General features: G+C 46.3%; 3 protein-coding genes and 2 long non-coding RNA genes across 5 annotated transcripts; 2 read left to right on the top strand and 3 right to left on the bottom strand.

Annotated features, from left to right (window-relative positions):
* Positions 1–149,023: 149,023 nt before the first annotated feature.
* On the bottom strand, positions 149,024–176,952 carry LOC130709197 (uncharacterized). Its single transcript, XR_009009692.1, has 2 exons — positions 176,518–176,952; positions 149,024–150,871 (listed from the first exon to the last, which is right to left on the bottom strand). It is a non-coding gene; the product is annotated as an uncharacterized LOC130709197 (long non-coding RNA).
* CCND2 (cyclin D2) lies at positions 175,221–203,299 on the top strand. Its single transcript, XM_007170213.2, has 5 exons — positions 175,221–175,709; positions 177,490–177,705; positions 180,282–180,441; positions 189,053–189,201; positions 197,917–203,299. Exons 1-5 carry the CDS (start codon positions 175,515–175,517, stop codon positions 198,064–198,066), a joined length of 870 nt encoding a protein of 289 aa, XP_007170275.1. The 5' UTR covers positions 175,221–175,514; the 3' UTR covers positions 198,067–203,299.
* Positions 203,300–204,972: 1,673 nt separating this feature from the next.
* LOC130709174 (uncharacterized) lies at positions 204,973–222,964 on the bottom strand. Its single transcript, XR_009009654.1, has 3 exons — positions 222,848–222,964; positions 207,096–207,328; positions 204,973–206,571 (listed from the first exon to the last, which is right to left on the bottom strand). It is a non-coding gene; the product is annotated as an uncharacterized LOC130709174 (long non-coding RNA).
* Positions 222,965–223,203: 239 nt separating this feature from the next.
* On the top strand, positions 223,204–250,612 carry TIGAR (TP53 induced glycolysis regulatory phosphatase). Its single transcript, XM_007170212.2, has 6 exons — positions 223,204–223,345; positions 231,597–231,634; positions 235,149–235,270; positions 244,189–244,266; positions 247,578–247,688; positions 248,573–250,612. The coding sequence occupies exons 1-6, from the start codon at positions 223,314–223,316 to the stop codon at positions 248,999–249,001; spliced, it is 810 nt and encodes a 269-aa protein (XP_007170274.1). The 5' UTR covers positions 223,204–223,313; the 3' UTR covers positions 249,002–250,612.
* Positions 250,613–258,485: 7,873 nt separating this feature from the next.
* On the bottom strand, positions 258,486–268,171 carry FGF23 (fibroblast growth factor 23). The gene is made up of 3 exons (XM_057555892.1): positions 267,874–268,171; positions 262,045–262,148; positions 258,486–260,671 (listed from the first exon to the last, which is right to left on the bottom strand). The coding sequence occupies exons 1-3, from the start codon at positions 268,067–268,069 to the stop codon at positions 260,237–260,239; spliced, it is 735 nt and encodes a 244-aa protein (XP_057411875.1). The 5' UTR covers positions 268,070–268,171; the 3' UTR covers positions 258,486–260,236.
* Between the last annotated feature and the right edge of the window lie 10,392 nt (positions 268,172–278,563).

The raw sequence follows: 278,563 nt of genomic DNA, 5'->3' as shown, positions 1-278,563 counted from the left end.
CATGTTCTGTAAAAGACTTACATTTAAGTATGTGATCCATTTTGAGTTAAGACTTACGTTGAGGTTCGTTTTTATGTCTATGCATAACTAATTGCTTTACCACCTTTTGTTGAAAAGACTATCTTTCCACCAGTTGAATTGCTTCTGCACCTTTGTCAAAAAAAAGTTGGACATACTTTTGTGGGTCTATTTCTTGGTTTTCCATTCTGTTTCATTGATCTCTGTGTCTATCTTTCTGCCAATAACACGTCATTTTGATTACTCTAGCTATATAGTAAGTCTTAAAATTGAGAAGACTGATCCCCCCAGCTTATTCTTCTTTTACAGAATTATTTCAGCTATTCTAGCTCCTTTGCTTTTCCATAAGTTTTAGCATAATACTGTGTATATCCAACAAAAGCCTTGCTGGGATTTTGATAGGAATTATTTTAAATCTGTATATTAATTTGAGAAGAATTGACATCTTTATTATGTGGAATCTTCTAATCCATAAATATGGTACATCTCTCCATTTATTTAGATATTCTTTGATTTCTTTCATCAGCATTTTATAGTTTTCAGCATAGAACCCTATACATGTCTTGCTAGACTTACACCTAAGTATTTAATTTTTTTAGTAAGTATAAATAATATTGTGTCATTAATTTTGGTGTCCACATGTTCATTGCTATTATATAGAAATACAATTGATTTCCATGTGTTTATCTTGTGTCCTGCACCTTTGGTAAACTCACTTATTAGTTTAGGAATTTTTTTGTAGATTGCTTTGGATTTTCTTTGTAGACAGATAATCATGTCATCTGCAAATTTGGGCAGTTTTATTTCTTTCTTTGTAATGCATATGCCCTGTATTTCCTTTTCTTGCCTCATTGCACTGGCTACAACTCCAGCACTATGTTGAGTGAACATCCTTGCCTTGTTCCTGATCTCAGGGAGAAAGCATTCAGTTTTTCATCATTAATTATAATGTTAGCTGTAAGTTTTTTGAAGATGCTTTTTATGAAGTTGAGGAAGTTTCATTCTCTTCTTTCCCCCCCCCCCCCCCCGGGAGTTTTTAACATGAATGAGTATTGAATTTTGTCAAATACTTTTCTACATTTTTTGATATGATTATGTAATTTTGTTTCTTCTTTTGCCTGTTGATATGGTGGATTGACTGATTTTCAAATATCAAATCAGCATTGCATCCCTAGAATAAACCCAACTTCATTATGGTGTATATTTCCTATTACGTATTGTTGAACTCTTTTTGCTAATATTTTTTAAGGATTATATGTTGGGATATTGGTCTGTAGTTCTTTTTTGTTTTGTAGTGTTTTGTCTGATCAGTTCTTTTTTGTTTTGTAGTGTTTTTTCTGATCAGTAATACTAGCTTCATAAAATGGATTGGGAAGTTTCTTCCTCTTTTATTTTCTGGAAGATATTGTGTAGAATTAGTGCTAATTTTTAAAAAATGTTTTGTAGAATTATCCAGTGAAACCATCTGGCTCTGGAGCTTTCTTCTGGGGGAGTTTAATAATTATGAATTCAATTATCTTAATAGTTGCAGGGCTACTTAAAATTTGAATTTCATATTGGGTGAGTTCTGGTTTGTATTTTTAAGGAAGTTGTCCATTTCATCTAAGCTTTCAAATTCACATATGTAGAGTGGTTTGTAGTACTCCTTTATTATCCTGTTGATGTTTGTAGGACCTGTTTCATTCCTAGTGCCTTGTTACAGACTGGAGAGAATGGGAGTCTAGGCTCCCTACCCAGCCTTTGCTGGCCTGGATGGAGATGGGGCCAGTGTTTTTCTGTGGCTTTGGCTAGAACAGAGCACTTACTGTCTAAAAGATTTCTGTATTGTTAGACTTACCCTTTCCTGGTCCTTTGGCTGGAGAGGGTAGGTTTTGTTGGGGCTTTGTCTGTGTCCGTTGATGTTTCCAGGTTGCCAACTTCTTCAGTCCAAGTCTGGGATATTGACGCAAATAATAATAATAGTAATAATAATAACAACAACCACCACCCAGGGAGCTCACTAATGTGCTATTCCTTGGGTCCAAAGTCCCTAACAGATCTGCCTGCTCTCCGCCTTTCAGAATCTTCTTATGTTTGTTTTATACGTGATGTCTAGGGCTTTTCATTGTACTTAGTGGGAGAAACAGAGAAAAGTATATCTCCTTCACCTTTCTGAACATGGAAGTCAAGAGTTTTCACTGTTAAGTAACCTGACAGTTGTTTCCTAGAATCTCGTACATTTAAGACGTTTATAGTTAAGTTGAGAAAACACAATTAACAACCAGGAACTAGGGATCCCGCATAAGACCAAATTTAATTTAGGGCTAACTTGTGCAGAGTCCGAGCATCAGGACAGTAAGGATTCAAAGAAGAAAGGGAACAAAAGAAAGACAAGGCAGACATTGGTATGTCCGGGTACATCGTAAGACATTCTGTTTGGATAGCCAAAAGGGTACTCTTGCTTCCACACCTGGAAGTTTGAAAATTAACTGATAATTATAGGAGCTATTTAGTTCTTTGTATGTGCATAAATAGGACTTATTTCCATGCTAGCTCCACCGTTATCAGCTCTATCAATTCAATGAGCAGTTTTGTCCAGAGATGAATATCACAGTGAGTCATGTTACATAAATGATGCACGGTACCATCTTCATCCTCGTGTGGACTGAGGCTCTATGGATACAAAGCAAACGCCAGATGCGTAAAGACATCTGTTTTAGGACAGAAAAATTCTCCAGGCTTCCAGATGTTTCCAAAGAGAGATTTGACCTGCTCTGGACACACAGAGCTCTGGGTTTTTCCATTTGTATTCGGGTGTGTTGACATCACGTGAAACACGGCCTCAGTCTCCCAGAGCTTTGAGGGATAAAGGAGTGTGTGCGCCTCAGTGTAATGCGGGGCGTGGCTGAAATCAGGGCATGTGAAAGGGTATATTCTTGGCAGACGTGCTCCTCTGGGGCTCCCGGGCTTTATTCTTGCCTTTCTGCTACCTCCCTCTCCACTGGTCCGCTCTCTGCTGCTAAATGAAAAGGGGAGACGTTTTGAGGACCTTCAGATCATCAGAACTCTCTCTTCCTTATAAAAGTGCCAAGATCTTCATCTAGAAGTGTAGCCTCTCTGATTTACTGTTTCAAACTACAAAATGGTACCTGTAAGGCCTTCCCTTGGTCAAAAACTAGTCCCAGGGAGACTTACAAAGATAATTACTTTGGTTGAGGAAGACACAGCTGACCCAGAAATTAAAACTGTCTCCTGCTAATACTATTCCTTACGCTTCAGCTTACCTACCTGTAAATCTCATGTTCTAGGAACTATTGTGCAGGAATAAGACAGACATTATTGACAAAGTATATTTAGCTCCTAAGAGAATAATCGTGTGCATCCACCGTATAAAGGTAATAGTATAGGACTGTATCCAGTTAGGAATTGCATTCATCTATAACAGAAACCTTGAAAAAAAGGAGCTTAAATAAATAACTTTATTTTTTCTTATATAAAAGAGGTCCAGAGGTAGATAGTCTAAGGCTAGAATAGCAGTTCAATAATGCCGTGAATGTACCAGGCTCCTTGTCATTCTGCTTCATGATCCTTCATTTGTTGCCTCTATCCTCAAGATAGCCTCTTGGTCACAAAGTGGCTACTGGAACTCCAGCCACCAATTCTACATTCCAGGCATTAGGAAAAGTGAAGAGAAGAAGCAGAAGGCGTATGCCAGACCCTTAAGCCTCACCAAGAACTTCTACTTACATCTCATTGGTCAAGTTGGCTACGTGGTTCTACTTGCAGGGGGCGGGGTGGGAAATGGCATTTGTTTCCCTGAGCACATTGCCACCCCCACTCAAACGGGGTTCTTAGGAAGGAAGAAGGGAAAGCAGATATATGGTAGACAATTACAGCCTCTGTGACAAAAACGCTACAAATTAACTTGTGCCTTTTGGGCTATAATTCGGGATCTCAAATACTCACAAATTTGAAAATGAGTGTCCATATCTATGGCCAAATGATTTCATTCCTTGGATAAACACCAAGGTCCTCCTGTAAAGCACAGAGAACTATATTCCACATCCTGTGATAAACCATAATGGAAAAGAATATTTTAAGAAAATAAGTATATATATATATATATATATATATATATATATATATATATACACATATATATACATATATGTATAATGGAATCACTTCACTGTACAGCACAAATTAACACAACACTGTAAATCAACTATACTTCAATTTTAAAAAATGATTTAATTCCAAGCAAGAATATTCTCAAGTGGCCAGGCCACCGGGAAAGTCCAGGGATTCCAGTGGCTGAAGTAAAGGGCAGAAAATATTGGCTGGTGCTTCTCTACAAGCTCCCGTTTGTCCTCTGAGCTGGTTCAGCCCTAAATATAATTTCTAATAATATGAACCCAGGACCGTATACAGCAGTTCACCATACAAAGTGCTTTCAGAGTCATGACCCACCGACTCCTCCGTGAGCCCCGGTGAGATGGGGTGAAGGGCTTTTCCCCCACTTTTCAGGTGAAGCAGAGAAGACACAGCTGGAACACACCTGGTTGTGGCCACACTGTGGGGGACTGGGACCCCAGATCTTCTGACCCCAACCCCAGGCTCCTTCCTCGACACCGACTACCTAAGAACAACTTATGTCCTTGTGTATTTCCTAATGTAACGAGCACACATTTGCCTCTGCAGCCTCGCAGGGTCCTGTCACTGCCATTTTATAGCTGTGGACACTGTGATTGAGGTGGGGGACAGGGCTAGAGGCCAGCGGGCAGACCGTGATGAGGCCTTTATATTGGGCCGTAATGATGCCCCATCACATGTTCACACTGCAATCCAGCTCCCGGGCCCTCCGTGTAGATGAGACCCAGGCTAGCTCCGGCTGCCAGGCTGGGAGGGTGGGTACCCCTTGTTTCTCTACCGTCCCCTCCACCTGCAGGGCCCACCGGAGCCCTGGATCTCCTCCCACTCCCCATGGGACCACAGACGCCCCCAGCAGCCCCGACGTAAATCACAAGAAGGAGAGAGGTTCCCGTGGGACTGCCCTGAGAAATGTTGTCTTTTCCCAGGAAATATATTTGACAGCAGATAAAGGACCGTGTGGAAAACAAACTTCCCAACGCTGTGCTTGCTATCACTGGCTTGCGCCTCCCCTCTCTGCCCTTTCTCTCACACACACTCATGCATCTGAAGACACCACACTGGAAAACTCCCTTCCAGGGGATTTGCTTTCTGGGAAGCATCCCTCTCTGGGACCACCGTCCTGGTTACCTTCTGGGTTAGACACTCCCAGGTCCTGCTGCCCCTCCAAATGGACAAAAGCCCCTAACGTTGCTCACAAGTATCCCAGGGAAATACAGCTCTTGAGACAAGCTGGCTTTGGAGACTTCTTGGGAATAGTGACCCCGATGCTGAGAACTTGGGAACAATCCTTAACTTCTGGCCCAGTTGCCACCAGTGCCAATGGCAGCAGGTCTGGTGGTCAGTCTCCTCCTGGCCCTGGTGGAGTGAGCTCGCCCAGCAGGCCGCCCAGACCCACAGCATCCCAGAAGGACTGGAGCAGAGATTCCATCTGTCCTGCCCCTTCCCCCCGCAAAGACGTGGGCGAATGTTGGAAGATAAACAAACAGCTTCTAGAAGAGTTCTAGCAAGGTCATTAAATAACCAACTTGAGTTTTCTGTGGCAAATAGGACAAGATCTATTTCTGCTTCTTCCAAGAAGCCCTCCTTGATCTCCCAGTTCACAGAGAACTCCCTTCTTTAAATTTGGAATGCTTGTTGCCCATGTCACTCATACATGAGGCCTGGGGACATTTGCTGGTTGATACGTATTTTCATAATTCAATAAACCACCATTTGCCTGGCAACATGCTGGGTATTCAGTATATATGCTTTTATTTTAATATTCCCTACATTCCAAGAAGGAGGTTTTATCATCCCCACTTCAAAGATGAGCAAAGTTAAGGTTCATGATCATTTGGTGATTTCCCAACGTCACACAGACCAAGATTTGGACCCAAGTCGGTGATGGAAGCTTTGTGGGCGACAAGCCCTGAGGCCAGCAGTGCTGGTTCTACCGTGCTGCTGCTGAGGCGTCCCCACTACTTCAGTGACCCCCTTCTGCTTCCCAAATCTGGGCTGGTCCTCCTGCTGTAGGGGGCCGTGCAAGGGCCAGCGTGACTCCTGTGGTCTGTAAACCTTGCTGTGAGCAGACTGTCCAGCCAGCAGGGGACTTGTAAGGAGTCCTGTCCTTGCTCTGCACCAGGGCCCTACGTCGTCGTTCTCCAGGCAGCCCTTCCACCTCCAGGGCTGGGACAGCTGGTGAAATGCAATTTCCCTCCATTAATGAAAAGGGCTCCAGTTAATTCCTAACAGAGACCCAGGATGGTCATCCAAAAGAGCTTACAAAACACTCTCTGGATCCCTTACGTGCTGAGAAATCCAGACCAGCTGGATGACATTTTTCTCCCAATGCTCGTAAACTACAACAATTAGGAGGAAAGGGCTTGGCACGGTGGCGCTGGGGTGGAGCTCGGCTCAGCTCTGGAGAAGCTGCCCAAGACCCTGGGCGACCTCCTCCCTCTGCCCCGCTGTGTCCCCTGACCTAGATGTCAGGGCCCCTCCCCCTGCTTCCCAGCGTGGTGCCCAAACACTGTGTGGCAGTGGTGGGACCCTGGCTGGTTTCGGTTTCGTTTCTGCAATCTTACAAAGGAGGTAATAGACTAACAAAAACGGGGATGGAGAGGTGCAGATTTAAGCCCGGGTGAGTGAACTGTTTTGCCGGTTTCAGAGCCTGCCTCGATTTCCATATCTGTCAAATAGGGGGAAAGCCCAGGTCTCGACCTCACAGCATGTCCTGGGGCAAAGTGAATGGTAGGGTGATGGCGACCCTTCCTTGAATTTCCTGTGAGCCCTTGAGAATCAGCACGTAAATCAGTCATAACAGCCCTGGGCTGCTTCCCCATCCATCAGCGGGAGGGCGCTTAGGAAACAGAGTTATAAAGTTACCCTGAGGAAACTATAATTAGGAAGACAAATCTGCTCTGAAGACATATATCATCGAATATCAGGGCTGAAAGAAATCTGAAGTTCATTTATCATAATGATACCAAAAGTAAATAGAAATCATGCTTAGGGGGTCTTCCATTCCTTTAGCACCAGGAATGGGGACCTGATCAGCTCACAGCATCATCGTCTCCCTGAGGACCACCCTTCGTAAGGATCATATACTGTCCCACCAAGACCCCTGTGCAGTTAGAAGGCAGGCAGGGATCATTATCCTAATTTTCCCAGACTTAGAAACTGGGGACACAAAGACAGTAAGCGGCTTTGCCAAAGTCACACAGGAAGCCAAACGTGGAACCGAAATACAGTTCAGGTCTCTTGACCCCTGATAGAGAGTCACGTGCATCAATTACAGCGAGCTCAGAATTGTAACAGTCCCCATGTCTGAAAAGGATACAGGAGCTGCTTGTCACAAAGCATAATTAGAACAGGAAAAGGGCCCCTAAAAATAGATCCTGGGATTTTACGGTAAATGGTAAAAAAAAAAAAAAAAAGAAAAGAAAAGAAAAATTATACTACAGATTATGAAAGCATGCACTGAAGAAAATGAAATGTGCGTTGTAGTTGCCGCTACCTGTAAAATCACAGAACAAACAGTGAGTGAAAAATTGACTTGTTTGGGCATCATTTTTCTCGCACAATTTTATAATGGCACCATAAGCCACCTTTCAATTAATTTTTGCCTTTCAGAATGAAGTTGTACAGAGAGTCACTTCATCACTTATCTCAAGGGCTCTTCCTTAATCCTTTGATACTCAAACCTTTCTCTTTGGAAGCCCAGCCCCCTCGTTGGGGGTGGCCCCTCAGTGCCCCCCCCCCCCCGTCCCTTCCCCCTTACTAGATAACTGAGCCAGGTCCTTCCCCTCTTGGTGGCTCTATCTGGAACTTGAGTGGTTCTCCAACATCCCTTTAGTCAACCTGATAGGATTCAGAGTCTTTGGCGAGGTTTGTCGTTTTGTTTTGTGAAGATATACGTGTACTAAGAAGGGATGTTTGGTACACCGGAAACTAATATAATACTGTAAATCAACTATACTTCAATTTTAAAAATAGAATAAACTAAAATAAAGTTTGAAAAAATAAGGGCTGTTTGAAGGTGGATTAATTTGAAAAGAGATCAGTTCATTCATGAGTATTTTTGTGCGGGGATGACTCTTCCCCCCTTTGTTTATCTAACTCAAGGCAGGCGGGGTAGGCAGGACAATGAATCTGCAGGTGACAAGGGCTGTTCCTTTACGTGCCTCCTTCTTCCTAGCCAACCCCAGGGAGGTCTGGTTGGTTGGATTATTTTTGAAGGGAGCCGTCTGAGCTTGTACTGACGGTCCATGTCTACACTTGCTCCTCTTTGGAGCGCCAGCCATTGGGATAGGCTCTCTGCAGGATCAGATGGTCTCGGAACCCCTACTTTTCTTTGCCCAGAACATCATTTCCAGGCTGAAAGTCTGTGTTCCCTTGGTACCATTGCTATTTTCAGTAGTCATCCCCTTTGGGCCATTAGGCCAGGCTAGGACTAGTGCTGCACAGGTAGAGAGAGAGAAGAGAGTCTTGAAATTCCAGGCCAGAGGGTAATGCTTCCTCTCCACCACTTCATTCACTCATTCGTTCACTTGTTCACTCATTTATTCAATGAATATTGGTTGAGTGACCTGGAAGGAAGCAGTTTCCCTCAGTCAGGTAGCATTTCATCCTTCATCCATTCAAGTATTCAAGTCGTTACCCACTCAAGAGACATGTATTGAACAGCTAGTAAGCGGCAGGCATCATTCTCAGTGACATGAGGGTAGAAATCAGCATAACGTAATCGTTATCTCCATGGAACTTAAAATGTAACTGAAGAGACAAGATACATACATGAGCCGTTGATTCATTGTTACTTTTAGTTGTTGCAAATAGTTACATTTGGAAAATGTATTATTATTTATAAGTATCTCTTTTTATCTCCCAGTCATTCTGCAAGGTGAGTTGGGTTCATATTATTACCATTTGATTTATAAATGAGAAAACTGAGGCCCAGAGTAATTCACTTGTATCTGGCAGAGGCAGGTGTCTCCTCCTTGATTCCAGTGCTATTTCTAGAACAACCATGAATTAACCTTTATAAAAATACCAGTGTCATTATTCAGCCATAAAAAGAATGAAGGATCGATACCTGCTACAACATGCAAGGACCTCAACATGATGCTGAGTGAAAGAAACCAGACATCGAAGGTCACATGTTGGGTGATGCCGTGTGTGCGGAATTTCCCAACAGGCAATTCCATAGAAACAGAGAGCAGATTGGCGGTTGCCAAAGGCTGGGGCCAGGGAGGAGTGGGGAGGAACTGCTCGATGGTACGGGGCTTTACTTGGGGTGAAGAAACTGTTCTGGAACTAGAGAGAGCCGGTGGTGGCACAACATGATGGACGCCCTAAATGCCACTGCATTGTTCACTTAAAAATGGTTAAGTGTATCTTATGTGAATTTCACTTCAATTACAAAAGGATGTCAAGGATGCTGTGTAAGAGATGACAGGAGTCCAGGTCTGATCGAGGCCAAGGGCCAGGTCCAAGGCTGTCTGTGCATGTCACAGTGACTTTGCTGTGATAACCGGCTTCCCCCCACCCCGTGACTGAGGACCTAGGTCGGGTGGTCCAGGTTGCCTCTTCCCAGTTTCTCACCACCCCCTGGACTCCTCCTCTGTGACACTGACTAACTGTTGGATGTCCATCTTCCCCATTCACTGTTAAGCTTCATGAGGGCTGGACCTTCTCAGCACCCATCACCACAGTGCCTGGTACGGAGCAGGGACCAAACAGCTCTGGTTCTAGTCTCTTCCACCCCTTATTGGCTGTGCTTTTTAATCTCTCCGGGCCTCCATCCCTATGCCTGAGCCCTGTGCTAAGTCGTCTTCCTCAGCCCGGCAGACACATGGGGACCGTAATCCTGGCTCACACGTGGCTGAGTTCTTCCTAATGTTGTTGGTGTTGCCCTGATGTCAGTGCCTCTGGATCTTTCATCGCTGCCAAGGACTCCGTTTCGTTCTGAGCAAATGCCACCAATACGTTATTTCTGCGGCACCAGTGGGAATTTTCTTCTCGGAGGGAATATTGCCACCTCCCACTGTCTTCCATAAGGACAGAAGAAGCAGTGGCGATAAGGCCTTATTTCCATAAGCTTTAAGAGAGTTTTTAAACCTCTTTAAAATGCTGACAATAGAAGCTACTGGGCCTTTTACACCTTGGCCTCTTCCTGGGCACAAAGCTCATTTCCGTTTTGTGTTAGGATTTAATCTCAGAGCAGCAAGGCAGAGCCAACCTCCTTCATTTTATAGGTGGGAAAACTGGGACCCAAGGCGACTGATTCTGATTGGCGAGTCGGTGACGCGCAGGCCACGTGCTCGGGCCTCCCTTGGAACCGGCCGCTGAGTCAGGCTCCGGGGGTCTCTCCTGGCGGTCTTCAGCAGCTGGGGACAGTCACCGTCTGGAACCAGTTAGTTTCTCTCCTGCCTGGAGGCTGGAGGCTGGACTCCATGACCCCTGCAGGTCCTTTTCTTCCCTAGGCTTCTCCAGTTACCTTCTCTGGTTTCCAGCAAACATGCTTTCTCTGGGGAAAAATGAATCCGGGGCTCCGGCTTCCCTTGGGAGCCTGTAAACGATTTCACTTTCCAGGATGGGGAATCTGAGCTCCATGAGAGAAAATGCTCAGTGCGCTGTCAGAAGGAAACGTTTCAACAGCAACACGCTCTAGATTTAGGTCCTTCCTAGAGACTCATGCTCTTAGTGGGTGCAGAAGCAACTGGGAGGTGAACCTGAATCCCCTTCCTGGGCGCCAGCCCCCTCCCAGGGCTCTAACTTGGTTCACTTCCCTGCTTGACACAAGGGTCTCCTCCTCCTCCGCAGACTTCGGGCCAAAAGCTCTGCCCCTCTCGCCTGGCCTGGGCGCTGGGGGTTAATGAGGCCACGGTCTCTTTCCCTGGGGGACTTCAGCGTCTCATCAGCTCTGAGAGTGTAGGCCATATTTTTTTTTCCCCGATTCTCTCTTCTCCGAATTTCTATTCCTTGAACCCCAGCTAGGACACATGGCCAGACAGAGGCTTTCTCCGATGCTTCTGGGCTTAAAGATGATAATAGCTTCTATTTCAACGCTTTCCAAAATATCTATTTTGCTGAGCCCTTAATGTGCATGATTTCATTTCCTCTCACAGCAGCCATGTAAGCAGTGAGTTTCTGAGACCTCGTTGAGCGAGGCGTCCGAGATCACCCGGTTAGCAAGTGGCGGAGCGGGGCTTGCCATCTGGTCCTGTACTCACCGCTATAACATTCAACTCAGAGGTGTAATTACAGGGTTCCCAGAGCATCACGTATCATTTTGACACCAAAACACTGGCATTTCTCAGACCTTTTTGTTTGTTTGTTTGCTTTACACGAACAGTGTTTAGTTGTACAGAAAAGTCAGAGTAAGAAATCAACTCCCATTCCCCGGGTTCAACAGTGACCAATATTTTGCCACACTTACATCTCCCCCTTTCTTCTTTTCCTCTTTTTTCTCTAGTATGTTAAAGAAAATTCCTGACATTTTGTTGTTTTGAGCCTAAATACTTCCATATGTAGCTCTAAACAGAGGGGAAAGAGAGGGAAGAAGGGATTTCTGACAGAATCACAAAACCAAACACCTAAAGCAGATCAAAATTTCTTGATATCGCCAAATACTCAGTTCAACTCTAATTTCTCCTTGTGTCTCAGAAGATGCCTTTTTACATTTGGCTTGTTTCAAGAAGGGTCCAAGCAAGATCCACCTACTGTGTTTTGTTTTATGGCCCCTAAGTCTCTCCATTTAGAATTGTATCCTCTTTTTTCTTTCCAGCATCATCGTTTGTTAAAGAAACGGTGCCCACTGTCATGAATGTTCACTCCCTGGGTTTACGGGATTGCTTCATTGAGGTGTATTTAACTTGTTCTTTTGTCTCCTGTACTTCCTGTAAAATCGAGATCCAAAAGCTTGACAAGGTGCATGTTTTAGCAGGAGCACACGTGGGTGATGCCGTGTACTTCCTGCTACATCACCTCAGCAGACACATGATACCTGGTTGTCCCAATTTGAGTGCTGAGAACCTTTCATGTGTTTAAATGGTTCCCAGATATTTTGATGGCTTATAGAGACAAGAGATGATAGAATATATTTTTAACTTTTTAGTTTATATTGGACTATAGCTGATTAACAATGTTGTGATAGTTTCAGGTGTACAGCAAAGTGATTCAGTTATACATATACATGTATCTATTCTTTTTCAAATTCTTTTCCCATTTAGGTTGTTACATAATATTGAGCAGAGTTCCCTGTGCTATACAGTAGGTCCTTGTTTGTCATCCATTTTAAATATAGCCATGTGTACGTGTCAGTCCCAAACTCCCTATCTATCCCTTCCCCCCTGAGATAAATTTTTTTTTAATTTTATTGAAGTATAGTTGTTTACAATGTAGTGTTCATTTCTGCTGTACAGCAAAGTGACTCAGTTATATACATATAGATTGTTTTTCATATTCTTTTCCATTATGGTTTATCACAGGATATTGAATACAGTTCCCGTGCTATACAGAAGGATCCTGTTGTTTATCCAAGAGATAAAATATTTAAATTTCACGTTGTCTTAGATTGTCTGGACTACCTTCTGGCTTCTCTTGCATGCCACGTTTGAAGACGAAGCCTAGTTACATGGGAAAACCAAACTTTTTTTGTCCTCAAGAGGGCCGCAGCTTTGGGGGAATCTGAAAGCCTCCTTTGCAGAGGAGAGAAGAATCACTCTTAGGTGTGGAGGATGAGTTCTTGCCCATTGATAGATGTAGGCAACTTCTCCCTGGAGTGCTATTCTGTGGGAGTGGTCCACGCTCACGAGCTAATGATTCAGGAATTAGAAGGTGCCCGGCTGACGCTGGCACTCCAGACGGGAAGGATGAACCAGGTCAAGAGAGAGGCAGAGATGGACCCTGGATGCTGAGGGAGGCTGTGGAGGAAGCAGCTGGAGAGAAACACGGATCCTCTTGGGAAAGGTAAGCAGGAGACAGTAAGACGGCAGAACCTGAACTAAGGAATTGAAAAGACTATGCAAGGAACCTCAGGCAGAGTGAGGGACGACAGCAAATCGGGAGAAGAGTGCTTGGGACTTGGGGATTATTTGTGAAACCTGACCTGAAGAGACTTAGAATCATGGAGTCCTCAGACTAAAGGGCCTGTGCAATAGCCCACCATATCAGTAAACAAAGGATGCGGGGGCCATCAAGCCAGCAGCCGCTGCAGGCCCCACTGTGCACCCTGAGGGGGTTCAGGCTGGAGAAAAGCAGGATACGGGCCCCACATAGCTAAGGTGCACATCAAAGGAATGATTTCAGTGAGCCCAGACTCTTGCATCTTCCCCTGTGTAGAAAAGCGCTAAATTCATTAACTTGAGGTGTCTGGGTTTTCTTTAACAGTAATCTTTTGATATTCCTACTACATGGTTTTTTGTTTTGTTTTGTTTTAACAAAAACTCCTGTATATCCTGGCTCCTCCCTGACCTCTTCAGAACAGTCCTTCAGAGCTGAGAGGCTGTCTCCCTTAATTCCTCAGTGTGTCTGTCGAATAAAACATAATTCTCAACGTTTAGCTTGTGCATATTTTTTCAGTCGACGGACCCTTGTAAATCATCTAGTCCGGCCTCTGTCTTTTGCAGATGAAGACGCTGGACTCCCTTATTCAAGGTGACACAGGATCACCGCTGGGACAAGAATCTAGTTTCCATCAAGTTCTCTCCAAGCTCTCGCCATTCTACTGCACTGTCTTCCTTCCTCAAGGAGCCGTGGCTGGGTGGATGGGGGAAGTCTGGCTGGCCAGAGGCGGAGGAGGTCTGAACTGAGAAGTCAGACTTCATTTATGGTCAACCAGCTCAAGCAGAATTTCCATGACTAAGTCGTATGCCTGTGATTTGCTTCAGTCATTGTAGTGTGTGTCCTGTTCTTCCTCTCTCTGTGTGAACTGATTAGTACACAGGATGATGTGCTATGGATGAGAGTAACTATAGAAGGATGAGAGCAGGGTGGGGCTATATAGTTCCATGGTCCAGGTTTAAAAAATGAGGCTCTTGCCTACCCTCCTCATCCATTGTCTCATTACAGCAATTAAGGCTGGAGGACAAGCATAGACCCAGATACCCTGATGAATGGTGGTGTTGCCGCTTGTGTCTTGGTAACTGATGCTTTACTTGAGGGCTGGGACCTTGAATCAGTCACCTGTCTCTCTCCTAGCACTTAGCAGAGGAAGTAGCACATAACAACACATGGTACTGAATAATGCAGCTCGTTCAATGAATGAATAAACACCCAACGTGGCACATTATCTTCATCAGATACTTTTCTTAATCCAGCCCCCTCACTCATCTCAGAACAGTGGTCTTCAGACGTTCCTAGCTTACTCACCACCCCCTACACACACACAAACATTTTTTTAAATTACGTATTCTCTTCATTTGTAAGTTAACATCCACAAGTTTACATCAAAAGTTAAACATGTAGTTAAAATGGATGTAATTTCCAGAGTATTATAGAAATTGGCATTTTAAAACAAAATCCCTAAATGACACTTCTACACATTTGCAATAATTATTTGATACACATCATATATTTAAAAATTTATAAGCAAATTCTTTATGTTTGTGAGTCATATTGTTCCCTTTTCTTTTTGAAATTGTATTTCTACTTCGCTTCACTTGTTGTAATTCAACAAAAATATGTGCAGAAACATAGTTTTCAAAGTTCCTATAACTGTTATGTTCTAATTGTCAAAATTATTATTCTGTATTAGGTTATAATAACAATTATTAGTAGTATGCAGTTGATAAAAGTATAAAATATTACGCATTTTGATAAGAAAATTTTAAATGTAGAATATACCAATATAGACCAATATATCCTGGGTGGTAAAACAAACCTCAACACATTTAAAATAATTGAGATAATACAGAGTGTGTTCTCCATCCACTGTGGAATCAAACTAGAAATCAATAACAGAAAGATAACAGGAAAATACCAAAACACTTGTACATAATCCATGGGAAGCAAGGAAGTCTCAAGGGAAGTCCAAAAATACATTGAACTGAAAGAAAACGAAAATACATCATAGTGAAAGTTATGGGGCACAGCTAGGCAGAGAGGAAAACATGTAGCACTAAATGCTTATATTAGAAAAGAGGGAAAGTCTCATATCAATAACCCAATCTCCCATCTTAAGAGCCTAGAAAATGAAGAGCAAATAAACCAAAGGGTGAGCAGAGGGAAAGAAATAATAAAGATAAGAGTAAAAATCAGTGAAATTTAAAAACAGAAAAGCAATAGAGAAAATCTGTGAAATAAAAAGCTGGTTCTTGGGAAAGATCAACAAAATTGACAAATCTCCAACAAGACTTACAGAAAAGAGAGAGAGAGAGAGAGAGAGAGAGAGACCACAAATGACCAATATCAGGAATGAAACTGGGGCTATCACTACAGAGTGCTAGATGAAGACATCAACATGATAATAAAGGAATTCTACGAACAACTCTGCTCTCAGAAACTTGACAATTTGGATGAAATGGACCAATGCCTCAAAAGACACAAACTTATAAATAATTACAACTCACCCAATATGAAATAGATAATCTAAATAATCCTATAACCATTAAGAAAATTGAATTTGTAACTTTAAAACTCAAAAAAAAAAAAAAAAAATCTCCAGGCCCAGATGGTTTCACTGGAGAATTTTCCAAGCATTTAAAGAAGAATTAACACCAATTCTATACAATGTCTTCCAGGAAACACAAGAGGAGGAAAGACATTTCCATTCATTTTATGAAGCTGGTATTATCATGATACCAAAACCAGTCCAAAAAAAGAAAAAAAAACTACAGACCAATAAATATCATAAGTATAGATAATAATTCTTAATAAAATATTGGCAAATAGAATTCAACAATTATAAAAAGAGTTATACACCATAACCAAGTGGGGCTTATTCCACAGATGCAAAGATAGTTCAATATTTTAAAATCCATCAATCAAAGGCAACAGAACATAGTCAAGATTTGAGACTTGAGGGCTTGATTGCTGCCTATTTATTATTTTAGAAGAAAAAGATTCCTTCTCTAGTATACTTTACTTCCTTATTCAGGAAGGTTGGAAAGATTTACAACGTGGATAGCTTTGCTGATATTTTTATAATAAACATATTAATAAACTTCATTTTATTAAACTTTAAAAAAATCCATCCATATAATCAGCCATATTAACAAGTTAAAGAAGAAAAATTATATGATTATATCAACCAAGGCAGAAAACGCATTTGACAAAATTCAGCATCCATTCATGATAAAAACTCTCAGGAAAAAAATACAGAATAGAGAGGAACTTCCTCAACTTGATGAAGAGCATCTACAAAAAATTTATAACTGACATTACCCTTAAAGGTTAAAAACTAAATGTTTTCTCCCTAAAACTGGGAGCAAGGCAACAATGTCTGCTTTTACCACTTTATTCAATATAGTGCTGGAAGTTCTTGCCAGGGCAATAAAGCAAGAAAAGGAAATAAAAAGCATATAGATCAGAACAAAGAAATAAAATTATTTGCAGATGATATGATTGTCTGTGAAGAAAATCCCAGGGAATCTACAAAAGACTCTTAGAACTAATAAGTGAGTTTGGCAAGTTCATAGAATATTAGATAAACATACAAAAATCAATCAGTTGTATTCCCATATTCTGGCAACAAACAAATGGACACCAAAATTAAAAATGTAATATCATGTTAACAATTGTTTGAAAAACTGAAATATTTATGTATAACTCTAATGAAACATGTAAGATCTAAATGGAGAGACATGCTGTGTTTATGTATCATAAGACTTAACACAGTAAATATGTCAATTCTTCCCAAATTGATATACATGTACAACACACTTCTTATCAAATTCCCAGCAAGATTTTGGTAAATATTCACAAGATGATTCTAAAATTTTAATGGAAAGGCAAAGGAACTAGAAATGCCAGAAAAATTTTGAAAAAGAAAAACAGATACATATCCGTCTACCTGATTTCAAGACTTACTTATAGCTTCAATAAATCAGTAATCAGGACCGTGTGCTCTTGGTGAAAGAACAGACATAAAGATGAATGGAACAGAATACTGAACACAGAAACAGACACACACAAAGGTATCCAACTTCTTTTTGACAAATATGCAAAAGCAACACAATGGAGGAAAGATAGCTTTATCAACAAATGGTGCTGGAGCAATTGGATAGCCATGGACATAAAAATAAATTTTAAAAAATAACAATAAAAACTTCTCAACTTAAGTCTTACACTTTATACAAAAATTAATTCAAAATGGATCACAGGCTTACATGTAAATTATAAAACTATAAATCTGGTAGAAAAAAATAAGAGAAAATCATCGGGATCTAGGCTAAGCAAACGAGTTTTTAGATCTGACACAAAGAGTACAATCTGTATAAGAAAAAACTGATAAATTAGACTTTATCAAAATTTAAAACTTTTGCTCTGCAAAAGATCCCATCAGGAAGATAAAAATTCAAGCTACAGATAGCAGGAAAATATCTTCAGACTAATACCAGTGTCCAGAATGTATTTTTTAAAAAACTCTTTTAGAAAAGTAAAACTTTTTAACTTAACAGTGGAAAAGCAAAAAATCCAACTAAAAAATGGGCAAAAGACATGAAAAGACATTTCACCAAAGAGAATATAAGGATAGCAAATAAGTGCATGAAAAAAGATTCAATATCATTAGCCATTAGGGAAATACAAATAAAATCACGAGATATCATTACACCCTCATCAGACCGGTTAAAATAAAATATAATTGAATCAATGAGGCAAAGATATCCTCTCTCACCACTCCAATTCAACATTATCCTGGAAGTCCTAGCTAATGCAAAAAGACAAGAAAGGAAGTAAATTGATAAGAAAGAATTAAAATTTTCTTCGTTTGCAGATGACACAATTGTCCATGTAGAAAATCCCAAAGAATTAACAGCAACAACGAAAAAAGCTTCAGGAACTAATAAACAATTATAGCAAGGTTGCAGAATACAAAAAATACAAAAAATTTAATTGCTTTCCTATATACCAGTAATGTCTGGAATTTAAAAATTAAAAACCCACCACCGTTTACATTAGCACCCCTCAAAAATGAAATACTTAAGTATAAATCTTATAAAATGTGTGAGAAAACTATATGAGGAAAACTACGGAACTCTGATGGAAGAAATCAAAGAATATCCAAATAAGTGGAAAAATATTCCATGTTCACTGATAGGAAGACTCGATATTGTTCAGATGTCAAAGTTCTTCCCAAAGTGAGCTATAGATTCAACACAATCCCAGTGTAAATCCCAGCAAACGAATTCTAAAGTTTATACGGGTCAAAAGACCCAGAATAGCCAACACAATATTGAAAAAGAATGAAATCAGAAGATAGACACTACTCGACTCCAGGACTTACTATAAAGCTACAGTAATCAAGACAGTACAGTATTGATGAAAGTATAGACAAATAGATGAATGGAAAAGAATAGAGAATTCAGAACTAGACCCATGTTAATATAGTCAACTGATCTTTGAGAAACGACCAATGGCAATTCAATGGCGAAAAGGAGAGTATTTTCAACAAATAGTGCTAAGAATGATTGGACATTCACATGCAAAAAGAAAAAAAATTAATCTAGACACAGACCTTATGCAAAACTATAAAACTTCTAGAGGATAACATGGAGAAAATCTATGTAACATCAGATTGGCCATGACAGTTAAATACAACACCAAAACACGATCCATGAAAGAAATATTTGGTAAGTTGGACTTCATTAAAATTAAAAACTTCTATTCTGTGAAAGACACTGTTAAGAGAATGAAAAGACAAGTCAGAGGCTGGGAAGAAAAAGACAAGTCAGAGGCTGGAAAAACAATCTTTGCCAAACACACATCTGATTTTTTAAAAAAAATCTGTTATCTAAAATATACAAAGAACTCTTAAAACTCAGCAATAAGACAACCAGAAGGCAAACGATTCAATTAAAAAGTGGGCAAAAGATTTGACAGAAACCTCACCAAAGAAGATACACAAATTACAAATAAGCATAAAAAAGATTCTCCACATCATAGATCATAAGGGAGCTGTAAATTAATCAAACAGGTACTACATACCTGTTAGAATGGTTAGAACCCAAAACACTGATAACACCGAATGCTGTTGAGGAGAGAGCAACAGGAACTCTCATTCATTACTGGTAGGAATGCAAAATGGTGCAGCCGCTTTGTAAGACAGTCCAGCAGCTTCTTACAAAGCTAAATGTAATCTTATCATACAATCCACAACTGTGCTTCTTGGTATTACCCAAATGAGTTGAAAACTTATGTCCACACAAAACCCTGTGCACAAATGTCTATATCAGCGTTATTCATAATTGCCAAATAATGAATGTCCTTCAAAGGGTAAATGGATAAACAAATAGCGGCATATCTATACAATGAAATATTATTTAGCACTAAAAAAAAAAAACGAGTTATCAAGCCACGAAAAGAAGTGGAAGAACCTTAAAAGCATGTTTCTAGTTTTAAGAAACCAATCAGAAGAGGCCACACACTGAACCATTATAAGTATATAACATTCTGGAAAAGGTTGGTGTGGATGGTTAAATAACTATGGTCCATTGATACCATGGAATATCACTCAGCAACAAAAACGAACGAACTATTGATACATATAACACCTGAATGAATCTCCAGAGAATATTACTGAGTGAAAAAAGCTAATCCCAAAGGGTTACATAGTGTACGATTCTATTATATAACATTCTTGAAATGACAAAATCATAGGAATGAAGCACAGAATAGTGGTTAAGGAGGGGCCAGACAGAATGGAAGAAGGTGTGGTATAAAAGTGCAACATGAAGAACCCTCATGGTGATGGAGATATTCTATCTCTTGACTGTATCAATGTTCTGGTTACAATATTGTATGCAAGATGTTACCATTGGGTAACCCGTACACAGGATATCTGTGTAAAATTTCTTACAACTGCATGTGAATCTATTTTCTCAAATTAAGAAGTTCAGTTAAGAATTTTTTATTAGAAAATTATCCCTTAATAAAAAGATTAAGACTTTTATTTTTAATTACTTTATGTATCCATGAGTGATGTTACTTGTTATTAGAATTAGACAGAGAGCAGTATCCATTCCATTCCTGCTTCTCGTTTTTATAGAAGTAATGCTGGGAAACTTTGTTCACATAAATCATTTGGAAGGAGTTTTATTATAGCGATATGATTTAACTCTCTGAACCCTTTCCAAGTTCTATGCCAAAAATAACATACTGCTCTATCATCAAGAATTATTTTTAATAATCTATCAGCTGACAACTCCATTAGGTCCTCTTCTGATATCACTGAAAGCAAAGAATCAGAAAACATCTGACTTACAAATATCTATTTTTCAGTATTTGCGGTTATTAACCTTCTCTGTTTCTGAGAAGTCATTTAAAATGCTTGACTAAGACTCATCAAATGATTATTAATTATCTGTGTTATTCTTTTTCTTAAAGGTACCTTCTAATTTGATACACCTAGAGTTAGATAAATTGAAATATTATTAATTCAATACATATTTGCCAGAACGTTTTTGTAAAATTATTTTATATTATCATAAGCTTTATTTTTTTATTGTCATCAAGCTTTTAAAAGCTGCAGATTTAACACATCATTTTATGAATAACATCCACAATTTAGCCTAATCATTGAAGGCAGTCATCATTGTAAAACAAATCACCCAGAGCAGATTTACTCTCTGTCCCAAAAAAAGCCCCAAAACAAAGAGAAGCCAAATGTCTTCAGAAGTAATAGCCCATGAGAAGAGGTCAGATGGACACACATAAAATGAACACACCACACATGAAACGTGGTTAAGAAGATGGCAAATATATTTACACTTCTAATCGGAAGGGAGGTTGGAGACTGTTAGAGGGGGTGAAGGAACTGGAAATATGGGAGAAGATGAGAGATTTCAGGAGGAGTTGCATTTGTTTCAGAGACTCAGAAATGGGTACAAATGAGCTTTGATGGAGTAAGTAAGGCCAGTGGAACAACACCTTTTTAAAAATGTCCACAGCTACCTCTTGGTAAATGAAAATGTTTTGCCATCCTTTCCTATCCACAGATAAGATTTTGCTTTTGAGCTAAAGTTTTATATTCAATGATAGAAGAGGGAGAGGATAGAGAAAGTGAGAGGGGGGGAAGGGAGAGAGGGACAGAGGGAGGGAGAAGGGAATGAGGGACACAGGGAGGGAGAGAGACAGAAAAGAGAGAGGGACAGAGGAATGGAGAGAGAAAAAAAAGAAAAAAAGAAAAGATGGAGGAAGGGAGGAAGGAAAGAAGGAAGACAACCAATTTGTCATCTCCTTAGAATTCCAGCTCAATTTCTAGAATGGTGGTGGTCCAATGGGTTAATTTATACTAAAGTGTTAATGGCTTACAGTGGTTATGCACTCCAAAGATCCCTTTCAGCTCAAAGGCTCTGTGAAACATTGTGTACATTAAGGAATCACCGTTTAAAAAGGAATTTTTGAAAAAGTAAGATTAGAGAAAAGAAATGGGGGAGATGATCGGTCGTCCTCGCTCAGGCAATCCAATCAGGAAAGTCGGGGCAGTAGCAGTAACTTACTAGCACACCAATGGGGCCGATAGATACCATCTACCAGTAGATGGCGGTCTTCATATTAACTGACTCCTAACTGGAACAGCCCTCTTTTCCACCGGATTGTGCAACTTGTAGGGTTGGCTGGCTTCATGCACAGGTAGAAGAGGACACCACCTGTGCCGGGCGAATGGGAGAGGCCTAGGTGAGATCTCCACCTGCTCAAAATGAACTTCCTCACAGACCCCACCATCCATGTCTAAAGTTCAAATTTATCCGGCCCTTTGGGGAGGGGGGTGCAGATGGCAGGCAGGCAGGGGACCAAGGTTAGTCATTAACACTTTAGCAGGAACTAATCTGGTATATTAACTCAGGAGAGAAAGGACCTTGGAAAAGGATAACGAAAGACTGGTAAGTTCTAAAGAGAAGATCTGTGCAACTTTCATGGTTGTTTACATGGGACAGTCTGTGTGTGAGCTGGAGTGGCGTGTAAGCGCTGGGTGCCTGAGTTATAGCCTTTAAAAAAAGAAGAGGTAGGAAGAAAAGAAATGGTGGATTAGAACAGGTCAAGTTTGCCTATGGTCAGACCTGAACTCCTCACGTTTTATCCTTCAGCTCCCATGTCAAGATGGAGAACTGAAACCCCCAAGGTTTGCTAGAGAATCCGTAAATCTCCTTATACCTTAACTGGGTCCAAAGCCTAAATATTGATAATTCCTTGTCACTCTCTCTATCTGATGCCCGTAGCCCTGGATCTGTTAGGACCAGCACCTTCTTCATCCCTAGGACGGCCCAAGACGTCAGGGGATGTAGGCAAAGAGGAATTATTCAGAGAGGGGCCAAGATGGTGAGAAGCTCGAAACCTGTCCAGTATCTGTCCCAGGGTAAACTGGAGAAGACACGGTCAACATGACTCTGTCTTCAAAGACTCCAATGGCTGTCATGTGGAACATGCCAGAGACATTCTATGCAGACCCAAAGGTAGAAGCAGATTTATAGAGAAATCAGTTATAATGCAATGTAAGGAAAATTTCCTCTTCCGTGACAATGATGATGGAAATAAAAATATTATTAACTCACATTTATTGAACCATTGCACGGTGTCAGTCACTGCGTTTCGCGTGCCTGATCTCATTGAATAATTAGGGCGTTCCAGTGGAGTGGGTATTATTCTTATCACATTTACAGGAGAGGAACCAGAGGAGCTAAATAACGTACTCAGGGACCTGAGAATTTAGTCCCTGGTGGGGCTGTCTCCTTATGCTGACCGGCCGCCCTGGGAGTCAGTACGCTCCCCTCCACGGAGGCGCCAAAGCACAGGTAGGGGACGTCCGGCAGGAATGCTGTAAAGGAGACTTATTAGATTTGATGATCCTAAATGTCCTCCCAGCCCTTAGGGCATGTGGGTTCCTTCAATCATTCAACAAATAATGGAGTGCCAGGCAGTGTCCTAGGAACTAGGGAGCTCCTGATACCAAAAGGAGGAAGGAAGGAAGAGGTGAATTAGTAAACAATTGGGGTTTTTTTTTAAAGCTCAATAGCGATAGGTACTATCTTAGAGAAGTGGGAAAGTGCCATGAGAAAATATAACTGGAGTATAATCTAGTCTGAGGAATCAAGGGAAGTGGCATTTAAGCTGAGATCTGAAAGTGAGTAAGAGGTGTTCAAGCAAAGAAGTAGGGGAAAGGAAGGGAGGGTTCCAGGCAGAGGGAAGGGCCTATACAAAAGCCCTGAGACAGAAAGACCTTGGCACTTTCAAGGCTCAGGAAGGCCATTGTGGCTGGAGTCGAGGAGAAAGGGAGAGGCAGCAGATCTGAAATAATGCTGGGAGTAAGCAGGAGGTACCACATCCTGCAAGCAGTTATGAGACATGCGAGGCTTTATCCTTGGAGCAAGAAGGGGGTTCTTGAAGGCTTTCAAGCAGGAGAGAGAAATGATGAGTTCTGCTTTCAAAGGCCACGCTGACGGCTGCATGGGCATTGGGATGCAGGGGATGAAGAGAGGTCAGTGTAGGAACAGGAGATTGCCCTCTTTCCAAGAGGTTTGCAAGGCACTATCCCTCGCACGGGCCAGTGTGCATCTTCTTGAGATGGAGGGAAACCTGGGAGGAGAAGGTCGCCGCTAAGTGTGAGACCTGGTGTCGGTCTCCGCCAGCCTGACCCACCAGTGCTGTCCTGTCTGGTCAACAGTCCGGTTGAGGTTTTCCAAACTGCATTCAGCAATTCAGGAACGGTGTGGAGCAGGGTGTGCTGGGGACTCGAGTGCACCCTTCCCTAATCAGGGACAGCTGTCCTGAGCTCAGCCCCAAGCGTCTGCCTCCCACACTGCCCATAGCTGTGGGCTCCTTCCCCACCACCCACAAGGAAAGCCAGGAAGCATCTGGGAAGTCAAAGAGAAGACGGAGAGTTCATTCTTCCAGAAAAAGTCCCAAGTCAGATCATTATTCTAAACGCACAGAAGAGCTCAGAATGAATGCATATTTCACGCGGATCTAGCGAATTATGGTACTGACGGGCCATGTGGTGGGCAGAACAGAGGACTCTGAATTAGGAGGGTACATCCGTTCCTGGTTTCTCACCCAGCTTACAACTAACTGGGTGGCCTTGGATAAGACTTTTGACCTTTTTCTCTCCACCTCCTCACTCTCTACAGAGATAATAGTATTTGTCACTTTTATCTCGCAAGGGTGCTGTAAACCTCAAGCTGGGAAGAAAAGTGTTCTGAAAGTTCAAATTTTGATACAGAGGGGAGGTAGTGGTGGTGTCAGGATGTGTAATGACATCCTGGCTGGGCTGGGGAAGAGCCAGGCTTTGCTTTCAGCAACCTGTGATGTCATTCTCACTGGAAGTCAAGCCTGCGTGTTCTAGTACTTCTTTATAGAATCTCATCCTCCCAGGCCCCCCGAAAGTTCTTTTCCACCACTCTCCCCTCACCTGTCCTTGCTCCCACAAGCCCCCAGCTTCTTAAGACCTTTGTAACTGAAACACTTCAGAAGTAGCTTCAACCAAGTTAAAGAGCAGCTTTCCCTATTCTCTGCTAAACTCAGCTAAGAAGCTCCTCAAATACAGCAGGTGACTACTATATTTAAGCCAGTGTTCCAGAGATGTTTAAACAGAAGTCTTTAATGATACAGTGTAGGAAATGAATGAGCTGGGCAGTGAGTGCTGTAGGAGTTAGGGTTGTGATTTGTATGCTCGAGAAATGATTGAAACCTGACCTCCTTGGTTAGAGCAACACACCTCCCCTCCCCCTTCACCCCAGGCACACACCCCTGTTTCATTTTCTTCAAACATTTACCATGTCTAAACTTTTTGATCCATTTGTTTTTTGTCTCTCCACTAAAAGGAAAGCTCTTTAAGTTGGGAGATTGTGTTTGTCTCAACACTGTATCGCCAGACACCTAAAAATGTGTCTGGTACAGAGTAGGTGCTGAGTAAGTATTTAATTGAATGAATGAATGGTGTTGTTTTTTTTTAATGTGTAAACTATTATCTGTCTCTGCCCACCAGAATACAAACTCGATCAGGGACCTTGACTCTTATTCTCCATGATATCCTCAACACCTAGAACCCCAAGCACTTGAAAAGTATTTGCTGAATGAATGAATGAATGAAATGAATGAATATGAATATAGGCTAGGGAGTGCAGGAAAAGTTCTTGGAGGAAAGGGAATTTGAGCTGGTCTGGGGAGGATGAGTAGAGTTTGGATATCATCATCATTTCAATCTCGTTATCCTGGGAGCTCTGATATTCATAATGAGGAGCTAAAATTTACTGAATGCTTGCTATGTGTGAGGCATTATTGGGGGCACTTTATCACCATGTTGTATACTCCAGAGAACATATTTGGACTAGTTTGCAAGTCAATCTGAAATCATTTTCTGTGTTAAAAAAAATCGGTTTTGACACATTCTTGTCGTGGAAGTCAACCATTGTTCCGGGGAGGCTCTGAGCAGCTGCAGTCAAGCCAGAGGCAGCCCCTCCCGCCTGCTGTGGAAGCAGCTGGCGGGTTAACAGAGACCACCACGGACCCTGCAGCTATCGGCAGCTGCTTGAGCGGATGGAAATTCCGCTGCCTGTAGAGGCCAGCAGATGAGAACCGAGGGAGGGGACGTGGCCACGGGGATGACCCGTGTGTGTCCAGTGGAGTGTGGAGGAAGCTTTTTAATCCCTGAAGGGCAACCAGTTAACATGGCTCAGACAAGAAGTCTTCAGGTTGTAGTAAGGACCTCTTCTCTGTACCGTCCCTGCCTTCAAGTCCCGTGAGACCACCCAGCTGCGGGGTGGAGGAGGTCTCATGGCTTAGCTTCAATGTACCCTCAGTTTACATACTTTCTTCAGCCTCTTGTGAGACTGCAGAGCCAAATACTTAGCTTTGTAGAATGTTGGAGCTAGAAGGAGCCATAGAGATTATTTAGACCAAGCCCCTCATTTGTTTTTGGCCGCACCCTATGGCATGCAGAACTTCCCCAACCGGGGATCGAACCCGCGCCCCCTGCAGTGGAAGCATGGAGTCTTAACCACTGCACCGCCAGGGAAGTCCAAGCCCCTCATTTGAGGGGTCCCAGAGGGACATCATTTTGCCCCGCCACAGAGCCAGCTCATGGTAGCTGAGTCAAGCCTCTTAATCCACGACCACTCCTCTTATGTCCGTTTTGTTCTGAATAGGTTTTTGCAGTATTATTACTAACAGTTCTATTGGTTTTATTTTTAGCGAACAGCAGTAATTGGTATGTAATTAACGAATAATGCTATTAATAATATTATCATCATTCGAGCAATTCTATGTCAGACTTAGTGCTAAGGTTTTTATTTAACATTAACACCCTTATGATAATATGTTTTCATTTATTCAGAATGACGGAAGTTTCACGTTGGCTGAGGGGAAGACCTTATAGAAATGATCATTTTTCTATGATTTAAAATGTAATTAATTACTCTAAAACACAAAAACCAAACACAATTCATTTTTCTTGGGAGGAAGCACCATAGAGTAGAAAATTCTCAGGCTATTGGACACGGAAGACTGGTGTCCTAATCTGGATCCTAGATTCGACTGTCCTCTAAATACTTGACTTCAGACAGGTTGCTTGACCTCGCTGGGTCAGGTCCCCATCTTTAAATCGGGGATAACACAACTGAACCCATATGCTTTGGACCACATTACCCTGCCACCCTGGCCCCAACAACTTGGACAGGAGGTGGGGTCCTGGGGTCCCCTCTAGAAGGCCAGCTGCCTGAAAGTCAGGCTGGCTACACTGGCTCCAGATGGGACAGTCACTAACCAACTAGAGCCTCCAGCAGGACTTCCGAATGTGAGATACTGAGAGGACATGGAAGGTGAGGTGGTCCAGGAGCTTAGAGACAGAGGGAGAGAGAGCCATGGAAACCATCGTGGCTCGGGAAAGGAGAGTGGAGAGAAAAGTGGTCACTGGGCAGCCGGGCCTCAGATAGATGGTTAGGAGGTGCAGAGAGAAGGCAGGAATGGACCAGGAGGCGGGGAAGCCCCAGCAGGTGGACCTGGGGGAAGATGGGGAAGGAGAGAGAGACAAAGCCGTGAACAGCAGCAGGAGGAGTGGACCAGCGGCCGTGGAAGGGGCGCCCCTACAGGAGGGACAAGGGCCAGACTTGCTCTTGCGTCCCTTCAGCCCCTGTGGCCTCCAGACCACCCCCCCCCACCCCCACCACCGCCCAAGGCAGCATATCCTGCACATCCTCCAGCATCCCAGCCAATTCTGGCCGCTGCTTTTTCAGAGGAGTTGCGGGTATCTTGTAGAGATAAATGGAGAAAAAGTAAAATGTGGCCTTCCCCTCCGGGGGTGCTTCATCTCTCTTCCTCGTAAAAGTGGAGCTGATAGGGTGCACCCAAGAGAGAGGAGCTAAACCCACAGGCTTCGCAACTGAGCGGAGATGGGCTTAATTCCCAGCTCTGCCATTTGCTAACTGTGTAATCTCGGAAGAATTTCTTGATCTCTCTGAGGTTCCTCATCAGCATCTGTAAAAAGTGCACAGCGATAGGGCTGCTGGAAGGCAGGCTGCGAGGATTAGGGGAGATAGAGCGGCTTTCATGATCAGAGCCCCCAAGATCAGCGGGCATTTCCTCACGTCACTGCTGTCCTAGCGCACATTCCTCAGATCCGGCTTTCTTTTGCTCTGCATGTGTGTATGGGGGGGGGGGAGGGGCTGGGGGGGAGGGGCTGGGGGGAGGGGCAGGCAGAGGAGGCAGAGGGCACAGGAGAATGGGTCAAGAAAGATGCCTTCACTTATCACAGGGGAGGAGCCTCAGAGCCTAACTTGATCAAAGGAGAATCACACCGGCCCCTCCTGGGGTCCGCTGGCATCGGTCCACGCTCCGCCGGGAACAGCACCAGGCCTCCGCTAGCGTCCTCTCTGTGCTCGAGGGAGGACCTGGGGACACTGACGCTCCAGCTGCAGGCAAGTTCCTAGAAAGCCTGATGGAATGGATGTCATTCCTTTGCTGTGAGTCATCAGCCCCAACAAAGCCCACTGGTATTTCCGAGTCCATTCCCAGTGCCCAGAGCTGGGCCCGGCAGCGCGGCAGCTGCAGGGAGTGGAATGCGGATCCCCAGCACTTTGCCCTGGATTTCATTTTCGGGAAAGGCTCGTGGCCCCAGAAGAGGGGAGGCACTCTGAAGGTCATCCCATCCATGCCCCTGCCTCTGGGCCGAAATATCTGAGGACGTGGCTGTTTGGGGAGCCCCTCTGACCCACCCGAGTGTGGGGACCAGGGGCACCAGGGTGGGGACAGAAGAATGATGTCCCTTTCTCTGTTGTCTCCTTGACCTTCCACTAGAAGGGCTGCAGGAGAGGGGAAGGAGCACAGAGAAAGGGCAGCACAGCCTGGGGCGGGGTGGGGGGGTCTCTACACCCTCACCTTTCTCCTTCCTCTTCTTTTTTGGTGTCCAGGCCAAGCCACCCCTGCTTCCCTCTCCTTCCAGGCCATGAATCAAAAGCCTGTGTCAGCCCCCGTTCCTGGAGGTTCAGGGCTGCAGGGCTGTCCGTACTCTGTGAACGGTGACTGAGGACCCTCGGCCGGGGCAGGCGCTGGGGATCCAACCTCCGGCCTCAGCTCGCCGAGGTGTCACAGCAGCTCTGCAGAAGGTGCTAACACCCCGGATTTCCTAACCACTGCAAAATTCAATGACTTGATCAAGATCTTGCAGCTGGACGTCCCACAACCGGGGCGAACCCTCTGGAAACTCCAGACCAATTTTCAAGGCAGCTTCAGTGGCACCCTGCTCCTCAAGCATCTCCCATCCAGAATGAAAGAGTGCCACCCTCTCAGGCCACGAGCCACGGCCCACTGCCCCATGGCCCCCAGAGGGAGACGTCTAAGTGTCCTCGCCAAACGGTGAGGCTCATCTCCCAGCATCACTTAAAGCAGGCGAGCACCTCGCAGAGTGCAGCCCCTGGCGGGAGCGTGTCCTCTGCAGGCACTTCCTGCTGTCCTTTCTGAGCTTCCCAGGATATAAGCAACAGCCCTGGGGATAGCTGTCGTTGCAGGGGACCCAGGGGTCAGCGTCCCCCGCCTCAAACCTGGTGTCCTACAAATACACGGATCATCTGCCTTTGCCAGCTCAGAAAAGAAGATTCTTGTGAGCACACAGTTGCCTGTGGTCGGGGGATGATCTGAAACTGCTCCTCGTTCCTGGGCCAGCAGCCAGCTGCCTTGGATGGTCAGAGGTGAAATCTGAATGCTGGTGAATGGGAGAGCGGAAGTGCAGCCAGACTGAGCTAAGCCCATTCATGAAAAAGATCCAGTCTCACTTCCTGATTGCCAGGCGTTGTGTGCGTGTGTGTGCACGTGCTCCATTGCTTTCTGCCCCACTTCTTCCCTCCCCCTGCTCTTTTCTTTCTTTTTTTTTTCTCTCTCTCCACAAAATCTGAAGTTCATCTTTGGGAAACTGCCAAAGAATGTGTAGCTGGTCTGTGGTTAGCAAAAGAGAGAAAGAGAGAGAGAGAAAGAAAGAAGGAGGGAGGGAGAGAAGGAAGGGAGAAAAAAGAAAGAAAGAAAGAAAGGAAGGAAGAAGAGGGAAGGGAAGGGAGAAGGAAAGAAAGAAAGAAGGAAAGAAAGAAAGAAAGGAAGGAAGGAAGGAAGGAAGAAAGAAAAAGGAAGGAAGGAAGGAAGGAGAGAGAGAGGGAGGGAGGGGAGGAAGGAATAAAGGAAAGAAAGAAAAAGAGACAGAGTCATACAAAAACAACACTCTCTTCCTCCCTATAAACCTCCCCCCCCCCTCTCTCTCACACACACACACACACACACACACAGCATTCAGTATCATGATTATGAAAGGATAAAAGCATCCTTCCCAGGTCATGCTGCACCCGCCTCTCAGTTTTCCCTCCCAGCCCCTCTGGCTCGAGGTGGAGGAAGGTGAGCCCTGGTGGAGGGTGCACCCTGTTGTAGGTGGAGTGTGAGGGTGGTCAAGGCTGTCCCCAGGGTAGATTTTCTGAGGTTCAGCTAAAGGCCTTCCCTCTGGGGAGGAATTCACAGCTGCCCCGCTGGGCCCCACTCAGTGGGCCGTGTGGTCCCCTGGCGGGCCATGCCTATCCCTAACAGCCTGATCTCTGAGCTCTCAGAAGGCCGCCATGCAGCTGTGAAACCAGGGCCACTTACCCTCCTGGAGGCTCAGTCTCCTTATCTGTAAAATGGGGGTGATGATAATCATTCCCTCTTCAGAGGGCTGTGGCAACTGTGAAGATAGCACAGGAGAAGGGCCTCCTTCGCACGGTGTCAGGGCTGGGAAATGTGCCCCGTGGCTGTCGACCACCTCCGGGCTGGGGAACCCATCACACCTGGAGGCGATCCCCTCCATTCCCAGCAGCACCGCAAAGACCCCCAAACTTGGCTGGGCTTTTAGGGTCTCGGGAGGGATGAAGGCACCTTCTTTGCCTTTAGAGATAGAAACCGGGAGGACCACCAAGAAAAACTGTGTGCCCAGCTCAGCTTGGTCCACTCGCTGATTCACGGGGGCCTCACAGCCACTCGTGTGAGAAAAAGAGATGTATCTCAGGAAAGGACATTAGACCAAAGGCCCCAGAATGATTAATCAGTGCTGGAGGTTTTAAGCCCGAAGCAGTTTTCAGTTGTTCTCTAGCCAAGAAGTGCTTCCTGGGCACCCACACTGATTTCAGAGTAATGCAGGGGGAGGTGCACCTGCCCCCAACCTGAGGCCCCTCTGTGGTACAGCAGGTGGTGGGCCCTTCAGTGCTTCCCCCACCTGCAAAGAGTTCCCCTGTGCTGCTGCCGCATGAAACCTCCCTCCCGCTGATCCTGCACATTTGTAAAGCACTGTCATGACAATTCTTGCCCATGAAGTCCTCTCAGTGAGGGAGTAAAGTCATCTGGACAGGTGTGAGTATTCTCCCCATTTTACAGATGGAAAAACTGATGCCAGGGAGATCCTGGTGGTGGAGTTTGAAGGTGCTGGACTCTCTGAGAGTCTATCCCTGCCTCTCAGGTTTTCTTCAAGTGACACAGATGACACAAAGAGCTGTTCTTTTTTTAACTATCTTTTAATTGAAGTATAGCTAATTTACAGTGTTGTGTTACTTTCAGGTGTATAGCAAAGAGATTCAGTTACACATATATACATGTGTGTACATATATACATATATTCTTTTTCAGATTCTTTTCCATTATAGGTTATTACAAAATACTGAGTAGAGTTCCCTGTGCTCTACAGTAGGTCCTTGTTGGTTATCTATTTTATATACAGGGGTGTGTATCTCTTAATCCCAAGCTCCTAACTGATCTCTCCCCCCACCACCCGCTATGCCCTATGGTAACCATAAGTTTGTCCTCTATGTCTGTGAGTCTATTTCTGACAAAGAGCTATTCTTAGCCTCTCCTGTCCTGAGTTATTCTTCACTGAATTGGGCAGAAGCTTCTAACCACCCTCCAAGTTCCCTCCCAAGGGGCTCCTCCAGGAAACGGGCCATATGACCCTCAGTTTGGCCATGCAACTAATCTCAGTGTTTCCTAGAACTTCAGGGGGCAGACACTCCAAGCTGCAGACCCACGTGGAGGAGGATGGGTTCCCAACGAAGGAATCTGTCTCACCGCCTTATTTCCTTCCCTCTCCCTCCCCCCGTGTCGCCAAGCCATCCATCGATGGTGAGAGAGAGGAAACATCTGGTCCGGGCTAAGCTCCTCCGCCCTCATGTCAGCGGGGCTTATAGGAAGAGCTGGTTGGAGGTCTTGCAACCTTGAAATAAACCAACGGTTCAGCTGCAGTGCTCCCCCACTGCTATCCCTTCCTCCTCCCCCACCTGAATACTCTCCATCCTCCCCAAAACCACCTCTCACACCGACTCCCGCCCCTGCCACCACCCAGCGGGCACCTGTTGCTGCCACTTCCAGAAACCAGAGAGAGCCACGACCAAAATGGGGGCTCCAGAACGTCTGTGCCAAGAGAGCGAAGACACTGATGACCACAGGGCCGGGGTGGGATGGCTCTAGACACACTTCCAAACTCCCTGAACGTGGTCTTCCTCCTGTCTGCCTCTTGGCTCCCCTTGCCCTCTCGAATCATAAGGAACCATCCTTTATGGAACACCTCTCTGTGCCAGACACTTAACGCAGATTATCTTATTTAATCATCATAACGACCCTGCAAGGTAGGTATTCATCCCCTTCTTACCGGTGACAGAGTAAAAGCACAGAGAGGTTCAGTAATTTGGCCAAGGTCACACAGCTGTGAAGTGGCAGAGCTCAGATTCAAACCCTATCGGACTCCAAAGCATATGTTTTCAGCCTCTACACCAAGCTGTCATTCAGAATATACCCTGAATCCTCTCTTCCCTCCCACGAAACCCTCCCGTATTCAGGCACCAACCACCATGCTGTGACAACTGGTGTTTTTCAGCCATCCTCCTCCCTAGCTGCCAGGAATTCTTCATTTGTTCATTTCAGTCATTCATTCATATTCTAAGTAGAGACTTCATATCTACATAGAGTCAGCATGTGCTATGTACCGAGGAAGAGCATCGTTCCTGAATTCTACGGGATGTGCAGTCCTTAGGAAGCATGGCCAGTGGGGCAGCACAGACAGTGAATGTTCCCAGGCCCTAGGGGAGGGGAGATCCCCTGTTGAGCTCAGACCTGTCCTCGCCTTCCTGCCTCCTAGTTCTTTTTGTGGCTTTGAAAAATAAATACATGGTGAGAGCCAAGGGTGTTGTGACAAGGTGGCTGTTCAGAGAAAGACCAGGTCCCAGGGTGACATGTTTGGTGACATGTGGCCTTGTTGCCGTGCAAGCCTCTGCAGGTCTTTGGATGATGGCTGGTGACCATCTTCAGCCTAAGGAGAAAAGGAATGAATGTTTGGCGCCGGTGCAGGGGCAATAAACACAAGAGACACTGAGGAAGGCAGACCATAGGCAGCAGAAGCTGTGGTTATAGGTCTATAGCTGTGTTGAGAGATTACAGAGGGACGTCGGAGAAGGCCCTGAGCGGCTGGTGACGGATGAGCCTTGATCCCGCAGGCCACAGAGACGTCACGGTTCACAGTGTGTCGTGATGTCGTATTTAGAGAATTGGAGGGAGGAGGGGTAGGCTTAGGGGCTGTCTTGTGGCTGCAGCATCTGGAGGGACCAGTGCCACGGTTTCTGGGCAGCGTAATTGTCCCTGCACAATGCTGGACACACACACACACACTCACACACGCAAAGAACCCCAGTCAATAACTTAACATGAGGAATGAATGAGTCTCTTACATACGTGGAAAGAGAACAGTTATCAAGAAAACACCGTGGGTGAATGGGACACACATTGGACACGGGGCTGCACCCTTTCCTTTCTGCCCCCCCCAGGAATTTGGAAATGAGGGGAATAAAACTGCTCTCATAGGGTAAAACTGTGAAATTAACACACACTGCCTCAGAGCAGAGCCTGCAACGACCTTCAGGAGAGAAGGATTCTCTAGGCATCCAGCCTCCATCTGAAGGACCATCTACAGAAAAGGTGGACAGTCCTAAAGAGGGGCGACAGGTCAGCCACAGAAACACAGAAGAAAGGAGTCCTAGGGAGAATCCAGAGAGCTGGCCTGGAGAGAATATCTTGGTGCTAAGGGCAGCTGTGTCTTTCTTGTGGAGATGAACGCATCAAATTATCACCACATGACAGCATGACACATTTTCGTTTTACAACCAACTTTTGTGATTTCATTCTGTAGCCACCAAGCAGCCACGTGAGTGTAACCTGACGTCCCGAGTACTTTATTCCCAAGGAAAGAATGAGTGCCAGCCCCGAGCGGCCCCATTCAGATGCCAGAGCTGTCTGTTGGGGTGAGATGGGCCCGTCCACCCTGCAGAGATCCAGGCCTGGATGGAGGGCCAGACGCAGACCAAGATCACGCCACCAGGAGCTGGTCTTCCAGGAAGCCCCCGCCTTCTCTGCCCCTTCCTCTTGGGCTTGCAGGCTGTACTTCTCTATTTCAAAACACATCAGAATGTAGCAAAGCCCTACAGGTTGGGTAGGTATAATGGCCATTTTTATCGTCAAGGGAATAGAGGTCTCAAAGGCTTCATTCACTTGCCCAAGGGCACTCAGCTTAGTAAACGAGCCTGGATTCCAAACTTGTTCTGACTCCAAAGTGCACGTTTTTTCTATTACCATGTCATCCCTGCCTTCAAGAATGTTCCTCTCCAGCTTGTCTTTAGGTAAGAAATTGTGTTTGGTGAATAAGGTAGGGGTCAGAATGGGCACCAGCCTGAGGCTCTCCTCTGGGACTGGTTGCCTTCTTCACTTCCAAGGGCAGGCTGTGGGGAATTCCCTGGCGGTCCAGTGGTTAGGGCTCTGCGCTTCTACTGCAGGGGACACAGGATGTATCCCTGGTTGGGGAACTAAGATCCTGCATGTCGCGCGGTGCAGCCGAAAAAAGAAAACAAAACGTACGAACAGGGGGCAGACTGGGGAAGGCACTAAGGCAGATACAGCTGTCCAGCTGTCTCTGCACCTGCTCAGCGCGGAAGGATGGAGGACGGTGCTCCAGGGACAATGAAAAATGTTGGCCCTTCCCTTTTATGCGCCATCCCACACCTTCGGTCACCCCCAGTTCCCCCAAGTCCCTCGTGGATGAGTGACCTCAAGCCAAGAGGACAGGGTTAGTATTTCACTTCACCCCTTTCTGCCAAATAATATAATCCTGTTTTAACAATTCAGTTCCGCTCCTTGTCTACCTGAAGACACTTAACTCTGTCAAAACTTGAGGTCACCTATGTGCTGCTCCCGAACTCTACCAAACACCCTCACTCTCAAAAGTAACTTGCTTTTAAAAATAGCTTTGCCATTCGTGGATGTGTCCCTAAGTAATATATCGTTCCTTTCTTAAAAAATCAGGATAGGTGAGGTCTAATTTATATGCAGTAAAATTACCCTCTGGGGGTTTAACGTTCTAGGAATTTTGACAACCCGATGGATGGTGTACCCACCACCACAACCCAGATGGAGAACAATTTCATCACAAATTCCTTGTGCCTCTTTATGGACAATTCCCTCACCACCTCCTAGGTTTTGGCAACCTCTGATTTGTTTTCCAGCCCTGTAGTTTTGCCTTTTCCAGAATGTCAAGAAGGAAAATTTTAATATTTTATTATTGAGTATGTGATTAGGAGAACTGTGCTTGTGCACGCATATGAGCTCACACACCCGTGAGTGTGTGTCACAAAACCCTTATCAGGTTGAGGAAGTTACCTTTGATTCCTTGTGGGGCAAGGACGAGAGTTTTTTATCGTAAGGAAAAATATTCAATGTTATCAAACGCTTTCTGTCTCTATTGAGATGATCATATAGCCTTTCTTCTTTTAATGAACTGTTATGTAGTGAACTACATACAGAAATTTTCTGATGCTGGACTTCATGGAAAAAATCCAACTTGGTCATCATTTATTATCTTTTTTTCTATTTGGCTAGTGTCAATGTTACTGCTGTGTTTAAATTTTTTGCATCTACATTCATTGGTGAAATGGTTCTGTGATTTTTTTTTTCTCTGACAACTATGTCTGATCTTCACATCAGGAGTATACTGGCCTCATAGAATGTCTTAATAAATGTTCCTTTTTCTTCTATTCTATAGAGGAGCTAAAATAATATTGGAATTATCTTTTTCTTTAATATTTGGCGTACTCATCTATCAAATCATCTGGGATTGGTATTTTCTAAGAAGAGAGATTGTTAACTATTCATTACCCAAACTTAATGGTTTTCCGTTTACCCTTGGGTCCATTTTGGCAATTAGTATTTTGCTGGTAATTTGTCCTTTTCATTTAAGTTTTCAAATTTATTGGCAATAAATGACTTAAAATGTTCTTTCAGATTTTCACTGCTGCTGCATCAGCAGAATTCTAGTTTCCAAAGGCTGCTATAACAAGGCACCAGAAGATGGGTGGCTTATGACAACAAAAATTTATTGTCTCAGTTCTAGAGGCTAGACATCTGAAATCAAGGTGTCAACAGAGTTGGTTCCTTCTGCGGGCTCTGCGGGACAATCTGTTCCATGCCTCTCTCCTAGCTTCTGTACTAACTGTGTCTATATATGTGTCTCTTCCCTTCTTATAAAGACACCAGTCATATTGGATTATAGCCTGTTCTAATGACCCCATCTTAACTTGATTATAGCTGCAAAGATTCTATTTCCTATTAAGGTTACATTAACAGGTACTAGGGGTTAAACACATCTTTTGTGGGAGACCCAGTTCAACTCATAACAAGTAGTTAAACCCTCTTTCTCATTTTTCCTTCTTTTTTCTTTTCTTTTTTTTTTTTTTCTTTTCTTTGGGGGACCATGCCATGCGACATGAGGGGATCTTAGTTCCCCGACCAGGGATCGAACGTGCACCCCCTGCGGTGGAAGCACGGAATCCAACCACTGGACCGCCAGGGAAGTCCCATCTCTTTCTCATTCGTAATGTTCTCGTTTGTGCCTCTCCTCTTTCTTAGTCATTCTTGCTGGGAGTTCTCAATTTCATCAGTCATTTAAAGAAACATCTCTCAGCTTTGTTAATCCTCTTTTATCTCTTTTTATCCCCCTGTTTCATTAATCCTGCTCTTTATTTAATTCACCTTCTACTTTTTTTAAATTTAATTTTATTTATTTATTTATTTATTTATTTATGGCTGTGTTGGGTCTTCGTTTCTGTGCGAGGGCTTTCTCCAGTTGCGGCAAGCGGGGGCCACTCTTCATCGGGGTGCGCGGGCCTCTCACTTTCGCGGCCTCTCTTGTTGCGGAGCACAGGCTCCAGACGCGCAGGCTCAGTAGTTGTGGCTCACGGGCTTAGTTGCTCCACGGCATGTGGGATCTTCCCAGACCAGGGCTCGAACCCGTGTCCCCTACATTGGCAGGCAGATTCTTAACCACTGCGTCACAAGGGAAACCCCATCCTTCTACTTTTAAAAAGCTTATTCTTTTATTATAATTTCTTAATTTGGAGGTTTACATGCTACTATTCAAACTTTCTTCTCTCTTAATATGTAAGCATATAAGCTATATATTTTCCTCTAACACTTTCTAACCACTTATAACCACTGTTTTAACCTTATTTCCTACATTTTAATATACAGTATTATCCTTATCGATAAATATTAAGTATTTCTAATTTTTATTATGATTTCTTCTTTGACTCTAGAGTTATATAAAAGTGTATCTTTAAACTTCCAAACAGGATTATTTTTTAAAATTATCTTTTTGCTCTTGATTTCTTACTTAATTCCTTTGTAATTGTAGTATGTAATCTATGAGATACTGATTCTTTGAAACTTCTTGAGACTTGGCTTATGGCAAAACATGTAGACAATTCTCTTAAATGTTTCAAGTATGCTGTAAAAACAATGCCTCCTTTTAGAGTTCTATATATATCCATTAGATCAAGCTCATTAATTGCATTGTCCAAATCTTCTATATTCTTTTATTTTTCTGTTGCTTGACCTATCAGGTATTGAGAGAGAATATTAAAGCTTCCACTGTGTTATGGATTTGTCGGTTTCTCCCCGTGGTTTTTACAATTTTGTTTTATATATTTTGAAGCTACATTACAGGTTACATACAAGTTTAAGATTGTTATGTCTTTCTTGTGAATTGAACTTTTTATCATTGTGAATGTGTCTCTTTATGTCTAATAAAGCTCTTTGCCTTATAGTAAATTTTGTCTGATATTACTTCCTCTTTTATTACTTTTTATCAAGTAGATCTTTTCCCAGGCTTTTGTTTTTACTCTTTTAGCATTTTAATGTTTGAGCTGTGTCTCTTGAGAACAGCATAGATCAGATTTTTAAATCCAGTCTAACCATATTTACCCTTCTGTGGAAGAATTTAATCTAACAATTATTTCATTTCTTTTAATCGGAGATTTAGTCCATTTACATTTTAGTGATTACTGATATATTTGTTTCTACCATATTGTTCTTTATTTCTTCTCCTTCTTTTCTGTCTTGTTTCATTTTTTAAAAATTCATTCAATTTTTCCTTCTACTCGTTTCAATGTTATACTCTTCCATTTCTATTCTTAATGTGGTTATTAGGCAAAAACCAAAAGTTAACTTTTTACTCATCTCCTGATCAATACAAGGACTTTAGCATGTTTCAACCCTAGCAGTACTTCACTCCAACTTTTATCTTTTTTTGCCCTATTTTAGTTCTTTCTTTTCTTAAACCCCACAAACTACACATTATTGTTATTGCTTTGTTGAATGTTCAGATTTGCCCATGTGTTTATCCTTTTCTTCAATCACCATTTCTTCTTGCATCTCAATTCTTTTGGAATCATTCCTTCTTCCTGAACTATATCCTAGTCTAGAGGTTCCTTTAGTGAACATCTGTTGGAATTTTTTTTTTTTTTTAATTTACTTTTGGCTGTGTTGGGTTTTCGTTGCTGCACGCGAGCTTTCTCTAGTTGCGGCGAGCGGGGGCTACTCTTTGTTGCGGTGCGCGAGCTTCTCATTGCAGTGGCTTCTCTTGTTGTGGAGCATGGGTTCTAGAGCGCAGGCTCAGTAGTTGTGGTGCACGGGCTTAGTTGATCCACAGCAAGTGGGATCTTCCCGGACCAGGGCTTGAACCCGTGACCCCTGCGTTGGCAGGCGGATTCCTAATCACTGCCCCACCAGGGAAGCCCCACCAGGGTAGATTTTGTTGAAAACATCTTTATTTTATCCCCCCTTTAGGAAGAGTGCTTTGCTGGGTATGTATATCTAGATCAAGAGCAATTTTCTCTCAGTACATAGCTTTCTTAGCTTCCTTTGTTGCTGCTAAAAAGTCATCCTTTATAGATAAACAGTCTTTTCCTCTAGCTATTAAGATCTTTTTTTTCGTCTTTGGTGTTTTGTAGTTTTACTATGAATATGTCAATATCTATCATGCTTGGGATTTATAGAGCTTCCTGACTGTAAACAGCCATGCCATTCATCAATTTACTAAAACTCCCAACCATTATGTCTTCTAATTCTCCTTTCTTCCTCATTCTCTTTGTTTTGTGCCCATCCATAACTGTAAACCATATTAAAACTTTTCAGTCTGGCTCCAATGTTTCTTTACCTCTTTCATATTTTTCGACTTTGTCTTTATTATATTCAATGTGGTTTCCTTAAATATATCTTCCAGTTTATTAATTCTCTCCTTAGTTGATCCTAAGCTACTGTTTAATCCATCCATTGAATTTCAATTTCAATCATTTTTCCATTTTTCTGAAAATTCTACTTGGTTCTTTTTCAAATGTGTCTGGTCGAGGCTGATAGACGCTTACTCCTCAATTATATTTTAAACACCCTCTTTATTTTTTGTGCATGGAAATTAACTTATACTACATATGTATTTGATTATCACAATAGTTGTAGTCTTCGTCTATCTGAATCTGAAATTTGTTTGTTTTCAGCTAATGAATTTCTGATTTCCGTGTTTTGTAAAAAAAATACATTTTAATTGTGAGCTCATAGTCATTCTTTGGAAGGAATTCTCTGAGGCTAGGGTTTAAAGTGTACTTCTTCAGAGAGAGTTTCTGTTGGTTTTTGCCAGGTGATTAGGGGAGCTATCATTTTAGCTGAAAGATTTTTTTAATGTCAGGTCACAACCCATGTGGGAATGAGCATGAAATTGCAGATTCCCAGAGGAGACTTTTCCTTTACTCTCTTATATGCAGTAGTGGGACAGACATCCTACTATCTTCTTCTAGGAGGTGAGTTTTTCCCTTGGTTCAGCCGTTGAAAGTGCCCCAGCTTTCTGAGTGACTCTCCAACATGGACCTTCTCACTTGGATGGACCTGATGCTTTGTCTTCCGTCTTCAATGCACGACCTATTGAAACCTATGCTAGGTCACCAGTGACATGGCAAACGCAAATCCCAGTACTTGCTCATTCTTCTGTATTCTAGGTGATCTTCATTTCTGGCCTCTGAGATCTTCCTTTGTTGTCCCACCTGCTAAGTAGTATATTTTTAAAGTATTGTTAAGCTATTGCCTCCAAAATTAGTAGGCAAAAATATGATGAGAAACGTGATATTTACACAGTCTCAAAGTATCCCACCACAAGATATTTATTCATCACAAAGGAAAAAATAGTAACTTCTGTAGAGATGACTCCTGGAAAACACCATCTTCACCACATGAGCAAAATCGACATCACCACTAATGAAATAATGTGACATCGTGTGCTTCCCCGTATGGTACACTCAGAAAGGCACAATCTGACTGTGTTGTCTTCCCCAAAATGCATTAATCACATGGAAATGTTGGTCAAATCCAAACTGAGGGTCTTTTAACAAAAAGTTAGACAATACCTTTCCAAGTGTCAAGGTCATGAAAGACAGAAACAGAATGAAGGACCAACCTTGATTAAAGGACAGGAGAAGAACCATGACAGCTAAATGCATTAAATGTCAGGATTAGATCCTGGTCCAGAAAGGTGACACTGGTAGTACAATTGATGAAATTTAAATAAGATCTCTAGATTAATTAATAGTATAATTGTGTGTGATGCTAATTTCCTGGCTTTGACCATTGTAATCAAATCAGGGTTTTTTTTGTGTTTTTTTTTTTGGCCATGCCACGTGGCTTGCAGGATTAGTTTCCCGACCAGGGATTGAACCTGGGCCACAGTGAAAGCACCAAGTCCTAACCACTGGACCGCCAGGGAATTCTTGATCATTGTACTGTGGTTATATAAGGTAACACATGGGGAAACTGAGTGAAGGAGAAATGGAAATTCATTGTATCATTTTCGCCAGTCTGAAATTATTTCTGCCAAGAACTGCGAAGGATCTAAGATTTTACCCTGCTTGTAAACTCACAACTTAACCTGCTTCAATGTCATTAATGCTGGCGGAAGACATGATACTCCTACTCCAGGGTCAGAGATGAAGGACTTTATTCTTTTGGCAGATCATGTCACATAAGCATCATAATGACAATGGCTCCACCTCTTCCCCCAAGTCCCACCAGGGTGACACAGGTAACTCACAGGCAGTGAGTCTGTATCACACAGCTTAAATCCCAATCTCTTATAGGAGGTGCATGCAAACCTACCCAAATTCTGGCCTGGACATAGACGTTATCTTTATTACATTGCAGAAGAAACCAGTCCTTTTCTCCAAAGGAAGACATTCTCTCCATTAAGGCTGTTTGCTGTACAAACATTCTTAAAAAGATAATCCTGAACAAAAGTCTGTCCATGGCTTTCTTCACAACATTTGCAGAAACAAGAAAGACCATGGAAAATTGCCTGCTAACAATTTCAAAATGAAAAGCTCAAAAAAAAAATCTAAAGAAAACAAAATGGAAAATGAAATCACAGAAAATTTAAGGGACTTGCTTATACCATACTACTAGTGAAAAGAATCAGAATTAAAACTTCCAAGTCACCTATACCCCCAGCTCCATCCTTAAAGTCTTTGCCTAAAGAGGCCCATCACCAAATTGTGCTTCCACTTCATACAAATTGTTGGGCTAAACAAGACCTCCCTGGTGCATCTTCCCTGATTCCCATAGACATATTCCCTACGTGAGGCATTAATTTGTCTTCCAACTACATGGTAATCACTTTCCAATAGTCAATTAAGAAATTAAAAATTTAAAATGTCATCTTGCAAGTATAACTGTACCTGTGTGGATTCTAGGGAGTTGTGTTTCAAATTGAGGCCATCCCCAAAAATCCAGATCAGTACTGCCACACTACCGAACTGATCAACCTAAATGTCTCCTGCTGTTATTCTGTCTTTAAGAAACTCTCTCCCATGTGATATGCCTTCCTAGGCTTGAAATCCTTAAACTACCACTTTCGAAAAAAGCTTCTGTGAAAGGAAAAGCTTAAAATCGTTAAGGGAAGGAAGGAACAGGGTGTAAAATGAACTGAAGTCAACCATCCTTATTCTCAGAAGGTCAGTAGGGCTGAGGCCACCGCATCTGAAAATGGGACTTGCACCCAGGCCTGCTGTGGATAAATATTCAACTTCCTTCCACAGTGAAATCACCGAAAGAGGAAGCTTGGAAAATTGACCTCAAATGTTTATGTGGCCTGGGCCCCATCCTCCAGCTGAGAAGGTCTAGTGAGATCATTGTGCAGGGCTGCCCTTCTCCAGCATTGGGGGTGAAGGGGACAGAGATCTCTGGGCCCTGCTCCCAGAGTGGCTGATCAGGTCAGGTGTGGGACCTCAGAATTTGCATTTCTAAGAATTTCTTAAGTAATGCTGCTGCTGGTGGTCAGGGGACTACATTCAGGGCAGGAGCCCGGGCAGTAGCTCAGATCAGGGCAGGAGCGTCCTTATCTTCACAGCCCCAGGTCCCAGAGCAAGGCAGGTGCTCAGGGGATGTTGGGTGAGTGCCTGAGCTAGAAACTGCTTTATTTTACCTCTGTTGATCTCAAAGTCCTCATCTGGGTAAGAGTCTACCATGTAAAGGGAGTGTTAAGACTTAAGGGAGCAAAGCATCTCAGGCGCTCAGACCAAGAAACGTGCCCAGAAGGCCAACCTGGTCTTCTAGGTTGCCGGTCACGCTGCCTGTGGGTCTGTCCGCCTGTCCAGCCTTGACCAAAAGGAGAACTAAGCGGAGAAGTGAAGAAGGAGCAGGACAGCATCTGGAAGAGGCCAGACAACAGCATCCAAAGCCTCAGGGGGAGAAAAGGGAACCAGCCTGCAGCTGAGCAGAGGTCACAGCCGCAGAGCCAGGGGCTCGGCTGCAGAGTCGGTCAAGCCTAAGAAGGACGGAGAGACAGACAGGAGGCTTGGGACCCAGATTTCAAGAACAGGAAGGAAATCTGAGGTTGGCCAGCTCTGAACTTGACTATCACAGCACACCGCCCCCCAAGACTGGAGCACCCCGTCCACCTCTCCTGGTCCATCCCTGCAGCGGGCAGCTCCGGGGCCCTCCCCAGCTTGCAGCTGCTTCTAGAAGCCGTCTCTGGGAGAGACCGCTGCTCCTTTCCCATCCTGAATCAAGCTCCTTGTCCTTGCCACCACCCTGCCACTCGTCCAGTCCAGCAGGGGAGCTTCCCGGGTTGAGACACACACACACACACACACACACACACACACACACACAGTTACAGAATTCTCTCTCTCTCTCTTCCCTTGCCCTCCTTCCCCCTACAAGTGCCCTCACCCCGACAATGGTCCCCGCTGGTCAGCTAGCTTCTCTCTCCTCTCCCCAGCACCCACATTCCCCACACCTGGGGCTGCCTGTTTCCATGGGGTTCTCCCCAGGATGGGGACCAAGGTCCACCTAACACACCCACAACCATCACAACGCCAGAGGGTGGAAGATTGGGGGAGGGGATGACAACCCTGTAGAAGGCAGTTGATTTGCTGCTCCTAAGAGGACCCAAAACTTCTTCTTAAAGAAAAAAAATGAAGAAAGGCCCCAAGTCCTGATTGGCTAGTGGCGGGCTCTGGAATGCCTCGGTTACCGTATATGCTCACATAGAAGATGCCGCTGCAGAAGGAATGTGGCCCATAAGCCAGGCCACGGTGGAGTGAATATGGCAGCGACCGCACACTCGTTTCCCCACTGAGGGCCCGTCTCCCTTTCCAGTCTCCGCTCCCACAGCCATGACCGTGGCCCTAGCGATCCCAGTTTTCTGCTGGGCCCCCATCTTGGCTGGAAACTAGGCGAACATATGTTAATTGAGCAGAATGAGAACTAGGACTTCTCTGATGATTTTCCTTGAGGCTCATCCTTTAAACACACACGACTGTTTCTTCCCAAGGCTTCTCCTAGGCAAGTATATACAGTATTTCACGTGAGGAATGTTCTATTCACAATCTCCTACCTTTTTGGATCAGGGAAGGGATTAGGATGATTTTATAGCTGATCAATTCTGCAGTGCCTGGAGCATTCCTGCCCCACACCCTCCAGCCCCCAGGCGGAAACCTTCCTCTCCTCCAACCCCCCCCTTGCCCCCAAGTCAGCGGCACATGCCCCACCCCCATCCAGGCCTGGAGGGCAGAGCAGAGGCGCAAAGAGAGGGGGCAGGGAAGGAGAGGAAGTTGGTGTCTGAATGTGCGCCCCAGTTACATTCCAGAGGCAAACAGAAAGTAAAAAAGAAAAAATTAAACTTAGGTCACCACTGTTTCGTATTATCCACGCCCCTGCAGCTCTTCATTCATGCCAGTACCCTACAGTGGATAAGATGCCCATCCAAGGACAGAAATGGAGAGCCTCGGAGACTGTTCAGTTTTCAGTGGATGGCAATAACGATCAGAGAGGTTCAGTGACCTAACGAAGGTCACACAGCCAGTTCCTACAGACCCAGGACTAGAAAGCGGGTCTCATAAAACCTGGGTCCAGGCTCCTTCGGTACCCACCCTTGGTTTTTATTCACACGCCTGTAAGCGTTCACTGACCACCCCTTCCTTCAGACAGCCCTGTGGGTTAAGCCAGGAGTTAGGTTGGTAGCATGGGGATTTCTGACAGGTGGGCTGCTAATTGCGGTCGTGTTGGTGCAGACCCTGACCACGTGCAGGCCCCCTTGAGGACCGAGGCAGCGACAGTCTCACAATGACAGTCTCACAATGACAGTTGGCTGCACAAACCCAGGGCAATTGAGGGGAACTGAAATTTGATCTTTTTCTTTTCTTTCTTTTTTTTTTCCCCCTCCAACCCGGTCTGAAAGAGCCAGTGAAAACCCCAGCCAGACACACTGAGCTGCCTCTGAATCATTGAGAAACACAGAGGAGGGCGGCGCCCACCCCTCTCCGTGGCTCGGGGAGCCCTCGGCAGCCTCGCCTCCTGCTGTCACTGTCACAGCGTCCCACGCCAGCTCGGCTCCCCGTCCCCGTCCGAGTGCCCTGCATTCCTGGACATGGGAGCTCTGGCCTGTGGGTGTCGGTTCACACACCCGCTTCCTCCTCTGCCTTTCACTGCCAGCATCCTCCGAGAGGCCAGCACAAGGTTTCCATTAGCGAAGCACATTTTTGTGCGATGGATATTGAACCGGGGAGGAAAGAGAGCAGACTGTTGTCCATGATGGATGGCTTTTCTAGAGGGCTTCCCAGGGTGGTCCTTAAGGGGACCAGGACGGAGCCACGTGGGTCGCACAGCTTCCAGACATGCGCTTGTTCGGGTGCACGTCTGTGTTGGGGGTCTGTCTGCTCTACCGCTGGCTTCCCCACCACCACCGCCCCTCCCCCCCAACACCCCAACTTCCAGTTCACCTGAGTGCAAAACGCCTCTCAGTTCTCCTTTTAGAATCAAAGTACCCTGTCCATGTGCTCACTCCTTATGATGGATGTGACTGCCCTGGAGGGGGAGGGACGGTTTGGGGACCCCAGCTCATGAAACATCACCCAATAGTCCTGCATTTTAAAGCTCTCTATCTCCCTTTTCAGAATGCTGAGGTTTCCTTAAGCTTAGTAAGCATGCCTTTCCACGAGCATCACCCTTACCCACACACAGCCCGAACGAGATGGGGTGGACCAAGCAAAGGCTCATCTCTGGGTTCTCCACGTCTTGCACGGCGTCAAGAACACCGTTAGCGTGAGCTGGATAAATGATTAATAAAAATAACTAGGAGTCTAAGGAAGCTTAATTTCTAAATCACTTTCCCGCGGCTCAGTTACCCCACTTTTTTAATAGAAGAAGGAAATGAGCCTCTGGGAGCTTGAGTGGCAGAGCGGGGAAGCAAACCCCGTCCCCTGAGGTCCCAACCCGGTCCGTCTTGTCACACTGTTGGGGGAACCTTGAGCCACTGTCTTAAGAAGGGGCTCTGCCCTCAGGGTGCTTTCCTCTACAGTCAGAACCTGTAGGGGAAAATAATACAGAACAATTCAGGGAAGTAGCAGCGAATAGTCCAGCACGGAAATGCTTTGGGGACAGATAGCCCTTGAAGACAGGAATGAATTGAGGCCCATTATCCCAGTTCATTGAGGAGAAAAACAGAAGGGTCATAAAGAAAGGGAGCCTTCATCCAAGGTCGCATCACTGAGAACAAAGGCGAGTTCATCAAATCTTTAATCTAGTCGAAGGGTTTTCAAAGAGCTTTTGGGGACAGGTGGAGGGGCCGACTGGAAGCCCAGACCTCCCAGGAGAAGCCTGAAGATCAGTGCTCCCATCCAGAGCCTTTTTCTCCCCCTCTTGAACATAGCAAAGTGCTTTCCGCCACTGGAGCAGGAGAACGCAAAAGTCGCAGGGCACCCTGCAGCCTCAAAAGGTCCGTGCTGTCCGGGTCTTGGAATTTTACATATTAGAGGCTCTGAGAAGTTCTGCCAGCAAAAGCAAAAGCAAACAACAGAAAACCCCAAATAAGAAAAACCTTTAAGTCAGTGCTGTTGGAGCTTCCCTCTCTGACCTGCAGAACCAACATCTGTCCTGCCCGGTCCCTAGGATAAGCAGAGCACAGAGGCAGGAATCCTTTGTCTGGGGTAGTTTTAGGGGCCGACCCACAAGCTGCCTTTCCAAGGGGCTTCCCAGCTCTCAGATCCCCTAGCTCACACATATGTTCCTTTCCTTCTGGAAGGAATCTCAGCACCCCGCCCATCACACATCTGCACCCACAGCTGCCTCCTGAGCATGCCGTGGGTCTCCCCAGAGGGTTGCCAGAGATGGTGCCTCCTCTGCCCGCATGCCCGGGGCTTAGCATGGAGCTTGGCATACAGAACGTAGGTGAGTAGAAAGTGTGAGCTCAGTGGGATGCACGGCACCTGTGGGTGATCCTAGCACTTGCTTTTCTCTTCTCCCGAAAGCCCTACCCGCCCCCCCCCCCACAGAGACTGTGTCTGGAGTCTCCCCAAGAGCTGAGCTGGGAGCTGTTGAGATCCCACTGCCGAAGCAGAGGCTCATCTCTCCCTCCCCACCCCTACCCCTGACCCGACCCCTCCAGGAAGCCTCTGCCCTAAAACCTCTGTTTCCCCAAGTTGATGGGGTGGCAGCCTGTGCTGCCCCTTCCCCACTCCTCTCTCCCCCGCTCTCTCTCCCCTCTCCCCCCAGCTAGGCTTTCTTTCCCTCTATTGAGCTGTCAGCCAAGCAGCTGCCTCCAAGGAACCTCTGTTTGGCTGGGCCCTGGGCCAATGCCTTGCCTCTAGCTGCCCGATTCAGGATGATCTAAATCAGAAATGCATGTGTAGGCCCAGTGTCTTCAGGGGATGCCCTTCACTGGTCTTCTGGGTTAAAAAGCAGCCTCAGAGAATAGCCACATCTGACCGCGTGCGGCCTCAGCCACGGTGGCCACTGGCTCTGATGCCCAGAGAGGATGCAGGTTTGCAGGGGTGGCTTTGGGGAGGGTCCTGCTCCTTGTCACCGAAAGAGTTTGGTTCCAGGAAAGGCCCAACCTTGGCTTGGGAGATCCAGATGCACGGCAGAGCTGAAGTAGAGAAAAGCAAGGACTCCATCCTGCATCCGCGCCCGCGATACTTCTGAGGGCAGAATGCAAGGGAGGTCCGGGAAAAGAAAGAGCTGGGGGGCCTGCTGGTGGGGGCAGGGAAGGCAGGAGAGGAGGCCGGCAGGCTCAGAGAAAAGGGCATGACCTGCTAACAACGCGGGTGAAGGGGGCCCGCAGCCCGGGGCCCAGGTGAAGGAGCAGGAAACGGGAATGTCTCCGGCTTCTGACATGTGGTTGTAATGATCACAGACCCCGTAGGCGCCTAGGGACCTCGGAGGTCATCTCCTCCATCCTCCTGCTTCCGGGCAGGGCTGTAACTAAACTAGTCAAGATGTGCAGGCAGCTCTGTTTTTAAAGGTCCCCGGAGACGGGAAAATGAGCTTCCTTTCATCAACTATGAGGCTCGGGATCTTGGTGTTGACTTTTTCCACATCATCCAGAAAGGTCACACTTTAGAAAGGCTGCATCAGAGACTGCCTCGTGGCTCAGCTGGATGACAGGGCCCGTGGGTCCTGGGTCAGGAGTGCGTTGGGACCCACCTCCCCCAAGTTTCCCGGGCCCGGGAGTGCCTGCTGCCCAGCTTTATCCCTCTGGCTGAGCTTCAGGCTCTCTGCTCATCTAGGTGATGCGTGCAGGGTGCTCAGAGCACGTGAGCGTTGTGCTAGTGGTTGAGTGTATTCCCATGGCTGCTGTGCCTGCAGCTTTTAGTGGAGAAGGAAATCCACGTCTATCAATTTCCTTCTTTAGAAGACCTGCTGTCCACCATGCTGTCCAGAAGGCAGAGAGGGGATTAGGCTGAGCATCCCAGCTGGGGTGCCTTTCCTGACCTGCCTCCTGCTCTGCCTCCACTCTGATCCGCCACCGTCTTCTGTGTGTCCCCATCACCTCACTGGCTGACCTTTTGAAGAGACAGTAGTGTGCTACAGAGTAACCGCTAGGGGGTCCCCATGGGGTAGCCGTACAATTTAGTATCCAAACCAGGATGCCTTTGAGAGCGAAAGGGCTGCTGTAAATTACGCAGGACAACAGGCATAAATCAGAATTTTTCCAGGTAAAGTGGGGCCCCGATCACCCTGGCTCTGGGGTCAAACCAAGTCCCTACAACCTGAACCTTGGCTGACCCTGAGCAATTTAATTGTTTTGAGCTTAGGTTGCTTGTTGGTGAAATATACTAAGGTAAAATAAATACCCCCTAGGTGGGGAGGAGGCCGGCGAGGGGGGCAGATCTCAGTCTTTGAAGTACATGAGAGTTACTCAAGATGTTTGTCAAAAATGAAGACGCCCAACCCAACTCCCATAAATTCCGATCCCCTGGCTCAGGGTGTGGCCTGGGAATCTGCATTCTGATAGGTGATCCATAGCTCAACGTTTAAGAAGCATTGCCTTTGAGCCACAGTAAGGACTCTGAAAGTAACACAGTAAGGCACCTGGCACAGAGCGGCCACCAGGAGCGGCTGCTGTCATCCCGCTGTACCTCTACTTTTTTTCCCCTCTTCCTCCCCGCCTACCCTGGGAGCTCCCTGGGGCAAGGGTTGTGTCTTATCATCTTTGAAGATACAGTGCCAGCTAAATGATGGTCTAGCGCTCCTTTCGTGACGCGCATGTGCAGAGGGCAGAGGTGGGATACCTGCCCACCATCACCCACGGGCGGTGGCAGGGTTGGTACCCAGGGTCCCCTCGGTGAGAACTGCTGATTTGCAGAAGATGGACATCTCCGAGGCCGGGACCCCTCCCGGCAGCCGCGTGCCTGATGCTCCCTTCCCAGCCCACCCTCAAGCTCGAGTTGAACCACCTAGGCTGGGGTGGAGCACAGGTTTGCTGAGAAATCTGGCTGAGAGATCTGACCGTTAAGTGTGTTTCATCCTGAAATGACTTGGAGTGAAAACTGAAAGTAAAACTCAAACCACCCACTTCCCCCAGCCGAGTGCTGAGTTCAGCGATGCCGCTCCTGCCTTGGAGGCCCTCTCCTGCCTCTCCCGTCCCCGCCCGAAGCCCCCAACACCCACTTCCGTCCACGCAGAAGTCAAGAGGCAGGGGTGTGGTGGAGGAGACACCCCTCTGCAGGGCGGACGCCCGGTCTCCTGAGAAACCCTGACCCCTTTCTATGCCTCCGCTCTATTTACCAAATAAGAAGCAATTCTTCCATTTAAAGAGACACATCAGACACATCATAGCCGTTATGCATTGCGCTTCCTACTACGCCATTTCAACAGCACGTTGGGACCATGTAAGTCAAAAACAGAAACAGAACATTTAAAAATACAAAAATAAGTATTCATGTTCTTGCACGTGTTAGCATGCATATGAGCGCAATATACGTTCTCATAGCAAAAACTCTTAACACTGCAGGCATAAAAGACACGGTGCCTATAATGCCATCCTCCAAAAACCACCTCCTTTAATAGTTCAGGGTTTTTAAAAACGCTATATGGTAGTTAGTCTGTGCAGTAGGATTGCCCCTGAATGCGCAACGTTCCCTGAGGGTCTGAGAGGTTGAGTAAACTTGCCCAAGATCAGCCAGCTAGGAGGTGGTGTGGGGAAGACAGACGGAGACAGAGAGACGGACAGAGAGCAAACAACCAGCGAGGGAGACACCCAGGGTCCAGCTCTCCTGGGAGTGCAAGGCTGCCCTGCCCATTCAGTGCTTCTCCAGAGACAGGAGTGGCCTCCGCAAATGCATGGATCACCCAGTAGCCTGGCCTGATGGTTGGAATTAAGTATTTAAAGCTGGAATGCCATCTAGGGATCACTTTTGAGTCACAACTTTTGAGTTTGTAGATATGGAAACTGAGACCCAGTGTGAACTAGACCAGTGGCCTGCTAAGTGGGGTGCAGGAAGAATCTCCCAAGAGATCTGTGAGACTGGCCAGTTTAACAGAACCAATTTCCTGGCACTCAACTTCCACGTGTTCATCTCCACCTGGATCCACCTGCCTTTCCTTCACAAACCCCCTTCTCCCACTTTACTCTCACCCTGCCTGCATCTCGTTATGTCCCAGGTATAAACACCCACAGAAGCCTTCTCACTCAAGGCTCTTACATATTTATTTTAAGATTCATGTTAGAAATGGGGGTGCTTTTGTCTGTCATGGAATATATTCAGTTACAGTATATTATAGAGCAGGGGCAGGAATGGTGACAACTTTTATTTAAAAACCTCACCTTGGGCTTCCCTGGTGGTGCAGTGGATGAGAATCTGCCTGCCAATGCAGGGGACATGGGTTCGAGCCCTGGTCTGGGAAGATCCCACATGCCGCGGAGCAACTAGGCCCGTGAGCCACAACTACTGAGCCCGTGTGCCACAACTACTGAGCCTGCGCGTCTGGAGCCTGTGCTCCGCAACAAGAGAGGCCATGACAGTGAAAGGCCCGCGCACTGCGATGAAGAGTGCCCCCCGCTTGCCGCAACTAGAGAAAGCCCTCGCACAGAAACGAAGACCCAACACAGCCAAAAATAAATTAAAAAAAAAAAAATCTCACCTATTCTTTCCTTTTATAATCGTCAAAGAAAAACAAACAAACAAACAAACAAAAACCTTGCCCTGAAATGAAGCCCATAAGAACAAAGCTGGCGGGGTATCAGTGTGAACTATCAAAGAGACTGTCACCTTATATCATCCAGGGGATAAAACTCATAAGTTCACGCCTTTTCCAACAATCTGTCTTAAAATCGGAAGTCAGAAAAGAGACAACGGTCCCAGGGACGTGTGCTAACACCCACCTGTCCGACTGGTTCACGCTCTGTCACTTCCCCGTGTTTGCAGCTCCTGGCTCACTGTCATTTTCTCCAGTCATCACTCCTATTCTTCCATCTCAGAGGTTTAATGTGCTGTGAACATGGTTCCCTGAGCACCTCCTTCCCAACAATCTTGTCCTCTGCCTTCCCCAACCACTTGCTCCCACGCTCATATACTAGACCTCATTTTACCAATAATATCAATTCCATCATAATCTCAGTTTCTTGCATTCCACCCTTCCATTCTTTACTCCATCGAGAACCTCAGCCCCAACCAGCCTGGACCCCCAGCTCCTCCTACCCATCGATCTTACCTCCTTCTCCCTCTCCCTTTCTTACCTGCCTTAAATCCCCTGGCCAATCCTTACGATGACTCCCTCGTGTACGTCCTCAATTCCTTGCCCCTGTTTGCTTTATCCCAGCAAGATGTGAGCTGAGAAGCATCACCAGCTGGTAGCTGTGCCCAGACCACCGAGTGGGTATAGGAGCACGAAAATGTTCTGGGTGCTTCTCGGAAAGTCTGGGACTCCCTACAGCCACAGGGAATGGGGGGGGGGGCTCCAGCTGGCGCGACCGGAACCCCAAAGCAAAGAGTGCTCCTTGAAGGCTGAAGAACGTGGAAGGCTTGGGTGGGTGAGGACTTACAAGGAAGTGGAGAAGTTCTAGAAGAACCAGGAAGCTGTGATGCGAGGTTCCTCCGAAGCACAGTCCTCTGCGGTCGGGCACCCAGGGACACATAGCACACTCTTCCCTGCTCGGGACACAGCACGTCCTCTGTCTGCACTTCCCAAGGGAAAGGGTCCAACTGGGTCACGGTGTCACCGTCCCATGTGAAGACCCCTATGGGACAGAGGCTCTTCCAAGCCACCTGAAAGAAGCCAGGGCTTGGCATGGCCACCAATGCACCAGCCAGGTGTCTGTGACCAGGACAGCAGGATTCCGGCCACGGAGGGCGCTGCTTGTGACCAGGGCGAGTGGTTCTGACCACGTCCTGGTCACACTGATTCACATTCAGTTCTGGGAACCGCTTCTTCATCTCACTAATCCAGGAACCCCAGGCATCCCCCGCTAAGGGGATTTCGCTGGCAATCCCCAGACTTTCAGAGACTGACTCGCCATGTCGGCCCCAGGATCCTAACCCCACTCTGGTGTCACTGCAGAGCCTGCAAGGAGACTGGAAAGAAAAACTTTATGCTCTGTTCCTGACTTCAAGCTCTACTGGTTTGGAAAGCACCTTATGCTTCGAAGAAGGATTGGGTTCGAATCCTGGTTCTGTCTTGGACTAGCTGTTAGACCCCGGGAAGCTGACGCAAGCTCTCTGGACCTCGAGTTTGTCATCTGTACAAAGATGTACAGAGAGATGTTCACCACTCTGAATCTCAGGGAGCTTTAATGCCCTGTACTTGGCTCCCTCCCAGCGCGTGTTTGTTTCTCCCAACCCTCCCCCGACGCCCACCCATGCGGAGACATAAATCAATCCTCATGAAACACCCTGGTGCTGTTTCTTCTGCAGCTAAAAAGCTCAGGAACCTCTACCGCCACTTGTCCTAGAGTCAGAAGATCTGGGGTGGAGTCTCAGCCCTGCACTAAGTGGTATGCGACCCTAATGATACCACTCCGCCCTCCAGACTCCCACCTCCTTCTCCGTAATATTGGGGACCATGGGGTTAGATGACCTTTCGCATCCTTGCAGCCCAGCATCCTCGGATCCAAATATTCTGTTCAATCCAACCCGCTTCCTCTACACTTGAGAAAACTGCCTAAGTAGCTCCCAGACTCGATACCACCCAGAGCGGACAGGAGTCAGGAGGGGGTCGCAGGAGGGAAATGCACACGGGGGCGAGGCATGGGAGTAAGGGGGGAGCCCTGGGCTGTTTTGAAATGATGAAGCCACGCAGAACTGCTTATCTGCTGCATCCTAGGCTGCAGTCCACCAGCCCCCAAGACACCCGCCGACAAGTCCTGCCGGCCTGGGAAGGACAGGGCAGGAGGAGCAGGGCCTCTCTTCTCCCCTGACTCCACAGACCAATGCAGAACGGCCTTCACTCAAAGGAAACATGACCGGAAGGTATCAGGACAGATGGTTGTAAGACCCGAATTCTAGATCCTGCCCCGCCATCCTGAGGTGTGACCTTCAAGCCAGCTCCCCTCCCAGCGGCGCCCCTGCTCCGCTCAGGGCTGGGATGAGGAGGTGATAAGGGGGGGACATCCCCCTGTCACCCCGCATTTCCTGCACAGAGGAGCACCCTTCGTTTTTTTTTGGTTGCACTGGGTCTTCGTTGCAGCACGCGGGCTTTCTCTAGTTGCGGCGAGCGGGGGCTACTCTTCCTTGCGGTGCGCGGGCTTCTCATCGCCGTGGCTTCTCTTGTTGGGCAGCACAGGCTGTAGGTGCGTGGGCTTCCGTAGCTGTGGCTCATGGGCTCAGTAGTTGTGGCTCATGGGCTTAGTTGCTACGCTGCAGGTGGGATCTTCCTGGACCAGGGATCGAACCCGTGTCCTCTGCACAGGCAGGTGGATTCTTAACCACTGGACCACCAGGGAAGTCCCAGAAGGGCATCCTTCTTGCTGAGACTGGCTTTCCAACTCGTGTGTGAGCTTCCAGACGTGGAGCTGAAATCCTTCGCGTCTGACGCGTGATTGGTTACTGCTTGGTGGAGCCTTCTGATGCGTCAGGCACGGAGCTCGGCCCTTTAATTCTCACTCACCCTTCTGGGGCAATTACCTTCATTGTCTAGATGAGGAACTGAAACTGGAAGTTAGGTCACTTGCCAAAAGACCGGTAGTTACTAAATGGCTGAGCCAGGCTGCTTCTCTTAAGTTCATTTCGAAAATCCAATTAGTTCAAAATTCGTGTTACAAAAGTTTATGCAATGAGGAGCCTCGCCCCCGTCCCCTAGCACAGCCCCCTTCCTCAGGGCCACCAGGAGAAACCAGTTTCTTATATATCATCCCCGAGATATTCCCTGCATATACATTCTAATATGTATCAATATTCTTTCGTATACTCCTTACCCCAAACGGTAATATACTGTTGTTCTGTACTTTGCTTTTAAACTTAATACATATCTTTTTAAAAAATTTTTACCGTACAGCAAAGTGAATCAGCTGTACGTATACATATATCCCCCCTTTTTTGGATTTCCTTCCCATTTAGGTCACCACAGAGCACCGAGTAGAGTTCCCTGAGCTATACGGTAGGTTCTCATTAGTTATTTATATTATACATAGAATCAATAGTGTGTATATGTAGAGACTGTCATACAGAGTGAAGTAAGTCAGAAAGAGAAAAACAAATATTTTATATTAACGCGTATATGTGGAATCTGAAAAAATTGGTATAGGCGATCTTATCTACAAAGCAGAAATAGAGACACAGACGTAGAGAACAAACGTATGGATACCAAGGGAGAAAGGGAGGAGCGGGATGAATTGCGAGATTGGGATTAAACTTAATAAATATCTTTTGAGCTATTTTTCTCTCTCTCTCCCTCTGTCCATCCCCCTCTCCACGCATGGGACTTTGGAACTGGATTTGTAAAGACCCCGTTTCTGCATGGCTGCCTTTGATTAGGGTGGACCTGGGAGGCTGGGAGGCATATAAGCTGGAAGGAACTGAAAGATTCTGCAGGCAGCCTCCTCCATCAACAGTTGAGTCCCCCAAAACCCAGAGCAGGTGACCTGATTAGACCACCACTGCTGGCACGAGCCCAGGAGCCTTCCAGAGCAGGACTCTGTCTGCTGCCAGGGATGGCCCAGACACAGAGGTGGTGGCAGGGCCATCAACTCAGAGTCCTTCAGACCAGTGTCCAGGGCTGCAGCGCCCTGGGGAAGGAAACCCCTGCCTGACTTGGATTTCTGTTCACCAGAGAGAAATCTGGGTACATGCGGTCTGTCCTAGGCATCGGGGCGGCGCTTTGAGTTCAGAAGCGCTCTTTCCCCAAGGCGGTTCAGCCTCTTTCCTCTGCCCGGGCCTCACCTCCACGCATGTGAAGGGACCTTAACACCAGTCCCGGGGGACGAGAAGAGAGTCCTGGGTAGATGGCTGGGTGATCAAGGGGATCTGTGGGGAATCCAGGGCCCCCTTCACCCTCTGGGCCTCCATTCCCCAAATTTCCCCAATTTACATTGTGAAAAATAAGTTATGTTTGAAGGAGACTTCCACAGCATGAAGTTCAAACAAGATTTAATGTAGCCCTTCCTCCTGGAGTAGAGAGAATGATGATGAGAGGACCGCATTATACGGATTTTACCACGAAGCTGGAAGGTCCAAGATTTGCCCTTCAGATCCTTGAATGAGTCTAGGACCTGAGGAACAGACCAGCTACCGCTTTTTGCAGGATGGTTTAGGGATCATTTTACTTGGAGGTCAGGGATGGCCTAACATTCAGTGGTTCCCAGACTTTTGCACTTGATAAACCAGTAAAACTTCACCCCCAAATTTGAGGACCAATAAAAAGCTGATGACCCAGTATTTTGTCAAATAAGAATATGCGGATAGGTAGATACAGACATATTGTAGAAAGACTATTTGCTATGACTGTTGTTTCACAAAGAAAAGACATTTTAATAACAAAAAGTAAAACAATCTCAGAATAAAAACACTCTTTCAAAGAATGTTTTTCTTTTTTTATTGCAGTGGAGTTGATTTACAATGTTGCATTAGTTTCAGGTGTACAGCAAAGTGATTCAGTTATACATACATATATTTTTTTTTCAGATTCTTTTCCATTATAGGTCATTGAATATAGTTATATTGAATATAGTTCCCTGTGCTATACAGTAGGTCCTTATTGTTTATTCAAGGAATGTTTTCTACTCACATACATAGCCTTTATTCTCCCTCATACCAGCAAAAATTTCTTCAAGGACCATCAGAGGTCCATCATGGAACCTCGTTTAGGAGTTAACAAACTTGATTCCTTCTTCCCTTCCGTTCTTCTTTCCTTCCTTCTTTCCCTCCCTCTCATCCTTTACAAAAGTTTCTTGAGCAGGTACTATGTTTTAGTCATCCTTCTACCATCTTATCCTCTGTAAAAAGCGTTTCTATGGTACCAAAGAGCTCCCCCCAACACCTGATCAAGAAGAGGCCTTGAGGTTATAAAGGGAAGCTGGTTGGTTCCGACGGAGTTTTTCCTGGCTGGGAGAGCTGGAACAGCAGAGGTAGAATGGTGACCCTCAGCCAGAAAGGAAAAGGCCCTTAACTTGGCTCTTGCTGAGGCAAGAGCACTTTCAGGTCTATTTTAAGAAAATTTGAAAAGCGTGCCTGCACCTGGGGTCCCAGAGAGACCCATCCCAGGAAGCGGGTTGCACTTCCCCTGTGCCCACCTGGCTGGGAGTTCACCTCCATCTGCACCAGTTCATCACCTGCAGGCAACAGTGTCACTCGAGAGTTCTAACATCCCTGGAGGCAACCTCAGATGTGCAACCATGTTACTAGCTGTCCAGGTTTTCTCCTGAGGCATCCACCACCGCTTCATGTCGGGTTCTATTCCCAAGTGGCATACATTGTGAAGGTCGTCCCCACCCTATTGTTTTTAGCCTGTTATTTTTAGCGCGCAATGTTGCAGAATGCAAGGTTTTTCAGGAATGCCCAGATGATGTTACAGCACAAAAAACCTGTACTAAACAAATACTACTGATCTTTATATGTGAAACTATAGAATTATCCTATCCACAGGATACTAAGCAGCGGTGAGAATAAAAAAATGTACAGCTACGTGGGAAAATCCCCAGTGCAGAGTAAATGAGAAAAAAGCAATTTGTAGAACAATATATACAATGTGATCTATTCACAGGGCGGGAGATAACTTTCAAAACAACATCTTTTCTTTCCTATGGGTACATGTATTACATATGTCGGTTAGTTAAAGGGAAACCTCTTTCTCTTGGTGGGATGGGGAGGGGCACCAGGACACTGCCTGTGGCCTCCTCCAGACCCTTCTCTCAGGCCAAGCATCCTTGGCTTTACCGCGCTCCCCCTTCTAGACCATACTCTGGAAGTTGGAACCCCAGAATTCTCTTCTTAAGAATCCTGAGCCATCTTCCAGACTTGTGTGGACTCCTTCTCCGGATCCATTCTCCTGACAGCTGCTGCCTTCCTGGACACCTCAGGCCCGAGGAGCCAGGGTGGGAAGAGAAGGAAGGGAAGCAAGAGGCCTCAGTTGGCACTCCCACCCTGCCCACAAGGGTTAGAGGGGCCAGAGCTCCAGAAGGCAGGTAGGTTCTACCTGATTCTCCAGGATTTCATCTGTAAGCCTCAGGTTTTTAAAAAATTTATTTATTTATTTTTGGCTGTGTTGGGTCTTCGTTTCTATGCGAGGGCTTTCTCTAGTTGTGGCAAGTGGGGGCCACTCTTCATCGCGGTGCGCGGGCCTCTCACTATCGTGGCCTCTCTTGTTGCGGAGCACAGGCTCCAGACGCGCAGGCTCAGCAGTTGTGGCTCACGGGCCTAGTTGCTCCGCAGCATGTGGGATCTTCCCAGACCAGGGCTCGAACCCGTGTCCCCTGCATTGGCAGGCAGATTCTCATCCACTGCACCACCAGGGAAGCCCAAGCCTCAGGTTTTACGGGGAGAATTATTTTTGCATTGCTTATGTACTTAACAGTTAATTTAAACATAATAAAAAGATTTCAAATACTCCTTATTTATCCAGAGGTTGGAACTAACAGAGTCGTTAATGATAAATCTTGATGATGGTTCCTGGGGCCTAGGTGGGGAGGGGAAGGGGGGAAAATGAAGATGTAAGGGGAACAGAGCTCTGATTACCCTGAGTGACAGGTGTCAGTGACTTCCTAATTTTAAAGAAAGCAAGCATACTTTGATGGCTGTAAAGAGCCGTGGGGGCGAGGGTGGAATTCCCCAGAAGAAAAGGCTGCAGCAGTTAGTGGACTTTCTACCCCACATCCACCCGCTGCCCGGCATCCAGCACAGGGTTGGGTGAGAGAAGGGTGCAGGAAGTATCCGTGGGCAACCCTGGATCTCAGCACATCAGGGCAGATGGTCAGAGCGCCTGTCGGAGGGGCCACAGACCAGGGGATTTCCTGGGGGTGGAGTCCTGGTCGAGGCCCCTGGGCTATTCTGAGGCGTCCCCTGGTTCCCCCATACCGGTTCCAGGAAGCCTGCCTGGGATTATCAGAAAGTTGCCATCTTCAGCTGCATTCGGCAAAACTGGTGGCGGGCAGGCCACCTGGTCATGAGCTGAAAGAGCCCGGAACAAGGAAGCAAGAGGCCAGCCATCTGGGGGGGCGGGAAGGGTGTATGTGTGTGTGACTTTGGACAATCAACTTAACCCCCAGGCATTGCTGGCCACCCATCTTCTACATGTAATGTGTAAAACTGGGATAATATTTCCGTTTCATTTCACTTCAAAAGGGTGTGGAGAAAATTATACAAGATAATGAATGTGAAAGCAATCTGTGAACTGTAAGGGCCCCATGGAAATATAAGGCTCATTCCAGTGGCTCAGTTCCGTCCACATGTCACCTCCTCCAGGAAGCCTTCCCCGGCTACCTAGCCTGGCTTAGGGGTTTCTATTCTTGGCCTGGTAGAGCTCACCTTGTGAACTTCAGTTTTAACACTTCATCTCTCCTCTTATAGTGATGGCTTGGAGGACACAATCTTATTTGTTTTTCCATCCCCATGTTCTATCACCATGTCGGACACATAGTAGGAACTCCAGAATTGCCTTGAAAGAAATGTGTAAGTGAATGAGCGATTGTTATCCTCTGCCTCTATGTTGTCACTCCGATTGACCTGGAGTACCCACGGACTCTTCCTTGCCACGAGCCCCAGGACGCTGACCACTACACGTTGCTTAATCTGTGTTTCTTTCTGTGTCCCCAATACGTGTTCTTCGTGTGCATCCCCAGGATCCAGACTCTAACTCCTTAGACGTCAGGGGCCTTGTCTAGTAATAAATCAATAATTTTTAAAATAGATGACAATATTAATGCAACTGGAATGTAAAAAAACAAAACACTCAGTAGGGGAAAGTAAACCCCCTTGAACTTAAACACACACACACACACACACACACCCTCAGAGCTCCCCAGGGCCCTGTCAAGTCTTAGGGCACAAGACTTGATCCCCAAGGCTGAACGCTTCTTCTGTGAGAGGCCCACAGACTGTCCTCGGTTGAGTCTCTGGGAGTATTTCAAGGCTCTGGGGAAAGAGCCAGCCACAGCGGGCTGTGACCTCATCACCCCCAAGGCAGAAACCCACCCCCACTCCTGGCTGGGCAAAGCCATCAGGCCCTCGGGACAACTATGAAGAAGAAGGATGGTTGAGGCTGGGGGAGGGGAAGGAAAGGGGTGGAGGAGGGGTGGTCTGGGGGACCAGAGAGACAGTGCGGGTGACGAGCCCAGAGCTTGCTGAGGAGGAGGGGTGCTGCAGTGAATACCGGCTGGGGACGGGCAGAACCGGGCGGCACTTCAGGGTGACGCTCTTTTGAAGCTTCTGGAGTCTGGAGCCGGGCAGCTGCCCCGGGAAGGATGCAGGCGAGGGTCCTCGGGGGGAGATGAACGGATTCCTGGAGGAGAGGTATCGGACAACACGCCGAGAGTCATTCCCGCCACCCCGTCTGGCAGGGGCTCCACTCAACACTGAGAGCCGTTTGGAGCGAGCGCTGCTTCACGCCCCACGGCCCCCGCCAGCAGCCAGCAGAGTCTCTCTGTGAGCCCCCTTCCCCTGGACACCGTGTCGACTAGGTGAGTTACAGACCTTTGGCCTGCATTGCTTGGTACCTTAATAAGCAATTATTCGATGCACCGTGTGACCGGACAAGGTGATGCTGGAACTATGATCTTAACACAAATGGTTTAAGATCTCCTGGTTTCTTCCCGGCCTGGCAGGCATAATGCAAATCCTGCTTATTTTAAACATTAAATGGAGATGGTGAACTTTGGCTCAAGGTGTCCAAGGAGTCTGGGCAATATGGAGGTGTCTGCCGCTGCCCTGGCTGGCGGGTGCTGCCACGGGGGGCTTTTCCCTCCTACAGCCCACCCGATGACCCATAGGCACATCTGAGTCCCTCACCAGACCCTGCCCTCAATCTCCCCCAGATTCCCGCTGTCAAGGATAGGACTGAGGTGTGCAGAGGGAATTTTACAAAGGGAAACATGGTGGGGTGAACAGGAATTTGGAGTCAGCTATGCTGGGCTTCAAATTCTCGTCCTCCTGCTTATCAGCTGTGTGACCTAGACAAATTACTTCATCTCTCTGTGCCTAAGCTTTCTCAGTATCAAATGAAGGGAAATAGTACCTGGTTCCGAGAGCTGAAGAAAGAATTAAAACAGCCAGCGTACATGAAGCCCCTGGCACATAGCGCATACTCAACAGATCCATGTTTTCTTCCCTGAGCGCCCAGGTTCTGTCTATGCATCTCAACCCCTACCTGAATCATCAGTTCCTCCCTGGGGAGACCCCAGCTTAGGAAGATGGGGGACGGGCCGGGAAGAAAATCCTCAGGTCCCACAGGCAAAAAGCCCCTGGGGCCCAAATACCTAAAAAAAAAAAAAAACTCCCCAAATCCACAACCCAAAAGCCTCAGAGTTCCTCCCCCTGTGCTGGCTTTATATCCACCTCTCCTTCCTCTCCCAAGCTTCCCCGTCACAGGCCACAGCACCCGGAGGATGTGGGGATGGAGAGATTGCCACCCCCTTCCCAGCCCCGGGCGGACGCAACCCTCCGCGGCCCCCCCAGCCTCTCTGGCCACATTTCAGTTCCCTGTGGCCCCTGGTCCTCTCTCTACAGCTCTTCTCCTTTGTGTCTTTGATGTCTCTGAGGGTGAATGGGATCTGGGATCATAGGTAGGGCTGGCCCTTGTACTCATCACCAAGCTCGGTGTGTGGGAGCTTCTGTCTGTCTCATGTGAACCAGCCGTGACTTGGAGGAACTTGAAATTCAGGGTGAGTCCCCGAGTCAGGGAGAGATGTAGGTCTGCCAGCAAGGGAAGGGATACACAGAACACAACATAGACGCATACATCCATATGTACACACATGCACACGCTTGCACACGCACAGACCACCCATCGCTTGTGTGCCTTGCGGAATTTAAAAGAAAAGCAGAATGAAAGAACGATTGCTTGATCCACAATACAGATGCGTCGCACAAACTCCTGAGCAAGTGAAGACGGATACCAAAGACAACAGATTCGATTTGATTCAACTGATGCTGAGTCCGAAACAGGCCAAATGAACCGATGCTGTTAGAAGTCAGTGGAGTCATAACCAGCACCTCTGACAGCCCCTGGGAGGGGACATGAAGGTGGCTTCAAGGGGTTGCTGGCGATATTCTGCCTTGATCTGGGCGCTGGTTACCTGAAGGTGTGTGCTTTGTAAAAATTAAGTTCACTTATAAACTATACACTTATTAGACTCAGTACATATAAATTAAGTACATACATAAAGATATTTATTATATTTAGAGCTTACAATGTGAATATTTTTGTGTATATATATCTCATACTTCCACAAATAGTAGCTGCATTAAAAGAAGAGACAGACCAGCCACAGACTAAAAGAAAAATCTTTGTGAAACACATATCTGATAAAGGACTGCCATCTAAAAAGATACAAAATCACTTAAAACTCAATAATAAGAAAACAAACAACCCAATTAAAAACTAGGCAAAGGATCTGAACTTTATCAAAGAAGATACACAGATTGCAAATAAGCGTATAATAAGATGCTCACATCGTATGTCATTAAGGAATCACATAGTAAAACAACAGTGAGACACCACGGCATGCCTATTAGATTAACTAACATCCAAAAGCATTTAAAAAAAGTTCACAGATGTTTTTGACAACATCCGGTGCTGATGAGGATGTGGAACAACAGGAACTCTTGTTCGTTGCTGCTGAGAATGCAAGACGGTGCAGCCGCTTTGGAAGGCAGCAGGGCAGCATCAGAACTTAACACTCATACCTTATGACCCAGCAATCCCACTCCTTGGTATTCTCCCAAATGAGTGGAAAATTCATTTCCACGCAAAAACCTGCACCCAAATGTTTCTAGAAGCTTTATTCGTAATTGCCAAAACTTGGAACCAACCAAGATGCCCTTCGATGGATGAATGGATAAACCAACGCTGGCACTTCCATACAATGGAATATTATTCAGCGCTAAAAAGAAATGAGTCATCAAGCCATGAAAAGACATGAAGAACCTTAAAAGTATATTGTTAAGTGAAAGAAGCCAATCTGAAAAGGCTACATATTGTACGATTCTGCCTATGTGATATTCTGGAAAAGGCAAAACTACAGAAACAGTTAAAAGATTGGTAATTGCCAGTGACCGAGGGAGGGATAAATGGGTGGAGCACAGGGGATTGTCAGAGCAGTGAAACTATTCTGTATGATAGTGTAGTTGTAGATATGTCATTACACGTTTGTCAAAACCCGTTGAATGAACAACAGGAAGAGCGGACCTTACTGTAAACTGTGGACTTTAGTTAAGAATGTATCAATATTGGCTTATCAATTATAAGAAATGCACCACACTAATGCAAGTTGTTAATAATTGAGGAAACTGGAGGCGGGAGTGAGGGGTATTTGAGAACTTTCTGTACTTTCCCCTCAATTTTTCTGTAAACATTAAATTGCTCAAAAATATCTGTGAATTTTTTAGAAATGTAGTTAAAACCGAAATAGACTCACAGACATAGAAAACAAACTTATGGTTACCAAAGGGGAAAAGGGGGGCAGGGATATATTAGGGATTTGGGATTAACAGTACACTCTACTACACTACTATGTATAAAATAGATAAACAACAAGGACCTACGTATAGCACAGGGAACTATACTCAATATCTTGTAATAACCCATAACGGGAAAGAATCTGAAAAAGAATAGATATATATGTATAACTGAATCACTTTGCTGTATACCTGAAACACTGTTAATCAACTATATTTCAATTTTTTTAAAAAAAGCAGTTGTATCACCTTGGATAATGTTTAAGCTTCAAGACCTTCATTTCAGTTTCCTTACCTATGAAATGAGAGTTTGACAAGGCAACTCTAAGTGTCCCTGGAGGAGGAGATCTGTAAAGGCAGATAGAACGATTTCCCACCACCCACTGTCAATCTCTCAAAAGCATGAGTGTTACAAGGCAGCTCAGCATCTGTGCACTCACTCAGGTGGTGGAGACCGGATGCCTGGGCCCGATGGGCTTCCAGGACAGGGACGTTCAGGGCTGAACCAGAGAGGACCCAGGCCCCTGAGCTGCTGAAGATGAAGGGGTCACCTTCCCTGCACGTGTCAGGAGGCAAGAAGGGTTTCAGCGCTGTCCTCGAAGTCCGCACAGGGCGCTGAGGAGCTCTGATGGTGGAGAGTAGCTTTCACAGAGGACCAGCCCCATGAACTCAGTCCTGACAAGCAGGCAGGAGCCTTCTGTCAACACAGGACAGACGGAGGAAGGGGCAGAGGTTTGGCGCAAAGGGGGCAGCTGGGCCAACATCACAGCCCCAGGAGCTGCGGGGTCTGTGAGGCCCCTGGGGGTTCCATGGAGAGACCTGTGCCCACACACCCACCTGGCAAACCCAGCCCAGAACCCAGCCAACCCCGGCCAGAGTCTCTGTTCCTTCCCCAGAAGCAGATCACACAGCACAGAGACCGGTGTCGTTTCAGATGTGGCTCTCCAGCCTCAGCTCGGAAATTCTTTTTCGTGTCTCAGTTTCCTTTACCCCTTTCTCCACAACAGATTTTTGCAAACTGGTGCTGTACCTCCTGGAACCTGTCTCCCCACCTGCCACATTCAGAGGGCCCCTCCCTTGCCTCACCTGCAGCCCCGCCCACTCCTTCTTCCTCCCTGGATGCTGGGACCCTACCTGTCTCAGCCGGATTCCTGCATCCCTGCCCTGGTACCACCGCCCGCAGGGTCTTCAGCATGAATGCGTTCCCTCCCTGTCTGTGCCCCCTTTGACCCCCCTTCCCCGGGACCCTCGCTGGCTCTCTCCCTTCCCTGACCCATCAGTCAGGTATGTCTATTCCTGGGCTTCTAGCTTCTTCCCTGATTACCCCTCTTCCTACACCCTCTTGCCTAGGTGATGCCAGCAGCCTCCCTGGTCTCACTTATCCAGATGCTGCAGATTCCCAAACATGAGCATCTAAGGCCACATGTCTCCTCTGAGAACCAGGTGAGTCCATCTGGCTCCTCCTGGACGTCATACTTAGATGCCCCACAGGGACCGAGTGAGATGTCTTTCCTACCTAAACCCCATTTCCACCCCACCTCCCCCACGGAAGGGATATATCCACGTAGCCTTATTTGTGCCACAGAACCCTGATGCTCCCAAGCACACCAATGAAAACGCCAAGGTCACAGCTGATCGGAGTGGACACAGAAACAATATTCCTTCTCCAGTTGCCTACCCCGGAAGCTTTTCATTCTTTTCCCCTCGCTAGGCATCTCCGATCAGTCACTAAAACTGCCTCCCGGCCGGTCTGCTAACTCCAAGCTGCTCTCCACATGCAGCCAGTGTGTTCCTTCTACAACAGAAACCTCCCTGGGTCACCCTCTCACAGAGCAAACCCTCTCCCCTGACACACCAGCCCCTGTATGACCCAGCCCCGATGCAGACTCAGCTTCGCTTCTCACCATCCCTCTCCTTACCCTGGACCCTGCAGCCAATGTGCGGTTTCCCAAATTCTCTGTTCTCTCTCCCCTGTGGACCTTTGCATGTGGTTTTTATTGTCCTGCCTGGAACATTCTTTCTCCACCCCTTTTGGCTGTATAATTCTTGATCAACTTTTAGTTGTGCCTTTAACAGTCACTTCCTTGGGAAAGCTCTCGCCAGCCTTCATTCGCTCCGTCACGTGACGCACCGCACTCTTTAGAGTTTCCCTCTGAGTCGGTCTGACTCCATCCTAGACTGGTAGCCACTTGGGGGAAAATCCATCACTGGGTTTCATGGCCATAGCGTAACACCTGGCATATCAAAGCTGTTGAATGAGGACTTCCCTGGTGGCGCAGTGGTTAAGAATCCGCCTGCCAATGCAGGGGACACGGGTTTGAGCCCTGGTCCGAGAAGATCCCACATGCCGCGGAGCAACTAAGCCCGCAGGCTGCAATGAAGACCCAATGCAGCCAAAAATAAATAAATAAAATAAATTTTTTAAAAAAAAGCTGTTGAATGAATGAATGAATTTATCAGTGCCTTATAAGTATTTATCACTTGTTATACGCACTGAAGATTCAAAGATGAAAAATAATATCCTGCATAAAAGAACTTGGGGGGAGACCAACAAGAAAGCAGTAAGTGCGATGAAGGGTTATAAGTGCTATAAGAAAGTATGATGTGAGAGGGTGGAGACGGGCACAAAGAAGGATGTGATCAATTCTACCATCTCAAGGGAGGCTTGAGAGACTCTTTTTTCTTCTTTATTTTTTAACTTTTCATTTTGAAATAAGTTCAGACTTACAAATGTTGTAAAAATAGTACAGGGTTCCCTTCCACCCTACCCCCCAGTACTCTCAACTGTTGACAGCTTAAATAACCGTGATTCAGTGACCATAACCAGGAAGTTCACGTTGATATGATGCTATCACCTAATTATAGACTTATTCAAACTTTGCCAGTTTGTTTTACTTGTGTCTTTTTTCAGGTCCAGGGTCCAATCCCTGATCCTACATCCCATTTAGTTATATTTAGGTGCCTTAATCTCCTTTCATCTGGTACGGTTCCTTAGTCTTTTCCTTTTCTTTTTTTTCAGTTTTACAACCTTGATGCTTTTGAAAAGTATTTGGCTGGTGATTTTGTAGAATGTCCCTCTGTCTGGACTTGTCTGATGGTTGCTCATGACTCAATTGAGGCTGTGTATTTTTGGCAAGAATCCCACAGATGGGATGTTGTGCCCTTCTCTGTGCGTCCTATCAAGGGCTACAGGATGTTTCTATTTCTCATTCCTGGTGATGTTAACTTTGACCACTTAAGGTGGTGTCCACTAGGCTTCTCCACTGTTGAGTTATTGTTTTCCCTTTGTCACTAATAAATACCTTGTGCGGAGATACTTTGAGACTCTGCAGCTCTCCTGTTTTCCATGGTATTTTCACATCCCATATTCAGCATCCACCCATGAGACATACCTGCCACAATTATTAACGGACTGTTGCCAAATTGTGGTTTTCTCCATCTCTTCTGCATTTATTCATTGGAATTCTACTGTGAAAAGAGCTGTTCCTTTTTTTTCCATTGATGTATTTATTTATTCTATTATTTAAATCAGTATGGACTCGTGGACATTTATCCTCTTCTCTTCTACTGGTTACCATCTTTTCCCATCATTATTTATTTTATTATTCAAATCATCTTGGTGTGGGCCACTGGGATAAAACTGATTGTTTCCTATAAGTCATCATAATCTCATTGTTAAAATAGTTAATCAACGACCATTGAAAGACATATAGTCCAGAAAACAAATAAAGAAACCCACTTGAAGCCACTGTTATGTAATTTTCTACCATTCTTGGTCATTTAGGAGAAGTGATTCTTGAGAGATGAGTAGCTGCTTTGCAGCCAAAACAAGAGTGGGCACGACCGGTCAGGGAAGTAGCTGCAGCAGAAGCATCCAAGTGTGAAGCAGCCAGGGGACCGCAGAAGAACAAAGTGTTCCGAATGGCTGAAGCAAAGGGTTTGCACACAAGAGAGAGCCGGGCAAGATGTAAATCTGGAGAGAGATGCAGGGTCCAAGTCCCGGAGTGACTGGGGGGGACCGAGATGCCTGACTCAGGGCTGGCGTCTACACTGTAGGTGAGAAGATGCCACTGACGGGGCTCAAGTAGACGAATAACACATTTGGTTTTGTGATTTTTAAAAAAAGTCTTTCTGTCTCAGACTATGCTTAGGGCGCTTAGAGTCTTAAGAGGTGATACCGAGGGAAGTGTGAGCCTCCCTCTGGACGCCCCCCTGACAAACTAGAACAGCTGCACTTTCTGTTTTACATATTAGGACCCCACGTTAACATTTCAGTTAAGAAGGGCACCCATGGTTTAAAAAAAAAAAAGATGAAATAATACCATTTTGATAAACTGTAAAGAGTTAGATTAATATTGAAACGAAGTGTTAAGGAAATTTGACTTTGTGAAACTTTATTTTACTACAGTTGTAAATAATCTTTGAAAACCAATGTTGTAATGCTGAGTTTTACAGTTTTTATGTGAATACATAGGCATATTAAAATTTCAATCACACACACAAAAAAAGTCTTTCTGTCTCCATGAGAGGGAGAGAGCTAGGAAGGTTGTGAGGCTGTAACCAGGGCAGGAAGATCAGTGCCAGAGCCAAGTTGAAAGGATGAGAGTCCAAAGGGGCAGCCGTGGGGATGGAGAGCAGAGGCAGGTCTGAGAGATGTGAGGAGGTGAACTCGGGAGAACTCCATGACCGAATATGGGGTGTCAGAGAGAGGGAAACAGAGAAGAGTCGAGGACAGTACCCGTTTCTCTACATTAAGTGTCCTTGATGAGAAAAGGGAAAAGTCACCTCAGCTGTGGATACGCTTTCTCTTCTTTATAGAACTCACCCACCACCCACTTCTAGCTGACCAATCCTTGTTCATCTCTGCACATCCTGTCGAGTTTGAGGGGCTAATGGGACATTCAGATGGAGTCGTCCAGTAGGAAGTTTGGAATCTGGTATTCACAGGAGGCATCTGGGCTGAAGATGGAGGTACTCGAGCCATGAACGTGGACAAAGTCACTCGGGTGAAGAGGGGCGGAGAGCAAGGCACCCAAGAGGCCCAAGGCACCAGCCCCGGGAACAGCCAGCTTCCCAGTGGGGTGGGAGGGAGGGAGAGACAGAAAAAGGAGCCAGAGCAGGAAGAGGAGAGCCAGGGGGTTTCCAGAAGCCAAGGACAGCTGAATGCCTCAGAGACGTCAAGTGGGAAGGTCGGGTCTATCGCACTTGGCCTTGAGGAGGCTGTGAGGGACCCGGTCCAGGGCAGTTTCAGTAATGAGACTGAAGCCTGGTCACAGTGGACAGAGCAGGACATGGGGGAGGGGAACGGGAGGTACCAGCCGGGGAAGAACGGCTACGGAGGGAGGAGGGGACGGGCTGCGTTAGGGACCAGAACGCGAGGAAGCTTCCCTCCCACAGTCCCCACGTCTCCAAAACTGAACTCATGCTTTTCTGCGTCCCTTACCCCGTCACCAAGCACAAAGAGGATCCAGCTTTGCTCCTGCTCCAGAATTCCTCCTAACTCTGTGATGGGCAAGTTTTTTAAGCCAGAAATCCGGGAGTTTTCCTCAACACATCTCTCTCTGGGCCGCGCATCCCATCCACGGCCAAGTCCTGTGGGTTTTCCCTCCAAAGCATCTCTCGAGTCTGCTCCCTCCTTCCTTCTCCCCTGCCATCATCTCTCCCAAGTCACCCTTATCTCCCCTGGACCAACAAAAGGGCCTCGCAATGGGGTTTTCCCCTTCCATGCAACCTTCAGCCGCCAGAGCGGCTATTTTAAACCTCAACCCCCAATCACATCACTCTCAGCCCAAAACACTCCAGTGCTTTCCCGCTGTCCCCGGAGGAAAGTCAAAGTCTTCAGGAGATCAGGAAACTCCTGCCTGGTCAGGAAGCCTGGCGTCCCAGCCCGCTCTGGTTCCACTTTCTCCCTTTCTCCCTGGGCTCCAGACCCCAGTTCCTCAAACACACTGTGTCCCCACCCACCCCAGGGTGCTGTCCACACCCTTCCTCCTTCCTAGAATGCACTTTCCCTCCATCCAGCCCCCAGTTCCGCCCCCAAGTCTGGCTAATTCCCACTTATCCTTCAGGCTGAAACTTAACGTGATACTTCTTCAGTGAATTCTTCCTTGATCCTCCAAATGAGGTTGGTTAAACCCCTGCGAAGTGTTCTGTGTGCCCTGCTGTCTCTTCCTAGGACCTAGTGCAAACCAGGTCTGTCCCTCCCATCCCCTACCCCTCCCACGCCAGGGTATTCCAGGTCCCACGAGGGCAGGGCCACGGCTGCGGGTTCCAGCCCTCCATCCCCGTTCAGGCACGTCACAAGGACTCAGGATGTACCTGTCGAATGAACAATGTTGAATAATAGCTCCATGAGACAGATAGGATTATTCCAATTTTTAAAATTTTTTATTTGGAAATCATTTCACATGTATATAAAAGTTACAAAAATAAAAATAGTAGAAAGAACATACATATGCTATTTATCCAGATTCACTGTAAATATTTTCTCCCATTTGCATCATCATTTGCCCTCTCTCTCTAGCAACCTTTATTATACATAATTACGTATGATAGGTAACTTTTTTTCTGAACCAGCTGGGGGTAAGTTACATACCTCAAGGTCCTTTGCCCTTAAATACTCCCTCATGTATTGCCTAAAAATAAGGATACTGTCTTATATAACCACAAAACAGTTATCAACGACAGTAAATTTAACATTGATATAATTCTTTCATCTACTGCTTGAACTCCAGTTTTGGCAATTGACCTAATAAAGCCCTTTATTGCATTTTTTTCCTCCTTAAACACAAGTTACATTCTAGGATCAGGTATTGTTTTTGGTTCTCATGCGTCTTTAGTCTCCTTTAATCTGGAGCATTACTTTCACACAGAAGTATAATTTGAGACACAAATGCAAGCCACGTTTTTAATTTAAAAATTTTTAGTAGCCACATTTTAAAAAGTAGAAAGAAACACGTGAAATTAATTTTAATAGTATATGTTTTCTTTACCGCAATATCTCAAACATATTACCATTTTAACATATAATCAATATAAAGATTATTAACTTGGTATTTTATATATTTTTCTTACTAAGTCTTTGAAATCCAGCCAAACCAAGATGTACAGGCACTGCCTAATAACTTGGTGCCCCCCCTTCAAACCAGAGTTCTTCAAATATTTGTTCAATACTCTTTGACCCAGCAGGGAATCTTCCAGAAATTTGAGCTACAACTGTATTCATACCCATAAAAATTAACACCTGTACAATCCATTGCAGTATTTCTGTAAGAGCAAAAAGTTAGAAATTAAATGTCCATCCACAGGAAACTGGGAAAATTAACTGTAATATTTCTATCCAGTAAAATATTGTACGGTTGTTGTAAAGAATCAGGTCGCTCTGTTTGTACAGATAAAGACCCACATCTCAGATATAACTGTTAAGGCAAAAGCAAGGTGCAGAATGTTGTGTACAGTGTGCCACTATTTGTATCTGGGGGCGGGGGCCCCCTACTAGCTAGCTAAAGTAACAATTAACACTCACTGAGCACTCGCTGCATGTCAGGCACAGCTCAAAGTATTTTATGTTTATCCCTTACAACAATGGTATAGGCAGATATACTACTTTCTTCATATTCCAAACAGAATTTAGAATGGGAAACAGAAATGAGAATGATTCTTTTGCCTCTCATACAGAATGGCTTTGGAAATAATTAACGATCTATTCTGACCCACTTCAAATCAAGCTAGGGGAGAAAAAAAAATCACACACAGACACACACACACAATTTACACATGGGGTACCTCTAAAGATATACAAGAAACCGCTTATAAATGTTGCCTTAGGGAGGAATTGAGGGTCTCCAATACATTATAGCCCCTCATCCCCATTTTAGTACCAATTAAAAGGCAGAAGATCCAAATACCATCTAGTAAAGCTCTTGGAGAACTGGCCTTAGATGTTTTATGTGAGAACGTTTGCTAATATCCCCCCCTCAATTTGCCTGACGTGTCCACACACCGTCGCTGAATGCTGCAACTGCAGGATCTGTGCAGGTAAAACAGGAGGGGGAGAACAGAAGAAATATTGCCCACCGGCAAGCAAAGACAGAAGAGAGCGAAGAACCAAGCATCAGGCTCAGTTCCTTGTTCCAGAGCCGCCAATCAGCTCGGTGCCCCGCAGACATGCGCAGGGCGTGGAGCTGGAGAAGGAGCGTGTTACCTCCATACGCTGCCAGCTGACGTTCCCAACTCCTGGCTCACTGAGCTCACTGAACTCACCCACTGAGCTTATGGTAGGTTGGGGTAGGTGTGTCCCCCCAGGCCTGGGAGGTCTTGCCCTCATCATCAGGAGAAATTTGCCCAATACCAGCTACTGGTCCTTTGGGTGCTTCCTAGAACCATGGCTGGGCAAAGCAGCTTTGGTTGCCTGAAGGTCAGAAACAAAACAAGACAAGACATTTAAATTGACTCCAAGGCCACTCAGTACCTAAGCTGGAAAATTAACTCCCTATTTCATTTTCCATCTCAGGTTATGAAGCACCATGTAGCACGATAGAGCACATCAGAGTTACTGTGAGAGTAAAGGACGATATAAAAATACGCCCACTGTAAAATGCCAGCACAGAGAAGCCCAAACTTAATACAAATTCATTCCCGTGGCGAATCTCTGATTCTGCTCAGTCACAGCCGGAGGGGCTCTGAGGGTCTGGATGGGCCTGGGGTCCCTTCAGCGGCCACAGCTTGGGCCATCTCTAGCGGAAAGGGGCATGGACCCTTCAGCACCCCAGAAGTGATGGCGGCCAAGTCTCTCATGAGCTTCATCTAAAAAGCATCCAGAGAGCTAACCTGTTGAACCCAACAGATGAATGCTGTGCCCGCTGCATGCTCAGCAAATCCCCAGCTCTCGGGGCAGGTATATGAGCAGAAGTATATTCCCCGGGCTCTGCAGGTGATGCAGCGAAGACCAAGAAAGAGACTCAAGGTGGCAGGGGGTGGTTGGGACGGGGAGGAAAAGAAGACATGGACCAAGAAAATCATTTCCATTCTGCCAGGATGCTAGTCAGGCGATAGTAGACTGGGGTCTGGAATCCACTTAAACTAAATAGGGTCACATCTCCCCTGACAGGGTCCATTTGCCACTGTGCAAGTGCCATATGGGGGCAGGGGGACTGTGCCCTGGGTCCCCCTCTGAGACAGCACGGTCTGAGGATGGTCTTGTCCTCATACCAAGTCAGCAATTTGCAGTGATGGCGGCTCCACTGACCAGGTCTTCTTACCTGAGGTACCTTCCTTTCCCAACCAGAATAGTCAGAACCTCTGAATGTGCATTCTTTTCGGGCTCCAGTAGCTCCCTGAGCACGTCCGCCCCCTCCTGTGGGCATCCCAATGCAGGGGTATCCTTGCTGAGACCCGGCATGGTCTCCTAAGGAAGACTTTCTTCCCTCATCCCCCATGTGTCCCAACTGGAGGATCACTCAGGCAGAATCCTGAACCAAAGCCGGATCGATGGTTCTGCTCTGCATGAACTTCTCAAACGCTCTTCTTCGTAGACCTTTCAAAAATATCCGCCCTTTGAATATCATTGCTTTTCCTCAAATCTTTTCCTGCAGGGGTGAGATATTTCACACGTGTTGTCTTCCTCTTGACTGTTCCCTGCTTCTTTCAGGCAAGCTCAGCTTTGTACCAGTTTAACCTGCTTGTTAAGCTGGCCCTTTATTTCAGATAAAGCCAGCCCTTTCTTGTGTTTTCCAAGAATCGTTTTCTGAACATAATCCTCCTGGGTCTTTCCTGTTGGGATTTCCCACAATGGGAGATATGAAATCATTAATTCTGGGTCTGGTCAAAGTAACCGCTGTTTAGACAAATCTTACTAAGTTGGAAAATCCCACTCAGAGGTCTTCTCCTATCAATCCAGCATTTTCTCGAGTCTGGACTTGTTCTGCATTTGTCCTGCTTGGCTGCTCTATCGTACATCTCATCCTTCTTGTGCTTTCCTTCAGAGACCAAATTCCGTGAATTTCTCAGGTAGTCCTTTAGACAGTGGCATTTCCTGGTCACAATAAAGTTCACTAAATGATTTTTTTTTTCTTTTTAGTATTTCACACTGATCTTTTGGTCTCTCATTGTCCAAATGTTTGTAACCCTTTGGATAGCTGTCCCATCCTTCAAGGGGCCATTGCCAATTGTTCTTACAATGTACTCTCGTTCTGCAGCCCTCCTCCCAGGAGATCAAAAAGGACAGACACTTCTCAGATTTTCCTGGATCCTGGCTACCCCTGGGAAAGTCATTCCAGTCTGCTTTTTGTAAAATTTTGCTTCCCTTCTTCTGTTTAACCTTACTGGAATTCAAACTTTGTTTCTGTTCTAGACTTATCTAAAATATGCCTGTCAACATTGTAAATCAACTATACTTCAATAAAAAAGAAAGATAAAAGATAAAATATGTCTGTCATTTCAATTTCCCCCTTTAAGAACAATTAACCTTGGACTTTCAATTTCAATAATATGGATCTATTTCTCTTCCACACACTTAGAATTCTCTTTATGATAAAAGACTTAATTTCTTTTATTAGTTTTTTAACTAGAATCTACTACCTTTATGTACGGGAAGCCACAGATTGGGTGTTTGACATTCAGAGCCATAGTCAATCAGTAACAAATCTGGAACCACTTTGAAATCACAGAATGGGGGTTTCTCTTGAACTTGTGGGCAAGTTACAGGAATTAAAATCGAGTTCCTCTGTAGTTTTCTCTCTCCTGAAGACAATTTAAAGCAATTTTTAAAAGTACAGAATTGGAGGGTAGTTTATCTTATGCCGCCTACAGTTACCAACAACTAACACTCTAAAATTCAAAACTCACTCTGTTCTACCAAATAGGCAGAATAAGTCCTGGGTCTCCTGGCTCGGAGACCTTGCTGAGGACCACAGTAAAACTGTCCTACTCTCTCACACCAGAAGCCCCCAGGAAATGCTCTCATTTCTCTTTAATGAAACCCTTGCCTCCTTCTTAATACTCCTTAATGTCTCCTCGTAATCAAATCCTTGCTGCTTCTGCCTCCTAAATCCGTCTAAAAGCAATCCCACTTGCTAGGGTCCCAGGCCTCCCTCCATCCCTGTGTAAAACGCCCAAGTAGCCTTTGGCTGGAGGGACACACTGAGGGCAGGGTCCCACATGGCCAGTGCTTCCTAAAGCCTAATGCCCCCTACCCAGGCCACACCTGTTAAAAGCCAATTTCGTTACAGAGCAATGAGAATGAATGATATGGAACTAAACAGGACAATGTGGATGATCTCATAAAAATCTCATAATGTTGTGGGAAAGAAGACGAACACAGTTCATAATGCATGATTGTATGTATATAAACGTATGTAAATTACAAAGGCAACCCAACAATCTTTATGCTGTTAGCGGTCAGGATGGTAGTTGGCAGGTCATACCTGGCATGAGAGGGTTTATGGGGCATTGGTAATGTTCTATGTCTTGATCCAGGTGCTGGTTACATGAGTGTCCAGTTAGTAAAATTTCGTCAAACTGTCCACCTATAATGTGTGCACATCGATAAAAGGTTAATTTTTAAAAATCCATCAAAGCCAACTACATGACATCACGTGGGCACTACTACCAATGGCCAAGGTCAAACACAGCCCCTCCCCAAGGGTTCTAATTGCCAAAACCTAGTTCCCTGCCTCCCGGCCATGCCCAAAGCCCTCATCCACACATGTCACATGCTCCACAAATGACAGTTGTTATTTATTTTTCAATGTTCTCTGCTCCTTAATAGACGTTAGTGTTTGAGGGAGTATGTTGGGTTGAATAGTGTCCCCTCAAATGATATGTCCAGGTCTTAAACCCCAATAAATATGAATGTGATCTTATTTGGAAATCGGGTCTTTGCAGATGTAATTAACTCAAGGAGCATCTTGGATTTACAGTACGCCCTAAATCCAATGACCAGTGTCCTTACAAGAAAAAGGAGAGGGAGATTTGAGACACACGGACACAGAAAAAGAGACCTGAGGAGAAAGCCACGTGGAGATGGAGGCCGAGGCTGGAGTTATGCTGCCACAAACCAAGGAACCTGGGAACCAGCAGAAGAAACCAGAAGAAGCAAGGAATGACTCTCCCCTAGAGCCCATGGAGAGAGTGTGGTCCTCCCAACACTTTGATTTCAGACTTCTGACCTCCAGAACTGTGAAAGGATAAATTTCTGTTGTTTTAAGCCAATCAGTTTGTGGTCATTTGTTACCATAGCCCTAGGAAACTAATACAGGGGGCCAGACATTTAACACTCCCTTTTCCTGCCCTTGTTCTAAACCAAGAGATACACATCAGACTGTAACAGATGGATATCAGAATTCTGCCCTGATTACTCACGAAGCCATATTAGATGGCACGATTTAAATCACGCCAAATTAGCCTATTAATAACTGCCTGAGAATTGAATTGACTGCTCTAGGTTCCAGACTTCCTTAGCAAAGGCTAGAATCTGCTCTAAAATGCTTACCAGAACAGGTAAGCATTTACATTCTATCTAAAAGGTATTCAGCATTTGTTTAAAGACGCCAGGTGCTTCCTGGGGGAATACAGTAAGGATACTGTCTATCAGAGCAAGATAAATACTGTGTGATATCACTTATGTGTAGAATCTAAAAGAGTCAAACTCACAGAAATAGAGCACAGGGGTGGCTACCAGGAACTGGTGAGTGAGAGACATGGGAAGACGTTGGTCAATGGATATAAACTTCCAGTTATAAAAGTAAGTTCTACGAATCTAGTGTGTATCATAGTGGTAAGAGTTACTCATACTGTATTATACACTTGAAAATTCCTCTGAGAGTAAATCATAAATGTTCTCACCACAAAAAAGAAATGGCAATTAGGTGACATGATAGAAGAGTTACCTAATGGTATGATGGAAATTATTTTGCAGTATGTAAGTGTATCAAATCAACACGTACACCTGAAACTTACATGATGTTATATGTCAATTATAACTCAATAAAGCTGGCAAAAAAGACGTCCATCACCCTGCAATTCAGCTCTGACCCCATACTTGCACACCCCCAATCAGGAAGAGCTGAGTAGTCTGTAACATCTACGCTCTTTGAAAGCAGCTTATTAGTTGTTACTTGAGTACGTCCCTTGGGGTTTTACCTATGCAAACATCCACCAAGTGGCTTATCAAAGGATTCTAGCCACACATACTGCTGTCCCTAAGACGTGTTATTACTGAAAAAAAGGAAATTCTGTTTTGTTAAATGTCATTGATGTTTTAATACCTCTCACAGAGTGTTGTCCCTGACGGCTGTTTGCCTGGCCTGTCCCCAGTCCTGCTCTGCTATGGAAACCAGTGGAGAGATAGTCTCTTCAAGGTTATACAATCTAACTGTCAATCTGTAGGACAGAAAACAGGCTGGGCATAACCTCCTACCTGGAACGCTTACCTGTGACAAAAATTACCATTTCTAATATTGTCGAAGTAACCAGACCCAGAAAATAGAGGTGACAAAAGGTGACAAATAAAGGCCACCTTTGGCTAAACCCCTCTTAGGGAGGGGTCTATCACCCTTCCCAGTGGGTGTTCTTGCTGCCAAGCATGTGACCCCATCCTGGGCCACCATTCTAGACAGCCAGCCATATTCCTAAATCATTTTTTCCTCTCTTTACTACATCCCGCTTCTTCTTTCAGCTAATTGTCTGGGTAGAAAATGTCTGGGCAATAGTTCAACTAATCCCCTCTGAGGTACTATGTTAGTGAAGACATGTATTAACTCTCTCAGGGATACATACACTTTAGAAGAAGGCAACTGATGATAGTAACGCCTGAAAGCAAAGGAAAGAAAGTTTAATGTTGCAATTTTAGCCAGCTTGAGTGAGCAGAAAGATTTTCTTACATGCCTCCAATAACACCACGCAGGCTGAGTACTAACTCTGCATGCCTAAAACTGGGGCTACTCAGTGCACTCGTCCCTGTAAGATGCGGAAGTCACCATAGGAAGTTCCACTTTCCATCACAGAGACACACGCTGGAAAATATAGGAAAGATAAGAAATTAGACTAGAAAGGCAGGCAGAGTTCCAGCACACCGTAGTAAGGAACTTACACTCTATCCTATGGGCGGTAGGGAGCTCTGAAGGGCTTTACCCAAGGGAACGACATGGTAAGATTCACATTTTAGCCAAGTCACTGCACAGCAGTGCGGAGGATGGATGTGATGGAGCCGGCGGGCTCAGTAGGGACATTGTGATGTGGTCCATGTGAGAGATAAGCAGCTCTGAACCAGAGCGAAGGTAGTGGAGCCAGAGAGGAGGGGGAGGATCTGAGAACACTGGAGGGGGAGAGGTAATACCAGCAGCCCCAGGTGACTGATGGGATGCAGGTGGAGAGAGCCGGAGCCTCACACGCGCCACTGCTCATAAAGAGGAAACCAAGCACAGAGAAGACGGGGCAGAGCAAGGTCTCAGGCAAAGGCAGGCATCAGTGTGGAATTCAACCATTTCTATTGATGAAATTCTAGCGCTTTGGTCCTTTAGGGTACATGCAGGCTCTCCACGGGGCACGTGAGCGTGGATCATTTGAAAGGTGTCCCTCTCCAGATCCTCAATTTCCTCAAGCTTTGCTAAAACTGATCCACTGAGGACGGTGGCACCTGCCATCCATCGAAGTGTCAGGTTGGGTCTCTTTTCCCACCTTTCCTTCCTCCATTACTCTGCTCCCATTTTACAGATAAAGGCACACCTCTCACCCATCCTGGCATCTCATGACGGCATGTTGCTCCTGGGCATTAAAATCTTGGGGGCACCCATGGACTTCCCTGGTAGTCCAGTGGTTAGGACCCTGTGCTTCCACTGCAGGGGGCACAGGTTCAATCCCTGGTTGGGGGAAGTTCTGTATGCTGCTTGGTGCGGCCAAACAGCGAAAACAACAACAAATCTCAGGGGCATCCAAAAAGGGGAACAGTTTGAAAAGTTGAGGTCAGTGAGGTCTTTAATCAAGGCACCAAGATGTGCACCCCCTCCTTTCTGATATACACATATTTCTGTTAAGGACAAAACTCTGCCTTAAAAATGGGGTGTTTTGGATAATGCTGGGATGCCCTCAATTCAGATAGACCATAGAATGAAACTAGAATGATAGCAATGTTACTGAGTGACCTCTTGATCCCATTGTTGCCAAAGGCTACATGGCTTCCGAGGGACGGTCCTGTGACAGCAAAGCCCAGAGAGCCGCAGCAGAGAATGCGAAAGATGTTGCATCCATATTTCATCCAGGTGACAAACTCATGGCAAGTGTCCTTGGCAATTCTTCCTATCTCTCTCTATCTAAAAATTAGAACTCAGAAGCGACAAAGTTGTTAAAAGGATTCCTATTAACACAGCTCCTTGATTTGAAAAATGAAGGCAGGTTCTTGCTGACAGAAGCTGTCTGATTTGGCTGGTTAGTTATCCATGAAACATTTTCCACAAATTGAGTGAGATAAATCTGCACCACCAAGGTTCTGATGAAAATAGATATAAAGCGAGTGACAAAATAAAAGCATTTCAATGCAAAGATGTATTGGCAAAGGTATACTGAAATTAACAAATATTTCTACTTCCTGAAGCTCTCTGAGTCCATCTGGTTCAACAACGGAAAGAGTAAGAGGTATACTTAACAGTCATTGAATATGTCTGGGTAATGCCTTCTTAGTTGAATTTCCAGAAATTGAAAGGAATGACACCATTGTCTGGGTAACAAATCCATTCTTCAATCAAATGGCTTTTATTTCAAAATCAAATGGCTTTGTTTTTAACAAATTGAAGGAGGACATAAATTATCAGCTGATAAATCATCGAATGACTAAAGGTAGTTTTGATGATGCATCACTATGTGATATTTTCGCAAATAACTTGGGAGTAGTTCAAAGGATTGAGTGACATTGTCATATAAAACTTCCCATCGTTTACTTTTTATGTGAACAAATGCCCATGAAAATGAAAAGTCAGAATGGAACTGATGTTGAATCACATAGGTAATATTCATCGGGGATACACCGGCTAAATTTAGAATGCATTTCCAATAAAATTTTACCTTTTCTACCAACTATACTTCGAATTTTTTAAATTGTAAAAAAAAATATTATTATAAAAATGTGTATACAATCAGCCCTCTGTATCCACTGGTTCTAGATCTTAATGGGTCATTTTCAGAATTATGTTCCAAATGATTTTCGAGGGACGCAAAGGCCACGCCTCCCCAGGGCCGTCTTCACTGTGGCGCTGGGCGCCTGCTTGGCTCCTGGCTTCAACTCCCACGTTGGTTCCCAGGGTGTGACACCGAACAGCGCTCTCTATTCCCCTCCTGAGTTTCTCTCTTTCCTTCACTTTCACACCCTTTTCTAGAGAGCGATTTCCTCTGCCACGTCACAGCCATCCAATTTGTCATCCTTTTTCCTGGCCGGGTACCCTGATTTTACAGCTGCCTTTTGCAGGCAGTGCCTGAGTGGATGCAGAGGGGAGCGCGCCCCTCCGCTTCTCGCTCCTCTCGCCTCTCCTCCCGGGTCCCCGACTTCCCCGCAATCCCCACCCGCCCTGCAAGCCCTCCCTGGAGGCCTCCCTCCTCCCTCCAGCCCAGCGGCCTCCAGCCCTGCGTCTCCTTCCAGGCGCCTGGGCCCGGCCTCCCGTCCTCCCGGGAGAGCCGAAGGTGGGCCCGAGCGCACATCGGTAATCCCAGCCCGGCCCGGCCAGGCCCGGCCCTGCCCTCTCCACAGACATTTCAGTCTCCCCGGCCTTTCATCCGCCTTTCAACCCGCGGAGGAGGCGGGAGGGAGAGGATGTGACCTCATCTGCAAGGCATCCGAGCCCAGGGGTGCCCCAGTGCCCCCACCCAGGCCTGCCCCGCGCGCCCCTCTCTCCATCCGCGAGCCACGCCACGGACAACCAGGGGCCTTGGCTTCGAAGGGAGGGATGCTGCGTTTCTGAGAAAAGGGCAGACAAGAAAGGAAATGGACTTGGCTAGACGTGCACTTTATGTAAAACATTCCCCCAACTGGAATCCCACGCACTGAGCTACACACATCCACTGCACGGGCGCTGCTGCCGTGTGTGTGTGTGTGTGTGTGTGTGTGTGCGTGCGTGGACACACACACACACACACACACACACCCTAACTCAGTCCAGCCCCAACCTAATCAGAAGACATGAATTAAGGCGAAAGCCCTTAGTTTTCTCTTTCATTTCCTCCTCATAGCACTGGCTGAGAGAACATCAGAACCCTTCTGAACCCCGAGGTGCGGTGGGAGAATGGACGGGACCAACAGGCCCAGGAGGCCCACCTTCGAAGCTCCCAGGCCACTCCACAGCTGGCTGCACGGCGGTTGGTGGCTGTGGCCCTCTCTTTCCTCCCGCCCCCGGAGAAAACGTGGTCTCCACTTCACATGGTGCCCGACTTTCCTGCACTGGAGCTTACTTCCTCTGGGGTCCTCAACGTTTCCAACCTTCCAGGATTCTTGGCTTAAATATAACACAGGTACCTCGTGGAAGGGTGACACACTCACATACACTTCTGGGCGGAGGGGACAGGAACAGATGGAGGAGGGGCGGAGGGGAAACGCCCCTTTCCCTTTCCCAATCAGCTCCCCGTCCGCAGCGCCCAGCGCAGTTGGCTGGTAGCCTCAGGTGGGGTACCAGCCGTGAAGCACCATTTGCAGGAGTGGCGGGGTGTGCTGCTCCCTGCCTGTGCATCCTTGCAACTGCCCCAAGGGAGCCCCTACCTGGGCTGCAGAGAGAAACCCCTGCCCTCTGGCGCTCTCCCTCTAAGAAGTTTGCAGAGATGGTTTTGCTCTGTTCTCGGTGTGCTTTGTGTCAGCTGGTCACACCTGTCACCCCATCTCAAGCGCCCTTCGCCCCTCTGCCCTGCACACACACACCCACCGCTGCCACCATTCACCCTGCGGACTCGTCACCCTTTGGGTCTCTATCGAAGTGGCCTCCTCCAAACACGCCGGCAAAAGTTGCCCTCCCCAGGGACTACTAAATTGCCCTGTTTATTTCCTTCCAAGCGTCTGTCATTATCTGGCTTGATCTTATTTACTTACTTATTTATTATCTGAGCAGTGCCATCACCTCTCCCCACGGAGTCTCCAAGATTGTGAGCTCCGCAGGTGAAGAGACCTTGCTGGTCTCACTCACCATTTGTGCAGCCCCAGGATGGGCCCAGCACCCAGTAGCTACATATTTGTTGAATAAATGAATGAAGGAGAAAATACTAAGTGTTGGTGATGCCTGGTAACCTCTGCGTCTTTCTATGTGAAAGACTTTCAAATTAAATTATTATTTATAATGTATAAACATAGATAGTAACATAGAACATATATTAGATACATTATATAATAATATGTACATATAATATGTAAATATGTATCATAAAATTATCAGTGTCTGCCTTCTGTACCAGACTCTGAGCAACTCGAGGATATTACATTGTATGAGCTCTCTCTACCCCTCAGCATCCAGCCCAGTGCCTGATACAAAGTAGATATTCTAGACTTTGTTTGCTTGCCATGTGATGATGAGCAAAACATTTTATTTCAGTTAGGAGGAGAGTGATACACCTTGTTCAGTTCTTGAAAGACTGTTAAGTTCTTCCACGTCTGTTTCGTCCCCATAATTCTAAAAATCAGCATAGAATGGCATTATCCCCCACTGCACAGATGAGCAAAATAAGTGCCCAAAAGGTTGAGTAGTTTCTCCAGGGCAAGAATCGGTAAGAAAGGTCCATCCAAATCTCCAGCAATGACTGAACTGCCTATTTCTTCCTTCAGTTGTATCAGATTTTTGCTTGATGTATTTGGAAATTCTATTTGCATAAGTCCTTTGAACCTATAGAATTAGGATGGACCTCCCCTCATGGCTTTTCTTCCAAGCTTTGTATTGTGCTGGATTCATCTATCCCACAAGATTCAGTTCATACCTCCCTTCCTCTGAATAGCTTTTCCTGATTCCTTGAGCAGAAACTGTCACTTCTGCAAATGCAACCCTATTGCACCCGCCTGCACACCTTTATCAAAGCTCTTAACACTTTCACTACTTATTTGCATTTCTGTGTGTCTCCCCCACTGGATTGGATACTCTTCTCAAGGTAGAAGCTATGTATTATTTATTTACACATCTCCTGTTCCTAGCACAGCACCGTGTACCCTTGAACTTTTAGGCATACATCAGCCAGCAGCTAACTAACTTGCTTCTCCATATCATAAGGTGCATAAGGACGGCACCCAGAAATACAGGATAAACCAAGGACTGGAAAGCCATTTGCAACGTGACCTAGGAAAGCACATCCCATTGGGAAGGCTGGATATATCAGCCCCTGCTCGGGGACATGGTGTGGTCACAAATGTTGGTGGAGAGTCCCATGCTCGCCATGAGGTCCCCCGGTCACTGCCTCCCAGCCCACCCCCCCTCCTCTCCTGGACAACACTAGGTTCCCCCAACACAGGGGAAACTCTTGACTTTCATGTTGTGGGAGCACATAAATAGGGCCCTAGGGCTCAAGGAAGTTTTCTGTGGGGAAGTGATGATTAAGATGAGACCCAAGGAAAAGCGGGAGGTGGCCCAGCAAAGAGAAGGGAGTGAGGGTATTGCAGACAGAGGAGGCAGTACAAATATGACAGCAGTGGTCACTTACTGTAGTGGAGGCCCTGGGGCGTGGGAGACCATAGGAACTAGACAACTCACACCCATCTAAAGGGACAACAGACTGTGAACACACAAGAATGGGGGGAGGAGGGTATTAATGTATATTCCAATTTTTAAAAGAATCTGGAAACCTGGACTTTTATGAGAAATTCTCTAGTTTTAAATGTCAACTCAACTTAGAAAAAATACTGTGCGTGCCAAATAAAACACACCTGTGGGTTTTAATGGGCCAATGGGTAGCCAATTTGGGGGCACTGGGTTAGAACGTATACAAAGGGGCCACCATGAGCAAAGACAGAGGCTGCAGCATGAGAAAAGACCACGTGGCAATGAAAGGCTACTGAAGGATCTTTTTTTTTCACCTTGTCTTGTCTTTAGTTTTTCTTTTTCTTTTCTTTTCTTATCTCTGCTCTTCTGTCTTTTTTTCCATGTAACTTGTCTTATTTCTTTTTTTTTTTAATTGAAGTATAGTTGATTTACAATGTCATGTTAGTTTCAGGTGTACAGCAAAATGATTCAGTTATACATATATGTATATATCTAGTCTTTTTCAGGTTCTTTTCTCTTATAGGTTATTACAAGATATTGAGTATAGTCCTCTGTGCTCTACAGTAGGTCCTTGTTGCTTATCTATTTTATATATAGTGGTGTGTATACGTTAATCCCAAACTCCTAATTTATCCCTCCCTGAATGATCTTAATGTGAGGGGGTTTTTATTTCAGGAGGCCCAATCTGGTTGCAGTATGGAGACTCAATGGGAAGGAATCAGAGTGTAAGGAAGAAGATCAGCTACAAAATAATTACTGTGATAACACAGGTGAGAAACGTAGTGGCCTGGTCTCAGGTAGCGGCACAGGAGAAGGGTAGAAATGGGTGTACTGGAGGGATATTCTGGATTTAGAACCACAGGATTTTCTGTTGTCTGTGAAAAAAATAAAAGAATAGTCAAGAATGGTGTCTGACGTGTACACACTACTATATTTAAAATAAATAACCAACAACAGCCTACTGTATAGCACAGGGAACTCTGCTCATATTCTATAATAACCCAAAGGGGAAAAGAATTTGAAAAAGAATGGAAAAAAAAAAATGAATGATGTCTGAGTTTCTGACTTAGACACCTGAGTGGTTTTTGGTGCCATTTATCAAGAGAGAAAACACAGGGCTTCCCTGGTGGCGCAGTGGTTGAGAATCTGCCTGCTAATGCAGGGGACACGGGTTCGAGCCCTGGTCTGGGAAGATCCCACATGCCGCGGAGCAACTAAGCCCGTGAGCCACAATTACTGAGCCTGCGCGTCTGGAGTCTGTGCTCCGCAACAAGAGAGGCCGCGATAGTGAGGGGCCCGCGCACCGCGATGAAGAGTGGTCTCCACTTGCCGCAACTAGAGAAAGCCCTAGCACAGAAACGAAGACCCAACATAGCAATCAATCAATCAATCAATCAATCAATCAATCTTTAAAAAAAAAAAAAAAAAGAGAGAAAACACAAAAGGAGGAACAGCCATGGGGGAGAGATGAGTTTTACTTTGACCATGTTGAATTTAAGGTTCCAGCACTTCCAAAAGGAAATTTCCAGTGGACGATTTCAAGGAAAGAAATTTGTGTTCAACATCTAGATTTTGGAGTCGCCGGCAGGTCATGGTAAAGCCATGCAGGAGATTAAGATCCCCAAGGGAGAATATGTAGAAAAGTGTCCAGGACAGAGCCCAGTTTAGGGGTGTGTGGAAGTGAGGAAGTTGCAAGTCCATCAAAGAAAAGTCAGAAAAGAAGGAAGAAAAGCAGTAAAGTACTGGAGTGTGGCTTCATGGGATGCAGGGAGAGATGTGCTTTCAAGATCAAGTGCACACCTGTGTCAGAAGCTGCAGAGATACCAAACAAGGACAGGAGAGTGTCCACTGAATTAGGGACATGGAGCCCAAAAGTCACCTTGGGGACCACAGTTTCATTGAAGTGGTTGGGATGAAATCCAGCTTGCAGGGCACTGATGACCCAGTAGGGCTTGAGAAAAAGGACTCGATGGACTTAGACAGCTCTTTCCAAGATGTTGGCTCTGGAGAGAGAGAGAGAGAGAGAAAGGTAAGTCCAGAGGAGGGTGTGGGATCAAGGGGAAGTTTTTATATGTAGGAGAGGGTTGAACACATAATCTTTATGAGAAGCCTTTAGAGAAAGAGAAAGAAGTTGAAGAAGTGAGAGAAGAATAGTCATCAGTGGCCCCACAAAGGCTAAGAAGGCAGGAGACAGGCTCCCCAACAAACGGGGAGATCCCTAGATGGGAGGGGGTGTGAGGACAAGCTGGTGGTGAGCTGGGTGTCTATAGCGAGTCCCATCTGAGGGCTTCTCTTCTTCCCTCTGAAATTAGAATTGACAGCATCAGGAGAGCGGAATGGTGCAAGTAGAGGATTCTGGGGGTTGAGGGGAAGTGAATAATCACTACTGAACACATCTGCAGAGAAAGTGAATGACTTGCCCTGGTTCCCACACTTGGTAAACTTGGGATTTTCCACGTGTTCTAGAGATTCTTCTTCTCTCCTTCAAAGGGCAATTGGATTTCTAACTGATGGTCCACAGGAGATGCAGCACTTCCTACACCTTGTAGAAAATGCTCTGGACTGGAGTCCAGGGGCCTCCGTAGAATCCCATCCCTACCACTCACTAACCCGGACGTAAGGTAAAAACACCGGGGCACGAGTGACCAGTGATGAGGTTGATACCAAATAAAAAGAGAGATCTGTGTTTGGATACTTACGTACCCAGGCACACGCTCCTGACTCCCAACTTCCAGCCGTCTCCAGTACGAATGCTTTACCTTAGTACTTGGTCCCCATCCTTCTTCTTAGTCCCAATCGTCAACATTTTGCCCTGAACTCTTGTATTCAATCTCCAGGATGCTACCATTCCCACACACCCGATATAAGGAGTTCTCTATTTTCACTGCCCAAATCCTTCATGCCCAGGATTGAGCTCCATTCTGCTACTCGCCCCCTCTTGCTAACATTAGAACAAGAATGTGGAGACATTCTCCTCTGGCCTCCCGCTTCTAACCTGGTCAGGCAGCAGGTCTAGGGAACAACAGAAGAATCAGGTGACATTCGGACCCATGATACTACATCTTGCTGAGTGACCCTAGGCAAGATCCTTCTACTCTCCGGTCTTCCACATTTGAATTGAGAGGGCTGGTGGGAATCTGCTGTGAAGGTCACATCATTCTCTGGCCTCCAAGAGGGCAACACCTGAAAGATTCCAGACAAATTACTGACTTAACCTGTGGCTCACTGCCTTTCAAAAAGGAGATCTTGGCCCCTCTAGCTCTTGTTGAAGTCAAACCTGTTTCCTTTCATCCTTTCTCGGTGTACAGAGATGCTTCTCTTTGACCTTCTCTTTGAACTCTTGGAATCTACCCTGGGTTTGAAGGTTTGTCTCACACCTCAGCCTTCTTTCTCCTGATGATATGTCCATGGTTCCTTTTATTTTCTTTTCCCCACTAACAGCAATAAGACTATTATGGAACAAGATGAGAAAACTTGGATTTTCCAGAATCTCTCTTAAGAAAGAAACTGTATCTTTTGGCAGGTGCTTGGGTAGAACAGTTTGGCTCAGGTCAAAGGAAGGATTTGCTATTGTTCATTCCTTCATCTTGGGGAAGGATTTGCTATTGTTCATGAAGAAAAAGAAGGAGAGAAGGGATGAAATTTCCCCTAGCCCACAATCCTCATTAAATATACCCCACTCCAAAAATATGTAGATCTGATGGGATATTTTTGTGGAAAACAGTGAAGGGGCACAGACACTAGATTGTTAAGGCAAAGAGAAATATGACCAATATCAAGATTTTTTAAAAGTTTATTAGCCCTCTATTGCATAAGAAATTACCTTAAAACCTAGTGGCTTTAAGCAACATATTTATTATCTCATCATTTCTGTGGGTCAGGATCTGCGCATGGCTGAGTCCTCTGCCTCAGGGTCTCTTACAAGGCCACAGTCAAGGTCTCTTAGGGGGTGTCGTCCATGCTGGGGTCTCATCTGCAAGGTCGGCTGGAGAAAGATCCTCCTCTGAACTCACATGATGGTGGCTGCTGTTCAGCTTCTCTCTGGCTGTGGACCAGGGGCTGCCCTCACATCCTTGCTACAGTGGACCTCTCCAGCACGATCACCAGTGCACACAAACCAGGAAGGCAGTGGAGTCTATTAGCAGGACAGAAGTCACAATCTTCTATAATCTAATCACAGAAGCAACATCCCTTCCATTTTGCCGTATTCTGTCAATTAAAAGCAAGTCACCAGGTCCAACCCAGGCTCAAGGGGAGGGAGTTATACCAGGGCATGAATACCAAGAGGCAGGGATCATTGGGGCCACCTTAGAAGTCTGCCTACTGCAGATGGGCTCCGGATTTTCACGGGGCTGTGGAATGGGGGTTCAAGCCAAGTTTAATCATATCTGAGGAAGGCAGAGTGGCTCGAGCTGACATTTGACTTTTAAAGAGTCACAACTCATGGACATGACCACATGCCAGTCACTACGCTAAGCTGTGTACATGCATTTCTGATTTGCAAAACAACGTTACAGGTTAAGTCTTTTCACTATGCAGATTTAAGATGAAGAACTAAGTTTTAGGTTAAATAATTTGTCCAGGGACACAAAGCCAGTAAGTGGCAGAGCCAGGACACAGACAGAGCCTGTCTGCTTCCACGCCTGTGCTGTTAAAACCAGCTCTGTGCCTCTCCTACCCAGCCAGGTCTGTATCTCAGAGCCTCACCTCTGGATCCCAAAATCTGAGTCAGTTAAGAAAGAGTTTGACTTTAATAACCAGGAACTGAATAAACCAGAGTTTCAATAAGAAGGGCTTAAATCAAAGTCCTTAGGCTGGGCAGTCTGTTTGAGTGGTTCCGCGATTTTATGGTCGTCCCAAGTTCCTTCCATCTTTTAGTTCCACGAACTACAGTGTGAATAAATGACTCCTCTGGGCTCTCACTCATAATCCAGGCAGGAAAAACAGGACCAGAGTCTTCTCTTTTTGTAACTGTGTCTTTGGATTGGACATAAATCCTCTCCAAGCAGATCTGAGATCTCATTGGTTAGGAAGGGTGTGACCCAGCTCTCCCTACTTGCAAAGTGTGCTGGGATAGCTAGAATTTTACCTTTCCAACTTCTATTAAAGAAGGGAAGAGAAAACAGGGCTACAAGTGGATTGCGGGCAGGCAATTCACACGGTCTGTCCCAGCTTTATAATATCCTGTTGGCTGCACATCCCACTCTTCCCATGTTAAGGATGAAGAGATAAGTGCAGTTAAACTTCTCATCTCCTCTCCCTTCTCCATCTCAAGATTTTTATTATTTATAATTATTATTTCTACATTGTCAAATTGATAGCATTTACCTTCTCTTCTGAAACCACAGTACACACATTTTAAAAACTGTCATTCTATATTTAAATCATTCAACATGGCTGTTCCCTTCATGTTTCTATTAAACTAAACCACTAAATTGCCAATAACTGACCATTTTTACTCTAGAAAAATGCCAGCTAAATCTGCTCAATCTAACAGATATTAAGGAGGATTTCTTAGGTGGTATAGTTCCAAAACTTTTGTATGCTTAAAAATATCTGTCAGTGCCTTTACATAAAATGACAGCTATTGGTGTGTAAAATTCTTATGTGACACCTTTTCCTTGACATTTTGTGGAGCTTGCTTCACTTTCTTCTAACATTAGAATGTTATTGTTGATGCCTCAAGCCAGCCTGATAATATTCTCCTTATACATATGAGAATTTTTGTTCAGATACCCACAAGATTATTTATTACTTTTATCATTTTTTAATTTTAAAATTCTTAATCCTAGAATTTCAGTAAAATATTTTCTAAAAACCTACAGTAACATCATACTTAATAGTCAAATATTGAATACTTTCCTCTAAGAACAGCAAAGATGTCCACTCTCACCACTTCTATTTAGCATTATAGTGGAGGTCATAGTAAGTGTACTAAGGCAGGAAAAATAAATAAAAGGCGTAAATATTACAAAAGAAAAAAGTAAAATTTTATCTCTGATAGCATACTTGAAAAATCTAAAGACATCTGAAAACAAACAGCTATAATTAATACATGAATTTAGCAAGGTTACTGGTCAATATTTACAAATCAATTGTGTTTATGTATGCTATATTTATATATAGTCTATTTCTCCATTTTCTATGTACTAGCAGTGAGTAATTGGAAATTGAAACAAAAAGCGGTCTCATTTACCATGGCATTAAAAAAAATCAAATTCCAAATCTAACAAAGTATGGGAAAGAGCTTGACGCTGATTATTTTTAAATATTTCCAAGGAAAAAAAATAAAAGAAGACCTAAATAACTGTAGAGATATGTTATGTTCATGGATTAGTATGCTTACTGTTGTTAAGACATCAGCTTGTCCCAAATTGATCTATAGACCTCTAGATTCAATGCAGTCCCAAACAAAATCCCAGAAGCCTTTTTGAAGAAATTGACATGCTCATTCTAAATTGTATATGCATTGCCAAGAGAATCTTAAAGATGGCAGAAAAACTGGGGAAGTTACACTGTCATATTTCAGGAGAATAAAAAGCTATAGAAATAAGACAGTATGGTATTGTCATAATAAAGAGCGGGATAGAATAGAGAAGTCTAGAAATGAAATCATACAAACACAATCGCTTGATTTTTGACAAAGGTGCCAATATGATTCAACAGGGGAAAAAAGAACTTTTCAATAAATGGTGCTAGAACAACTGGATACCCTTATAGAAAAAAATTAAATATGACCCCTATTTCGTGCCATACGCAGAAGTTAATTTAAGATGAATCATAAAACCATGCATGATCGCTAAAACCAGAAAGCTTCCAGAAGACTGAATAGGAAAATAGCTTCATAACCTTGGAGTAGGAAAATCTTTTAAAAACAGCACGCAAAAAGTGTGAAGTACAAAATTTTTTAAATGATATATTAAACTTTATCAAAATTCAAAACTTGTGCTATCAAAAGATATCTAAAAAGTAAAAGGCAAGCCACAGAGTGGGAGAAGATATTCACAATACATATATCTGAGAAAGGACAAATATCCAAAATATATTTTTAAACTCCTACAAAATAACAGGAAAAAGACATATTTTTTAATACAATTTTTTTAATTGACAAAAGGCTTGAACAGGAGCTTCATGAAAGATGATACCCAAAGGGCCAATAAGCATTTGAAAAGGAGCTCAATATGCCATAAAGAAATTCCTCATCTTTTTAAAATTAAGATCATTTATTAAAATTATGATCACCTATTCATCGAAAGACACTATCAAAAACCACAGAGGAGGTGAAGACATGGGAATAATAGAACCAAAAAGACTAGTATCCAAAGTACAAAAATTCTTTCGTATCAGTAGAAAGAAGACAAACATCCTCCCCCAGCCCAAATAAACAAAACTAAGTCAAAAATTTCACAGAAAATGAAGCACAAACGCTCCACACATATATAAAACTGTCTTCAACTATTAATAATCAGGGAAATGCAAATTAAAATCACAACATACTTTTCAGACTCACCAGATGAGCAAATATTCAAAATTCTGCCAATTCCAGGGATTAGTGGGAATGGAATTATCATCCAGTGCTGATGGGAATTTGAAATGTCATAATCACTATGGGAAACTATTTGGCTTTTGCACATGTGCACCAGGAGACTTTCACAAGAATGTTGTTTATAGTGGTATTCTCCGTAGAAGAAAAAAATGCAAGCGAACCACATGTCCATCAGCAGTAGAACAGATAAGTCCCTTGAGCTAGAGTCACAGGTAGAAATACTCTGTGCATCAGCATGGGAAAAAGCTTCAAAATATAACAGTGGGCAAAAGGGACAAGTCAAAGACAGCATACAATAGGATTCTACTTATATGAAGTAAATAATAGATCATGATTAAAGTGACTTAAAGAACTATGTAGGAAGTAAAATCTCTAAAGAAAAGAAAGAAAATAATTAGCACAAAATTTGCTCTGAGTGAGGAAAGAGGAGCCATGCAATTGGGGAAGGGCATGTAGGTGCACGTCTGTGCGATGATAATGTTTAATTTCTTGCCTTAGATGGTGAGTACATAAGAGTTTATTCTATTATTTTTCTCAAAATTGTATAAATGCTTCCTCTGTTTGTTTTCTACAGTTCACAACTTTAAAAAGTAGTATGATTTTCATTAATAATCTTTGACTTTGTGAGTTCTGTATCATATCTATTAACACACAGTCTATAGTTTCTGAAAAGTTGAATGTAAACTAATTTTTTTTTTTAAAGGACTGTCATTTTCTGTTGCTTTGTGAAACTGTTTCAAGACAGAAAACATCTTAATTTTGGACTGATCCTTGGTGGGTGTGATGGTTAGTTCCATGTGTCAACTTGACTAAGCTATAGTACTCAGCTATTTAATCAAACTCAAATTCAGGTGTTGCTATGAAGGTGTTTTATAGATATAGTTAACACCTACAATCAGTCGGCATCAAGTAAAAAGATAAATTTCCCTTGATAATGTGGGTGGGCCTTATCCAATCAGTTGAAGATCTTAAAGGCAAAAACTGAGTTTTCCCAGAGAAGGCCATGCAGTATCAACTCCTGCCCCAGTGGGCTGCCTTATGCATTTCAGACTTGCCTGTCTTCACAATCACGCAAGCCGATCCCTTAAAATAAATTGGTTCTGTATCTCTGGAGTAGCCTGACTGATCTAGATTCTGGTACCAGGAAGCAGGGTGTTGCTGTAACAAGTACGTAAAAATGTGGTAGTGGCTTTGAAACTGAGCAATGGGAAAAGACTGGAAGAATTTTGAGGTGCGTGATAGAAAAAGCCTAGATTGCCTTGAAGGGACAATTGGTAGAAATACAGATATTATAGATGATTCTGGTATGGGCTCAGAAGGAAGTGAAAAAAAATGGCAAACAGTGCATCCAACATCTCAGGAAACATACACAGCATCAGAAAAAAATGTCAGCAGAAATATTAAAAGTGCTTCTGGTTAGGCCTCAGAAGAAATGAGGACCGTGTCTTTGGGAACTGGAAGAAATGGGCCCTCTGTTAGGAATGGCAGAGAGCCTGGCTGATTGTCTTCTACTGTTGGGTGGAAAGTAAAACTTGCAGGCAAAGATCTTTAGCTGAGATTTCCAAGAAAAGTACTGAAGGTCTGGTTTCTCCTTGCTACTTCTAGTAAAATGTGAGAGAAGAAAGGTAAATCAAGGAAGGAACTGTTAAGAAAAAAGGAAATAGAACTCATTTGGAAAATTCTCAGCTGTCCATGTTGTAAAAGGTGAACGAGTGTGCTCCATGGGGGTCACCCAGGGTGCGGCTGGAAACCCTCTATTCGGTGTGTGACTTATGGATTCAATCAACCATCTCAGCAGAAGCCGGGAACAGAGGTGAGGTCACTAAGAAGGATTCGCAGAGAACCCTCAAGTTCAATGGCGTGGACCGTCTTGGCATTCACAGAAGACCAACAGAGTTTTGGAGAATTTTATACCTGCTTAAAGGCTGCCAGCCTGGACAGAAAGTGACAGAGACAGGATGGCATGAAGGAAGAACGATGCTTGAAAAGGACCTCAGTATCCCATAAGGTGTAGGGCAACAGAATAGGATAGAGCCACTGAGACAGAAGCCAGAATGGGCAGAGCCCAAGACCTAGAACCGGGGAAGTACTGGGGCCTCCATGGGCCCGGAAGGCAGAGAGCAACAAGCTACAAAGGATTATCCTCAGGCCTGGAAACTGAATGGAACTTTCCCTGCTGAGTTGCAAACTTGTTTAGGACAAGTGAACCCTTAATTGCTTCCACTTTCTTCCTTTCAGAATGGGAACATTTATCCCATGTTTGCCCCAACATTGTATTTTGGAAGCAGAAAACTTATTCTCTGATTTTACTTGTCCACAAATGGGGTAGAACTTTGACCCAGGATGGATCAGACCCAGAGCCCCGTCCATATCTGATTTAGTTGATGAGCTGTGGGACTTTCTGAGTTGCTGATATTTAGAGGAGATTTTTAGACTTAAAGTAGGTGCTCAGAATGAGTTGAGACTTCTGGAGATGTTGAGATAGGGTGGATGTATTTTGCACACGAGACAAGCAAGAGGCTAGAGGAAGGACTGAGCTGTTTTAGTGTCCCCTCCAAATGCATGTCCACCCAAAACTTGATAATGTGACCTTATTTAGAAATAAAGTCTTTGAGAATTCCCTGGCAGTCCAGTGGTTAGGACTCCGTGCTACCACTGCTGGGGGTCCAGGCTGGGTCCCTGGTAGGGGAACTAAGATCCTGCACGTCATGGCCAAAAAAAAAGAAAGAAAGAAAGAAAGAAGGTCTTCGCAGGTGTAATCAAGTTAAGATGAGGTCATAGTGGATTATGGTGGGTCCTAAATCCAATGACAGATTTTTATAAGGAGTGTCTTTATAAGGAGACAGAGATTTGGAGACAGACACACACAGAGACAGAGACAAGGCTGTCAAGAGACAGAGGCAGAGATTGGAGAGATGCAGCTGCAAATCCTAGGAAGCCAAGGATTACCAGCAACCACCAGAAAATAGGAAGAGGCAAGAAAGGATTCTTCCCTAGAGCCCTCAGAGGAAGCATGGCCCTGTTGACACCTTGATTTCAGACTTCTAGCTTAAAGTCTGTTAGAGAATAAATTTCTGTTGTTTTACATCACCGAGTTTATGGTAATTTGCTAAAACAATCCTAGGAAACTTAGAGGGAGCAGGAAATGAGACGAGCAGTAGGGCAGGGGATTTTCTCTCTTAGAATAAATATTGTGAAGTTATTTGCTTCTTTAAATTTTAGGCACCTATATCTTTGACTTTTAGAAAAGAAAGCCTTCAAATCATATGTACAGAGCAAGTAACACCTGACAGAGTTTAAAAATAAACAAACCGGGGCTTCCCTGGTGGCACGGTGGTTAAGAATCCGCCTGCCAATGCAGGGGACACGGGTTCGAGCTCTGGTCCGGAAAGATCCCACATGCTGTGGAGCAACTGGGCCCGCGATCCACAACTACTGAAGCCCGCGTGCCTAGAGCCCATGCTCTGCAACAAGAGAAAAGTACAATCTATGAAAGAAAAAAAATCAATAAAGTGGACTGCATCAAATTTTAAAAAAATTTTTAAAATACAAAAAATAAATAAACAAACCAGTCTCACTTATGAATACTAAAGCAAAGGGTTGCGTCCAGAACTGTTAAGGATAGTTCAATATGGAACAATTTTAATATAATTCTCCATTTTAACAGGTAAAAGATAACATTGTCCATAGATGCTGAAAAATAAAATTAAACATCTTTTTGTTTCTGTAAAATGCTTAAGAAAATAAGAATGGATAGGTACTTTCTTAACACAATAACACACACCTATTATAACCTAAAAGCCTATATCCTCTTAAATACAAAAATATGAGAAGGACTCCCATTAAACTCAGGAACAGGACACCGACGTCCACGATCATTAGGTACCAGAAAATGTAATTAAAGAAGAAATAGAAACCAGACATAAAAATTACAAAGGTAGAGATCAATTATCATTAAGTATAAACAATATTATTGTCTACGTAAAAAGGTCAGCAAACTTTTACTTTAAAGGGCCAGATAAGAAATGGTCTCAGTTGCATTTTTTTCCTTCTTCTTATGTTTTTCTTAAAACAGTTCTTTTAAATGTAAAAAAACCATTCTTAGTCTCCAGCTGTACAAAAACAGTGCATGGCTAGATTAGTCCCAGAGTCTATAGTTTGCAGATCCCTGGTATACCTGAAAAAAAGAGAATCAAACAGAAACATTACAAACTCAAACAGAATTTAACAAATTCCATTTATACATATGGAAATCAGATAGCATTCACATATACAAAAACAGCTGCTTAGAAAACATAAAGAAAGAAAAGACCCTATTTAGAATAGCATCAAAAAAAAATTCCTGAGAATAAACTTAAGAAATATTCAGGCTCTGTAATTTTAAATGTTAATGCTACCGAAAGACACAAAAGAAGATTTAACCATACAAAGGCATACCACATCCCTGAATTCTCATGACCATAAAGCTGTCAAGATAGTTCATCTGTAAATTTAATGTCATCCCAATAAAAATACCAAGAGGGTATTTTTTTGGAACTAGACTAGCTGGTTCTAAATTTCATATGGAAAAATTACCAAGAATAGCCAGGAAAATTCTGGAAAAATTAGAGTAATAAGGAAGATTGAAACTACCAGATATAAAAACCTATTTTGTCCTCAAAAATCAAAACAACGTGAATAGAAACAAAGATCACTAACACCAAATACAAAATTCAGAAATAGATTTAAGGATATATGAGAATTTTGTGTATTAAATTAAAGGTGTTGACTTAATGGGAAATCCATCTGAAGAAAAAAATTAAGGGAATCCCTATCTCATAACTAACATCAGATGAAAGATTTAAATGAAATCACAAATTACTAAAAAGAAACATGAGAATAATTTTATAACCTCATGTGAGAGAAAGTATGATGTAAAATCCAGAAGCATAAAAGAAAAGAGTGATGAATTTTACCCTGGAAAAACTTCTTACAACTTCTATGAAACAAAAACAAAATAACAACAATAATAATTATAATACCTCAGAAAACCCAAAAGATAAACAACAAACTGGAAAAAATATTTGTAACTCATATGAGAGGCAAGTGCTACATTCCTTCATATGTAAAGAACTAAAAGTAAATAAGAGAAAATCTAACAATCTAATGGAAAATGGACAAAGAATAGGGACAGTTCACAGAAAAAGAGACCCAAATCTGGATAGTCCCCAACTTAGGGTGGTTTGACATATGATTTTTTTGACTTCATGATGGTGTACTTTCAGTACAGTATTCAACACATTACATGAGATATTCAACACTTCATTATAAAATAGGCTTTGTGTCTGACGATTTTGCCCATCTGTAGGCTCATGTAAGTGTTCTGAGCACTTTTAAGGCAAGCAAGGCTAAGCAATGATGTTCATTAGGTGAGGTGTACTAGATGCATTTTAATCTTACGAAATTTTCAACTTACACTGGGTTTATGGGGACACAACCCCATCATAAGTCAAAGATCTGCAGCTCTTAAACATATGAAAAGATGTTAACCCCATTCATTACAAGAGAAATGCAAACTTAAGGTGCAATGAAATGCCATCTTTTCACCTGTAAGGTTGGTAAAGATTTTTTTTAAGTTTGATAACTACTCATGAGAATGTGAGAAAACAGACGTGCACAAATTGCTGGTAGGAGTGCAAATTGATCCATCTTCTGCCCAGTGACGTTTGCCGATTTCTGTCAAAATTACAGATTCATGTACCTTTTGAGTTAATTGCATCTCTGGGCATCTAGCCCCCAAATACACCTGCACATATGAAAAATGACTGTCAGGGACATTCATTGTTTGTAACAACAAAGCTGTGACTTTAAGTTGGAAACAACATAAATGCTTTACCATCAGTATACATTTTGACACATCCATGTAACATAATACTATGCATCAATTAAAAAGGGGGAGGCAGCTATTTATCCTGATGCAGAAAAATTACTAAGATACATTGTCAAGTAAAGAAAGCAAGACGCAGGACAATGTATATAATATGCTACAACTTGTGTAAAATATATTGTGTGTTGGGTGTGTGTATGTGTCGAAGCTGGTAACTGTGGGTACCTCTAAAGAAAGGAACCAGGTAGGTGGGGGCCAGGAACGGATAGGAGGACTTTCTTTTCAGTAAATATCTATTTTTGCGTACCATGAAAATACAGAATCTATTTAATAAATACAGTAACATATATTCGTTGTAGAAAACAAAAACATTAAGGAAGAAAAATAATAATTTCACCACCAAAGATACCTTAACATTTTGGTGATAACTTTCCAGCTGCTTTTTGTTTTCTGAGCATATAACTGTTTTTAGTGATGGGTATGTTAATGTCATACCACATCTGCTTTTGATTTTTTTCCTTTAATATTCTATAATGAACATTTTCCATTGCAAAATGTATTCTTCTAATACAGATTCCTAACTTTTTACTGGTTCCGACCTGAGATTATATTGATACCTACATTTCATTTTATGTTACCTAGGCAGCATCTTCTCAGAAAGAAATACTTTTACATGTGACACAGGTTAACAGCATCCAGCATCTTCTGACCTGTTTATTGAAGAAAGGAGCTGGAGAATCTCAGGAGTCCTCCTTATAAGGTATAATATCTGGCAGGGAGAGAGAATTAGAAGTGAGCGTCTATTTCCTAGTGGAAGGCACCAAGTGGTAGAACAGAAGGGAAACATTAGCAATCACCCAGAAAGGCGTACAAACCTCCCAGGACCCTGCTAGGGGGAGGCAGGGGCCCAGCAGGGCCCCTGGGCCCCTGGGGGGGAACCCAGAGCCAACACCACTGAGAATGTGCCCCAATTCTCCACCGTGTCCCAGGGAAAGATTTGCTATCCGTGAGGGCCCTTATAACCCAAGGAATAGAGTTAACGTACACTTTTGAGCTCCTGCTAAGTGACAATGATCTACTAGACACTGTAAATCAAAGATGATTAAGATACAGGCTCTTGCCCCAATGAGTTTCTAGTCTGGTAGGAAAGATCCCTGTGGGAGCAATTACAATGCAGTGTGGTGACAGGGTACAGACCTAACAGCCCGGGGACATCAGCGAGGCTGAGAAGGTAGGTCCCACGTCCCTGGATATTTGACCTGCACCTTGAAAGGCGACTGCACCAAGCTTCTAGGGGTTTTCGCAAAGCAGAGTCTCAGATATTTATTTGCAAATGTGATCCTAGGGCCCAAGGAAGTGAAACCAGAGAAGGGAACGTCTCTAGCAGAATGCTCTATCCAGTTGGCCGCCACAGAGGACAGCTGATGCTGGACGCTACAAGAATCCTCCAAGGAGCTTATGAAATCCACCTCAGGGCTGTGCTTCTGGAGAACAAAAGGATACGACACTTATCCTCCAGCTCATCAACTCTTGTCTCGAGGGCAGCCCCACAAGTGGTGCTTGTGGTGCTTGTGTGAGCGGATGCTTCCAGGGAGCCCAGGCCCTGGGGTAGGAAACAGGAGGCGAGGTCGGCTGAGTGCCGTGCTGCAGGGGTACCTGGGCGGAGCTGGGCTGACCTTGTGCCGAGCTGGTTGCTACACAGAGGGGGGACTTAGGCAGGGCCAAGACGCTTTGAAATGGCAGTGGAGAGGGTACCGTACACCATGGAAAGGCAGTAGGGGCCAAGGCCTGAGATGGAAAGGACACATGAAGGCCTGGTTCATCCAGCATCCGTAGGGGAGCATGGGCCACCGAAGGCTGAAACAGACCTGAGCTGGGAAAAAAACCGTGACAAGTCCTGAATCCAGGTTAGATTCTTTTTTTTTTTTTTTTAAGATTTTTTTTTCTGATGTGGACCCTTTTTTTTTTAAGTCATTTTTGAATTTGTTACAATATTGCTTCTATTTTATGTTTTGGTCTTTTGGCCCTGAGGCATGTGGGATCTTAGCTCCCGGACCAGGGATCGAACCTGCACCCACTGCATTGGAAGGTGAAGTCTTAACCACTGGACCACCAGGGAAGTCCCCAGGTTAGATTTTGATGACAATGATGTACCTTCAGTGGAAGTGAAAATAGCCCCTACTTCATAGGGTTGCCTCATATGATGCCTGATGCAACAGAGTCAATGTTGGTAAAGGTTCATTTCCCCTCCTGATAAACCAAGTGGTTTATCTCCCTCACCCTGGGGGAGAATTCAGGGTGAGACAAACAATCCAATTTACTTGGGTTTTCCCCAGCTGCAGTTTTTTCAAGGGTGGTGACAATGCTTTTTCAAATTTTATTACACATATGTAACACACACGTACGTATATAGAAAACCCACAGCTTAGATAATAAATGCTTAAGGGGGGTCTGACATTTTACTCAGTGTCTCACGTACAAGTACTGTGCTGAGTGCTTTATTTATATTATTTCACTTCGTAGTATTGATAGCCTGTGACACAGGCACTATTGTTCTCTCTGTCTCTATAGATAAGGACACTAGGATTAGACACACTAAATAAGGTACCCGGGATCACACAGCTAGAATGATGGGGACAGAATTTAACCCTGGATCTGTCTGATTCCAAAGCCCAGACGTGTGCTTTCACTGCCCCCATGTTAGTTTCCTAGGACAGACCCAGCAAAGTGCACAAACTGAGTAGTTTAAGGTAATAGAAATTTATTGTTTATAGTTTGGAGGCTAGGGCTTCCCTGGTGGCGCAGTGGTTGAGAATCTGCCTGCCAATGCAGGGGACACGGGTTCGAGCCCTGGTCTGGGAAGATCCCACATGCCGCGGAGCAACTAGGCCCGTGAGCCACAGCTACTGAGCCTGCGCGTCTGGAGCTTGTGCTCCGCAACGAGAGAGGCCGCGATAGTGAGAGGCCCGCGCACCGCGATGAAGAGTGGTCCCCGCTCGCCACAGCTAGAGGAAGCCCTCGCACAGAAACGAAGACTCAACACAGCCCAAAAAATAAATAATTAAATAAATAAAATTTTAAATATAGTTTGCAGGCTAGAAGTCCAAAGTCGAGGTGTGGGCAGGGCCGAGCTCCCGAAAACTGTAGAGGAGAGTCCTTACGGCCGCTCAGCCTCTGTGGTGGCCGAGATCTGGGAGTCCTGGGTGCGCATGCGGCTGCAGCACGTGTCCTGTCTCTGTCATCACCAGGCTTTGTCCCCTCTTCCTGTAAGGACACCAGTGATATTGGATTAATGGCTAGCCCTACTCCAGGACAACCTCATCTTACCTAATTACACCTGCAGTGACCCTGTTTCCAAATAAGGTCACTTTCTGAGGGACTGGAGTTTAGGCACCAGTCCCAACTTGCTTCGTCAGCATTTGGTGAATGGTTAAGAGACGAATGAATCAATGGAAGGGAGGGGGTGGCTTGTAGAAATGGCAGGGGTAGCCAATGAATGATCCTCCCATTTGTCCACAGCTTTTGACTTACATGCAATTTCTTTTTTAAAAAATTTTCTTATTAAAGACATTTTATCTTATTTTATTTTTTGGTAATAATTTTTTTTAATTGAAGTATATTTGAATTACAATGTCATGTTAGTCTCAGGTGTACAGCAAAGTGATTCAGTTAGATAGATAGATAGATAGATAGATAGATGATAGATAGATAGGTTCTTTTTCAGATTCTTTTCCCTTTTAGGTTATTACAAAATAGTGAGCAGAGTTCCCTGTGCTATACAATAGGTCCTTGTTGGTTATCTATTTTATATATAGTAGTGTGTATATGCCAATCCCAAACTCCTAATTTATCCCTCCCCCCTTCCCCCTTTGGTAACCATGAGTTTGTTTCCTATGCATGCAATTTCATGTTGATGATTTTCATTCATTCCCAGAGGGAATTGCTGAAAAGTGAATCATCTCCTTTTATTTGCTGGAGGAAGGCAACCTCTCTACCCCACTTCAAGTGTATTTTTATCCACACACAAAATCATATATCTCAATTCATTTCATCTTCACCATATAAAATAATACTATACCCATTTCACGGATGGAGAAACTAAGGTGCAAAGGGTTAGGTGGCAAGTCCTGTTCAGAGGCGAGAGAACCAGGACTACAATCCAGAAATTTGGCCACAGAGGCATTTTTTCTTCTCATAAAAAAACTATCTACTTATTTTTTTTTCATTACACAGATAATATACAAACGTGTGTTCACCCTAAAAAATTTTTTTCAAATGACACAGAATTACATGAACTAAAATGTTCCAGGCCCCCTTCACCATCCTCAGTCCCCTCACAGGAGGTAACTATCCTTGTAGACTCAGATCTCCTTCCTGGATTTTTTTCCCTCTAATTTACTGTCCAATATGTATATTTATGCCTATTTTTAGGGCTTATTTTTCATACTTAAAGGGGATCTCACTCTCCATGCCGTGCTGGTGCTGGCGTTTTCCACTTAACGACACCCTGGAGGTGTTTCTCACGTGTCAGCAGAGCGGATCCTCTGCCTGATGTATTCTACCTGGGGGACCAGTCTGACAAGGGCTGGTTTCTGCCTCTAATGGTCAGCATCCGTTCCGACCGGTCAGCTGTCATGTTCACGCAGGGGCTGCACTTTTTGAGCATCACCTTGAGTATCAATACATACAGGTTTGTCTTATTCATTTGAACTGCTGTGTAATATTCCAAGGTATGGAGCTGTCATTTTTTTATGTAATCGTGTACCACTAGTGTACCTTTAGGTTTTCCCAGTATTTCAGCATCTCCAACAATGTTGCCCCCAACATCCCGTACGTGCCTTTTTGCACACGTGTGTGACAATGTGAAGTGCTCTCTCCACAGCTACTTGTACCCCAGAGACCCATGTGATCTCCTTCTGCCTTACCGTGGGACCCCTCCAGGAGCACCCCTGAGAGTCTGGAGTGGCCCCAAGGCACACAACCTAGGACACTGGCTGCCCACCCTGGCTGCACTTAGGGTCACCTGGGGAGACTCTGAATCAACACCTGTGTCTGTGCATCACCCAGGAAATCGTATTTAACTGAATCAGGCTGGGTCCCAGGCGCCAGGATTTTTTTTTTTCAACTTCCATAGGTGATTCAGATGGGCAGTAGGGTTAATAACCATTCACAAAGTACTTCTAAATCTTTTACAAAGGACCTACCAAAACCTGAAAAAGAAAAAGTATTAATGATAGAAAGGTGGGGAGGAAGGAAAGAGGAAGAGGGGAGGGAAGACATCCCAGGGATGCTAAGCCAGCCCCCTCTCCAGCCCCCGAGGTGCCAAACAGGCAAAACACATAGAACTGTACAACATAAGTGAACCCTAATGTAAACCATTGACTTTAGTCAGTAATAATGTATCCACATTTGTTTATCAGTTACAGCAAATGTTTTACCCCAATGCAAGATATTTGTAATAGGGGAACAAAGGAGGAGAGGGAATATATGCAAACTTTCTGAACTGTCTGCTCAAATTTTTTGTAAACTGAAAACAGCTCTAAAACATAAAATCTATTCATTAAGGAAAAAGACTCTCCATCCTGAGTCCCAACCTCTGCCTCCCCGCATTTCTGCAGGAGAGTAGTTGAACCTTTATGTTCTTTTGATTGAGAGATTACAGAATGGCCCAGGCCACTGTAAATTCCTAAAGCCTTGTAAATAGATGGCTAGTGATCATCCCAGCAGCCTCTGCACTTGTTAGAGAGAACAATGTGCCTTCCGTGCCAGTCCCGCCCTCCCTCCGGTCCACTCGCAGTGAGGCGGTGCATCCAGCCTCATGGGTCTCCTAAAAGGCTCTCCCCTTAGCCCTCCAAGGCCACCCAAGGCTTAAGGACCTCCAGGTGCTGTGAACCCCTACACACTACCTTTTCCCTCACTCCACATTTCCTGGCCCAAGACTCCTTTTTCAGCTGAGGTTAATCTGATTAGAGTTAAGGTGCTAATAACTGGAATGAATGCCATTAAAGGGTACCAGATAAAATCTGCATTTAAACAGGGCCTCCCCAAGGGCCGGAGGCTGGAATGTCAAGCATCTGGGTAGGGCCAGAGGAGTGAGGCTTGGGGAGGGGTCCCTTCCCGACCCTTGGGTAGCCTCCCACCATCTCTCTAATAATCCCTTTCATCAGCACAGTATTTTATCATCTGTAAGGCAATTTAATAATGATTTTCCCAGCACTTCTAAGTGTCAGTACTGTGCTGAGTGTTTTATATACATTATCTCATTTTATTTTCATAGCAACCCAATGAGGTAAGTATCATTGTCTTCCCTTTTTGCAGAAGAAGTGCTTGAGGTTGGGTGAGCTGAGATACTTTGCTGGTGTGGACAGAAGTGGAATTCAAACCTAGTTTGAATCCTATTGAATCCCTTCCCTTTCTAATCTATTTCTCCCTAACTATGAGCGGAAGTTATACATAGTAAAATTTCTATCACTCCTAGGTGACAGCCGTGGATGGAACCCGGTGTGCATGCAGCCTTCCCTCTGCCAAACCAGACCTTCCTCCCCTCTTCACCTGCCTGCTGGTCCTCCCTCTCTCCTGGCCCTGCAGAGCTCGCTCACGTCAGCAACGCTGGCTGGAGAAACCCTCATCTCCCCCGACTTGACTCTGCCTTCAAGCCAGCTTTGATCTGGGCACCCGTGGTCCTCACGGGTCTATAGATAGAGCCACAGTGCGCCTGGTGATTGGATCACGATGAAGAGACCAAGATCCTGAGTGTAGCTCACTAGTTCCTGCCCATTCATCGAGTGCTGGGTCTAGGAAACCAAACTGATGAAAATGAGGTCCCCGTCCTCAGAAAGCTCCCAGTGCGCTAGGGGAGCAGGAAAGAAGGGTGGGAGAGAGAGGCGAGAATTGGGGCTAGGGGCTAGTGGACAGGCGATGTATTTGGAAAAACTCCACAAGGAGTTTTGCGTTTGCCTCCCCTCTATTGACCATCATTTCACAGACTCTTCACACTTTCCTAGCTGCAATCCAAAGGCTCCACTCACCCACTCAGTTGTTCCATAGATGTGCAATTAGATTTACAAGACGGGATAGAGCAATGTACACGAGCCGCTACAAATCCACCCCTCCCCATATGTATTTATTCATTCAAGAAATATGTATCGGGTGCCTGCTTGTGCCTGGCACTGTTCTAAGCCCTGGGGAGCATAGGAAGGAAGCAAGATAGATGAAACTCTTGCCTTCAAGGAGCTTAACTTCCCATCAGGCCACCAGATCATAAATTGATAATGAAGTAAGCATATAACACGATAGCAAGTGATGTTAAGCACTAGGAAGAAAAAGAAAGCAGGGTAAGCTAAAAGGCAAAATAAACAAATGGGACCTAATTAAACTTAAAAGCTTTTGCACAGCAAAGGGAACCATCAATAAAATGAAAAGACAGCCTACTGAATGGGAGAGAATATTTGCAAATGATGTGACCAATAAGGGGTTAATATCAAAAATATATGAACAGCTCATACAACTCAATATCCAAAACAACCTGATTTAAAAAATGGGCAGAAGACCCAAATAAACATGTTTCCAAAGAAGACACACAGATGGCAAAGAGGCACATGAGGAGATGCTCAACATCGCTAATCATCAGAGAAATGCAAACCAAAACCACAGTGAGATATCACCTCACACCTGTCAGAATGGCTATCATCAAAAAAAATCATAAATAACAAACGTTGGTGAGGATGTGGAGAAAAGGGAACCCTCATGCACTGTTGGTGGGAATGTAAATTGATGCAGCCACTATGGAAAACACTATGAAAGTTCCTCAAAAAAAACTAAAATAAAACTACCATATGACCCAGCAATTCCAGTCCTGGGTATATATCCAAAGAAAATGAAAATGTTAATTTGGAAAGATACATGCATCCCAGTGTCCATAGCAGCATTATTTACAATAGCCAAGATATGGAAGCAGCCTGAGTGTCCATCAACAGATGAATGGATAAAGCTGTGGAGATATATATATATAAAGGAATATTACTCAGCCATAAAAAAGAATGAAATTTTGCCATTTGCAACAACGTGGATGGACCTAGAGGGTGTTACACCTAGTGAAATAAGTCAGAGACAAAAATTGTATGATATAACATATATGGAATCCAGAAAATAAAACAAACTAGTGAATATAACAAAAAAGAAACAGACTCACAGATATAGAGAACAACTAGTAATTACCGGTGGAGAGAGGGAAGGGCAGAGGGGCAATACAGGGGTAGGGGATTAAGAGGTACAAACTACTATGTATAAAATAAATAAGCTATAGGAGGGCTTCCCTGGTGGTGCAGTGGTTAAGAATCCGCCTGCCAATGCAGGGGACACGGGTTTGAGCCCTGGTCCGGGAAGATCCCACATACCACGGAGCAACTAAGCCCGTGCACCACAACTACTGAGCCTGTGCTCTAGAGTCCACGTGCCACAGCTACCGAAGCCCGAGCGCCTAAAGCCCGTGCTCCACAACAAGAGAAGCCACTGCAATGAGAAGCCTGTGCACCATAACAAAGAGTAGCCCCGCTCGTCGCAACTAGAGAAAAGCCTGCACACAGCAACGAAGACCCAATGCAGTCAAAAATAAATAAGTTAATTAATTAAAAGAAAAAGATAAGCTACAGGGATATATTTTACAGTTCAGAGAACATACCCAAGGTTTTATAATAACTTTAAATTGAGTATAAACTTGGAAAAGCATATGAAAAAGAATATATATATGTATGTATAACTGAGTCACTTTGCTGTACAGAAAAAATTAACACAACAATGTAAATCAACTATACTTCAATAAAAAAATTTTTAATGGCGTATACCCTATAAAAATTTTGAATCATTATGTTGTATATCTGAAACTACTATAATATCGTAAATCAACTATACTTCAATTTAAAAATTAAAAATAAAAAAATAAAGTGAGGGTGATGGTTGATAGGAGCTATACACCGCAAGCATCATACCCTCGAAGTCACTGGCCAGATCTGGATCCAGAGCCCCTCCCTTAACTGCCGGGAAAGGAGTGTCCAGCAATTCTTCCAAAGTGACCGTACCCCACTCTGCTTCTAACTCTTCGGTGGCTTTTGGATGCTCCTGAGAAAATGTCCAAAGTATCTACTATGAGGACCAAGGCCCGTTCTCTACAGTCCAGCCCACCTCCCCATCTCATTCCACACCTCTCTGCCCCTTCAGATTCTGCATCCCACCCACACTGGCCCTCTTCCAGTTCCAGGAACACACCCTGCTTCCTCTCCCCGTGGAGCCCCTGCCTGGGTAGATGCCTCCTACAAACACAGCTATTCCCCTCTCCAGCACCAATCCCAGTTTCACCCACTCATCCTGGGTACGTGCCACCCTCCCCTTATACACCCTCTCTGCCTGGGTCAAGTTTCTAAGTTAAATGCTGTATCAATTAGAAATTATATTCATCTCTAGGCCACAAATAGTGGCTTAAACAAGATAGGTTGGGGTCACCAGGTTGGGGCATGGTTCTTTTCTCTCTTGAAATGAGCCGCCCAGAGGTAGGCGGCCAAGGCTGGTGGCAACCCTACCATGTATCCCGCACAAAGCCCCTTCCTCATGTTTACTCAAGCGCTTCCTGAGCTCCAGACGTCACAACATGCATCCCCCATTAAAGAGAATTCCCAGAAATCCTACCCAAGAACGTTTACTGTATCTTATTGACCCCAGATGAGCTAAAAAGCCACCTTTACCTTCAGGAGAGGCTAGGAAAAGTCATGTTCTATCTGGACCCACTAGACCATCTAACAAAACGGATTCAGTGAGTAGAGAGGGGAGGCTGGATACTGAGGCGGCAATCAGCAGCCTCGGCTACACACACTTTCACAGAACCGTCCCCTTTCCATTATAACACTTCCCCAAGTTCAAAGTTACACACTCATCAGTTGGTGTGTTAGTGTCTTGTATTACTACCTGCTTCCCCACTGGGCTGTAAGCTCCATGAGAGCAGAGACTGTGTTTGGCTTTGTTCATGGTTGAATTGCCAATGCCCAGCATGGCCCCTGGCACCTGGCAGGTGCTCTACAGATATTTTTGAAATGGATGAATGAAGAGCATTAAACAGGATGGAGGCATTTTCTTCCTCCAGGCATGTCTAGCTTGACTCTACCAAGTTGATTCCCAGTGACTCTGTAAGAATAAGGATAAGTAACAGCTTAGTTCCTCCATATTCAGGGATCTACAGTGAAATGGAAAGAAGCCTGGGACTGGAGGGGGTTACGGCCTCCCCAGAAGCTGTCCGCAGAGATAGAACATCGATTGCCCCAGGTCATAGTACATTTGAGCAGCAGACTAATTCCTTCCTGGTCGGCCCTGGAGGGCTCCTCAGCTGTTGGCTCTCTGTGTGGTATTTTGTAGTCTGATGTAAGAGGCTAGAGGCCCATGAATTCCTGACCTTGTTACATCATTCCCATCCAAGGCTTGACTTGAAAGGGGCAGATTATTACCCCTGAGACGCACACGCTCTCCAGAAGCCTCTGGCACACGGGAATCTACAGAAGAAAAAAGGCAATATGGTAACTGTCCAAAACGGCCCCCTTCATAACCACAAACCGTGGGAAGTAAATCATAGCCCGTTTGTCCTGTAAGAAACCTTAGCACTGACCTCGCCAATCGTTTTGTCTTACAGACGAGGACGCTGAGGCTCGGGAAGACAAGGGGCTTCTTTCCACAAGTTAGAGTCAGCATGACGCCCGGACCCCAGTCTTCACAGTAAACCAGTCAGAACCCTCAGAGCCATGATGTGGAGTGCCTGCTGTGAGAGCCGGGACTCCTTCCCCACATCTTTGTCCTCGTCTTTTCAAGGATGTTAAAAAAAAACAGAAACCAAAAATCCAGAAGACAGAAGGGTCCAGCAGTTCCCTGGCAACCCTCCGTTCTTACCCCTATAAACTCTCTAATAAGCGATATGATTCTACCGTCAGACCCAAGTACAGTGCATCTGTGGCTCTGGGCTTGTCGGCCAACGTGTCAGTAGACCAAGCAGTGAAGCAGTCTCTCCAGGCACTGACTTATAAGCAGTGACTTCCCTGCTCCTGCTCTCAAGAAACTTAGGTTCTATCCCAGCGCACAGGACACGGAACCAAAACAAGTGACAGCGGGTAGAACTGGCGACCTGACCTGTGTCCAGAGAGGGAGTCCTTCGGCCCCCCCCCCTCCACTCTGGAGCAGGATGCAGGGGAGACCCCCGTGGTGGGGATCAAATGATTGCTGTCGAGTGTTTTCCTCTGAAATTCTAAGTCTCGGGGTCCTGAAGTAATTCTATACTTACTAATCTCATTATTGTCCAATAAACAGTTTTATAAGTCAGTATTTCTTGACTGACTGCCTGAATGGATTAATTAATAGCACATGTCATACAACCTGTGAGGAACACTTGCAGAAAGCTTCAACCCAGATTGCTGTAATTATCACTTATTTAGTACCTACTAGTTCCAAGCACTTTACATACAGTATCTTTAATCCTCTCAATAAACACGCCAAGAAGGTATTTAAAGAGGAAGTCATTTGCCCAAAGGCACGCAGCTTCCTAAGCCATGGAGACAGGATCTGAACTCAGCTCTGCCAACTACAAAGTCTACAAAGTCTTTGTTCTTCCAACACCCGCTACCTTCCAACTTTGCAGAATAAATCTGTCTGCGCAGACATGGTCGGCCCTGTCTTTTCCACTTTGGAAGTCAGATGAAGGGTGCATTTTTGTTTTTCAGTCCAGCGTATGGTGCTTGATTTTCTGGACCAGTAGGCAGGCGGCAATTTGCACGCGTGAACACTTAGTAGGGGTGGAGTAGGGTGTGGGAAGGATCCTGCCTTCTGCAAACAGATAGGAAGCAGGCAGTGGGCATTCGGAATATCTCCACCAGGGAGGTATCCTTAGAGTGATAGAACTGCTTAAAAGAAACAGGCCAAGATAAAAGGGATTTCTCATCCTCTTCACAGACCGTGATCTGTTAGCCTTCCCTAACACAGAGAACAGAGGCCGATCTTTCATGTGACAGATTGTTTAGACAACCTCGCCTCTCTGGCGAAAAGGGTCTTGGGGTTAAATCTCCTATAAGGACTCTCCCACCAACTCATGTGGCTTGAATCTCTGGAGGTGGACACAGAGATTGGTTCCAGGGATGCACAGAAAGGAGGGAGGGGTGGGGGAGGGGAGGGCAGGGCTGCAAGATTCCACCCGAACCTGATACAGAGTTATCCATCAACCTCTGTCCTTTCTGACTCTGGGTTGTTTACAAAACCCTCACCCTAGTATGTATTGGGCTGCCTGAAACAGCCTTTGCTCCAACCTTAAGAAGAAGGCACCGTTTTTGTTAGAGCAAAATCAAAAACCTTGACATAGTCTCAGGCAGAACACACCCCAAAGCTGGTCCTGGGGAGATGGGGCTGCTTCCCCTGTGAATTCAACGCCCATGAAGGGTGACTGCTTTCTCTAAATATCCTCGAAGACATTCTCTCTCCCCATCTCCCTCTTTCCCGCTGCACCGTTTATGTGAGTTTATCTATCATAAGCATGAATGGGGCCACCTGAGTGTTGAGGAACTTACTGGGTTCAGTGTCCCCTGGTTCAAAATACGCAGCGATGAAGGACTAAAGGTGGCAAGAAAAGCAGATTCTAAGTCATTTCACAAAGATCTGTATCCCCGTAGGGTCTGGTTAGAGACCCTCTTAGGGGAAAATGTACATCTCTCATCCCATATGTTCATTCGTGGGTGAGGGAAGGTCGGGGGAGCTGCACTGGATAGCAACCAAGACCAATAGCCCCAGTGCAGGAGGGGCGTCCTCTCCCCGAAATCCTTCCTGTTCACACCAAGGGTCCAAGGCACAAGTAAGCCAACTGGTCAACCCGACGTCAGAAGATGGGCATCTCACTCCATCACAGGGTAAGTTGTTCCCTCTGCCCTCAGCACCGGCCTCTGGTCCACTAACCATCCTCATCCCATCCCTCGCACAATGAATGTGTGCTCAGGGAGTGCAAATTCATTTAAATATGACCTTAAAGCAGCTGAAGGTAGGTCCACTGCCTACCTCCACCAGGAGAAAACAAAAAATTCTTAATATTCCAAGGCTTTAGTATCCTGTATCCCCTGATCGGGGACACAAGTGCATCTCAATTGACCAGTAAACTGTTGGAAGCTAGAGCATTTGGCACGTGTGTATTTAAAAGAACTAAGCAGTAAACTCTCTTGTGCAGGGTAACCCCGTCTCCCGTTGCCCGCCTTGGCTCCGGCAGCCGTGGGTGTGAGCCCTGGGAGGCGGTGGCAGAGGCGGCCCTAGGCTCTCCTCCTGCTGCCCGCTGGCCAGCCGGCTCCTAGGGTGGGCGGGGAGGCCAGACGGGGCTCCAGGTTCAGTGAAGTGTCTCTCACGGATTGACTTTCTGCAAGAGCTTGAGTTGGCAGAACTCAAAAAGTATTTTGCCCCCAGCATGTTCTCTGATTTTCATACCTTTCTGGATTTCAAGGGTAATGTAATTTGAGGGTGTCTGATTCATTGAAAATAGCTCAGCAAAGTCTGGTTTGTGAGAGCTATTTGATGACTAAGATGCTAAGATTCCTTTTTTTTTTTTTTCTCTCATGGTCTTCTGAGCCCATCTACTCCAAATCCCAACCCTGGATGGAAGCTGGAGAGACACAACACAAGTTATAGAGGAGAGTGGAGCCCAGGCACGGTGTAGAAATGTATCTAATTCCAAAATGTTCCATGATAACTATGCCTATTTCACAGAGGGGAACACTGAGACTCAGATAGGGCCTTAGTTTGTAGGTGAGAGAATAGAGCTATGAATCAGATCTGCCTGACACCAGAGACTGCCTTTCCCGCTGGACCACACCACATCCCTGGGAAGCAAGCTGCTCAGCCCCAGTGTTGCCATCCAATAGTTCATGCTTCCCTTGGCTTCCTTTCTCTGTTTCCTCATTCTGAAGCCCCCCATCAGCAGGAATCTAGAAGGATCATCATCTCCCAGTTCCCCAGCAAAGCAGTTCTGGTTTATACTATGCTATTGGCACTGAAAGTTTGCCATGTCCTTAGCCACTGATCCTAGAGGCTTGGGAGTAACCAGTGTACTTACCATGTTCACCAGCTCCATGAACATCCTATCGGGCCCCTGGAGGCCAGCCCTAACTGTGTGTGCTGCTCAGCGGCTGTGTCATGGCAAGCCTCGGGGTCCCCACCCGTAAAACAAGAAGATGGAGCTGCTGATCTCCAAGACTCCTTCCTAATCTGACAATCTGCCAGGGTAAGTCGATATAACCATCTTGGTGCCAGAGGACCATGTTGCTCCAGAGGGCATCTGAAGACAGAGCAAGAGGACACAGCTGTAATCACAGCCAGAGGGATCTGGATTCGAGAGAAGGGCTGCCTGACAGATTACTAAATACGGCAGGAATTCGAATTTCTTTCCTGGGAAATATACACCCATCACCCTAGCTAGGAAGCGCTTCCCTGGGAAGACAAACCCAAACCTCGAGGGCTTTTTAGCCTGGAAAGACACAGCTGAGAACAGATGTGAATCTTGTGTGGAGTTCTAGCCAGGAGAGCAAACCAGACCTGCTTCCTTGGTGGAGCTGCCAGCTTCAAGTAAGATAACATCTCTGAAAGCATTTTGTCAGCTGTTTGGTGCCAAGGCAAGGACAAGGGATTTTTATTGCGTACAGGAGCAGGGGGTTCTCTCTTGAGGCTTTAAGGATAAATAAAAGCAGAGCTACTTTACACAGAAGGAAGCAAACCACCCAACGAACAAGAATACAGGCTGAAAAGTAAAATCGACTCCAAACAAAACTCTAAGACAGTAGAGTTTATCATAACTTTGAAGTTAAAATCAAGAGATGCGTCTGTGGCTGAACCCAACCAAGAACTCCTCCATCTCCTCCTCCTCGTCACTCTATAGATACATTCCTGGTTTGACCCTCACCACTCCTGGTGGGGCATTTCAGGGAGGTATTACCCCATTTTCCAGATGAAGAAATGGAGATTCAGAGCAGTTACAGAAGTTGTCAAGGCCACACAGCCAGCAAGCGGCACAGTAGCCCCTTCTAACTCTAGCTAGAGGTCAATGTCCTTTCTGCTGCTAACTTTGCTCACTCGTGTGCTTTGTTCCTTCATTCATTTACGTGTTCATTCATTTTCTTAAATTTATTTATTTATTTATTTTTTTTTTTATTTTGGACTTCGTTGCTGCGCACAAGCTTTCTCTAGTTGTGGCGAGCGGGGGCTACTCTTTGTTGTGGTACGCGGACTTCTCACTGCGGTGGCTTCTCTTGCTGCAGAGCACGGGCTCTAGGCACACGGGCTTCAGTAGTTGTGGCTCGTGGGCTCTAGAACACGGTGTGTTCATTCATTTAACAGATATTTAGTAAGCATCTTCAAAACAAAAGAAACAGGAAAGTGGAGCATATTTTCTTTCCCATCACGGTGCAAGATTGGGACATTTTCAGTGAAACCATGACTTCACATAATTCATGCTTCTGCACTAAATTTGCCACTGTCATCTTGTTGTCTTACCATGGCCGACAAGGTCTTAATGATTTGGCCCATCTCTCTGGCTGGTCCCCTGCTTCTTCCCACCTCCCTTTCCAGATTCAAAGTTCACTGACCTTTCAGTCATTAATGACACCAGCCAAGCTCATGCCTACCTCAGGGCCTTTGTACAAGCCATTTCCCCCCTGCACACGGGTCTGCACTTTTCTCATAATTCAGGTCTGGGCTCAAATGTCACGTCCTGGACGGGATTCTCCTGTATGACCTATCACGCACCCTCAACACACGCCAGCCATCTCCCTCACAGTGCACTTTACTTTCTTCATGGAACTTACCACTACCTAAAATTTTCTTATTTATTTTTACTTGTTTGCTGCCGGTCTCCCCCCACCCTCAGGAATGTGAATGCCAGGAGAGTGGGGACCTTGTCTGTCTTATCCACCAGAGGCGCCTCCTGTCCTGTGTTTAACACATAGCAAGCTCCCAGTAAATATTTCTTGAATAACATCATTAATTACCAGGCAAAGTATCTGCCCCATTGCATCCAACTGCACTGGGTATACCAGGTGGTCATTGTTATAAGCTACAGAAGAAAAAAGAAAAACCTTCTTGGCATTGAAATCAAATAGGTTGCAGAGAAATCTAATTGCTTCTAAGGAAAAACATTTCAGCAGCCGTCATCAGATCCAAAGCTTCCATCAGAAGACTCCCTTTTTCCTTTGTTTTGTTTGTTTGTTTACACGTGGCATCAATTTATGTACAGTTTCTTTAGCTTGCAGGCTTGGCAAAAGTATCAACAAGTTGAAGGCGGTGGACAGCAATCTCTTCTGAGCAGCCATGAAGTAAAAATTACAGGCAGGTCACAGAGGGGGCTGCGTGTCAGATCTGAGACTTCTACCCCTAGGCTCAGAACTAGACCCACAGGAAACAAGGCTGGCTTGATTTTAGCTCTAGAGCCCCCTCTTTCCGCAGCCTTTTCCCTCATGGCTGGCCTATTTTCCTCAGTTACTTCTCAACCTTATTTCTCCCTCTTCCCTCATCTCACTTGCTCTATGAAAGTAGCTGCAAAACTCATTCATACTAAGGTGTAAATGACTGATAACCTCCCAGGCATACCTGCAGAGTGAAAGAGAAGAAAGCCACGGTAAGCAATGAGGCTACAAGGGAGTTTTAGGTCCCCAGCTGCCCTGCTCCTTCTTATTCCAACTCTTTTTTTTTTTTTTTTTAAAGTGGTTTTTTTTTTTTTTTTAAATTTTATTTATTTATTTATTTATTTATGGCTGTCTTGGGTCTTCGTTTCTGTGCGAGGGCTTTCTCTAGTTGCGGCGAGCGGGGGTCACTCTTCATCGCGGTGCGCGGGCCCCTCACTATCGCGGCCTCTCTTGTTGCGGAGCACAGGCTCCAGAAACGCAGGCTCAGTAATTGTGGCTCACGGGCCCAGCCGCTCTGCGGCATGTGGGATCTTCCCAGACCAGGGCTCGAACCCGTGTCCCCTGCATTGGCAGGCAGATTCTCAACCACTGCGCCACCAGGGAAGCCCCTTATTCCAACTCTTAAGTGTCTTGGAAGAAAGACCTCACAGGCCATCCAATCATGCTGCTCAACACAGAGACTCTGAATCTATGGGAGTAAAAGAGCCTCCTTGCAAAGTTTAGAGCAGTAACTCGTCACACAGCCAGAAGATCAATCTGGAGGGAATCTTCAAGGACTATGATTGGACTTTTTTTAAGGTCCTTAAAAGGACTTTTTTTAAGGTTGACTTTTTAAATTTTTATTTAATTACTTACTTACTTATTTATTTTTTTATTTTGACTACGTTGGATCTTCGTTGCTGCACACGGGCTTTTCTCTAGTTGCAGTGGGCGGGGGCTACTCTCCGTTGCAGTGCACGGGCTTCTCATCGAGGTTGCTTCTCTTGTTGCAGAGCACGGGCTCTAGGCACACGGGCTTCAGTAATTGTGGCGTGCGGGCTCAGTAGTTGTGGCTCACAGGCTCTAGAGTGCAGGCTCAGTAGTTGCAGCACATGGGCCCTAGAGCATGCGGGCTTCAGTAGTCGCAGAGCACAGGCTCAGTAGTTGCAGCGCATGGGCTCTCGGGCATGGGGGCTTCAGTAGTTGTGGCATGCAGGCTCAGTAGTTGTGGCTCACGGGCTTTGTTGTTCCGTGACATATGGGATCTTCCCAGACCAGGGATTGAGCCCGTGTACCCTGCATTGGCAGGTGGATTCTTAACCACTGCGCCACCAGGGAAGTCCCCAGGACTGTGTCTTCTTGATGTCCATCATTTCTGTGGGAAATTTCCATTGGCAGGTGTATCTTAAAGGCATTAGGTTATATAACTCTCATCTTGACCCCGTGATGTGGGCTGGAATCAGAGAGAATGAGCGTGGGTTTAAGGAACTTTAAGAAATATAATGACTCATTTACAAGGCACTTCTTTATAGCTGCAGGTACAGGGACCAGACTCGCACCAGCTTCCTTGCTTAGGTTTGAACTATGTCATGCTCAATGTCGACTCTGAGAACAATGTAACAAATATAGCTTGTATTTGTTAAACAGTGCTTTACATGATGCTGATAACGAGACTATGAAATAGGCATTACTTTTTATTTTATTTTATTAAAGTATAGTTGATTTACAATATCTTGTTAGTTTCAGGTGTACAGCACAGTGATTCAGTTATATATACATATATATATATTTATATTCTTTTTCAGATTCTTTTCCTTTACAGGCTATTACAAAATATTGAGTATAGTTCCCTGTGCTATATGATAGGTCCTTGTTGGTTATCCATCTTATAATACATAGCAGTGTGTATCTGTTAATCCAAGCCTCTTAGTTTATCCCCCCGACCCTGCCTGATTTCCCCTTTGGTAACCATAAATTTGTTTTCTATGTCTGTGGGTCTATTTCTGTTTTGTAAGTAAGTTCATTTGTATCTTTTTTTTAGATTCCACGTATAAGCGATATCATATGATATTTGTCTTTCTCTGTCTGGCTTACTTCACTTAGTATCATAATCCAAATTAGACATGACTATTCTCATTTTTCAGAAGAGGAGAAAATGAAAGCACATAGACATAAACTAACTTGCCCAAGTTCAAACAGCTAGGAGATGGCAGAGCCAGGATTCCTCCTGATTCTGAAGATCTTGATTTTCCCTTTAGTTTCCTTCTTCACATGTATAAGGCAGAGTAATGTATTGAAGCATGAGCTTGTAATTCCCAATAAAACGTATGTGCTTATATTTTTAATTTCCCAAAGTAGAAGTGAAGGTTCACACTAAGTGTTGAGTCATGTGCTTGAGTGTTTGGGGTGGCTCTACTGATATTCATCTCTTTTTTTTTCTTTATAGTATATAATGACAAAAATAATGGTGTATATATATAGTAATTGATGTTAGCCTTACTTGTATGAGAATTTCTTCTTCCTTATTCATGATATTCGTTTCTTAAAACAAATATTTACTGAGCAGAGACTGAGCGCCAGATGCCACTGTTGTTGGGAACAGAAGTAAAGCAGTAAACAGAACAGCCCAACGGCCTTGTCTTCAAGGAGCTAACATTCCAGTGGGAGATGGAGAATAAATGAACAAGGAAAGCCCGGGCTGTGTCAGGTACCAGGAAGCACTGTGGCCTGAAATAAATCAGGGGGAGGGCATGGAATGCCAGGGTCCGGGCTGCAATTTTAACTCGTCTGCTCAGAGGAGGTATTGCTGAGAAGGTGTCTGTGGTGCGTGCGGAGGTGAGGAAGCAAAGCAGGGCGGTTTTCTGGGGAAAGCTCGTTTCACGGGTGGGGATCACAAGGACAAAATTTCTGAGACGGAGTGTATCACTTTCGCTCAGTTCATCACACAAATAAATGAATTTTATGAAAAATATCAGACTGGTAAGTTGTTTGTGTATTGTAAATGCAAAAAAAAAAAAAAGAGGAGAAAAAAAGTCTTTAAATGGACCTCCCGCGATGGTACCAGGGTCGGTGGTTGCCACTGCAGAGGTGGGCACTGCTGGGAGGGGTGGGGAGCCTGCTGGCCGTGGGTGTCTGTCTGGATCTGGGTCGGGGTGAAGCGCTTGCAGTTGCCTGCTGTGCACCTGTGACTTGTGTCCTTCGCTCCATGAAGTAATAGCTCAATTTTTAAAAATTTAAAAAAGAAAAGGGGGCCTTTGTTTTTCACCCCAGCATCTGAAGTTACATCTTTACAAGCTGTGTGATATCAGAATATTCAGTGCACGTTTCAGGGTTTCTCCTTTGCCAGCCCTGCTCAAGAGCCACTCAGAAAAATGACAGCTTCAGACGAATGGGTAAAGAAGATGTGGTCCATATGTACAGTGGGATGTTACTCAGCCATAAAAAGGAACGAAATTGGGTCATTTGTAGAGACGTGGATGGACCTAGGGTCTGTCATACAGAGTGAAGTAAGTCAGAAAGAGAAAAACAAATATCATATATTAACGCATATATGGGGAACCTAGAAAAATGATACAGATGAACCAATTTGCAGGGCAGGAATAGAGACGCAGACGTAGAGAATGGACACGTGGACACCAGGGGCAGGGGGATGGGGGGATGAATTGGGAGATTAAGACTGACATATATACACTACCATGTGTAAAACAGATAGCTAGTTGGAACCTGCTGTATAGCACTGGGAGCTCAGCAGCGGTGGGAGTGTGTGTGGGAAGGAGGTCCGAGAAGGAGGGGATATATGTATACACATAGCTGATTCACTTCACTGCACAGCAGAAACTAACGCATTGTAAAGCAACTATGCCCCAATTAAAAAAAGAACAGGGTTCAAGCCTTTGCTCTATGATCTGGGGAGATTGGATGATTCTCTCTGGATCTGAGTTTCTAAGCTGTGAAACAGGGCTGAGGGGGGGTGGTATCCACCTTCTGGATTTTGGGAGACCGACCCAAGATAACGTCTGGGAAAGTTCTCGTTGAAGGCAAGACCACGGACGTCTTACTTAACGTCATAATCTGGGATGTAGCCAGTTCCTCCTGCTGGGGAACCCCTGCAGGGTCCCTGCGTGGTGGGCTCCTCCCTGGCCTCTGTGGCTATTTGCTCTCACGCTGTCACCCTCTGCCAGGGACAGCAGTTCCCTCAGGTGCGTGACATTCTACAGGAAGGGGAAGCAAACTGACTCCCGTTTCTTTGGGGTAACACCACGCTAGGAAGGACCCCCAAACTGAGTGGATCATCCCCTAAAATCTCAGCAGGTTTGATCAGCAGCCCTTTCTGTTTATCACCACCTCAACCCTGCATGATGCAGATGTGAGATCCCAGGCAGGGAGAGGCATGCCCATCCCTGGGATCACTGCTCCCACTGAGACAAGGGGTGTTGGGGGGGGCACTTTTTTGCAGAGAATTTTTTTAAATTAATGGAGCAAGCACTGACCCTGATCCCAACACAGGAGATCCATTTAAAGATTTTTTTTCTCCCCTTTTTCTTTCTTTTGCATTTATAATATACAAACAACTTATCAGACTGATACTTTTCATAAAATTCATTTATTTTTGTGATTAATTGAAGTCAGTCCCCCTTTTCTTATGGCTTCAGGTCTAAACAAAGTCAGTGATAAAATGCTCCTTGCCCCTTCAACCCAAATCTTATATTTGGTCTAAGTTCTAAATAGTTGCTGTGATTATTGAGTTTAACTACACACACACACACATACACACACACACACAGGCTTCAAATTAGCACAGTTTCATTATTTTTACTAAGCATTGCATTTAATATGGCAGTTAATTTGGAGAACCATCCAGTTATATAGTCCCATAGCCCTCCACCTCTCTACCCCGATGGACTCAGAGAAGGGCCTCTGCCCCCAGAGTGTCTTCCTGACGGCAGGATGGTTCCCCATCACTGGTCCTCTCTTCCAGACACAGCCTCCACCTTCAGTGCCTGTGCTATCATATCTCCCTGCATTAAAACGGTTGATCTGAAATCAATAGTAGGATATTGTAACTTATAACAAATACCTATGTTGGTCTTCATTCGCGGTTCCAGGCTCACAGCTCCCCAACCCTTGGAATTTCTTAAGCGGTAAGAGCAATGGGACCATCTTTTGTTATAGTATTTGGTCTTTGTCCTCAGTTCCTGAAGTAGCTCCAGAGCGCTGAAAGTGAAATGGGTGTCTTGTTATTCATAACAAGCCCCTTTCCATCACAACTAGGTTTATGATAATGAGGTGACTTTGGGAAAGCCAGGGGGAGGAGAGGGCCAATGGTTTAATCAATCCTGCCCAGGGAATGAAGCCTCCATAAAAACCCAAAAGGAGGAGCTTCCAAGGTGGAGAACCAGAATGTACCCATGTCCCCGGAAGGTAGCACGTCCCAGACTCCACTGGGACAGAAGTTCCTGTGTTCGGGACCTCACCCACATACATCATCTCTTTATCTGGCTGTTCATCCGTGTCCTTTAATATCTTTTGTAGTAATCCAGGAATTTAGTAAGTAAACTGGTTTCCCAAGTTCTGTGGGTAGCTCTAGCAAATCAATTGATCCCAAGAAGGGGGACATAGGAACCTCTGATTTATGGCCAGTTAGTCGGAAGCACAGGTAACCACCTGGATGTACCACTGGACTCTGGGATGGGGGACAGTCTTGTGGGACTGAGCCCTTCATCTATGGGATCTGATGCTGCATCCTTGTAGATAGTGTTGAACTGAGTTAAATTTGTGGGACACCTGGTCAGTGAGTCAGAGAATTGCTCGGTGGTGTTAGAAAAACACTGACTGGGGACAATCACAGCACAGAGATTGTAAAGGCAAAGAAACAGAATTTGGGTTCCTTCAGTTCTGCCGTTTTACGTGAGGACTTTATTTGTGTTTAGAATCTAAAACAGTGGGACAGTGGGTGAACTGCAAAGTGCAATGTGTTTTTTTTTTGGCATTTTGGTTCGTGCATGAAGCATTTTACTAAATTTGGATAATGTCTTTAATATTATTCTCTATCTTTTTCATTGTTATTTTAAAACTAAAGAACAAGTCAAGAAAATCATGATTATTACATGATGATTATGGAAAATAATTTTGAGGAATAGAGCGAGGAGGTGTAAAAAATACAATCTATTCCAGGAGTCAAATCCACTAAGGACACCAGAGAGTGTATATCATTCAACCAAAACTGCACTTCAAAGACGGACATATTTTGCTCTCAAGCTATGTGTCCTTCTGCATTATTATTGCTACCCTTTTAGAATAGCTTCCGCCCCTGGGAAGCAAGGGGGTGATGGAGATCACCTATGAGAACTCTGCCCTGATCCATTCTTTCAAAAAACATTTATTGGGCACTTTTATTGTGACTTTGGTATGTTCAGAGCACTGCACTTAACCCTGGAGAAGTTTGTAGGGCTGAGGAAACTAAGATTTCCCTATTAATTCCAAAACTGAGAAAAATAGCCAGAGATGAAGGTTAAATATCTTGGTGTTTAAATGGCTACAATTATGGTACCATTCCCAAAATGCGCCTATTAAAAAGGCAGGTTTATAGGAGGGAGACACACACTTATAATGTAGTTGATAAACAGAAAGTCCATTTATGCTATTATATATTTATAAGATGAGTCCTGACCTGCCGGGGAGAAACAAGTAATTGGAGAGGACCTCCCTCCTGACGGAGACCAGTGCAAGCTGCGACAGCGTCCCAGGTCTTAAGAGCCTCTTGACGTGCCCTGGGAACATGTTGTAAAGTGCATTTTCCTGATTGATTTAATAAAAGCAATTCTTGCTCATTAGTCCTCTTATTATCATTGGTAATAATAGGGTGTTTGAACATGTTACTTCTTCTCTGGGACTGGCCGGAAGGGCAGGCTGATTACTCATCTAATGGTGAACCAACGAGTGTGAGCGTGGGATGGGGAAGATGCTGCCTTAAGGGCGGCAAGTCGGGGTGCGGGGAGTGTCCTCCCATCTGTGTCATTGCTCGGCAGTATGATGCTCCGAAGATGGTCCTGTCGGTTCCTCGGTCACGGTCTGGAGGCTGTCAAACATCACAGGCGGAAAAGGCTCCAAAACTGACTGTTGTCTCGGCTTTTGAAACCAGTCCTTGGCATTATGGAGATGTAAGCCCGGGTGTGTTCTGTGACGTGAAGGTCCCATGGCGGCCTCATTCATTAGACCCTTAAAGAGACGGGTTAACAGAAACAGCCATAACGTATACGGAAGACAGAGCCTCTTATTTTGGATGCTGTTACCTAGACACGCAAGGGTGGCGAAAACCATGAGACGTTGAAGCCAACTCCGTCCTTGTGACAGCAAGGGTGGAAACGTTCTCCCTGGTGTAACAATAACGACTAGCAATTTCACCACATGCTGGAGTCTGCGACAGGCTCACCCACGTGCAGTCTCACGCGGACTAGGTCTCTCGACCTCCTGTTGATCACAGATGCCGTCCTCCTGGTCCTGAAAAGCAACTGTGGACCCCAGGAAGGCGGGCTCCAGCACTGACCAGGGATTGAAGTTCAGCTCCTCCACTTCCTAGAGATGGGACCCTTGAGAAGTTACTCGAATATTCTGAGCCCCATTTTCCTCATCTGGAGAGTGTAAACCTTAACATTAAGCCTGCAGGTCCATTATGAGACTTGAGGCAAACTCTGGTAAAAGCTAGCGGACACCGTACTTAATTAAAGGAAACTACACTTCTGCGCCACCCCTGGGACATCTCCTGTCACTGTCTCATTACGGTCCAGCCCATGTGGGGCTGTGGCTCTCAGTATTCCTCCCTGCTACGCGAAGTCTGAGGAAACTCTCCTTTCCATATTGTAGTAAAGGTCAGAATGAGGAGAGGGAATTGGAACGTTTTCATTTATTTCCTCCCAAGGAACTGAAAGATCAGTGATCAAAACATTACTTCATTGGTGTTTAAAAACTGTACCAAGGGCAAAGCTTTACGTGGAGAAACTGGGGTTTAGAGAAGTGAAGGGGATTGCTGAAGTTCATGTAATAAGCTGGAATTTTACTAGGAGTCCTGGGTTTGTTTGTTTTCCTCTTGGGGTGCTTTTCACTGTTATTGTGCTAGTGAACAAGAAAATCCTTTCTGCAGTATGAGGAAAATGAATTGGAACCAATATTGGTAAGCAGAGCTCTTTACAAGGCACTTTCACAGAAACATCTCCCTAATTTTGGGCAGTAGGTGTTACTGTTGTCATTTACAAATGAAACTGAAATTCTGAGATGCTACTTGACCTGTCCAAAGTCATGGTACTCAAGTAAGTAGAAGAACCCAGATGGATGTGACTGCAAACACCCATTCCCCAATTATACATTATTCATTATTCTTGTGCAAAGTGAAAATTGTATGAGTATTTTGCTTAAAGTATACTTCCCCACCCTCATATCCCTCACCACCTGCCCCGTGCATCTTTCCTCTCAGTCCATGCAGCCTCTAATTTTCAAATCCTTGCTCCACTGTTAAGCCTGCCTTGATCAGTACCTTCCTTTCAGATCCAAGCTATCCTGATTCTTTACCTCTCCTACACGCTCCTGACACTCGGAGAGCATGAGGTGTGAGGCGTGCACTTGTAGATTTCTATTTTATCATCTGATGTTAAAACCCAATCCAGACTTCCCTGGCAGTCCAGTGGTTAAGACTCTGCACTTCCAATGCAGGGGGCGCGGGTTCAATCCCTGGTCGGGGAACTAAGATCCCACATGCCAGGAGGTGTGGCCAAAACTAAAAAAAAAAAACCAATCCCCCATGAAGGATAAGCCAACATTCATCTGCCTTGAAGCTTGTGTAGTTTGGGGAGTCCTCTCTAGGAAAGAAAAATAAAATTACAGAGCCTTGGACGAAGCCCACGTAAGTGAGGGGCACTAAAGCTCACGCTCCGTAGCCTCTTGGTAGGCTATACCCAGGTAAGATACAGCTCCCGTCTGGCTACCCTTTGGTGAGTCTGCCTTGGACCAGAGGCTGAGCTTGGAGGCTTAGCCCACTAAACGCTCACAACACAATCAAGAAGGTGTGACATTTCCATTTTATAACTCAACTCTTCTTGTTTATTGCTTTCAACTCAAGTCCGAGTTTCTTGACCTCAGAGATCCAAGCTTTCTATTTCTTGGCAGGATCTTCCATCGAACCCGACACCATCCTGAGTTCACAAATATTTTATGAATGAATGGATATTTGAACAGATGAAGGAATAAAGAGCACATGTTCAACAGCTACTCGTTGAATTTATAGCAGCAAGTTTAACGATTATAATAATGACCATGTATTGAGTGTCTATTATGATCCAGTGGGAATTATTATCTCAAATTTATAGCTGAGAAAACCGAGGCTCTTAGAGGGAATTTGCTTGCCCAGGGTCAGACAGGAAGTGGCAGAACCAGATCTAATTAGCCCTGAAACCCATTTCTTTCCACCTCACACTACATCTCAAAAGCCAGAACCAGGAGGCTTCAATCAATTGTCTGCCCTGGCTGGGTACCTGCTCATCGTGTCTGCCTCACCTGTCAATGAGGAGGTGAAGAGTGGTCCCTTCCTGCTTTCACTGGCTTCTCCTGACTCCCCTGTACCCATAGTCCCTTGGACATGCTGTGCCCACAAAACATACAAGTCACAAGGACATCAAGAGTGGGCGAAATTCTCTTAGTGGGTCTGCAGTAGGAAGTAGAATGAAATAAGAGTTAGCTTGGCAAACAGAGCAAGCATGCCAAAGGGGTGCTGAGGACCATACTTGTGAACCAGTGCCTGGGCCCCAGCAGAGGGGAGGAGACGAGCAAGATACTCCGGGACTTTCGCCTTGTGCCGCAGGCTGCTCTGCAGATAAACCAGCAGAAAGATGCCCTTTGTGGTCTCTTTGGACCAACCAGACTCTGTGATCATAGGGGAATGGGAGGATGAATGCCAGATTCCCATCAAGTATTGGGAATGAGGAGATCTCTCCTGGGCAATTTTTATGTGATGAGAATGGGGTGGTGCTGTTAAGAGGTTTCAAGAGCCTGAGGCAAAAGATGCTCTGATAACTCTGGAAAGAGGTGCTCAAAGGCTTTCACCCCCGTTATTTCACTGAAGTCTCTCTCATCCTCCAGGGCTGGGAGGGAGGCAGTCCTAGTAATTCCCATTTTAGAGAGGGGAGCTCGGAAGCCCAAGATGGGAAAGCCCAGAAGTTCACTGTATTTATTCTCTGTTTGGCTTAGCAGGGGATGGCCCTGAATAGAAAGAGTTTCTAGAAGACAAGGCAAACTAGCATCTCTCCTTTTCATTATAGTATAGTCCAATCTAGCATTGAAGAGAATTTGGTGTTTTAAGAATGCTGCCTGATGCTGGGAAAGATGGTCATGACGAGGATGGTGATGATGACGGCCATGATGGTAATGACCATCACCTGAACTCATTCAGGAATCAGAGCATGGAGAATACTGGGGTAGCTCACCTGCTCCCAGGTTGCCGTGTACTGAGGCCCAGAGACCTGGCAGGGTCCTCCCAGATGGGTGACAAACCACTCCCAACACGAGCTGCAAAAACAGGTGGGGAGGAGCAAGGAGACTGGAATCAAAGTGCTCTTGTGTGTATAGCCCAGGTCTATAGTCTATGGTTCTGGAATTCCAGATGATTCCCTGAGCTGGCCAGTCCGTAAATGACTCCCATAGGGATGCCTGGCTCCGTCCAGTGCCCTGGCAGCTGAGGACATGATATGCTGCTCAGATCCCCCTTTTAAGAAAGGACTTGAGAGGGAATTCCCTGGCTAAGTGCAGTGGTTAGGAGTTGGTGCTTTCACTGCTGGGGGCCCAGGTTCGATCCCTGGTCGGGGAACTAAGATCCCCACAAGCTGCATGGCCAAAAAAAGAAAAGGACTTGAAGAGTGTGACGAGCTGATGGGTTCCAGCTTTAACTTCCTCAGTGTCTACCTCACCTTCCTTGGAGGGGGGCGGGTGGGAGTGACAAAGACCCGTGATTTCTCCACAGTGTGAGATGCCTGTTAGGCAGTCCTGGCTCTGCAGCGCCCTCTGAGCTGGCAGAGACTTTGTCAGGTTGGCATCATGGTCTTATGACTCCTCCTCTTTTCTCCCACAGGTCTTACTGCCCCCCAAACCTTTTGGACTCCACCTCCACCTCTGCCTCTGCTTCCCGAAGAACGCAACCAATATACCTGCCTTAACCTTCAAAGCAGTAGACCTACCTCGTGCCTGAACGAAACTAGAAACACGGAGATCTTGCATCTGATGAAAGGAGAAGGAAGAACCCAGCTCATAGGTCCCCAGAGGAAGAAGAGAGCTCAGTGGCCGGAGGCTTGGATGGCAGAGGCTGGCACCAGGGCTACCCATGGCCCATCAAGACCAAGCCCTCAGGTTCCCCTCCAAGAGCAGCTAGAACTGCACCCAAGTGGTGATGCCAAGGCACCAACCTTCCACTCCGCCTCCCAAGGGAGTCTGATCTGGGAGATGAGGCTTTCTGAGTCTAAGTTACTCAGAAGCTCGGGCAAATTGATATACTGCTCTAAGCCTCAGGGCCCCCATACGTAAAACGGGACAAGTAACATGTGGTACCAGGGTTATCTTTCACTTGATCCAGAGAGGAATCTGCCCTCAAGCCCCACATCTGGATCAAGTCCATCCATCTTCTCTCCCTGGATCCTGTGCCTTGATGAAGAGACAAAGACTCAAGGGGACCAAAAATGTCCACCAGCGCCACACATGATCTTCCAGAAGGCTGACCCAAGTCTGAGTAACAGCCTGCCCTCCACTCCACAACATGAGTTTACCCTGAATGTCCAGGGAGAGATACACACGGGTACACTCAGTGCCCCTCAGGGGACGACCCAAGGGAAATCCTTGGCTGGGAAGGAAATTCCTAGCCCCCTCTAGTCTGCCATCAGGAAAGCTTGGTAACCCCAGAGCTGAACCCCGCCGGGGAGATGCAGAAACTCCTGCATCCAGACGTTCTGTACTTTCTGTATTTTCAGGACTGAGCACCTGCTATGGGGGTCAGTGATCGAGAACTGAGTGCTTTTTTAAAACATGGTCATTACTGAAGTGGGATGGATATTAAGAAAAGTACATCAGGAATTCCCTGGCAGTCCAGTGGTTAGGATTCCACGCTTTCGCTGCTGAGTGCACGGGTTCAATCCCTGGTCAGGGAACTGAGATCCCATAAGCTGCGTGGTGCAGCCAAAAAAAAAAGAAAAAGAAAAAGAAAAAGAAAAAGAAAAAGAAAAGTACATCAACCAAAATGTTCAACATCATTAGTCATCAGGGAAATGCAAATCAAAACCAAATGAGAAACGAATTCACACCCACGAGGATGGCTATCGTCAAAAAGTTGGATAACAACAAGTATCGATGAGGCTGTGGGGGAGTGAAAACACTCATACACTGTCGGTGGGACGGTGAGAGGGTGCAGCCACTTTGTAAAGCGAGTCTGGCAGCTCCTCAAACAGGTAAGCATAGAGTCATCATGAGACCCAGCAATTCCACTTCTGGATGTATAACCAAGAGAAACGGAAATACATCACACAAAAGCCTGTCCGTGCATGTTTATAGCACGTTATTCATAATAGCCATAAGGTGGAAACAAACCATATGTCTATCAGCTGATACATGGACAAACAAAAATGGTATATCTGTCCAATAGAATATTATTTGGCAATAAAAAAGAAATAAAATACTGATATATACCACGACATATATCTTGAAAATACTATGCTAAATGAAAGAAGCCAGTCACAAAAGACTGCATATGGTATAATTCCATTGATATGAAATGCCCAGAATAAGCAAATCTATAGAGGCAAAAAGTAGGTTAGTGTTTGCTTAGGGCCAAGGAGGCTGGGGCCATAGGAAGATAAGAGCTAAAGGGTACATTTTCTTTTTGGGGCGATAAAAAGCTTCTAAAATGGACTGTGGTGATGATTGCACGTATCTGTGGATGGAATAAAAAACTATTACTAAAAAATGTTCAGCTCAGTGAATTATTACAAGATGAACAACTCATGCAACCATCACTTAGATCAAGGAACAGTCTAGAATTCCAGAAGTCTCTACCTCCTGTGAGGATGTGTATTTTTTCTGTTTGTTTGTTTGGTCCCCATCTCCGGAAATCTTACTGCACACCTCCGGAATAGGTCATTTGGTGTCACTGGTATCAACCTCCTTTGGGGCTATAATCAAGCATGGAGGCTCCTCTGGTGATCTTTCTCATGCAACACTGAGTTGAGTTCCTGGTGTCCCATTTTAAAAGGGATGCTGACAGATTTGGGCTCGTCCCAAAGGTGTATGGACAGCACAGGGAGAGGACTAGATCACATGGGGAACAACTGAAGAGCTGGAGAAAAGACATCTCTGGGGGACCCCAATGGTTGTCTTTCCATAGTAAAGAGTTGCCACGTGGAAGTGAGGACACACGTGCTGTCACCCACGCGGGAGGTCTAAGAATGAGGAGGAAGGACAGCCACAATGCGTAGAATGTCGGGTATTACACATGGCGCCTGGCACACAAGCATCATGGAAATCTGTTACCGAGGGCTGAGTGTGTGTCGTCCTCCACACTTTATAGCAAGTCCTCACAAAGACCCGCCACATGGGTACTGTTATCCGCCTTTTGCAAGTGAGGGGCAAACTAGGAGAAGAGTCGCTGATGGGGAGGAATGGCCCTGGGTGGCTCCTCTCAACATCATTATCCTGCTTTAAACGAGCACAACGGGTGGGCCCAAAGGGTCGTAGGAGGCTGTCTAGATGAAGCGAGAAAAGGCATGGAGAGGAGCTTCCCAAGCTGGTTGTCGGTGTGGCCTTTAGAGCTGCAAAGGCCCCTTAGCCCGCCCTTGACCACTCCCCGACCCCCCACACTCATGCTCTAGACTCGCTTTAAGTTCAAGGGAGAGGTTTTCTTACTTTGACCCCCAAATCCTTTCTAAAGGACCAAGAAACATCTCCTCCCAAACACGAAGCCAGAAAGTCCTCGATGCAGAGGAGACACAGGGAGGCTGGAGGCGGGGGCGCTGGTGAAGGAAGGAGCTGGTGAAGGAGGAAGGGGGTGGGTACTAACCTGGCAAAACAGAGCTGTGGCCACGGGAATGAGACATCCCACTGGGTGGTCCTGCCCCCTTCCTGCGAATTCAGATTTCAGATTCCATTTGTCTTGAAGACCTATTGCCATGCTCTGGGCTCTGACCTGGAGACTTCCTTCCGTGGTAACCTCCCCGGAGCCCCACAGCATCCTGGGAAAGCAGCAACACCATCCTAGTTTAAAGATGATGAAACTGAGACTCAGGGAACTTAACGTACTTGCCGGAGCCAAGACCCGCCCCTTTAAGAAGCTCTTCTGCAGGACCATCGCTTGGGAACAGTCTCTGGTTTTGGAAGAGTTGACCATAAAGAAAATTACTCTGATGACTGAGATTTGGGCAGATGAGACCTGACCAAGTTGTTTTACATCTGAAAGCCAAGGTTCAATGCCCCAAGGTTGCAAATGCTCTGTCGCTGAGCCTCGGGCCAAATCCATGTGACTAGAAATTGCTTTCTATTTCCTTTGCCCGAGGTGAGGAAAATCTGCCCTTCTCCTCCGATGCGGTAATGCATACTTAACAGGTGTGCAATTACCATCACCAGTAAAGGCACTGACAGCATCTCAACTTCTGAACGTCAACCCAGCAACCCCTGCTCAGCCCTGCCACCTGGCCCTGGTCCAAGCTTCGGAGCTTTACCTGTCAGACCCTTAATGAAAACAGGAACCGGATCCCTAATGACCTAGCAGCTCACCCTGGCTCCTTTCTTGCCCTGTCTACCCTACACGTGCCCTCCAGGCTCCGAAGGAAAGGTTTTCTCAACTCAGTAAAGAGCCACAAAGACCTCTGGTTTCTCTATAGCTCTGGTTTAGGGTTTAGCCTCTTAAAGCTGGAAGAGCTTTGTAAGTCCTTAGATTTACCCCCTGCCTCTGGGTTAGTCACACCCAGGGTTCCCAAGTCTCCCTGGCCACTCATTTTTTTGGGTCCACATCTGGGCAGTCCTTGTAAATCCTTGAATCAGATCCACCAGGCAGAGCCAAAGATTCTCACCATCCTGTGCCAGCTAGAACCTTCAGCTGGTGACTTGGCAGCTCACATGTGGTACCTGCTGCTCAGAGGACCCAGGGTGTGTCAGGCTCCCTACCTCTTCCTGGCCTCCTCGGGGCACTCCCTCCTCCACGGTCTAACAGCACTAACTGTGTGCTCAGCACTTTCAACAATGTCCTGTAAGGTTTTGTTAAATTCTCCTCAGTGCATGGGTTATTTTCCCAAATAAAATCTATTTGCATTAAGGAAGGGAGAATGTATCTTATACTTTATCCTATTCCTACTCTGCCTAGCCTAGAGCCTAGCAAGTAGTAGTAATAAGAACAGAAACAAGTTACAAGTACCTGCTCTGTTCCAGACAATGCATTAGCTTATTTTATCTTGATAAGAATCATGCAATTAAATATTGTTACCATCTTAAAGACAAAGAACTAAGCATCAGATTCGATAGGGGATTTGTTCAGCCTTGTTCCAGGTCCTACAGCCTATAAATGATGGAATCGCTGTTCGAACACAAGACAATCTGAAAAAAAGCTGTATTAGTCAGGCTAGGCTAAACTCTGCTGTGTAACAAACAAACCCTGCCATGTCAGTGCCTACTGTATAATACACATAACAAATGTCTATTTCTCACCCAGGCAAGAGCTGCTGCAGATCTCAGTTTCTCTCCAGGGTTGTCTGCCTCCTCAAGGCAACTCAGCAGCCCTGTCTCTTTCCATCTTGTGTTTCTGACACCCCAGCATGCGAACTCCATATTCCCCTGTCTGAAGAAGACAGGACTGGAGGGTGTGCAGGTGCTTTACAGTGAGGCCTGGAGATCCCCTGATCAGATGTCCCATAAGTGAGTCACTCACATGCCCACCCTGACTTCTCTGTGTCCAGGAAACGAAAGAGCAGCTATGGGAAGCCCTAGAATCTGCTCCAAGAGCTCATGTGTATTCCACCAGGCTCAGCTGACTCTAAAACCTAAGGTATAAAACCAGGTATTTTCTGATGGACATCACCACTAGGACTGTCACTTGGACACAAGAATTTAGAGTGGCGGGGGGAAGTGTATGCAAAGCTGGACAGTGTGTGTGAAATGCTTTTACACACATGTTCTTGTTCAGTCCCCGCGATAAACCTGCTCAATGTGGCTCTTTGTACTTTCACCCACTGTTCAGAGCAGCAAATCGAGCCTTTGCGTGATTAAATAACATTCCCACAGTTAACATGCAGGGATCTTCTGATTCCAAATCCCTGGACTTTTCCAGTACAATCATGCCTTATTTGTCCCACTCTCTTTTATTTTCTCAGATGGGTTTCAGGTGCATTGAACTGTATTAATCACAATACTTATTTCACGATGCATCCTTAACATTGTTTCATGCATAATCCTATTTGTTTCATTATTATGTTTAATAATGTAACGAACTCCCAGAAACACACTACCCAACATATGGCTCTTCCTCCTGCCTCCCCCACATAATACAAACAAAATACTAAATTCTGAATGTATCATTTCCTAGCTTTCCTTTTTATATAATTTCATTTTATTTGGATGTATCTCGAAGTGGTTATTTTTTAAAATCATTTTTATTGTTAAAAAAGGGCATAATTGTTGTAGGTGTATTTTGGAATTTACATTTGCAGTAAAAATGATACCACTAAGCTCCATCCACATTGTGTGTCACAGAGGTTCATTCATTTGGAACATTGTATAATATCCCATTGTGTGAAAGATTCATGCTTTAATCTATTCTCTTATCTCTGCTACCGTGAGCAATGCTGCCATGAAATGTTCTTTGATGTGTGTGAAAAGTTTATGTAACTAGGAATGGAATTGCTGTGTCGTAGAGCATGTGAAGATTTTCCAAAGGGGTCGTAACAATTGACACACCCATGAGCAATGAGAGCTGTGTGGACCTACATCCTCTCCGACATTTGGTTAGACTTTTTCATTTGCCAGTTGAATGCCTGCATTTCTCTGATCACTAATGAGGTTGGGTTATCTCTTTGTTTATAGGCCGTATGTGCTTCCTCTTCTTTGAATGCCTGTTCATACCTCTTGCCCATTTTTCCACTGGGTTGTTTATGCTTTTCTTACTGACTTGCAGAACTTCTTGATATATTCTTTAAGCAAATCTTTTGGTAACTTGTCTTTTTAAAAAAAATTTTATTGGAGTATAGTTGCTTTACAATGTTGTGTTAGTTTCTGCTGTACAGCAAAGTGAATCAACAGTACGTATACATATTTCCCCTCCTTTTTGGATTTCCTTCCCATTTAGGTCACCACATACCACTGAGTTGAGTTCCCTGTGCTATACAGTAGGTTCTCATTAGTTATCTCTTTTATACATAGTAGTGTATATATGTCAATTCCAATCTCCCAATTCATCTCACCCCTTTCCTTTCCCCATACTTCCATAAGTTTGTTCCCTACGTCTGTGTCTGTATTTCTGCTTTGCAAATAGGGTCATCTGTACCATTTTTCTAGATTCCACATATGTGCATTAATATACGATATTTGTTTTTCTCTTTCTGACTTACTTCACTCTGTATGACAGTCTCTAGTTCCATCCACGTCTCTGCAAATAGCACAGTTTCATTCCTTCTTATGGCTGAGTAATGGTAACTTGTCTTTCAGCTTCTTTAAGGTATCTTTTGATGCTCTTTGCTTTCATCTCTCTGAGGTTAGCACATTCTGTATGTTGAGAAACCTTTCCCTGCTCTAAAGCCTAACAGATATTCACCTATATTTTCTACTAAATTTAAATTTTAAACTTTAAAACATTTGTTTTCTTTTTGACAGTTAAGTCAATCTGGAGTTGTTCTTTTCATGTGGCATGAGATAGGGATCAAGTTTCCTCTTTTCCCACATGGATAAACATTTTTTCAGCTTCATTTACTGAAGAGTTCCTCCTTTCCCCTCAATCAGCCACACTGCCTCTGTCACAGTCAACGTTCCAAAGATGCAGAGTCTATGTCTATGTTCTCCATTCTATCCCATGAGTCAATGTGTCTACCCTTGTGGTACCACCGCAATGTCAATTACTCAAGCAGTGTGAGATTGACCTCTCCTGGCTCTGCTTTCCCTAATGTTGTCAAAGACTGCATCTCTCTCTAGAACCTTCCAGTCCAGACACATTTCCTTTTCTCCCTAATCTACTCAGCCACAGTCTATGACTCGCCACACCAGAAGAGCCTCTATGCACAGAAGGAGTTGGTAGGTCAAGACCTTGATCTCACAGGGCATCACTCCCGGGTACTCTTGTCTGGCTCACCCTACAGTGAACTCTGTCTAGACAGCCACGAAAACCCCTGTCACCTGTGGAACTCCTCACAGTATCCCAGCTAGGCAGACCCCCCCGTCTCCAGCTTTGCTAAAACCCAGGGAAACAAGTGGGATGAGAAGAGGAAAACTCCGCAGCCTCTGCTTTGTGGATGGGTGGGTCCTGCTACCTAACATTTGATCCAGCCTAAATTAAAGACACTGTAATTTCAGAGTTTCTTTTGGTTCTTTGGGTACCTAACAGTGGAATATCTGGGGCTTAGGGAAACTCCTCAAAGGGATTTTCAGATGTTCAAAGGAGATCTCAGAACTCACTGTGATGTCGAGGTTAAATGCAAAATTGCTCTGTGAGCTGATAAACAGACATTTTGAAGTTATGCAGGATTGGGACGCAGGAAGAGAGGAGATGGATGCAGAGAATGGATCCCCAGCCACCTGGATGGAACATGGAACTAAGTAGGGGCATGGCCAGTGAAAAATATTCCTTCTCAGGGAAGGGCCAAGAAGTTTCTAGAAACAGTGGTGTGTCTGACTTTCCATACGTAGCTTTTTCTCGCCCTGTGCCACTCAGCCGACCCTTGGGAAAGTTTGTTAAGCACAATAGCTTTGTTTTAATGTTGCTTTGGGGGAAGGAGAATGGGCTGTAGCCTGAACTTTAGACAAGAGAGGAATGAAGAAGAACAGCTGCCCAGCACAGGGGTGGGGAAAGGGGAACAAAAGGTAAGTGAGAATCAAGAATTTCATAAGGGCAAGAATTAGAAGGAGAATATGACCATGAGAATATAAATCCCCAAGCAGAATCCTGGGAAATACTGGGGAGGGCTCTGGGCTTCCCATTGTCCTGGAATAGATGTTCTATCCGTATTATTTGGATATTAAGGCAAAAAAGACCAGAGGATGTGGATTCATTTAGTGATGCACGGACAGAGGGGCTGCCAGGGATGGAATGGTCTTGAAAACTTATGGGGCTTCTTTAAGTCTGGTCTGAGCCCCTCATTTCACACTTTCTTTGTGGAAGGAGCAGAGACGGCTAAGTGGGCAAGCCCAGAAGCTGAAGGATTAACTTCCCAGAGTTGAAAGACAAAAATCCATCCCTTAGGGGCTCCTATATCCAAACCACAGACCCGTCTCTGAGCAGGGGCCAGCCAGAGTCAGATGTCGGCTGAGATCTTTCTTTCTCCCTCCTTCTGTATTGCCCACAGGTATGATGGCCAGAGGACATCTCTCCAGTCATCTGAGGGTAGGCTGTCCCAAGCAAACCTGGATGAAGGAAGCAGTGGCACTGAGTCAGGGGTCCTCTAGCCATTCATCACTGATAACTGAGTCAATCTCTCTCTCTCCCCCCCCCACCTCCATATGTTTTCCTATTGTGGTAAAATATACATTTTAACCATTAAAAAAAAATTTTTCTTTTTGGCTGTGCCGCGCAGCATGCAGGATCTTAGTTCCCCAACCAGGGATCGAACCCGTGCCCCCTGCAGTGAAATTGCAGAATCCTAACCACTGGACCACCAGGGAAGTCCCCATTTTAACCATTTGAAGTGTATAGTCCAATGGCATTAATTACATTCACCATGTTGGGTAACCATCACCACTATCCAGCTCCAAAACTTTTTCATTACTTCAAATGGAAACTCTACCCATTAAACAACAAATCCCCATAAGAAATTCACAAACAAGCAGTGAATCTCCCCCCACCCCTCCTAGCCCCCTGGTTACCTCTAATCTACTTTCCTTCGTTATGAATCTGACTGCTCTAGGTACTTCATATAAGTGAAATCATGCAGTGTTTGTCCTTTTCTGTCTGTCTTAATTTACTTTAGCATGATGCGGTCAAAACCCATCCACGTTGTAGCACGTGTCATAACTTCTTTTTTTTTTTTTTTTTGAAGTGTTGTTGATTTACACTGTTTCTTATGGCTGAATAGTAGCCAATTCTATGGATATAACACATGTTGTTTATCCATTCTCTCTTGAGGTAGACTTGAATTGTTTCCTCTTTGGCTATTGTGAATAAGGCTGCTCTCCGTATCTGTTTGAGTCCTTGCTTTCAGTTCCTTTGGGTATATATATACTTAGGAGTGGAATTGCTGGATCCTATGGTAACTTTATGTTTAGCTCTTTGAGATACCACTAAATTGTTTTCCATAGCAGCTAGACATGTGCACATGATGCCAGCAAAATACACAAGTGTTCCAGTACCTCCATATCCTCTCCATCATTTGCTAGTTTCCTTTTTTTTTTTTTTTTTTATAATAGCCACCCTAATGGCTAGGAAGTAGTATCTCATGGTGGTTTTGATTTACATTTCCCTAATGACTAATGATGTTGAGCCTCTCTTGATGTGTTTATTGGCCATTTGTATAACTTCTTTAGAGAGATGTCTGTTCAAACCCTTTGTCCAATTTTAAATTGGGTTGTTTGGGAGTTCTTTATATATTTGTATATTAACCCCTTATCATATATATGATTGGCAAATACTTGCCCATTCCGTGGGTTGTCTTTTCACTTTCAAATCTTTAAATTTTGGTGGAGTTCCGCTTTCTGTCCCAAGGACAATGAAGAGTTGATGGTAAACACCCCCGCCCCCAACCCCTGTGCTGAGCTGCGGTGGCTACAACAGCAGGAGTTTTTCAGCTCTGTTCTTAGGAGATCCTTGGAGCTCCCTCTCCCTCCTCAGGTTGAAGACCCCACACAAAACTCCAGCTGTAGCCGGGACACTAGCCCTGTTTCTGAGAAAGGCATAGCATGGATCTGAATACCAGAAAATCCCGTTGTAGAGTCCAGTCCTGGCAGCTACAGAGAAGACCATCACAGGACCCCTTGCCTGGCAGCAGCCTGGCCCCCATCATCAGTGTTCTCAGGACTGCTCCTTCTTACAGCTGGGTCTCCGCACTCTGCCTGCCTCTGTCCTGCTGGCCCTCTGTCTGCTCCAGCCTCAGCGCTAGAAGGCCAAGGGGAAGAGCAGGGAATAGGCAGGGTGAGAAAGCCTTCAGAGGACATGAGGTGAGTCCCTGCTGCGGTCCAGGAGAAGGCCAGCGGCAGATGCTGGAAGACGTCGATTCTGGTTCTGGCTCTTTCTTTACTTAGTGTTCCTAGAAAAATCTCTATACTGTTCTTTTTTTTTTTTTTTTTTTTTTTTATTTTTGGCTGTGTTGGGTCTTCGTTTCTCTGCGAGGGCTTTCTCCAGTTGCGGCAAGCAGGGGCCACTCTTCATCGCGGTGCGCGGGCCTCTCATTATCGCGGCCTCTCTTGTTGCGGAGCACAGGCTCCAGACGCGCAGGCTCAGTAGTTGTGGCTCACGGGCCTAGTTGCTCCGCGGCATGTGGGATCTTCCCAGACCGGGGCTCGAACCCGTGTCCCCTGCATTAGCAGGCAGACTCTCAACCACTGCGCCACCAGGGAAGCCCTCTATACTGTTCTTGACCTCAGTTTCCTCATCTGAAAAATGGGGAATGGTATCAGTTAAGATAATGCTAGCTACTATAGCACCAACTCTCAGAAGTCTCACATTCACTTAAAGTCCACCTGGAACTGGGGGTGGGGAGCAACTCCACAACATCATTCAGGGACCCAGGCTGGCTCAACATGGCTTCCAAGGATGCCTGGCTATCGACACGCAGCTGCCAGACAGGGGAGGAGAAGATGGAGTGAGGATTCATGGGGTGCATCTATGGACCAGGTCTGTAAGTGGTGTATGTCACTCTGATGCATCTCCCCACAAGGTAGACTGGGAAATAGATGAGCCGTGTTCCCAGGAGCTACGGGAAGCAGACAAAGACCCCGCGCTGATGGGGCTCGCCTTCTAAGGCCTCACTGCTCAGAGTGTGGTCCATGAACCACGAGCCTCAGCATTTCCTGGGAATATAGAAATGCAGAATCTCCACACCTGAAACTAATAGGATATTGCAAATCAAATGTACTTTAATTTTTTAAAATGCTAATTCCAAAATAAAACCCAAAAACCAGAAACGAAGAATCTCAGACCCCAACCTGGATATATTAATACTCAATCAGAATGTGCATTTTAACAAGGGCCTTGGGTGGTTTGTGTGCACATTTCAGGTTTTAGAGAAGTGTTTTAACGAGGTGAAAAGAGGATGTTGGTCCAGCACTCCGGTTACTTAGTTAGCAAGGGCCAGACTGAATCCTGCCTCTTCCACTTGTGAGCTGCATCATTTTGGCCAGTTACTTAATTAAGTCTCAGCTATTCCGATGGGAGTGATGATGGTCCTTACTTCTCAGGGTTATTGGGATTATCAACTGAGACAATCCACATGAAGCTCTCATCACAGCCCCTGGTATATAGTCTGTGCTCCGTCGATGTTAACTAGTACTAATCTTATTATGGCTGCTATTTTTCCTCCAGAGTTGATCCTTTTACCTTCCCTAAACCAGCCCCAGCACAGGGATGACAAAATACATGGCAAGCATCTCACTAGTTTATTCTCCAGTGTCCAAGACAGACCTGCTAATCCATCAAGACACTTTCTCCCAGAGCCCAGACTCACCTGAGAGTCTGTCTCACACAGGGCTCCAGGCAACTGTTCCTAATTGAAGGAGGTATGCAAGGGAAAAACAATTTCCCATCTCTGGTTGACGTGGGCAGCCCCAAAGACCAAATCTCCCCTTTAATCCACGGCATTGGTATTCTTAGTAGTGACAGGTACCAGGACAAGGCAAGGGAAGAGGGTAAGACCAGCAGGAAGAGGCCAGCCCTGGAGACCGTGAGAACAGAGGGACCAGGAGAGGGAGTTGCTCTGAGGCAGGTGCTCAGCTGGGGGCATGTTAAAACTTAGCTGTCTTAAGATACCTAAATGGAAATATCAGAAGGAAGTTGCAGACACAGTGTTGGATTTAGGAGGAACATCTGAGTTGGAGACAAAGATCTGGTCACCATCTGCAGCAGATGCTGTTGATTATCCAACAACAATTTCCCCCTTCCTTTTAGCTAACTGCACCCCACTTTTGTTCACATGTGGAGCGGTCATGCTTGCCGAGGAGGCTGGACCCCAGCACCGTGGATGAATCTGGATTAGCCCAATACAATCCTAGGGAATTCCATTCCCCTAATCTGTGTTTAAGAGTGGGAATGTAATATGATTCTGGACAATGAAATGCAAGGGGATGTCTGCAAAGAGGATTCTGGAAAATTCTAGGAGTCATCTCTTTTTTCAAAAAGAGAGCAAAGAGAATCTTCCCTTCGTCTGCCTCTAGATGTGGCTCTGTGAGGAGCCATGGCCTGAAGCTCTGCAGCCATTTTGTGACCATGAGGGGAAAAAAACCTAAGGGCAAAAATCAACGTGCTAAGGGTGGCAGAGCAGAACGATGGAAAGAAAGGGGGTCTCTGATGATACTGAGCCATCAAATTATCCAACTCCAGAAACAAGCGCAGGACTCCTCACTGTGTGATGATAAATGTCCTCTTTACTTAAGCCCCTTGAGTCAAGGTCTCCGTTCCTTGCTATGCTAATTACTTCAACCAATGCACCATCTATGCAGAGAAATAGCTACATGACAAAGGCGACAATAAAGCCAACAAAGTGTGCAGGGAGGAAAAAAGCAAAGGGGAGGCCAATGTTGGGGGCGGGAGAGAATTAGAGCCCCTGTGTCTTGCGGGTTCACGGAATGGAAGGTTCCAGAAAAAATACACAGACGTGGAATGAAATGCATACAGAAATCAATGACAGTAGAAGAAGGCAGAAGGCGATGGGAAGAGTGGGAGGGAATTACTCTTTGTTGGTTGACTATCTACCTGTGTGATTGACAGCTACCCCATGGTGGCCGGGATGACCCCAGTGTCCAAGACTTGGGAAGCTTTGACCCTCAAGATGAGAAAGAAGCGCCCCTCTGCAGATATGGAAGCCACATGTCCAGGGCCTCCAGGACAGAGGCTTTACAGAATGCTGTCCATTGTCAGACCCGGGCTCTGACACCTGGTCCTGACCTATCTTCTGTAGACAGAACACGATACACAGAGCTGTGTCTATCAGCTGTAACTCCACGGAAGTTACTTTGTTGCTTTCTTGTTACCACGCAAGCAGCTTCCCCGTGCCCTCCTCCCTCCCCCCTTCTTCCTTCCTCCTTGGCTCTGAGTATTCCCTGTGCTTGCTGCCTTTGGTCACAGGGGTCCCTCTACCGTGGTGTCCTTCCTCCCCATCCCGTCTCTACTTGTTAAAGCGTCTCTTCCTGTCCTTCAAGACTGCCACCTCCTCCAGGAAGCCCTCCCCCTTTCCCCCAGGTGGAAGTTATCTCTGGCACTTAAGTGCTCCCATTGCACTTGGCTTGAACCTCTATCCTTCTAAGCTCGAGGGGGGAAGTATTTGGGGACATCTGTGGTCTCCTGGGAGACAAGAACACAGACCCAGAAGGAAATTCACTTGTACAAATAAAGGCAAGGCCTGCACACAGTCTGTCCCATGTGTGAGCAGAGGGTGGGTGCAGCAGGTGCAGAAGTGACCCACTCCCTCCACCCACCTACAAAATCGCCCCTCCCCATTCCCTTCCCAGATGACCTCCAGGGCAGAACGACCTTGGCAAAGCAGGATGTGCACCCCTCGCCTTCCCCACCTACAGAGGGTAAGTGACCTCACCAGCCCCCAGATAAATGTCCACTTTCTTTGGGGCCACCTCACTCGGTGGCCCTCCCCGCTGCTTGGCCTCTCTCCTCCTCAGCCGCCTTCTCTGCTGGGCTCCAGGCCCAACGTCTAGCCACTCTCTTTCTCTTTATCTTCCTTCTCCTTTATCTGGCATTGTTTCTTTCTCTGTCTGCCCACCTCTGTCGGCCGCTGGCCTTGTCCTTCCTCACCCCTCCTCCTCACTCCCTCGGCCTCCCAGACTGAAAGGAAGATCCTTCAAGGAAAGCAGACCGGCTCCTGGCACACCAGGGGACCTGGGAAACAGACCCAAAGGACATGAGGCTTTGGGGTCTGAAACCAACTGGCAGAAACTTACACGTGTTCATCAGACCTGATTGGACCTTGGAGTAAAATCACCGGTCAGAGTCCCAGAAGCCGGGGCCAGAAATGCAAACTGTGGCCTCGCTAGCATCTGAAACAGTGGCCTGAACGGCTTTGATTACGCGCCCCGGTCAGTTTTTAAAATTGAGCAGTGCCTTCAATATATGCATATCTACCTACTTCTAAGTCCTACATTAAATGAAATCGTCAATTGTGGCAAAGAATGCTAGTGGTCTCCCATTAACCATTTTCCATTCTTCTACGGTATTGAAACCCCTAAATTTTAGCTGGACACCTAGCCATCCAAAATGAAGACTGTATTTTCCATGCCCGAGAATTTAGGCTTAGCCATGTGGATGAAGTTGTGGCCAATGGAACCGGAGGGGAGGGGATGGCTAAATTCGGGACACTGCCCCCTCTCCCCCACTTCCCACAGGCTGCCCCCTGGAGCATGGACTTGGTAACAAGCCATCTTGGACTTCGTGGAGAAGAAGGATAAGATCTAGCAAAGGAGAGGCAACAGAGGAGGAGCCTGGATCTCTGGACAGCCTGATGGGGCACAGACCTCTTACCAGCCTGGGCCATCTGCCTCTGGACACTTCCACCTAACCTGAGTCCTGCTGTCATGCACCTGAACCTACTATGTTGTCCTTTTATAATAACGTTGTGTACATCATTTTACGTACACAAATATAGACTATGAGAAGGATGATAATTTTGACTTTTTATTTATTTTTATTTATTATTATTATTATTATTATTATTGGCTGCTTTGGGTCTTCGTTGCTGTGCGTGGGCTTCTCGTTGCTGTGCGTGGGCTCCTCATGGCAGTGGCTTCTCTTGTTGCAGAGCACAGGTTCTAGGCACGCAGGCTTCAGTAGTTGTGGCACACGGGCTCAGTAGTTGTGGCTCGCGGGTTCTAGAGCGCAGGCTCAGTAGTTGTGGCACGCGGGCTCAGCAGTTGTGGCTCACGGGTTCTAGAGCACAGGCTCAGAAGTTGTGGCGCACGGGGCATGTGGGATCTTCCCGGACCAGGGCTTGAACCCTAGTCTCCTGCATTGGCAGGCGGATTCTTAATCACTGCACCACCAGGAAAGTCCCTAACTTTTTATTTTAGAAAAAGTTTAGACTTACAGAAAATTTGTAAAGATAGTTCACAGAGTTCCCATATACCCCTATTAGTTAGTTTCCCCTATTACTAACATCTTCCATAGTAATGGAATTTATGAACAAATACTGATACATGATTACTTTAAAGCCCTTGCTTTACAATGGTATTTTTTTGTTGTTGTTATTGGTTACACCGTGAAGCATGCGGAATCTTAGTTCCCTGACCAGGAATTGAACGCGCTCCCCCTGCAGTGGAAGCGTGGAGTCTCAACCACTGGACCGCCAGGGAAGTCCCACAATAGTATTTTTTAAAATAAATAGAAGTTTACCATTTTCTTCCTAACCCCACACACCTGGCACACCCCCTGTGTCTGGGTGCCCCGGGGGGGGACCATTGTTGAGGTCATTCCCTCTTAGTCCCCTCACTAGTCACATAGCTCAGGAATAAGGCCCTGAGAGGGGACACCAGGTGGAGGGAGGCCAAGAGTGTGAGTACTGAGCACATGCTGAAAAATGGGGTGATCAGTGGCACGAAGGACCAGTCCAGAAAGCGTCTTGGAAGTTGGGCTTGGAGCGGGGTGACAGGGACTGATGGAGAGAAGGGTCTGGCATCTCCAAGGCAGAGACCAGCCCATGTGCAGACTGACCCCAGGGGTGGCAGGAGCAGAGGCAGAGGGTGTGGTAGTGAGGGAGAATCTGGTTTGCATAAGGAACGTGGCCTGGGAAGCAGTGCAGAGCTGGGCTGAGTCAGGGAGGTGGGTGATGGACTCCTGCCCTGGGTCTCGGGTACTTTCCTTCTCCAAGAGCCTGTCTGTATTTTTTAGAGCCCAAGGCTCTGTCTGTTCTGATGAACTCTGTGTGTCCTGGTTCCCCATTGAGACAGTGGGGTTTTCCTTGACCCTTGGGAGTCCATGTATCTGGAGGGTGGCCACAATCTTGGAGAAATATCATAGCAAAACCCCCCTTTTCAGGACAGGCCATGAGATAAGAGCTATTGGCAGAATCAAGGCCTTTTCTGGCACATATATAAGGAATGTACCCACGGCATACACTACACACCCCTTACTGATGGCTTCTGTTCAAATTCCGATTCCCAGGTTTTCTGTGACTGTGCAGGGAAGAAGCCTGTGGACTGGGGGAGGTCAGGAAGAAGGGTTCCTGGGGTCCCCTGCATCTGGAGAGAAATGAGCCCATGGACTTGTGCCCGGTGGCCCAGCACGCTGGCCATCAGCTAGGCCTGGGTTATAGAAACAGGCACAGAACAAGGTCACAGATAGTCACAGGTGGAAGGAACGTAGGACACACGATATGGTACTGAAACGACTTCTTTCTCTGTCTAGCCTGTGCGCATCCCTGAGGATGGGACTGGGTCCCTTCCTTTTGCATTTCCACGTCCAGCTCAGGGCCCGGTTTGCAATGCGTGTGCTGAATGATTTGTCCATGCAAACACACTAATCTTGTTCACAACAGAACCAGCAGGGGCTTGGGTAGCCTGAGCTTTGGGTCCCATTATTCTTTTCGCTGCACCAAGTTACCGAATTGCTCCTGGGCCTCGGTCTGGCTGCGTGTTGGTTCTGCCGGCCACTGTGCTCCTCCCCCCCAGGTACATCCACACCTGTTCCTCTGGTGGTTCACCCGGGCCGATGTGCTTACAGAGCTCATGGAGAGCGCTATGACCACAGGGCCTTTGCACACCCAGCTGGTTAGCTTCAATCAGCCTGAGCCCCTGGCTCTAGCAGCCTTCTTAGAGAAAGGAAGGCGCACATGGGGACAGACAGTGTTTCTCAAGCCCTTAACACTCAGTGGGGCTATAGTGCCCGGAGGATAAAAGCCAAGATCTTTAGGGTAGAATTAGTGTCCCCCATAGTTTTTATGGAGCCCCCGCCTCTCCAATACCGACTTCCACACTCTCACTCTAATCCTCACTCTAATCACCCGCCTCCCCAAACATCCATGGCTCGGTCATTGTGCCATTCCTTACACTCAGCGTTTCTTGTCCCCAGACCGTGGCTCAAATCCTGCTGTGTCTGGGAGTGCCACCCCCGTCTCTCCCTGCCAAAATCCCACTGTCCTCCGAATTCTGAATCAAATCCCTCCTCCTCTCAGCTTTCCCGATTCCCCGCCCACCTGCTCCCCATCCTCTGCATTCCCAGGGCCCCATTTAGCCCCCAGCGCTACAGTTAGTTTTATATGTGTGTCCAGCCAGGGACTCTGAACTGTGGGGAGCACGGATGCTGGGACCTTTGTTTCCTGTCTCTCTCACCCTCATCTCTACACCGAACCCAGGAGATGCTCCTGGTATATCCTATGCTGAGGGTGGGGCAGAGTGGCCAGCAGACTGCTCTCTGTGTTGGAAAGGCAGAGCTTCCTTATTTGGCCACACTCTGAATCAGACCATCACAAATGCGCCGTCTCCCCTTTAAGCTAGGTGAGGCCATTACTGTGTGCAGGAGGCGATGTTGGATCTTGGGGACCATGAGATCAAGCAGGGATGATGTGAATTATCCTGACCCATGGCTGGAGGACCAGACCCAGGAGGAACAGCCTGTTTGGAACCCGTGGCCAGTCCCACCCTTGGGAAAGATCACCCATGTTGCCAAATGGGCAGGAGGACTGAGTTACGGTTTCCCAGGAGGCTCAATGGACCCAGGAGAGGAGCGGAAGCCAGGCCAGAGATCATTGCAAACCCCCCCGGCCCCTCTTCCTATCCCATGGCTCCGCTCTCTTGGCCACTAGAGACAGGCAGGAGTGACAGCCTAAGGAAGAGACCTTGGGCAAGAGGGTCTCCCCTTTCTGGAATCTCCTTCAATACCCTTGTGAAGATGGGCTCCAAATTTCCCACCCGAAATTTTATTTTTAACCCGGAACAAAACAGACAGTCAGCGTCCTCTGTAAACGTGTCCACCAGCACAAGCACGTGGTTTGTCAACTGAATGTTGAAAACTGCTTCCTCTGTGGAAGGGTCTCCCCACAGCAGGTCATGAAGACTCTTGTTATGTCAGCAGTTCTGTCAGGCAGGGTTTGGGGCACCGCCTCCCCCAGCCCTCGTCTACCTCTTCCCTCCTCAGAAGCTCTCCAGAGAAGCACCCCGTGGCCCCCAGAAAGTCCGGGGCTCAGAGCAACGGCACAGCTACTTCCCAGCAGTGGCTTTATCCCAGCATCCTTCACGCCACCCCCTCCCCCATTTCCTCTGGGCCTCCCCACCACACATGCCGTTGGGGTCCTCACATGGAAGGTTCTTTGCAGCTCCATGGGTCCCCCAAGCAGCTGCAGCTCCCCTCATCTCCTGAGTGCCGGTGATCTTCACCCGATGCAGCCATGACCCTTGGACTTGGAACCAGAATCATCAAATTCACCTTCCTCTTATCCTTCCAAGGGGGGTGGGGTGGACAGGCTTCTGTGAAGAACCCGAGCTACCCAGCGCCCACCAGCCAAGCAACGCTCAGCCAAGAGCAAGGAAACAGCCTGGGATTAGACTCTCCCTTCTTCCCTGAGAAGGGCCAGCTCACTGCCTGTGGACCACACCAGCTTTCCTTCTATCACCCCTCATCTGTCAGATCAAAGCCCTAGAGCATCCCCACTAGCCTAAGGAAGAATTGGCTCCAATAATACAAAGTCATGAACAATCTCAAACCCATTCTGTTGGGCTTTGGCGAACTAGGTGATTCTTTTCTTGCAGCTGATTTTCCTGAATCTATTGAATATTAAAATGTGTGGCAGACAGGTCTACCATCCAGGGGGCACCCCGTGGAGGGGACTTTCCAGTTTTTTCCGTGGACAAAAATCTGCTCTCTCTCTCCCCACCACCTCTATCTGCCCCCCTGCCCCGAGCCAAGCAGGAACCTCCCAGTGTCCCAGTGACTTGTGTCACAATGCAGGCCAGTGACATGGAGGCCACAGAAACATTTGCCTGAGGTGTGACCGCTGCCCCCTCAGGGCTCTGGGCTTCCATGGTCAGCCCTCCGGACACAGTTTTACCCTCCTAGACACTGGATAGCAGTTTTTAGATTCTGGCCTCTGACATCAACTGGCCTCTCATAAAAGGGTCCATGTCCCTTCTGCAGGACACAACATTTTAAGACTGATTTAAATAGTACATAACGTGGCTTTTAAAACCAAAATGTACGGTAGTGTCTACCTGGGGGCCATTGAACCAAGGTCGTTGGCTTCACTGGCCCAAGGAGTCCCCAGTACTTGTTTCAGCTCCTCCGCTGGCCATTCGCACCCCAGCCCCACTCCTCCCCGGGGTCTTGGGGGGATGGCTTGGCTTCTCTGGGCCTCAGGTTATTCATCCTGGAAAGGAGCGGGATGGGCCAGTTTTCCCTCCAGAAGGAAAACTCAGTAACGATAAGAGGAATAACGATGCTAGGTCTATCATGTGCTTGCTGTGTACTCTCCATCTCTTTGCTTTAATACACACACACACACACACACACACACACACACCTGTATAATTCTAGTTGGTAAAGGGCTTCAGCCTCAACCCTCTTCCCCATCACTCACCTCATTTAAGTTTCACAAACAGTCGATTTTGCCCCAAGCCCATCCACATTGGCATCCCCACCCCTGCCATTAGTGGTTCAGCCCCTCCTGGCGTTTTCCTGAAGACTTCCCATCTCCGCTGCGGTTCGCCCAGCCTGGAATCCCGCAGCCTCCAGACAAAGCCCAGACCGTTGGGGAAGCTTAGGATGACCTGCGCACAGGCTACCGAGTAGGTGCCACCGGCGTTTATTATTGCGAGTAATTGTCCTGTTATCCTGCCTTTTTTACAGATGAGGAAACTGAGGCTCCGAGCAGAGGTAAAGGCTGTTGCACGTGCAGCTGGCCAGGGGTGGAGCCGTGAGCGGAAGCCAACTCTTGCCGGCTCCAAAGCTGCCCCCTTGCCCGCCGCTTCTCACTCCCCGGAGGCGCCATGATGTTTATAGCCTCTGGTTTCTTACAGGATGTTCTTTCGGGCTAGTGTGATATTCACACGTCTGCCCAGGAAACTCCTATTATGCTCCCCGTTCTTGCTCAGGCGTGTTATATCCTCTGTGAAATCTCCCCAGACCCCTTTCCAGACGTAGCATCCCCTCCTCTGGTTAACACTGTCCCTTTCATCCCTCTGTTACTGCATCCATCTCATCACACAGTCATCATTTTTTTTTTTTAATTAAAAAAAATTTTTTTTGTCCATTCCGCGTGGCATGTGGGATCTTAGTTCCCCGACCAGGGACCGAACCCGCGCCCCCTGCATTGGAAACGTGGAGTCCTAACCACCGGACCTCCGGGGAAGTCCCACACAGCCGTCATTGAACCACCTGTCAGCCTTCTCTCTGCCTCTGTGAGCATTTTGAGGGTGGGGACCAGGTTTTGTTTGTCATTGGACCCCCAGCCCCAGTGAGTACGTGAGCTCACATATACTGAACAGTTTTCCAAGTGTTAAGTGCTTTACGTGGACTGTCTTACTGAACTTTCCCAATGACCCTAGAAGATATCATCTTCTCCCTTTTACAGATGAGGAAATTGAAAGTGAGGGAGCTGCCAGATTTTAATCGTTTAAATTTATGGTAGCGGGGGTACCGGGGGATTCGTCCTGAAGCTGGGTTTCGCCGTACATTGTTTTCACTTTACACATTGTGTGTTTGGGAGTGGGTATGGCAATGACGAGGACTGACGCCCTCCCTGGGTGCCACTTCTAGAGGGAATCATCCATGTGCCCAAAGTCACACGGCTGGAAAGTAGCAGAGTCAGGATTTGAACCCTGGTTGGGGGGTCGGAGGACCCCTGAGATGGGTGCCGGGGGGCCGTTAGTCCGAGGTCACTAGGTAATGAGGCATTAGTGTGCAGTTTACAAGAAGAAACCCAAAGGACTCCATTTTTTCTAACTTATAGGTTAATAGGGGAAATAAGTCATTAAAATGTACATAGTGAGATGTGACAGGGTGAGAGAGTGTCATGGACATATATACACATATATACACTACCAAATGTAAAATAGATAGCTAGTGGGAAGCAGCAAAAAAAAAATAATATATATATATATATATATACATAGTGACACATACAAAAACGACACACCCAGCAGGTACACAAAAATAGCAACTGGGCAGAAATCTGAGTGTGGAGCTGAGCTGCTATGGGGTGAGGGGAGCGGGGTGAGTGGGTTGGTTTCTGGGTAGAAGGGCATATGAATCAAAGTTTTAAAGAGGAGGCGGAGACAGGCTGTCCTGCTAAGCTGGCCCTACCTACCCTGTGGGTTCTGGCTTCCTCATCCATGCAGATGGGGCTTAGAGTCAGTGGTCTCAAGAACCCTCCCAGCCTTGCCAATTTATGATTCTGGTTTTGTTTTCAAAGCAGAGAAAATACTGAACACACACAGCACTCAGACTCTCCTCAATTCCTGTGATTTTTAAAAGATTTCTCGGAGAACAGCCGCTCAGACATTTCCATGTGGATCGTCTGCCTTGAGACTTGTTTGTGGCCAGGTCTCATAAGGAGTCACCTTATGATGTGTGTTGAGGAAGGGGAAGTAGGATTGGGGGGATGGGTCTAGGGGGGATCTTTGTACACCAGGAGCAGCAGGTGAGTCTGTGGTCTTTCAGGAGATTCTAGCCAAGCAACAAGCATCTTCCACTGGAGGAACACGCAGCCAAGACAGGCAGGCTGGACTCAATCCCCCATCTGGTCTCGATGGGCAGTGCACACCTGGAGAGTACCCAGACCTCTCCAGCATCCCACACACAGGCTCCCCGAGCCCCGCCCTGCCCCCACTCAGAGCGCCCCCCCCCGCTACCATTTGGCTGTGCTGGGAGCAGGCGGCAGTGCCCGGGCCTGGCAGGGCTGGCACAGGAAGGGCTCCGACCCCTCCCCACCCAGCTCTCTACCCTCCAGCTGTCGCTCCCCCTCCAAGCCCACCATTTGGCAGGTGCGGCTCCCACTCCCACCCCAGTCTGGTCCAGCAGGCACGGCTTAAGTTTCCACAGAAACTCTGCCTTTCCTGGGGTTTGGAGCAGCCCGGCAAGGAGGGTGGTGGGTGGTTTCACCAGCCACGGTTCCAAATGCTGCTGGCTCCAGGACCCCCTCTCCTCCCACGGCTTCTGGCAGGGCATGGTCACTGCCACGACAGGGCCCTGGCAAATCCTGGCAGGAGAGGGTGGGTGGCCTATTGTCTGTTCCTATTCCCCCTCGCTCTCTGAAACCCAGAATAGCAACCATCACACTTAAGGGTCACTTTCAACCTTTTAAAGGACTTGCTAAATTTTATTCCACTTGATCCCCATGAGTTCCCCGGGAGGTAAGCAGGATAATTCAGATTAACCCCTTTTGGCCAAAGGGGAAGCAGAGACCAGAGCGGGGTGAAATGACTTGCCCAAGGTCCCACGGCTGGTTCGCTGGCATGGGAGCCGTGGAGACTTCCCCAGGCCACATTGCCCCTGCCACACCCTTTCCAGGGGGCACGACATACTCCCAGAGGTCACGGTGAAAATGTCTTTGCACTTTTCACAGCCTCCCGTTTGCATAAAAGAACCTGGAGGTGTAGGGAGCTCTCGCGGGGCAGCGGTGGGCAAGGACGTCACTCTTGGGCAGCCTCACCACGTCTGGGCACCAGAACCCACCCTCCCTTCTCTCCCCAACTTGCTGGAGACATGTGCTTTGTGATCAATTCTGTATCCTGGGCGAATCTTTTGATCGACATGAAAAGCGCCAAAGAAAGATGCTTTGTCTGTGTTTTTCCATAGGAGTAATGTAAGCTTCAGAGAGTAAAGGAAATCAGAAAATTTGGGAAGGAGGAGGGCAGAGGAGGAAGAGATGTGCACGCATGTGGCTGGAGACAGGAGTTTCTGGGGTTCGCTCCATATGTGCCCACCTCTTGGCAGTTTCTCGTGTGGTGGACTTATTAACTTGACCCCGCCTGGCTTGAGAAGAGAACCCTCCAAAGGCAAGAGGCTCATTCCTGAATCCACAGGACCAAAGTCATGGGTCTAGCCCATCCCTAAACTCCCCCAGTGGCGAGTCTGAACCCTGGTCTTAAAAGTTTCCAGAGAAGGAGGTACCTTGATCAATTCCCAGGTCTCTAGGTGCTACTTAGAGTCTAACCTAAATCCTTCCTGCTGCATTTTTAAAAGACCTTCGGATCTCTGCAGAGGAGAGAGCAGGCAGGGTGCCAACGGGCAGGAAATGAAATCATGAGGCTGGTCATTTCCCTCTTTTCTTTCCTCTCCACTCCCCTCCTCCTTGTGCATCCCCCCACTACCCTCACCCCTGGGGCTGCTTGTCAGATGTTTCCACTGTCATGAGCAGCGCCTGTGTGGACAGTTCCTTTATGTGTTATCGATTTTTGCTGTGAGCCTTCGGGCTTCTCCTTGCAGCCCTGACGAGGGAAATCCCATAATGAAGGATTTCACAGAGCTCGCGGGCTGAGAGAGGCTTTTCTTTCCATCTGTCATCTTACTTCACGCCCTGACCTTTCTGTTCCCATGCAGGGCGGTACCAGGAAGAAGCTTGGGCTGGGGAGTGAATGTCTGTGGTGGGCCGTGGACTGGGCAGTAAGTGAACCAAAGCAAGTGAGCTGGGGTCGGATGACCTTGAAAGGGTGCATTAAGGACCAGAGCACATCCTTCAGGGGTGTGGATGGAGGAGGGTGGGGTGAGGAGAAGGGTTTGAAGAAAGGAGAGAGGCTCTGGTGAGAAGGAGGTCCTCTGTAGAAGTGGGACCACAGAACAGCCTAGGAGCCCCTGGCCAGACACCCAGCGAAGCCACTCTTACCAAAGAAGCCAAGGCTTTGGGCTCCCCCAAATCTGGGTTTAAATGCTGGCTCCCCCCCTTGCTTGCTAGGGCCTTGGGCCAGTCCGTTAACTTCCCCAAGGTTCATTTTCCTCATTTGAAAGTCAGGGGTGGCGACTCAGACATCACCGGCAGATGGAACAGGCCACTGTCCGGCGCTCAGTCTGGCACCTGCAGGTGGGCAGCGCGTAAGCAAGGATGCTGGGCACGCTTTGGGGGAGGACAGAACCTCAGCACCTCCACCTGGAAGATCACAGAAACCAGAAACCCCAGCCATGGCCTCTGTGCAGACAGAATACCCAGTACCCACCCCCTTCAACGGGGCCTCAGCCCCGGCCAAGCAGCGGTGGGAAAGCAGCTCAGGGCTTTGATGACAGCGAAAGGCCACCTTCCAACCGACTTTCCCATGTCGGGTCGAGACGGAGGCTGAAAAAATATCCCAGTCTCCAAGGCTCCACCACCAAATACCCGCCCGGCCCTGTGCTTTGCAAAGGCCAAAGCCTTCGAGATGCACAAGAGTTGTGACTGTCTGCAATGCTGGTAACATTTCATCTTTCCAAGGACCTTGTTCATTTATCAGGGTTCTTAAAACCCTTTTGTTCCTAAGCTCGTGGTGAGCACAGAAAACATTCTATCTAATATCAGAGCACAGCTGTTCCCTGACAGACAGACTTGGGGAGAAAACTCTTAAAAAAAAAAAAGAAAAGGGGGGGTTATCCCATCAGGGACAGAAACATGGGAGAAGCAGCTGGGGCAGCAGCTGCCTGACAAGAATACGCTGTGGGGGGACCTTTGAGAAAGTCGCTCCCAGCGATAGTGGGCCCCCGGACTCTCAGCACCTAGACAGAGGCCAGGTCTCAAGTCGGGGCTCCACCTCCCATAGGGTTCCTGGCAGTCGCACCCAAGACCCCAGCCAGGGCCCCTAAAAATGTTTGAAGTAGGTGTGGAGTCTTGAGTAACATCTTCTTAAGGGCCAGTGTGGCTGGGGAAAAAAAAAAAAAAAAAGCCTAGTGGAAAACTCTGTCCATCCAAGGCCACAGACAACCAGGAAATATTTTCTAAAAAGGGCTTTGATTGCTCCTGAAAGCCCAAGACAGAGTAAGCAGGACCAGGCCAAGGCGGGGACTCTGTGACCTTAGCCACTGGCCGGGGGAGGTGGGACAGGTCCAGAGTCTAGGATTTATTTTCAGCTCTTAATGATTTAGTCGGAAGTCGTGTAAAACTTCACGAATTAGGATAAAAGAAAAATCATATCCGCACTGATGAAATGTCTGAAGAGTCGAAGTTGCCTTAAACGGCATTTTATTTCATAAAGCAAAGACATATTCTAAAAGGGAAAAATGATAAAAGTTAATCGAGGTGACTTTTCAACACTGAAAATTACAGTTGCCTTGTAATCGATACTAGTATATTACAGGTGGTGTAATATATTAATATACTACAGAGTTGAGTTTAAATGCTAGTGCTGGGTGACCTTGAGGAAATGTCTCAGCCCCTCTGTGCCTGGGATTCCTCAGTGGAATGAGAATGAAGGCACCTACTTCACAGGGTTCCTGTGAAGGTTACAGGAGCTTCTCTAAAAAAAGTGTCTCGAAGAGGGTGAGAATCTCTTGAGCCTCTCCTTTTAAAAGGAGAGGCTAGAATTTTAAGGAGTTGGAGGTTATCATGGTGCTTTGTTGTTTTCAGGAAACAGGTGGTCTCTGCTTGACCACTAATTGGATCCCATAACATCTCCAGACATGAAGGTCATGGGTCCAAGAACCTTAGGAAGTATAAAGGTATAGATAACTGTGATCTATAATTATCATAAAGCATTTTTCTTATGTAATTTATTCCCTCTCATTCAGCAAACATCCTCATGTAAGAACTTGGAACGAGCAGCTAATCATGCTACCTGATACCTGCAACCCAACCTTCCGCTGGATCCTTATTCTAACAAATCAATTGCAAAAGAGTGACAGACGGACAATCGGGGAAATTGGATATTAAGGAATTATCGTTCATTTTTGTTAGTTGTGATCACTGTATTGTAGATGTATATGTATGTATGAGAGGGTTCTTCCATGGGTACACTTGGAGTGTTTACAGATGAAATTGCGTGATATTTGGATTTGCTTTAAAATCATCTGTGCAGCAGGGGAATCTGGGGCTAGGTATGGATAAATGAAGATTGGCCATATGTTAATAATTGTAGAAGCTGGGTGAGAGCACATGGGAGTTATTTATATTATATTCTTTACCTTTATGTTTGAAAATTTTCCATAAAAACGGGAAAAAGCAATACCAAAAAAATCCAGAAGGGAATCAATGATCAGGCATCCATGACAGCAGCTGAGGGCGAGGTAGAGAGTCCTAACCAGGGACGGTCGGGTAGTTGGGATGCAAAGAAGGCCCCCAGTAACGGGAGAAAGCTGGAAACTGGATGGCCTGCCGCAGACAAAGCCTTGAGGTGCCACCAAGTCACTTAATTTCCCCAGGTCGCTGTGTCATCTCCTTTAAACGGAGGAGATAAGACTCAAATGCCCTTTTCAGCTTGAACGTGATATGATTTTTGAGGATTTCAAAATCAAGTACACTTCACCAGATTTTCTGAATGCAACAGGCAGCTCTCACTTTCAAGTGAATGAAGCCATTTAAAATGTGTCCGAAACGCTCTCAGTTTAAAGATGCACCGTGGGAGAGTGTCTAGCTCAGCAAGAAACCTTTTGGTAAAGTGTGTACCTTCTTCCCCAATTTATTTCTGGCTTCTGATGTACTTGTTACAGTAAAAGGTCCATTGGCCAAAGCCTACAGAGTTTGGAGAAGTTCTTCCAAACTCCATTTCTGGCAGCTGAAGGATAATTTGAAAAAAAAAATCCTTTAGGTTTCAATTCTTGTTACAAAAAAACCTCTCGAAGCCAGGCTTTCCTAGCTTAGCCAGCACGGAGAAACAAATGCCACCTTCTTGGTGATCTTGGCGAGAGGCTTCTTCTGGCTTGAGGTCACCAGCAGGCACCAGGTCTGACTGCCCAGGACAGAGAGGGTAGAGACCAAGTCCAGTCTACACGGATGCCTGGGCATCTTCTGGAAGGTGAATTTTCAACATCAGTCTTGTAGGAGCCAGTTTTGTCATATGTCCTCCTACAAGTGGAGGACAGAAGAAAAGGACAGCAGTTAATAAAATGTTTTGGATTGGCTGCGTCAATCAGTCAACTGATGTGAGCTGTCTTCCTGAAAGCCTCACATTTCTCTTTGCTACTATAGACTGTGTTCACCCACAGCAATTCTGATGCCAAATCTGTGGGGTTTATCCCCCCACCAACCAACTCTCTGGACACCAACTGGGTGTCTGACGGTTCGATACAACTCCGACTGTGACCACCTAGACTTAGCGCACACCCCGAAGGTGAAGGGCTCAGCCAACAAGACTTCCCAACCTCAGATGCCAGTCCCAAGTCCCAGGTTGCCACCGGGACTCCTGACCAATCGACCATAAATTCAGGGGTTCCCACGACCCCTTCCTCAGGTTTGATCATTGCTAGAACTCACAGAACTCAGGAACAGTTTACTTGCTGTTACCGGTTTATTATAAAGGATATTACAAAGGATACAAATGGACAGCCAGAAGAAGAGGTACAGAGGGTGAGGTCTGGAAGGATCCTAGGCACAGGACCTCCTGTCCCCTCGGAGCTGAGATGCACCACCTTCCCAGGCGTGATTGATTACATCATCGGCCGTTGGCGATGAACTCAGTCTCCAGTCCGCTCCCCTCCCAGGAGGTAGGGGGATGGGACACAAAGTTCCAACCCTCTAACCATGCCTTGGTCTTCTTGGTGACCAGCCTCCATCCTGAAGCTCTCGAGGGACCCACCAAGAGTGGCCTCATTAGAACAAAAGACACTCTTATCACTCAGGAAATTCCAAGGGAGTTAGGAGCTCTGTGTCAGGAATCAGGGACAAAGACCAAATATATATTTTTTTATTGTGTCACGGTTACCCCGAAGACTTGGAATAAAATTTTCTAGGACTCTGCCTGCAAACCTCTCACTTCTCCCAAGAAGTACCTGGTTTTTGTCTAGCAAGGACTCAACGCTATTCTGTCCTCTCAAAAGCACCCGAACTCATGGATTACCGAAAAAGCAGACTAGAAACGTCTTTGAACAATCAATTAGCCAACGTTTCTTGAGCAAATACTCTGCAGAGGCACTCACTAGGAGCTATAGGAGGTACCAAGAAGGTCCTTGACGTGGTCTTGTTGAGGACAAGTCGGAGACAAATCCCAGACTCTCATGCCTGACTGGGGTTTCAACACTGTGGTCCAGGGCCAGCTGGCTCCTTAGCTGCCGAGGACTGGGGCCTCGGGTTCCTCCTCTGTAATACGGTAATAATAACGCCGACTCGTAGGGTTGTTGGGAGGATTAAATGAGATAATCCCTGGACATAGTGCCTGGTACGTGCTAGGTGCTCCGTTAACTGTCTTGTGAGCATCTGAGAGATGCATTCGTGCAAGAAGCTGCTATGGCCAGGAGACACCGTACCAGAGAGGCAGCAAGACATCAGTGCCCAAGGCCAGCTGGATAGTATGTAGGGAGGGTATGTTTGCTGTAAGAATGGGGTTTCTAGGGAGAGAGGTCCCGGGACTGACTAGGCTGGCTTCCAGAGTATCTGAGGCTTTTATCACCCGAATGTCTGGTCTGAACCTCAGCCCACGGGGGACCCTTGCTCTGAATGAACGTGGACTGGCCTGGACCTCAGAGTCCCTAGGCTTTATACCCCTGGAACAGAACTGTGAATTCTACGAGTGTGCAGGGGATGGTTGGTCAGGAAGGGCTTCATGGAGGAGGTGCCCATGGAACCAAGGCTTCAAAGATGGGTAGGGTTTCAGAAGACAGACACAATGAAGAGGTCAGCTTCAGGGTGGCCCATGTCCTCTCTCTAGAGGCCCCTCCTCTGGGCAAGGACCCGTGGCCACCCTCTGCCAGGGTTGCCAGATTGAATCCCTCTTTCTCCCTGAAATCCCACTGGTGCTGTCCAAACAGAAACCTACTTTTTCTTGCCTGGCTCTTGGAAGAGCTGCTCCCTACGTGCCCTCGTCCACAGAACAGCCCTTCTCAGATCTGAAGGCTGAGGTCGTGCCAGCCCTTCCCCCAGGCTTTCTCTTCTCCCAAGGACCATGTTCTGCTGGTCTCCTTGAAGCCACGACTCGTTTTGGTGCACTGCCCAGCTCAGGGGTGCCAACCCGCCAGTGGGCTTTGAGGTCTTCCCTGGCAAAACCCCAGGCTTGTGGCTGCTGTCTCATCGCCCTCCCCACCGCCCTCCATCTCCAGAGCTGCAGGGACTTGGCCATCCCTGGCACCCCTTCCCAGTGCAGCTCAGAGACTCTATTCTCAGGACCCTGGCATCCCACCCCCGGCCCTCGCACAAGATTTCAAGGGAAAAACAAAACCCAAACTGAGGAATGTCTTCCTATTTCATCACAAAATATAAGCAGTGAAGCACAATCTCAGCTCTGCCACTTACCAGCAGGGTGAGCCTGCGCAAATGACACACCCATTCTGTGCCTCAGTTTCCCCATCTGTTAAACAGGGATAATAGCGCCCCTGCATGGTGTTGTTGTGAGGACTGAACAAGTTACTATAAAAGAAGGATTTGAACCGTGTCTTGTGCAGAGCGAAGGCCCTATTAGTAGACAGTCTGGTTGTGACCGTGTGGTTAAGACAGCAGAGAACTGAATCAGGCATCCCTGGAGACATCACTTAACCTCTCTGAGCCCCCGTTTCTTCATCTTCTTAAAATGAGGATAATCACAGCACCTACTTCGCTTGACTGTTGGAGGACCAAAGAGACGCTGCCCGCTAATGGTTTTATGTTAGTGATTTAGCACCATAATTGACATGTAGTAAGTCAGATAAAGGTTTATAGCATAAAAACAAAAAGAAGAAGAAGAATCCTGAAGGAGAGAAAAAAAGAAAGGATGATCAACCCTGGCTAGAAAAGTAATGACCAAACTCAAGAGAGATGTAAAAAATGCCTGCAGCTCAGCCCCCATCTCCCCCAAGGGAGTGGCCTCATCCCCAACATCCTTACATCCCCTCGCTGGGCTGAGCCAGGGGTCTTGAAGTAAAACCAGGGTTCAATGAACAGCACGTTTAAGCATGCCTGCCCGACACCCAGGAAACCAGGGGGGTAAAAAGAATCCTTCGAAGGATTTTCCTGTACCTTCAACACACAGACCTTCTCCATCTGGGACAGTGGTTGCTGTGGGTGCCGCAGAGTCTGTGGACCCGCCACGTGGCTTTGAGTGCCGTGGTCAGGAACCCGGGCTTTGCTTTTGAAAGACTGTGGTTCAAGTCCATGATTCTGTCAGTTACTGGCTATGGAATTTGGGTACATTTCTTACTCCTTTCTAGCCTCAGTTTCCACCTTCCTAAAGTGGGAATTATGAAAAGTACCTCACCATGGAGCAGCGAGAAGTAAATGAATGTTTCCTAAGACGCCCAGCACACCGTCTGGTAGATGTTAAGTGCTTAACGAATTTCGGGCCATTATTATCCACTCTGGATTTCTCAGACCCCTGAAGATGGCAGGGCATTCCGATCAGGGAGTATTTTTAGGGAAAATCTGCTCTCTTCCTAATTTTTCTGGTTGGGGGTCAGGAGAAGAAGGGCGCGGCCACGGCCCGAAGCCCCGGAATGCTTCTCTACGGTGTCAGCATCACTGACGTGTGTGCCCATCCTGCGTCAGGGTCACGGTCCCCCTCTGGCTGCAACTGTCATTTCCATCACTAGCAGCACAGCTCCTCCTGCAGAGATGTGAGCACGCTGACGTCGTTTCTTCTGGCCGATGGCTTCTCTCTGGCCTGTGATTGGTACCCCCGAGATTCCACCGCGGTCCAGGCATGCCAGCTATGTCAGCGTGACTCCAGCTGTGTGTGTCTGACACCCACACGGCCCCGTAGAAGGCAGGCTCCAGCAGAAGGTTATTTGGAATGCTGCTGAATGTTTGATGGCTGTCAGGTTATCTTTTGGGGGTTAGGCCGTTAAAGTCACATCTAATGTTTTATGGAACAAAGGAGATAAACTGCCTGTTGAAATTCATGGGGCACGGAGAGAATTTTTACGGAGGCAGACACAGCAGCAGCTAAAAGTAGGTGGGTTTTTTTTTTTTTCCCCTAAAACTTTGTAGTCTCGGGACTTCCCTGGTGGCGCAGTGGATAAGACTCCGTGCTCCCAGTGCAGGGGGCCCAGGTTTGATCCCTGGTCAGAGAACTAGATCCCACACGCATGCCGCAACTAAGAGTTCGCATGCCACAACTAAGGAGCCGGCGAGCCACAGCTAAGGAGCTCGCGAACCGCAACTAAGACCCGGTACAACCAAATAAATAAATAAATAAATAAATATTGAAAAAAACAACAACAACTTTGTAGTTTGTCTTCCACATGGCTATTTCACTTGAATTCAAAGCAGAGACAACCCCCCAAAGTGAAGCAGAGAGATGCCGCAGTAACAGATTCACTAAAACTGGGGCTGCGGGGTCACTTAGAAAGAATGCGGACCCATCTGTCTGGTTCCCATCATCCCATCAGAGAGCTGTCTGCTCTGTCCTTACACTCTCTGCCCAACCTTCAGCATGCATCTTGAACAAAACTCCTTTTCCGGCCAACTGAAATCCCTCCTGGGTGCCTTTTAGTCCATGCCTGTGACATCCTTCTATCCCTGCGCGGCCTGCAGGTGGCCTGTGCTCGTGTGCTCCGGCCACAGCAGCCAGTTCTTGGCCCTCTGAGAAACCGGGCACTTCGTCACTTTAGTTCCTGGGCTATGTCTCCTTTGCTCAAAGCATCCTTCCCCTCCATCCCCACCGTTATTCATCCAACCAAATGGCCTAATGAAGAATCCAACCGAATGATAGGCACGTTTCAAGACCATGATAGGAAGATGGGCAGACCAAGCATCAGAGCCTTCCCATCCTCCACGGCTGGACTCAAGTGCCGCCTCCTCCATGCAGCCTTCCCAGTCATCCACTCAACTGAGCCCCTCAGTCTCCCTCTTCCTACACTTCCGTAACACTGAGGGGATTCCTATCTGCCTCACTCTTATATTAAAGGGAAAGCTATGTGTGTACATGTCTGCTCCCCTATAGACTGTGAGGTCATTGAAGATAGGGACCTCAAGGTGTTCACTCTCTATCTTGGACCACCTTTGAGGTCACAGAATCAAGACCTCAATATTTCTCTCCTCCCATGGACACCTGAACGCACGAAGAAGCAAAGTACGATGATGCGTAATGGCACATTATTTATAAAAGCAAAAAAAGTGGTGAGGGAGGACGCCCAAATGCCCATTAATTGTAGGAAGTGGTTAAATTATGATACACTGTAACTATTAAAACCATTCTGTACTTACAATGAATGAAGCAGGTCTATACCAACTGGCATAGAAAGACTCCAAGAGATTACTGTTCAACGAAAAAAATCAAGTCAGAGAACAATATGTTTGGCAGGATCCTATTTAGATTTTTCAATTCTGATGCTCAGAAAAAGAAAACCAAAAAGTAAAGAGCTCTCTGATGTGACTGGGAAGGTGGTGGGTTATCTAAAAATGTTAGGAAAGTGAGAAATCATTAAAAGATGAATTATACATACCTAAACATTTATTTGAAGTGAATGTACCTTTATTTACAAATCTCTTGATGTCAATTCAAAGCTGATTTTTTAGCATGGGTCTGATGATGGAGTTCTCCTTCATCTTTCCTGGGCAAGCCACACCCATAAAGCACTGTCGACGATTGCTAGTTTCATTTTCTGTAAAGTGGAATGAGAACTTAAAGACACGGATGCAGTCATTTGAGAGCAGGTCCCTAAATTATGGTACGTAGAAGCTGCGTGTCCTACACAGGTTGAATAAGCTCTGTAAGCCTCCGTTTCTCATTTGTAACACAGGGCATGGTAATAATAACCATTGGTAACCGAGAAGAAAAAAGATGATTCTGTGTTCAACGCCCTGGGCTCAATAAGGTTTAGCTAATCTATGAAGCATTTTACTTTCGTATTATCTTAGCAAAGTAAGAAGATGAAGCAGCAGCAGGGGACCACCCTACTTGGGACTCTGGCCACCTTCTCGTTCTGCCTCAAAGATACTGATGAACCTAGTGGCAGGGCAGGAATAAAGACGCAGATGTAGAGACGGACTTGAGGACACGGGGTTGGGGGGAAGGGGAAGCTGGGATGAAGTGAGAGAGTGGCATGGACATATATACACTACCAAATGTAAAATAGCTAGTGGGAAGCAGCCACATAGCACAGGGGGGTCAGCTCGGTGCTTTGTGACCACCTAGAGGGGTGGGATAGGGAGGGTGGGAGGGAGGCTCAAGAGGGAGGGGATATGGATATATATGTATACGTATAGCTGATTCACTTTGTTGTACAGCAGAGACTAACACAACATTGTAAAGCAATTATACTCCAATAAAGGTGTGAAAAAAAAAACAAACAAGTGAGAATACTGAAGATCAGAAAGAAAGAAAAAAAAAAGATACTCAAAATGCATAGTTACCAGGGGGGAATGAGGATTGCGGTATGAAGCACAGATGATATGACAGAACCGTGCCAGGTAGCACGGCAACACAGAGCTTAGGAAGTTAGTCTCTGCCCCAAAGGACATGACAGTCTAATGACAAAGTGTTGGATATACACGGGAAGGTAATAATAATAAGTATCGGTTAGGATATTTTCAGTTGCAAATGATAAAATAAACCTAGCAAAGTAGCTGAAATACTAAATTTTTTAATTGGCTCAAGCAATGGAAAATTCCAGAAGTCGGAGGGACTTCAGGAGATACTTAATCAGGCCTGTAGCTCTAGTTCTCTTTGATTTTTCTCAGCTCTGCTTTACTCTCTGTGTCAGCTTTGTTCTCAGGCTGGCTTCCTGCTAGTAAAACAAAATGGCTCTAGCAACTCCAGGCCTCACATTTGAGACCACATTGTCAAACTTCAGTCCTGAAGGTCGCTCTGGCCTAGTCAAGTTCGTGTACCCAAGTCTAACTCAATCACTCTGGCAAGATGGATGGGATTATGTCCATCAGCTTGGGCCAATCAGGGCTTACCCCTAGAACTGGTGACGGAATCAATTCACATTTATCCCCACAACAACCCTAGGAAGTAAGTGCTACTAGCATCTCTAGTTTGTAATTGAGGAAACCGAGGCCCAGAGAGGTTAAGTAGTTTTCCAAAGGTTGCACAGCTTATAAGTAGTAGCGTTGGGATTCCCATTTTGGCCCTCTGACTCCAGACCCCGCATTCATAACCACTAAGCCATAGAGTCTCCCAAGGCATAAGTCCCAAGGTGGTGCGTGATGTGTACTTCAGACAACACTTGCTGGGTAAATTGAGAGGAATGAGAAGCTGGCCAGGCTGAGTTGGTGGAGAAGGCAGGGCTTGAGCAAGGTATTAAGCAAGGGTGGGAAAATTAGATCAAGTGAACTGTCAGAGACAGGAATCATGCTATACCAGGGATAACAAAGGCAGTGGGGTCAGACAGCTGCCAAGTCTGCCATTTATATACAAGCTGAGGGACCTTCTCTAAATTACTCGACTTCTCCGAGCCCACAGGGAAAATAAGAAGCCACCAGAGTGAATCAAAGGTCCATGGGGAGAATCTACAGAGAGAAGAGGGCAGAGAATACAATCCTGGAAACCCTGAAAGGGACCAGTAAGAGTCCAGCCAAATCCTACGGAAAATGGAAAGCCTCTTGGGAGGCTAGAGTAGGACATCACAACTCATGGACTCACTGTAGAGAGAAGTCTACAGCAACTATTCTACAGCAACCCTACCACTGCCAGCTAGGAAACAGGAAGGAGGGGGATCAAGATGAACCCTCAGGAACTATTACATAAGAACGCCCTAATAGCTCCTTACAATCACGCAACTCTGGAGCTTGACGGTACAACAGACAACATACGGTATAACCTGATTATTTTACAGATAAGAAAGGAACACATCTGAACACATATATGAGGCTTGTAGATAAAGTGCCTAGCACAGGGCCTGGTAAACGGTAGGTGCTCAATAGACAGTATTTCTTATTATTTTTTGAAGTGACTTATCCAACGTATCAGAAATTGGTCAGTGACCAAAAAAGATGAGAATCCATATATTTTAATACCCAGTACAGTTCCTTCCATTACTCTTAGCTTTCTTCTTCTATGGCAAATTCAAGATGAAGGATGCCAGGTACTGCTAAAAGAAGGGGGAAGAAAGAAGAGTTATTTAGCCTCTCTCTTACCCAAAGCCAGCAACCCTCCTCAGTACCAAAGTGGAAGAAACTATCATGGAAGGAAAATGTTGGAATAAACACTAGGCAAGGGGTTTGGAAACCAAGATTATGGATGTTAGTCTGCCATTAACCAGCTCAATGATATAACCAGCTTGAGCCCCAGCTTACTCATCTATAAAATTAGAGATTTGGAAAAAAATAATCTCAGTTTCCTTCCAACTCTGAAATTCTATGAAAGTAGGCTCTGCTCTTGCAGTTGCTCTACACTGCAGTAGATTTCTTTATAAGTGAACATAATTGAGTTCTAGGGAAATTTTTATAAGGCAAAGCAGCATAAAAATTGAAAGTGAGAAAAGACATGAGAGTTGGCTTCAAATATTTGGAGAACTCTCTAGTCACAAAGGGGTTAGACTTACTTCGTGAGGCTCCAGAGGGCAGAAATAAGTACATGGAGTAAAAGTAACAGAGGCAGTTTCCTGCTCAATATAAAACAGATCTTTTTTCATGTATTTTGGGGGCTCATTTATTAGGGGCATATAATGTTTATAACTGTTAGGTCTTCCAGATGAATTAACCCTTTTATCGGTTGTTCTTTTTGTCTCTAGTAGCAATTTTTGTCTTAAAGTCTATTTTGTCTGGTGTTAGCATAGCCACTTTAGCTCTCTTTTGGTTAGTGTTCGCATGATAAATATTTTTTCATCTTTTTACTTTAAATTTATTTATGTCTTTAAATCTAAAGTTTGTCTCTTGTAGATAGCATATAGTTGGATCATGTTTCTTTATTCTTCCAAACAGTTCCTTTTGATTGAACTGTTTAGTTCATTTACATTTAATGTAATTACTGTAAGGTAGAATTGACACCTGCCATTTTGCTCTTTGTTTTTTATATCTATTATGCCTTTTTTGTTCTTCTATTTTCCATTGATGGATTCTTTTGTGTTGAATAGTATTATCAAGTGTGTCATTTAAATTCTTATTGTTTCATTTCCTTTTTTTTAAAAAAAAATTATTTTCTTGGTGGGTGTCCTGGGATTACAGTTAACATCTTAACTTAAAACAATGGATTAATACCAACTTAATTTCAATAGTATGCAAAAATTTTACTCCAGTACAGCACTGTTCCCTCTCACTCCTTTGTGCTATTATTGTCATACAAATTACATCTTTAAACACTATAAGCCTATTGACAAAGTTTTATAATTATTGCTTACTGCAATTGGTTTTTAAATTAGATAGGGGAAGAAAACTGTTACCAAAAAAGAAACTACATCTATATTGCCTTTTACACTTACCTATGCAGTTACATTTACTTTTTATTTTGTGCTTTTTATTTGTGTGGATTTGACTTACTATCTAGTGTCTTTTCACTTAAGCCACAAGAACTCCCTTTAGTGTTTCTTGTAAAGAAAGTCTGTTAGCAACAAACTCTCAGTTTTTGCTTATTTGAAAACATCCTAATTGCTCCTTCATCTTTGAAGGATAATTTTGTCAGATGCAGAATTCCTGGTTGACAGTCTTTTGCTTTCAGCACTTTGAACATGTCATCCTACTGCCTTCTGGGCTACATGGTTTCTGATGAGAAGTCAGTTGTTAAAATTACTGAGAATCCTTGAATGTGATGAGTTGCTCTTTTCTTGCTATTTTCAAGATTCTCTCTGTCTTTTGAAAGTTTGACTAATATATGTATAAATGTGACTATCCTTGAGTTTACTCTAATTAGAGTTTATTGAGCTTTTTGAATGTGTAGAGTACTGTTTTAAAATAAATTTGGGGAGTTTTCAGCCATTATTCCTTCAAATATTCTTCTATCTCTTTCTCTCTCCCATCTCCTTCTGGAACTCCCGTTACATGTATGTTGGTATGCTTGATGGTGTCCACAGGTCTCTGAGACTGTTCATTTTTCATCATTTTTTTTCCTTCCTGTTTCTCAGACTGGATAATCTCCATTGGTTTATCTTCAGATTAGCTCATCCTTTCTTCTGCTAGTTCATATCTGCTGTTGAGCCCCCTGCCAGTGAAATTTTCATTTAGTCATTATATTTTTCAAATCCACAATTTATGTTTTATTCTTTTTAATAATTTGTCTCTTTATTGATATTCTCTGTTTCTTTCTTTCTTTTTTTTTTTTTTTTTTTTTTGGCCATTCTGCACGGCATGCAGGATCTTAATTCCCCAACCAGGGATCAAACCCGTGCCCCCTGAAGTGGAAGCATGGAATCTTAACCACTGGACTGCCAGGGAAGTCCCAATATTCTCTATTTCTTATACTTTAATTATTCAGAGATGGTTTCCTTTACTGCTTTGAACATATTTCTATTTAAATAACAGATTTAAAGTGTTTGTGTAGTAAGTGTAAGATCTGGGCTGCCTCAGGGATGATTTCTATTCACTGCTTTTTTTTCCTGTGTTTAAGCCATACTTTCCTGTTTTTCTGTGTGTCTCATAATTTTTTATTGAAAACTAGATGTTTTAAAAAATATAAGGTGGCAACCCTGCAAATCAGATTCACACACACACACACACACACACACACACAGAGAGCAGGGTTTGTTGTTTTTATTGCTGTTGTTGTTGCTGTTGTTTGTTTACTTAGTGCCTTTCATGAACTAATTCCATAAAGTCTGTATTCTTGGTCATGTATAACCACTGAAGTCTCTGTTTCGTTTGCTTCATAGTCAGCTAATGATTACATAGAGATTTCCTTAAATGCCTTGAACCAGTATGTCTCCTAGTCTTTGCCAAGAGATCCAGTGTGTGCGTGTGTGTGTGTGTGTGTGTGTGTGTGTGTGTGTGTGTGTGTTGGGGGTGGGGGCATGTCTTCAGCAAGTGGCAGACAGTTTAAAACTCTTAACTATCACTTTCTGTCTGCACAGAGGCTCAAGGTCCACTGGTGGTGAGTAATTAGGGCTTTCTCAGGTCTTTCCTGTGTACATGCAAAGCCATGCACATGCATGTGACCTTCTAGATTCCCAAGAATATGTCAGAGCTGTTCAAAGCCCATATGGACAGCACATTTCCCAGTGTTTCCTTTTACTTTTCTTAGTCGCTTCTTGTTAGCCCAATGGATATCACCACCTCAGGTAGTTGAAATGTTAAACAATTGCCGCTGATTGTTTTGGGCAAACACTCTGGGGATAAGGCTGTTCACAGAGAGCAACCTCTGAGTCAGGTCAAATAATGACAAGCTTGAGAAAGAAGCTTTTCCAGAGAACTGAGAGATAAGTCAAATAATGACATTTCGCCGCCCTTAAAAAGGCAGAGAAGTTTGGAAAGGTGATAGGACAGAAGGAAAAGCTACTTGGAGAGGCAAAAGTAACAGGCAGTTGTGGTCTGGTAAAAAGCAAGGCAGCCAGTCCAGAAGTTCAGAGTAGGGAAAATCATTAAAACAGAAACAATGAACAATAAGAAGTATCTAAAGCCATTCAGAAAACAGAATCCATTTGTGAGTCACAATAAAATACTGACAGAAGAAACAAGAAGAATGGGTAAATTTTAACGATATAGTTTACATGAAAATAATCCATGCAAAGTCTTAACTTCTTTAGTATCAGAAGTGAGGGGTGCTATTTTAGTCCCAGACTGCCACTAACAGGCTGTATGATTATGGGTGTAAATGAGATGCTGTTCCTTAGTTTTCTAAGGAAGAACTGGAGTTTGTTTTCTAAGCTGTAATAATTTCATACAACCTTCCAGATTTTTAAAACCCGTATCTATATATCACTTCTTCAACTTACTTAATTTTTTTTAAATGGATTCTTTTTTTAAACTTAAATACCATTATAATATTTGTGAAACTATGAGTCTGATATGTTGCGTTTTTTTCTGATACTCATTAAAATAAACCTCAAAGCATTTAAATACAAATGCTCCTCCATGTACCAACTACCTCACTTTGATAAATAATGGATTCGATGTGTAAGGTTCTTTCCACTTCTATGACTGTGTAGATGCGTTTTCCCTTGTCCCTTGCATAGGTTGGAAGATTACTAAGGTTGGAAGATTACCTCTGAGTACATGTCTCTCTGAGGACGAGGTAATAGGAAGTTTAGAATTAACTGGTTTGAGATTAAACCATGTTGGCAGAAGCCACTGAGTAACTGGCCAATAGTGGTGTAAACAGTGGGTAGAGACACCCCAGAGCCATGATCTGGTACAGAAATGTCCGTACTTTCATAGAGTGTATGAAATACATTAATAATTCCATGGACTCCTAGAGCTGCACTGATTCTGAGAGAACACAACACAGTAGAGTTTAACAGTAATAATAACTCCACTTAGCTTTATCTCAGTGCTTAATAGCACGCCAAAGCACTGTGCTAGGTACGCTACAAACATTTATTCCTTACAACCACTCTGCTATGGATATTATTACCCCAATGTTACAGAGGAGGACATCTAGGCTCAGGGTCAATAAGTGACTCATCGATCTCCTCGTAACATCCCTAATTAGTTACTACTATAGGTCCTTTATGTGATTACTGAAGGTAACCCTTGCTATGTTGCAATGGATTGCAGAAGAAGCTCTTTAAGTGAGCAGAAATATGCCTCTTTCTAACGTTTTATCAGAATCACTCGTTTTGTTCCCTGGGGCCACAGAACATAGATAAGGTAAGATCACCCATAGTTTAACTCACCCAACTTATAGATGAGAAAATGGAGTGCCATTTGGGGTTTCATTAGCAAAACCAGCCTCCAGAAGATGGGATAACCATTTTCTCTTTCCTGTCTAGACTAGTATGTCCTCAGTGTTACTGCGGGATGCCTCAGTGGTACCAGGAAAATGGAGTGAGAGGAGCCAAAGGGTGGTCCAGGGCTGCAGTGTGTTTTTCTGTGACCACCTTGATGATCTGCAGGTTTCTGAAGTTGTTCCAAGCTGCTCCTTCTCATTAGTGACGCATTAAGAAAGATACCACACTTGGAGATGGAAATCAATGAACTAGTCAGGATCCAGAGGAGGGCAGCCCGCTAATGAGGGGCCAGCATCCCTCAAAATAGCTGAAGAGAAATGGATGAAGGGACGGCACCCTCAAATATCTGACCAAGTGTCAGTATAAACGAGGGAGACAGCTAGTTCTGTCTTGTCCCAGTGGCCAGGGACAACATATGCGGGAAGAAATTGCCTGGAAGCAGGCGGTTTGGGGCCCCTGACTAGCTTTCAATGACTTTGAGTAAGTCATCGAACCCCTCTGTCCTTCAGGATCCTAATGGCACGTGGTTCTTGGGAAGATCCTATAAGGCAAAGCACCGCCCATCAACAGTAAGCAGACACGCACCAGTGATGCTGATGGGGCATCTTGCTCAATAAGAAAGAACGTATAAACTTAGAACAGACAATGGGGATAACTTAGAGGACATGAGTTCCTCATCAGTAGAATATTTGAGCAAAGACATCACTTTTATCTGTCAGGGATGCTCTAAAGGTGTTCTTCTGTGATAGATGGGGGTAGGGACTGACAACCTTAAAATGTGGTAATCCCATAAGAGTCTTGCCCCAAGTTACACAGCCTATGGCATAATGGGGACTAGATCCCACCTCTCCCAACCCCAAGTCTAGTGCTTTCTCCATGACCCTATATACCATATGTTTAAAAAAATTACATAGAACACTGTCCAGAAACTCTCCCAAACGTAATTGCTTATTAATTACTACCAGTTTCTCTTTCTCAGTAGCCACACTTTTAAGAAGGAAACATGTCTACAAACATATAATTCTATAAAGCAAATAATTTACATCTAAGTGGATTTTGGTGGAGTACAAAGAACCCCAATGAATGAAATTTGTCACATGTTCAAAGCAATGAAAAGTGAGGAAGAAAAGTGCAACAGAGCAGAAAGCTTTCCTTGCTTACTCCTAGCTATTAGGACATGCCAGAAAGCAAGGAGGGATATCTTGTCTAACGATTGCAATGCTGGGAAATTTGCTTCTCTTTTCACCAAACAAGCTACCTGATGCTCCGTGAGTTCCATGTAGCTCAGAGTAAGCCTGATTGAAAGAGGCCCACAGTCTCTGAGCTGTCACTTAGTCAGACCACCTAAAGAAGGATCTGGAAGTTAGGGTCCATCCAAAACTCTATGTCGATATGTGCTGTAAGGGGGGTTGTGTTTGACTTGTAGGAATAAGCGCTAGGTTAGTTTAACTTTTGTGCTGAGATTTTCTTAAGCCCCCTGGAACAGTGCTATATTCCATATATTTTCACATTTCAAAAAGTTTGAAGGCTGCCATCCTATTCTATTGACTTAGGACAAGGAAAGAAGTCTTTCCATCAGCTGACAACACGCAGCAAATGCTCATCTATATAAGGAAGTGAATTTAAAAGGTTTCAATCCATGATGAGTTAATATCTCCCAGATACCTATGGAGTGAGAATACATATACCTAAATCCACAATTTAAGAATTTTTTACGTAAAACATAAAATACATAAAAGGTGCTATAAGATAGGATTCCTATTTTGATGATGATGATGATGATGATGGTGATAAAGCCACAGGAACTTTAGAAATTTAGGGCTGAAAGGGAACTTAATGATCATTTACTCCAGCTAGCTAATTTTGTAGATGAGGCAGGAACATCAGAAATGGAAACATTATGTACCCAGTGTTCACTGCAGTGCTGTTCACAGTAGCCAGGACATGGAAGTAGCCTAAGTGTCCATCGACATAGGAATGGATAAAGAAGAGGTGGTACATATATACAATGGAATATTACTCAGCCATAAAAAGGAATGAAATAGTGCCATCTGCAGAGACGTGGATGGACCCAGAAACTGTCATACAGAGTGAAGTAAGTCAGAAAGAGAAAAATAAATATCATATAATATCGCTTGTATGTGGAATCTAGAAAAATGATACAGATGAACTTATTTGCAAAGCAGAAACAGAAACACAGACGTAGAGAACAAATGTATGGATACCAAGGGGGGAAGGAGGGTGGGATGAACTGGGAGATTGGGATTGACATGTATACACTACTATGTATAAAACAGCTAACTACTGAGAACCTACTGTATAGCACAGGGAACTCTATACTCAATGCTCTGTGGTGACTTCAATGGGAAGGAAATCCAAAAAAGTGGGGATATATGTATATATATAGCTGATTCACTTTGCTGTACAGCAGAAACGAACACAACATTGTAAAGCAACTATACTCCAATAAAAATTAATTAAAAAAAAGAAAAGAAATGGAAACATTGACGCTATCCCCAGGTCACAGTGCTGGAACTAGAATGTGTACATTCTGACTCCTAGCCTGGCCATTTCACCACCATGGTGCCAATGACAAGGACAATGTTTTCTGCATCTATTTTAGGAGACGACTGAGCTTATAATCAGAGGTCTACATTCTGCTCTGTGAACATCTGGGTGATTCAGGACAAGTAAATGATCCACTCTGACCTCAACTTCCCTAACCAAAGGAGTGAAATGCTAATCAATAGTCTTGTCAGATTCAGGGAGGGTTCATTCAGACGAGAAACAGATGCTCTGGGAAAAACAGCTACTCAAAGAAAGCACTGCTCGCAGTCTGATGGACCAAGAAGGGGTTTGGCTACTTTAAAAGGACTGACCAAACCCTAGACATGTAACCCAGACATCCAATCAACAAGTTCCAATAGTTTATTAAGAACAATATTCAAGAAAAATAATTTAAAAAACTACTATGCAATCCAAGGAATAATTACTTGCCTAGACTGAGTTTTAAAGAAAAGATAAATTTCCATGCCCCTGCGTTAAGGTAGGTGGTGGAAGATGGGTAAAGCATGGCATCTTATTCTATGCCTTTTGTTCTATGTTTTATTATTTTCTTAAAGCATTCATGTATAGGATGTTAATTCTTTCCCAGGCTTGATCCCTAGACAACGGGCTTGTTAGGGAAAGGGACTGTATTATTCAACTCTTTTTCCTTCTTGCCAGCCTTACAAAACATTCACTGAGAGTCTAACTACATACCCACGACATCCCCGATGCCTAGCACACCGTTTGGTACCTGGTAAGGACTCAGCTTGTACCAAATAAATGAAAGAATAAAACACAAAAGCCAGAAGCACTCTCCAGAGCACAGAAACCTCTGCATATTTGACTCCTTCATTAAAACCATTTGAATTTTACCTTACAAATCTGAAGCGTGCCCCCGACATGCTCTGATGTATCTGCGCAGAGACCTGTGATGTTATCAGTTTAGCACATATGTGATCGCTCAGCATGAATACCTTGATGAATACTATATAGAATTTCAACTGCAGACTCCCAGACACAGAAGGCATATTCTGTGACGGGCCAAAATGTCATGAGGGTCCACAGCCCATTCCCCTGTTTCCAAGCAAGACTACATCTAATCTATAACAGAGAGCCAGGCTTCCCTAAATCTGAAAAGAGTTCCACTGAGTGAAATATACAGGCAGCCTAGGTAAAGTCCTAAGTGTCTAAATGGAAGGTCAGACCTTGATTCCTCGAGATAAAGTATGGTTTTCATCCCAAGTATAGCAAATTTCACTGGAGTTCGATTACCAACTTACTTAAATCATTTGCTAGATGACATAAAATTGCGGGTAATTACACTACAAAGAGTAATTATCTGAATAATTTCCTTGTACAAAGGCAAGTAAATTGGAGCCTTAGTCTATATTATGTTAGGGAAATTTTAAATTAGGTACACCATTTTATTTAAAAAAGAGAAACATTAGAAGAATATATATTCAGAAGTAGGGGGTAGAAAAACTTGCTATTCACCAGTTTATTGGAATTATACAAAAGGGAGCTCATGGGCTGCTACTTGAAACAACTAAATTTCCTGAGTTTAAATGATTTCAGGAAGACCTCACACACAAGATGGCTGTCCAGATGTAATGCATGATCTAGACTCCCCTCTCTCTCAAAATATTTCTTTAAAATGATATTTCATGATCCTGAAATAATTGGTGACTGTGAGATGCCAGATGTAAGACATTTCCTCCAAAACCTTACGTAAACCCATACCATTCTCTTTAGAACATCTTCCTTGACACCAGGAAAAGACTTTAGGTCCTGAGTTTGCATTAGCTAGATGGACCACCTCGCTACTCTCAAAAATGGAAACATATGTGGGCACGATGAAGGTAAGGAAGGATTTGTCAGTTAGGCAAAGGAATTTTCCTGTTCATTTTTAATCCTGTGCATTTTGTTTTCTTCCCTTAAGCAATAGGTCTACTAAATTTTGGTGACTTTTTATTTTCAAAAGCACAAAATTGAGCCCTTTTGGTGTTGTTTCCCAGGGCAAAAACCTAACTTCGGAATCCATTTCCTTACAATTCGATCACAATTTTTAAAGAAACATAAAGTGAAGACTCACACACACTTATTGGAAGAGAAGGAGACAGCGGAATTATTATTATCGATTATCATCATCATCATTATTAAATAGGGCTTGAAGGAACACACCTCTATATGTCATAAAGAAAAAATTATTTGGTTTATAGCTGATGGGACCACAATGAAAGTGTGATTTGAGATGGCTAACAGCAGAAATAAATTAGGATTTTCTGTTCTAACTTCACCTTCCACATAAACCCCTCTCCTCTGAATTTGTGCTTTTCTAAGTTGTTTACACAATGCATAGGCGCAGACTTTGTTTCAAGTTCATGTAAGAGCAGATGCCCTTACTTCAGGCTGAGCAAAAAGGAAATGCATTCCTCCTAGGAGTCTAAATCCATCCTAGCTTGGATTGTCTAGCATACTTATACAAACTGCTTGCTTTCAGGTCAATCCTAAAATAGAAAGAACATCTCTCTCCAGAGGTGCACATTTTAAAGATTATAAAACTTTAAAAACAATCTATTTCACATTTCAAATAAAAAATGCCAACAAAAGATCACCAAGAAAATAATTTTAGAAAAATTTTCAATCTCCCTCCTGAATTTTGCCACCAGGGAAAAAAGCCACAAACAACAACAAAAACAACCCAAAACCTCAACAAGAAAATTATGTCTCCGGTTTTTATTAATGAGTTTTTTAAAGTTTGGAGAATATGAATTCAGGGTGTTGCAGAGTTATGCTATAAACTATACTAACAAATGCTGGCCATCCTTGTGTTTAAAGGCTGAAAAATAAAATATGAAATAAGGACTATTTGTTAGAAATAGTTTACATTGCTTCGATTTGGTTGTAACTAATACACAGCTGAATAAAGCCACAAAATCAAAAGAATATTCAATCACACTAGGAAAGTGGACATTTTAAAGGCAAATGAACGTTTGAACTTGGGCAAAATGTTTATAAAAACATTTTTAAGTTTTATAAAACAAATAAAAATGACTATTGCTCCAGAAACATTTCTGGTAGGGGTAGTCTTGACATTTTACTAAGGATTTAAACCTATAAAACGTTTAATATGACCTCCCCGAACTTAAATGTCTAAAATGAAGCAGGAGTAAAATTTAAAAGACATTTGTCTTTTTGGTTTTTCAAACACTTCTTTGGCTCCTTCCCTTTTTTTTTCCTTCAATAATTTATTCTGTTTTTCTACCTTTGTACATACAAATCAAGGGTCCATCAAATCAGGCACCAAAAAGCAAAGCTCTCTTAAATATAGTTCACTCAGATTGACCTTCAACAGCAAGTATGGACATTTTCATTAATTTTAACTCTTTTTTCCCCCCAGAAGAAACAAAACAAAGTCTCTTGGGTCAGAACAGCAACCATTAAACGAAAAAGAAATAAATAATAAGTTAAAAATAGAGGGAATGTGTTAAAACGAAGCAAGAATGGTCATAACCAAAGTCTGTCATCTTCAAAAAGAAACAGTTCCACACTTCATAACTGATTCAAACAGAAAGCTCCTCCTTTACATTTGAAACAAGTAATTCCACCTCACGAGCACATTTTCAAAGAAGCCCCTAGCTTTCTGCCTCTGATTCTTGCAACATTCTCTATACCTCACTGAGGTAAAACCCAGTTCACACTGACTATTTTTCTCCCAAATAGTCCCACAGAGCTCCTTGTAAATTTCAGTATAAACTCAGCATTGTCACCGTGGGTTTTAAGAGTGGCACACTTCTGATATCACCCCCCAGGCTGAAAGATTAAAAAGACTTCGCCCACACGGAGGGGAAATGAAGGTGCGCGGACTCACTCTGCAGCTGCAGTGTTTAGCTCTTGGGGTCTAGAAGGTTCTCCACGAGCACGGACACCCTGGGGGTATCCAGCGAGTGGGAGGGGAGTCGCCCTAAACGCTTGCCCATTTATTTGTGGAACTCTTTTGACGGGCGTATTTCTGGACGGATTTGCTCCTAACAAAGTAAAATTCGTCCAAAACTGCTTCTATGCATCCTCGGGAGATGGATGTCACATGTAATTTTCACAGCGTCAGCCAACCCAGCTGGTATCGAAATAGTGGATGGGGCGGGGGGACCAGGGAGGAATAAGTCGCGCGTAAAAAACTGGCGTCCAAGTAAGTGCAGAACTCATTACCGAGGAACAGAAAGCACACCCACGTCTCCCCCGCTGGAGAGACGGCGGAGAGCTAGGTGGCGGCGCGTCGCGACCAGCAATCGCGATATTCAATCTGACGTCGCCAATGAGCGCAACTGGACGGCAACGCAAAGGAATCAGGTTTTCCCGGAGCTGAGAGCAGCTCGCGATTTCAAAGGGAGAAAACTCAGCTCCTCGTGGTGGAAGGTGCGGGGGCGCGGCAGGGAGGGCCTGGGAGAGGGTTGCCATTTGGCTCCGGGCGGGCGCGCACGGCGGGTCCCAGCGAGCCGGGCGGCCGGGGGCGCGAGGCCGGAGCGCCCTCCGCTAGGGGCGGGCCACGCCGCCGCCGCCGCCCGCCCCCGCCCGCCCCCTCCCCCGCCGCTTCCTCTCGCTCTCCCAGCCCCTTCCCCCCACGTGTGGGTGACGTCAAAATTCCGCGAAAAAGCCGCGTGTTGGCTCCTCCGGCGGAGGCGCGATTCCGTTGCCCAGCGGGCCCCTCCCGGGCGCCGGAGGGGAGGGCGAAGGAGCGAGCCGGCCGGTTCCCTTTCCTCCCGGAGGCCGGGCCCCGCCGACGCCGGGGGGCAGACGCCCCCCGCCCCAGATCTTACTGGAAAAGTCACTTTTATAAAGCGAAGGCACTTCCAGGGCTATTTTCGGCCGCGTGAGGCAGCTGAATCAGACAGGAAGAGGGGGAAAGTTCGGGTCTCTTTACTTTTTATTTTTTTTCCAAGGGAGGGGAGGAAGATGCGAGGGGGGCAAACGGACGGCAGGCGTTCCTGACCCACGCCTGTCGCATCTGCCGCCCTAGGCACGCAGACCGGGTGTAAGCTCGGACCCAGGGAGGGCGGCTGGAGAGCGCAGGCCGGCCCGTGTCTATCCCCGCAGGGTCTGGGCGCCCCGGGGCTGCCACGGGCGGGGGCCTGCCGTGCGGGGCCCCGGAAGCGCTCTCACACCTGGGTCCCAGTGCCTGGCGCGGGGAGCCACCCGGCGGCTCGTCCCCACCCACCTTCTGTCCCCGTGAGCTCCAGTTCCCGACCTGTCCCTCTTCCTTTCGCACATTTTTCCAATTTGCTTCTACTCCCTTCCCACTCCCTCCCATCCCCTCCTTCTGCACCTCCTCGGCTTCCTCCCTGGTACTCCGGGCTCCTGGAGCCGAGACTCGGACCCTTGGCCATCTACTTTCAAGTGACCGTCGGGTTTTCGGTTTTGACTGCCCGTCCATCCCTAAATGGAGAAATACACCGCTCTGCTCTGGGGGGTGGGGGTGGGGGGAGGGGGAGTTAGGGGTGGCGGGGGCGCCTGAGCCCGAACTCACTCCCCTCCCCCCACCCCGCCAGAGCGCCCGTAGGGGACGTAGCTTGTAGCCGACGGCGGGATCACCTGGCTGGGCGGCATCCGCCAGGTGAGCTGGGGCGTAAGTGTGCTTAGCGTTGCAGGTTCCTGCAGAAATGTGCCTATAAACACCCTGCACCTACAGGGGTTTGTACACTTTCCAACCGAAACTCCACAACGCGAGGGGTGGTGAGCCGGCCAGGGAGGGAATAAAAGTCCAGTAAAACTGACGTTCGCTAAAGGTTATCATTGATCCTACAAAGGGAAGGAGTTTTTTTTTCCCCCCCTTGAGGGGTGAAAAAGGAATAAGGAAGAGCCAATATTTTGTGGTTTTTTTTTTTTCCCTACAGTGACCAGTTTTGACTTAAAAGCCAGAGCACAGACGTTTGTTTTTTTTTCTCTAAACCTAAGGCTACACTCAAAAGAAAATGCGCAGGTTTGCCCAGAAGGCAACGTGCCTTTCCCCGCGTGCGAGGAGGAGTGCTTTTTAGCAAGCAAAATTAAAGTTTTAACACATGGTCGGAGTGGCGACCAAAAGGGAAAACTCAGTTTCCAGTCCAAGCCTCGCGGAGACATTCCTGCCAACCTCCGCACCCTCGCACGCCCCACCCCGAGCCCTGGAGCCTGAACCACTGGGGGACGGATTCGCTGCGAGGTTGCAGTTCGGGAACAGTCCGTAATCGGAAGGGGAAGTCAATGGGGAACTTGAAGGGGCGAGCCTGCCACGCGGGGAGCGCCCGCACTCGCGGGTCTGGGTGGACGGAGAGGGCGGCGGGGAGAAGGGCATCCGCCCGCGCCCCTCCCCTTCACAGCCGCCTGTCCCCCGCCCCCCGGCCCCGCTCCCCGCCGGAATTTCTCAGTAAAGCCAGACGGGTTTGGGGCTGTGGGGAGGGAAGGGGAGAGGGGGCCCCTCGGCTCGCCGCTCCCGAGACTTGAGGCCTCACCACCCAGGTTTTCTCCCCAGGGTGGGCGAGGCCCGGAGGACGACCACCCGCCTCTTCCCCGCCCCCCGCTGCCCCTCTTCAGGGGAACCAGGGCTCGGGATGCTTTCCCTGCAGGGAGGTGGAGAAAAGGCCGTGCTGGGTTAGTTACCAAGTGATGTCAAGAGGTTGGGAGCCCTCGCCGGCTTCTGTCCTTGCCTGTCGGGGCAGATTTATACTTTAAAAATACCTCTCTCGCCCACACTGCCCCCCACCCCCTACCCCTACAGCTTTCTTTGATCCGCTCAAAGGTGGCTGAGCTGAAGTTTGAGTAAGTCCTTTATGGGGTCTTAAAATGTTAAGTTCACGTATTTATCCGGAGTGACTCAAGGCCTGAGTCGGGAAGTCCACGTTGACTGAAATCAATAGGTGATTGTTGGGGACCCGCTGTCTTCCGAGGAACACCGTACTCAGCCCCGACTGTCATCCGCCGCGCGGGACTGTTTCATTTTGAGTTTGCAACTTGGGTTTTTCAGCGAGCTTTTTTTCTTCCCGAAAGCTAATGGCTTCCACCGCAATTAGACATTCTCCTCGCCCGCCCCTTCCCTCCCCTCTCTTTACATACAGTCGATTGGATACTAATTCCCGAGGCTATTGATAAGGTCGCCGGCGCCCCGGCCTCTCCCCAGCCCTCGCCCGCCCCAGTCCCCGCTCTCCCTCCGCCCTCCCTTCCTTGGCTTCCTTTTGATGTAGCGGGGAACGCGTCCTACTAAAAAAAAAAAAAAAAAAAAAAAAAAAAAAGTAATCTGCCCGGTAACAATCAGCGCGCAGTAGCAGGAGACCCAGAGCTATTGGCTATGCAAATAGAGGGAGGGGAGACGGCGCCCCAAACTCTTACTCACCCTTTTAAAGCGATATCCCCCTTCCACCCACCCACCCACCCCTTCCGCCCCACCCTCGTGGAAAGGGGCTGGCCCCGGGGCCAGGGTTAATCGCTCGCACCTCTGGTTTATGCGCTCCCCGCCCTCTTTATTCCACCTCCCCCTCCTTTCAGGGAACAGAGCTCACAGCTCACCCAGCCTGTCCCCTCCCCCCGCTTGCCCTCGCGCCCCGGTTCGGGCCCCCTTTCTCAGCGAGGGAGGTCCTGGGCCAACCTCGGTGTGTCTCCAGAGACCCTACCCACGCCGCGCTCGGCGCACGTGCCAGCTCCGCCAGCGCGCCGCGGGCCCTGGGCCCACTCCCTTTCTTCCCGGAGTGAAATAGCACGGACGGGCAGGGTTGGGGGTGGCGGGAGGAAGGAGGTGAGGAAACGCCACCAGATCCCCTCTAAAAGCGGCTTTGACCCGAGGATGCATTGGAGCACGTGTCAGAGCCGACCGCGCTGGCTGCGTCTCCACCGTAGTTCCGCTCGCGGGGAGAAAGCCCTGGCTGCGAGCGACGCGTGAACCCGGAGGGTCCGCGAGGGTGCAGGCGAGGGACCCGGGGTGGAACTCTTGGGCCTCGGAGGAAAGGAAGGGGTGGTGTCGTTGGCGCCGGGGGAGAGAGGGGGAGCCAAACCTACCCCTCTTTCGCCCCTCTCCCCTCCTCCTCCCGGGCTATTTCCTAGAAAGCTGTATCAGTGTGGCCACGCTCGGCGCAGACACCTCGGGCGGCTTGTCAGCAGAGGCAGGGCGAGGAAGCGGGTTTTTCCTGCGTGGCCGCTGGCCGCGGCGGAACCGCTGGTAGCCCTGCCCCCGGCCTGCGGCGGCTCGGGGCGCCTCCCCGCGTCTCCCAGTGGCGCCTGCGGCGCCCCAAGAACGGGATGGTTTCTGCTCCTGGGTCACATTCTATCACGTCGGAGAAGCGCCCCCTCCCTCCGGACACTCACCCCTCCCCCCAACACATCTGCGGGAGGGGGCGGGGGCGGGGGTTGGAGTGGGCGCCGTAGTTCTGGTCCCTTTAATCGGGTTTTGGAAACAGCTTCGACATGATCAGGAACATAAATTTCAGGGACATAACCTTTTTCTCTGGGTATGCGAAGTTGCTGTTTTCTCAAATCGCCCTCTTTCTTTCTCACGTAAAGGATCTATTTCTCAATTGTCTGAGCCCACCTCATCTTCAAGTAATCTACCCGTCATTCCTGGATCTTAAAATACATGGGCGGGAGTATTAGGATAAGTTTTGAAGCAGCCAGAGTCGGAGGGTCGTATTTTGGCAGGATGCACCTACAGAATGTGCGCAATTAGAGGAAATAAGTAGGAATCGGTGGGGTTTTTTTTTTGTGGGTTCCCCTCTCCGGGGCCCCTGGCTTGCGGGGCTGGATAGAGGGAGAGGGCCTCGGAGAGCTAAGGAGAGGGGGCCGGGGGGCGGGGGACTGCGTTTGAAGTTTGGTCGGGCCAGCTGCTGTTCTCCTTAATAACAAGAGGGGAAAGGAGGGAGGGAGGGAGAGACTGAGAGGAGGAGGGGAGGACCGGGAGGGGAGGGAAAGGGAGGAGGAACCGGAGAGGGGGGTGAGGCGAGAGGGAGGAGAAGTAACTGCCCAGCCAGTTTGCGTCACTGCCTCGGAGAGCAGAGAGCAGAGCGAGCTGGGGAGAGCAGACAAGTTTGAAGGGGAGGGCAGGCAGAGTCAGCAGCCCCCGGGGCGCTCCTCTCCCACCGCCCATCCCTTTCCCCTCTTCTTCCCCAGCTTCCCTCTCTGCCCTTCGCTATTTCCCCGAAAACCCCTTATTTAGCCAAAGGAAGGAGGTAAGGGGAATCCTCTCCCCTCCCCCTCTCCAAAAAACCCCCCAATTTTCCAGTCCGGAGATCGCAGGGGCGCGAGTGGGCACCCAGCTGGCCATGGAGCTGCTGTGCGGAGAGGTGGACCCGGTCCGCAGGGCCGTGCCGGACGCCAACCTGCTCCACGACGACCGCGTGCTGCAGAACTTGCTGACCATCGAGGAGCGCTACCTTCCCCAGTGCTCCTACTTCAAGTGCGTGCAGAAGGACATCCAGCCCTACATGCGCAGGATGGTGGCCACCTGGATGCTGGAGGTAGGTCTGCAGGCAGGCGCACCGTCCGTCCCCGCCCGGACCCCAGACCCCACGCGGGGACCCTGAACCTGCGAGAGGGCAGCCTCCGCGCCCGCCTCCCCGCTACTGCGCGAGAGGTTACCCCGTGCCCTCGGCGAGACGCGTGGCTTCCTTTCTGTTCCTTGCGGGGTGCAAGATTAACGGGGGGAGGGGGAGAGGAGGGAGGAGGCAAATCTGGGAGCAGCGAGGCTGTCCCGGGGCGGGGGTGGGGGAGCATCCCGCGCGCGGGTGCCTGCATGTGGCTGCCTCCTCCCCCCCCCCCAACCCCGACCTGTCTTTTGCGAAGCCGAGGCTGCTTTCAGTGCCTTGAAGAAGGGAGTAGGAGCGGGAAGCCGGGACCCCAAAGTTAAAAAATCAGCCCCCCCACAAAGGCCAGGGCAAATTCGTCCTAGCCTCGGGTCCCCCCCCCAACCCCCGCCTGTGGTCGCGACTCCGCGTTGGCACTTAAGGGGGGAGGGCGGAGGGCGGAGGGAGGAGAAGAGAAACGGGGAATTCAGGAGCCCCGGAAGTCACACTGAAGAAACGTGTGTTTTCGGGGAACCCAAAAGAACCACTTCTTTCCCCTCGCTCCGAACCCTCGCGGACCGAGCCTTGTGCCCACGTCTGCACGGCTCCGGACCTGCCGTGGTTTCGCCATGTTGCTTTGTAAACTCGGGGTGGAGAGGCTGGAACGCGTCGCCCGCTCCCCCTCGCACCCCACTATCCCGGCCCCCCACTTCTGATGGCGCCCTCGCCCCCGATCCCCCCCTCCCTCACGAAGGTTACTTACGTTTCGGCCTTCAGTTTCCTGGGTGCGGAGATCTGGGTGGGGTGGGAGGGGGGAGGAGGTGTGTGCAGGGGGGATAGCGGGTCCCCCCCGAAGGAGAGGCTGGAGCCCCCCGCGCCTCTCTCCGGCGGCTCCCCGTCCTCGTCTGTCCCCCAGCTCTTCGCCACCGTCCCCGGCCTCTGCCCTTGTGGGCCGCGGCCGGACACTCCCGCCGCCGCGCTCACCCCTGCAAGTTTCCCCCTCGGTATCCAAAGCCCCAGGGGTCGCGGTCCAGACCTTCCCGGCACCCCAAACCTCCGCTGCGGGTAGCCTGGGTCCTCTGTAGGGTTTTCACGGCGAAAGGGCTTGTCTGGGGTATTTCCTCGATTTTTAATTATTTTTTGAACCCGTCTCCCCTGCTCCGACTCCGGCCGCCCAGGCTGCGCGGCGCTGGCTCCCTCCGCCCTCCCCCCGCTTCCCCACCTCTCCCCACCCACCCCCCCAAATGCGGCGCCTGGGCCGCGGGGACTGCCCCCGACAATTTTTTGAATTGTCGGGAATGATAGAGCAGGGTCTGGGGGTCCGAATGAGACCAAGAACGAGACCCCCGGAGCCTCCAGAATATTTTTATTGATTTTTTGAAAAGATGACGAAATCCAAAAAAGAGAGTGAGTGAGTGCGAGCGAGCGGAGCGGTGAGCGGCCCACGGGGGCGGCGGGGCCGGAGCTGCTGCGCCCTCGGCCTCGGGGTCCTTAACCCACCTCTCCTTTGAGTTTTTAGGCTCCCGGGGAGGACCCCAGCGCGGATGGCCATTCAGATTGACCCCAATTTCCTCGCCTTCATTCTGATCGCTTATTCTACTCCCCTCCCCCTCCCCCCTCCCCCGACAAATTTAATATTTTTGTCGTTTCCCTAGATTGTGCGGTTTCCGTTTTTTCCTCTTTTCCTGATACTATGGTCTCCCCCCACCCCGACCCTGTCCCACTCGTGTCATAGGTCTGTGAGGAGCAGAAGTGCGAAGAAGAGGTCTTTCCTCTGGCCATCAATTACCTGGACCGCTTCTTGGCCGGAGTCCCAACTCCGAAGACCCATCTGCAGCTTCTGGGGGCCGTGTGCATGTTCCTGGCTTCCAAGCTCAAAGAGACCATCCCGCTGACCGCTGAGAAGTTGTGCATTTACACGGACAACTCCATCAAGCCTCAGGAGCTGCTGGTAATGACTGCCTCCTTCCTCCCTGCCTTTCTGCTCTCCCCTATCCTAATAATATACTTTGATGCCGCTGCTCCCAGAACAGATCCATAGGACCCCAAATTACCCATCACTGAAGTTTTCACACTTCTGGGAACTCTTTTAACACGAGGCTCCTTGTGTTCCTACTGTGTGCTGGGCTCTGAGCGAAGTACCGAGACTCCACCCATGAATAAGATCCTCACTCAGGGAGATTTGTGTTGGTGAGATTCATTTGCAGTGTGTGCGCGCCCGCTTGCGTATGCAGAGGAGGCATGAAGCACAGTGATAAAATATTTTAATTAAATTCCAAATTTTCAATCGCTGAATTCCGAGACAGTAAGCAACCTCTCACATGATTCTCCAATACACATGTGGCGTGTCTCCTAAGAACCGGGAGTTCAAAGGTAGGTCTTAGGCACCTCTTAGAGTCTCAAGATACCCGCACATAATAGCTGTTCACTAAATACCAGCTCATTGGCTTTTGAGCAGAGTCAAATTGGGCCCTTTGTCAGAGGGTTGGGAGGCCTGGATTCCTGTCTCCAGTGGGGCTGTTACCTCTACACAGACACGGGGTCCTGTCTGGACTCTGGTTTCCTGCCCGCAAACCTTTTTCGCACCCAATAGGACTCTTTGCCCCTGTAGCTTCATACTTAAGACGGCCATGTGGCAGCAGCGTGGCATTGGTTGGGCGGCTCCAGAGGCCCACCTTCAGTGATCTGCACAGCCTATCTCCCAACTGTTTGGAAAAGGGGCCCCCTCTTCCCACCCCCTCCTCCTCCCCCTCCCTGCTGGCCAGGCCTGCACTAAGTCCACAGGGCCCGGGACTGGCTGCCTGAACTGAGCTCTTTGTGAGAGGCCTTCCTCCCTGAGGCTGTGCTGCCACCTAGCGGCAGACATGTGCAAGGATGGGGAGGAATCTCCGAGAATGCAGAGGGGCATGAATGACCTCACCTTTGAACAGTTGCCAGATTTCAGCTGCTTCTGGTTTGGTCCGAGAGGCCCAGAAAGGTGCTTTCTTCTAGGAGATCTGCTTCCTTTAATAATGGTACAAGTCGAGTGGTTTATACTCACATTCCCCCGTGAGAAGGAGAGCTGGAATTTCAAGCCATCTTGGAAGACACTGACTGTTTAGTAGTCTATCTGGGTTTTCACCCCCAGCCTCCCGTAAAAAGCCAAGGCAGACTTGAAAGCAGGTAAAGAGAGCATGGTTAAAATTGGGATCCAGTTATATTTCTCACGGGAGACGAGGAAAACGGATCTTCCTTTTGCTTCATTGTTTCAACATGATGGGGGACTCGGGTATTTTTCAGAGCGCCCCAGTTTTTTTCCAGGGGCTTGCCAAGCTAATTTATGTTGCTGCAGACAAATCTGCCTTTTTCCGGTCTCTGTCTCTTTATCCCAGAAGTTGAGAACTGGAGGAGTCCTCCTATTTTACCAACAAGAAAGCCGAGGCCAGGGAAGGGGAGGGAATTGGCCCAGACCGCACAGCCAGCCGGTGCTGTGGGTCGCAGGCAGAATAGGGCTCTGGTGGCCGGCTTAGCAGGCGGAAGACAGTCGGGATCTTGGGGTGAATGGGGGAACGGACGACACTGGTAAGCTGGTCGCTCATTCTGCTGCTGATGATCGATCGATAGGCCTGTTTTTCCCTCTGACTGCACGTATTTTTAAGGCTTTCTCTTTGGCTTGTTTCCCTTTGAGCACAGTTCCCCAACGTATCCCAACAAGGGAGAGAAACAAGGTTTTTCACTAGGTGGGCTGCTGGTGAGAGGCCCACAAGAGACAGGGTGGCATGGTACCAGCATTTGGGCTTCAGGCTTCCATGACCTTGAACAAGGACCTTCACCCTGCCCTGAACCACCTCCAGCTGCGCAATGGGGTTGCCAGTGACCATGCGGTCCTTCAGTCATGGTAACAAAGGCCCGTGAAACATTTAAGTGGAAGGGTGCCCCGTGTCTGAGTATCATTTCCCAAGATTTCCGCATTACGTGTCCAGGGGAAAGTTTTAGCAGCAGAGAGAAAAATGGCATTTTTTGGCACCGACTACGAGCAAGCTAATTGGTTGCCAAGGATTTGGGCCAAGAAACCTAATTTTGAGCTTTATTCTGTGTACATCATTTTTCCACGAGGATTAAAAAGGCTATTAATCTGGTGATGGATATACAATAAATTGCTACCGAAGGGCTACAATGACCTTGGCGTTATCTTACTGTAGATTCAGCCTTCTGGGTGGGCGGGCAGAAGCATACTGTGGAATGCAAGTCAGGGTTGGGTGTGGGTCGGGGAGCTGGAGAGACAGAGAAATAGAAGAAAGTACCGTCTTGGCAACAGCTACCTGGGCTCTCATTATTTTCAGTGGAGCCTGACCTTTGAAGCCTAAGAGGAGCCGTCACCCACTTCAAAGCTTTAGGGCCACTCTGATAAACGGCCCCGCCTTCCAATCTAGCCCCGTGTCCTAATGAGAATTGTTGTGAAGACTGGTCTGGATGCCAAGCCCCCAGTCCCGGATGCCAGGTCAGCCTGTGGGTTTTATACTCTTCCCTTCCTCCCTCCGTCCCCAGGAGTGGGAGCTGGTGGTGCTGGGCAAGTTGAAGTGGAACCTGGCGGCCGTGACCCCCCATGACTTCATCGAGCACATCCTCCGCAAGCTGCCTCAGCCCAGCGAGAAGCTGTCTCTGATCCGCAAGCACGCTCAGACCTTCATTGCTCTGTGCGCCACTGGTAAGAGCTGCTGGAGCCCAGTGGGAGCCGGGTGCTGGGGAGGGCTTTGTGGGGGGGGGCGGAATTCAACGGGAGGAGGACCGCAGCCCTAACTTCCAGGGATTGGGGGGTCGAGGGGAGGAGGGTCCCAAGTAATCTAGAGTCCAAGGTTTCATTCCTGGGCTGTTTTCTTCCTTCCTTTATCTCAGCTGGTATATTTTCTCTCTCTGCCAAACTCATAAATGGTTTATGAGAACAGGTGTGGTGAGGGGGAAAAAAAAATACCGCCTGTTAAAATATTCTTTATGGTGTCTAAAGTGCTCTTTGAAGATTATGTATACTGCCCTCTGGTTGTGTTTCAATCTTTCATCTTTGGAGGAAAAGGATGGCTTGGAGATAAGCCCAAGAGGAAATTTGGAGGGGGGCGGGATGCAAATACAGGTCTGAGGAACGCTGTCAAGATAAATAAATACCGCCTGCCCTGATAAGTGGTAAGAGAGGCCAGAGGAATTCTTTTGGCTGCAGGGCATGTACTGCCTTCCGGCTGCTCCTTCTGCAGGATTCGGGTGGACATGTGGGGTTTTCAGCAAGGACCGCTTCCTGAGCCTGGGCTCTGCTGCCCTCCCTCCACGTGTTGGGGTTTTGATTGCAGCCTTTAACACTGCAACCGCCTTTTCATGTTAAGAGCTCTACACCCACCATGTTGATCCCGCAATGGATACATCGTCCTTGTTGGCCCGTTTGCTTTGCAATTAACTGATAAACTAAAGGCAGTGGTTTGAGGCAGTCTCATCACACTGAACTTTGGCCAGTTTCCACCATCTTTTTTCCCCTCCCCCCTAACGGTAGTGGCCATGGGAGAAACTCCGGACCCATCGTCGGCCAGGGTAGAGCGTCAGGCGTTCATATTTTCACAATCAGAAGTGTTAGGGAAAGAACTTGCTTGGGTGGATCTTTCCCCCCCACCGGGTGAGAGGGCGGGGTTCACGGTTGCCAGGAGTATGTACTGGAATTGCAAAGGTGGGCCTGGGGCTTGACTTCTTTCAGTATCTTGTTACATGTTACTCTGGAGCTTGCGAAGATGAGCACATTATCTGCAATAGTGTCCATGCCCTGTTCACGGTCAAAAGGTCGGGCTTTGCTACTTACCACCCCGCGACCTCTCTGAACCTTTGCCTCTTCATCTGCAAAATACGCCTATTGACACAGGATGCTCTTACAGCCTTTTCAGGTGGTTAGGAAAACGGACATCAGAAGAGAGATGATGTACAAGGAGGTCCTTTGTCAACCAGGCAAGGTGTAGGCGATGTGCCCTGGTGCTAAATGTGAAAATGTCTCCGATTCTGACTCTTTTAACTGAGTGGATGCGATGACTTTCCTAACCCTAACCCTGCTACCCCCATCTGAGTTTAGCAGGACGCCGTGCTCGGGCTTTGCGGGCTCAGATGCAGGGTCCAGCCCCCCCACTGTGGATCCCAGAGCAGGCTTCCTGTCCCTGAGCTTCCCAGATCCAGGCCCAGCCTCGTGGAATGTCCGTGCCCTGTGCCTTTCCTGCAGCCCTGGGGGACCATTCTTTGCCCGTGATTCTTGCTGCCCTGCAGACCGTAGCCCTTCTTCTGCTTCCTCCCCTTCTGCTGTCTGGCCTGGCCCCTAGAGGTCAGCCCCTCATTGACTTGTCATTTTGTCTCCCAGGCCCCGCTGTCCCTTCCTCTCCATTGTGATGATTCACTGTGGAGAAGGGGTCAACCAGCCCTTTTCTCTCTAGGATGGCTGACCCCCGACCCTGCGCTCCCCCATCGCCCAGCTGTCGATAGCCAGAGCTCTGCTCTGACCTTGTCTCTTAACGGACGTACCTTTTGGGGTCCATCTGCCCACTCCTCCTCGCTGATCTCTGACTCGGGTCGGGAGGGTGGGTGGAGTGACCCAGGCCAAAAGCAGATCCCCGGATTGCCTAAAGGCCCATTCTCTAAAATTGGGGATCCCATCCGCCACTCCTGGCCTTCTTGGCCAGGTCCTTGGGGCAGCTGCCACGTTTGGGGCCCGAGGAGGGAGGCTGGGATTCAGGGACGGGACAGAGGTCTGAGGGGAGGCAGAGGAAGTTGGGAAGACTGCCTTTTGAGAGAGGAGCTAGCCTGGGGCAGGGGCAGGGGAGGATGGGAATGAGAACTCCTCCAGCCGGGTACTGAGTGCCACGTGTGGACCGCTCAGAGCACAGGGAGGGTCTCAGACGTTTCCTGGGTCTAGAGGGGATGAGCCTGCCTGAGAGGCATTTCTTCCCCTGATCTGCCCTTGACTGTGTCTGCGTGGCCGAGTCACGTGGCATCCCGCTGCCTGGAGTTTTAGGGCCGCGGGCTTGGCGGAGTAAAAGCCAACGGGCTTGCTTTTCTTCAGGGGAACACCTTCCGGTTAGATGAGATGCCTCGTTCTGGGGCCAGGGTGTGAGGAATGGGCGCGGGCCTAGGACAGGCCGGCGGGAGTTACAGCAGCACAGGTCCTGCTCCGTTCCCCCCAGGGATCCTGGACGTTCTGCCTTGGAGCTCCAGGAGCACCGGCAGCCAGGGGCAGCGACCCTGGGGCTGTGTGGCTAGTTGAGGGGGAAAGCTGCTTGTGAAAGAGCTGGCGGTGGTCCCGCAGTCCGTGGAGAGTGCCTGTGTGTGAAAGGGGAAGAAGCGGGAAGGGCAGGGCTGTCAGTCCTCCTTCCCGGGGCTTGAGGCTTCACGTGGTGGGGAGACGGAGAGAGGTGCCCTCTTCCCTCCCCTGCTCAGCCCTGAACAGCCCCTGGGGCAGGAACTCTGGCCGGTGCTGGTCAGTGGAGGCCATGGGGTGAGGAGGAGCCCTTCATAACCGCCTTCCCTAGAGCTTTGGACGCTGGGCAGCAGACCGTTCCTAGCATCCCCCTGGTGCCGCTCTGATGGCAGAGCCCCCAAGTCTGCCAACGAGGAAAGAGACCATTGGGATGACTCAGGATCGCACGCCGGCGTGGGGGAGATTCCTGATGCATGACATCATGCTGAACAGATGATTCCAGTTAGTTTAGAAGAGCCAGTGGCGTTGAGTTTGAACTTGGCGCGGGCGGGGGTGAGGGAGGACGTCTTTAGCCTCCCTACCCACGGCACCCCGCATCTCCCTCTGTGCCTAGGAGCCCCCCACCCCGAGGTGCTGCCCTCAGCTATCCAGGCTCCCTGCCCAGTGGGCCTGGGCCCCAGGGATGGTGGTACCCCAGGGCTTCCCCGTCCTCCTGGCTGTACCTAGACGTGTCTCGTGACGCTTCATCCCTGGGTTATAGCCAGACAGTGGTGGCCCAGAGAGGGTCCACGACTTGGTCCCTGATCCAGAAAGGGAGGTCTGCCTGGGTGGTTGGAAGGTGGAAGGAAGAATGGAAAGCCCTTTCCATCTGCGACCCAATGAGTTCCGTTCACCGGGGAAGTGGACTGTTGAACCGGGAGTCTCAGTTCTTCCGTACGTGGGGACGGGCAGCTTGACAGGGCCCATCTCACTTCCCACCTGGCTGTAAGGTGGGTGAGGAGCAGGCTGAGGGCCCTCGTCCAGCCCCTCACCGGTTCTGGCCTTTTAAAACCCCACCTGAGGCAGGTTGGAGGAGAGGGGGAGAAGGGCATCCCTGGTTCTCTCCCCCTCGGAGCGAGCGCCTCTCGCCCCCTGGTGGTGAACAGAAGCACAGCGGTCACAGTTGCCGGTCAAGGCCTCGGCCACCATAGTCAAAACAATGGGGATAAAGCCATCCCCAGGGCCATGTAATCTGTGGTTTCAAACCCGCGTAGCTCAGAACGCTTCCTTCAGTGAAATCTTCCCAAGCTGATGAACGCGGAGCAGCTCTCCTGCCCTTGCCCAGATTAAGGAGCCCAGCGGGGCCCCAGGAGGTCCTTGGGTGGTGAAGCGTCTCTGCGGGGTCCCACAGTGGGCTGGGGCCGCAGACGGGAGGGGTTCCCATCTCCTGGACTCCTGAGCCCGGGCTCCTTCCTTTGGGCTTTTTTCCGGCCTCTGATGGGAAAGATGGCCGTGTATTCCCAGCGGGGCGTGGGCGGTGCCTCTGAAGAGCTCTTTAGCTGCTGGTGAGTCTCAGAGTGCACTGGGGTGCAGCGTCTAGATGCCTCTCTCCATCTTAAGCCCGGGCCCGGCATCAGACGTTAGACAAGTCACTTAACCTCTCAAGGTTTCATCGATTCACCCGTAAAAGGGAGTGTCTTGAAGCAGGTGAATTTCACCTTGTTTTTTGCTAATTCCTTGCCAAGTAAGCAAACAGTAGGAACGCTGCCTGGGCTGGTCGGTGGAGCTGGAGTTCCCTGTGAGGCCGCTGCTGGCCTCACCGAGAAGGTGGAGGTCAGGTCAGGGCTGCTGGGGTGTGGGGCCTGTTCCTTGGCTCTGGGTGACCCCAGCTGAATGAATAGCCCGACTTCTCTTTCATTTCTTGTGTGCTTGTGCCCTCTTTCCATCCCCCTGTGAGGCCTCAGCTTCTCCCACTGCTGACAAAGCAGCAGGAGGCAGTGGGGACATGATGAGGCCGGTTCTGCGACACACACACACACACACACACACACACACACACACACACACACACTGAGAGTGAAAGAGCCTCAGGGCCGCCAGAGCAGAGCCCTCGTTCTCCCCGGCCTTGCTCTGCAGGGCCTGCTGTTTCCCCGCATCCCTGCAGACGCTGAACAGAATCGCCGACAGTCAGAATTGCCCACCCCAATCCCACAGTGGGCCCCTGGGGTAGGAACAGTGGGATGATGACAGTGATGCTGGTGGTGGGTGTTGTGGATTGTTTACCAAGAGCCAGGCACTGTTCTCTTAGTTGAATCCTCAGAACTACCCTATGAGAGTATAATTATTATCCTCATCTGTGGGTGGAAAAATGGAGGCTCAGAGAGGTCAGGTAACTTGCCCACCTTCACACAGCTGGTAGGTGGTAGGTCACCAGCCTCCGTGGCCTCCACCTTCCAGTGCTTGGAGCTGCTTGGCCCAAACCCTTCCCACCTCCTTTGGGGAATCCTCCTAAGCGTGTGTCTCTAATGCTCCTATCCACGTGGGCACGTCCTTTCTTTGAGACGTTTCTTTAGAAGTCACCTAGCCATTTAGAACGCGCCATGCTGTATTCTATTCATATGTCCCATGTCTTGGAGGAATCATCATCGTGCTGCCTGGAACAGGGAGGAACACGTCGTAACTCGGAATGGGTCCGATCAGCTCAGCTAACTGCCTCTCACTCTGGGGGAGGGGGCGGGTTCTTAGGAAGTCGCACACACTTCAGCTTTCCAGGTGGGCAGCTGAGGATGGAGATAGACCCTCACCACTGAGCACACCTACAGCACCAACGTAGAGCTTGTCAGCATTTTTGACCAAGAGACTCAGAGATTTGGGAGAGATCGTTAACTTGGTATTTTATTTTTGCGAAGATAAAATAGCGTTTCCCCCACTGGATGGTGGGGAAATTTACATACATCTTTGTATTCTAATTTCCCCATGTGCATGCATGTCGATGCATTTCTATTTATATATTTATGGACAGTTGCAGTCTTGATCATAGCACGTGCTCATGAAGCCTGATTTTATTTTTGCTCCCTCCCTCAAGTAAATATTGTGAATCTATCTCCATCCAGTTCCATAGCCAAAAGTTTAAGGTTTCCAGAAATGGCTGAATGGGTTGGATGGAACTTTCCACAGGTGAGTGTGGAGGTTAGCTAACAAGAGCTAGTACAAGGACACGACCCTTCAGATGTTTTATTCAGGTGTTTTTCTCTCTGCCGTTTCCCCTACCAGCAGAGAGGGGGTGTCCCTGGGTGTGGTCTTGGGGCAGCCCGAGGCCATGCAGAACTGCTCGATGGAGAGAGATGTCTTGTGACTTTGCTGCCTGGGGGAAGCTGTGCTGTGTTCTATTGTCTCTTCCTTATTCTTTTCCTTGAGAGTCGTTTTTACTCCAGAGCCTTAAGTAAAAGCCAGTTAGAGCTGGAAGGCCCCGGGAAGATTAGCCAGCATACCATCTTCCAACTTTTTGACCTAAACCATAAAGGAAGAAATTACATTTTATAACGCAACTCAGGATAACTGTCAATGTACGTCAAATCGATACAGATGTTTTTTAAGACAGTATTGACTCTCACTACTTGCATTACTTCCTGATACTTCCTAGTCTATAACGTTGTTAGAATTGTTCTAACATTTTGTTCAACTCAACAACAAAAAATGCTGGTCACCACCTACAAATGAATTTCATGACCCTGTACTGAGTTGCAGGTGGAGGTTAGAAAAATTAACTAGTTAGTTCGCTGCTCTACCTCCACCCTCCTCGTAGACAACTGGGACTCCAAGGGGCTGGGAGGGAGGAAGTGACTCGCCCAGGGTCCCACGGGCTGGACCTGGCTTTGCGGGAGAGCCGGGCAGTTGTCGGGGCCCTAGAGGGGGTCACTGCCCTGCGGTTCAGCAGGGCCCGCCTGGCTTCCCTGGCCCTGTCGGTGCTGCCCAGAGGCTGCCGTGTTCATGCAGCTCGTGCTCCCCAGTTCTGGGGGGCGGGGCAGGGGACAGTGTCCCTCGGCATTTTCCCACAAAACGAGAAGGGAGGTACGATCTTCTCGGCAGCCCCAGGACCATCCATCCACACGCCCTGACTGCCAGAGTTAATTCATTTGCTGGAAGTGGGAGTTGGGTTTGCAGGCAGCGGGATGCAAAGATAGGCGTGTGTGGGCTATGCTTCCTGGGCTGAGGCCTGGGGCAGGGGGGCCGGGGAGCCCCTCTTGCCCTGCCCTTCCCTGCCAGCTGCTCCCACCCGGGGCCTGTGTGGGCCCAGGGCCACGGGCTGGCTGCTGCTTCTGCATTGTGAATGTCCCGGGGGGGAGCTAACGAGGTTACTGGGCAGAGAAACACTCCTGTGACCCCATGTGAAGAGACCTACAGCAGAGCGGGAGGCAGGGAGGCTGGCTTTGTCACTGTCTGGGGACAGAGAAGGCTCTGGACGAGTTAGAGCACAGCAGGCTTTGGGTGGAGTGGCGTAATATATGTACATCCCTCGAGAGGTGGAGATGGTGCGTGGGCTAAGAAAAGAAGGCCATGGAGAAAGACAGACAGACGGCCAGGCCTGCTGTGTTCATGGGATTCGGCCAGGAGGGGAAGGGTTTGTGCCTGGCTGAGCAACCCAGCGCAGTTTCTGAGGACGCCACTGACCTGATGTGGACAACGGGGTCACTGATAAAAGTGCGTCCTTGGACTATGTTGATAGAATAGCAAGAGGGGGAGATAGGAGGTTGAACTGTTTCTGTAGGTTAAACCCAGTGCTTATGCTGGGATTGGAAGCGTGACCCACGTCTTCCCTCTACAGCAATCCCCCTCTCTCCAACTTTCCACTTCTACATGCAGTGAATTCACTGGGATGATGGCAAAGCTAGAGAGAGCCCTTTGCGGAAGGTGCTCTCCACTCTGGGGCTGCAGTTAGGATCAGGGACAAAACTCTCAACTCTTTCACCTATCAGCACAGGGCGGGGTGAGGGCCGTGGAGACTCGGAAAGCTCGGTTTCTCATCCACGACGTTAAGGTACGGATTGTACACAGCTTCCGTGGTTGAGGGCTGGATTACGCAGGCTGTGACGAGTCAGGTCCTGGCCGTGTCGGCAGGTGGGAGCTCTTAGCAGCCGGAGCAGGGGTAAGGGGTGTGTATCCTTACCTCCTTTCCATGGACAGCAGTGGCCGATTTGGTTGCCAGACCTTCTGGGGCACCCCCCCCCACCCCCAGAAGAAACTGGTGTTTGGGCTCCCAGGCTGGTACGTAAAAGCATCCTCTGTAGTTGCTCCTGGATAAATGGAAAATGAGGGGGTTCAAGCCCATCAAATGTATCATCGTTTTTCCACTTGTCTCTAGCAAACCACTCTTTTTTTCCCCCGGCAAGAAAATGGGATCTTCAGGCCTCAAAGCCATAGAATCTAAACCAAGTCATTCCTCTGATTAGGACGGCTAATATTGGGAGCTCGATTGACTTCCTGTCCTGTCTCCTAACATTCTGAGGGCCTTTGACGCTGGGTAGACGTGGGGAATTGTGTGAAACTTGCCCCCCCAGCACCCGCCCCCCCCCCCCCCCCGCCCCCGATGGCTGCTTCTCCCACTTTCCTTGCATGGCCCGTGGGATCTTAGTTCCCCAACCGGGGATTGAACCCGGGCCCCCTGCAGTGGAAGCACGGAGTCTTAACCACTGGACCACCGGGGAAGTCCCATCCTTTTTTTTTTTTCAATCAAATCATCTCTTTTGTTCTGAGCCATCTTAGTCCTTGATGCCTGTCCAGAGAGTATGGCAGAGTCACGTCAGGGCTGTCGTTCTTCCTAAGATTTACCCGCTCGTACTTCCCCCTCCTTGGAACATCTGGAGCCCTTGGCTCGTGTCGCTTGTGTAGCACGTGGGTTACCTTGTCTGTACTGGTCTCAGACCTCCCCTGCTCTGCTCAGTCTCCTTTTAAATCTGGAACCGCCACAGTCATGGGCAAATGAAGGGCGTCTCGTGAAGGAAAGACTTAGGAGAGGATGCATCCGTGGGGACCAGGGGCCACTTGTGCCATCCTCCTGCCGAGCGTCTTCAGGCTGGGGAGCGCCTGCCTCCGCCCCGTCCTGACCTTCCGCCTCTCGTCCTCGCAGACTTCAAGTTCGCCATGTATCCGCCATCGATGATCGCAACTGGAAGTGTGGGAGCTGCCATCTGTGGGCTCCAGCAGGACGAGGACGTGAGCTCGCTCACGGGCGACGCCCTGGTGGACCTTCTGGCCAAGATCACCAACACCGACGTGGTAGGTGGCCCCCATCCATCCTCTTGGCTGAGACCAGGCCTCTCTTTCCTCAGCTCGGGTAGAGAGACAGTTGGTTCGATGAGGAGGTGGCAGAGGTTGTTTGTTGCTGTTGGTTTCTGTTTTCTGAGATCAGCACCCGCGGTCATAAGAAAATTCAGCAGGTGAGGCCTCACGTGCCATCAAATAGAGAAAAGAACTTCGCAAGCAGAGACAAGGGGGGAGGGCGGGCTGCTGACCAGTTTCCTGTGTGGCCCGGGCTTCCCCATGGGTCTGATTTGTTGCCTGTTGCTTGTTTCCATTTATGTACAATCCGCAGCCTGCCTCTCCTCCAGCGTGGAGCTTTCTCGCCTGCTCACGCGCGCTGAGGCTGGCAGGCAGGGCCGGAGCAAGCCCCCCCTGCACCTCAGGGCTTGGGAGACGGAGGGGGCCCCCCACCTCCACAGACCTCTCCACCCCGCCTGCCTCTCACTTCCCTTTAGTTCAACGTGATGACGGATTAAAAAGCACTTTAAAAAGAGTTAAGTGCCGTACAAATGCAAGGAACTATTATTAGCTATAGATTTTTCCATTCTGGGTGCCCTCTGGACAGTGCAGAGGCTGTAACTCTGGTTGCCAGCATTTGAAGCTCCTTAGAAGAAGAGAGGATTGGGGGACAGCCCAGGGTCCAGGGAGGCTCTGATTCAGCTAGCTGGAAATTGCGGTCCTTAGAAGGTTGATTCTGCGAGGTCAGAGAGGGGGAGAAGCCGGGGTCACCGGCCTGGGACCAGAACCTGGAGGCTCCGACGCCCAGCCTGGGAACCTGCATTCCTCCCTCGCTGCAGCTCCTGGGATGTTTTTGTTTGAAAAAGGCCTTTGGTTTAAAGCCACTCGAGAGAGGGGTGTCAGCTCTGAGGCCCTCTCAAGTCGTCACCATGGAGAGGCTCAAGAATGCAGGGGAACTTTGTGATGACCCCTTCTGGATGGTCAGGGGGATTCTGAATGCCCTGCTGTGGGCATATATTGACTTAAAAGGGATAATGTGGTTTACAGGCCTGCGGCCAGTGCCTCCACCAGGGATGCTGGGCAAAAGGGTAAATGTCAGCACGCCTAAGGCTGCAGTTGGCTGGCCTCCCCCCGACACCTCCCCCCCCAGATTTTGCCTTGGCCTTCATTACCATCTCAAGGAGATGGCACAGGGAGGGGTTCTCCTCTGAAACAGTTCTTAGAGATGCTTTTCAAATGCTGGCTCCAAACAGGCTTCTGAAGCATGGTTTCCAAAATATAGATCGAAAAGACCCTCCACTGCAGCTTCCTGGGAAGAATGCTCTTCGAATCCTCTAGAGGCAAATCTTGGACGGAACTTAGCATTTATAGAAGTGATATGCTTCCTTCCTTTTCTGAATATCTCCTATTAAGGCTGCCTTGCCAAAAGGACTCCCAACCGGCTGAAGACCAGCCCCTCCTCGACCCCCGGGGACAAAAATGTCAGTGACAAGTGTTTGCCCCCCCCACCCACCCCCCCGCCAGCATTATAACCTCCTTCGGATATTTCTAGATGTGCCCTGATGGGCTGATTGTCCCACGGGCTCTCCAGCTTTCTCCCGCACCTCTGTGTCACCCCTTACTGGCTTCAGATGGACAGAGGTCGCTCCTGGGGTGCCCATGGAGCTCGTGGGCTGTGCTTTGCTTTTCAAGTCCGCCAACCAGTCTTCTCCTTTCATACGGGAGACACTGCTTGCCCCTTTCAGATACTGTGTAGCCAGGCCATCCTAGTCCGCTGTCAGATTGGGTCAACTAGATACAAAACTGGCTTAGAGGTTCCTTCTAAAAATCGCAGCTGTTGAATGGAGATGCACACATGTGCCTCATTCTCACCAGTGGGCCCCGGGTTAAACATTTTAATGTGAAAAACCAAGCATGCGTGTACCACGTTTTCAGAGAACAGTTGGAGAGCTCAGGAAGCTCCCAGCTTACCTCGGGTCCCCAGAGCCTCACTCCCACTCTCCCTGGGGACGTCCTCGGTGCCTCAGCTATTGTGCGTGCCGGACTTGGGGCACTAAGTCCTCCCACCCATCAGCCTGTGTTCTCTGGAGAGCTCTTGGTGCAGGCTGTCACCTTGTGAGCAAGGCCCAGGAACAAGCAAGGCACAGGCAGCGTGGAAGAAGTTGGGGGGTGGGCGGCACACGGAAAATAAAAGACGGGGCTCCTGTCATCCAGGAACGTAGCGATTGTGTGGAGGATCCCCAGTAAAGCACGTAAAACCCCAGCAAATGAAGGTCAAATGAACGGATGCTAAGCAGGTGTTAGGAACTAGACACGCAGCAGGCAGTCAGCCCTCGGGAAGGAGCTCTCCGGGCCTAACGTAAAATGCAGAGTAGAAGCCATCCCTTGGTGGTTGAAAATGTCCTTGGGATGGAGAAAGAAACTGTGGTATGTGCATGCCATGGGACATTATTCAACCTTAAAAAGAAATGAAATTCCGACACGTGCTACACTATGAATGAGCCTTGGACGTGTTAAGTGAAATAAGCCAGACACAGACAAATATTGTGTGATTCCACTTATATGAGGTCCCGAGTTCCCTAGACGTAGTCAAATCCATAGAGACAGAAAGTGGAATAGAGGTTCCCAGGGCCCAGGGGGTGGGGGAGTGATTGTGTAATGGGGATGGAGTTTCCGTCTGGGAAGAAAAGTCCTGGAGAGGGGAGTGGTCTCACGACACAGTGAACGTACTCAAAGCTAACACTGTACACTTAAAACTGATGGAGACGCTCAGTGCTGGGTGGTGTATATATTGCTACCACAAAAAGTTGTAGATACCCACGTAGACATATAGTGTCCTTGGACCACACTGAAGTTGAGCCCTCCCACAGGGAAGCCCAGTGCCCAGACCACCTTCTGCCCTATGGGCCCTGGTGCACGGGCAAATGAGAATCGGGAAGTGCCGGCCTTTGACCCCAGAGTCCTACAGTGGTGTGCTAGCCCTGTGCACCTTGCACCTAGAGACCTGGGCCAGCTGACGGTGTCCTTTTTCCGTGGATTGTCAGAGATACGACTGTAGGAGGAGGATCCCCTCTTTTCTCCCCTGAAACAGCCAGAGCCATCTCTCTGGCTCTCTGGCCGGCGGCAGAGAGCTTTGATAGGAGGGACCCACGCGGCCCTGAGAAAGCTGCTCTCTGTTGCTTGCTCTGGTTGCCAAAATAAACCGGAACGCTTCATTCCAAAGAGAAAGCTGAGTGAGAAGCCTGACAGTTTTACAGGGAATAAAAGTCTCAGAGGGTGGTGTATTTTAAGTACTCTTTCCTTCTACTCCTAAGTGTTGCTAAAAACAGACACCAGCCAGAGAGGCCATTCTGGCTTTGGGGGAACGTCTACCGGGGCTTCCGTTGCCAAGGGTCCGCTTGCGAAGGGGGGGACCGACTGGGCCACTTCCCTGGCAGAATCGGGGTTCCTCTTCCGTCCCCTCGGCATCCTGCTGGAGCTCGGTGCCAGCCTTTATCTCCCTGTTCACTTGTATATAGACTCTTGAACGAGACCCAACTTTGACTCAGCCTTTTCTCCAGATCCCCTGGCAGAGTCATTGGGGAATGATGTGGGGAGGGCGGGGGAGGAAGGAAGGGGGACAAAGGCTGGGCAGGTGGGTTTCAAGTGCGTTTCTAGTGCTTTGGTCTCCCCAGGTGTTTTGGAAAAGCTAGATGGGTCTTAACATTAACAATACGTCAGGGTCCCCTGAGCTTTACCTGACTTTATCTTAGAGCAAGTCACTTTGTCTTCACGTGACACCGTTTTCCTGAGTCACTAATGAACAAGTAGAATTGGGGTTCACGGGCCATGAAGATGGGAAGTTATTGGAAGATGTTTAACAGAACAGGTAGAGATGTGAGTCGTCCTGTCATTATATGTATTCTTTTCTTCCTAGATTACACCAAAACTCTGTTACCTTCTTTTTTCTTTTTTAAGTCTTCATTGAATTTGTTACAATATTGCTTCTGTTTTATGTTTTGGTTTTTGGGCCAGGAGGCCTGTGGGATCATACCTCCCTGACCAGGGATCGAACCCACATCCCCTGCATTGGAAGGCTAAGTCTTAACCACTGGACTGCCAGGGAAGTCCCTTGAATTCTTAACTATTGCCCAAGAAGATTCCAGGACATCCCTCCCCTAGGGTCATCCTGGCCATATTAGGATGCTGTTTGTCAATGAGCAGTCCGCAGCGCCAGGGAAGACTCGATTGTGACTGCATGTCAGAATCCTAGGGTCCCCACCCTTGCCTTGGTCCCCAGAGCCCTCACAGCACACCTTCTCCTGAAGACCCCTGTGTCCCCGAGACTGTCCTTTGTGCCCTGAACAGGGCCTGTGGTCAGAAGCCTCCAGACGAGTCGCTGCAAGGGAAGCCGGGGGTGGGACGGCAGAGGAAACAGAAATGGAGGCTGATGGTTCCCGCTCCTGCTTGAGCTTGATTTTTGCCGCGGGCCTCATTTGGTATTCAAGGAAATAAGCCCACCAGGCTGTGAAGAAAGGAAGAATGAGATAGTTTCCTAAGTTGTCTGTGCCTGAGTTGGCCGCGGGTCCGGGGCTCATTCAGCCCTTTGTGCCCCTGTTGAGTGCAGTGCGTGTGTGGTGACAATGCCGTGATGCAGTGACACTGGAGGCTGATGGTAGCAGTTCCGCAGCCCATTCACAGGGCCGAGGAGGGTGCGGGGCGCGGGGCTGGAGCCAGCACGCGGAGGAAGTAGGGCCGGGGAAGGAGCCGGGCATCACAAACGCCGCTGTCAGGGCTCCGGGCCGGGGTGGGGGCCGGGGGCGGGCGGGGGAGGGGCCCCAGCATCATCGGGCTGGAGGCCTGCCCGAGCCCCAGTTCTGTGGAGTGCCACCTGTCCAGGCTGACAGACGAGCATTATGGCTCTCCTTCTAATCAGCTTAATTTGGGGCATCTCGACACAACGGCTGGTGCTTTTGGAGGCTGCCGAGGGGCAGAGGGCCGGGAGCCGCGGCACTTGCCTTGCACGGAGCATCTTTTCATCAGAGGCGCTGTCGGGGGCTTTCCAGGCCACTCGGGCTGTGTCTCCCTTTCTCGGAGATTCTCTGCCCTGTCTTTCCTTAGAGCCCGGAAGAGGCAGAGAGGTGCACAGGGAAGAGAGTTCTGGAATTGGAGTCTCGCCCTTTGAAGGCCAGGGTTCGTCTTTAACTAGGTGTGATTGGGGGGAGGAGCCAGCTTCGGGTGGGTTCCCTAGCTGTGAAGTGGGCGCAGCTGGCTGTTCGATCTCCAAAAGCCCCCCAGAGCCCCCAGTTCTCAGATCCTGTAAGGATCTGTGTGTGTCGCCTTAGAACTCCGCCCCTGGACACATGGCCGTCACTCTTCTCCAGCTTCGCTTTGGGTTCCCTTCAGGCTCTGCAACTTGTCCCCCTTCTGTTTCCTTCTCTGGGCTTGGCCGCCTCCTTCCACCAGATCACCCCTCCCACCCCGGTCCCCCCGGCGCTCTCCTACCCACTCGGGAGATTGGGAGCCCCTCCGGCAAGACCGGGGCTGCACCAGCCCACCCTCCCTCGGACCTCACTTTCCACCAGCGCACAGGAAATTCACACACTCCTGGGACGCCCAAAAAGGGCTCCTGCAATCCTAAAGGAAGGTTTAAAATGCAGGGAGTGAGCTCTGTTTCCAGGAAGAGGGATGCCGATTTCCTTCCTGCCACTGTCAGAGTAGAACGTGCAACATCCTTTATGCAAGACAAGCTCTTGCCCTTAAGTAGGTTTTCATCTAGCCGAGAGCCAAGAGGTCCCCGCAGTTGAAACTGAGATTAGGACAGCCAAGTCGTGAAGCAGTGGAACCAGAGGAGGGTTAGACGGAGACCCCAGAGCGCTTTCCAGGAATGAGGGACACCACTGACCCACCGAGAGCTTTAGCTTCCTGCTCTGTCACAGCTGAGCCTGTGGGCTTCCGGGTCCCCCGTTTCTGGGGGAACTGCTATTGTCATCCCTTTTCCCTTGGAGTAAGGGGTATCAAAGAGGAAGAGCTGGCCATAGTCAGGAATGATTTCGATTGAAATTAAAATGGGACTGGAAAGATCAAGAAAGGAGAGTTTGGGTTTTATGTGAAAGCTTTCTTCATTTTATTCGGGAAAGCTGTTTTTGGCTGGAAGTTACATAAATATGACATTGGACGCCCGTGTTCTCTTGAAGTCCCGTAGAAGTCACTGCCCAGTGTGCCAGCCCTCCCTGTAGGCCTTTCTCAGAACTGTTCCTTTAGGGTCTAAGGCTGCCGGAAGGGAAGTCTAAATACCGGGAACAATAGGAACATGGGTGACCCAAAGGGAGACTGTCCGTGGCCCCAAATCAAGTTCGTTAGCTCTCCAGAGCCCGGTCTCCCTGTTTGGAGGACCATCCATCTCGGCTGCTGGTGTGGCTAAGGCAGTGATGATCACGGCATCCTGAGTTTGTCGTATTATTGGGGTAGCAGATGTGCTGACCCAGAAATAGAGCCTTGGAGGAAGGAAAGTCGGACAGGATTGGCCAGGAGCTTCCTCAGGGACAAGCCAGAGGAGTTTTGACCATCGCCAGTTTTTAACGTTGTTAACCTTGTTCTTTAAGATTAATTGTTTGAGATCATAAGGCTTTCGGGTCCTCAGGTACCTTCCGCTGAAATGCAGGTGCCCTTAGAAGCATCCTGCCTTTAGCCTTCACCACCGAGCACCTTCGTGAGTGGTGAGTGACCAGAAGCACGGCCACTGCAGGACGGGCCTTGGAGGAGGAGTGCTGGGCGGGCAGAGCAGGCAGCGGACGAGGCCCATCGGCTTCTAATCACCAGTTAGGGGGTCAGGCAGGTTAGAGGACATGACCAGGCGAGGCCACAGGCCAGTCTGAGAAATGTTGGCGGGTCCTCAGTGGCCAGTCCCTGGCTGTTTCTCAGGGGGGACGGAGAGCTCTGGGCCGGGGTACGTCTGCCCTGCCGGACGCTCCATCCTCTGTGCCTGCTGCACTGCCCGCCTCACCTGTCCTGAGCAAATGCTCGTTCGCACCTCGTTTCAAAGAAATCTCAGGAATTCTTTCACATTCCAGGATGGACTTCTTTCTGTTCATAATAAATGATTGTCGTGTGTCAAACTCAGCACTTTGTCCAAATGATCTCAGTTGATCCTCCGTCTGTGAGCGTTTCCTGAGCCTTATTTTACAAGTGGGGAAACTGAGGTCAGAGAAGGAAAATAACCTAGAGGCCGCCTGCAAGTCTGGTGGGGCGACAGCAAATACCTCTGCTTTCTTGTCACTCTTAATTCATTCCAGGTGAAATTTCATCTCTGCCCTTAACGCTCGGTCTTCCATTGCCCCCAATCTTGATTTTCATAAAAAGCTGAAATGGATGAGAGATAAGAAAGGAAAATGTGGGCGTATGGAAAGGGTGTTCCTGAGAACCCCAACTTTATTTTTAGATCTTTGGAAAATAGAGATAACGCTTTGGTGCTCGGCAAACAGTAACCTCTGGGCAGCTGCACGGTGAAACAAGCACAAGGGAAACATACATTAAACTGTGGCAAGACCCAGGCAGAGTGGATTTAACATATGTTCCATGTGTCTGTGCTGCTTACGAGAGCACAGGAAAGCAGGCTTGCCAAGGAAAGATGTTGGGAAATAGCTCCTACGAGCAATTTCTTCAGCTCACCTCCCACTTGCTAGTACCAACCACCATCCCTCCCTAGTGACACCCACGAATTGCCGCTGTGTCCCATGCCACCCAGCTAACAGAAACATCTGCCTGAGATCAACACATTCCGAATCTTCCCTACCAAATATAGACTAATATCAAAGCAATGCAGCAATTTTTTTTTTTTGCCTATTCCCAAATTAGACGGCTCAAGTGTCCAGAATTTTGTGAACATTTCTGTGTTGTATTTTTATGAGAGTTAAGGGAACGGTAAATAAGCGAAAAACAGATTGCTTGTTTTTAAGCGGTTCCGCAGTTGCTGTGAGGGTCAGTGTAGTTCAGTCCATTCTCTTATCTATCCCTTGGGTAGTCCAGTGCTGTCACACTGTCTGTACGGCTGGCCTTCCCCTTTTCCCTCTCACCTCCCAGTGTCCCCAAGCGGGAAGCATCTCGCTGGCCCTTGGATTACCAGGCACTGCGTGGCCACAAATGGCTCCTCATCTCGGCCAGCGCTGCCCAGGTCCTGTGCATACAACTCACCTGGGCTTCTGCTAAAATGCAGATTCTGATTTGCCTGGTCTGGAGAGGGATGAGGTTCTGCATTTCTTTTTTCTTTTTTTAATTAATTAATTAGGCTGCATCGGGTCTCAGTCGTGGCACTCGGGATCTTTCATCGCGGCACGCAGGCTTGTCTCTAGTTGTGGCATGTGGGCTCCAGAGCGCGCGGGCTCAGTAGTTGCGGCACCGTGGGCTTAGCTGCCCCGCGGCCCGTGGGATCTTAGTTCCCCGACCAGGGCTCAGACCCGCGTCCCCTGCATTGGAAGGTGTATGCTTAACCACTGGACCACCAGGGAAGTCCCAGGTTCTGCATTTCTAACAGGCTCCCAGGTGGTGCTGACGCCGCCGGTCCGTGGACCCCACTTGGAGTGGTGAGGTTCCCCGGCACCGGAAGGATGCATCTCCCGTACGTTTCAACTTTCTTTCTACTGGAAAAGGAGCGCGGACTTAGGCGGGGCTTGAATCGTGTGTGTTTTCTTCATCAGTCGCTCTGTGTACTGTTGCCCTTGCTAACAGCTCTGGTCTGGACCGTTCTTCTTCTAGGATTGCCTCAAAGCCTGCCAGGAGCAGATTGAGGTGGTGCTTCTGAACAGCCTACAGCAGTACCGTCAGGACCAGGGCGACGGATCCAAGTCGGAGGACGAGCTGGACCAAGCCAGCACCCCTACAGACGTGCGGGATATTGACCTGTGAGAGGATGTCGGGCAGGCCGAATGGGAGAGAAGCGTCCAATCTGCTCTCTCCTTCTCTCTGGTTGTGTTTTGTTCTCTTATGTTTTAGGATGAAACTTAAAAAAAAAAAAAAAAAATCTGCCCCCACCTAGATCATATTGAAAGATCTTTTAGAAGTGAGAGATAAAGGTCCTATAAAAACGGAATCATTAAAAGCATTTGGTGCCTATTTGAAGTACAACAGAAGGGAATCCCGTATATATGCGAACAGTTATTGTTTGATGATATTAAAAGTCATAGTAAAATGCTTACAGGAAAACCTGCAGAGTAGCTAGCGAAAATGTATGCCTGCACTATGGGAACAAATTAGAGACTTTTTTTTTCATGTTATGAACTAGCACGTATATACCCCTGGTAGGATAATTTCGAGGAATTGCGGATGCCATTTATGGCAGGATTAGATTGCAAAGCAATGAACTCGAGAAGGAATTAGAAATAAGGAGGGACAGGACGGGGAGGGAGTTACAAAATAATCTCAGTGCGATCGAACCATTTTGGATGGAGAAGCGCCCTTGCTCCCGACCACCTGTTTGTTACTAAGTCAGGAGCGTTGCTGGGTCTCTAGTGACAACTCTTGCTGTCTACAGTAGCTGCTACCTAAAAGAGATGATGTTTTGCCCGTTGGACACAGGTGATTGGATCCTGGGGTTTCACGTTTTTCGACATCTTGCTTCTTCTTCCAAACATGGTTCGTTGCAGACACCACCCAGTTTTTATCTAAAAGGGGCAATCTAGCTACGGGCCATCCCCAAAACTCCTATGAAATGGAGGCAGATGGAGCCCGAGGGTGGGATCTGGAATGGAAACTTTTCTCCTGATGTGTTCAAGAGAGTAATGTGACCTTGGCATCCCTCATTAGGAAACAAACGAATTCTTTGGTGCTGATTGGCATGTCTGGTCCACAGGTGAGCGTTTTGGTATAAACCATTCCATTCGAAAAGCACTTTGAAAAATTGTTCCCGAGGGATAGATGGGATGGTTTATGCAAATCATGCAGAGTAGTTGCCTCCCTTCTCCTCCTGTGCCCCCTCCCCTCCTGCCCCCAGTTGGGTTGCTGTCCTGTATCTGACACTCTCTGGCATCCCCACCGGAACTCAAGACACACCCTCTTCCGCTGAAATCCCCATCACAACATTCCTAAAAACAAAGCTCTGTTACCATTTTGATGGCACAGAAGGATCTTAATTCCCACCTCTATACTCCTCCTTTGGACATGGAAAAAAACGTTATTGCTGGTGCAAAGACAGACAGCGGGTCATCAGTGTGGCATTTTGTTCCCGTTTCCGTTTTTTTGTTGATTTCATTGCAAGGTTGCATTCAGCGTACTTGAATTTTTTTTCCTCTCCACGTCTTAGAGGCATTCAGTTAGCAGAGAGGTTGAAGCACCAACTTTTTTTTTTTTTTTGCACAATTATAATTGACAGGTAATGAAGCTATTAAAATATTTGCCTTTTTAAGTAAAAATAAGAAAAAGATCAGAACAGGGCTACTTTGAAGAATTGTTTTATACACAGATTCTGCCTTGTTTCGTAGTATAAGGGTTTAAGATGGAGAAAAATCTAAGGGTCTCTTATTTTTCATTTTATTATGTTCAGTTTTTTATTATTTTTTTTTTTTGCGCTGCTAAGAAGCTAAGATCATTCATTGTTATCCACATTAACAGTACCTAGCTGTAATGTTTCACCGAGTGTGCTGCTATTTTATAAACAATTTTATAATATATTATTTTACCGCTTAAATTTCCAAGTCCTGAAGTAGATGGTTGAGATAGGAGTTCTTCGTACTGGAAAAGCCCTTCCATACATAGTTTGTTTTCTTCTGGTAGCGTATTCATGGATTTTTTTTTTTTTTTTCCTCTCTGGTCACATCCTTCAAAGACAGAGTATTCTTTACCTCAGGTTTACTGGACAAAATCAATAGCTACAAAAGAAAATGGTTCACATTTTTGTTCTCATAATACCTCACAACCGTACAGTTTCTGCTTGGGAGCCCATTAGTCAGGAAAGGCAGACGGGGGGAGGAGGCTTCAGCCCCTCCCAGGTGGAAGGTGGAGGTTTTGGCCCCAGGGTCTCACGCCCAGGGACCTCTTCCGTGGTGAAGGTCATCAGGCTTCCATTCTGACTCTGGTATCCTCATCATGATGGAAAAAATGCAATTGAACCAAGGGATTTCCCCTCCCCCGCAAGGCTGACACTTAGCACAGAGGTTGATGCAGTGGACTAGGTACCACTTGGGTACCAGCGATCAGGACACAGACTAGAGAATTCCAGCAGGCTATCTGGAGAGTCTCATCTTGCAGGCCTTTCTAAAGCAGGGCTCTCCTCTGCTTTGGGTCCTTTCTCATCTGGCACGTTTCCCCTCTCTCTGGCCCCTTCCCGGATACGGGCAGCCCCCGTTCAGGATGATCTCGGAGGGTTTCCTAGGTCTGAACCTGCAGCAGGTAGGGTTGCCACGGCAACCGCTCCCACCTGTCTGGCCTGCGGCAGGTCCTTGCTAAGTGGCACTAAATGGTTTTCAGGTTTTAGATCGTGCGTTGAATTGGCATGGTTGGAAAAATGGGTCCGATGAGTATTGGATTGGTGGTTGAAGGGAGGTAGGGAGGCTGCTTCTCTGCAGAGATGCAGTCCCAGCCGAGTCAGTCTCCCGTGAAGTGTGTTAGAAGGGTTCAGGACTTGGTGAGTTACATGACCCTGACATTCTAGGGATTCCTGGTGGGCCAGTGGGTGCTGTATTCTGAGGTTTTGGAGAGGAAGGCCAAGCAGCCTGTGTTTTATCGGGAGCACACTTTGCACAGGCCACTCTTCTGGGCCCTGAGGGGTTCCACGGGATGGAGGAATGCAAGGGCCCTAGAGTTCTTGGGAGTCTTGGAACCTAAAGAGAAAGCCAGGTACAGATCCCTTGAACAGTGACCAGCCGCTAAGCTCAGAGGGAAGCAGCACATGAGAGAACCTGACAAATAAGGAAGGAAACAGGCCAACAGACTTCGCCAGAGCCCTTCACTTTCCACTGTCCCTGGAGCCCCCAGGGGGCCACTGGGGCCTTCTGGCTTTTTCTTCTTCCCAGCCCTGGAGCCCCCAGGGGGCCACTGGGGCCTTCTGGCTTTGTCTTCTTCCCATCCTCAGGGCCTAGTGTGATGGGAGGTGTAGGGTTGCTGATGGGGAGGGTGCTAGGTAATTTAGCTTTTCTGCCTGCTCTCTCCTTAACAGAAAAGAAGGGACCCCGGCTTTGTTGAACTGGCTTGTACCCGCTCCTTGGATCTTGGTTTCCTCGGTAGGAGTTTTTGTCCCAGAGGAGTTCACTTCTCCCCGTGCATTTTTTTCTCTTTCCTCCCACTAAGAGGGTTCCAAACCTATTCTGGTCTTTCTCTACCTTGTTGTCTTTCTCTCTCTTCTTTACTTCCTCCTCTTTATGGTTTTTTCTTTTGTTTTTTTTTTTGGTTGTTTGTTTGTTTATATGTTTTTCTCCATCAGTGGGAGCTAAGTTGTTCCCCTAACCTGCCAAATTTTGTTCCTTCCCCTATTTTGGCCAAATCCTACGGGGGAAAATCCTTGTATGCCAAAAATATATGCTAAGCATAATTCAGTTCCATGCGGGTTCATAAGAGCCAAGAAGCCTGCAGGCAGGGGCAGGGGACCGATGCCTCAGCAGAATGCTCCCCCTAGGCTGAGAGAAGGGGCTTCTGTCCGGGGAGGCTGTCCTCTGGAACTGCCCCACCCCACTGAGCAGCCCACTGTGTCCCCCAGCCAGGTCCCTGTTGGTCTGTGTGCTGTAGCAGAGGCCCCGTCCGCCCTCCTTCAGCATCCAAGTCGGGCACGCGTGGCTCCGAGGGGACACCACCCCGGCTGCGGGCATCGGGGGCTTCCCTTCCGAAGGGGCCGCGGCCCGGCCCCAAGGCCGTGTCCACGCTGCCCTGGGAGCCCTGGGACTGCCGGGTTAGGACAGTAGCAGGATTGGATGACTTTCTCAAAGAGGGCAGGGGCATTTTCCCTCCACGGGCCACAGGGGGCAGGGCTGGGAGAAGAAATAGACTCGCACCTTATCTCATGTAAATAATGATTTTCTAGCTCAAGAAGAGAATATTGGTAGAGTGGAAATGGGAAGTAAGAATGGGGGGGGACATCTGAGTAAGCCAGCTGGCTTCTAAGCCAAAAGGATTCCTCTTTGTTTATCTTTGAGACAGTCCGACCCTGAGAATAGCTTTAAAAGGGAAATTAGTGCTGAGACGGTAAAGTCCCCTTCAGCCAGCCAGACGCTCTGTAGCCACGGAGCACAGTGGGCTCGGGGCAGTTCCTGTCACCCGTTTGTACAAAATAGGGCCGGGAGATTCAAGAGGACGTGTATGGCTTCCTCATCCCACTTGGCTTTTCATGATTCTGGATTCTAAATGACCCAGAACCGTCACTTCAGCCAGAACCACCGTTCTGTATCCGTGTGTCTCTGCTTTTAGACTTGGCTGGGCTGTCAGACCCGATTCTTGGCTTAGGTTTCCAGAAGCCATCGGCAAACATACACGCGCATGCTGGAGCTGCCACATTTATCCCTTTGCCTGCAGCCTACTTTGGGGAAAAAAGTGCCTTACTGACTGTAGCCATTACAGTAGCCAGTGTATTTTGACAGGTGCCTATCCTTTAAAAAAAAAAAAGTTCTCGTGGTTTCTTTTTTTTTTTTTTTTAATTGGTTGTATTTCTTACTGCTGGCCAGCTCTGAAATCCCCGGCAGATCACCAGGCCATTGGATTTTTTCCATTATGTTCATTACCATGTACCTCAGATCTCTCTCTCTCTCTCTCTCTCAGTTACAGTTTCTCGTCTTGGACTTTCTTTTATTATTATTATAATTTTTTTTTTTTTTGCTTTAAAATGAGTGTGATGCCATATCCAGTCAATTTTATTCTCTCACCATGTACTCTGTAAGAGGTGTGGGTGTTTATTTGGTCGGCATGCGAGCAAGTGCTAAAGTAGCATGATCAGTATACACGGAAGGTTTTTAGGAAGTATGGGAAGAAAAATGTTGTATTGGCCATGATGGTGACATGGTATAGTCAAGCTGCCTTTTCAGAGGTCCTATCTGTTCAGTGTTAAGTGATTTTTAAAAATAATAACCTGTTTTTCTGACTAGCTTAAAGATGGATTTGAAAATGGTTTTGGATGCAATTAGGTTATGCTATTTGGACAATAAACTCACCTTGACCTAAATTCTCTGGCTCTTTTGACTTCTTTCTTGACCAGCAATCCTCAGCGTGGAACACAGCTTTCTTGCGTCAGGACTCTGTTGGCTGCAGTTGGTGCTGGGGTAAAATGCAAATCCTAACCTGGAGGGTCATCTGTGTGTGTCATTGCAGTGCAACCAATTGATGACCTTGTTTTTTTAACTTTTGGGTCACCCGTACAACCCTCTTATAAACCAGAAGCCTCAGGCCACCTTCAGAAGGTGGGTCAGTCACTGCTGTCGTGACCAGACCTCAGATGCTAATCTTCTGATTATTGCCAGCTACTCACTCCTGGGTATGAGTATCTCCTGGCTTCCGAGGTGCCACCTCTAGATTCGGCGGGGAGGGGAGGGCGTGTCTCTGGAGAACCCAACCTCCGCAGCTTTCCCGGTTGCCTGCAGCTCTTCCCGGCTCCCACCTGATTCCTGATTCTCCCTCTCTGTATCCCTCCTGTGAGGACTGGACTACCACTGCCTTGGTGGAAGGGTGGTGAGGTAGAGCCTGGGAAAGGGGTGGGAAAGTCCACACTTAAACAAATTGCCTGTTGCTCCCCGACCTCAGCAACTCAGACCAGCCTCTTTCCCAAAAGTGATGGGTCATGCCCTTTTGATGTTACTATGAAAATTCATTTTCTCTGTAGTTCCCTGTCTTTTTCAAAGTCACTGAATGGATAAAGAAGATGTGGTACATATATGCAATGGAATATTACTCAGCCGTAAAAAAGAATGAAATAATGCCATTTACAGCAACATGGATGGACCTAGAGATTATTGTACTAAGTGAAATAAGTCACACAGAAAAAGACAAATATCATATGATAACACTTACATGTGGAATCTAAAGAAATGATACAAATGAATTTATCTACAAAACAGAAACAGAAACTCACAGACTTAGAAAACAAATTTACGGCTACCAAAGGGGAAAGGTGGTAGGGAGGGATAAATTAGGAGGTTGGGATTAACATATACGCACTACTATATATAAAACAGATAATCAACAGGGGCCTACTGTAGAGCACAGGGAACTCTACTCAATAGTCTGTAATAACCTATATGGGAAAAGAATCTGAAAAAAGAATAGATACATGTATATGTATAACTGAATCACTTTGCTGTACACCTGAAACTAACACAACATTGTAAATCAACTGTACTCCAATATAAAATTTTTTTAAATGTGAAAATAAAAGTACAAAATAAAATAAGTGAATTTCTGTGAGAGTTACACAATGAAATATTAAAGGAAATAGAGCTACAGAGACACAAAATAATAACCTAGTTCCTAAGGAAAAAAAAAAAGTCACTGAAAGCTGTTTTCCAGTTTCATTCTGACCTGAGTTGCAAGTGGGAAGATAAGTACTGGTCATGGTGCGAAAGTACAGATGAAAACATTCCCTGTTACTTCCAAGGAACTCCACTTTATAGGATGTTTCATCTTACAAGGACTCTCGAAATTCCCCTTTGTCTCCATCCCCCATTGATTTCCAGTGTTCTTGGAGAAAAGTAGGGATAACTTTTTTCTTGGGTTTCTGCCTAGTGGAGCCCGCTGGACCTCTCGGGAGTTTCCAAGGCCTCTGGTTGCCGCTCTTAACCATCCTTGGAATCCTCTTCTGCATGACCTGCTGTCCAGCCAGGTCCCTCCCTCCCTCCCCTCCTGATCTGTTCGCCCTGCAGTGTTGGTGCTGTGTCCATTAATAACACTCCAACACCGCTCCTTACAAATTCCATCCAGCAAGGCTGGATTCTCCCATCCGGGGCTACGGGTGTTGCAGGTGGGAAGGACGCTGAAGAAGCGAGTGTTCCATCCCACACAGCTGGCTCTGGGTCAGTCCAACGGCCCCTTCACAGCACACTCTCAGATCCATTTCATCTTATAAGTGGAAAACCTCAAACCTGAGACAAAAGGGCCCTTTCTGCAAGTGGAAGTTAGTGATGGAGTGGAGACTTCGAAATCCCAGGTCTTTTGTTTGTGCTCTAGTGACTAACGACTTTTCTAACGACTTTGCAGAGATCTGGGACTTTTATGTCAGGACACAGAGGTCACACCAAAATGAAAGTTCCAGTTGACTTAGTGATGTTCTCAACCTGCTGCCATGAGGCGAACATTCAGAGCTGGGTATCGCACCAGATCATTTCTGCTCTGCTCTTACAGCAGCAACGGCAACAAACATGCTGGCGTGAAGGGTCAGCACATCACAAAGAGCTGACTGGCCACAGCCAACACGCGTGTGCAGGGTCTACACTGGGCCGGCAAGGAAGAGCAGAGCAAACAAAACCCATGTCCCCTGGTTTAAGAGGCTTTCCATGGGACACAACACACACACGCCCCCAAGACTGCACGCAGCTCTGACAGCAAACGCCGATGCCCTGGGTGGCAGGGGCACTTTCCGACAAGATGGGATGGGTTCCCTCAAGCAAATGAGTTTTAGGAAAACACGTGTGGAAAGATGCAGGAGAGTTTGGAAACAGAGTTTGACTTTTTTCCAAAAATAAGGGGATGGGAAGTGATTTTAAAAGTGAAGGGAAAATATAGCTTGAAGAGCATGCATAATATAATGGATTTTAAACACCATGAACACAGATGTTATCCTCGTGAAACGGGATGAACTTGGCCACAGACGTCGATTCCCATGTACCTAATTCCTCCTGAGAAATACGTCTGGCCGTTCTGAGCTAATGGCTTGGGCCTGGGGGCCTCCTGCTGCCGTGGAGGGTCAGATCCCATCAGGTAGGCAAGCAAAACTGGGCGGCCTGAGAACACAGCAAGACAGCCCCGCTGATTTCCCTCGGACCGTGCCTCAGCATCCCACGGGAGCTTGGCGTTTACGCGTATCCAAAACACAGCTTCCATTTCATTGCTGGCGACTTGCTTTGGCTCTGGCTGGTGGCCCTGGAACTCCACCTCCTCCCTCTGGCCTTGGTGGGTGTCAACATGGAGCACTTCCTGGAAAGTCCACTAGGTGGCGCTAAGGCCACAGGCGGGAGCAACTTGCAGAGAGAAGCGGGGCAGCCAGGTGTAGGGTGGGTCCTACCTCCCGCAGGTGAGCGGGACGGCAGCTCCCTCCCCTGCACCTGTCAGCACTGCCACATCCTGACTCCACCTGGGAGGGGCTGGTGCTATTCGTGACTTCTTGCCATTCTTTTCAGTGTCTAATTCAGAGATAGAAACGGCAGCCTATAAACCAAATCCAGCCTGCGGGCGTGTTTAGTTTGACTCCCATCATGACTTACTGGCCAATATGAGATGAGAGCTTTCCTGTAAAAGTAAGGATTTTAACTCCTCTTGGGAAATACACTTCTGGCAAAAGACAGGCCTGCAAGGCAGTCAGGACTGCTGCTGTAGACAGTCTGACCCCTTCCCCTCCCCCCACCCCCCCGTGGAACCTGCTTCCCTCACTGACCTCAGCCACCTGTCCCCCAAAAAGTCTGCAGCTCTGCAGCCTGTCCCACCTCCAGCTATGAAGCAGGAACCCCATAAGCCCCAGGGGGACCAGAGCAGGCTTGGGACCCTCCCTTTACTTTTCTATCCCAACTGAAAAAGACCTGCATTCCTCATTAGGCTTTGTCATCTCTGCTCTGTTATCTCTTCATGGGCTATTAGTTATCAGGTAACCGGGAGCTGGGCCAGATTCTTGAACTTCCTTTGAGACCCCAGAGTCAGCTCACACTGAGGTCTGCATGTAGGCCAGGTTAAAGGTCAGCTTTTTCTCTGTTGCTTGTTTGTTTGGGGGGCCACTTTTAGTTCTCCTAGTACCATAATGACCCCGTAAGAAGACAAACCTGTGAGATTTTTGGATCTGTTGAAAAGTACAAATCCCAAGACTGTTTCAATCATCCCAACCATCCACAATGATGACTTCTCACCACCGCTTCTTATGCGTGGGGCTCTCGGGCACTGCTTGTTCATTCAATAAATGAGGGCTGGTTATGTGCCGGGCATCCTGCACCAAACACCCCATTCGACAAATGTTTCTCTGGCACCTAGTTTTCCAGGTACGATGTCTTTGCACTCCCTGCAGAAAAAGACAAGGAGTCACAGGACGGCTGCTATTTCATGCAGTGGTAAAGAACACAAGTGCCTGCTCTGGGATCCCCTCTTCCCCCCCCCCTGCCCCTCCCACCCCTGGACCACCCACTGGCTGTGTAACCTCGGGCATCACTGAGCCCCTCCATGACTCGGTTTCTTCATCTTTGAAATGGGATCCAACGCTCACAGTACCTCCTGAGTTACTCATTTTAACACGTCCACAGTGCCTGGCACAGAGCCAGAGCTTGATAAATATTAGCTATTGTCAAGGCTGAAGCGGAGTGTGATAAACTGGTGCAGCCACTATGGAGAACAGTATGGCGTGTCCTTAAAAAACTAAAAATAGAGCTACCATACGACCCAGCAATCCCACTCCTGGGCATATATCTGGAGAAAAACATGGTCCAAAAGGATACATGCACCCCAACGTTCATTGCAGTGCTGTTTACAAGAGCCAAGACATGGAAGCAACCTAAATGTCCATCAACAGAGAAATGGATAAAGAAGATGTGGTACATATATACAACGGAATATTACTGAGCCATAAAAAGGAACGAAATTGGGTCATTTGTAGAGACGTGGATGGACCTAGAGATTGTCATACTGAGTGAAGTAAGTCAGACAGAGAAAGAGAAATATCATGTGATATCGCTTATATGTGGACTCTAAAAAGAAATGATACAAATGAACGTATTTACAAAACAGAAGTGGACTCACAGACTTAGAGAGTGAACTTATGGTTAACAGCGGGGGAAGGGTTCAGGGAAGGGATAGGGAGTTTGGGATTGACATGTACACACTGCTAGATTTAAAAAGGATAACCAACAAGGACCTACCGTATAGCACAGGGAACTCTGCTCAGTGTTATGTGGCAGCCTGGATGAGAGGGGATTCTGGGGGAGAATGGATACATGTATATGTATGACTGAGTCACTTTGCTGTGCACCTGAAACTGTCACAACATTGTTAATCGGCTATACGCCAATATAAAATAAAAAGTTAAAAAATAAATAACTAAAGCGGAGTGTGAGAGAGGCACCTAATTCAGTCTTTTCAAAAGTTCATTTTCCAGACAGGTATCGATGGTTTAGCCACTCAGTACCTCCAGCTTAAGCTCTGAGATGAGGGAGAATTCTTAGCAGCTAAGTGCAATCTTCAAAGAGCTTTCACAAGCGTCTCATGACCCTCACGATCCCCGATGAATCTGACACCTCGTCTTGTCGCCGAGTGACTCGCGGGACACACAGCCTGCAGCAAGGGTCAGGCTCGGACTGGGACCCAGAGGTGGCTGACTTCTAGCGCTCTGCATCTTCCGCCACGTTGCGCGGCTCTGTCTCCACCTCCACCTCGCAGGAAGGCTTCCCTCCTCCAGGCAAATGTTCCAAAGGAAGGGTTCTCTTCCTTTACAGTCAGCAAGGAGCAACCAGAGGGCCTCCCAATCCCACGGCCGGATGGAGGGCTGTTGGAGAGACGAGGCTCGGCCAGCAGCACCCCGAGGATGGAGGCCAGTCTCTCTAGACCCTTTACTGGTCATCTGGTGGGGAGGGGGGGGTCCCTAAAACGTCTCAGCCAATACACACAATTTCAACGAGGCCCCCGTCTAACTTGTGTTGCACACGTTACCATTTGCACCAACAAAATCTATTTCCTGAAATTCAGGATGCTAATTAAGTATCCATTGCAATCGAAATGCAGATAGAAGTTCCTGTGGACTATGGTTCTCCTGATTAGGACACCAGTGCCCCACCCTTAGAACCAGTGCACCACCCTTAGAACCAGTGCCCCATCCTTAGAACCAGTGCAGCACCCTTAGAACCAGTGCCCCACCCTTAGAACCAGTGCCCCACCCTTAGAACCAGTGCCCCACCCTTAGAACCAGTGCCCCACCCTTAGAACGAGTGCCCCACCCTTAGAACCAGTGCGCCACCCTTAGAACCAGTGCCCCACCCTTAGAACCAGTGCCCCACCCTTAGAACCAGTGCCCCACCCTTAGAACGAGTGCCCCACCCTTAGAACCAGTGCGCCACCCTTAGAACCAGTGCCCCACCCTTAGAACCAGTGCCCCACCCTTAGAACGAGTGCCCCACCCTTAGAACCAGTGCACCACCCTTAGAACCAGTGCCCCACCCTTAGAACCAGTGCCCCACCCTTAGAACGAGTGCCCCACCCTTAGAACCAGTGCCCCACCCTTAGAACGAGTGCCCCACCCTTAGAACCAGTGCGCCACCCTTAGAACCAGTGCCCCACCCTTAGAACCAGTGCCCCACCCTTAGAACCAGTGCACCACCCTTAGAACCAGTGCCCCACCCTTAGAACCAGTGCCCCACCCTTAGAACGAGTGCCCCACCCTTAGAACCAGTGCGCCACCCTTAGAACCAGTGCCCCACCCTTAGAACCAGTGCACCACCCTTAGAACCAGTGCCCCACCCTTAGAACGAGTGCCCCACCCTTAGAACCAGTGCACCACCCTTAGAACCAGTGCCCCACCCTTAGAACGAGTGCCCCACCCTTAGAACCAGTGCGCCACCCTTAGAACCAGTGCCCCACCCTTAGAACCAGTGCCCCACCCTTAGAACGAGTGCCCCACCCTTAGAACCAGTGTGCCACCCTTAGAACCAGTGCCCCACCCTTAGAACCAGTGCCCCACCCTTAGAACCAGTGCACCACCCTTAGAACCAGTGCCCCACCCTTAGAACGAGTGCCCCACCCTTAGAACCAGTGCGCCACCCTTAGAACCAGTGCCCCACCCTTAGAACCAGTGCCCCACCCTTAGAACGAGTGCCCCACCCTTAGAACCAGTGCGCCACCCTTAGAACCAGTGCACCACCCTTAGAACCAGTGCACCACCCTTAGAACCAGTGCCCCATCCTTAGAACCAGTGCCCCACCCTTAGAACCAGTGCACCACCCTTAGAACCAGTGCACCACCCTTAGAACCAGTGCCCCACCCTTAGAACGAGTGCCCCACCCTTAGAACCAGTGTGCCACCCTTAGAACCAGTGCCCCACCCTTAGAACCAGTGTGCCACCCTTAGAACGAGTGCCCCACCCTTAGAACCAGTGCGCCACCCTTAGAACCAGTGCCCCACCCTTAGAACCAGTGCCCCACCCTTAGAACCAGTGCACCACCCTTAGAACCAGTGCCCCATCCTTAGAACCAGTGCCCCACCCTTAGAACCAGTGCCCCACCCTTAGACTGTCCATTCTTGATTAGAATGTGCTCCAGACTGAACGTTTGTGTCCCCCCGAAGTCATAGGTTGGAACCTACTTCCCAGTGAGATGGTATCTGGAGGTGGGGCCTTTGGGGGATAATTACGTCCTGAGGGTGGAGCCCCATGAAGGGGATGAGTGCTCTTATAAGAAGCAGCCAGAAGCCTAGCTGTCTCTTCTCCCTCTGCCGTGTGAGGAGGACACAGTGAGAAGTCGGCAGTCTGCAGCCAGAATCGGGCTCTCACTAGAGCCCGACCGTGCTGACACCCTGATCTCAGACTTCCAGCCTCCAGAGCTGTGAGAAATAAATATTGGCTGTTAAAGCCCCCAGGTCTGCGGTCTTCTGTTACAGCAGTGCCAGGTGGCTAAGGCAGAATGGTTGTAGCATCTGGGTTATAACTTACCGAAATCACACACATGGGCTGCATATTCCAAAATATTTTAAAGAAAGTTGCAAACACTGTAACTGTGATTTTCTTCTGGATGTAAAAGAAACATTCTGCTGCTCCCACGCTATGCTGGGGCCTGTAGCCAAAAGATTACCCCAGACTCTGTCTAAGGCTCTGCAAAGCCACTGCTTCTGTGGGGTCTCGCCACCTCCAGGGGCGCTCTGCCTGGGAAGGGGCAGGGGTTCTGCTCTCCTACCAAACCCCCAAACGTATGTCACTTAAAAAAATCGTATCTTGGGACTTCCCTGGTGGCTCAGTGGTTAAGAATCCGCCTGCCAATGCAGGGGACACAGGTTTGAGCCCTGGTCCGGGAAGATCTCACATGTCACGGAGCAACTAAGCCCGTGCGCCACAACTACTGAGCTGCACTCTAGAGCCCGCGAGCCACAACTACTGAGCCCACGTTCCGCAACTGCTGAAGCTCGCATGCCTAGAGCCTGTGCTCCGCAACAAAAGAAGCCACCGCATTGAGAAGCCCACGCACCGGAACGAAGAGTAGCCCCCGCTCGCCACAACGCCACAAATAGAGAGAGCCCGCGTACAGCAAAGAAGACCCAATGGAGCCAAAAAAAAAAAAAAATCACATCTTTAGTTGGTCCTTATTCCTCAGGGACCCCACCAATATCTCTGCTCCCATCATTTCCCCTCCCCCAACAGTCCAGAGAATCTTTCTGGTCCAGGGATCAGGGAAGACCTCATCACAGTCTCTCAAAACTTTGCTCATGTCAAGATTACTTTCTTTATCCTCCAGGTGGTCATTTCCCTGGCTCTCTGTCACCTTCCCTTCCCTGAAAAGGGGACACAGGATAAAGGGCCAAAAATGCAAGGGAAAAATGCTGGAGGAAATACACTGGTACTGTTTCAAAAAATATATCCTACCATGGATACAATAACCTGAACCCTGCAAGGGCTCCCTGCTGTTCTCAGCAAAGGGTTGCCCAGCAACGGAGGTGTTAACGTGGGGAGAGAGCTCTTGGCTTGTGCAGTTTTCCATTCGTGGCTGGGCTTAATGAGTCTGGATACCTTGGTCAGTACCTTCCTGGAAAGTCTTGACACCTCAGATGTTCTGACAGCAAATCATTCACTTCTGTCTTACATACATCCCTATAGATCAGAATGAACAGTCTACAGAAGGTTTGCTTCGATAGGGCACTTCCTATGGCTTTACTTGCTTCACACCCTACATCTTTCCAGATACTAGGACCAGGAGAACAGGAGTCCAGGGTTTTCCTTAGCACTCTGTCAGGTGTCTGGGGGGGATCCTCCCAATCAATACCCCCCAATGCTTGCTATCTGTCTGGAGTGTTACTGACAGTATTGTACATTTATCTGTTACATAAAAATTGTCACAAATATGGTGACAGGGAAAGTCAGGATGCCACAGTGGAGAGGGAATTTCACTTAAGCAAGAAGATCTGTGTTTGAATCCCAGGGCTGCTGCTTGTTAGCTGTAAAGTGGGAAAACTTGCTGGATTATTAAAAAGATTAAATGAGGTAGTCTATGTACAGCGCCTAATACATTGGAAGCTTCAACAAGAATCTGAATATAGTCCTTCCACGTCCACAGGTTCAACCGAAGATTGAAAATGTTCGAGAAAAAATTCCAGAAAGTTCCAAAAAGCAAAGCCTGAATCTGCAGAGCGCTGGCAACTATTTCCATAGCCTTTACATTGCATTAGGTATTCTAAGTAAACTAGTGATGATTCAAAGTACACAGGAGGATGTGCAAAGGTGACATGCAAATACTGTGCCACTGTATATAAGGGACTTGGACATCCACGGATTGTGGTATCCAAGGAAGGTCCTGGAAACAATTCCCAGCAGACACTGACTGTATATGCAAACACATCAAGTACCTTGTTAATTATTTTTTAAGGCGTTATCAATGCAAATGTTAATTTTCCAAAAAGGCAGGGGTGGCGGGGGGTAGTGTTTTCCTGTGGATCCTGATGGAGGAGACGGCTCTCATCCACAGCACGTGAAGCATTTACAACTATGGAAGTTGTAAATGCTTATGAAACCATAAGCATTTACAACTTCCACAGTATCCCCTTCATTCTGCTGCCATTCTTCCAAATAGCAATGAACCTGGGCTTAGGGGAAGTTCTTTTCCCCACTAAGTGACAGGCTATAAGGCAAGGCATGAAAAGGGATTATTGGATACATGTATTCAGATAAAAGGGAGGTCCCCAGAAGCAGGCTGACAAGGCCTCCTTCGACTGCCCATCAGTAGAAAAGCTGTCTGACTGGCAGATATGTTTTTTTGGAACCAGCAATCATGGGGAACTCTGGGTGACAGATGTCAGGTGCTGGCAGAGTGGCTGCCAGAACAAATCTCTGTCCACCTTCAGACATCAAGCTGCTGGAGGACCGGGCACAGTTGGACTGGCTTGGATCACTGCTCACATTGTTATTTCTCAGTCGCTGGACAGACAGATGGTTTACCGTGTATTTGTGATTTTTTTGTTGGCCTAGAAATTCTGTTCTTCCATCAGGGTACAGCATGTAATCAATTATGACAGTGGGTGGTGTAAGAAAATCCCTGCCAATAAAAGTCCAAGACCTTCTCTTTTATTAAATTTGCATAAACCACTACAATTTCCAACTTAAAAGCAATAACAGGAAAAAGCAAAGTTGTGGGGTTAGAAATAACTTGGGTAATTGCAAAACCACAATTCTCAGTTGGGCCTGAAGACTCTTGTTAGTTTATACTAATACCTGATGTCTGTTTTGTCTGTCCATTTTTAGTCTTAAAACCTTCTTGTCTCTATTCTGATGAGTCTTAACGAATTTCATGTTAGAATCGTAATATAACAATCGTGTAAACAGAACAAATACCAGGAGCACACATACCCACCAACTCAGATTTCTTTTTGAATATTCAGAGTTTTACTCTATTAAGTGCTTTTACGTTAGAACTTTGGCCTGCCTCAGTACATATGCGTGACCACATACATACAACAATAAATGCGTTCTCCCCTATCCGCCCTTTGGGTAATTTTCTTTATGAAAAAATCTTAATTATACGCATACAGCTGAAAAGTTCTCTAACAGTAGAATAGCAGAAGCATTTTTAACATTATAAATATCACCTAGACAAACCCCTGACACAACCTATACGTTTCTTCTTATCTTGTTATAATGTATGTGTCTTTTCTTATAAAATCAGGCTCATAGTGAATAGTTTTCTATCTTACTTTTTTCCTTTTTTTTTTTTTTCCATTTAACCACTTACCAGTATCATTAGATATTCTTTAGGAACATGATTTCTATGGATGACAAATATTGATTGGGCTTCTACAATGTGACTGTCACCATTCCAGGCACTAAAGACGTATAAGAGAACAAGAGAGTCCCTTCCTTCAAAAAAACCTACATTCCGGCAGAGAGAGACAGGCAATAAACCTGTGAAAACAGTAAACAGATGATATAATTTCAGACCTAAGTGCTAAGTGCTCTAAGATAGGGTAACACATGGTGAGTGGGCAGGGACTGGAAAGAAGGCCTTAACTTCTGAGTTAAGATCTGAAGGCTAGAAGGCGGTAGCCATGCAAATATCTTGGGAAAGGGCTTTGTCTGCAGAAGGAACTGAAAATGCAAAGGCCCTGAGGCAGGAATGAGCATGACGTGGTCCAGGAACAGAGGGAACCCCTTATGGCTGGAGCTCGGTGAAGAGGGGCCGTGAGGAGGGAAATGGGACCAGAGACCCAGAGAGAGGCCAAGTCACCTAGACCTTGGAGGAGCTGGGACTTCAGTGGCAAAGAGAATCCGTGAGAGAATTTTCCAGCAGGGGGGTGACATGAGATGATTACAGAGCTATCGCTTTACTGGCTGAGGAGGGGATGGTTTATGGGGTACAAGAGTGCAGGCAGCAGAGCTATGCCAACAGACTCTCCAGACAAGCTATGTTAACAGTCGTTCACACAAGAGATGATGGACGGTTAGTGGAGGACGTAGGAAAGCCACAAAGAGAAGTGGTGGATTCAAGACATAATTTGGTGAGAGAGCCCCCAGAAACTTCTTTTTTAGGTTTTAAATTCCTCCCTCCCTCCCTCCCTTCCTTTTCTTTCTTCTTGAAGATTTGAACAACACAATTAACAAGCTTTCTTTCTTCTTGAAGATTTGAACAACACAGTTAACAACACAATTATTTCAGACACATATAGAACTCTGCACCATATAATGAGTGAGTCCACATTCTTCACAAACATACGTGAAACATTTACACCACAGGACTGGGGACAAATTCATGGAACAAGTCTCTGCAAATTTCAAAGACGTGTATCTTTAAAGATCTTTGAAGTCCTGGAGATTTAAGACTATATGTATTTTAGTCTTACTATCAGAATGAGGAAAAACCTTCAGTTTAAAAATATATATTTATAAACGAGAAGAACAGAAATTTCACTGACTCTGATTAACCAACAGGCCAACGTTTGGTCGCAGTGGAATTATTTTCAGCCCCGATTCTATTGTTGAAAGCATTTAAATGCCCGGGAAATGGACTCCCACCCTCACTCGCCTCCCCCAGCCCACGTTCCAGGTAGAGCAGGTATTTTCACACTTGGCTCATCCTCAGTGAAGACTGGGATTAAATCTTTATTTGAAAATAAAAGCAAAAGCCCAGCACTCGCTGTACTATTGAACCTACAGAAATCTGTGATGACACTGATGGGGAATGTAAGGCCACAGTGAAGAGTCAGGATTATGTGAGCCATGGTAGAGGTACTGCCACTTACTGAGATGAGAGCAGTGAGCAGCCTTTCGAGGCAAAACTCAAAGGTTCTGCATGGATAAAGTTAGCCTGAGATGTCTCTACTAGAGATCCCAGGGAAGATGCTGAGCAGGTCACTGGATAAATGAATGAGCAGAGGAGAGAGCAGCCAAGATGGCAGAGCAGGAAGACCCCGAGCTCACCTCCTCCCAGGAGCACACCAACACTACAACTATTTACAGAGCAACTACTGATGAGGAAGATAGGAAGACTAGATCTTCTACAACGGAAGATTTTAAAAAGGAACCAGAACAAAATGGGTAGGAGGGGCAGAGATGTAGTATAGTCAAGACCTATACACCTGTGAGGGAGTGACCCACAAACCAGAGGATAATTACAATCGCAGAGCTTCTCCCCAAGGAGTGAGTGGTTTGAGCCCCACATCGGGATCCCCAGCCCAGGGTTCCTGCACCAGGAAGACAAGGCCCCAGAATGTTTGGGGACACAGACAATGGCAGCAGCCATTCTGGGGAGCTTGTTCTACCACATGGGCACTGGTGCTGGCAGTTGCCATTCTGGAATCCTCCCTTGAGTTTATTAGCGTTGGGACTCAACCACACCCACCAGCCTGCAGGCAACAGTATTGGGATGCCTCAGGCCAAGCAGCTAGCTGGGTGTCAACACCAGCCCCAGGAACCCTGGGCCCTGCAGCCAGAGATCCTTGGACCTGGCTCCACCCACCAGCAGGTCAACACAGAGTTCTGGAATCCCAGGTCCTACAGCCAGAGACTCTAGGACCTATCTTCCTCAAACTATTCCAAAAAATTGCAGAGGAAGGAATGCTTCTGAACTCATTCTATGAGGCCAGTATCACCCTGATACCAAAACCAGAAAAAGATATCACAGAAAAAAAAAGAAAAAAGAAAATTACAGGCCAATATCACTGATGAACAGAGATGCAAAAATCCTCAAGAAAATATTAGCAAACTGAATTCGACAATACATTAAAAGGATCATAAACCATGATCAAGTGGGATTTATCCCAGGGATGCAAGGGTGGTTCAATATCCACAAACCAATTGATGTGACACACATTACAAATTGAAGAATAAAAATCATATCATCATCTCAATAGGCGCAGAAAAAGCTTTTGACAAAGTTCAACATCAATTCATGATAAAAACTCTCAACAAAGTGGGTATAGAGGGAACATACCTCAACATTTAATAAAAGCCATATATGATAAGCCCACATTTAACATCATACTCCAGGAAAAGCTGAAAGCATTTCGTCTAAGATCAGGAAGAAGACAAGGATGCCCACTCTTGACACTTTTATTCAACATAGTATTGAAAGCCTCAGCCATAGCAGTCAGACAAGAAAAAGCAATAAAGTGAACCCAAATTGGAAAGGAGAAGGTAAAACTGTCACTGTTTGCAGATGACATGATACTATACATAGAAAATCCTAAAGACACCACCAAAAAACTACTAGAGATCATTGACGAATTCAGTAAAGTTGCAGGATACAAAACTAATATACAGAAATCTATTGCATTTCTATACACTAAAAATGAACTATCAGAAAGAGAAATTAAGGAAACAATTCCACTTACCATTGCATCAAAATGAATAAAATAACTAGGAATAAATCTAACTAAGGAGGTAAAAGACCTGTACTCGGAAAACTGTAAGACACTGATGAAAGAAATTGAAGACAACGTAGACAGATGGAAAGATACACTGTGTCCATGAACTGGAAGAATTAATATTGTTAAAATGATCATACTACCCAAGGCAATCTACAGATTCAATGCAATCCATATCAAAATACCAATGGCATTTTTTCACAGATCTGGAAGAAATCATTCTAAAATTTGTATTGAATCACAAAAGACCCTGAATAGCCAAACAATCTTGAGAAAGAAGAACAAAGCTGAAGGTATTATGCTCCCTGATTTCAAACTATACTACAAAGCATGAGTAATCAAAACAGTATGATCTGGCACAAAAACACACACAGAGATCAATGGAACAGAACAGAGAGCACAGAAATGAACCCATACTTATATACACAATTAATCTATGACAAAGGAGGCAAGAATAGACAATGGGAAAAAGACAGCCTCTTCAATAAATGGTGTTGGGTAAACTGAACTGCTACATGCAAAAGCAGCAAACTGGACTGTTCCCTCCTACCATGCACAAGAATAAATTCAAAATGGATTAAATATACAGCTTAATTATACGACCTGAAGCCATAAAACTTCTAGAAGAAAACATAGGCAGTAAGCTATTTGATATCAGTCTCAGTAATATTTTTTATTTTTTATTATTATTTTTTAATGGCATTTATTTGAAACACATTTTTTTTAAGTTTACATATTTATTTTTTTAGCCTGTGCCAGGTCTTAGTTGCGACATACGGGACCTTCATTGCAGCACGTGGGATCTTTTTTTTCGTTGCAGCATGAGGACTTCTTAGTTGCGGCATGCAGACTCCTTAGTTGTGGCATGTAAACTCTTAGTTGCGGCATGCATGTGGGATCTAGTTCCCCAACCAGGGATTGAACCTGGGCCCCCTGCATTGAGAGGGTGGAGTCTTACCCACTGGACCACCAGGGAAGTCCCATATTTTTTAGATATGTCTCCTCAGGAAAGGGAAACAAAAGCAAAAATAAACAAATAGGACTACATTAAACTAAAAAGCTTTTGCACAGCAAAGGAAACTATAAACAAAATGAAAAAGGACACCTACTGAATGGGAAAAGATATTTGCCAATGATATATCCGATAGTGGGTTAATGTCCAAAATACAGAAAGAACTCATAAAACTCAACATCAAAAAAAAAACAACACCCCAAACAACCTGATTAAAATATGCAGAGTATCTGAATAGACATTTTTTCCAAAGAAGACATACAGGCCCATGAAAAGATGCTCAACATCACTAATCATCAGGGAAATGCAAATCAAAACCACAATGAGATATCACCTCACACCTGTCAGAATGGCTGTTATCAAAAAGATGACAAGTGTTGGTGAGGATGTGGAGAAAAGGGAACCCTCCTACACTGTTAGTGTGATGTAAATTGGTGCAGCCACTATGGAAAACAGTATGGAGGTTCCTCAAAAGACTACAAATAAACCACCATAAGATCCAGCAACTCCACTGCTGGGTATACATCCGAAGAAAATGAAAACACTTATTTGAAAAGATACATGCACCCCAATGTTCATAGGAGCACTGTTTACAATAGGCAAAATATGGAAGCAACTCAAGTGCCCATCAATAGATGAATGGATAAAAAAAAATGTAATAAACATACACACACACACACACACACACGCACGCGTGCATTGGAATACTACTCAACCATAAAAAAGAATGAAATCTTGCCATTTGCAACAACATAGATGGACCTAGAGGATATTATGCTAATTGAAATAAGTCAGACAGAGAAAGACAAATACTGTATGATTTCACTTATATCTGGAATATAAAAAAACCCAATGAACAAACATAACAAAACAGAAACACATTTATAGATACAGAGAACAAACTGGTGGTTACCAGTGGGGAAGGGGATGCTGGGAGGAAAGACATAGGTGAGGGAGATTAAGAGGTATAAACTTCCAGTTGCAAAATAAATGATTCATGGGTATAAAATGTACAGTGAGGGGGGACTTCCTTGGTGGCCCCGTGGATAAGACTCTGTGTTCGCAATGCAGGGGGCTGGGGTTCGATCCCTGATCAAGGAACTACATCCCAAATGCATGCTGCAACTAAGAGTTCGCATGCCACAACTAAGGAGCCTGCCTGCTGCAACTAAGACCGGTGCTACCAAATAAATAAATATATTTTTTAAATGTATGGTGTGGCGAATATAGGTGATGACATGTTTAACCACTTACCTTGGTGATCACTTTGAAATGTACAGAAATATGGAATCACTATGTTGCGTAACAGGAACTAACGTAGAGTTTTAGGTCAATTATACTTCAAAAACAAACAACAAACTCATAGAAAAAGGAGATCAGATTTGTGATTACTAGAGCCGGGGGGCGGGTAGGGGAGGGAGAATTGGATGAAGGCAGTCCAAAGGTACAAACTTCCAGTTATAAGATTAAATACTAGTGATGTAGCGTACAACGGGATGAAGATAATGAACACAGCTGTGTTATATACGAAAGTTAAGAGAGTAAATCCTAAGAGTTCTCATCACAAGAAAAACATTTTTTTCTTTTTCTTTAATTTTGTGTCTGCAAGATGATGTTCACCAAACTTCTTGTGACAGTCACTTCATGACGTATGTAAGTCACATCGTTATGTTATACACCTTAAACTTACACAGTGCTGCATGTCAGTAAAATTGGAAGAAGAAAAAATGAATAAGGAGATCAGGGGAAAGTTGCAGGCCAGAGACACAAATAAGATCTAAACATTGGGTGAGGTCACCTGGGAGACTCGGACATGCACGGTCCGTACGGCATTGTCCGCACACTAAACATTTATGTGTTCCCCCGCACTCCCCATCACCTTTGCAGTTAGCTGGGTCGTGTGAGTAGCTCTGGACAGTGAATGGAGGAAGTGCCTAAGAACTGGTTCAAGACCCTCAATTGTCCTCATTTCCTGCCACAGTTATCATGAATCCACGTACTAAAGTCATTGTTAACTCCAGTCCCTGAGGGAATTTGCGGAGTAAATTCACAAATTTAGTCCATGTCACACACGTAGCATGAGAGAGAAATAAACTTTTATGTGGTAATGGAAATTTCAGGACGGATCTGTTACCTCAGCATAACTTGGCCTGTCCTGACTAATTCAGAATTCCATCATATGAGCTGCCACAACAAAGCATCCTCTTATGTGATTTGATATGTTTTCAACAAAAGTATAGCAGTGGTTATTTCTGGCTTCTGTCTAAACAACATTTAAATGAACTCCTTGTTCATTTTATAAGCTGAAGGGTAATCTCTGAACGGTTGAGTGAATAATGCAGGATAACGTCCATTCTTTCAAAGATCCTCATTTCTCAACTGTTTTCTCCTGATCGTTAAAGTTTACGAAAACATCGTTTTTATACACAGCTCTTGGATAATTAAAAAAGTAATATTGATGCTTTATAATTTTTTAAATTTCTCCAAAGACAATTCTCTCCCCTTATATCAGCTAATTTTTTAGATGTTTGATTCATTTGACAAATTGACGATAAAAGAGATTCCTCATTCATTCATTTCACAAATTTTAATTGAGCCCCTACTTTGTTCTAAACATTTTGATAGGAGCCAGGGAAATAAGGAAAAGATCCAGTACTTACCCTCATAGTTATGGTTTTGATACCACCTGGAGCATTACCTACGGCCAAACTCAGTTCTGAGATCCTGAGAGATGGGAAATTAGTTAATCTCTATGTGCCTTAATATCTTCATCTGTAAAATGGAAATAGTAACTCATTCCCTCCAGAGATATTGCAGTAATAAAATGAGACAAAGTGGAAGGCTATTTTTAGTTACATTTATAAATGCACTCAGACCATCTTAACACAAAGGGGTTTTATTGGAAAAACCAGAATCTACAAGGTACTTGGTGCTTGGGCAGCTGGAAGGAGGAAGTAAGGACCAGGTGGTCTCTGCATTGCTCACTGTGTCTTCTTTCTGTCTGTCTACTCAGTTTCCCCACTATCTTTGCTTGCTCTTACCTTCTACTCTGTAATTTTGCTTTCAAGCTTGTATTGCTGGTGGTTTCCGTTTCTTCATAGCTTCAGTCTACACACTCCCTTGGGCTCTGTCTCCATGCTTTCTTTCTTCTTTAGCCCTCACAGATAACTACCTTTAATTTTTCAGTTCAAATTTCCAGAAGAATCTGTTGGACCGATTTGTTCATTCAGGCATTCAGAACACATACATGGAGTATCTACTAAGGACAGGCAGTGGACGCCCATGGTAATCCCTACCCCCTGTTAGGACCCTCTGAATGATCCCTCCATCCTCATCCTGAAGATGGACTCTTTCCCTGGGACCTTGTTAGAGGTGCTGAATTTGGCCCCCACTCCAGATCTACTGAATCAGGATCTACATTTTAACAAAATCCCCAGGTGATCCGTGTGCACAGTTCAAGTTTGAGAAGCACTGCTTTAAACTTCTAGCTCAAAACTGGCTGCACACTGGAAACAGCTGGAGATTTAAAAAATTACTGATGCCTGGGTCCCTCGCACAGAGATTCCTTTTTAATTTTTCTGGGGTGCAGCCTGGCATTCAGAAAATCCTAGATGATTCCAATGTGCAGGTAGGTTTGAAAATCTCTGAACTAGTCCTGAGTCACCACAATCAGCTGTGAACCTGGACAAACTGCTTAGTTTCTCTCAAGGCTAGATTTCTCATCTCTTAAGTGAAGATAACCTGTGGACCTCAGAGTTGTTCTGAGGGTCCCATCTTCTCTTATACAATTGGGGATTTAAGGAAACAAATGCATTATTAAATATGAGAATATAAGTAAAAACGCATGGAAGACAATTGTAAAGCTTACATCATTACACTCTACCTGTATCATGGCCGAGTACCGTTATTCCATCTTACCTATCACGTAATGGAGGGTTAAAGAGGTTAAGTAACTGTCTCAAGGCCCTGAAGGCTGTTAAAGAGAAATTATTCACCAGATCCTCTTTAAAAACCGGCGGGGAAGACTTTACTCCAGACTACTGCGATGGGGGAGACAGACTGCATGCAACTCGGAACACAACAGGGACCAATGGAGATTTACAGCCAGGGGCCAGGGTGAAGGAGAGAACGGAAAAAAATGACCAAGACGAACTTGGTGAGATATTGGGGGGTAGAGGGGCGGGTGGGACGAGGAACGTGATTAGAAATCGAGAGTGGAGGAAGAGGAGCTTGATTAGATACCAAGGGTGGAGGGGGGCTCTCGATCGAGTGGCTTCGCAGGATTCTCTGGTAAAATCAGGCTCAGCAGGCCAAGCACGAGGCCTCGTCTACACGAGGGCTCCAAAGGACCAGGCCAGAGTTTGCTCCCGGAGCGGGTCAGTCTAGGCGGAGTTGGGGGCTCAAGCCGGGCGAGTCTAAGCGCGCAGACCCTGCTGACCCTACACCCCCAAAGTGCCGGGGGTTAACGCAAACCTCATTGGACCGAACGTGTCTGGCGCTGTACACCCACGAAGCAGGACTGCTGGCTGCACTCCAGCTTCCAATCAGACCAACCCCAATCGGAGCGGCGACCCCTCAGTCGTTCGTAGCCTCCAGGACCGGATTTCCCCGGGCACGCCCCGCCTCCCGGCCCGGGTTGGGGCTGCCGCACCTGCCGCGCACCAATCACGGGCCGGCGCGCAGGGGCGCACGCGCCACGACCGTGGGCGGGGCCTCGCCGCGCATCAGTCTCCGCGACCTGCCGGCCCCCGGCCGCCCTGATTGGCCGTCCGGGGGTGACGTGGCGGCCGCCTCGGCCTATGGCAGCGGAGCCGGCCGGTGGCGGGGTGCGGAAGCGGCGGGGTGCGGCAGGCGCAGTGCCGGGCGGCTTGTGCGGAGTGCGGAGACTGTTCGGGCGGCGCGCGCGGTCTTTGCTTCGCTCTGTACCGGCGCCGGCGGGATGACGCGCTTCGCTCTGACCGTGGTCCGGCAGTGAGTATGGCCGGCGCGGGCTGCCCTTTCTCCTCCGTGGAGTGTTGCGGGCTGGGCGGGGGGACCGAAGATCTGCACCCGCCCCGCCCTGCCCGTCCGTCCCATTTGCTCCTCCGAGGCTCGGCCTGGCGATTTCTAGGTGTTTCCCATGAGTTACCCCCTTCCGGCCCTCCTGCCCCAGCAACGCTGAGCGGGAAGCCAGGTGTCAGATGGCAGCGGTCCCGCGTTCGATGGGGACAGGGAGGTCGGGAGGAGTGAGTGTCAAGGGCCCCCGCCGCCGGGTTGCAGCTGAAGCGGAAGAGACAGCCCTGTCGCCGCACCTCCTGGGCCCCGCGTTTGCCCCCGGCCGGTCCCCCAGGGTCTGCAGAGTGACTGGTCCGGGGCCGACGTTTCCGTTGCAGGCTCTGCGCCGGCTCCATCCCTATCCCCTCGGCCCCCTCGGCCCCCCTGGCCCCCCAGGCCTGTGTCTGAGATTCGCTTCTTCTCCGCAGACCTTCTGTCGTTGGGGGAGGACAGGGGGCCTCGCCCTGCTCTCAGCCGCCTGCATCGCCCCGAATAAATATGTTTATCATATAACGTTACAGGGAGCTAAATGCTGACAAGTCTTCACGTCTCTTCCTCTTTCCTTCTCGACTCTTCTTAGCCCGGTGTTAACGGGAGGTGAAATTCAGGGAGGTCAGGAGCACAGATTTTTCGAGAAAGATCGACGTAGGTTAGAATCTGGGCTGCAGCTAGGAGCCTTGTAACACGGGCTTCCTTTTACCGACTTAATCTCTACGACCTCAGTTTCCTGATTTATAAAATGGGGGTAGTGATAGGACCCACCCACTTCACTGGGTTAGTGTGATAATGAAATGTCAGAAAGGTGAAGAGTATAGCACAGTGGAGGGGAGAAATATATCTGAGAATTAAATAACTTTTGTTTCTGTAAGGACAGCTCTGATACAAATGCAGTGAGTCCTCCAATTTGTGTGTATGGTTAATGGGACCAGCATTCTGAGTGGGTGCTGTGTGTCAGCAGGTAACTAAGGGTTACAGGGTTACAGGTTACTAAGATGCCGTTTTTGACATCGTGGAGCTTGTGGAGAGCAGCAGTATGGTCTAACCTTGTCAAGCTGTCTTTAGCCACTATCTTTTTTTGTCCTGTTCTTATAGGAAGATTATCTTGGCAACCATCTGAAGTTGTCCCATTAGGATTCACAGGATTTTAATGACTGAGCTAGAAATCGAGTTCCTCTCTCTCCACCCCACCCCTCTCCATTTTATAGAAGGCTTTATGACCATCGTGTGACCTTCTTAAGGTCATACAGCTAGGCAGTAGCAGAACAGGAATTAGAGTCTTGATTGCCCTTTCCTCTAAAGTTTCTGGATGCCTTGACCCAGTGCCTGGCATATAATTGTCACTCAGAAGTCGTAGAAAATCTGGGCAAAACCACCCCTTGAAAAACAAGATGATCCCTATTTAGTTTCTTAATAGACAATAGTTACATGAGTGCGAATTTTATCCCCTCCCTGCTTCTTAAAAAGGGCTTCATTTTTTAAATGGATTCCTCATAGAATTCCTATGAGGAATTAATTTAAAAATGTCTTAATAAATTAGTATGTGCCAGGCACTGTTGTAATTAAATTCTGACAGCAATCTGGTGAGGTGAAGACTGGCTTCTCAATTTGCCGGTGAGGAAACAGTCACGGAGGGCATGTGACTTGCTTATTGTCACATGACAAGTTGGGGCGGTGGCGTTTAAACCAAGGCAGCAGGACTGCGGCCCATCCTCTTAACTATATACTATGCCCTTCTGCCTCCTATTTTACAGAGTTAAAACCTAGTGTTTGTAGGTTGCTTGAATATCATCAGCCATTTCAGAGGCTACTTTTTATTTCCTGTGATATAACCATGAAGAGTGATAAGAATTGTTTACTTTGCTCTGTTTTATTCATGGGAAAGTGCAAAGGAAGTGTTGAAATAATTGATAGGGTTAGTTTTCTCCTTCAGAGTTCTCAGAGCTAAAAATTGGTGATTCTTTCAGGAAAAGAAACAATTTCAAACTTGATTGATAATCACCAGAGTTCAATGTCATGACTCTTACTGGAATCAGCAAGATTGAATCATTGAGCATAATATTGGGAATTTACCTTGAGTTGTCTATTACCCGACTCTGTCAAATGCTTTGAAACTGAGAGCATGATCAGTGTGTTTTAAGAGTTGGATAATTTTTGGATAATGCAAGAAAACTTTTTAAATGCAGTTTCTTTAAGTTCAACCAAATCCTTTATGCATCTGTGCTGTTACCATCTGTGTGTTGATCTTCATCGCCATACTTGAAAGGGAGAGTGCCAGTTGTACCATTTTTGGAACAGAATACCCCACCTTTCAAACTTCCAGTCTACTAATCTGATTGAGCGGTAGCTTCTGGTGGCCTTAGAGCAGCATGGTTGGAAACCCCAGTACACGCAGGTCGGCACTGCCGCCACCCACAGGGCACGTTGAAGGCCCTAGTTCCCTTGAAAGGTTCTTTGTAGGAGTTTGCAGTTGGTTGCCTGCAAAACCATCCCATTTCACTTCCGTTTTTATAGCTAGCTCTTTATAAACATTTTTACAAACTAAATTTCCTTTACTTTTAACTACTTAAAGATGATGAATCAGTGTAGGTATTGACCGCAGAACTGATTGGTTTTTCTGACTCTGCCTCTGTCGGCACTTAGTCTTCTTGAACGCTAGGCATTGTTCTGTGTGTTAATAAAGCAGGCCAAGTGAATATTGGATCATCTGTAAACTTTTATCAAGATGCATGTAATTGTTATGTTACTGGGATATTTGTTTTCTGGGAGTAGGGTTGATTAACTGGGAGAGCCTATGCAACTAGGCCTCATCTACATATAGACAAACATATGTCATGAATTGAGTATTTTACATTCTTGCCCCCAGACCATCCAGTGAAACTCTCCATGTTACTAGCGCTTGAAATCTTCTATGTTTTCAAATTATTAATCCATTTTCAAATGAATTAATTGGTGTGGAGGAATTAGGATAAAGCTGTATATTCATGATTAAATATCAGGTGAGTACACTCCATTCCTGTGTACACCAAAGCGTATCTATTTCGAAAACTTGCCCCCAATATATACTGACTTCCCATGATTTGTCTCTGCTGCAGCAAACCGAGTACTGGTCCGTGGAATTTGAATTATTTAAAAGGATGTGATTGGGAAATTAAGCTTTCTATATGATTTCTAGAGAAACGCTATAGAATACAAACCAGAACTAACAAAATAACATGTCTTTTTAAGGGAAGAACAGCATGATAATCCACAAAATAAATGGTGCATATTTGTAGGCCTTTAAATGGCCAGTCATAAGACTTGACTTCTTGGCCTAAGTGTTTGCGTTCTCGCAGAGTCGGGTGTCTGTCTTGGAACTGAATCACACTGCAGGTTTTGAAAATGAGTGCTGTTATTCCTGACTCCTTTAAAATATATTCCTCTGACCTTTCCACTCTCCTTACCTTCCCTGCCACTGCTACAAGCCAAGCTTTGGTTAGGGAAGTAGCTTAATAGTAAACCTATTTTAGCCACCCACTTTTCTTTCCCACTCCCCAAACAAACTAAACAGTTGCTTCAAGGATTTGTACAGACCTCTCGAAAAAGCTGATAAAAGCTGTAAGGCTAAATATTTGTGCACGTTTTTGGAAAAAAATTCTCTGTCTAGATTCTTACACTATAATGTTTATAAAGTGATTTGAAAGCAAAAAATGCCCAGTAGAACACTAGTGATTATTAATAATGCACTGATGTCTGCAGCAGTCTCTACTGACTTATAGCTAAAGGAAATCTTTTATTATGTTATAGCTATTTTTTCTCCTTTCGCTGAAATTGGTGAGATGCTGGGGCAATAGTGTTACAAATTATCAAAGTACTGGGATTCTGTTTTTTAATAGGATGACATTTTGATGATATAATGTTTTATTCTGAATCCTTGATCAAATCAGCTATTGGGATTAAGTTAAAATCTTGAGCTACCTTTTCAGTAAGCATACAAAAAGTTATCATCTTGGCAAATCATTTGTGTGATTTGTAAAGACCTGGTCTGGCGTAATTATTAAATTTCTTCTCACCCTTGATTTTAAATCTGTACAATGAGCAAGAGAGCTTGTGATCCACAGTAAGTGGGCCAAACCTTCTGAGGTTCCCGTATAAAAGTAAATATGGGATTGGGGGTCAGGGAGGCGTCCTTTGAATTTTGCTGGTAATTGAATTGGTTACAAAGCCATTGTCTAAAGAGGACGTCACTCGTACAGAAGTGAAGCACAGCCCTTTTATTCTCGGTCTCAGCAGGACTGTGAGGCTGAGACAGACAGGACGTGGATCCAGTGTTTGGGAACTGTTTTCTGTATGAGAAGCAATGCCTTCCCCATCACTTCCCTGGATGCTTTGTTCATCTGAACCGCAGAGCTTAATCTCTTTCATATCCATTTCATATGGTTCTGAATGGGTTTTGGAATGCTACAAGACATCTTTTATTAATACTCACCTCAAGAATGATAATACTGGCAAGTGAGTGGCTAGTAGTGCTGTGTAATTTCACTCACTTGTCATATATTTTTTAAGCCACTACGTCCACGTGTTTAGAAATCAGAACAGTTCTCCTGAGTCTTCTGTCCTCTCACCCTGCAGGTGACCACAGCCTCTGCGTCCTCCCGGCATCTCTCGTGCAGATGCAAACGTTTACTCTTGTGTCCCGCCTTTCTTTTTCTTTCTATTTTTTAAAATTATTTTTGGCCGCATTGGGTCTTTGTTGCAGTGCTCGGACTTCTCCTTGCGGTGGCTTCTCTTGTTGCGGAGCACAGGCTCTAGGCGCGCAGGCTTCAGTAGTTGTGGCACAAGGGCTCAGTAGTTGTGGCTTGCGGGCTCTAGAGCGTAGGCTCAGTAGTTGTGGCGCACGGGCTTACTTGCTCTGCGGCATGTAAACCTGCGTTCCCTGCATTGGCAGGCGGATTCTTAACTACTGCGCCACTAGGGAAGTCCCTGTCCTGCCTTTCTAAAAAGCTAGCAATCTTTGTATATCATTCTGTACCTTGCTTTTTCTGCTGAATATGTCTTGGTGATTTTTCCATCGCTTTACATAAATCACTCTCCAGCAGACACAGCCGCTTTGAATTCCATCAGGTAGATATCCCACTGTTTATTTGTTAAAGTAACGGGTTCCCTGCTAAAGGGAATTTAGGTTATTTACCATCTTTTGCTGTTAGAAATATACTGTAGCAGATATTCTTTTAAATCTAGATGAATGCAAGCATTTCCAGTAATAGGGCTGCTGGATCAAAGGGTAAACAGACTTGTCATTTTGGTGGATATTTCCAGATGACCCTCCATCCAAAGAGCATGTACACTGAGGTTCTGTTATTTCCCAGGATTCTCTCCAGGTACCAGGCATGTTAGGGTGATGCAGCCTCTGGCCGTGCCTTTTAAGGAACTGGGGCCAGGATAGATGCATGACTACAAAAGTTAACTAGCGTAGTACAGAAGGTAACTAACTACAGTAGTGCCGGGAAAAATGGGAGCACAGAGTTGGGGTAGTTAAATGGGATGGGGCGGTAGGGAATGGTGCTGGAGAGGGAAGGCTACTTCAAGGAGCCATCTGGCTGTGTTGGGTCTTGAAGAATGAGAACACTTTGGCCAGGTCCAGCAGTCTCTGTTTTCATAAGACCCCTAGGGGATTCTGAGACACACTCAAGTTTGAGAACCTGTGCTCTAGGTGAGGTCGAAAAACAACTGTTTTTATAAACGAGGGGCAAGGTTCCAGGCAGAGACCCGAGTTTGTGATTCTGACTAAGGTCTGATGGCATTCCTTTGTGGATCTGAGTGAATCAATCCCACGTGAGATATTTTTCTTTTTAAACTAGTGCTTCACGTAAAAAACAAAGCAGGAGTGATGAGCCTTCGTGGTAATCAGGGAAATTCCAATTCAAGTCAAGGTGAGGTAAAGTGTTCAGGTGCCATTTTGGCACAGATTGAAAGCTGTCACGTGATGGTGAGCGTGTGGAACGCTGCAGAGCGGTAGCGATTGGTGTAACCGCTTTGGCGTTAGCGAATAAAGCTGGGTGCGCCGTGGCCCCGCAGTTCCAGTGCTGGGTGTAGGTCGCTAGGCAGGGCTCAGCAAACCCCTGAGAGTGAATAGTTTAGGCTTTGCAGGCCACATGGTCTGTCTGAACTGATCATTTCCACCATTAGAGTGTGAAAACAGTCATAAACGATAAATAAACGTATGGGTATGACTGTATTGCAACAGAACTTGGTTCGCAGAAAGACTTAGCAGTCCTTGAGTGGATTTCAAACGTGAGCATGCATCAGCACCACTTGGCGGTTTTATGAAAACAGACTGCGGGGCCGCCACCTCGGAGTTCCTGATGCAGTGTGTCTGGGGGCACGTGGGGCCTGGGACGCTGCATTTCCAGTGAGTTTCCAGGCAGTGCCAGTGATGACGGTCCAGGGACCATGCTGTTGAGAACCACTGCCCTAGAGAGCCTGCTGTGCTCCGAACAGACCTGTTCATGGCAGTGCAGCCCGGAGCTGGCAGCAGCCTGAGTGTCTGTCCCAGGGGACCACGTACTACATTGTAGTGCATGCTTACAGTGGAGTTTACACAGTAAAAACGAGAATCAGGTACGGCCACACTCAGCAGCATTGGTGTATCTCCCAAAATGTTGAACAAAAGAAGCAACACAGAAAACCACATAGAGTAAGAAGCAAGTCATTGTAAAGTTCAACAACAGGCGAACTAATCTATGCTGCACATGGGCAGGAAAGCGAAGAGGAAAGGTGAGCACTTGCGCAGGCAAAGGTCCTGGCAGGGGATCCACTGGGGAGGGAGGACATTGTGATGGACAGGGACGGGGTCCTGGACCCACTGGGGAGGAGGGACATCGTGATGGACAGGGACGGGGTCCTGGAGGCTGGCAGTGATCTGTTAACTTGGGTGGTGTAACGTGCTGCTGGCTTTATCATTATATTATTTACTATTTATTTCATAATTTTTAAAAGATTAAAGATGCATTAAGTCTTTGATATCTATATAGTCTGTCCAAAAATGACTTATAAATACAACTACTGAGTGCTTCATAAAGCTAAGCAGTGTTCTGGATGCTTTACCTGTGTTCACCCAATCATCCCGAGAATCTTGTGAGGTTGGGACCATTTATTATCCCCATTTTACAGATGAGGAAGCTGAGGCATTGAGCTTAACCCAGCTGGTGAGTGTAGCGCCGGGAGCAGTCTTGTTCCTGGGCCCGATCGATGGCAGCGAGGTTTCCCCTCACGGATTTTCACCTCTCACCGACATGGAAGGGTGTGGACGTGGGCTGTGGAGACAGTTGATTCCAGATGAGGCGATAACTGCATCTGAAGGGGCCTGTGGGGTGTTTCCCCCCACCGTTTCCAGTTCTCTGTCCAGTGTCCGCACAGCACACGCCAGCTCCCACCTCCAGGAGATGCTGGTCTCGAGCATCTCTGGGTTCAGTCTCATCACATAAAAAGAGCTCGGAGAAGTGTCTGCGGGGTCCTCCCGGAGAGCTTTCTGTGTATTTGACGACTGCTTTCATTGTGGGTGCACTCTGTCGTCTGGTCTGGTCCAGGTGCCCTCACCCGCACCTTCCCCCTCCAGCCTCAATCCAGTTGCTTTGCGACACCACTTCCCCCCTTCGCTCTCCCAGTTGCTTCAGAATGGGTTGGGTTTGCTTTTGTAATTGCTCGGTGTTGCAAAGTGGAGCAGCTTGAGCGGCTCCAGGACTGAGGAGGCAGGGCCGGGGTCTGCAGCTCTGCGCTCCACTCTCGGTCCCTCGCGCCTGTCCGCTCAGCCCAGCGGACGGACGGATGGACCAGCTGTCGTGTTTTGGTCCGGATGCCTGTGGGAGTAGTTTTGGTCAACATATTTAAGAAGATTATTTAACAAAAATTTTTTATACGTACATGTACTACTTTTAAAATAGTATTTTCTACCTTCAGTTCACTTAAGATTGTTGATCTATACATTTTAATTTGGGGCAATTTGAAATTTTTAGCTTATCGATTAGGTACATAGAATAGATGATTGCAGGTAGTAGTTTAGAATAAATTTTATCTTTACAGGTTAGATTCTGACGTATGTACAATATGCTGTCTTTACAAGTATCATTACCTTTTATTGCTGATTTTTTTTTTTCTCATTTCAAAAATAACCTAATTTGGTAATAAAGGCTTTTTTCCCTCCCTGTTTTAGTGGAGAAACAAGACTTAACAAGGAGAAAATCCTTCAAGGTTGGTATGCTCTGACTCTTATTTTAGCTCTCTCTGTTAGTGTTAATGTGAAATATGGGTTAATCAGATCCGGTGGGGTAGGGTGGACGGGGGCCGCTCTGGGCTGTGAACTGGGATTACGGAATTAAATCATCATGGTCACAGAAATATGATCAGAGCAGATGGTAAGCAAGAGAAGTAAGTCTCTTGAGTGAATTAGATGTAAAGAACAGTGCTCCAAGTTGTTCGTGGGCAGCTTCAAAGCTGATTAAGGAGTTATATTGAGTCTAGTTGTCTTAAAATACATCTGCCAGGATTTTAAATGATTTCATATTTGGAAACAGAAATTTACTGGCTGCTGTTAATGGTATTTTTCTGCTAAGATACTTATATTATTTTTAGTAGTAACAAAGAAATGGTTTAAAAAGAGAATTCCTGTTCTCACATGGGGTTGTTACTTTATTCTGAATAGACTCTCCCCTGCCCCCTGCCTTGTTCTGTTAATTTGGGTTCAGATCTTTTAATCTCCCTGTGATCCAGCTGGTCTGGCTTTTAAAGAATATCTTTCAGCTAGACATGCTATTTCTCTGCTTGGATTATACAAGCATTTAGTTTTATATTTTGGGGTTAGGGACATCTGGGCTTTGCAGAAGCTGATTTTCATACCCCGTGTGCTTGCCTCCCTCTTCTGGAAACCAGTCTGATAATTAAACACACCTCTATTTCCCATTGACCTGGGCCCCACCCAGAGCATCCTCTGGGCTCACGTCCCCTACCGCCTTGTCCGTGGGCCCTGCTCCTTTGTCTCATTTCATTCGAAGCTGACGGTAAAACATGAATAAAATTTTCATGTTCACACCTGTTTTGTAGGTCTGTTTTGTGTTTTCCTAACTTTGGAAGTTAGATGCTTAGTTCTTTAAGTTATAGCCTCCTTTTTATTTTTTTTAAAACCCTCAAGCCTTATATGTTTCTAAGTACCATTTTTTTGTCACATACCTGCAGTTTTGATTTGTCGTAATCTGATAAGTATTCAGCACCAAGTATCTTAAATTTCCGTTATGATTTCTTCATTGACCCATGAGTTATTTAGAACTGTTTTTTAAATTTCCAAATGAGTGGGCTTTTGGGTTTTGTTCTTCATCTTTTGTGATTGACTTCCAGTGTCATTGCTTTGTGTTCTGACAATATGGTTTATTTGATAATACGTCTTTGAAATTGGTTAGCGTGGTCAGTTTTTATAAACCTACTACTGTATGTTTGAGAAAAAATCTGTTTTCTAATTGTTGGGTGTGGAGTTCTATATCAGATACTTAACCTTGATTTTGTTGTTCAAATCTTCCATACTTTACTAATTTTGTAAATTTACTCATTTGCCTGTATGACCTATGGGTCAGTTTATGAGTGAGATATGTTGGATTTCCCACTGTGATGGCCAGCTTATCCTTTAACACCTGAAGTTCTGTCAACTTGTGCTTTATGTGTTCTGCTTTTATACAGCTAGAGGCTAATTTGTTAGGCACATACAAGTTTTAAAATTGCTCTATCTTCCTGGTGAATGGGAACACTGATTGTTTATAGTGATCTTCACAGTCCTTACTAAGACTTCTGTCATAAAGTCTGCATTTCTGAGAGTGATATGGCAACTCCGGCTGTTTGGGGTTGGGATTTGCCTGGTATATATTTTCCTATCCCTTTCCGTTCAACCCTACTGTGTACTGATGTCCTAAGTGTTACCTTGTAAATGGTAGGCAGCTGATTTTGATTCTTTAAAAAAAAAAAAAAATACAGTCTTTCTGTTAACTGGTGAGAGTGGTCTGTCCACATTGACTCTGGTTTCTGGTGTGTTTGGACTTTTCCTTTGTGGTTCTTTTCTCCCTTCTTTATCTAGTCCTTTCCTTCTCACTCACCTTTACATCTCAGGTGCCTGCTTTTCTTTTCCTTTTCTTTATCCAACCCACTCTTACTTTCCCTACTGGCCTCGAAATGAGCCATCTCTGTCCTTTTGATGGTTGCCTTTATATCTTTACCATTTGTGCCTAACAAAGTGTAGGAGAAATATCATCTCTCCTGAAAAATACAAAGTATGTGCTGCCATTTAGTATCTCAGTCCTGTCCTTTTTTAACCATGCAATGTAGGCATTATTATTTAATTTGTTCCTTAGTGTTTGTTTAGGTTGACATCTGTATTTGCCAGTTTCTCTCCTGACCGTTTCTTTTGCGTCTCAGACCTTCATTCCTGAAACGTCTTTTTTGAAAAGTCCTCTTGTGTAAATCAGCTTGTGGTAAAGATAGTTTCAGTCGATTCTATTACAGACGATTCTGTTTTTATTCTCCTCAGTCTTTTTTAGTCCAGTCAGTTCTAGACTCACATTCTCTTAGCTCTTGGGAGCTATTTATCTGCTGCTTTTTGGCTTCAGAAGTCTTCTCTCATCCAAATGGTGTCCCACGGTGGGTATCTGTCTTTCTCTGTAACTGCTTTTAAAGTCTTTGTGTTTTATTTTGGTATTCTACAGTTTCTCTTACTAAATCTAGGAAGGTACTTTTTTTTTTTTTTTTTTTTTAGTAATTTATCCTTCTTGGTGTATGTCGTGTTTCCTTCATCTGTAGTTTTATGTCTTCCCTCATTTCTGTTCTCCATTTTCTCTCTTGTCTTTCTGGAGTTCCCACTGAGGTACTTAGGAATCCTCGTCCTTTCTCCGTGTCTCTAACACATCTGTGATGTGCTCCATCTCCTCGTGTCTGTGCCAGGGGACAGCTTCAGCTCTGCCTTCAGGTTCGTGAAGCTTCTCAGCTTAATGAATCTCCTTTTATCCACTGAGGGATTTTTTTTTTTTCCCTCCTCAGCAATTCCATTTTTCATTGTTAAAAAATCTGTCTGGTTCTTTTAGAAAGCTATCTGGTTTTTGATCGCTTTTTGTCGCTTATTTTTGTGACTCAGTTTACAGTCTCTGCTGATTCACACGTCTGACGTATTAGTCGTTCCAAATCTGTTACTTGTTGTTTCTGCCGACTCTCATTCATGACAGATTATTTTCCTGTGTGTTGAGTCATTGGCTGACCTGTTATTCACTCTAAATCAGTAGAAGACTTGTCAGCTTTTATCGAGAATGACTTGCAACACTAAACGTTACTGAATTCAAACAATGGAGATAAAGAAGGAAAACTTTTCTAGGTGATGATCCGACTACCCAAATGCAGCAGCTGAGGTGAAAACGTAAGGTTGGGGGCAGCATTAATAAAACACGTGGTGAAGTGACGGGCGATGTGAGGGGGGAGAGCTTGGGACAGCCTCCCCATTACCCAGTTCTCGCCAGGCAAACCTTCTTCTGGGAGATACAGAAGAGCCTTTACAGGATCCTAGCTTAATTTTGCTTGCTTTCAGTTCTCTGAAAAGTTATGTGGAAAAGTACCCAAGGAAATCTTTTAATAAAATATAGATAAATGCTCTTTATATTCTCTTAGGTGTGATTTTTATTGCATCCCATATATATATACATATATTTGAATGTTACTGTTCTTTCTCTTAATACCACAGGACAAGGAATAGATGAGCCTCTTTCAGAAACTGGATTTAAACAAGCAGCTGCTGCTGGTATATTTCTTAATAATGTGAAGTTTACTCACGTTTTCTCCAGTGACCTCATGAGGACAAAGCAGGTGAGCTTAGAGTCAAGGCTGAGGCTGATGAGTCAAAAGTCTCAGCAGTTGTAACCTTGAAACATTTGCTGCCAGAGTCCGCAGGGAATTAACTTGCACAAGACATCACCCCCAGCCCTCCTCTCCCTGACAGAACTTACTTCTTTTCCCTTCATTTTACTTTTGTGCTTTGTTTTATTGTGGTAGTTTTTAAGTTAGAGTAGCTTGGGGAAAATGTCTAACAAAAGGCCTATAAAAAGGCAAAGAAGGTGTCGTGAGAGAGAGCCAGTGGAAACACCACAGAGATGTCAGATTTTAGAATCCAGATACAGTTTGAAAAACAACTATGTTACTCTAAAGAAATAAAAGACGTGTGAAATATCTTTAAGGAACAGATTACTATAAAAATGATCCCAGAGATTTAAGAAAGAACCAAATCAACTTCTAAAAGCCCGGTGGAAGGAGGCTTTTGTGGCAACCGTGGGGGAGTAACAGGGTTGGAATGTAGCCTCCCCCCATAAACAACTAGCAAACAGGACAAAATCTGTGAAGCAACTGTTTTCAGACATTGGACTTCAGGCAGCGTGGGCTGCGATCCCCGAATGAAGTGAAACAAAACAGGTGAGCCCTCGATCGTCCTGGTTTTCCAGCTGAAGCAATTCCCAGACTCTGGCAGAAGAAGCCAAATAGAGGACGGTGGTCTCAGTGATTGAGGGGACAAAGCTTGGAATTTGGGGAGTTTAAGTAACTAAAATTTGTGGGGAAGAGTGCTGGAGAGAGAGCTGCACAGAGAAAACTCTACAGACATATGTGTAGGGGTCCCCGTGATTCTTTGTTGGACGGTTGGTTAATCTGCACACGTGTGGCTGAAACTGCATGAGGGCAGGAAACACGGCTTTGGGCGGGAGGGAAAAGGTCACTGGCGGGCGGTCGTCCACTCGATTCCTGGGGCTCACACAGGGTGGGGAGTCAGAATTCCCACCAGCACAAGTGGAGGCTTTGCTGGATACAGAGAGCATATTACACCTTAATAGTGAGGCTAAACTGTCCTCAGAGGAGCATGAGATGAGAAGTAGGAGGCAGCAGAACCAAATTTCATCTTCTAGAGGTGAAAAATGCAGTATTCTGAAATGAAAATTTCATAGGGTGGGATTAACAGTAGGTTAGACACTGTAGAAGAAGACGTCAGTGAGCATGAAGACGTGGAAACTGAACATTCCAAAATTAACTGTGGAAAGAAAAAAGACTAAGAAGGGAAAGTGAAGAGTCTCAGTGACATGGAGGACAGTATCAAGCAATGCAATATACATGTAGTTGAAGTCTCAGAAGGGAAGTGGGGAGAAGGGTGAGGGTGAGTATGAACGTAAAAAGATAGATTTTGAAGAAATAATAACTCAGAAATCTCCAAATACATACTCAGTGAAAATACTTTCAAAAATTAAGGCAAAGTAAAGACTTTTTCTTTCAAGCACAAGTTGAGGGACCCACACTTATATGGTCAGTTGTTTTCGTTTAGTCTTTTTGGTCATTTGGCTTTTGACACAGATGCCAAGGTAATTCCGTGGTCGAAACGGTGGTCTTTTCAATAAAGGATGTTGAAACAATGGACCATCCATGCAGAAAAGCATGACATGTGACTCTTACCTCACACAGTCCACAAAAACTAACTTGCAGGTGTTCACAGAACAAATCTAAAAGCTAAATCTATGAAAATTCTATAAGGAAACGGGAAAAATCTTTATAAAGGCATCTTGGAACAAAGCATAAACAAGACACAGATTGGGAGAAAATTGTAAACGTGTGTTACATGTATGTAATACATGTGTATATATCTGACACATATGTATGTATTATCAATATATATCTCTTAGCTGTATAAATATATAAGATTCTTCCAACTCAGTAATTAGACAAATAGCCCACTTTATAAATTTATTTATTTATTTATTTTTGGCTGTGTTGGGTCTTCGTTTCTGTGCGAGGGCTTTCTCTAGTTGCGGCAAGCGGGGGCCACTCTTCATTGCGGTGCGCGGGCCTCTCACTATCGTGGCCTCTCTTGTTGCGGAGCACAGGCTCCAGACGCGCAGGCTCAGTAATTGTGGCTCACGGGCCCAGTTGCTCCGCGGCATGTGGGATCTTCCCAGAGCAGGGCTCGAACCCGTGTCCCCTGCATTGGCAGGCAGACTCTCAACCACTGCGCCACCAGGGAAGCCCCAAATAGCCCACTTTAAAATAGGCAAAAGATTTGAATTTGACCAGGTGCTTTACAAAGTGAGATATGGGGAAAGCCAGTAAACAAATGAGAAGGTGCTCAGCATAATTGATCGTGACAGAAACGCATATTAAAACCACAGTAAGATACCATTACACAACGTGTGCATGGCTAAAATTAGAAAGATAAAGGATGTGGAACAGCTAGAACTCAAGACGTTGCTGGTGAGAATGTAAAGTGGAACAGCTACTTTGGAAAACAGTTTGAAAGTTGAACATACACTAACTGTATGATCCAACAGTTTCAATCCCAGAAATTTATCCAAGAGAAGTAAGAATATATGTCCACACAAAGACTTGTACACAAATGTTTTATGACAACTTTATTTGTAATAGGCAGAGAGTGGAAACAACCCATGTGTTGATCAGTAGGTGAATGGATAAATGAACACGGTATATTCATACAGTGGAATACAACTCATCAGCAGCACAGAGGAGTCCCCAGAAGAGTATCTGAGCAAAAGAAGGCAGATGTGGAAGAGTGCAGACTGTGTGATTCCATTTACATGAGACTCTAGAACACATAAAGCAGGTAGTGCGGGCCGGGGGCCAGGCGTGGGAGGCATTGGCTGGCAAGGGCACGAAGGAATCATTTCGGCTGATAGACTTCTTCTCTGTCTTGATTTTGGCGGTACTTAGATCTGTCACAACTCAGTGACCTGTACGCTTGAAATATACTTCAATATAATTTACTTAAGATATGGAAAAAGTTGATCCAAAAATGAAAACCTCAGTGGCTGTACTAAATTATAGACTAGATATAGCTGAAATGGTCATTTGCTTATAGATAAATGTAAGATAGCAACTGAAGTGTAGCACAGTGTGATAAATAGATTAAAAATAAGACTAAGACAGAAGGATGTGATGAGAAGGTCTGTCGTCTTTCAAGAGGAAGTATCAGAGAGAATGGGAAAGAGGCAATATTCGAAGAGTTCACAGTTAATAAACTACAGAATTATTGAAAGATAGCAAAATATCAGATCCAGAAAGTGTAAAAATATCCCGGTCAGAATTAAAACAAGAAACCCACACATCTACACTTACAGCAATATTGCAAAACTCCAAAGACTATGAAGGAAAAAACATTATCCATTAAAGACCAATATCAGACTATCAACAAATGTGTCAATATCAACAATAATTTGATGTGCTGAGAGATAATAAAGATTAATCTAGAGTTTTATACAGTAAAACATTTTCTAGAGAATAGGTGAAGTGAAGACATTTCAGACAAACAAGCTAGAAAGAAACTTTCAAAGGATAATTGAAGAAGGAAAGTAATTCCAGAAGAGATGTCTGAGATTCAGAAAAGAATAGTGAGCAAAAGAAATTGGTACAGGTATAGGTAAATATAAACAAATATTGACGATGTGTAAAACAGTGTCTGATTTTTGGAAGGGAGTTAAAAAACAAGGCAGACTATGGACTTTAATTATTTCTACCGTTTGGCAAATACAGTGTCTCTTGTCAGAGTAACCAGGTACACAATGAGAGAAGGAAACATGAACAAAAATTAGCAAAAACAAAAGGCAGCAGAAAGAGCCACAGGAGTTATCCGGTATCTGGAGTTATCAGATGTAGCCTTTAAAATAATCATTGAATGCACAGATAAAAATGACATGGAGAATTTCAGCAGAGAACTGGAAATTACAAACAAGAACCAAATGCAAATTCTAGAACTGAAAAGATAACTGAAATTAATATTCAACGGATGGGTTTAAAACCAATTTAGACACACCTGAATGGAGAACTAATGAACTAGAACCTTTTTCTGTAAAGGGCTAGTTAGTTAAATTTTAAGTTTTGTGGGCTGTATGGTCTGTGTCACAATTGTGAACTCTGCCGTTGTACTGTGAAAGCAGCCGTAAATGATACATAAATGGCTGAGTTCTAATAAAATGTTATTTACGAAAACAAGCCATTTATTTATTTATTTATTTATTGGCTGCGTTGGGTCTTTGTTGCTGCACCCTGGCTTTCTCTAGTTGTGGTGAGCAGGGGCTACTCTTGTTGCGGACCACGGGCTCTAGGCGCTCAGGCTTCAGTAGTTGTGGCACGCAGCTTTATACAGTTGACCCTTGAACAGTGTGTGGCTTCGGGGCCCCCACCCTCCTTGCAGTCAAAAATCTGCATATAACTTTGCAGTCAGCCCTGTGTATCCACGGTTCCACATCTGAGGATTGTGTAGTACTGTACTGTAATATGTATTTTTAAAAATCCATGGATACATGGACCTGTGCAGTTCAAACCCATAGTCAAGGATCATCTGTATATTTTGGATATTAATCCCTTAGATATATGATTTGCAGTTATCTTCTGTCATTCATTAGGTTGCTCTCTCATTTTGATGATGGTTTCCTTTGCTATGCAGAAGCTTTTTAGCTTAATGTAGTCCCACTTGTTTATTTTTCTCCCTTGTCTTCAGAGTCAGATCTACAAAAACATCGCAAATACTAATGCCAGTGAAGTTACTGCCTATGTTTTCTTCTAGGACCTTTATGGTTTCAGACCTTACATTCAAGTCTTTAATCCATTTTGGGTTAACTTTTGTGTTGGGTATAAGATAGTAGTGTAGTCTCTTCTTTTGCATGTAGCTGCTTGGTTTTCCCAACACCATTTGCTGAAGAGACTGTCCTTCCTCCATTGTGTGTTCTTTGCTCCTTTGTTGTAAATTAATTGTCCATATATACGAGGGTTTATTTTTGGGCTGTCTATTCTATTCCATTTATCTATGTGTCTGTTTTTGTGACAGTACCATACCGTTTTGATTGCTGTAGCTTTATAGTATAGTTTGAAATCAGGGAGCATGATTCCTCCAGCTTTGTTCTTTCTTAAGATTGCTTTGGCTATTCGGAATCTTTTGAGATTCTGTACAAATTTTAGAATCATTTGTTCTAGTTCTGTGAAATATCACCACTGGAATTTTGATAGGGATTGCATCAAATCTAGATTGCTTTGGGTAGTGTGGACATTTTAACAATATTAGTTCTTCCAGTGCATGAACACAGAATATCTTTCCATTTATTTGTGTCTTCAGTTTTTTTCATCAGTGTCATAGTGTTCAGTGTACAGGTTTCACCTCCTTGGTTAAATTTATTCCTAGGTATTTTATTCTTGTTGATGCAGTTGTAAATGGGACTATTTTCTTAATTTCTCTTTCTGATAGTTCACTAATTAGTGTGCAGAAACACCATAGATTTCTGTATATTAATTTTGTATCCTGTGACTTTACTGAATTCATTTATTAGTTCTAATAGTATTTTGATGGAGTATTTAGGATTTTCTGCATATAGTATCATGTCGTCTGCAAACAGTGACATTTTTACTTCTTCCTTTCCAATTTGGATGCCTTTAATTTCTCTTTCTTTCCTAATTGCTGTGACTAGGACTTCCAAAACTATATTGAATAAAAGTGTGATGGTGGGCATCCTTGTCTTGTTCCTGATCTTAGAGGAAAAGCTTTCAGCTTTTCACCATTGAGTATGATGCTAGCTGTGGCCTTGTCATATATGGCCTTTATTATGTTGAGGTATGTTCCCTCTATACCCACTTGGTTGAGAGTTGTTTGTTTGTTTTTTTATCATAAATGGGTGTTGAATTTTGTCAAATGCTTTTTCTGCATCTATTGAAATGATCATGTGATTTTTATCCTTCAGTTTGTTAATATGGTGTACCATGTTAGTTGATTGCATATGTTGAACCATCCTTGCATCCCTGGAATAAATCCCACTTGATCATGGTTTATGGTCCTTTTAATGTATTGTTGGATTTGGTTTGCTAATATCTTGTTGAGGATTTTTGCATCTTATGTTCTTCAGGGATACTGGCCATAATTCTTTCTGTGATGTCCTTGTCTGGTTTTGGTATCAGGGGTAATTCTAGGTTTGTAAAATCTGTTTGGAAGATTTCCCTCCTCTTCAGTTTCTGGGAAGATTTCAAGAAGGTTAGGTATGGAATCTTTGAATGTTTTGTAGCATTCCAGGTGGTTAGTGAAGCCATCTGGTCCTGGGCTTTTGTTTGTTGGAAGATTTTAGATTACTGATTCAGTCTCCTTACTAGTAATCAGTCTATTTATATATTTTATTTCTTAATGATTTAGTCTTAAAATCATTGAAATTTCTAGGACTTTATCCATTTCTTCTAGGTTGTTCAATCTGTTGGCATATAATTGTAGTAGTCGCTTACAATCCTTTGTATTTCTGTGTTTTCAGTTAGAACCTCTCCTCTTTCATCTCTGATTTTATTTATTTGGGTCCTCTCTCTTTTTTCTTGGTTAGTCTAGCTATAGGTTTGTCAATTTTGTTTCTCTTTTCAAAGAACCAGCCCTTATTTTCGTTGATATTTTTCCTATTATTTTTAGTCTCTATTTTATTTCCACTCTGATCTTTATTATTTCCTTTTGTCTATTAATTTTGGACTTTGTTCTTTTTTTTTTCCTAGTTCCTTTAGGTGTAAAGTTAGATCATTTGGGGTTTTTCTTATTTCATAAGGTAGACCTGTATTGCTATGAACTTCTCTCAGAACTGCTTTTTGCTGCATCCCATAGATTTTGGTATGTCGTATTTCTGTTTTCATTTGTCTCTAGGTATTTTTTGATTTCTCCTTTGATTTCTTCGATGATCCATTGGTTGTTCAGTAGCATGTTGTTTCACCTCCACATTTTTGTGGTTTTTCCTGTTTTTTTTTTTTCCTTGTACTTGATTTCTAGTTTCATACTGTTGTGGTCAGAGAAGGTGCTTGTTATGATTTCAGTATTCTTGAATTTATTGAGACTTGTTTTGTGACCTAATATGTGATCTATCCTGGAGAATGTTCCATGTGCATTTAAGAATGATATTTTGCTCCTTTTGGATGGAGTGTTCTGTTTATATCTATTAATCCATTATTTAAGACTGATGTTACTGATTTTCTCTCTGGATGACCTACCTATTTGTGTAAGTGGGGTGCTAAAGTCCCCTACTATTATTGTATTGCTCTCAGTTTCTCTCTTTAAGTCCGTTAATATTTGCTTTAAATATCTTGGTGCTCCTCTGTTGGGTGCATATACGTTTATAAAATTATATCTTCTTGTTAGATTGACCCCTTTATCATGTAATGCTCCCTTTGTCTTTTATTACAATCTTTGTTTTAAAGTCTACTTCGTCTGATATGAGTGTAGCCACTCCAGCTTTCTTTTCATTCCTGGTTGCATGGAATATCTTTTCCCATCTTTTTATAGTCTATGTGTGTCCTTTGTTCTCAAGTGAGTCACTTGTAGGCAGCCCATAAATGGCTCTTTTTTTTTTTTAATCTATTCGGCCACTCTGTATCTTTGATTGGCATATTTAGTTGAGTTACCTTTAAAGTAATTATTGCGAGGTATGTACTTATTGCCATTTTGTTAATTGTTTTCTGGCTATTTCTGTAGTTCCTCTCTGCTCCTTTCTTCTCTTTCTCTCTTCCCTTGTGGTTTGGTGGTTTTCTTTAGCGTTATGTTTAGATTCCTTTTTCATTTTCTTTTGTGTATTTAGTGTAAATTTTTTCTTTGTGGTTACTGTGAGGTTCACATATGACATCCTATATAAGTAGTAGCCTGTTTTAAGTTGGTAGCAACTTAAATTTGAACACATTCCCAAACTAGCTTTTCACTCCTCCCTGCCATGCTTTATACTTTTTATGACACATTTTACATCTTTCTGTTTTATGCATCCCTTAACTAATTATTGTAATTTTACTGCTTTTGTCTTTCAGCCTTCATCTTTGTTTTATAAGTGATTGATCTACTACCTTTATTATATTATTTACCTTTTCCAGTGAGACTTTTGCTTTCATATGTTTTCTTATTATTAATTAGTGCCATTTCTTTTCAGCTTAAAGAAGTCCCCTTAATATTTCTTTTTTTAAAAAAATAAATTTAATTATTTATTTATTTTTGGCTGCATTGGGTCTTAATTGCCGTGTGTGGGCTTCCTCTAGTTGAGGTGAGCAGGGGCTACTCTTCGTTGTGGTGCATGGGCTTCTCATTGCGGTGGCTTCTCTTGTTGCAGAGCATGGGCTCTAGGTTTGTGGACTCAGTAGTCATGGCTCGCAGGCTCTAGAGTGTAGGCTCAGTAGTTGTGGTGCACAGGCTCAGTTGCTCCGGGTCATGTGGGATCTTCCTGGACCAGGGCTCGAACCCATGTCCCCTGCATTGGCAGGTGTATTCTTAACCACTGCGCCACCAGGGCATTCCCCCCTTAATATTTCTTTCTTTCTAGGGTTGGTTTAGTGGTGATGAACTCCTTTAGCTTTGTTTCTGGGAAACTCTTGATCTCTTCTTCAATTCTGAATAACCTTGCTGGGTAGAGAAAAGATTCTTAGTTGGAATTCTCAGCACTTTGAATATGTTATGCCACTTCCTTCTGGCCTGTAAGGTTTCTACTGGAAAATCTGCTGTTAGCCTTATGGGGTTTTCCTTGTCCTTGGGAGGAGGTGAGTTCAGTGTCTTCCTATGCTACCATCCTGAACACTCCCAGGATGATATTTTTTTTGGCTGCGTGTGCAGCTTGTGGGATCTCAGTTCCCCGACCAGGGATCGAACCCAGGCCCCCTGCAGTGGAAGTGCAGAGTCCTGACCACTGGACCGCCAGGGAATTCCCCAAGAATAATTATTTTTATGAGAAAAGAGATAGTTGTCTTTTGATTTGCAGACCGTGCATGGAATTTTGGAGAAGAGCAAATTTTGCAAAGATATGACAGTAAAGTATGATTCAAGACTTCGAGAAAGGGTAAGTAACTTACATATTGTTCTTTTACCATAAATTATCAATAAACCAACTCAGTTTATCCCATGGCTAGAAATTAAATGCCTACCTGCTAGGGATGTGATATCAGCTGTTACATGAAGAATCTACTGTGTGGCAGTTACTGTTACTTACTCTCATAAATAGTGTCTTCTTTGATTATTAAAATCATAGGAAAGAGGTATCTTAAATTATAAAAGCAAGGCATACTTGTGAGAACTTAGTACAGAAGAGTTTAAAGTTAAAGGTGAAAAGTTCTCTTCCCAGTCTCCTAATCCTACCCCATAATTATAAGCATGAATAGACTTCTTTATGCCAACTTTATATACTTTACCAGAAATGAATCTTCCTGAAACTGTGATTTAGCTAAAAGATGGCAATTTCGGATCTGAGATTTGGCCCCAAGTCTCCTCCTCGAGCAGTGTTTTTGGTGCGCTCTATAACGCTGGCCTGTAAGCTGCTTGCTCTCCTGCCAGGCCTGTGGTTTCCTCTACCCCTGGAGAGAAGCGTAGCAGCATGGCCAGGGCATCTTCACAGAGCTGCTTTTCATAACCTGCGCGTGTTCACTATAATAGTTCAGCATGTAGACTAGAGCTGCAGCATGAGCGCTCCCTGGAAAGGCTCACTCTGTGCCCAGGAACCAGTGCTCAAACGTTGTTCAAGAAAAATGTCCTGGGAGCTCCCTGGCGGTCCAGTGGTTAGGACTCCACGCTTTCACCACTGAGGGCGCGGGTGCAACCCCTGGTCGGGAAACTAAGATCCCGCAAGCCGTGCTTTGTGGCCAAAAAAAATAAAATAAAATAAAGCACGGCCAAAACAAAACGAAAACGACACCTATCCCCAAAACTAAAGCTGAATAGATTAAAAGAAGAAAATGTCCTGAGTTCAGTGGAACGCTGCACGGGGCCCGTCATCACGTGAAGGAGAAAGCGTTGTCATCGGCTGGGCCGTCCCTTCTCCATCCGTGCTCTCTCCTGAGTAACTTCACCCTCTCCAGTGATTTCGGTCCATGGCCCTGCCCTGAGCTGCACACACACACTGAGCTGCCTGTGGCTCAGCTGCCCCGCGGCCGCATCCGCCCAGTGGAACACGCCCCCCTCTCCACGCGGCCCTGCTCCCCGCGGTGGCTGAAACCCTCCTGCTGGCCCTTCCCTGTCTCTCGCTCTGCACGTCCTGTCCTCATCTTGTCCGCTCCGCCTCTGAATAGTTCCCGAACGCGTCATTCCTCCGCGCGCCCCCCGCTGCCCTCCTCCTGCCGCTCGGCACCCTCTGTCGCCTGGGTCACTGAGGGTGATTCTCCTGCTTTCTGACTTGCTCCCCGCTTTTCCAGTCTGATCTGCACGCTGCAGCCAGAGCAATCTTTGCAAAATTTGGTTGCCACACCCCTGTATAAACGGGTTTACTGCTTCTCTTCTACCCTCAGGAGTTGTCATAACTCTGACCCGGCTCTTGGGAGCTGCGGGGTCTGATCTGTTGCCTCCTGCCTCTTGCCGGGTGCTCAGTGCCTGGGTTTAGCGGTCACATGAGTGGGCATTGGCGCCGTGCTCACCGCATCCCGCCGCTGTTCCAAGAGCCGCGGGCTTGTTCATCTTCACAAGAACCCCGGTGCCGGGAAGATGTAAAAACCTTATTTCTTAACCCCCGTTATACAGAAGCAGAAACCGAGGCACATGGAGGTCAAGTCCAGGCCCAGGGTCCCAGGGCTCATTCATGGCAGAGTTCAGATTCACACTGAGGCCTCTGGGCCTGGAGTCCGTGCTCTGGACCACTGGTCACATGCCTCTCGGCCTCTTTCCGGAGTCTCCCGAACACCCCATACTCTGTGCTCACTGAACCTCCGCATCTGTCCTCCACTCTGCCTGGAATGCTTGCTCCCAGGCCTGGCCAGCTTCCACTCGCCAGAGGCTTTGGCCCTCGGTGGTTTCCCGAGTCCAGATTAGACATCCCTGCCGTATCTGTCAGTCTCTCTCCATCTCGGCACTTTTCCACTTGCAGTTGCTTGATATCCCCACCACCCCGCGGTCTCAGCAGGGGTGGGAGCTGTGCAGCCGCCCGTCCTCTCCTCCTAACTGCCCCAGCAAAGCGTTTGGAGTATTCAGCAAGTGGCTGTTTCCATTCCTGTGAAAACAAAGCAACTGATGGCTTTTAATGGCCCTCTTTGTAATAGTTAGGTTGCTCCAGATACAATTAAGAGTGTAAGAAATTGGGCTTGAAGGTTGGAAGAGCAGCTGGTAAAGTGTGCATGTATTCTTATAAAAAAGTAATATTTCACTATTGGATTTCTTATCTGATGGTGGTGTTAGAATCTTTTGGCATCATCAGTGCAAACCATAAGTGACCATTTGTCTCTTTCAATATTTTCTTATACAAGTAATCCATTGTCATTGTAGGGAATTAAAACTAAGAACACTTTGGAAAAAAATACAATTAAAATTTCTACCACACAACAAACACTGAATATTTTGGTATGTGTGCTCCTGACTTTTTCCTTCTTGTCTGTTTTTATCTGTCTGTCTGTCTATCTGTTTGTGTATATGTTTTTCGAAATGAAATCCTACTCTATGCATTGTTTTTTAACTGGCTTGTCTCACATACTGTGTTTTTCAGTGCCCATAAATGCACATCAATATGATCACATAATTAATGTCTCTTGTATTCTTAAGATATTGCTATTGCATCATGTGTTTAACCAAGCTAATACTGACCTAGTTTAGGACATCTAGGTTGTGACTAGATTTTCCACTGATGTAAATAATGTTAAAATATAAACATCTTTGTAGTTGATCCTTCACACACATATCTCATACATTTCCTAGAAATGGAATTGCTGAGTGTGTACTTTTTAAAAGGACTTTTGTATGTATTGCTACATTTCCTTCCAGAAAATCTGTGCCAATTTATACTCCCATGAATGATTTAGGAGAGAGTTTTTCCCACATCAACACTGGCTATTAGTGATCTCTGTGGTCTTCTGATTTAATAACTTATGAAAGGTGTCATTTTAGTTTTCACACTCTGGATTCCTAGTGAGGTAGATTTCCTATGTTTATTGGCCATTTGCATCTCCTTTGTGACTTGCGTGTCCTTTGCTAAGACTCAATTTTTATGAATCTAAAAAGCTAATGAGCTTTGAAGTCACATGGATCTGGGTTTGCATTTTCTCCGAGGAGATAGGATAAAGTAAGCCAAGGAAATCTAGCTTATCCCCAGAATGATTGTTCTGAATTTGTCATAAACATGTACTTAGTTGTATTGCAAATTCCTTTGAGGCCTTTTTGTCTGTTGGATCATTGCAGAAATACGGGGTTGCAGAAGGCTGGCCGCTGAGTGAGCTAAGGGCCATGGCCAAAGCAGCTGGGCAGGAGTGCCCTGTGTTCACACCGCCCGGAGGAGAGACCTTGGACCAGGTACGTAGCCCTGGGGAAAGTCGCCGCGTCCATGAGCGTGCCAGTGTCAAAGTAGCTGCAATCTTGACTCGAAGATGTTTCTGAATTGTAGCTAAGCAGTTTGGAAGTTGTTTGGTTCACAAAACAACTCTGCATCATACCATTTTTTCCCCTTTTAAGCTGTCCTGTCTTTCTCGTTTATTAAGTCATTACCGATAATGGATTTGAGGAAATGGGTTATTAGATGGGTCTGTTAAGAAAACTCCTTGAAAAGGGAGCAGTAACCTTCGCAGTGGCAGTGGAGTCGGTGAAGCAGGCATGGTGCTGGCCAGCGGGATGGTGGGCAAAACCCGGCAACTTGCATGGCAAGACCATCAGGCCTCTCCTGCCGCTCTAGGTGATGTCGTAGCCCTGCTTGCATTGCTCTGGAGTGTTCTGCTTTTGAGTTGTGTTATTGCTGATTTCCGCCCCCCCATTTTTAATTTTCATAATTTTCTTGTAAAGACTTTGTATTAGTTTAGTGAGGGAAGGCTTTTTATCCTTGTTGTTCTGATTGAACGGAAGTGCCGGATGCAGTTTCCATAGGTATTCCTAGTTTCCTGCTGTTTTATGGGCTTCTGTTTGCTTGTAGATTCCCCCAGCTAGACTCCGAGTGCTTTGAAGTCAGGAATTAGTCATTGTTATCTTACTCACCTTTGTCCCCAAAATGCTTTCATGGGTCCAGAAATAAGGTGGGTGCTTACTTACCAGTGTCTGTGGAAACACTGATTGAATGAATAGAAACACAGCGTTTCATCTGCTTCTGTAGTCACTGACGCTGACATGTAGAAAAACTCAGTTCTGCTTATGTCTTAAAACAGTCATTAATGTCACTTTATTTTACCTTTTTTTTTCTTTCCTTGTAGGTGAAAATGCGTGGAAAAGACTTCTTTGAATTTCTTTGTCAGCTGATCCTGAAAGAAGCAGGTCAGAATGAACAGTTTTCCCAAGAAGCCCCGAGCGACTGTCTGGAAAGTTCTTTGGCAGAGATATTTCCTTTAGGGAAAAACTGTGCCTCCAAGTTTCATTCGGACAGCGGCGCTCCAGGGTTAGTGGCCAGTGTCTTAGTTGTGAGTCACGGCGCCTACATGAGAAGCCTGTTGGATTATTTCTTGACCGACCTTAAGTGTTCCTTCCCAGTGACCCTGAGCAGGTCCGAACTCACATCAGTCAGCCCCAATACAGGGATGAGTGTCTTTATCATAAACTTTGAGAAAGGAGAAGTGAAACCAACCGCCCAGTGTGTGTGTGTGAACCTACAGGGCCACCTGACCGGGGTGACCAAAACTCACTAAATTTAAATCTGCATCGAAATCTAAAAAATGTGAGCCTCTGAGGGAGTGCCTTTGACTTTATTTCCACTCTCTGCTAATGCAGACTTGGAAACGGTTAAAAAGCTGTCCGTTATAGCAGGTTATAAAGCTTGAATGGAATCAGAGCCACATGAAACACTAATGGAAAACCATCGAGGATTGACTTCTTTTTTGTGAGTACAGTTGGAATTTTCCAGGGTGATTTTACCGCCCTGCTCAGTGACATCTCTGGGTTGTAAATGGATGAAGGAACTCAGTATTGCAAATTGGGGGATCAATAATCCTGTTACTATGGGTTTTTTTGCTTTTTTAATATCCTGGTGTTTTTGGTATTTTTCTTTAATGTCTGAAAAATCTAGCCTATTTTATTGGCTCTTGGTAAGATACTGTATGTTTTCTTTTTTACTGTCTCATCCAGTTCTTGGAAGAGGGAACTATTTGTAATTGCCACTCCATACTTATGTGAAAATATGTTATATTCAAAAAGTCCTTTAAAGGAGAAATGCTTGCCGTCATAGTTTATGTAAAAGCGAACGACACTAAATGTTTAATACAGAAATCAACTGTTGGAATTGTTTACTCTGGAGGGTTTGAGATGCAGATGAATGTGGATTGTGGTTGCAGAATAGTCTCGTGAGGAAGAAGCATCATCTGATTACAGAATTTTTAAAGCAGGAATCTGAGCAGAGGAAGAGAAGAGAGCAGATCTTTTTTATCTAACCTGTAGGCTGAAGAATTTAGTTTGAAGACGGCGCTAAAGAAAGTAAACGGCTGCTTCACAGTAGCCCCAGAATAAAAGAGAGGCTTCACTGAAAAGAACCGTGGTTTTTTTGTGGAAGGTACAGATGAGGTTTCCTCTCCTTTCCACCAGATGGCACTGGAGAAAAGGGAGTTTGGTTACCTTAATTCTGTACAAAAGATGGGTTGCTCTGAGGCTCTCATGTAAATGGAGAACGTGTTTTCCATGCAGTTTGCTTTTAAATTATCACGTTGATGAATGCTGTGAGTCTCAGCTCCCAAGAGGGTAGGACTGAGGCTGTCAGTTAAGGCTAAAATCACGTGTAGTCATATTTCAAGTTCAGGATCATGCCGTTCTTAGTGTGTCCAGCGCTGCCCGTGTTCGTGCCAGTACTGGAACACAGCACGTGGTCGAGCACAGAGGAAGTTCACTGCAGACGAAAAGCTGGAAAGTAATCAAAAAGGACAGATCATAAACGTCCACATCCCCGCCATCCAGAAGTAATACCGTTCCCCCTTTTTCTTAAAAAGAAATAACACATTGTGATGTAAGCCAAGCTCCTTTAAGCAGCTGTCGCTGTCCTGTTTCCTCCTGTTCTCTACAGAGGCAGCCAGCACCGCGAGTCTGTACACCCATCCACCCTTACCTGGCCACCTAGCGTCATAAGGGAACAACGGTATCGTTCTGGTGTTTTTAAAATGTACAAAATATCAAGCTGTCTGTATTCTGTATTTTCACTTATTACATATATCTTGGGGCTCTATGTTGGTATGTATAGATAGATCTGGTTACTTGTAACCACTGTATTGTACAAAATAAATGTAGTACCTTTTATTTCTTTATTCTCATATCAATGGACGTTTCCGTATATTCACTCTTTACTTATAGAAACAATGCTTACATGGAATAGCCTTGAGCTGTGTCATAAAAAACGTGCATCTCCAGTCTGACAAGAGCCAGTGGTTCTCTAAAGCGGGCTGTACTATTTTTCAGTCTCGGTAGAAGTATTCGAAAGTTCCTGGTTTCCACATCTTTGGAAATTTTGCCTGGTGAACGTTTGTTGATCTGATGAGTGAAATGTATGCCACCGTTACCACGAGCTTTTCTGTGACTGCTGGAGTCTGGGCCGTGTTTTCACGTGCGTGTTGACAGTGAGGCTCCCCTCCCTGGTGAGTCACCACCGTCCATTCTTGGTCTGGTTTTCTGTTGGGCTGTGGGGCGTTTTCTTAGTGAGTTACAGGAGACCTTGCAAACATCCTCCAGTTCACTGGTCTCTTGCATACGTTACCATACATTTTTTTCACGTGTTTTTTATTTTGAAGTCAAACCGATATACCTTGTCCTTTATGGTTTGGGGGGAGTTGAGGGTGTCTTTAAGAAGCCTTCTCTACCATGAGGTCATATCCTAATCTCCTTTTCCTTACAGTGTTACAGGATTTTTTTAAACGTTAAATCTTTAAATTATCTGGAATTTATTTTTGTACGGTATAAGGTCAGAATTCAAGTTTTTATTTTTCCGTATGCTGAAACAGTTACCCCAGCATCGTTATTAGGAGTCTTTCTTTTCCCAGGTGGCTGGTGGTTCTCGGTCAGACCCCCACTCCCCCACATTTGCCGGAGCGTGTGGGCTCTGTTCTGGTTTAGTGCAAGCTCTGGGTTCCCGTCACACTGGCACCCTCAGTTACTGTCGCTTTGCAGCTGAGTACCTTGTAGGGTGAGCACCTCTATTCTATGCACATGTTAGAACCAACTGGTCAATTTCCAGAAAAACTCTGTTGCACATTTCATTGGAATCACATGCCTCTATTCATTTATTTAGTCACTTGGTAACTATATTTCGAGCATAGCACACACATGCCAGGCTATTATAAGAACTATTAGACTGTTACAAGAACTGCGAATATATAGCAGTGAACAAAAACTAGACCAAGTCCCCGTCCTTGTGGAGCCGGTACTCCGTCGGGGAGGATCAATACATAACCTGTCATTGTGGTCAATGCAATGGAAGGAAATGAATCGGGCGCCGAGGGAGGCGTGCTGCTTTCTTTGGGGGACGTGCAGAAGGGCTTCCTTGGGTGGGCTTGGAGGACCCAAGGCGACTCTGCTCATCTGTGGGAGGAGAGCAACCCAGATGGAATGGGGGGCACGGGGGCCCGAAGAGGGGTCGAGCTCTGCGTGTGGGACCCGAGCTTGGGGGGCGCTGGGCAGGCAACAGGAGACGGGGGCAGAGAGCAGAGCGGATGGGGGAGGGAGGCATGGCTCTGTGGCCTGTGCCAAGGCGTCGTCTATTGATGGATTAATGTCTGGTGGGACTGGGCAGTGACACAGGGAAGGTTTGTGGTCAGAAAACCTGCATTCAAGTTCTTCTAGTATCGTGGCCAAGCAAGTCTCTTAATATCCCTGAGCTGCTGTTTCCTCATGTTAAATGGAGAATAATTATAATTATGTATGTGTGTTTTGGTAACCTTTTGGTTTTGATATGTCAGACCTACAGAAAAATGGCAAGAGTGATCCAAGAAACTCCTTGTGTTAATCTCTTTACCCGGATTCACCACTTGCTTACCTTTTGCCCCATTTGCTTTGTCGTTCACGCTCGTGTGTGTCTTTTCCCCCAGAAACATTTGAGAGTAAGTTGGAGACATCATGCCCTTTTTCCCCTGCAAAATTTCAATGTGTGTTAATCTTAAGATCAAAGATGTTCTTATATACAGCCACAGAATAAATATCAAAATCAGGAAGGTTGATATTGATAGAATTTATTATCGGGGCAACAGACCATATTTAAATTTTGTCAGTTATTCCATCCGTGTGCCTTCTGGCTAATTTTTCCTCACCGCCCCCCCCCCCCCCCCCCACCCAGCATCCAGTCCAGGACCACGTGCTGCATTTCATTGTCATGCCTCTTCATTCTTCTTTGATCTGGAACTGTTCCTTAGCCTTTCTTTGTCTTTCTTGACCCAGTTGTTAAAAGAAAAATTACAGGCTACAGGCTAGTTATTAGGTTTTTCTGATGCTTCTCATTATTAGATTCAGGTTATGCTTCTTTGTCAGAAGCACACGAGGAAGGATGTGTCCTTGGTGAGTCTTGTCAGGAGGTGCATGAGTGGTATCACCAAGTCCATCTGCCGTCAAATGACTGTTTATCTGGTTCCTCATGAAACTGTCACCCACACTTTTAGCCTCCATTGATAATTTTCTATCTCTATTTTTGTTTATGTATTAGTTGGTATTATACAGTAAGGAAGAACTTTCCCTTCTCCCCTACTTATTTATATATATCACTATGAACTCAGGGATTCTTATTCAATGACTTAAATTCCAGTACTATCATTATTTGATGCTCAGATTGTCCCAAATTTGTCCTGTGGGAACACTTCGCAGCTGCTTCTTGTGTTCTGTTGGGATATTCCCATCATTCTTTAAGCACTTCTTTCTTTTCTGACTAACAAGATGCTCCAGAATCATCTTATTCTTTCCCAGCCTCAGTCCTGGGAATCAGCTTTTTCTCCAAAGAGCCCTGGAGCCATTTGCTTTCAGTGGAAATGGTATTTAGAAACCAACGTCTGGGTGTCGGATGTGCTCACTGCTAATCTAGGTCTTCCTTGTTACTATTGCATTGAATTCCATTGTGTGAATGAACATACCACAGTTTATCTGTTCTATTGGTGACATGTGGACCATTTCCAGTTTGGGAGTATTTTGAAAAAGCTGCTACAAATTCTTCTTTTTTACAAGTCTTTTTCTGGATGTGTTTTCATTTCTCTTGGGCTGGTCGTAGAGTAGGTGTGGGTGTACGCTTAATATACAAGAAAGTTGTCAGACCTTTACTCCAGGTCTGTGTGTATGTATACACACATAGGCTTTTATATATTTATAATATTCTAGCCTATATATTTGTTATAAAATATAACTATTTTCTTAATAGTGTTTTTTATGAGAAGTTGTTCATTTTCATAAGACTGATTTACCATTGTGTTTGTTTTGTGGTTATTGCTTTCTGTGTTCTAAGAAATCTTTGCTCACCCCCTAACTATAGAGATACTCTGTTTTCTTCTAGAAGTTTTATAATTTTACCTTTTTTGTTTAGGTCTTAATCTATCTGGAATTTGTTTTGTTTTGTTTTTGTTTTTACTGTCAACTTAATTTTTTTCATGGTACAAATTTTTATTATTTTTATTTTTTAAAAATTTTTATTGGAGTATAGTTGATTTACAATGTTGTGTTAGTTTCAGGTGTACAGCAAAGTGATTCAGTTATACATATACATGTATCCACTCTTTTTTGGATTCTTTTTCCCACATAGGTCATTACAGAGTATTGAGCAGAGCTCCCTGTGCTATAGAGTAGGTCCTTATTAGTTATCTGTTTTATATATAGTGGTGTGTATATGTCAATCCCAATCTCCCAATTTATCCCTCTGGAATTAGTTTTTGTGTATGGTGTGAGATGAGGGATTGAGGTGCATGGTTTGTCACATAGATTTTCGGTTGTTCCAACAGCATTTGTTGAAGAGACTTTCCTTTTCCCTTGACTTGCTTTGGTTCCTTTGTCAAAAATCAATTGATCACATAAGTGTGGGTCTGTTTCTGAATTCCTTATCTTGATTTTCTTTTGCTGTTACAAGACCTTTTTGTCTCCATGTACATTTTAAAATAGACTTTATTTTTTAGAATAGTTTTAGGTTTACAGAAACGTTGAGAATGTGGTAGCAGGAGTTCCATATACCCTGTGCTCAGTTTTCTCTATTATTGATATCTTACATTAGTATGGTACCCTTGTTAACTAATGAATCAGTATTATTAACTAAGGTCCACAGTTCATTCAAATTTCCTTGGTTTTTACCTGATGTCCTCCTCCTGTTCCAGGATTCCCAACCCCGTCCCACATGGTGTTACATGGGGTTCCGTCTCCTTAGGCTCCTATTGGCTGTGACAGGTTCTCAGACTTTCCTTGTGTTTTGGTGACCTTGGCAGGTTTTTTTTTTTTTTTTTTTTTTTTAATTTATTTATTTTTGGCTGTGTTGGGTCTTCGTTTCTGTGCGAGGGCTTTCTCTAGTTGCGGCGAGCTGGGGCCACTCTTCATCGCGGTGCGCGGGCCTCTCACTGTCGCGGCCTCTCTTGTTGCGGAGCACAGGCTCCAGACGCGCAGGCTCAGTAATTGTGGCTCACGGGCCCAGTTGCTCCACGGCATGTGGGATCTTCCCAGACCAGGGCTCGAACCCACGTCCCCTGCCTTGGCAGGCAGACTCTCAACCACTGCGCCACCAGGGAAGTCCCCCTTGGCAGTTTTGAGAAGGACTAGTATCATGTTTTATAGGATGTGTATCTGTTGGAATTTGGTGTTCTTCTCATGAGAGTGGGGTTATGGTTTTCTGGGAGAAGACCACAGAAGCAAACTACCGTTTTTTATCACATCATATCAGGAGTACACACTGTCAACGTGACTTATTTCATTTGATTGTTGGTGTTGATTTTGATATTGACCTTGATCACCTGGCTGAGGCAGTGTTCGTGAGGTTTCTCCACGGCAGAGAGGCTCTTCTTTCCCCCTTTTCTGACTGTACCTTTTGGAAGGAAATCTCTGTGCACGGTGGGGTTTATGCCCCCTTCTTAAGGACACAGTATCCATATACATTACTCGGAATTCCTCTGCCTGAGAGATTGTACTCTTCTCCCTGTTTATTTATTTATTCAGTCATTTATTTTGCTCTGTAAGATTTTGAACTTTTGAGTTAATTGAGACTTGTTTGTTGGCCTGTATGTGATCTATGTTGATGGACTTTCCATCTGTTCAGAAAGACTATCTTCTGTAGTTGTCGGGTTTGATGCCCTATAAATGTAAGTTATATGAAGTTCCTTGATAGTGTTGCTTAGATACCACTAATCCTTTCTGATTTTTTGCCTGTTTGCTTACTCAGTTACTGAGAGAGGAGGGTTCACATTTCAACTCAGATTAGTACTTGTCTGTTCCTCCCTTCAGTTTTGTCTGTTTTGCTTTATGTGTTTTGTTACTTTGTTTTTAGAGACATAAACATTTTTGATTTTTATGTCTTCCTTATGAATTGACCCTTTTGTCATTAAAAAACGTTCCTCTTTACCTATGGCAGTATTCCTTAACTTGAAGCCTATTTTGTTTGCTATTTATATAGTAAGCCCATACTTCTTATGCTTACTGTTTTCACTGTATATGTTTGTTATGGACTGGATTGTGTCCCCCCAAATTCATGTGTTGAAGTCCTAGCCCCAAGTAACTCAGAATGTGTGAATGTGTTTGGGAAGAGGGCCTTTAAAAAGGCAATTAAGTTAAAATGGGGCCAATAAGGAAAGTACTAATCCAGTCTGGCTTGGGTTCTAAAAAGGAGAGTAAATTTGTTCACACTGAGAGACACCAGGGATGCCTGAGTATGGAGGAAAGACCAGGTGAGGACGCAGCGAGAAGGTGCTGCCCTCTAAGCCAAGGTGAGAGGCCTCGGAAGGAATGAAACCCGCTGGCATCTTGACCTTGGACTTCTGGCCTCCAGAGCTCTGTGAAGATAAATTTCTGTTGTTTAAGCCACCCAGTCTGTGGCATTTTGTTATGGCAGCCCTAGCGAACTAATATAATATCCTTCCCTTCTTTTCTTTCAAGTCCATCTTTTATAGACAACATGTAAATGGGTGTTTTTATTTCATGCAGTCTGACCACTGCTGCCTTTAGTTGTAGTGTTTTATTTATATATGATCTAATTATTGATATGGTTGGATTTAGTCTGTCATTTTTCTATTGGTCCCCTCTGATTTTTCTTCTACTGTTCTTCCTTTTCTGCCTCCTTTTGGGATAATTGAGTATTTTTTTAGTATTCTCTTTTTTTAAAGTATTTTTTTTTTAATATTTTATTTATTTATTTATTTATTTTTGGCTGTGCTGGGTCTTGGTTTCTGTGTGAGGGCTTTCTCCAGTTGCGGCAAGTGGGGGCCACTCCTCATCGCAGCGCGCGGGCCTCTCACTATCGCGGCCCCTCTTGTTGCGGAGCACAGGCTCCAGACGCGCAGGCTCAGTAATCGTGGCCCACGGGCCCAGCCGCTCCGCGGCACGTGGGATCCTCCCAGACCAGGGCTCGAACCTGTGTCCCCCGCATCGGCAGGCAGACTCTCAACCACTGCGCCACCAGGGAAGCCCTAGTATTCTCTTTTTAATACTTTTAGTGGCTTTTGTCAACACCCCTTCGATTGTTTTTATTATTGGAGGTACTTTAGGAATTATAATATGCATATATTCTTATCACAGTCTAGTTAGAATTCATGTTGTATGACTTTCACCTACAGGGTTACAATCTTGCAACCGTCTCCTTCATTTACCCTTCCCATCCTGTGTGGAAATTCTGCCACACAGTCCAGTGTTGTAATTCTTGCTTTAAGTGGTATTTTAAAGAAACCAAGAGAAGAAAGTATATCACATATTTGTAGCTGTTTGAATTTACCCACACTTTTACTATTTCTGATGCCGTTCTTTGTTTTCTATAGTTTTTCCATATGGTGTTATTTCTTTTCAGCCTGGCAACAAGTTCTCTCAATTTTTACTTCACCTTCATTTCCCCCTCCCCACTTTTGAAGGATGTTCTGGCAGGGTATGTAATTCTGGGTATGTAGCTTTATTTTCTTTCAGCCTTTTCAACGCCTTATGGCTTCCCTTGTTTATGATGAGAAATCAGTTGTGCATAGCTGTTCACATATACCTAAAGTTTCATTTTTCTGCAGCAGCTTTCAAGATTTTATCCTTGCTTTCAGAAGTCTGTGATATACTCAAATCACAGTTTGACTGTGATTTTCTTTGTTTTTCTTTTTCTTGAGGTTTGCTGAGCTTCTTTTATCAGTACATTAGTTTTTCATCAATTTGGGGAAAATTTCAGCCATTGTATCTTCAAATATTATTCCTCAACTCTTTCTGCTCCTTTCTTGGGACGCCACTTACACATATTTTGGACAGTTTTATATTGTCACACAGATCACTGAGACTCTGGTCATTATTTTTTTAACATATTTTTTCTTTCTTCAGATTAGATTACATGTTAACTTTATTATCTTCAATGATTGTTCTGTCATCTTCAATCTACTATTAAGCTCATTTAATAAATTTATTATTTCTGATATTGTATCTTTCAATTTTTGATTTCTACTTGGTTCTTTTTATTATTTCTTTTTCTCTTTTGAGATTCCTGATCTATTTGTTCCTTACTACCATTCCTTCCTTTAAAACCCTTAAATATATTTATAATAGCTGCTTTAAAGTTCCTGCTGCTAATTCCAAGATCTGGGTCATCTAATGGTTGGTTTCTAGTGATTGAATTTTCTCTTGACTGTGGGCCATTTCCCCTTATTTCTTCCAGAGCCTGGAATGTGTCATCTTTCTTTAGAAGTTTACTGGGATCTTGATGTGGCTGTGTCTGTGGGTATTTTTCAAACAAAAAAAAATTTCTCTCTTTAAAGGAAACACAAGCTAGAGTGATCAGAAATCCAGTATTGATTAAAACTTTTTCCTTATTTTCAATAATTCTGTCTGAATTCATCAAAATTGCTGAGTTCATTTGTGTATGGAAAAAACCTTGAATATTTTAAAATTCTGAAATTTTTCAACTTTGCTCTCTCTAGATTTTCCCAGTGCTCCCCTCCCATAATTCCTCCCATAATTCCTTTTATTCTCATATTTTGATGTACTTTTGTGTAGTCATACAAAAAGGAAAAGCTAAGAGAAGCTGAGATACATTTTATTTTTTTAAAAGAAGAAAGGAAAAAGGTGGGGTTACATTTTTATAAATATCCATAAATATAGAGCGATAGGCAAAAATCTTCCAAATAAATAAATAAATATTGCCACGTGCTAAGTGACATAAGACATTGTGAGGCTCTCTTAGCTCTGCCAAAGAGAAAACCCCAATGAACCAGTTTTCCGCCTAAGTCCTTTCCATTTAGGTTTCCAGTAGCTTTTATACACTATAATATCTCGAACGGAAAATGAAAAGTATAGAGAAAATAGTTGCCATGCACTGCTATATAGTTATTATACATAGTCTGAGTGTTTTGAAATAGGAACTCATCCTTCAAGATCAGCCTAAAACCATAGGTGAGAGCAGTTGGCCAATGTTTCTCTCATAAGTAAAAGAACGGATCAGTTTCTCAGGTTGGGTTCGTGATGGCAGTAGGGGGAGAAGGTGACTGGGAGGGAGCTGCTGTTCGCATCTACTCTGCTTGTTCATATTCTGCTCTTCAGGTGGCCATTTAAATAGAGGTAGGAGATGGGGCCCCTGAGGATGACTAAGTCATCAGTCTCCCCCTGCCTGGTGCTCAGCTGTTCTGTGAGGGTTGGTTTTCCTCAGCGTAGTGCTGGGGCTCCTGGGACTGAAAGCTGTCTTCATTTGGTGCCCCCAGGACGTCCGAGTGGAGTAAGACCCAGACACGCCCGCCCAGGAGTGTTTTAGCTAAGCCTCTAGCCACGGCTACAGGGCGGGTTGCGGTCATGGTGGAGAGCTGGCAGTGCTGGCTTTTCCTGACTCCTACACTGTGATCCCTGGTGGTTGGACTTCTTTCCCCGGAATCCCCGATGCCACTTCACAAAAGGACACAGTTGGCACAAAAACCCAACCCAGAGCAGTCCCGTTGTCACAAGGCCCCTGCTTGCAACATTTGGCTAATTCATCCAGAATGGATCACCACCCAACCTGGAAGCAGAGGCTTAATGAAGGGCCTCTTGGGAGAGTTTGAATTTATTTCCATTTTGAAAAACAAATCCTAGCAGGGTAGATTTTCGGGAGCCAAGACCAAAACTCCTCCTCAGGCCCAATTCACTCAAGCCAAAGGTAGGGCCAAGAGGCAGGGGCCACGTGGGAAGAGCAGGGTCACTCTGGGCCGGGCTTTGGCTGCACAGAGGGAGAGAGCAGAGCAAGGGGCCATCCTGTAAGGAGCTCGTGTCTCTAGCTTGATCCCTGCCTCCGTCCTCTGGGCGGTCATTCTGGCTAAGTTTTGACCAGCCTACCCCCAGTCTTGTTGACGGCCCTTCTCCAGAAATGCTGAAGGAAGAACGAAGGCTTGAGGTTAGGATTTTCATGGGTTTTGCTCAGTCGAGCTGTTAATCCCCCAGGTCAAGGTTGCAAACTCAAACCCTGCCAACAGGGTCCAGGCAGATGGCATAAAGCAGGGGGCAGTGGAGAAGCCGCTGGCTTGGGCTCCCCGCTTCACCTCCCGGCTGGTCAACTCACTAAGCCCCTGTTCTTAATGCTAGACTGATGGAGAGGAGAGGAGAGGGAAGAGGAAGGGCTGGGGGGGAGGGAACCCCTTCTCTCCCAAGGGAGCGCGTCCAGGTGGGAGGAGGAAGGCGAGGGGCTCCATCCCTCCGGCCTCCAAGGGCAATCCCCCGGGGACCTCCCGCCAAGGGAGGAAGGGGAGCCGGTTCGCCCCACCTCCAGCCCGCGCCCCAGGCGGTTTGGCTTTCCGAGTTGGGCCGCCCTAAGCGAAGCTGGGGAAGGGCCGGCAGCGCTCGGCGCCCCCCGGCCCGGCGCGCGCGTCCAGCCGGAGGCCGCGGAGCACCCCGAGCGGGTCGCTGGCCGCAGGGCCGCTGTCCTCGGCGCTGGGCCGCTCTTGGGAGCAGGAGGCGGGCGCGGGCGTGGCGCGGGCGCGCGGCTTGAGCACGCTCAGCGGGTCCCCGCCGTCGTGCGCGCTGCGCGTGTGGCGCCGGGGCCGCGCGGTGGCGAAGTGCAGCAGCGGGATCTCGTTCCTGCGCGACAGGAACTGCGCGTACGGGGGCGGGTTGGTGCCCGGCAGGAAGGCCCGCTTGGCCCGGCCCAGGCTGACGAGGAAGCGGTGCTGCGGCGAGTGGTACACGTCGTAGCCGTTCTCCAGCGTCCGCTGCCGGAACCTGCAGCTCTCGGGGCTGAAGTGATGCTGAAAGCGGGGCGGGGCGACCGGGTGAGGCCGAAGCTCTCGGGGGGGGGGGGGGGGGCTGGATGGGACCAGCTCCACCCCGGGACCCCAGTCCTCCCACCCACTCTGCTCGGGCCTTGCCTTTAACCCCGTGGTGCCCTGCTGGGCAAAAGTGATTTCCACTCATTTCCGAACTGCGGTTACGACTGGCAGGTGGGGACAGCCTTGGGGACCTCGCGGCCCCGCCTGGGGACCCGCCGCCGGCACTTGGCTGCCTGGGGCCGGGCTGGTCGGAGCCGGCGCCTCTGTGTCTGCTTTCTGGACGGAGGCCTGCCCTCTCTCTGCCTTTTGTTTTTGGCTCAGAGGTGGCTTCGGTCTGTCTCCTCACCTGGACGAAGGTGGGCTGGGGTTTGTAGGGCCACATATAAGTAAGGAGACTGCCCCTCGGAGGCAGAACAGAGTTTGGGAATTAGGGACGTGAGCTTCATCACCAGGTGACCTACGTGAGCCCTAGCTCTGCCACTAACTGGTGCTGCGTTTTGCTGAGTGCCTGCTAGGACCGTTACATAGGATGTCCTTTAATCCTCAAAAGTCCACGAAGTACGTATTTGACAGACGAGGACTCTGTATATGCCTATATGCGGTCAGCAGGTATTTATGTACTTATTTATCTATATTTGTTCAAAGGATATTTATCTACTTTGGGCCAGATACTATGGTAGGTGCTGGGACACAGCAGTAAGTAAAACAGAAAGTAATTGCTCTCTTGGAATTTCTGGTGGGAGGAGCTTCTGAGATCCACAGTCCTGCTTGTGTCCAATGCCCCCGTGCTTTGGAATATGCTGCGCCCTGTAGTTTGGGAAAGCCCTTGCTCACCAATCCAAAAGACCAGCCATCACAGCCGGGGCCGAGGGAGTTCGTTACAGATCTTGATTTGGGAGGGGGGGGCCCACGGGGCACATGGTCCATCCCACTTGACTTTTTCCAGGTGAGGAAACTGAAGTTGAGAGAAATAGGGGACTTGCCCAAGGTCAAGGATGTCTAGTAACAAGATCATGAGACCCCAGTGGCTTCTCACCCTTTCTTTCTAATGGACTTTCCAACATGAACGTATGTGACTGCAGACAAGGTGCTGTGCTAGTTAAAAAATGGGGACCAAAGGGCAGGTGGGACTAGAGACTGAGAGCCCAGGTGCTCCAAAGCCAGATGGCCTGGGTTCAGACCTCAGCTGTATAAACCTGAGCATCTGATACTTAGATGGAAAAAAGTACTCAGTGAAAAAACATCACCAAGGTAATCTGCAAGTGGAATCTTTAAGCTATAAGATTCTACATTTTGCCAGAGCAATGAGATAGTTATTTGCAAATAATGATCCAGCACAAAAAGAAACTCACAGATCCAAAAATGTTGCCTCTGAGGTCCATGCAGAGATATCTCCTGCTCATCACCCCTGTTATCACCACGAAGCCTGCATCCTCAGATCTGATCATCAGGGCACCTATGGAGAAAGTCATTCAGGTCAAAACCTGGCTTCACATCCAGCCCCTACCTCCAAGGATCCTCCCTTGATTGATCTTAAGGGTGGTGATGAGTTCACAGAAGCCTCCTCTTGTCCTTGTTCAGCCTCCTTCTTCTGACCTCCCCTCCCCCGCACCCTGCCCCCCTCTACCCCCCCACCGCCCCACCCACCCCCACCCCCCACCTTGCCTCCTGCTTCTCCTCCTGCCTGTAGGGAGCACCCTGAACTCCCAGCTTTCTTCCACCTGTACCGACATGTTTCTCTCTCTGCTTGGACTCTCTCTATTTTCCCCTTTGCCTGGCTCGTACTTCTTAATGTTTGTGGCGGTGGCCACGTCCTCCCAAGCTTTCTGATTTTGTGATTTTTAAATCTATGCCCAGATGTCTTTCAAGCATCCAGCTTGATCCTCCACCCAGGTAGCCGTGCAGGACTCAGTGATACAGCAGTCAGCACCCTTTATGTGTCAAGAAGTGTATTCGGATGGATCTTGTCCTCCCCCCTCTGCTTATCGAGGTCACTCATGCTTCAAGGCCAGGCTCAGATGTCACTACTGTATGGAGACTTTCCTAATCTCTCTAATCAGAATGGCCTGTTCTTTCTTCTCAGCCGCTCCGACTCGCCTCTATCAGAGCGTGTATCTCCTCACCTGCTTTAATAAGTTCACGTGTCTAGTGCCGCCCTAGAGTGAGCCACTTAGAAGCAGATGGTTTATCTTTCCATGTCAGTAGATTCTGGGATGCAGGGAATTACTTCTTGCTTCTTCATCGCTATTCGTGGTCCTTTTCTCACTTGGTGGTGCCCCCCAGGTGCAGCCCTTCTCAAAAACTAGCCCTGGACAAAGGCCTGAAACCCATTCACACCACCTACGCCCTGAGTAACTGACAACAGCTTTAAGTGTGACCGCCCCTCGGCCGCCCCCGTGGGGATGTGCAATTCTAACAAGTACCAGTGAAGAGTTAAATAAATAAAGTTTCTGTTTTGTAGCAAGGGTACAATGAGACCATAAAAGGTGTGATATGAGTGCTAATTCAGCAAGACTTCCTCCCCAGATGCTGTTTAATTACCTGACATTTTCTACTAGAATCATCTCTTTAGGTCTCGGGGCCTCTTCCCTTTGCCGACCACAGAATTTCCCCACACATCTCATTTGGCCTCACAGTTCCCAGGGAGGTAGCCCAGGCAGGGGGTCGAGTCTTCTAGAAATGTAGCCTGGAGAGGGTGGAAACGCCAGGCATCTGTGCCCAGTAACTGATGGTGCCTCGTGGGGTGACTTATAGCCCAGATCTACCCCATGTAGGCTCAGAACAGAGCCCTCCAAGGAGAGCGGCAGGCAATACTAGACACTAGCTGAGCACAGAGAAGTCAGAATGATGTGGGGCAGAGGCCATGAGGCTGGGAGCAAGCCCAGGCAGAGGGCCAAAGAGGAGAGGTCATTGGTTTCCAAGTTTGGCTAAGGATTAGGCTTGACGGAAGCTTCTGGAAGTGGGGTGGGGAATGGGAGGTGCGGAGGATATTAAATGCTCCGTAACGGGGTCTGCCTGTGAGTCTCAGATCTACGGTTAATGTTGAGAGAAGGCCTGAGAGAGACATAAGGAACGTGTAAGAAATTGTTTCTAGCCTGATGAATTTTCAGTCTACTTGGGGGGGAAAAAAATTACACTTTGTAACTGTTTTTGAGATGTTGCACTCTGAGTATTTGGCACATTTTAAACTCTCAAAACAGCTGCTACGGGAACTTCCCTGGTGGTCCAGTGATTAAGACTCTGCGCTTCCACTGCAGGGGGTGAAGGTTCAATCCCTGGTCGGGGAACTAAGATCGCACATGCCATGGGTCGCGGCCAAAAATAAATAAATAAATAAATAAATAAATAAATAAATAAGAAAAGAATCCCCCCCCAAAACCCCACTAAACCAGCTATGTTGTTAATGTCACCAGTATTAATATTGGAAGTGGCAGCCTCCCAATTTAAATCATGAGGAAACCAAGGCAAGATTCAAACTCAGGAAACTCAGGTCAGTGACCCTAACATCTTCTGCCCACAACCCTGGAGCTCGTCTCCAGCTGACATCACAACAAGCCTCAGAAGATAAAATCAAGGGCCGAGATCCAGGCCACGGTCATGAGGCCGCCAGGTCACGGTACCCCCGAGGCGGTCAGGGGAGAGGTGCTGAGCCAGGAGCCTGGAACTGGGGCGCTAGGTTTCTGGTCCCTGTTATGCCCTGTACTAACTCTGTAGCCTTGGGCAAGTCATCGCTCTCGTCTCGGTGTCCTCAGCTGGGAAGAGAGAAGAATCACAGCTGCCCTGCCTGCTTCCCAGGGTTGCAACTAGGATCAAATGGGATGATGCTGTAGAAAAGTGCCTTGAAAACGTTTAGCAGACGGAAGGCCCTGTGGAGGATGGCTGGCCTGCGCCTGACACTAAGCCCACACTCTGCCAGCTGCCAGCCGGTGCCTGGTTCCCTGTGGCCGGTGTGCGTGGTCTCCAGGGCCAGTGAGGACAGAAGACAGCCTGCAGGGGGACCGGGAGCTGCTGCCGTGAGGACACACAGGCTTGAATCAAACCCACAGGAGCCGATGCAAAAGTCCAGCAAATGGAAGAGCCGATTGCCCTCCCTGGGCAGGTGACTGAGGCAGGTCTGCACCGACCCAAGGGCAGCACGTGGCAGAAAGAAGGCACAAACCGCTGGCTGCTGGGACCACACCTGTTGGAGCCCAGCAGGTGTAAAGGACATTTCCTTTCATGATGCCGTGTCTGTGCACGTGATACAGAAGAAGCATGGGACCCGGGTCCAGGTCTCCCCTAGGTCATTTACCGCCTATGTGACCACAAGCCAGTTATCTGAGTTCTTGAACCTCTGTTTTCTCATATGGAATCATTTACTTCATTTGGTCGTCTTCGGGGTGTAAGGAGATAATATTTTTATCTGCTGTAAACCCACTTTCTAAATGCTGGTGATTGTTACTATTACCACTTTGCCTCAATCTCTGCTATAAAAGTAGAAAATTATCTGCCCTATTCTAGTCTCATGGTCAATAAATGATAAATAAGATGATGGATGTAAAGGACTTTGAGCTCCCCAAAAGAAAGATAACATTTTGAAGGGTTAAAGAGCCCAAGGATAGTTCAGCTTCAAGTAAAGAAAGTGACATTGGGGAAGGCAGAGGAAGTAAAAAGACCAGGAGCCAGGGAGTAATATTAACCAGGGGTAATAAGCATCTCTTTGCTGCTGTTGCCACAAAGCAGGGCTCATGGAGAGTGGGAGGGTAGCCTTGTTCGTAGTAGGAAGGAGACAGACATTGGGGACACTCCCTGACACCAGCTGCAAGTCACGAGGATATAGAATCTTGTAGGCAGATGATTTCACAACGATCAACAAACCGAAGATGGGTTGAGCACTCAACTATTAATCAAGAATTTAGTAAAGCACAATAATCAAGTGAACCGCATTTCACTGGAAATCTGTAATTAATTAGGAGGGGAAAAAACACTCCACACCTTTCCATCAATGTAAAACCGTTGCTCTGCGTTCATTGGGGAGGTCATTACAAATCCTTCTCCAGCCTGTTACTTACTTGTCCTACACAGCTACAGGCATCAATGTTTCTTCTTTCCTTTTTGGGTAACTTTTTATCTTAGTGTGTATATCTGTCTGTCTATCTATATATATATATAATGCTCATGATAACTGATCTGAATAGTATAAGTGTTATATAAACTAGCAAAAGTGTCTCTCTCCCGCCCCTGACTCAGTCCCTTCCCAGGTTTCTTAATTGCCAGAGACACAAGGCTTAGTAGGTTCTTTATATGACAACACAAAATCACATTTCTGTAAAAAAAAAAAAAAAAATCTAAAATCAGTTCAATTCACTTTGCTTCCTCTCAGTCATTTTAATCCATTCCAACTAGCTCTCTGTGCCTTCTCGGGGCCTGAGGTCAGTGGATATAAGAGGGAAAATTCTATGATTCATGCTGCAAACTCAGTGGGCTGAGCCCTACCCCCTCCGGGCACCACTCACAGCCCTCCCCCTCCCACCACCAGGCCATGTCTTTGGGGGCTTCCTTTCATCAAAAGGATTCTGTAATTATAGAGAAATTTTATAAGCATTCTCTAATTATCTGCAGCCCTTTCCATGTAGGAGAATCAAAATAATTTACCATAATCTACTGTCCTGCATTTTAAATCACCTCTCATCTTGAAGTGAGGGCGGCCTTCCACGAGAGGGCAAAACTGTGTTTTCTCAAAGCTCATCATGAGCTGGGAGACACGATGGGTTGAAAACCTGGAGGTGCTTGAAAGGCTGGTCTTCTTTTGAAGCCACAGAGCTTTGCATGATGTCAGACATGTTGTAGGTTCTGCTAAATATCCATTGAATAAAACGAGTGATACTTTGGATGCATCAACTGTATCCAGATTTATTTCAGATTTTTTGCCATAGGACTCAAACTTGGCTTCCCAGCTGTTGACTCCTGAATCCTACTATGTTCCCCTGAGTTCTGGAACCTGTTTGGTATTTGGGGAGAACTTCCTCCTTTCTTTCACCTCCTGTCACCATCCACTGAGCACCTGAAGAGATCCGAACTCTTGGCTTTGCACATGCATCTCTCTCACTACCAGGTTTAAGGTCCTTTGACTCTTAGCAGAATGAATGTCTTGCATATAGCAAGGCCACAGCGAAATTACAGAATAATTTAGTGCAACAATAAAGGGCAAGTCATTATTCCTATAAGAAATTGTCTTTAATTAAACAGAGACTGTGCTTATTCTTTCCTTCCTCTGATTGGATCTATTTTGAATCAGTTGGCATTTTTCTGTATCCTTAATTTTTACAGGTTCTCCTAAAATAGAAGACCTTGTCTTTTTCAATATCCGTCCTCCTCCCACCCCATTAATCCTTCTGGGGACATCGGAAGCACAGCTAATTGATTGACTATTGCGGACTGTGGTCCAACTTTCCACAAACCTAATCTTTAAAAACATTCTGGTTGTCTCATGTTTTCAGTGAGGTCCCAACCAGATTAATTTGCTAATAAGTGGACCTTTCAGCTCCACAGAGAAGACTCCCCAGCTCATAGCATGCTGGGTTCCACTGAAGCCCCTAGTAAGCTTGTTGGATGATGATTGTTGGATGGATGGATGGATGCACTGGGTCAGACTCATCAAGACAGGATTCCTGGACAGTCTAGTCTTTAATACATCTTCCCTGAGAACTTTCGTAAGGCCAGCATACTAGAAGATCTGAGTTGGAAAGAGCCTCTGGGTTTACCTATTCCAAGCCCTGGTCTGGTACAGAAATCTTCACAACCTCTACCGTTAACCCAGTCCAAAGTTCATGAGCCAAAACTCAGTGTCTACTGACCGATCTGACTTCTTTTCTTCCCAGCCTCCTTGCCTGTCTTTTGTACGTTTTTTGACTCTTTGGACAGGACACAGAGAAAGTGGCTGCTGTTGTGGGAAGATGGATTTTAGTTAAGACGGAAATTATTCTTGTTGGGAGAAACCAATACACACTAATTGGGGAGGTGGCAGAATCTTCTCCCAAGGTTTAAACGCGCGCACACACACGCATACACTCATGGCTCCTGGGCGAGAAGCTAGGAGGCTGGATTAGCCCTCTGGTCCAGCCAAGGCCTCCCCAAGTCCCTGCAGGCGGAGGCACAGATCAGTCCCCCTTCTTCCCAGCCTGGACGGAGCCCCAACTTACTGTAGATGGTCTGCTGGGGTGAGCCATCCACGTGGCCGTCCCTGTGGATCTGCAGGTGGTAGCTGTTCCTGGCCGTGGCCGTGTACAGATGGGTCAGGCCACCCCAGCTGGAGCCCAGCAGCGGGGACGTGTTGGGATAGGCGTGGACCGCACAGCCCAGGGTGCAGACCCAGAGGCCCAGGCAGGCCCCCAGCATCGCGGCTCTCTGAATGGCTGGTGTGGAGTCTGAAACCCGACCCTGGCTCTGCGCCTGGCCTCCCTGGCCTGTTTCTCCTCTTCCTTGCTGGTTTCTGGCCTGAGGCTCCTAGGCTGCATTCCCTCCTTTTTTTCCCTCAGACTTTTAAAGGGTAGCAGTGTGACATCAAACAGGAAAAACTCCACCGTCCACATCCTCTGTGTTGTAATCAGCCCATTTGAAGAGAATACAGGGATCTCTGAGGCTCACGGAAGGCACGTCGGTTCCAGACACACACACACACACACACACACACACACACACACCCCTCAATTTCAAGCCAACGCTCCCAAAAGTGAATGATGTGTGGGCAAAAGTTATCTACGACACTGGGTTGTCTGCTGACCTGCCCCACTTCCACCAGGAAATGCGAAGGCAGCCAGTGGTTCCGAAAAAATCCAGCTTCAGTCATGCAGTCAACAGATGCCTGTGCAATTAATCTCCCATCAAGTCCACTCATGTTGTTTTTCTCAGTCTTTTAAATTCCAATCAGGAACTAAGCACCCAGAGCTTTGTCTGTGCACAGCCCTAAGTGGGTGTTTTGAGGGATACAGAAGGAATCCAGGTCAGTACCAGGCAGTGGCGTCCTCTGAGACCCCCTCCTCGTGAAGATATGGGAGACCGAGACAGAGGCACAAAAGCAAAGTTGCAACCTTGGGAGGGTTTCGAGACGGGACGAAAGAAGAAAGGCCCCAGAGTCCCTGCTCCTTTACGGAATGCTGAGGTTCGATTGCTCGGTTTCCCTGATTTGAACTGCCAAGGGCAACTCCACTGGTATTGTGGTCTCTCCAATAGCGTGGATGTGAATTCAGAAACCTCAAGAAGATGGCAAGTCTGCTGGCTAAGCACAGGGAGCGGAGCCCGGGAGGGTCCCAGGAGCAGAGCCACAGTCCAGGCGTCCCCTGTGGGGGGCCTGGCTTCTGGGACTAGACGTGTCCTCTGATGTGGGGCGACAGTCCTATCACGTGCCACCCCTGGGGGGCAAGCCACTGCACGCCTTCTGGAAGAACATACATGCGAGGGACGGTTGCTCTTCCCACGTCCCCTCTACTGAGTGCAGACCTCATGCGGGTGGCAGGCTAGAGATCAGGGCTGCTGGAAGAGGAGGGTGACGTGATCCGTGCCCCAGGAGCTCCCAGCTAACACAGAGGCAGGGGAAAGTCAGGAACCATCGCAGAAGGCACCATGGGAAGGGTGGTCACACAGACGCAGGCACGAAGAAATGGCATTTGTTATCCTGCCCATACACATGTTTTTATAGTTTACAAAGCATTTTCACGTGTATTCGCTCATCTGAACCTCACTGCCACTCTGTGAGGTAGACTCACCAGGCGTTATCCATATTTTAAGTTTAGACACGAAGAAATGGAACTCTTGGGGTTTACACGTCCAGAGTCTCAAAGCAAATAAACAGGAGAGCCGGGACAGGGTCTTCCGCGTCCCTAGGCGGCTGCTCCGATAATGATCTCGGAGACACATGGCACTTATTGGGTTTATGATGTGCTTTACTTGTAGTAACTCATTTACTTTTCCCAAGAACCCTTTGGATAGGTACAGTTACTTCCTCTGTATAGATGACGAGGCTGACGCAGACAGTTTAAATAACACACCCAAAGATGTGCAGCTCATGCCAGGAGAGGCTGGATTTGAATCTGGGTGTCCTGAGCCCCCCACATGTTGGGGCTGAAGCCACAAGAGCAGGAGAGACAGGTCCAGGGGCACAGTGCTCCTCGCCTGGACCCAGGATGTGTCTCTAAGACACAGGGTGCTGGCCCTCCAGGTTAGAGAGAAGATTTAGGACACTTCAATGCTGTGTGTGAGACAGCTTTCTTTAGTAACAGTCACGGAATGGTTCGTACATGTATTCACCACAGAATACAAAGCAGAGCAAACTTATCCTTAAGGGGCCCACGACGCGAGTGAGCGGAGAAGACGTTATTCCATACAAGGCAGCATGTGAGAGGCGCTGGATGACCAGGACGGGTGCGACATGCCAGAGCATCCAGAGGACGGACAGACCTCGGTGGGTGGACGCCGTGGTCAAGGAGGACTCGGGGGCAAAGGGGCTTGAGGGCGACTTGCAGGGTGGTCAGAGAGGGGTTTCCCAGCAGCTGCCAAGGTGCTGCAGGGGGCAGGGCAGGTGTCTTGAGAGAAGGATGTGGTCACGCGCTCTGGTCCCAGACTGGTTGGAGTTGGAACCTCCCTGGCCACTTCCACATGTCCTGTTAGGAGAGAGAACTGATGTACCGGCCTACGTCACTTCCAAAGACTCCCCACCAACCCTGAATGCCTGGCAGGTGGCTCTGAAGGCAGAGGACCTCCCAGGGGAGTAGGCTGATTTCGGGGAGAGGAAGGATCCCCCGCTTGGTGAGAGTGAAGGAAGGTACAAGCATCTCAGAGTAATTCTTCCCACCTGAGATAAGGAAACATTGAGCTTGGAGGTAAGGATTTGCCCAATAGCAGGGATGGCAGACCTTCCAGCTCCTGGCTAGACTCCCTGCCGGGGGGTCCCAACCTGGCTGCCCGGGAGAACAACCGTAACTCCCCCAGGACCATCCTTCGCCCTGCTGAGTGAAGGTGGGACTCTGCACTTGTTTCCAAAGCTCCCTGAGAGATTGTAATCCCTAAGCCTGACTCTACAGTCCTTATCAAGGAACAGATTTTGCACCCCTCCTGTGCCCTGGAGCCAATACACAGGGACCGAGCCGCATCTCACCGCCCATCCCCTTCCAGGATTCCAGCCTAGGATGTACATGGGCTTTTCTGGGGAGTCCTAGCACTGAATGCTAAGTCCGTACAGAGCTCTGAGCCTTGTAGTTGTGGCCTCTCCTCAGAAGCTTCCGAGGGTGAGGATGACAGAGCCCAGGGTAAGTGGGCTCCTTTTCTTGGCCCCTGGAGGGCATCAGCTGTCACTGCACAGGTCGGAGGATCTGGGAGCGTGTGACCTTGGGAGCCAGGTGTGAAACCCTGGCACCAGATGGGGACCGGAAGCTCAGGACGAGGCCGGTGGCTTGTGGTTTTTGGGTGTCCCTGTCCGTGGATCCCATGTTGCCTGGGATGCAGCAGGCGGGGACACGTGCCCTGGCGTTGGGAGAATTCGCCCCGGGAGCTCTGTGGAGGACTTCCGGTCCAGCGCCTGCCTGTACGGTCATAGAATCGAGGCTCTGAATATGGCCTGGGGACTAGACGAATCTGTCTTCCCACAAGTTCGTTCCTTCCCCTCATTCCCTGACTTTTTCTCAGAATCCTCTCTGAGAAGGTGCAGAGAATTCTCTCCCAAGGTCCTATTCTCTCCATGTGAAGGTTTTCAACAATTTTCCCCCAAAAAAAGGTTGTCTTGACTGCTGTTCAACTATGATGAAAAAACTTTCGAGGAATCTTGGTAAAAGAAAGACCAGGGGATGGGGCGGTGGTGTCAGGATGGGCCACAGTTTTCTTTGCTTTGTTGGACTCTGTCTAAAAGCTCCGTCTGCAGATGGAGGTCTCTGCTCCCCATTCCCACCTCTTCACGATTCTGGCTCCATCATTTCAGCAGTGGTTTCCCTGGCATCTTTCCCATCCAATTCCTGGGGTCAGGCAGATGGATGTCTAAGCCTCCAGGATGAATGGTCATAGGGGAAGAACTAAAGCCTTCCTGAAAATGCCACCCTGTGTCTTGTTCTCCTGATGATTAAAGCTCCATTCCTAATATCCAATCCTATTCTCTCTTCCTCTAATGCATCCGATCAACCCACACATAACTGTTTATGGAAAGCCTGTTTTATGGCTAGTGCTTTGCAGAAAGTCTTTAGGGAAGCCTAAGACTGAAAAAGCACAATCCTGCTCTTCAAGGAGCTGACGATGCTCTGGGCAGAAGACCGTTTGCTTCTGCCTGGCTCTTCCCAACCTACGATGCACACACACCCCCAGCATCCCATCTGATGCTCTGACAGTCCTGTGAGGAGTGCTAGCAGGTCACTTCAAGAACTTCACCACTCAAAACTACAATGAGGTACCACCTCACACCGGTCAGAATGGCCATCATTAAAAAGTCTACAAATAATAAATGCTGGAGAGGGTGTGGAGAAAAGGGAACCCTCTTGCACTGTTGGTGGGAATGTAAATTGATACAGCCACTATGGAGAACTGTATGGAGATTCCTCAAGAAACTAAAAATAGAATTACCATATGATCCTGCAATCCCACTCCTGGGCATATATCCAGAGAAAACTACAATTCAAAAAGATACATGCACCCCAATGTTCACAGCAGCACTATTCACAATAGCCAGGACATGGAAGCAACCCAAATTTCCATCTACATTTGAATGAATGGATAAAGAAGATGAGGTACATATATACAATGGAATACGACTCAACCACACAAAAGAATGAAATAATGCCATTTGCAGCAACGTGGATGGACCTAGAGATTCTCATACGAAGTGAAGTAAGTCAGACAGAGAAAGACAAATATCGTATGATATCACTTATATGTGGAATCTCAAATATAACAGAAATGAACTTGGCGGGAGGGGCTCTGCTAGACGGTGACTGAGAGGAAGCTGTCGTGAGAACGTGGAAGGGGGAGTGGCTGGAGGTGAGGAGAAGCAGGAGATGGAAGTCTTCCTAGGACAGGCGCATCTCTCGGGAGCAAATGCTTTAGTGGCAGGACCAGCCCTGCCAGTGTACCGTGCACGCACTGCACCCTGTTGTCTGTGGCTGGTGGTCCTTGGCCACCGTCTGAGACAGTGAGGGGAGCTGTGCACTGGGAGGGCACCCAGAGCCAAGAGCTGGAGTGCAGGGGAATTTTAGGGCAGTGAAACTGTTCTGTAGGAGACCGTGATGATGGAAATGCAATATGGTGCGTTTGTCAAAATCCACAGAACTCACGACACACTGTGGACCCTCACGTAAACTCTGGACCTTCGTTAATCATCACACGTCACTATTGCTTCATCGACTGTGACAAACGTACGGCTTAATGCAAGTTGCTGGTAGCAGAGGAAACTGTGTGTAGGGTGGGAAAGGGGGTATATGGGAACTCTCTGCTGTCTGCTCAAGTTTTTTGTTAACTTATAACTGCTCTAAAAAAGAAAGTATATTCAAAAGAGTGAGAACAAAACTCAGCCATGGTGTTTGCCTGAATCAGTGTCAAAATGTAATCACTACCTGGAACAATTCATTCCAGGGTCAGAGAAATGAAATGTGCCAGAACAGCATCTATCTCCCTGTGTGCACTAGTTACCTTTCGTTCCTTTAGGTAAGACACGAGCAGATCCCTTACCCGCCCCCGTCATGTGTATCAGCTTCCCCGTCAGAGGGAACCTGTTTCTTTTGAAATCTGTGCGTGCAAACTGAGGGACCACGTCCTCCCTCTGACCTGTTTCCCCACCTGTAAACTGGGGATGTGGTGGATGGTGAATGAAATAGTCTCTGAAGTCCCTCCCGGATGTCTTAGTCTGAGAGTTTCTCTGAGGGTTGCACACTGTCTTGTCCTCCAACCCCCTCCCGCGTTGTGTGCTTTATCACCTGCTACACTTGACCTGGTTGCCTGGGAGTTGCCCACATGTAGACAGTGATTGGAAGTGTTTACATTCTCTGCTGGTGGCCTTGTTTCTCTCCCACTGCCTTGCTTATAATGTCCACAGTGGATGAGGGATCAGCTCAAGCAAGGCAGACACCTTTAATCTCTATTTTATTTATTTCCTCTCTGATCTGTAGTATTTAGTTTTTTACATTACAGATTCTATTTCACTTCCAGTGATCGGTCTGTTCAAATTATCTATCTCTTCGTGATTCAATTTGGTGGGCTGTATGTTTCTAGAAACTTGTCCATTTCTTCTAGGTTGTCGAATTTGTTGACATATAATTGTTCATAGTATTCCCTTATGGTTTTTTGTATATCTGTGGTATCAGTTGTTATGTCTCCTTTTTCATTTCTTATATTGTTTATTTAGGTTCTCTCTCTTTTCTTGGTGAGCCTGGCCAGAGGTTTGTCAATCTTGTTTATCCTTTCAAAGAACCAGCTCTTGGTTTTGTTGATTTTTTCTATTGATTTTTAAATCTCTATTTTATTTATTTCCTCTCTGATCTTTATTACTTAGTTTTTAAATTACAGATTCTACAGATGCCTCTAATCTAATATTTAATATCATACATAGGACTGTGGTTTTTTATAATTTAATATTATAGGTCACTATTATAATAGATGTACTCAAAAGGAAATCCAAATATATAAATAAAACCCTCATTACACATTCCCCAATGAAATACAGGGGCTTCTGTAATATCACAGAATCCATGCCTCTGCTGTCTCTCCTTTGGTGCCAGAACAAAGCTTATGTTGCAGGACAAAGAGGGGCTAAAGCCCTGCAGATGCCTTCGCTGGGGACCCCGGGTAAGGGAAGGTCACAGAAGAGCTTGACAGCAGAGGACATAGAATGGCCAGTGGCTGCAGCCTCAAGTCCCCTTTCCTTCCCTACATCTTCCCCCGCCTCTTTTCCGCTAACACCCCTCTTACTGGAAACCCTCTCCTGGCCGCCACCACTACAGCTCGGGGGAGATAAGACGACACTGTGTGTCCCAGGCTGCGGGAGTGATTTCACAGAGGGTTCACTTTGGGTGAAAAGAACAGGGCTGTGCTGGTTCCATTCAGAGTAAAGCCAGAGACTTAGGTCAGACTTGCTGGGGAAGCATGGGAGTGGGGATGGAGGAACAGGGGACACAGCTTTTGAATAAGGATTCTCAGTGTGAAGTTTTTCAATCTGTACCTCCCACACCTCCACCAACCAATCTCACTTTTTTTAAAAGAAGTTTATAATTCGAAGTGGAGCTTTCCTGAGCTGTGCATCCTGTAAGTCCCCAGGGGTAGCAGGTGTGCAGGGCCGTTGACTCTTGGCTGCAGTGGCGGGGACCTAGGGGGATGGGCATCTAGTGTGCTGACAGATGTCACCTTCTATGTCGGCCACCATGTGAAGACAATTGGGAAGCCCCGTTCCAAGGTCATCAGGTATGACCTTGCTCCAGGTATAAAACGACCTCAGTGACAAAGTGCTTTCTCACACCTACTTGGGCCCACGTGTAACCTCAGGGAGGAGGCCAGGGCAGTGTCACAGCAGGAGACGTTTCAGCGGCGTTCCCATGGTGATCTGAAGTGAAGCCAGGACTGGTCCCCACGCCCCAAGTCTTGTGTAATAACAGAAGCCCCCCTGACATTTACAAAGAACTTTCCTAACGGAGTACTCTTCACAGAACAACCTCACGTGCATTCTCGTATCTGATCTTCCCGACCACCCCGTAGGAGAATAAGAATCCCATTTTACATATGAAGAAACTGAGGATCAATCTGGGATTTGTGCGAGGTTCTACGCCTCGACTGTGGCAGAACAGGGAGTCAGACCCCGGCCGTCTTGCTTTGAATTCAGAGTTCCGCCAACGACACCCCCCCTCCCCCGCCCCCGTCCTGTGAACATTCCTGTTTTCAGGGACTGAATTGCTGGAATGGGGACATGGTAGGCAGAGAACAACACCAGGGGAGAGCTGGGGGGACTTGGTACGCTGGGAACAAGCTCTACAGGGTGAACTTTGGATGTTTGTTCTCTTCTAGGTGGGGAAGAAGGAGCAAAGTGTAGAACCCTCCGTTGCTCTGCCTGCCGGGCTTTGCCGGGCTACCGCCTTCTCCTAATACCCCACTCTGCTCCTTTGACCAAAACCAGAGAGAAGACAGGGATGCTTGTCAAGCTGGGATTGTGCTCAGGGCAGAACAGTGGGAGCTGTGGACTGCAGAGTCTCTCTCTGTGTGTGTGTGTGTGTGTGTGTGTGTGTGTGTGTGTGTGTGTGTGCGTGCACAGCCTGCCTGATCTGATTGGCGCTCCAGGGCTGCCCATCGGAACCCAGCCCGCCCTCGCAGGATGCCTGGGGCTCGTCACGCAGCCCACGTCGGAGAGCAGACATCCTGGTGCCCACTCACCTCCTTGGAGCCTGTGACCAAGGCCAGCCTACTGTGTTTGGGACGCAGCACATCCGGACCCGTGTTATCTCGGGGTCCTGGGACTCCTTGGACACACTGCCCTGCCCCCTCCCCTCCCGGTGTACACGTGGCCTCCACACACTTCTGCGAGGGCTATTTCTAGCTGAGGGGCCGGTGATTCAGCCCCAGCCTGTAAGGTCAGGTCGTCTGCGTGCTGAAGCTGGGACAGCCGGCCTGACACGTTGTGGGTTCATCAGAAAGCAGGAAGCCGGGTCTTCCGGAGGCAGGCATCCCCTCAGGCTGCTGGACGTCACGGTTGCTGAGGCGTGGGGCTGGGGCAGACAGGATTCTCCGGCCCGCATGATGGGGAGGCGGTGGGAGTCCACAGGCAGAGGCGAGAACCTAGCCTTCTCGCACCTCCCGCCGTGCTCCATGCTCGGACCCCCTGCCCCCTCTCCCTGTGTGAGTCACTTGTCTTCAGTGTGGCTTGCAGTAAGCAGAGTCCTGGGGTTGGACAGTTCGGGCCAGAAACCGAGCTCTCTACCCCGTCAAGCCACTTCCCCGCTCTGAGCCTTGGTTTCCTCACCTGTCAGAAAGGAGGTCATACCTACTGTATAGCACAGGGAACTCTGCTCAATATTACGTAACAACCTAAATGGGAAAAGAATTTGAAAAAGAATAGATACATGTATATGTATAACTGAATCACTGTGCTGTACACCTGAAACTAACACAACATTGTTCATCAACTCTACTCCAATATAAAATAAAAAGTTTAGAAAAAAGGTCATAATTGTACCTGCCTCATTAGATAGTCAACCCGATTTAATACTATGACATATGTGGTACTTAATTTCATGGGAAGGGGTCACATAGCCCCGCTTGGTAGACGGTAAATGTTTCTTGTTGTTAGGGTTCCTTTTCCAAACCCCAATCTCCTATTGCAGCTTCAGACGATTCCCACATGGCTCTCATCTGCTCTCAGAATTCCTCACAGGTGACCTTCAGAGCCATTGTCATTTCAGAGTTATTTCCAATACCTGGCACATGTTAGGAGATTATTAAGTATTTACTGAATGAAGCAATGAGTTCTTCCCTGAGCTTGATGTGATGGCAGGACACTGAACTTGGAATGAAAACAAACACAAAACAAAAACCTGGGTTCAAGTCCCAGCCTACCCCACGGCTAGTGGCATCACCGACCATGTCAGCGAGAGCACCCCATCTCGGCGCCCCCCACTTGGCTACCTGTCGGTGGGACCATGGCTCCTGCCCAGTCTTCTCCTGAGGGTGTGGGGACACATGGGCGAAGGGTGTGGCTCTGCTTTGGAAGCAACTCCAGGCAGATTATTCTTTACCTCCAGTGATTTCTGATTCCCACTCCAGGAAGCCACATCTGTTCTGTCGAACCCAGTTTCATAGTCCCATGCTCTCAACCAGCGCTGAGGTTTGCCTGAGCTGTTTCCTCTTCCTTCTCTTCCTCAAAACACAGGGCTCCCTCCCTTCACAATGGAGCCCACCCACCTCGTAAAGGAAGCCGTCCCCACCAGCCTATCCCAGACCCAAGGGCATCAACCAATCATCACTCCAGCCCTCCCTGCGCAGATGTGTTGAGTAGCACGTGGTCTTTTCCTTTGGCATGCTCTTCTATTTTTGAGGAATTCATCCATTCACCATGACTTTATGGCAGCCGTCAGGCACCTGTCACACCCATGGTGCCTTTCAAGGCGAGACCACTTGATCTCATAATACACCATATTAACAAATTGAAGAATAAAAACCATATGATCATCTCAATAGACGCAGAAAAAGCTTTTGACAAAATTCAGCACGCATTTATGATAAAAACTCTCCGGAAGTGGGCATAGAGGGAACCTACCTCAGCATAATAAAGGCCGTATATGACAAACCCACAGCAAACATCATTCTCAGTGGTGAAAAACTGAAAGCATTTCCTCTAAGATCAGGAACAAGACAAGGATGTCCACTCTCACCACTATTATTCAACATAGTTTTGGAAGTCCTAGCCATGGCAATCAGAGAAGAAAAAGAAATAAAAGGAATACAAATTGGAAAAGAAGAAGTAAAACTGTCACGCTTGGCAGATGACATGATACTATACGTAGAGAATCCTAAAGATGCCACTAGAAAACTACTAGAGCTAATCAATGAATTTGATAAAGTTGCAGGATACAAAATTAATGCACAGAAATCTCCTGCATTCCTATACACTAATGATGAAAAATCTGAAAGAGAAATTAAGGAAACACTTCTATTTACCACTGCAACAAAAAGAATAAAATACCTAGGAATAAACCTACCTAGGGAGACAAAAGACCTGTATGCAGAAAACTATAAGACACTGATGAAAGAAATTAAAGATGATACACATAGATGGAGAGATATACCATGTTCTTGGATTGGAAGAATCAACATAGTGAAAATGACTATACTACCCAAAGCAATCTACAGATTCAATGCAATCCCTATCAAATTACCAATGGC

This window comes from Balaenoptera acutorostrata, chromosome 11 (genome assembly GCF_949987535.1).
Source record: "Balaenoptera acutorostrata chromosome 11, mBalAcu1.1, whole genome shotgun sequence".
In the NCBI taxonomy this organism is placed as follows: domain Eukaryota; kingdom Metazoa; phylum Chordata; class Mammalia; order Artiodactyla; family Balaenopteridae; genus Balaenoptera; species Balaenoptera acutorostrata.
This window is presented reverse-complemented; position numbering and strand designations above follow the sequence as displayed.

Excerpts from the sequence above, each read along its gene's own strand:
- CCND2 (XM_007170213.2), top strand. The coding sequence starts at position 175,515 with ATGGAGCTGCTGTGCGGAGAGGTGGACCCGGTCCGCAGGGCCGTGCCG. Across the intron at positions 175,710-177,489 it reads TGGCCACCTGGATGCTGGAG|GTCTGTGAGGAGCAGAAGTG; the intron begins GTAGGTCTGCAG and ends CTCGTGTCATAG. Across the intron at positions 177,706-180,281 it reads TCAAGCCTCAGGAGCTGCTG|GAGTGGGAGCTGGTGGTGCT; the intron begins GTAATGACTGCC and ends CTCCGTCCCCAG.
- TIGAR (XM_007170212.2), top strand. The coding sequence starts at position 223,314 with ATGACGCGCTTCGCTCTGACCGTGGTCCGGCA. Across the intron at positions 223,346-231,596 it reads GCTCTGACCGTGGTCCGGCA|TGGAGAAACAAGACTTAACA; the intron begins GTGAGTATGGCC and ends TCCCTGTTTTAG. Across the intron at positions 247,689-248,572 it reads GAGGAGAGACCTTGGACCAG|GTGAAAATGCGTGGAAAAGA; the intron begins GTACGTAGCCCT and ends CTTTCCTTGTAG.
- FGF23 (XM_057555892.1), bottom strand. The coding sequence starts at position 268,069 with ATGCTGGGGGCCTGCCTGGGCCTCTGGGTCTGCACCCTGGGCTGTGCG. Across the intron at positions 262,149-267,873 it reads ACCCCAGCAGACCATCTACA|GTGCCCTGATGATCAGATCT; the intron begins GTAAGTTGGGGC and ends CTTTCTCCATAG. Across the intron at positions 260,672-262,044 it reads GAGGCAACATTTTTGGATCT|CATCACTTCAGCCCCGAGAG; the intron begins GTGAGTTTCTTT and ends CCCCGCTTTCAG.